We start from the raw sequence: 288,358 nt of genomic DNA on the forward strand, positions 1-288,358 counted from the left end.
CAGCACAGAAGACGATTATCATCAGCCGAGACGTGCAGCATACAACAAGACTCTACTGCAGACAGTAGCGCACAGCTTAGTTCAGCACTAGCTTGACTCTGCCACTGCTCCGCTTATCTCTGGAAGGCCAGTTCTTCACCGTCGGTTCTGACTACTCTTCGACTCCACCGGTCCACAACTCTCTTCTCTGTCGCTTCCGACTACGACTCCTTGCACTCCACTGGTTCACGACTCGACACACCGTCTACTCCCCGGCAGCTGCAGCTCCTTTTATAGGTCTTAGGAGGCGGGGCTAGAAGCCTCACAAACAATCAGGAACGTTCGAGGCGTATCTCCATTCCTACTGGACGGATCGGGAAAATTCTCGATGTTTTGGGTATAATCTATTTTGGCGCCATAGTCGCCAAATTCGTCGCCAAGTCGCCAAATGGTCACTAAGCTCTGGGACCTCCCATGGAACCAACTATACTGGAAAGCCGCAGATTCGTAACAATATATAAAAAATGTTCCTTTCTTCAGCATGAAAATACGCCATCAGGAAATTTCTTCCAAGAGCCTTTTAAAAAAGATGCAAATATAAACATATCATTTACATTCTTAAAATTATTACTATTTTTTTTCATTTGTGAAAATTATGTTTTTTTTTCTCTTTCTATAATCTCTATTACGTTCATATATAAATCGACAAAGCAATTTTAGAACAGCATTTTAACTCCGAAAAAACCGGTACTTAGAAACATATATAAAAAAAAGTTCCTCTCTTCAGCATGAAAGCTCACCACTAGGAAATTTCTTATGAGCGCCTTTTAAAAATGATGCAAATATAAACATGAAAAAGCAGGTTTTCATCGTTCCTCTTCACAATAAACGGCATGCAAAAACCTTTAATAAAACAAGCACAAGATACGAGAATCAAATATTTCACATTTTATCTTTCACTCTTCATTTTAGCATCTAGCTGTTGCTTCTCTGATATAAAATTTTATATTCCTCTCTTATTTGCTTCTATGCAAATTGGAAATGCAACAACGTTATTTTTATTACATTTATAAAAACTTGCAAGGAAAACTAGAATAAAAAAAAGAACAACAGCAAAGGAATAAACAGAAATTGTTTGAAAGCAACCATATGTTCCAAAAGGTATGAAGATTCTTGTGTGGAAACAAATTTTGTTTGCTTCTGGAATTCTATTTCGTTTGAAGTTTCTGCTTGTATTGTTGGATATAAAACTGGATAAAAAGGTGACAAGAAATATATAATTCCCAAAAGATGAAAATATTCAAGGTAAGTAATACATAAAAACTAACTAATGTTCTTGGAAGACTGGAATTTTATTTCACTTTTATGTATTTTAAAAAGTAATTTCAATGTTAGATATATTATAAATATAAACATTTTTGTTAGCTAAATTTAAATTCAAATATATACAATATAGGTAATATTACAATGTATTGTATATATAACGACATTTTCCTAAATTGGTAATTTGATGCTTTACATTATTTATCCTACAATATTGTTCGAAATTATATAATATTGTTACGAATCTCTAATGCGGCTTCCCAGCATAGTTGGTTCCATAGGAGGTTCCAGAGCTTGGCGACGAATTTGGCGACTTTGGCGCCAAAATAGATTATACCCGAAACATCGAGAATTTTCCCGAACCGTCCAGTAGGAACGGAGATACGCTTCAAACGTTCCTGATTGGTTGAGAGGCTTCTAGCCCCGCCTCCTGAGACCTATAAAAGGAAGCACCCGCAGCTGCCGGGAGTGGTGAGTCGAGTGGTGAACCAGTGGTGAATTCAGAAGTCGGAAGCGACAGAGAAGAGTAGTCGTGGACCAGTGGAGTCGTCGTAGTAGTGAACCGGTGGTAAATTGAGTCGTGGACCAGTGGAGTCAAAGGGTAGTCGGAAGCGACGGTAAAGAACTCGTCTTCCAGGGACTAGCGGAGCAGCGACGGAGTAGAGCTGCTGTGTATACTGTTGTATGCTGCTGTGTATGCTGCACGTCTCGGCTGAAGATAGTCGTCTTCTGTGCTGTATATAGTTGTCGTCTTTGTGTTGTCCTGTGTGTCTTCGTGTAAATAAACGTCGTTGTTTTATTTTCTACTGCCGTCTGCTGATTGAGTGTTCTTCACACCATACAACCCCCACTATCCAAACGAACCCCGGAAATTCCGTAACAATATTATATGGTATTGTACATTGATATACAGGATAATGCAAATACTATTCAATTTCATTTAATAATGTACAATACATGTGTGCCACTGGGAAATGCCATTACAATTTTTATGCTATTATTTATTTTTAAATAATTAGACACACTTTTAAATTTACAGGGTTTTTTTTAAATCCGAACACTAACTTTAAGAGCAATCGTACCAAAGTTTTCCGTGTTATATAATATGGTGTTGAACAATATTGTACAATTGTGCGGCAATTTTTCAATACCTTGCAATATTTGTACACTACTAGGGAAGGTCACAGGACTTTTTTAGTAAACAATTTGTACAAAGTATTATGCGATATCAACACTGCATTGTACAATTTTATGAAGTATTTAAAATATTTCTCGGACCAAATATGCAGATTTGTGTCAAATTTGGAATTAAATTCATTCATAGAAAATATGTCTGATTGTTCAAATGAAAGTGAACCCGACAACCACAAAAAGGATAGAGATACGTAAATATAATTTGGTACACAGATTTAGCATGTAAAACATGGACATTTATCAAATGTTGAACAAACTTCGTTAAATGTTGACTACCTATCAGTCTGAAATTTTGCATACATGTATATGCAGTAGCTCCTAATCACAATGATGCAAATCAATAAAATTCGATGCGTTATCTTGTGAGAGCAGTTGGAGTTTTGTGTCAAATTTCTGTATTAATTGGCTGGTAAAAAGGCTTCTAAAATACATATTTATAAGATAAATTATGTAAAAATTCAAGATTTCTCATCAAAGATTCATATGTCGCAATTATTGTTTACTAATGACATTCAAGTAATTATCAAACTAATCCAGGGTTCCCAATTTGATGCAGTGGCAATAAAAGCAAAAAGGCAATAAAAAATGTATAAAGGCAAAAAGAGCTTTATTGGAGAGTACACGAAAAAGTTTTAGGTAAACCATTCCAACTGATTTGTTAAGTGATCATGTTTATAGAAAATGCCCAGTGTCCATACCTTAATTACGCATTTAAATTTATTCCCTGGAAGAAATTTATTTCCTAAGAATTATTACTCTACTTGTTTTCAATCGACATAAAAAAGTATGCTTTAATCGGCTCACTATATATGTCAAATACCATATACTTTCAGACATACAAGATCTGTATATGCTTTCAAACATACAGCATCTGTATATGCTTTCAAACATACAACATCTTTCTACTGTGCTATCATATAATTCCAAGCATTACAGCATTTTTCTACAATGCTATCATATGCTTTCAAACATACAACATCTTTCTACTGTGCTATCATATAATTCCAAGCATTACAGCATTTTTCTACAATGCTATCATATGCTTTCAAACATACAACTTCTTTCTACAATGTTATCATATGCTTTCAAACATACAACTTTATATGTTTTCAAACATACATATCTTTCTACTGTGTTATCATATGCTTCCAAGCATTACAACATCTTTCTACAATACTATCATATGCTTTCAAACATACATCTTTCCACAATGCTTTCGTATGTTTTTAAACATACATCTTTATATTCTTTCACACATATAACATTTTCTACAGTGCTATCGTATGTTTCCAAGTATACAACATCCTTATGCTTTCAAACATAACTCTTTCTACAGTGCTATCGTATGTTTCCAAGTAAACAACATCCTTATATGCTTTCAAACATAACTCTTTCTACAGTGCTATCGTATGTTTCCAAGTATACAACATCCTTATGTGCTTTCAAACATAAGTCTTTCTACAGTGCTATCGTTTGCTTTCAAGCGCACAATATCTTCTTATGCTTTCAAATATACAATATCTTTCTACAGTGCTATCATATGCTTTCAAACATACATTTTTCAACAGCATTTTAAATTAAGAAAGAGATGAAATGTAGTTGTAATTAAAAATGAATATTATCCTTTTGAATTTGAGAAACACGAAAACACAAGGAAAAAATAAAATAATTTCAAAACTTCTGCATATATTAGATCAAATTAAATTTTATGTAAAAGCAGACTGTGGTTTAACAAATGCAGAACACAAGCATAAAATATTTCACGCTTTATCTTTCCCACTTCCTATTTACACTTGCTGTTATTACTTGAGTACAAAATTTCATATCATGTCTCGTATTCACTTCTGTAATACTTAGAAATATAATGGTTTAGTTTTATAAAATTTATAAAAATTTATAAGAAAACAAAAAAAGAAACAACACATAAAAAAATACAGAAAATTCTGTTTCAAATCCGTCGTATATCTCAAAAATATAATAACTCTTGTTTTGAAATATGTTTTCGATAGTCACTAGAATTCTATTTGCTCTCAAGATAGTGCTCATAACACAATATATAAAACCCGATGAAAATGCAGCAAGAAACGTACAATTCCCTTGGGATAACACTTTAAAACAAAAAAAAAAAGCAAAGCGAGTATATGGAAAGCAATGATTTTAGTTTTGCTTTAGATATTTGTTTTATGCGAACACTTCAAAAGCGAAGTTCAAAATTATATGACGAATATCAAATTTTCATATATTCCAGAGAAATAAAGTAAGTTTAAACTTAACACGAGAAACACTATTAAAATATGGTTGTCTCTTTTTTTAGTTCCGCATAATACACGTAACTTAACGTATACGTGGTATAGATACATTATAATAATCGTCAAAAAATTCGAACACGAGATTAAGACGAATCTCTATGCTTTAAACCTTTTTGAGTTACAAAAACACATTTTTTTTAAATGTCCCGAGTTATCTTATCTGTTTGATTAAGATAACTCAAAATCTATTTGACCTAAAAGCTTGAAATTCGGTATTTTGTGTTTATACCAAATGTGCAGATTTCTATCGAATTTTGAGTAAAATTTGTTCAGAGGAAGTCCGTCTGTTCAAATATAAGTTAAAACGATAATAACAAAACGAAGAGAGGTAGATAAAATTTGGTGCACATATTTAACCTCCATAGTATAGACACTTGCTAAATTTTGAGTTAATCAAACTGCGGGTTGTCTATCTGTAACAAGTTCTTGTGACGGACCGACTTCTTCAGAAATAAATAAGTTCCGACTTAACTTGTTTCAGAAATTAGTAATCACGTTAATTCAAAAACGTAAAGACTTAAGTACATCAAATTTGGTATGGGATGTTGTGACTACAAGTGCAGTTTTGTGTGAAATTTTTGTTTCTATCGGTTGGGAAAAACGCATCTGAAACAAAAATTAGATTTTTCGTATACTAATAACCGCAGGCCAGGGATTAATCTCCAAATAACTCACCAAGGTTGACACGATAGATTTAGTAAAAATGTTAAAAATGACACTAGAAGTTAATTTTTCTCGCAAGACGTAATGTTGAAAAATATTGTAGAATAGTGTGAAATATTCTATTACTATATTGTACAATATTCAACAATATTATCCAATATTGAAAAGATTTTTAAGATCGTATAGTCATGCATTTTTTAATACTGAACGGTATATGTTTGTAAATAGAGAAATTCGGTTAATCAAGGCTAGTATAATCAAAATCATACTATGTCAGACATTTTAAAACGCATTTACCAATGAATTCGAAAATCGATACCATATCATGTATTGCACGATATTATATTACTATATTATACAGTATTCAATAATATTATAGAAAGCTGATAATTTTTTTAATATCGTAGAGTTATACATTGTTTAATATTGAAAAAAAAAGATGTTAACAATTTTACAATACATTAACAATGAAATCGAAAATCGACAACACATTATGTATTGTGAGATATTACATTATTATACAATACAATATTCAACAATATTATACAATATTGAGACAATTTTTATTATTTTACAGTTATGCTTAGTTTGATATTAGACAATGCATATTTGTTAACAGAGATGCAGTTAATCGTGGATAAGATAATCGAGATTATTTAATTCCAAAAATTTTCAAATACATCTAACAATTAAATCGAAATTCAACACCATATCATGTATTATGCGATATTATATTACTATTTTATACAATAATGAGTTTTTTACAATAGTGCAGAGTTATACATTGTTTAATATTGAAAAATATGTGTCTGCTAATAGGTATTCAGTTATTCGAGGATAAGATCATCCAGATTATATTATGTCCAAAATTTTAAAGTAATTTAGTAATGAAATTGGAAATTGAAACCATATCATGTATTGTGCGATATTATATTCATATATTATACAATATTCAACAATATTATACAATATTTGGAACTTTTTTTAATATTGTAGAGTTATTTATTGTTTAATATTAAACAATATATGTTTGATAATAGAAATTTAGTTAATTTAGGATAGAATAATATATCTTATTCTATATTAAACTTTTAGCGTACGTACTGCAATGAAGTTGGAGAACGACAGCAAATCATGTATTGTGAGATATTATATTACAATATTATACAACATTCACCAATATTATACAATATGATGGAATAATTTTAATATCTTACAGTTATGCTTTATTTAACATTGAACAATATGTGTTTGATAATAGAGATTCAGTTAATCGAGAATAAGATAATCGAGACTGTACAATGCAACAAATTTTAAAATACGTCTACTAACGAATTCGGAAACTGACACTTCTCACAATTTAGCCAAAAAAGAAATCAAATACCTAATGCCATCCATATTTGTACATTTTAAAACCGAAAGCGTTCGGCAATCGAAACATGCGTTCGATTCAGATCACTTTTTCTCAGAACCTAGATTTTTTTCACAATTGAAACTAATATGTGAGATGAAAAAAGTCAGTAAAAAAAAGTAAAAGAAACGCCTCGGAGAGGTAAGAGCAATTCGGTATCGGGGGGCGACCACCTACCAGCTGGTGGCGGCTTTTGACTGAGAACAAAGCGCCTTATCAGTCAGTTCGAGCCAACCCCAAGAAAACCACTTCAATGTTCCATCTTTTTCCACTTGAAGGAGGAAATGTGGACAGATAATATAAAAGGATAGACAAAAGAAGAAGAGGAAAGAAAGAAAAAGTGAAAAAGAGAAGAGAGTAGGATAAAAAAAATAATAAAAGAAAAATGGAAGAAAGTACGAAAATGAAGGAAGAGGAGAAGAACTTTTCAATTCTTCTGGCAGAGATACATTATGGGAATCTTATGGGGGTGGTTGAAGATCGGACGAATTTTGTGGAAGATGAATGCCAGCGTCGTTTTATGCCATCTACTACCACGTAGATGTAGGGGCGGGAAGTGTTTTGAAGAGTGTTCTGGAGTAGTTTCTTGGGGATGGGAAAGGGTGGCAGGATTGCGGCAAGTAAATCGTTTGGTAAGCAGTCGAAAGTGAGCTGCGGATGGGTGGCTATTGAAATGATGAATTCGGTTGACCGGTGCCAAACCGAGTGATTAAATATGAGGAGCTGCTTTGTGATGAACACTATTTCTACTGTGAAGTAAAAATCTGGTGTTTTATGAGAAAATAAATGTTTCAGAAAAATTGTAAGCTGTTTAAATGGAGATACTTTCATCCATTTTTAAGAAAAAGTAAAAGTATCAAAACATTTTGGTTTTGCCACTGTTGGCTGTTAATACATAATGGAACAATAGATTTTTATAAATATATTTAAAATATATTTATTTTTAATTGATAATTAAATGACTAAATCATTGTTTAATAATATTTTTTTTAATAAAAGAAAGCAAAAAATTTATGTAATCCGGATTTCTGGAAGAAAAATTTAGAATTTTACGATTGAGATTAGAATTTCTTCTAAAATATTTTTTATAGAATATTAATATTAGTGATAAAAATATATTTCAATTTTTCAAATGCATTTTGGTATTGGAGTAAGAATTTGGCCTTCTTAGCATCAGTGAAATGATTCAGAAAAATTTAAGCTTTTTTATTTATGATCAAATAATTTTAATGGAGCTATTTTAAAGAGTACAGTAAAAGTAGCAAGAGAGAGTTCAGAGTAAGTAGCTATTTAATTAGAATAAAAAAAATTGATTTTTTATAATTGTTTTAAAAAAATAATTGTTTTTAAACTAATAATATAGTTTTTAAATAAATGAACGTAACGTTTTTATGCAATCCGAGTTTCCGAATATAACTTTTAAGACCACCAAGGTTAGAAGTTCCTTCTAAACTATTTTTATAAAATATTAATATTAACGAACAAAAATTATATTTCATTTTTTGAACCCTATTTCTATTGTGATGCAAAAATCTGGTATTTTCTGCAAACTATAAATTTTTCAGAAAAATAATAAGCTGTGTAATTTATCAGCATAAGATTTTAAATGAACTATTTTAAAGAAAACGACAAAAGTAGTAAAATATTTTAGCACAGAGTAAATAACCGTTTAGGCAGAAAAAAAGGATATATTTTTATAAATATTTCGAAAAATAATTCTTTTTTAAACGGAAGATTAAATTACTTAATCATTGTTTAACAATGTGTTTTTTTAATAAATAAAAGATATATTTTTATGTAATCTGAATTTCTGAAAGAATAAATTATTCTTTAATTAATTCAAATCCTAAAATCTGAAATTTTTTAAGACCAATTCTTAAATTTTTTCTTATTTCTGGTTATTAAATTGATTTTGAATACTCGAATACCCATTCGAATCCTAAATTCTTAAATTAAAGATTAGAAGTTATTTCTAAACTATTTTTATAGAAAATTAATATTTATGACAATAGAATGAGTTTCATTTCATTTTTTAAACAATATTTCTACAGTAAAGTAAAAATTTGCTGTTTTTAGCAAAATAAAAATATTTCAAAAAATCATGAGCTGCTCTATTTATCATTGGAGAAATTTTAGCTGGAATCATTTTAAGCAAAGTAGTAAATGTGGCAAGAGAGGTTTGCTCAAAACAACTTGCGATTTAAGTAAAACGCAGCATCAAATTTTTTTTTAATATTTGAAGATATATCAATTGTTTGTTAAACTGGCTATTAAATAACTTACTAAACGTTTAATAATATTTTTAAATAAATGAACGCAGCATTTCTATGTAATCCTAAATTCTAAAAGAATAATTTAGGATTTTTCTTTTCTATACGTTCATAGCATATAGTTCATGATATGTTATTCATTTGATAATTATTTGCTGTTGTTTAAATTTAAAAAGTTTAAAATAATTCTGTTTACATTCAAATTCAGTTTCTTCCCAAATTATTTAAATCATTAAATCCTAGATTATATCTTAGTAAAATATATTTAATTATCAATTCTTCATTATAGTATAAAAAGAATTTCATTAAAATAGCTGAAGATAAAATAAAGCTTACATTTCCAGTTTAAATAAAAAAAAATCTTTCATTAAAAACTTATTTATTGATTCTGGGAATGAAAAACGTTGATTTTACTGAGAAGCAACAAATTTCCTTCAAATATTAAAATTTGTTATTTATGTCTTTGTTTAAAAAGATATTACTAAATAATATTAATCGCATTTTATATACAAATCGTACAAAATATTAATTAAAAAACTTTTATCCTAAATATTGAAGAAAAAATTGTGTAACTTTTTGCGTAAAAAATTGTACGGATAAAATTTTTAAAACATTAAAATTTAGAAATTATTTTATTTTCTGTTTTTTTTCATTGACATTATAATTATTTATTGTAAGATAACAAATAAATATTTGAAAAAAAAAAACCCTTGATATTTATTTTAAATTGACTGAAGTACACATGTGATTCAAATTCAAATTTTATTGAAACATTTTTATTAAAATTTACTTTCAAATGTTTTTTTTCAGTAATTCTGGAAATGGACAGTAAATATTATTCAGAGCTGTTAATTTTCTTTTAAATAATTTTACAAATTCTTTTTTGGAAGTAATTTTTAAAGTGGTTTTAAAAGAACATTAACAATAGCTACAAAAGAATATGTTTTTATTTTATTTTCTACTAGCCGCCTTTGGCGACCAGCTGGTTCGCCAATCTTAATGTTCGTTTAAATTTTAATAATTAAATAGGTTGAACCGGAGTTTAACCCCCTTCTTCGCCAAGTTGCGATAACGTGCTAAAGCTGGCAATCTTTATTATGCACTATAATTGAACATCTGCTCCTTTGCTTTTGAACATTTCGCAAGGCCGTTGTTTGGCGATTTTTAAAAATTTTACCAAGTAGGGGGTTAGACTCCGGTCGTACCATTAAATATTTTACGCAATTCCAACTTTAATAGATTCTTCAGCAAAATATTTTAAAACTTCAAATTTTGATAGTCATATAATTCACTCATAATATTATAAAGGCCTTCAGTCATAGCGTGATATGTATCTCTCTAATTTTCTGTTACCCCTCGTAGAAATTATGCTTTAAATTAAAGTGCAAATGATTAATCTGCAATTAATATAATAACATTTTTTTACTGAAACAAAGCATTTTTTTTTAATAATATGATTATTGATAATAGAGTCACTGAGCGTTTAAACTTTATGGGCACTAAAGAATATCTTTCTTAATTTATGCAATATCTCAAGAATTTGTCCACAAAAATTTCTCAGATTCATCATGAACAGATCGATTCATTAACAATGTTTCATTTTAAATGCATCAAACACTAAGAAAATAAAATGAATCGTTTAAAATAATCGGTCGAAAACAGGTTTGAAAAAACTATTTAAAAAACGATGTACTTAAAACTATAAGCATATACAAAAAATATATATAATTAACATAAATACAATTTAATTACAAAAGCATGCAATTAGCCTAAAAATAATTTAAATCATTGAAAACAGGGTAAAAAGAACTACTTAAAAAACGATGTATTTAAAACTATAAGCATATACAAAAAATATATAACTAACATAAAAACAATTTACTTACAAGGGCATGCAATAACCTAAAAATAATTTAAATCGTCCGTTGGTTGTCATGCCAACAATCAGAACACAGTGCGCATGCGTGAATTTTCTTCGCCAGTTACGTTAACGCAAATGCGTGAATTTTTCTACTTCAGTTGGGGTAACGCTATGCAAATTATACATTTTTAATTTGCTTTATTCTGTGTTATTTTAATTCAAAAGTACTTCAGAATGAATTTGAAACATGGATTAATTAACAATGTTTAATTTTAAATGCATCAAACATTAAGAAAATAAACAGAATCGTTTGAAATAATCCGCCGAAAAATGTTAACCCTAGCCTTATTACTGTTGGGAGAAAAAAACAACTAAAGCCTTACTCATTTGGCGGTGGGGAAAATTTAAGATATTTTTGGCGGAAAAGTTGGCGGTGGGGAAAATGGAAGATTTTTTTGGCGAGAAAGTTAGTTTTTAATTAATACTTAAAATTCTAATTAAAATTTCAAAAAAAGGGACCCCAGGTGCACATTCCCGACCTCTAAGGTATACATGTACCAAATGTGATAGCTGTATGTCAAATGACCTGGCCTGTAGAGCGCCAACACACACACACACACATTGAGCTTTATTATAAGTATAGATTAACAAATTAAGTCCATTTTTTATAATCAAGAATTCATCTAAAAAAACGTGGAAATATCGTCTGAAGCATTTTAATTGCATCTCAGTTTTATTCAATCCACATGTTTTTATTTCCTTATGTGAACTTTTTTATAAGAATGATTTTTCGCAACAGTTCTGATTTTTTATAACTAAATCTTTATTTCTTCCATTTAACGAATATAAAGTATAAATAAAATCGTTAAGAATATATATTTTTCAAATGTTTCTTTTATACATGTTTATTGCATTGATTAATTCATATTTATTCTTAATGCAATTTAAAGTAAATTATTAGTACGCTTTAAAAAGATCGTGTTAATTTCAATTAATATTTTTTTATGAAATTGTTAAGTGAAAATAAAAATACTGAAGAAAAGTATTGGAGTGAATAAATTTTTTCAACGAGTTTAAACTCAAAAAAAAATTATGAATAATTTATCTTTTACTATTTTTTATTATATTTTAATATAATCATTTTTAATTTAATTTTATTCACATTCATAGATTTACATTTTCATTTTAAAAGAAAGATATTTTTAGCAATAAATTATCCAACAAAAAATAATAAAAACACACAACCTGTTGTAATCTGATCACTTTTTATATCATATTCAAGATATTCATTTTATTTCATATTTTTTATGAAATTCAGTTTGGTTTTCTAACCGATAAAATTAGAAATATAGTAAAACTCCAGCATCTATTCATTCTTTGAAATTTATTCAGTTTGAATTGAATAATATCGTTTGGAATTTGTGAAAATATATTAAATTCTTTAAAATTTCCTGTTAAAAGCAAATTGAACAAATTATTTTTTATATATTTAATCAAATTAAAATATATGTGATATTATTTATAATTAATTATATATTATTAATACATACATCTTCAATAAGCGCATTAAATTGGGAAGCATAAAATATATATTAATTGAATGTTTTTCAGGTTACTTTTTTGTTTTTTTCAGTAAAGGAAACCAGTGGGCGTAATCTCCTCCAAACTTTCTTGTATGGTCTCTAATAAAATTGTCATGCCAGGAAGCAGCTTACATACAATATATTTGCTAAATACTAATTACGAATTTAACATTTAAGTCTCATACATTTTTTTTTTTTTAGTTTATCCTCGTTATCTATGATGATTAACCAGCAATAACAAAAGTTTATAACATAACAAAACATATAATATAATAAAAACTTAAAAGTAATAATAAATTATGCATAACTTAAATACCTTCACGCACCTCTTTATACAGAAAATATATTTGTTAAATACCAGTTAAGAATTAAGCATTTAAGCCTCATACAGATTTCTAGTTTATCTTCGTTATCTATGATGGATTAACCAGCATCATAATTAGTTAGGTAAAGTTCTCGGCTTATAGTCTTATTCTAATGATGTTAATATAATAACTAACTAATTCCAGTGCAATGTTGAAATTAACGAATAAATTTGTAAAGCAGTGAAGCTGCAATGTTTTATGAAATTTGCAATAATGCATATTTTTTTTTCAGATATTTTTGCCCATTTTAAGCTTTTTCTGCTTAGTTTTCGATATCCAATAAAATATTCATTTATTTATGTATATAAAATGGAGTATAAATTTCAAAAATAAAATTATTTTTACAAATGGTAAATAACTTTTTTTCATTAAGATTAGTTAGAAAGTAAGTTTATATATTTTCGGATTTCGGATTCCGTAAACTCATTCCAATGATTTTCATAAAAGAGATTTGAACCAGTAGAAGTGGTCTCCCAAAAACTTTCTCGCACTCTCTCTAATAAGCTTGTAGTGTCATGTCGCCTTGCATGACTTTAGTGTATAATAGTTAGGAAATATTAACCTTTGGCACGAATTTAGCTCTTTTATTGAATCTATTTTGTCACCCTTGGCGAGTCACTTGGCGATTAATTTCTGGCATGCGTTAATAATATCCAAAAATCGAATTTGTGTTAAATATCTTCCACTTGAAGGAAAGTTTTAAATTCATGTGATAGCAAGCTAAGTGTATGCGCAGTATTTATTTTAACTAAAAACTGTTCGGACTAATCACATGACATTTTTCATTTCTTACTGCGTGGAATGGTATAATTCGGTATCTGGAAAACAATTAAAAACTTTATTTAATTGACTATGTTGTAAATTAAAGATTAATTGTAACTCAATTTCGTAAGTTATTTCACAGAATAAACTAATAGTGTTCATTGGTAATCAAAATGGAAATACAAACTTCTACATGCCATAAATTCGAGGGAAACTATCGCAAATCCCACCTTTATTGTAAAATTTTAATAAACCAATGAGATTGCAGGGAGGATTTTCTTAGTTTTTGTAGCATTCTAGATAAGTTGTTTCGCTTTTCAAATGATTCTATTACTCCAGGTATTTTAATTAAATGCAAATTTCCTTAAAAGGCACACAGTACTCTAATATTTAACTCCTATAGAAGTAAAACTACATATTAACAAACTACATTACTACAGTTAAAGCTACATTATTAGCAGGTCCATTAATTAAATGTACAATTCATTAAAGAGTACGCAGCACCCGAATATTTAACTCCTGTAGAAGTAAAGCCACATAATAACAAACTATATTACTATAATTGAAGCTACCTTATTAGCAGGTCCATTAATTAAATGTACATTTCATTAAAGAGTACGCAGCACCCGAATATTTAACTCCTGTAGAAGTAAAGCTACATAATAACCAACTATATTACTATAATTGAAGCTACCTTATTAGCAGGTCCATTAATTAAATATACAATTCATTAAAGAGTACGCAGCACCCGAATATTTAACTCCTGTAGAAGTAAAGCTACATAATAACAAACTATATTACTATAATTGAAGCTACCTTATTAGCAGGTCCATTAATTAAATATACAATTCATTAAAGAGTACGCAGCACCCGAATATTTAACTCCTGTAGAAGTAAAGCTACATAATAACAAACTATATTACTATAATTGAAGCTACCTTATTAGCAGGTCCATTAATTAAATATACAATTCATTAAAGAGTACGCAGCACCCGAATATTTAACTCCTGTAGAAGTAAAGCTACATATTAACAAACTATATTACTATAATTGAAGCTACCTTATTAGCAGGTCCATTAATTAAATATACAATTCATTAAAGAGTACGCAGCACCCGAATATTTAACTCCTGTAGAAGTAAAGCTACATAATAACAAACTATATTACTATAATTGAAGCTACCTTATTAGCAGGTCCATTAATTAAATATACAATTCATTAAAGAGTACGCAGCACCCGAATATTTAACTCCTGTAGAAGTAAAGCTACATATTAACAAACTATATTACTATAATTGAAGCTACCTTATTAGCAGGTCCATTAATTAAATATACAATTCATTAAAGAGTACGCAGCACCCGAATATTTAACTCCTGTAGAAGTAAAGCTACATAATAACAAACTATATTACTATAATTGAAGCTACCTTATTAGCAGGTCCATTAATTAAATATACAATTCATTAAAGAGTACGCAGCACCCGAATATTTAATTCCTGTAGAAGTAAAGCTACATATTAACAAACTATATTATTATAATTGAAGCTACCTTATTAGCAGGTCCATTAATAAAATGTACAATTCATTAAAGAGTACACAGTACTCGAATATTTAACTCCTGCGGAAGTAAAGTTACATATTAGCAGACTACATTACTACAAGTAAAGCTACATATTAGCAGACTAAATTACTACAAGTAAAGCTACATATTAGCAGACTACATTACTACAAGTAAATCTATATTACTAGCAGATTCATTAATTAAATGTACGATTCATGAATCAGTACACAGAACTCTGATATTTAACTCCTATAGAAATAACGCTACATATATATATATATATATAAGTTATTACTGTAAATTAAAATATTTTAATATTGAACAGCTTAAGATTCTTCATTCTTTAGAACACTGTTTGTAATCAGCAAAGCTATTGGTATTTTATCAAATTAAATGCCTTTTAGCAAGATTTTAGCTTGAAATTTTATTCACATGTTCCCCGCGACTTAAAAACTTTGAATAGAAGATAGCTGCACATTAAAAAGCAATCTGCGGTGTAAACAGGTATCCAAAGACTGGAATTATAGCCTTCGTTGCTTATAAAAACACAATAAACAGCCCTTAGTAAAAAAAAAAAAAAAAAAAAAAATCGAAGTGGTAGCAGTCAGGTTTTATCTAGTAAACGGACAACTTTGAGCTAAAGATACTAAAGCATTTTTTTTTCCCTCTTACGAAAACAAAATTGCTGTTTTTCGCAAAACCTCCAAAGTAAAAAAAAAATAATAATTTTTTTTAAAGATATTTACTATAGAATTTTTGTTAGCTTGCTAGAGCTGAAAAAACATTAGAGGCTGTTGCGCCATATAAAACAAGGTTCATTATCTTTAAAAATTAAAATTAACCGACGTATTAATATTAACCTTTCGGGCAGAAAAAATGTAAGTGTCCATAAAAAAAGCACTTACTGGATTATTAAGCAGTATTAATAACACTTAATCAGATTAGAAGTTTAAAATTTTACTTTGGTCCCCCCCCTTTATGCGTGAAGATATTTTAATCACTGTAAAATCAGCTAAAAATGTCGTTTTTATGATCACTTTAATGAAATATTTAAAAACTGTTATTTTTTCATGTAAAACAAAAAATGTTTTTTTAAGCCAAGTTTTAAGTTGAAATTTTTTGAGCATGTTTTTTTAGGGACTTCTTTAATGGCTATCGATAAAAAAAAATTGACTTAATCATCTTATAAAGTATCATAAGCATAACACCACTGAATATTTTAATAAAACGAAAAGTTGTTTTCAGATGAAAATATTGATGAGTTTTTATAGCTCACAGTCTCTTCTAATAATAAAAGAGCATGTGTGTGTGTGTGTGTGTGTGTGTGTGTGTGTGTATTGGCGTCATACATTACAGAATGTTTAACTTAGAAGAATGTTCTTTTCTTTTAATTTATTAATTGCTATAAGACCCTCTCCTCTGTTACAGCGTTTTCTACTTTCAAACAAAAGTTTTTTTTTTGTTCTTTTTTTTACTGACGATTTTTTAGGATATTTTTAAAAATAAAAATGGAAGAGAAATCATTTTATGTATATCTCAAGCGCATAAAATGTAAATTATTTTTTTAAGAATTCAAAATATATAAAGCTATTATTAATCATAAAAGCGATATAATGTATGTTATATTTAGAAAAATATTGTAAAAACTCTAGGGACATGCAGTTTATAAAAATTTAAATAGTAGTTTTTCTGTTAATTTTATCCTTATTTTTATAAACTAATTTAGTTTTAAAAATAATTTTTCTAAATTCACATATCCTTATTTTGTCTTATATTCGTATTTAAATGCTCATGGCCAGAAGAAAAAGACATTTTTAATTTTGATTTACTTCCAAATTTAACAGAAATTTTATGTAACGGTTACATATCTTCATATATGTACCTAGTTGGCTGACTGGGTTATCGTTTTAAAATATAGATAAATAGTCAGATAAATTTATTTAAATGTATTTTTCAGATACAAACACGAATGAAATTCAAAGATTCATCAAAAATCTCGAAGATGAATTTTTAATTGTTATAATATATTTTCTTTTCACACTTCATATATAAGACTTGATCTTCGATCCTGAAACTATACATCTATATCAAACTATCAAATAAATTCAGGAAATAGAAGAATTCTAATACTTAATCGAATTCATTTTCCATGTGGAAAAATCTAAAGGAAAAAAATGATAAAATATACAATTATATGAAAAGTGCATTAATTATTACAATGCTAATATCGGTCTTCATAATTTTCTTGGGGGTCGCGGTGATCTGGTGTTAAGTTTCCGGCTTCAGAAGCGGAGGTTTCCAAGCTCGAAACCTGATTCCATCGAAGAATGACTGTGTAAGCTGATTTAGTGCACGTTGAATCCGTCGATATGCCCGAATGTTTTCTCGCTGGTATGATACGGAAAATTGGAGAGGGAATTACCAGATCTATTGACCTCCTCGTTATATGAACACGGCTTAAAATTACACGGTCCGTCTCATAAGGGCTCTAACATGTTGCTTTAAAATGTTTTTAAGCGTTTAATGTTGCTTTAAAATGTAAATAAACTAAGTCAATCAAGAAAGTTGTTTACTAAACTATTCTTCTAAGTGATGTCTGATTCAATATGATAATAAATTTCGTCATTTTTCTTTCAGAAAAAATTGAAACAGTGATAGCAGTGGAAGGTGGCAAAGTGGACCTCCAGTGTGATATCACACCCCCATCCCGAGACGATGACGTAGCCCTGGTGTTGTGGTACAAAGATGAGAGCACGACCCCCCTCTACAGCCTCGATTCTCGGAGGCGGGGACTCTATCAAGCAAAGCACGCCCCAGGACAAGAAATAATGGGGAGAGCGTTTCTGGATATGTCCACTCATCCGACTGTTCTGAAGCTCGAGAAGCTGAAAGCAGAGGACGAGGGCGAATATAGGTGTAGGGTGGACTTCAAAATAGCAAGGTCCAGGAACTCCCTTGTGATACTGGAGATTATTAGTAAGTAGCCATTATTATTGTGCAGTAGATGAATTTGAATTTCTATAAAGACATTGGTTTTCTGTACAAAGGGGACCCATTGCAAAAGAATAATTAACCCAATGAGCTGTTTATCTTCTTTTAATATAAATGGATAATTATGATTGGATCTGAATGGCTAGAATCGGAACAACATCAGCAGGGGCTAGGATTAAATTTTAAGAGCCATCACAGGCCTCGGTGTAACCCTTCTAGTTGGAAGCACGCTCCGTCATCCATAATAGGGAGTCATTTCCACACCTATTCTGTGCTTAAAAGGGAGGTGAGAACCAAGCACCAAACCGGAAGCTTCTCATCCCATTTTTATGTGCCATAATTTTATCGTTTATTTAGTGTGTAACCCTATATCAAATCTAATCGCTAGAAACTGAAAGAAAGAAATAATGATCTATTATTAAGAAAAAAAAATCCAATGCCAAATACAAAAATTAATAAAATGCCGGAAGGAAGTATTCACGATAACTTCAAATAGCCCATGAGGAAGAATACATTGAATCAGCATAAATATAAAATGTTAAAAATAGCAGACTTCAGAACTTTATTGCGATCTAGCATAAAATAATGCAAATAAAACTTGAAGTTTAGAACCCCATAACTAATTTATATCCATGCTTAGTTTTATTCACATTTCAATAAATTCTCTACATTAAACTTAAAACAGAGATGGGAGATGAGCATTCGATAATGAAGCAATAAAAATGAGTTGGTATATTTTTAAACTCTTCCCAGTGTTACAGTTGTGCTAGATGATTTTATTATAAATTTTTATTTATAATGCCGGGCTTACACTCGAGCCAGTTATAAGACGACCTGTAAGCAGTGCATGGTTACAAAGGGACTGATTTATATTTACCACAATCTCATAAGATATATTGAGGCATTCCATGCTTGGCTATAAATTGCCGTCCTCGTTTTTAGCCTCCCTGAACTTTTCTTTTTCATTATTTCATTATTCATTTCGTATTAAAATAATGAATATTTACACAAAGAAACATGAAAAAAAAAAAAAAGCCTAACATACCTCAATTTGAAAAACTATAAAAAAGACAATTAAAGTGAAATAAAAAAAGATTCACATTAGAAAGAACAAAGAATAAAAAATGTCTTAATTAATCTATGATAAGTGATAAATTTTTTTCACGCCAAAAAAAAAAAAAAAAAAAACGCCAAATTCTACCAATACATGAGCAGTAAGAAAAAAAAGGCAGTACAGTGGCATGTTGTGCCGTCGGGACAAGTACATGCCAGGAACTCAACAGCATTTTTCAGCCTTTCTACGCATGCGCTGCCTACTGGCCGTCTTATAATTGCCCGGGTGTAAACCCAGATAACTGTATGTCTTATGAAAATTGTCAAAAAATTAAATAACCTACAATTGTGTGCGATAAAAATGTATAAAATGTTCATTTTTTTTTTTAGTTCCTCCAAAAAAACCAGTGATAAAAGACATTAACGGAGAAATCCTGCAAAGGGTCTCCGGAGCTCATAATCTTGGATCCAGACTTGTGCTCATATGCGAAGTGGAAGGAGGTAATACAACTTTATTTTTAATTAATATACATTTATTGTATTTTATTTATTTTAGTATTATAGTTTGTATTTTCAAAGGCAAAGGAAAGATTCGAGGATAAGGAACTAATGAAGTTTCTGTTTCTACAACTAATCGCTATGTACCGAAGACCACAGTTCGGATTTCTGAAAAGATTAATTTATCTTTCATAAAATTGTTTTAATTGTATATTTAAAATTAAATACTCTTTGTAATTTAATTTTGTTAAAACTGTTTTACTTTTGTTGGGATCTAATTACGACCCTTTTTGTTTCTGAAATGTGCTCTACTGATTTAGTTAAGCACCAGTAGAATACTTGAAGCGATTGCTGTTTAAAAACAAAAGTTGAATTACATATAAAGTTCTTGTAACGACGTAATTTCAGTTTTGAGAAAGGTATATTCAATGCCTATATGACGCTCAGATACAAAGGTTAAGAGGTTATTACATGATGTATTTGCTACAAGGACAGAATTCCCATACATAATTGTAAATGATTTCCCAAAAAAGACGTGACTCAATCAGGATTTTTTCCCTTCTTCTAGAATTAAAGCGACTTCAATTTACTATAATGACCGAATTCCCATACATAATGGTAAATGATTTTCCAAACAAGATGTGACTCATTCTCGATTTTTTTTTCTGCTTCTAGAATTAATGTGACATCTATTTACTATAATGACAGGATCCTCATGATTTTCTTTAAAAAAATTTATTAAATCTAGAATTTTTCTTCCTCTTCTAGAATGAACACAACATTTATTTACTATAATGACACAATTTTCATTCAGAATTGCAAAAGATAAAAAAAAAAAAAAACAGATTTGAGCCATTTTAGATTTTTTTTCTTCTTCTATAATTAATACAAGTTCTATTTACTAGAAGGACAGAATTTCCATTCAAAACTGCAAATGATTTGCCAAACAAGAAGTGACTTATTCTAGAATTTTTCTTCTTTTATTAGAATTAATTCAAGATCTTCATATTATAATGAGATAATTTCCATTGAGAATTGCAAATTGTTTTCTAAAATAGAAATGAGTAATTCTAGAATAAATACAAGATCTTCTTATTATAATGGTAGAATTATCACACAGAATTTTAAGCGATTTTTTAAACAAGAAGTGACACATTCCAGAATTTTTGTTGTTCTGGAATTAATACAAGATTTATTTATTACAATATCAGAATTTTCATTCAGATTTATAAATAACTTTCTAAAATGGAAGTGACTCATTCTAGAGTTGTTTTTCCTTCTAGAATAGAATAAACACAAAATATATTTATTACTATGACAGAATTTCCATTCACAATTGTAAAAGATTTTCCAATGAAGAAGAGGCTCATTCTCGAATTTTTTCTTCTTCTAGAATAAATACTAAATCTATTAATTATAATGGCAGAATTTCTATTCGGAATGACAAATGATTTTCTAAAATGGAAAGTACATATTCTAGAAATGTTTTCCATGATTTTTTAATTGTTTCTGATAATTATAATCAAGTCATAGAAATGATTAGCAAGGTATTTATTTGTGCTTTTGCGAAGTTATAGTAATAAAACAATAAATAGAAGGCTAAATATATTAAAGATATTTACTTGCAACATGCTGAAATGATGACCCTGAAAACTTTTCGTATAATCTCTAATAAGTGTACACAATTAATAATACGAGAGCATTATTAATTGCATGGAGCTAAAGAAGAATAGTAATGAAATTATCTTTTAGTGTGCGATCATTGGCATTTTTTGGCGATTAATCATCCGAATACAGTTGATACACAAATACTAGAACTTCGAATGTGTATTTTGTAGGCTCTTTTTCCGGCCTATTGAAACCAAAATTTGACATAGAACCATAATTGTAGCCACAAAGTCAAATACTTTATTTCATATATCATTATCATTGCATTTCCGTTTTATCCAGTTTATACTTGGGAATGTGCAGGTGTACAGTAGATCAATTCCTTGACGGATCTAATCTGTAAAAGTTAAATCTGTTACGAAATTTTATTCTTAGCTTCCATTGTTTTGTTTTCATCATGTAACTTAGATTCGGACAGAAAGATTAATAGATTTTTACTGCGCATATTTCTTTCAATATTTGACAAAACACCAAGCATTTAGTGTAAAAATAATACAACAAAATTTTTCTATCTAGCCCATATTGTTTCTGAATTGTCGAATTCACAAACAAAGGGAAATAATTCTTAAAATGTGTTTTCCGGGCTCAGAGGGGCTCCTGAATATGGTAGAATCTCTCTTTTTTTTCTTTTTTTTTACTATTAGAATACATTTCCTTTGTATATTTCGTTTTGAGAAGGTAAAAATTAAAGATCAAGATATTATAGACAATAAAAGACATATGGCCAGAGAGATTGCCGTGTCTAAAATGAGACACATTATAGATACACTTTATTTGCAAAGTTTTTAAATGATGTTCTTACAAATCATGAAATCAGTTCAATATTAATTCCAGAAGGAAATTACTTTCTTGAGTTCACAAAATTTGACTCTACCTTTATTCAATTATTAGCAAATTTTTTTAAAAAAATTGCATTTCATAACATATATGAATAATATTTTTAAAAATATTAAGGTGATTTGTAAACTGCTTGAGAATAAAAATTCAACTCGTATTTTAAAAATGTTCTAGAATTTAACTAATGGTATAATTACATTTCTAATAATGTTGTTGTTGTTGCTAATCTCCACGGTCTGATTTAGTCAGACCAAATCCAAAAATCCGTTGACAAGAAGAAAGTCAAAAACGAGAAAGGGAGAAGAATAAATTTCTCCCCAATGAAATCCTAAACAGTCCAGAATATGTTCAGCAGAGGCCTGATGCTGGCAGCATTTCGGGCAAAGAGGGTAAAATTTTTCACACTGAGAAAAGAAAAGACATTTAAAGTGGCCACTGGCAAGGAGCGACAGGCAAGTGTTGGTGTTTCTATCACAAGGAAGATTTAAGGACTGCCCCGGCTTATTGGCTCTATACCATTCATGAGTAGAAGGAACCATCCAATTCTTCTTATTTAAGAATTTCGCCTGAGAGAACAGTTCTAAGTATGTGAGCTCAGCAGAACATGATGTCACTAGGCTGCTTCCTTTCTTTGCAAGCCTGTCTTCTATTTCGTTACCAATTAAATCCACATGAGATGGGATCCACTGGAAATGAATATCATGTTGAAGTGAAATCAGCTTCAACTTCTGAAGAATAGCTAAACTTGCTTTATCTCCAACATAGGTTCAATTGTTAAGGTGTTCCATTGAGCTGCGGCTATCAGTAAGAATCCAAAGGTTCTTATAATTATTGCTAGAAGTTCGCTTCTAAAAACGTAACAGAAGTCTGGATTTCGTTGGCCTAGAGCAAAACCAGACTGAGGAGTTACAATATAGATGCCACTACCTGCAGAATTGTCAATTTTGCTGCCATCAGTATACAATTTAATGTCAAATTTAGGGATTTTATTAATGACTTCCAAGGCCAATTGTCTAAGGTATTCTGACGCATTTTCCTTTTTATTTCTAATAATTTATACATTTATTACTAATTTAATGAAGTTTCGTTATCTTATAGTTACATTTCTTCGTAATGTATACACTAACTATTACTTTAATGGAGTTTAAAAATCTTATAGTTACATTTCTTCATAATTTAGGCATTTATTATTAATTTAAAGGAGTTTCATATCCCTTAATTAATTTTAGAATACATTGCAATTTAGTTAATAATCGAGAAAATTATACAGAAAAACTATTAAAAATAATCAGGGTATGATATGGGAAAGCGAATTAACTATGCCAATTTTCATTTAATCCATTAACTAATTCATTCATTTTGAATCTTTATGTTTACTTAAATAAAGCATGATTAAGATTCCATCAATTTCCAAATAATTATCCAAAATTTATCTTCAAAACTCGCATAACAAGACGTCAGCTGAAAAATGCGCAATTACACTTTTGGAGATTGGGTACTTTTGTAAAATAACCTCATTACAGCATATCAAATTTGTCAGAAAAAGATTTTTCCACCGAAATGACCACAAAAAGAAATAGAACGGAAAAAAAAAGAGGGAAAACTGCTGTTTAATTAAATTTATTTAAAGTAAGACGCAGTTCTTCTCCGTTCTTTGTTAATTAGCATCGAATATCTCTGGCGTTTGTTTAATTTATTTGTCTGGCTCGAAAAAAAAAAGATTTTTCACAGGAACTGCTGCAAAATTAATGAACTTTTATACTTCTTACGTATGCTCAAATAATTATTACTCAAGATAAAGGCTTTCTCGGGAAACTATCTCAAGACAAAGAACGGGAAAAAAAAGATGACATTTGGGAAATTTTTACTAGAAAAAGATCAAAATTAGCAAAAACAATCATAAATATTGTCCGTGTGAAAAAATTATACTTATTCTACTTTAATTAGATTTTTGTGTAAAAAAAATTATAATGAGACCCACATGTTTTTGAATGACGTTGACCAAAGTTTTTGAGCTATGTTATTTAAACTGAAAATGGAGTATATAAGATAAAGTTTCGCGTGATACAGTGAAATATATTTGACTTCTTTCATTTTATTTTGTGCAAATTATATAGAATATAGGTAATCATCAGGCAATTCTACCATTTGTTTACTGAAGTGCAAGAGCTCTTACAAGGGCTAAAACAGCAGAATCATTAATAACGGCTGCTTTTGAAAAAGTGCGTGTATTTGAAATTCTCGGATAGTTATTGAAACAAGTGGAAGGAGTGTCCTGAAACTTTCTCGCCTGTTCTCTATTAAACTTGTTGTGCCAGACAAAACCCTTGAATGGCATTGGCGTACAATAGTTACGGATCATTATCTTTTGGCGTTAATTTAATATTTTCACTGAATCCATAATGCCGTTACTTGGGGAGATATTTGGCGATTGGCCCTGGCATGCAATTATTATACGCAAATTGAAACAGTATTTTAGACTAGTTTTTCTCAACCGATTGATACAAAACTTTGACACAAAACTGAACTTGTAGTCACAAAATCGCATACCAAATTTGGTATATTTAAGCCACTGTGATTTTGAATTATCGTTTATTTGTTTCTAAATGTACAGACGTACCGATGGCCAACACGTAATTGGATTTCGATCAAATCTAACCACGGACACACAGATATTATATACACAGTCGTACTATCGATACACAGATTTAACATCCATAGTGAATAATGACAAAGGATTTTCTAAAATAGAAAGAACATATTCTAGAAATGTTTTCTGTGTACCCGAATCTGTTTACCCACTTTTATATATCTAGCTCTCTTCGTTTTGTAATTATCTTGTTAGCTTGTATTTGAACAGCCGGATAGACGGACTTCACCCGAACAGAATTTACTCAAAATTTGATAGAAATCAGCAAATTTGATGTGAAGATGGTTTACTAAATTTTAACCGTCTAGCTTAAAATGCTTTTGCGTTATCTTTGGCACAGACAGACAAAATGACAGGCATTTCCCAAAAATGTTTTTTTTTTTTCGAACTCATAAAGGTCTAATACGTGGAGGTTCGTCGGAATTTCAATTTCGAATTTTTTGACGATTACTATACTTCCTCTTATACTATGTGTGCGAGAAAGTAGAAACATAAGCTTGTAGTCAATAACTGAAAGTTTAGAAAGAATTATGAAGCTATTGCTACAAACTTGTAATGTCCATTCCTTTTCAAGCTATTCTCATTGCTGTGAAAAATATTTCTGAGGAGTCTTAATGGATGCCAGATCAATGACCCTTGGCCTTGGTGCAGAATTTTCGGCCATGTGTCCACAGATGTATTGCCTTTGCCGATGAAACTGAAAGTCTTGAATCACCCGAATTATGGTCGTATTTCTTTAAGAAACCGCGAGCTGAAAAATCTTCTAGAAAGTCCCATGTGACATCATGTACTATCGGCAGAGCTGTGTCATCAAAAGAAGATGTCGTGTTTTCAAATTTCTCTCTTTGAAATTATCGGTTGCTGAGCAATCTCTCTAATTGTTTATGTCTGTGTTGTTATTTATGGCACTTGCAAAGATAAGGCCGTTGACAAAGTCAGCGATTTAAGCCGTGTTTGTGAAGTAGCTTCTGAGGGTAAAGACCTCTGAACACCCGAGGGCAGAAGTTTGATTTCTAGTTCATATGAAGATGACACTCACACACTCGCTTGCACAAGCCCTTTTTGCAGGGGGGCTATTTCACACACCTCACAGATAGAGCACAACGTACAGAACAACCATACCCGAACCAGGACTCGAACCCGAGATGCCCACGGGGAAAATGCGCTGCTCCTAGGATAAGACGCCGGCCTAATTGTTTAAGTTGAATATCTTGAATACTATTACTGTTTTCCGTTTCAAGATTTTTTTGTCTGCTTGTGTTGTGAGAGTCTAAAACTACTGTTCTTCGTGCATATTTTGGCTGTGTGTTTGTTATTTTGTTCCCTGTTTTCTGGAATTTTAGTAATATAAGTTTTCCAGTGTGTTGCTTTTGTTTTACCATACCACAACGAACGATTTCTGTAACGATATAACGAATTGTACACATTGTTTGCATTCCTATTTACATTATATTAAAAGATAGGCGAGTTTAAATGTAAAAAATTTACTCTTTTTACATGAATTGGCATTTCTGGTACTAACTGATAAGAAAAATTAATTAAAGTAAGATGCGTTATTCGGCACCGTTGTAAATGAATTTCATCATTAAAATTTCCAACTGCATATTGTTAGGAAAGATCTAAAATCTGTCCGGTGGGTTAAATGGTGAAAAGACCAAAATCCTCAGCTGCAAATTAGGGCCCATTATTTCACACGAATACACAGTAGCAAAATACAGTCAGAGTGTGCACACGAATTGCAACGCACTAAGCAATTTCAGCAACACAAAACACTCAGAGATAATTCTCTTAACTACTCACTTCATCTCAACTCTTATTGACTATTCATTTACGGACTGACTCACGTCTGAACACCTTTTATTTTTACAGGTTTCAAGCATGGACATCAAATGTTCTAGAAAAATCATTGTAACTCGAGTCATAATACATTTCACCAAGATTCTAAAATATTCTGGATTCTTCTTTTTATTTTTTATTTTTGGACAAATTTGTGGTTAAGTCTCAAAAGTATTACACTCGCCGGTTTCATTGACTTGGCATCTTCTCAATACTTCTTATTACTAGTTTCTTGAAATTATCACTCCTGACATTGATACTTATGTCGAAAGGAAGCAATATTACAAAGTCATAATAATATGGAAATGCGAAATAGCTGAAACTGCACATATACCACTTCAAAAATCTTCACCTTCATTGTTTCTGCTCGCGAAGTGCCAGATGGTTCTGAAACATTTTTTTAATCCATGCCCCGGCACTGTGAAGCATTTGTAAACGTGAAACTTTATGCAATGGTTGTCATAATGAGTGTATGTATTTTCTATCCAAGAGCAGTTTATCGCCAAACAAAGAATTTCCATTCATTATGTAATAGCATCTTGTACAAGTCAGCTCATTAGAGAGATATTTTTAGCCCTTCATTCTCCTGCGTTCTACATTATATTTGTGTGTTCTATTTCTGTTAGCAGTTTGTAATTCTGAATTTTGTACTATCTTGTTATAATTTAAAATGTTTCAAAATAAAGTTAGGCTCAGTGAATTAGACAAATGTTTAAATATCACAAACTGTCAAATGAACTTTGAAATTATGCCTTTCCATTGTTTGCAGTCAAAATTTGAGTCCTCCAACTGAACTGAGAATTTGATAAACTCGGAAGATTATACAGGGTGTTTATAAAGTCCCGGACCCATTTTGATGGTCAATAACTCATAAAATAATGAAGATATAAACAAGCTTATGGCATTTATTGATGGAATAACTCATATATTTTCCTTTTCAGGTTTGAATATTTTTACTTTTGTAAGTATCGTCTGCGCGTGTGGCTACTTTCAGATAATTTCATTTTCCAATCTAAATACCTGTACTTTTCTAAATATCGTCTGCTTATTAATTGCATTTTTTTCTCTTTTGTTTTTGGCAACTATTGCAATGTTATGTTTACTTTTGATGTGTTTGTTCTATGTAGTACCTTTGTATGTGATGTTTTATTCGAGCGGATATTAAGGAGAATGCATACACCACAAGAGAAAGCACAGATTTTATGGTGGTTCATAGAAACGAAATCGATAGTGCAAGCACAGAGAAATTTCAGAATTTACCAAAAAGATCCTCCAACGTTTTCAGGAGGAGATTGTCGAAAATTGATGACCTAAAAGCCAGAATTACAATAGGCTCTGTGGATGCCGACATGCTTACCGCTACCTGGCGTGAAATTGACAATCGACTTGATATTCTCCGTGCGACGAAGGGGGCACACGTGGAAGTTCATTGACAAGGGTCATGAAACTTTTTGAGTCTATTTAACCATTTATGTTATTAATTTTAATCTATCTTTATTATTTTATGAGTAATTAAACATCAAAATGGGTCCAGGACTAAATAAACACCCTGTATTTCGAAATCCGGAAATTCACTATAGAAGGTTGATATACCTTGTCTTTTGAGAAGAGAAAAAATACATTGTATTTATAAAAATAGAATACTGATATTGATGTTTTTAATAAAAATAATGGATTTTTAATTACAAGAATTTCCAATTTCTTCTTCCTTTATGAGTTTATATATAAATTAAAAATACTTAACTTACTATGAATTTTTTTTTTAATTCTATTAGCACCAATCATACTTCTTAAATCTTGAATTGCATTTCCAAGTGGTATTGACTGAAATAATTTTTTTGAGGTTTTGTTCCAATTGAAATATATTTACCCTTTAAAAGACCTTCTTTTTTTTGTCTATATTAAAATACCTTTAGGTTTGAGATGGGCTTAAGAAGAGTGATTCATTTAGCTTATTTGATAAATTTAATTTGATTAATTAATTAATTTGGTTGATGGAAAATTAAGTAAGAAATAAAATTAGGTAACCATTTTGTGTGAGATAAGAAACTAAAGTTTCATCTATTCATTAGAATATCAAAGTTTCTAAGTATGAAAAAACTGAATATCTATCTATGCTTCTAAGAATCATCTAAGTTTCTATCTTTTTGAAAAAAAAATAAAAAATTAGAACTTATGCCAGCCTACATAACTTCATAAAACGATTGAGAATTTTAGTGAGAAACTTACTTCCCATTCCCTAGAAAGCATTAATATTTAAGGCAAAAAGTTTTTAAATTAAAAATATGAATACTTTTACCAAATTATCGAATTTTAAATTTTTTTTCCAAAATTTTGCCTATTTTCTTTTGTTATGTTCTGAATTACATTATAACTGTGTGTATTTATTAGCTTTTCTATTATTATATGCGATTACGCCATGACCTTATTATATTACCAAAAATAAAAAGCATTTTTATTTAAACGAAATCTTTACTCTCAATAGAGGAAGGCACAACAAAGACTTTTGATCTGCATGCATGCATCATCGTTTGTACTGATATTTTGTCTTTATCCCCTCTTTTCCAGGAAAACCACCTCCATCAGTCACGTGGTGGAAAGACTCAGTTCTGCTGGACGACACATTCCAAGTCCACTCCCACGTGGTGCGCAACGAGCTCGTAGTGGACTCGCTGGACAGAAGTGACCTGCACACGAGCTACGCTTGCCATGCCTCGAATAACAATATATCTCTACCCGCTGTTACATCTGTCATGGTGGACATGAACCGTAAGTCTTCCTAGATCTCCCGGACACTATTTTTTATTTGGCCGGATCATCCGGGGATTTCTTTTCAGGGTGCATTATCCGGCATCAATCTAGGTTTAGGAGGGTATTAACTGGCGGCACGATGGTACAAGAAGCGGATATGGGATATCTCACTCTTTTTTTTCTCTTCTTTTTTTCCCCTCTGTTTTGGCTCTGTTGGGATTTTATATAAAAAGAGCTTTCATGCATCTAGTGATTCTGTATCTTTGATGGTAGAGAAATCGCATTTGTTGAATACTTTTAAAATCAACATTCATCGACATTTTCAAAATTGTTGACTATAAATGATGTTCACTTTCATGAAAATATTTCGTTTAGAATTTAATACTCTTTGATTGACTATTTTTTGTGGGTATATTTTTTTCTTTATCGAATTTATAGAAGATTGATTGAATTATCAATTATTGCTGATTTATAGACTGAATTTTAAATTTTGGAAGACAGTATTGATACCATGATTGCATTTTACGTTACATCTGTGAAAAAATACATTATTTTAAAAGAATAAAATTTAAAAAAAATACATTGATTTCTTACCTCTTCATAGAAGTTTTTAGTTTTAATTACAAAGCTATATTTATATTCTAATAATATTTAGAAAAATATAGGCATAATTCACTTTTTTTTTTTTGCTTATATGTTCTAAAATGCTAATAGAATTTTTTTAATCTATTGAATTTCTATAAAATAATTTTATTTATGAAGAACAAATTTAGCAAATTTCACAAAATGAATCCAATTGATGTCACAAATTATTTTAAAAGAATAAGTATTAATAAAAATCTATTAATTTCTCTGTTCTTCGCAGGAAAATTCGCAGAAATTAAAAACAAACTAAAAATCCTCACACCTGTTTATAATGTATGTAATGTCGTATAGGATCCTTTTTTTTAATTTCACTTCTATAATTTACATTACAAAAAGTCTTTATTATTTTGCGAAGGAAATTTCTAACATAAAATTCCTTATAATTAATTTATTACGTCAACCTCATTATTGTCATTAAAACAAATTTTTCCCAATTAGTCTATATCCAAATGCAAAATTAATTCACGAGAAAATAATTAAAAACACAAAATGCCAAAGAAATAAAAATTCTCATAATAGTGAATAAAGTCGTATAGAATCCTTTGTTTTGAGTTCACTTATATAATCCATATTACAAAAAGTTTTTATCGTTATATGATGGAAATTACTTACATAAATTTCTTATAATCAATTTATTACATCAACTTTATTACTTCCATCCATCAGCGTCATCTGTTCTTCGCCATCATCCAAGACTGGAAAACTTAACCAATTAATGAGCAACAAGTTTTCTATTCCATAATGCTTGTGGGTGAATACTTGCATTAATTAATCATTACTCTCCTATTGACCCTTCTTTATTAACAGCCTCATCATTAATTTTTGCATTAATAGTTGAGTACCTCTTATCTTCTCCTTCAAGTAGTTACTAGAAATAAAAGTAAGCCACTCTTCATTTTCCAGACTGGGGTAAAGGATAATATATTTATGCAGCGTATATATAAACCTCCCAAACTTCCCATTCTCATCCTCTTTCTTCCCTTTCTAGAAGACTTATGTGGGTAAACAACATTTTTCAAACTCAGTTGAAGCCTTTGTAACATTATGCTAAGATACCATGAGAGAAACGTCAAGGGAAAAAAAATTGAGTTCAACTGACTTGAAATTTATGGCCTAATACAGTAATTTTGTAAACTATACTGAAATTGTTTCATGGTTTTCTTATTGCCAGGCACTTTGTTTTAGAGGGATTTTTTTTCCTACGTTTTATTCGTGGGAAGTTTTCTGGACGAATTTGTCATCTGTTAAAAACATTGAACTTTAAACCCATGTAACAGTATAAAACGATTTTATCTAAATTATTTTCGGTTTTTTTTTAACTATATATATTCAAGCTATTGCGTGACTTCAAGATTTTAAGTTTGTTAATTTTAAGTGTTTTAAAGTGTGAAATAAATGGTTAAAAAGTTATATGATATATATCATCAATTACTAAAACTTTCCGGTTTTTCATGTTTTGTCCTTAAAATAAAGTTTAAATATATAATGTTATCAAGTACACGCAATTATAAAGTAAGTTATGGTTAATTTATAAATTATAGTAAGACGAGTCTGAAAATATTAGGAGAATATATCAGTCGAAAAATTACTGAGTTATTGATTTTTAATTTATTTGATTATTTCGCTGTATTTACTTTTTTTACTTTTTGTCTTCAATTCTAAAGTTGTACTTTAACTATGTTATTTCTCTGCATTAGATTCTTACCACAGTCTTTTTTAATACTGATTTTTCTGTTTTAGAGAGGGCACCCAATTTTTTATCTTGTGAGAACGTGATGTTGTTTTAATATGGAGATTTTGAAGCTCGAAATCGTGTGGGCAATGAATATTGAAGCTCGAAATCGCGTAGGCAATGAATAAAGAATATCACATATATTTTTTACCTGCTTTTAATCACATATATTTTGTACCTGCTTTTACCAGTATTGCATTATTATTTTGTATGCTTCTTTGAAAGAAGGCGCGTTTTTAAAAGGTTGACCTGCTTTTACCAGTATTGTTTTATTATTATCACGTATGCTTCTTTGACAGCAGATGCGTTTATAAAAGGTTGGCGTAGAACTATGACATCATAGCTGTTATTTTCTTGGAATGTAATTTTTTATATTTGTTTATCATTGTGAATAAGATAAAAAATACACAAAATTAACATTGACCTACTTAGTCTTTTTTTTATATATGTAATATATAAGATATAGTGCTAAATTTTCTCATTTGTTTCATTATACATGATAGTTAGGATGTTACATTAATTTTAATATTAGATAAATTAAGTAAAGATTGCATTAATTTTAATATTAGATAAATTAAGTAAAGATTGCATTAATATTAGATAAATTAAGTAAAGATTGCATTAATATTAGATAAATTAAGTAAAGATTGCATTAATTTTAATATTAGATAAATTAAGTAAAGATTGCATTAATTTTAATATTAGATAAATTAAGTAAAGATTGCATTAATTTTAATATTAGATAAATTAAGTAAAGATTGCATTAATTTTAATATTAGATAAATTAAGTAAAGATTGCATTAATTTTAATATTAGATAAATTAAGTAAAGATTGCATTAATTTATATACAAGAACATCTTTACGTAATAAAGATTAGCGAATCTGAAAATATAATTTGAAGTAAAAATATTTATATTTGAAAAAGTGACAAAGAATTTAATAAAAGGGAATACTTAAAGAAAATTAAACTAAACAAACATATTAAAATTTTTACTTTCTTTTCTATGAGATTTTAATTGAATGATAAGTTGCAATTCTATCAAAATATTATCAATAATAATTGGAAAAAAAAGCAGGGGTGGTCTCTACAAAACTTTCTCACGTACTTTCTAATAAATTTTTCATGCAGAGAATTGGTTATATGGCTCTGGCGTATAATAGTTACGAAATATTAACTTTTGGCGCAAATTTAGCATTTTTATTCTTTGGCGAGATATTTTGCGATTAATCCTTGGCATGTGATTAAGAGTATTCGAAAATCAAATTTATGTTTTACACGCGTTTTTTTCAAGCGGTTGAAACAAAAATTTGATACATAGCAGCATATGTAGTCACAAAATTCCACCCAATATGATTTATTTAAGGAACTACGTTTTTGAATTATCGCGTTTATATGTATCTGAAATTACTTACTGACAGACAGTCAACCCGCAGTTGGATTTGGCTCAGAATTTGACGAGCACCTACACTATAAATGTTAGATCTATATACCAAATTATATCTATCTAGCCGTCTTTGTTTTGTAATTATCGTGTTAACTTATATTCGAACAGCCGGACAGACAAACGTCCTATTTGGTGTTAAGACGGTGTACCAAATTTCAGCAGTCTATTCCAAAGCGTTTTCGAGTTATATTTGCCAAAACCAAACATATGGAACATTTTCCAAAAATGTTCCATACTGTATGCCGAATGGAGGTGTAAGTATATCGAACTCAAGGATATCTAAAAGGTGAAGGATTTTCAAAATATCGAGTTCTGAGTTTTTGACGTTTGCTATACTTTCTCTATACTGCGTAAAGGAAAAAGTAAAAAGGAGTGAAGATAAAATTCTGAAACATGGATTATAGGAAAATTCCTTCAAATTAGTATAATTTAAAAGTTTATTGAACACCAAAACCATACATACTTTGTACAATTAGCTGTTGTGTCTTGATCTAGACTGATCAAATAACGAAGCAGAGTTTCCAGACAATTCTTTATTTTACAGCCCTATATATACAAAAGAACAATTTGTTCTAATTTTGGTAAAATAAACAGTTATTTACACTTGTAGTAGGAGACACAACAGTCAAAGTCGTAGGCTTTCTTGAAACTCAGTTGGTTCTCGGACTCCGTACTCGTGGGAGTAGTCCAACAGTCCGCCTGCAATTCGTTTCTTCTCTCTACCTAAAAAGAAATATCTGCACTTTATTTCGGTGACAATCTCCGCCTCTGAATTTACATTGGTCATTTTAGCTCTCTTTCGACCAATCGCGGTTCAGCAATATGCTCTCTCAGCGGCGCCAGTGTGTCGTGGAAAGGTCCTTTCACAAAGAGAAACATCTAGCATCCAGATGTTTGGACACCCCTTTCTCTTTAAAGGTACTATCAATACCTCTTGGACGAGGAATTCCACATGTGGTATTTCACTGTAGGCGCTAATGAACAGATGCGAGACCACCCAGGTGAAAATATCCACCATCTGGCTATCTCGAGGAGTTTAGTAAGTAACAGCGACGATACAGCTGGCTGTAAATGTCTTATCAGTACTGGGAAACGGGGAATGTTACACTATTAAATATTCTCCTTCAAAATTACTAATTAATATTTTGGTAAAAAGATTCTTCTCAAATGACTTGTAGTAAATATATTAATGATTTCAGTAATGAATAAATTTATATTTATTTATTTATTTATTTTGCATTTTGATATAATTTATTGAGTAACTGAACAGAGTACTATAATTCCTTCCAATGTAGAGTATTGAAAAAGTTTCATTTGGATCGCGTTTGGATCGAGTTTTTGATCCAGTTTCATTTTTGCCATTCAACAATTATCAAAAACAACGACAATCTCTGCAATACCATTACGTCTATCGCATAACTTGAGAACAACACTTAAATCTAACTTTCAATGCTCTGACTATCCAAATATATTTCAGAATTATATATAAAACTAGAAAAATCAAAATGTAAATCAAATAAGATATCAAAAACACATGTAGATTATTCAAAAACGGTTCTGAATCAAGTTTTATTTTTGCCATCCTACAATATTCCAATACGACGATAACCTCTGCAATGTTAGTGTGTTTACGTATAACTGCAATACAACACTTGAACTAAAATTCAAATTCTTTAACTACTCAACTATATTATAGAATTATACTTATAACTCAAGAAAATCAAAGTACTAATCAATTAAAATATCAAAAACAAATATAGAGTATTCAAAAAGGATTATGTATCAAGTTTCACTTTTGCCATCCTACAATATTCTAATACGATGATAACTTCTGCAGAGTCATTGCATTTACTGTATAACGGTAGTATACTTGAATCTAAATTCCCATTATTTAACTGTTCAGCTATATTATAGAATTATGCTTATAACTCAAGATAATTAAAATGTAAATCAAGTAAAATATCAAAAACACATGAACAGTATTGAAAAAAGATTCTGGATATATCTGGATCAAGTTTGATTTTTGCCATCCTACAATATTCCAATACGACGATAACCTCTGCAATGTTATTGCGTTTACTGTATAACTGCTTGAACTAAAATTCAGATTCTTTAACTACTCAACTATATTATAGAATTATACTTAAAACTCAAGAAATTTACTTATCAAGTAAAATATCAAAAACAAATATAGAGTATTCAAAAAGGATTCCGTATCAAGTTTCACTTTTGCCATCCTACAATATGTATAACTGCATAAGTGCATGTAAATACATGTATAACTGCAGAAAAATTAACCTAAATTTCAATTATTTAACTACTTATCTACAATATGAATTATACTTAAAACTCAAGAAAATCAAAATACTTATCAAATAAAATATAAAAAAAATACATGAAGAGATTGGTCCAAATTTCAATTTTGTCATCCAATAATTATCGAAAGAATATTCAATACCATTGCGTCTATTGTATAACTTGAGTATAATGCTTAAACCTAAATTTCAATTTTCTATCTATTCAACTATATTACAAAATTATACTTAAAACTCGAAAAAAATCAAAATATAAATCAAGTAAAAGGTCACAAACATATGTAGGGTATTAAAAAAGGATTCTGAATCAAGTTTCATTTATGCCATCCAACAATTATCCAATATGACGATAACCTTCGAAATGCCATTGCGTCTATTGTATAATCTCAATACAAAACTTAAACCTAACTTTCAATGCTTTAACTACTCAACGATATTGTAGAATTATACTTAAAACTAAAGAAAATAAAAATTCAAATTAAATAAAATATGAAAACTCACTTTGAATTATATCATTCCTGCGTAATGGATGAGAGTTTCATTTATGCCATCCAACAATTATCCAATATGACGATAACCTTTGAAATGCCATTGCAAAGTTCAATAAATAAAAAAGAAATAGTAGAGAATATTTCAAGTTTCAATCCTTAATAACTGCAATACAGGAAACAAGCAATAAAAATACATGTTCAAAAGTCCCTTTAAGCGAATCATCAGTAGTAAAAGCAAAGGACAAATATTTTCTTCCCCCCCCCCAAAAAAAAATCATCCGTCAGACGATAGAAAGTTGTCAATCCCACTATTATTTCCCCTTTTTGAGATCTACGAAGGCAAGAGTATTTACTTTTATTGACTTACTTCGCCCACACAATGCAATTTTCCCTGAAAATACCCAACTTCTTTATCTGCTTGGTCTGCTGACATCTTTGCGGGCTGACTAGCTCTCCCGGTCTTGATCCATTCCGGGATTTTGACACTGATGGAAAAATATTCTGATAATGTCCAATAGCATCTCCGGTACATTCTTATAGTGGGAGTTTTTTTTTTTTTTTTTTTGGTATTGATTCGTAGCTTTCGTTGATTCATTGCGTTTGATATTTTTCTTGCTACGGTTTGGGAGGAGTGTACTGTCTCTCATAGTCTCCGAAAAAAATATTTTTTTTCCTGGCATTCCTGTTTCTGGGAGACGGTTCTGTCGATTTTTGGATCTCGGATATGACTTTTTCCAAATCTGATTATGTCATAACTCGGTCCAGGTTGTTAACGAATGGGAAATAGCCAAGGAAAGATTCGTTTCTTAGTGCACTCTATTTTATTATTTATTTATTATTATTTTTTGCGACATCATCCTATTTGTGTGACTGCTTAGAGATCTGAAAACCCCATGATCAGATTTTCAGATTTTCCAATAGAAAAATGTTTAAAAATACTATTGATTCAAAATTCACTCTGAATTCAAGATCTATTTATTGTATATGTCGCTATGCTTATGAGTGGGAATACATTTTCTAGAACTTCCTGAATTTTAGTTTAAATTTTAGTTATTTTAATTATTTATTTAAAAGTAAATATGCTGATTATTTAATTGTTTTTTTATATTGTTCCTTTATTTTGTTTTTACCCAGATTTCTATTTGATTTCGCTGAAGATGAATTATTCTGCTCTGTTACTTTGTTATTGTTATCCCCGCATATGTTTTATAATCTTCCCCTCTAACTCAAATTTCTTCCCTAATAGATTTAGCTTCATGTCAAGCATTCTGATGTGACGTCTTGTCGTTATTAATATTTCCAGAAGTATTTCTTATAATTTCTTTCCCCTGATTTAAATCCCACTTTTAATATGTATGATTTGATTTATAGGATTCACAAAGCATTTATTTTTTTCTTGATTCAATTTTTTTCGATTAGTTGATTTGGTTTGATGTCCTGCATCCTGCTGTGATTGACTGTTCATTATTAATATTTTCAGAGATGTTCTTATAATTTCTTTGTTCTGATTCCAAAACTTCATTTAAGATCTATGATTTGATTTACAGTATTAACAGCGCAAAAGTGTCAAAACTAACAAGTGGATAGAGTTGAATTGGGTTAAGGCCCATATTGGGATATATGGTAATGAAATGGCGGATCAATATGCAAAGTTGGCGGCACAGAATGAGAGTGTTGATATGGTTGTCCCCAAATCAAATGGTGTCTTAAAATGGGAACTAAGTGAAGAAATAAAGCTGCAATGGTTTGACAGATGGTATATGTCCAAAAACGGAAGAGTAACTTTCGATTTTATTCCTAATCCAGAAATAAAAATAAGAAGATGCCATCCACTGATAATTCAAATTATATCAGGACATGGGAGATTTCCTGCATATTTCCAAAGATTTGGAAGAATGCAGGACAATAAATGCATTTGTGGAGGAATCGGTACTGTTTACCACTATTTAAAGGAATGTATTGAAATCTCGGAGTTAAGAAAAAATTTGAAAATTATAAATAATGACTTAAGTACAGTACTGATGGTACCAGGTAATTTTAAAACTCTGAAGGACATGATGTCTAAAATTGTCGGTTTTTTACCAACTATTTGAGAGTTTGTAGATAAAAGAGAAGGACAGTAATTGACCACTTTGTGGCCAATTACCTCGAGGAGAATCTCAGTTTGACAAATCGGTCAATGCAAGGGTGGACAATGCTCAAGATAGCAGTCGGCCACAACAAATCTTGTCGATACTGCTAAGTTCAGTGGTGGCGGGGTGGTCGGCTGTACGCAAGAATATAAGTATTAACAGCGCATTTATTTTACAAATTTTTACTTCTGGTTAAATTTCTTATTTCCTACTGTGATGCCCTGTCAATATTAGCATTTCCAGAGATCCTTTTCTTTCATTTTCTTCAGATATCAATCCTTCCTTTGATATGTATGATCCGATTTAAAGGATTAATGCTTCGTTTTAATCCTCTTAATCTATGTTTTGCCATGTTACACACGTACGCACGCACGCACGCACGCAGAGACACACACACACGTACGCACGCACGCACGCACGCACACACACACACACACACATATTATTTAATACATTTTTTTAGTTTCAATTTTTCTATCAACCAAAAATATTTCAAACTCGAACAATTATGTGATGGGGGGGGGACCATTATTTTTCGAAAATTTAAAGATTGTGCAATGTAGTGGGCATGTGTTCATTCCAAACCAGGTTAAACCTGACTTTCGACAAAAAATATATTCTGTCCTCGAGATAAAATTTTGGAGCTGGAACGATTTTGAAATGGAAAAAAAAAATTCTAGCCACGAGAAAATAAAAAAAATGGAATTCGATTGAATTTGAGATGGTCAAAAACCATCGTCTTTTTAAATGTTGATGATTGCGAAATTTGAGTCATGTGAGCACGTGCTGTTTCTCTTTCGGATTGATACCACGTGACTTAAAAAAATAATATTCTCTCACGATGACTTGAAATTTGCGATAGCAGATTTCAATTTTGTTTTACTCTTATTGTTTTCTCCAGGTGCTATTTTTTCTCCTCATAATAATTATATTATGTATCTAATGAAAACATTTTGTAGCCTCAAGTATAACCAGGGAGGGGTATTGTTTTCCTCGAAACTCTCCCACATGCTCTCCAAAACATGACTTATTCCACTTCCTCTGTACAAAATTGCCAACCTTGTGTAAGGCCATATATAAATTGAATGGCAATGGTGAACAATAATAATCGAATTTAAATCATTGCAAATAATCTAGCATATTTACAGAATCTAATGTGATGATATGTAGTTTCAACGCATGTCTACAGGTCAATTAAATCCAAAAAAATATAAATCGAAAAAATTGGATACGAAACTACAAGTGTAGCCATGCGTCGCGGTGGCCTGGTGGTAAGGTCTCGGCTCTTGAATCGTAGGGTTTCAGGTTCGAGACCCGATTCCACCGAAGAACCGTCGTGTAAGGGGGTCTATTGCAGGTTAAATCTGTCAGGGTTAAACATCTTCCCACTGGTGAGGTGTGGAGAGGGAGGTGCCAGCTCAGATGTCGTCCTCGTTATCTGACCGTGGTTCAAAATTACGATATCCGTCCCAAAATAGCTCTAGTGTTGCTTTACAACAGGACATTAATATAACTAAACTAAACAGTTGTAATCATAAAATAACATATCGATTTTCTTTAATTCCACTTATTGTGTTTACCACTTATAATGTTTGCATACAAGCGGAAGTACAGATGGACAGATAATCGACCGTTCAATGGATTTGGTTCAAAAGTTGATAAGTATGCATATTTTAGATGTTGAACCTGTGCACCAGATTTTATCTACTAGTATTTTTGTGTTTTGTAATTATCGATTTCATTTCTACTCGAGAAAATCGAACAGATATATTCAGATTGGAATTCGTTCAAAATTTGATAGACATCTTCAGTTAAAATCGTAATGTACCAAACTTCAGTTGACGAGCTCAAAGAAGTTTAGAATTATCATATTCACGAAAGAGATAGATATAACCCCAGAAATGATTTTTTCTTTTGAAACTAAGAAACTTCCTGAAAAATAAATATTAAAGTATTTTTATAGAAGCTGAATATACATCGGTGAATCAAGAAAAAGAGATAACATAGTTAATGAAGCATATCTGATAGAATTTTCTGAAATAAGTTAATTTCATGATAGTAGAGATGAAATTGGAAAAATTAAGTCAATAAGACTTATACTAAAGATTATAAAGTCTTAGACATAGACTAAGAAATGAAATTAACTCCTTATACGAAGACCTATCCACATTAATAAACACTTAGGTTTAACTTCCTTAAAGGGCACAAGCTATTTATATTTCTCTATAAAAACAATTTTAATGAGTATATCTGGAAAACCAAGTTTCCCTCGGCCAATTTTTTGTAAAATCGTTTGGTTTTATTTTACAAATGCGATAATCAATACGATTTTACAAAAAAAAAAAAAAAAAAAAAAAAAATCGTGCAAATCGCATACTGATTACATATGAATATTTTTCAATCTTACCTCATTTCATGTCCATCAGCGCCATCACACGAAATTTTGAGGTACCAGTAGGTTATAATTCTATAAAACCGATGTAAGTATCAAAAAATTTACGAAATGGCTCCATATGACATTTTCAGCATGAGAGCAGATAGAAAAAGGCTCTAATAGTTAGTTATAAAAAAACGGTTTGTGTCTAAAATCGCGTTTTTTTTCTTTTCTTTTTCAGGAAAGACACTTATACAGATAAACTTAAAAAGCAAGACCTTATATCTAAATATAAAATTTGATCCGTTAGATTTGAATCGTTAGAGCCGTTTCCGAGTTGCAAGAAATATATTAAAGAATACAGGAATATATACAATAATTGCTCATTTAAAATAAGAAGTAACTAAAATCTATCTGAATTGCAAGCGCGGGATCGCTGGGATTGTCTGTTAGTCCGAAGCCCTAACCACTTTTTTCATCTCTGATAAGATCATGTAGTTATGTACAGCCCCATGTCAATATATAGTTCTAAAAAAAAATTTTGCAAAATCGCGTTTTCTCAGGAATAATATAGTATACAGATATAGGATATAGGATATAGGATACAGATAAGAAAGGGAAATAATCTATATACATATACAAGAATTGTTCGCATAAAGTTATAAATTAAATCCATAAGAACAAGTACAGAATTTGTGCCGCCATCTGTTTTCTTTGTCAAATACTAAAATATCTTTTTTTTGTGTGTGTGTGAAATTATCAAAATACGACTACCAATATGAAATAACTCTTAGAAAAGAGCTATTTCACAAAAAATTAAAGCTTATTCATTATGATATAAAGGAAAACTTTATTTGTAAAAATCGAAATTAGATATAGAATTGAAGTCAAAATTTTATCAAGACCTGAAAAGGAATACAATTTGCTAAAAAGAAAATATTATTAATAGAAAAATAGAAAAAAAAAATCCATTTACTTTAATATTATTATACACTCTGCAAAGGTTACAAAAAATTCTTAAATGGTTCCAAATATTAAAATACTAATTAGAATTTAAACAAATAGGATTTGTTACAAAGCAAACGAATTTTAAAGACATCCATTATATTGAATTTTCTTATGACATCGATAAATATTCTTCCTTTTATTAAGATAATCTATAAAATACTTATGCAGAAGTTAAAATAAAATTTGATTAAAATTAGAAAATGCATATAATTAAAAAATATAATTATTGCAGAATATTAAAAATAAAAAAAATCATTTGCATTAATAAAATTAAACATTCTGCAAATGTTACGCGTAATTTTTAAATGACTCCAAATAATAAAAAAATGACTAAAACGTAAGCAAATAGAATTTTCCATAAAGTAAACGATTTTAAGACACCTAATAAATGGAATTTTCTGACGAAATCGATAGATATGTTTCATTTTTTTACTCTGATTGATAGAGAAGTTAAGGTAAAATTCGATTAAGATCGGAAAATGAATACAGTTTGCTAAAAAAATATAATTAACATAAAAAAACCGAAAATAAAAAAAAGCATTTACTTTATTATTATTATAGATTCTGCAAATGATATATAGAAATTTTAAATGACTCCAAATAATAAAATATTAATTAAAATTTAAACAAATATAGTTTTCCATAAAGCAAACGATTTTGAAAGATATTCATAAAATGGAATTTTCTTCTGAAATCAATCATTGTATTTCGTTAAACGATTAAATACTAATTTAAAGTAAAATTTGATCAAGATCAAAAAATGAATACTATTTGGTAAAAATAAAATATAAATAATATAAAAGAAGAAAATCAAAAGGATCATTTACTTTGCTATTTTTGTACACTCTGAAAATGTTATATAGAGTTTTTAAATGGTTCAAAATATCAAAATATTAATTAGAATTTAAACAAATAGAATTTCCCAGAAAGCAAACGACTTTTAAAGACATAGATTAAATGGAATTTTTTTTATGAAATAAATAGATATTCTGCAATTTTTGTGCTAATCGATAAAATACTTATACTGAAGTTAAGGTAAAATTTGTTCAAGATTTGAAAATGCTTTTGCTAAAAATTTGCTAAAAAGAAAACATAATTAATGTAAAACACTGAAAGTAAAGAAAAATCATTTGCATTAATATTATTAAACACTCTGCAAATGTTACATAGAAGTTTTAAATGAATACTATTGAAAAATGAACAAATAATAAAATATTAATCAAAACTGAAGCAAATAGAGTTTTCCACTAAGCAAACGGTTTTAAGGCCTCCGTTATATGGAATTTTTTAATAAAATTGATAGATATTCCTCAGGGTTTTTATGCACTAATCTTTTAAGTATTTATATAGAAGTTTAAGTAAAATTTGATCAAAATCGGAAAAGGAATGCAATTTGGTGAAAATAAAATTAAAGTAATATAAATAAGAAAATAAAAAAAGCATTTACTTTAATATTATTATACACTCTGCAAATGCTACATAGAATTTTTAAATGGCACCAAAAATAAAATATTAATTAAGACGTAAACAAATAAAGTTTTTCATAAAGGAAAATACTTTAAATGGAATGTACTTATAAAAATCGATAGATATTCTTCATTTTATTACGCTAATCGATTAAATTCTATCCTTTTAGCAAACAATGCCTTTCAAAATGGCTTCATTTTTGAACTTTAAAGCAATCTTATCATATCTTTCAAATAACCAAACAACTGTTGACAGAAATTCCTTTGAACTAAACTAGAAAAGCAAACAAACTAGGCGACTTAATTATTGCTAAGCCTTACATAATTTACAAGAATATTCCAATGATCGTTACGAAAGATGATTTCGATTGTGGTGAAATACAACTACAGTTTTAGGCAGTATAATGCATAAATGAATAAGATTTATTCCAAATTCGTGGATTTAATTTAGAGTTCTAGGACGAATAATCAATTATTTTCGCCCTAGGATCCATTAATTATAAAGATTATAAGTCAGCAAGACTTGAAATTAGTCCAATTCAAAGAGACAGAAATTGTACTAATCTTCATTTAACTATTGTTGAATTTTGTGGAAATCAAAGCTTGTCTTGAGATTTAATAACGTTTGATGAAACATTCCTTGTAATTAATATGAAACCAAAGTTTTCAGAAAGTGAGGGAGCGCATTAATTATTCTATTATCTTTTCGGATTCTTTGTATAAAATGGAGCTTTGTCAAGTTTCATCTTTCAGATTGCATTTCTGGTAGGTATTAGTCAAATTACCTAAGTTAACAAACAGTCACTAACAAGTTTTCATGGAGTTCTTGATTAGTAACTGATCATTTTAAAGCGAATTAAAACAGTGATTGGTAGGTGATTTATAACTGTGATTAAACAGTGATTTATAACTGTGATTTATTGGTGATATTTATAATATCAACTATATCAGAGTTCATCTTTTAGCTTGTTATTTAGTGGGTAATAAATAAACAATAATTTATCATTTTTTGGAAAATTTTGATTTGCAACTGATTATTTTAAAATTAAAAACCATGATCGAAAAGAGTGATTGATAACAGTAATTTATTCCAGTTATTCACAATATCGGCTTCTACTAAGATTTGAAGTGAATAACCTGTAATTTTCTATTTGTTAAGCTTGATTCTAAATATCATAAATCAAGGTTGGAATAATTTAAATTGTATTCAATGAAATAATATTGATAACCGATCACTTGGCTATAGTTAACAACAATGATTTATTGTGATTGAATTTTAATAGAGATTAGTAGCCTTAGACGACCATCTATTTCACAATATTGGTTATATTTCATTTCATTAAAATCATTTCAACATAATTTAATGTCCATCATTCTATCAGATATTCAAGCATTAAAATATTTCTATTTTAATAGTCCTACATATATTCTGTTCATTTTGTTTATGAACTTACCAAATGGAGACCAATCCCATGACATCACAGTTTTATTGAAAATGTAAATGTCCCATTCAGCTCTTATCTGAATTCCCATTCAGCCCATTCAGCTCTTATCCAAATATTTAATATTATCTACACTTTAAAATTTTGCCATCTGTCTTATAATTATAAGCATTTATCGTAAAAACCGTAAATAAGAACACTCGGAATTATTTAATTTTAAAAAAATTGAATTAAAATAATCTCCATTATATGTGTTTGAAATTATATAAGGCTAAATCCGATATGTGACTTTAAAAATTTTATCGAAAACTTAATATAAACCCAATGGGGAAGGCTATAAGATAGTTAATTGAATTTAAAAAGGCAATAATTCAAAACTGTCGTACAAAAGTGAAAAGAAGATAAATCTGATATGTAACTTTAAATACTTTTGCTTAAAACTTAATATTAAACCAATGAGAAAGGCTACATGTTATTTATTTCAAAAGCAATTGTATAAAACTGAGGCGAAATACTGTCTGTAACTTTATATATCTTGCTTAAAACTGAACATTAAACCAATGGAAAAGACTATATAATAATTAATTGACTTTAAAAAATAGTCACACAAAAGTGTGAATCTAAATCCTACCTGTAACTTTAAATATTTTGCTTAAAACTTAATGTAAAACCGATGAGAAAGGCTATATGATAATTAACTGACCTTAAAAAATAGTCGTACAAAAGTTTAAAGATAAATACTATCTGTAACTTAATATTGAAGCTAATTGACCTTCAAAAGCAGACTTAATATTGAACTAACAGAAAAGACTATATGATAATTAACTGATCTTAAAAGGTAGTCGCAAAAAGCGTGAAGCTAAATACGGCATGTAACTTTAAATATTTTGCTTAAAACTTACTATAAACCCAAAGGGAAAGGCTATATGATAGTTAGTTGACCTTCACATGTTGACTTAATATTGAACAAATGGAAAAGACTATATGATAATTAATTAACCTTAGAAAGTAGTCGTACAAAAGTGTAAAGCTAAATACGGTCTGTAACTTTAAATATTTGGCTTAAAACTTAATATAAAAGTGATAGGAAATGATATATGATAGTTAATTGACCTTCAAAAGTAGTCGCACAAAACAGTTGAGTCGATACTTCTCTTTTAGTTTGATATTTGTATGGTATTAGTAAGCAGTCAAGCAATCCGCTTTCAGGAAATGCCTGATTGACATCTGATAAGAAGAGGAATTAATGGGATAAAGTGAGAAAAAAGTGTTGTTATGTTTTCTTACTGATGGTGTAATCCTTTTGTTTTTCTGTGTCAAACTTCGTCAATGCACTAACGACATTTTTTTTTCCTTCGTTACCATGGAGTTTTATTTGTAGTTAATCTACTCTCTATCTCCATAACATTCTGACTATTCTGAAGAATTACGAAAGAAGAAATTAAGAAAGAAAGAATTAAGAAAATTATCTCGATTTATTGTAGATTTTGATATCAATAGTTTACTTCTTTTTTAATTTCACAACGATGTATTGAAAGAAAAAATGATATTGTTAAAATGTTTACTCTTTATCTACAAATCATGAAAACAATTCTTCTCATGTGTATAATTAGGAAATACAATTTCCAAACATTAGACTCCTGGAATGTTTTCAGATCACTCTGTTATAATAGTTAAGTATTATTTCTTAAAAACATTGGAACAAGTTCTTGAAGTAAATTGACTAATACTGTCACTATCTTGAAATTACTAAATTACTATCTTGAGAAAACCTTAATTGGGGAGTATGCAAGAAAGTTTTATAAAGATCTCTTCCGATGGTTTTCATCGGAATCAAAAGATTTTAGTACAAAATGCTCTGAGAAATTATGTACAATATTATGATAATACGCTAGAACTAGTAATATAATAGAATGGTCATAGATACATTTAGTATAGAGCAGATTTATTTCTTCAACGAAATCAAATCGATTATAAACACAAAAATCCGACGAATAGTTTCAAATCTTAAAGTATGCAATGTACAATCACTCGTGAAGTTGTACAGTGGTCTTAAATGAATTTAATGATAGTTACTTTTTTCAGAGGAGTCAGTTATATAAAGCAATTACTGCGTTGAATACTAATATCCTGCATGATACCTGACATCATATTATCAATATATTACAAGTAATTTAGTTAAATGCTCTTTAAGAAATATTTATCTTACACTGTTTTTTTAAAAAAAATCATGATATTCACAGGAAAAATAACCTTTATGAAGCTTGTTATTCAACTGAAAGTACCGTATTCAGTTTCCAAGGAGTGCATGATCCTCATAGAAAAAATATCCTTTATGGCATTTGTTATTCAACTGAAAGTAGCGTTATCAGTTTCTAAAGAATGCATGATACTCATAGAAAAATATCCTGTATGACACTTGTTATTCAACTGACAGTAGTGTTTTCAGTTTCCAAAGAATGCATGATCCTCATAGAAAAAATATCCTTTATGTCACTTGTTATTGTACTGAAAATAGCCTAGTAATGTTTTATGAATATATAGCATCATATTTTTAACTTTGTGGTATATGTTGTATAAAGGAAATACAATAATCAAAAAATTCGTACTCGAAATTTTGATAATTCTCCACGTTTTAGCTCGAAAAACAGATTTTTAGAAAATGCCCGGCTGTTTGTTTGTAATAAAGATAACTCAAAAACTCTTTGAGATACACGGTTGAAACTTGGTAAAGGCCATTACACTAATATGCAAATTTCCATAAAATTTTGAATAAAAATCTATTCAGAGGAAGTCCGTTCATCCAGATGTTCGAATATAAGTTTAGAACATAACTACAAAACGAAGAAAGCAAGATAGGTAAAATTTGGTACACAGATTTAACATTTGTAATGCAGACACCTATCTAATGTTGAGACAAAACGCACAAAGAGTGACTTTTTGTTGGTCTTTACTTTCGAAAACATGTTAAAGCGATAATTTATAAACATAATGACGTAAATATATCAAAATAGATATGTGATTTTGTGATTGCAACTGAAGTTTTGTATAACATTTTTATTTCAATCGATTGAGAAAGAAGTGTCTAAATCCCAAATTTGATTTTTAAATACTATTAAACTCATGCCAAGGATTAATTACTCGCCAAATTACTCGCCAAACATAACAGTAAAAATTCAAAATTCACGTTAAAAGCTCATATTTCGTAACTATAGTAAGCTAGTTTCATGCAGAATTATTTTCTTAATTTGTTGAGTGGTACTTTTCCAACACTGCACAAAGAAATGTTTATTTTACTGCAAAATAGTTAGAACTTTCTTTCAAACTTTAAATACAAATAAGTATTTAAAACTAAGAAAGAAACTATATAATATTAGTCAAAATTTTAGAGACAAAAGTATTAAAATATGCCAGCATGGTACATAAATCGAATAATAATATGGAATGCTCATATCAACTAATTATTTCACAAATTAAACTAAAAGTTAAATGCATGTCTAAAATTAATTATGTACTTATTTTTGTTCATATATGTTTCACTGATGGATCATTATATTGAATATTCTATTTTGAACTCGAAATGTTAAAGGTAGCTAATAATCTTATTGCTTTTAATATAATCATCAGCTGGCCTTATAATATCCATTTAAATTGTTAATCCATTTAATTGCTATCCATCTAATATCCATTTATAATTGCTTGTTAATTCATTAACACATATTATCCAACTTCTGTATAAATAATAAATTGGATCATGTATTTAATAATACATAAAGAAAGCTATCCATTTCGTCTTTTTCATTACCTCCCACTCCAATTAGATAACGACGACATTTTTTATCACACTCCCCTAATATCTCTTTCCTAATTCAACATCTGCCAGGAAATCACGTGATTATATGTATCGCCAACTTAATCAGTGGTTTGTAAAAACCACACGTTGTCCATTCCACCTTGGTGTTATCAGTGGCGTCGAGACCAGTGCACACCTAACCCCTAACGAAAGCACAGAAGCGTTAAGCAAAGTTCACTCATTAATATTAAACATCGTTCATGCATAGCAATGAAAAGAGGACGATATTAATTAAGTTCTTTGCTGGCGGCTGTACTGGCCAGATATCACGTTGGCGAGCTTGGAAGACATAAAAAAATAGCCTCGACAGAGGAGGATTTTGTGACGGAATAATTCATTTTGCGTCTGTGCTGTGTCCAGTCGCTTGGAATATTTGCTGACGGCTGAAACTTAGTTTGTCATTATTGTGCGATGTGTGGACCTTATTTTTTTGGTGACAGTTCAGAGTGACTTATTAAACGAGTAGAAAGCAAATGATTGGAAAGAAATGAATCATATATTCTGAGGTAATCAGTTTCTCAAACATATAAAAAAGGAACTTATCTCCTAGAGTGATCACTGGAAAGATACTGAATTCGTTACTTTGAGATGCAAATATGATTATAAATCTGCGTATTAATACAGTTATAAAAACATCCTGTTCCTTTTGAGCTTCATTATAAATGTTTTCTTATATTTGGAAGTAAAGAAAGCAAGGAATTATAAAAAATACAATTTAGTTTGAGTTTCAAAATTTAAAAAAAAATCTAATTCATTTGTGAAGCATAAAATTTTGGTTTTCTTTCGTAGATCTGGTCATATTTTCGGAGGTAATCAATTTGTGAAATGTATAAAAAAGAACTTTTCTCCTAGAGCGATCATTGGAAAGATACTGAATGCGTTACTTTGAGATGCAAAAATGCTTATGTATCTTTGTTAATATAGTTATAAAAATGCATTGCTACGTTCTAATTACATTATAAATATTTTTTTTATATTTAAGATATAGAAAGCAAGGAATTATAAATATCAACACTTTAGATTGAGGTTCAAATTTTTTTGAAAAATTATTTAATTTGCGAATCATAAAATCTTTTTTTTTAATTGATCTGCTCTTATTTTCCGAGGTAATAAGTTTGCCAAACATGTAAAAAGGATCTTATCTCCTAGAATGATCATTGCAAAGATACTGTTCCAGTTGCTTTGTGATGCAAAAATGCTTATGTATCTTTGTTAATATAGTTATAAAAATGCATTGCTACGTTCTAACTTTTTTAAAAAATATTTTTTTTTATTTAAGATATAGAAAGCAAGGAATTATAAATATGAACATTTAGAATGAGGTTCAAATTTTTTTGAAAAATTATTTAATTTTCGAATCATAAAATCTTTTTTTTTAATTGATCTGCTCTTATTTTCCGAGGTAATAAGTTTGCCAAACATGTAAAAAGGATCTTATCTCCTAGAATGATCACTGCAAAGATACTGTTCTAGTTGCTTTGAGATGCAAAAATGCTTATGTATCTTTGTTAATATAGTTATAAAAATGCATTGCTACGTTCTTACTTTTTTTTAAAAATATTTTTTTTTTATATTTAAGATATAGAAAGCAAGGAATTATAAATATGAACACTTTAGAATGAGGTTCAAAGTTTTTTGAAAAATTGTTTAATTTGTGAGACAAAAAATCTGTATATTTTTCATTGATGTGCTCTTATTTTCCGAGGTAATCAGTTTGCCAAACAAAAAAAACCATAAAAAGGATCTTATCTCCTAGAATGATCACTGCAAAGATACTGTTCTAGTTGCTTTGAGATGCAAAAATGCTTATGTATCTTTGTTAATATAGTTATAAAAATGCATTGCTATGTTCTAACTTTTTTTAAAAAATATTTTTTTTTTATATTTAAGATATAGAAAGCAAGGAATTATAAATATGAACACTTTAGAATGAGGTTCAAAGTTTTTTGAAAAATTGTTTAATTTGTGAGACAAAAAATCTGTATATTTTTCATTGATGTGCTCTTATTTTCCGAGGTAATCAGTTTGCCAAACAAAAAAAACCATAAAAAGGATCTTATCTCCTAGAATGATCACTGCAAAGATACTGTTCTAGTTGCTTTGAGATGCAAAAATGCTTATGTATCTTTGTTAATATAGTTATAAAAATGCATTGCTACGTTCTAACTTTTTTAAAAAAATATTTTTTTTTATATTTAAGATATAGAAAGCAAGGAATTATAAATATGAACACTTTAGAATGAGGTTCAAAGTTTTTTGAAAAATTGTTTAATTTGTGAGACAAAAAATCTGTATATTTTTCATTCATGTGCTCTTATTTTCCGAGGTAATCAGTTTGCCAAACAAAAAAAACCATAAAAAGGATCTTATCTCCTAGAATGATCACTGCAAAGATACTGTTCTAGTTGCTTTGAGATGCAAAAATGATTATGTATCTTTGTTAATATAGTTATAAAAATGCCATATGCCACATTTAAGATATTTAAGCCATCGCATTTTTCAATGTTCGTATATACATGTTTCTGAAAGTACAGACCAAAAGACGGTCAACCCCTTGTTGGATCTGCCTCAAAATAAGAAAGGTGCCTACACTATGCATGTTAAATGCACCGAGGTTTATCGATGCAGCAATCTACATTTTGTAGTTTTAGTGTCAATGTTCATTCTGACAGCCGGATAGACTGACTTATTTCCTCTGAACGAATTTGATAAAAATCTACACATTTTGTGAAAAGACTGTGTACTAAATTTCATCTATTTAGCTCAAAATAGTTTTGAGCTATAGACAGATTGACACTTTCCAAAGATGTGTTTTTCGAACTCAGTGAGTTCTAAAACGTAAAGATTCATCAATTTTTTTTATTTATTTATTTATTTATTTATTTATTTTTTTTGACGATTGCAATACTTTTTTTGTATTTTATACACGAGAAAATAGAAAATTTTCATTTTCAGATTTACTTGAACAATATTACAAATGACTTAATATTAAAAACTAATTAATTTTCAATCCAAACTGTCCTTCCCAAGAACAATCAGCGTCAATTAAAGACTGAACCCTCCCCAATTGGTATTCTTTTCCCAGCTAAACCTGTCCACCAGACTTAAGCCCCTTCCTATTCTCGATTCATCCCCGTAATCAGGGGTTCTGTGTCTGAAGTCTGTTTACCAAGGTCAGCGTTGCTTCATCCACCACCCCGGAGCTCAATCTCATCAGCAATTCCGAAGAACAGGACTAGATTAACCTTAATCCAGCTTAGATTGAGCTTCCCATTCGAGTCACGTGCGATGGCGGAAAACCGAATTGTTCACGAGATAGTCGTTAAGTGTCTCTGGATACCATTCGGGAATGGCAGTGAGGGCCCATTCATTGCTGGAAGGGAGGGTGCGAGGGATGGTGGAATATTATTGGATTGAAATTTCTAGGTGTTCAGAGGATGTTGTTCTATCAAAATTAGGATTCACGCGCATGAGATAAAAGAAGGTGTCAACATATTTTTTTAAAAGACCGCCATCAATGATTAAGCAGCTCGTCCATCAGATCAATACCAATAAATTAATTATATCAATTGAATTTGAAATTCACAATTTATTTCTTTTCCGGTGTAGGAAATTTATTTATTACAATAAAATATTAAGAAAAGAATATATAATACCAAAAAGAACCGAACAAGAAAAAGGTTTTTCCCAAAAAACTTTATGAAAATATCTGAAAACTGAACATTAAAGTTAAATTAAGACCACCATGAACGACTAATTTGTTCGTTCCATGAGATCAATACCATTTAATTAATAATATCAATTGAATGTCAAATTTAATTGATTTTATTCACAATTTATTTCTTTTCTGGTGTATGAAATTTATTTATTGCAATAAAATATTAAGAAAAGAATATACAATACAAAAAAGAACTGAACAAGAAAAAGGTTTTTCCAAAAAAACTTTATGAAAATATCTGAAAACTGAACATTAAAGTTAAATTAAGACCACCATCAATGGCTAACTTGTTCTTTCCCTGAGATCAATACCATTAAATGAATATTGTCAATTAAATTTGAAATTCACAATTTATTTCTTTTCTGGTGTGTGGAATTTATTTATTGGAATCAAGTATTAAATATAGAATATATAATAATAAAAAGATTGAACCAGGAAAAGGTATTTTTTTAACAAAAACTTCATGAAAATATCTGAAAATTGAACAGTATAATTAAGATTCAAATATGATTGCAATCAAGTGGAATTGCTTGAAAATATATTATAAAATGGTTATATCTGAATTTTTTGAGATGAAAAATACGGTTATAGAATTAAAATATATCAATAAATATCAAAAGTGGATTGAAAATTAAGAAAATGTGGTCTGGTTTTAAGTTAAAAACTTATAAAAGAGATTTAAAAAAGTGATATAGTGAAAAGTGATATAAAAGAGATTTCTAGTTTATTATATTATCAAATAATTTGCTTTTACCTTCGCTGATTATGTTATAAAAAGCTTATATTTTTTTTTACGGAAAATGTATTGAAATATTATGAATACATTTATACGGTACTATACCGTACATTTCTGTAATAAGTAAATAATTCTTAACATTCAGGTTTATAAGGTTAATAAGTTAACTGTGTTCGGTGTCTTCAGAAAATGCGTGTCTAAATTGTCATAAACATACATATATTACATAAATATAATAGATAATTAATTATAAATATAATTATTGTTTTTTAATAAACTCATCATAACACAAATTGTACTTTTTCCAAGTCGAGTATACTCATCAAAAACATTAACTGGTTAAATCAATAACAACAAGATTTTAATTAAATAAAGATTAGTTATCGGATAATTGTGATCCATTAAGATAAAGTTCTCTGTCAAAAAAAAAAAAACATCACTGGTCTGTCTAACTTCTGAATCTGAGAAACTAAATTAATCATTTTCATTGTCACCTAGAATCGGTTTTTCTAAACCAATAAAAATGATGATAAAAATGGAAAAATAATATCAAAATCTTTGAATGCTACAAATTTATTTATTTCTTACTATCCACAATATGAGGTGCATCTATAAAATTTTAATCCTTCAAAAATTGATACTCTATTGACTTTCTAATCATAATTCCAATGATATTATTTCATTGAATTTAAAAAAAGTAATTCAACCATTTGCATTGTTACATTTTTATTGTTCTAAATATTTTACATCGAAACATAATATGATTAGCATAAGGCATAAATTCGGAAATACTGCAACATCTCACTTCCCCAGAGCTGGAAATGAAATATATCTCAATTTATGGGAAACACCAAACTAGTAAAATGTGATACATATTCCAACATATTTCACAATTTTCAAAACCCGAGTACTTTTTCCGGCACAATATCTCACCCGCACATAAATGCAGCCACCATTTCAAAGATCTATTCTCTGTTACAAAACACTCAATAAATCAATTCCACTTCGATTGAATTTGAAGTAGCAGAACTATTTCGTTGATGAGACTCTCTCGCCATAGAATGACACTCCAGCAAATTTTCCTGGCGTCGATGCTGATTCATCTAGGGAGAGAGTGAACAAAATTTTCTCTATCTCATTTGACTCTAAATTCGAGAATCGTGTCTTGATTTTTGAGCAGTAAATTCCAAATAGAAGATACTGCGTATTGAATATTTTTCACCATTGCAACTTCCACCGTAGATATGATGGGACTCATATCTCGTAGAAAACGTGACATGGCGAGAAAGGGCGAGAATTTCTGGAAAACTGGAAGTCAGCTGGAACCATTAACCTTACGCGTGTTCTTTGATGCACGCTGTTGGCCTAATGCGTTTCTATTTCAAACCGGAAATTTAAGATTGATAAAATCTTGGTTCGAAAAGGGATTCTGATGTTCGTTCATTTTGTTCGATTGCTCAAATGATAGTATTTAGCATAAATTACTACATTGGTGTAATTCATTGATGCGTTATTCTGAAATATATTTTACAAATGAGCCAATTTAAGATTAATAAAATCTTGCTCTGAAAAGGGGATTTTCGATGTTCGTTCGTTCGTTCGTTCGATTGCTCAAATGATAGTATTTAACATAAATTATTATATCGCTATAATTAATTCATTGATCCGTTATTCTAAAATATATTTTACAAATGAGCCAATTTGAGATTAATAAAATCTTGCTATGAAAAGGGATTTTGATGTTCGTTCGTTTGATTACTCAAGTAATAGATTTTGAATACATTACTACATTGGTATAATTCATAGATGGGTTATTCTGAAATATGTTTTACACATGAGACAACTAATTGAGATTGTAGTAACAACAACAAATGATAATTAATATTGGGCAATGATTAATACACCATAAATATAAATATGTGGGACACATTTTACGAAATATATAATCATAAAATTGATATTTTTGTAAAGTAAAAAAGTAAAAACTATGCTTGATTCTTTAAATTCTCGTTCGTTAGATTGCGTGCAAATGGTGGTATTTAACATAAATTGCTATATTGGTATAATTAATTGATGCTTTATTCTGAAATACGTTTTACAAATGAGACAACAAATTGAAATTGTCATGCGCAATTACCATGTGATTGCTAATGTTGAGAAATAATTAAAATAAATATTGTTACGGAATTTCCGGGGTTCGATTGGATAGTGGATGTTATATGGTGTGAAGAACGCTCAATCACCAGGTGGCAGTAGAAAATAAAACAACGACGTTTATTGACACGAAGACACACAGGACAGCACAAAGACGACAACTATATACAGCACAGAAGACGATTATCTTCAACCGAGACGTGCAGCAACAACAGCATACACAGCAGCATATAACAAGACAGACAGACAGTAGCGCACAGCTTAGTTCAGCACTAGCTTCACTCCGTCGTTGCTCCGTTTATCTTTGGAAGGCCAGCTCTTTACTGTCGATTCCGACTACTCTGCCCTAGCAGCTGCGGCCGCTTCCTTTTATAGGTCTCAGGAGGCGGGGCTAGACGCCTCTCAACCAATCAGGAACGTTCGAGGCGTATCTCCGTTCCTACTGGACGGGTCGGGAAAATTCTCGATGTTTCGGGTATAATCTATTTTGGCGCCAAAGTCGCCAGATTCGTCGCCAAATGGTCGCCAAGCTCCGGGACCCTCCATAAAATGATTTTTTTTGTAAAGTAAAATAAAAATAGTGTTAATTATGCATGATTCCTAAAATTTAGCGGTGAAATCATATCACTAAAAAGTTAAATTAAAAAGTAGAAAAGATTTGAGTCCCCTCTTTTCTCAAATCCCATTAAGTTATTCAAAAATGAATCAGATTTCTCTGAAGCGAAAATCTTGTATCTCTTAGTAAAAAAAAAACTTCCAATCAAATAGTAATCTATCTTTCTTTCTCTCTCTTTTTGATGATTGCAAAATTTTCTGTCTACATACTACTTCGTATTGGTTCTGTGCCAGTAAATCTATCAAATGAAATTTGACAAATCAATCAATGTGACATGTAGCATCAAAATTCAAAATGCTTGTCAGCTGCAACCAAAGGTCACTCCTTTATCAATATAGACCTACAAAGTTATTTAAAAACGAAAGTGTCCAGTTAATCTTATCTTCCTTAGTGTCTATATTTCTAGGCAAATAATAATTTTTTTGATGATTACAAATATTTTCTCTTCACATACTTGGTATATGAGATGATACATATTATTATTGAGCCAATAATGGTCATTAAATTAAATCTGAAAAATCAGTCAATGTGCATTCTAGCGTAGAAATCCGAAATGATAGAATTCACTCTTCTATCAAATCCCATTAAGTTTTTCAAAAACTAATGTGATTTCTCTGAAGCGAGCCTTGTACCTCTTAGTAAAAAGACTTCCAAGCAAATACTATTAACTCTTTCTCTCGTTTTGATGATTGCAAAATTTTTGATTTACATACTACGCCAATAAATCTATCAAATCAAATCTAACAAATCAATCAATGTGACATGTAGCATCAAAATCCAAAATGCTAAAGGGCTGCAACCAAAGGTCACTCCTTTATCAACAGAGACCTACTAAGTTATTTAAAAACGAATGTGTCCAGTTAATCTTATCTCCCTTAATGCCCATATTTCCAGGCAAATACAATTTTTTTGAGGATTACAATTGTTTTCTCTTTACATACTTCGTATATGAAATAGTAGAGATTATTATTGGGTAGTAATATCCATCAAATCAAATCTGACAAATCAATCAATGTGCATTCCAGCGTAGAAATCCGAAATGCTAGTGGGTTCTAACCAAAATTCTCTCTTCCATCAAATCCCATTAAGTTATTCAAAAACTAATGATATTTCTTTGAAGTGAACCTTGTATATCTTAGTAAAAAGACTTTCAAGCAAATACTGATCTCTCTTTCTCTCTCTGTCTCTTTTTGATGATAGCAAAATTTTTGATTTACATACTGCGCCAATAAATCTATCAAATCAAATCTAACAAATCAATCAATGTGACTTGTAGCATCAAAATCCAAAATGCTAAAGGGCTGCAACCAAAGGTCACTGCTTTATCAACAGAGCCTCACTAAGTTATTCAAAAACGAATGATATCTCTTTCATGCGAGCCTTATCTCTTCTAATACCCACATTTCCAAGCAAATGCTAGGCTAGGGAATCGCAATCGTTAACAAAATATGCAATTAGTTTCACTAACGCTTCGGTCGGTCCGGTGTCCCCTGGGGTTGTTATTAACGGACGCATTTATTAATCTGAAACGCCTCGGATATAAAGTTTCAGAATTTTGGGGAAAAGCCAATAGATGCTATCAATGCGATGTTGAGGGGTTATAGCGTCAATAATACGTCATTATGCGTCCAGAGGAGGGAAGGACATTATTTATAGAGAGGCTAAAGTTAATCTTCATTTAGCAGTCGGTTTTGACTCGCGGAGGTCGTTTGTTCGTGGGTTAATGTCAGTCTCCAACGATGATTGGGCAGTTCTGGAACATTTCAGAATAGCCTGTAGAACAGGGGTATGAATGAATTAAATGATGGTATAAGTTGTTTTGGGGGGATTTAATAATTGAATGGATTATGTTATATTAATAATTTGTTCTTGAAGGAAGCGATGCGTGTAATTCTGATTTTATCAGTCGGGGAATAAGGGAATTATTCAGAATAATATTTTTCTCATATATTAATTATACAGAGATGGCGTACTATGTTTGTCACGATATTTGATATTACATTTTTTATGTTACACATATTGATACACAAATATTTATATTACAAATTTGATTCTTAGCATTTATTTACTCCAAAAATAATCTGTAGAAACGGTCTCCCTGAAACCTTCTCGCATACGGTCCAATAAATATATTTGTCTTATTTATCCCATGCCTTTGGTGAAAGATAGTGTCGAAAGATCCTATTAATGATTGGAATGGAATTATAACACAATTGAATATGTACTTGGAATAAATATATATTACAATACCAATTTACAAAGAAATTTTTAGAATTAAAAGGGGATAGTTAGGATCAGAAAACAATATAATAAATACATTCTTTAACCCTTTAAAGGGTTATTTTTTTCTAGTCATATTATGTTAAAATATTTTTAGGCTTGAAATTAGAATAAGAAAAGGGATTCATTTATCTTATTAGATAAATTTAATTTCATTAATTAATTAATTTGGTTAATTAATAATTAAGTAACGAATCAAGACACATCATTTTGTGTAAAATAAAGAACTGAAGCATCTAAATTTCTGACTTACTAAAAAAATTTGTCAGAACTGATGCCAACCTACATAATTTCATACAAATATTGATCAATTTGGTGGGAAGCATACTTCCCATTGCCCTAGAAAGGGTTAAATAACTCACAATTATTAAGAGCAGTTGCACAAATCCTTTTTTGCACTTTCTACACGATAATAAATTTTCACTTGTCTATCGCTAAATAACTTTGCCAATTATCTGGTTCACTAGTAACAATGTTTGAGTGTGGCTTTAATTACATCTATTAATGAACAACATTAATGTCACGTTATGCATGACATATATTAATACATGTCTATATTCGTATAACTTAATATCCGTGGTCACCTCAAAAAGGTATTTTCAAACATCAAATTGTGATAGACATAAAATCCGTGTTACTTTATCCTTTTTAACCCTGTTATGCTTATTGTGATCCTGAAACTTTTTAATATATCGAGGTCTCATTAACTCTTTCATTACTGTTCCAGCCCAACCGTCTGTGCATATTTTATCCTGGAAAGCCAGTTTCTGTCCAAACCAAAGGTACAGAATGTTAAGAACATCCTTAGTGATAATTTATTTTACATCCTGCACGCCTCGTTTGAAACAGAAACAAGCCTACCAGGATAAAATTTGTACGGCCGATTGGGCCGGAACAGTAGTGAAAGGGTTGAATCATAATGGTATTAAGAACTTCTTTTTATTCATTAAATCAAGGGGACATTAAAAACTATATTTAAAATTATATATGCCTACAGCATGTATCCTTATTATTTTATAATCAATCATAAAATTTTCATGTCAATTTACGTTTGTCACGTGATTGTAATATCCCAAAATCTGTCTTTTTTTATATCTGTCTTTTAAAAAAAAACAGAAAAAAGGATGTCGAAGAATAAATGACTCACCTAAATGCTTCAAATTTAAAAGAATTTAAATCTGGAACCATTTTATGTATAAGGTGACTTATAAGAATTTCAGATTTTAATTACTTATGAATGAAGATTGATTTGAATTCGTAAAAGTTGAATTCCCACTTTAAATATGTGCAAAAAATAAAATAAAAAATAATTAATAAAATATATTATAAAAAGAAACTTTAAAATAATCTTTTCATAGTTTAAATATACGCGTGCAAAAAATTTATACTATTCAAAACCAAACCACAAAGGTATTAATTAGAGAGCTGAATGAAAAAACTAGTAACTATCATAACTTATTTTTCAGAGCTTTGTTGTAATTTTTCAAAGAAAGGAAAAAATCTTCAAAAAAAAAAATTCGCAGAATAATTTGAAGAGAAAAACCACGGGAAATATTTTCAGTTCATTTTTTTTCAATAAATTAAATAAGAAATATTAAAGTAAGCAGAAAAATTCCAGTACTAAATATGAAAAAATAATGTATTTCTACTTTTTAAATTAAAAATAACAAAAAAGAAGAAAATATGGAATTATTTACTTTGAAAAAAAATGAAATCGAAGTGTGCTATTTAATAGAAATAATTTGCAATAAAAAATATTTTAAATAATTATGTTAGGGATGAATTTTTAGAGGTTTAAATCATTACTTATATCTATAAAAAAGATGTTATTTTTAAAAAATCGAATTTAAATTTATAGTTATCAGCTTTAGGATTAAAATATTGAAATAATCTAATATGAATGTTCACAGAAAGTTCTAAATAAGACAAAGTGGTTTTGGAAGGCTCTATCTATAAGCCACTTGTCATGCCAGAGAACGCTTTAAATAGCATTGGCGTACAATAGTTACGAAATATTAACATTTGGCGAGAATATAGCATTTTTACTGAATCTTTTGAGTCCTCCTTGGAAGGTTATTTGGCTATTATTCCCTCACACATGGTTAATAGTCCGAAAATCAAATTTGTGTTTTAGCCAATTGGAATAAAAATTTGACATGAAACTACAATTGTAGTCTCAAAATCTCATGCCAAATTTGCTATATTTAAATCATTGCGACTTTTCAAGATTACATGTCTATCAAGATTTGAAAGTACAGACTGATAAATGCTAAATCTCTTGTTGGATTTGGCTAAAAATTTGAAAGGTGTCTAAAGTATAGATGTTAATTCTATGTACTGAATCTTATCTATGGATGCAAGAAAATCCATCTTAAGAAGATGGATTGTCTTGTACAGTGCTAACACTAAAGGGACAGTCGAACAGATACTGATTAAATCATCAGATTTCTACCTCAAGATTTCTACCTATCAGATTCTATTCTATTCGATGAGATTTCTACCCATCAGATTCTATTCTATTCTATTCTATCAGATTCTATTCTATTCTATTCTATCAGATTTCTACCTATCAGATTCTATTCTATCAGATTTCTACCTATCAGATTCTATTCTATTCTATTCTATCAGATTTCTACCTATCAGATTCTATTCTATTCTATTCTATCAGATTTCTACCTATCAGATTCTATTCTATTCTATTCTATCAGATTTCTACCTATCAGATTCTATTCTATTCTATTCTATCGGATTTCTACCTATCAGATTCTATTCTATTCTATTCTATCAGATTTCTACCTATCAGATTCTATTCTATTCTATTCTATCAGATTTCTACCTATCAGATTCTATTCTATTCTATTCTATCAGATTTCTACCTATCAGATTTTTACCTCAGATTTCTACCTAGGTCGCCCAATATTGCTTAGACCGAAAGAAAAATTTACTTTTCAATCACCGATACAAAGATTTGGACCTTGGATAGACCAAGGAGAGATAGAAATATCACCATACCATAATTTATAAATGAAAACTAATAGAATCAATGCCATGTTCCTAAAATATAAAACATATCACATTTGCTAGTAGATCGTGGTTTTCAATTATACTAAGATTGTGGGCAATATTAATATAATTTTCTTAGCTCTCAAGATTCATTTAATAACATGAATTGTCTTGGAGAATGCTTACATTAAAGCGGCAGTCGAATAGAGACTGACTGAATGATCAGATTTCTATATGCTACCTACGTAAGCTCCGACCAAAAAGAAGAATCTACTTTTATTAAATTTTAATCATTGATGCATAGATTTGACTACAATAAGGATAAATCGAAACATAACCATTTAATAATTTTTAATTGAAAAGGGATTGAATGAATGTCCTGTTTCTAAAATATGTAGCATATAAAATTTGTGATAGGACTGTGATTTTCCACTAAACTAAAGTGGGCAATATTAATATATTTTCCTTGAGCTCTCAAGACACGTTTAATAAGATGGGTTTACTTGAAGTGGGCCAACCCTAAAGCGAGAGTCGAATAGAGACATACTAAATGATCAGTTTTCTATTTCAGGTGATACCTAGATGGCCCATTACTACTTCAGCCAAAATAAGAATCTACTTTTGAATCATTGATGCATAGATTTGGCCAGACCAAGGGGAAATAAAAACATAATCATACCATAATTTATAGATGAAAACTAATAGAACCAATACCGTGTCTCTAAATTATGAAATATATCACATTTGCTGTAAGATTATGATTTTCCCATACTAAGAATGTTGGCAATGTAATATAGTTATCTTTAATCCTCAAGAGTCATTTAATAAGAAGGATTATCTTGGATAGTACTAACACTAAAGCCACAGTCGAATAGAGACTAAGTAGTCGCCACACCACCACAGTCGAATAGAGATCGGATTTCTACTTCAGGTGCTCTCTGGGTCAGCCTAAATGCTTCGACAAAAAGAAGGATTTTTTTTTTCTTATTCGACCTTTATCACTATTGAATATATTTGGCTAGATCAAGTAGACATAGAAAAATTATCATATCATAATTTATAATTCAAAACTGCTAGAATAAAAGTCAGGTTTTCAAAATACATCATATGCATTAGGAGATTGTGATTTCTAACTAAACCGAGAAAATTTGCAATACAGCTTTCCTTATTTTACAAAGCTGTCTCAAGATCAAAATACAGCATCTTAATTTAATAAAACTTTCTTTAAAAGGCCTTCCTACACATCCGTGCATTCCACCTAAGCTTTTAAACCTCCACTCCCTTAAATGACGATCGTCTGAAAGTAATAAATTTATTATCACGCGCCACTTTCTTCTTTATTTCTTCCGGAAAATTTACTCTTAAATTTGAGATCAGGATGACCTTCTTTGACCTTCAATTTCCAGAAGCTGAAGAAGAAGAGGTCTTCTCAACCTTATTCCATTAAGAATTTGAGAGAGAAAGAGAGAGAGAGAGTCGAAGATTGTTTTCGGTTCAGTGAAAATAGAATTTGCATAAATCGCGAACAGAACACTCGTCATCCAAAGGTCCCTTGCTTGTTTTACGAAGCACTTCGCTTTCGAATAATTAAAAGTTCCACCAAGTTCTTTCTTTGAAGCAGCCTTTTACACGAAGTTTTGCTTGGAAAGCGAAGTTTTGATAGCGGAAATTGGGGGTAAAATTTTGTTCGTCAGCGTGCATTGGAGGTTCTAGCGTGACATCAAAGCTTCCGTGATATGCATTTAGATAGCTTTAATAAATATTTTTTATTTATTTCAGAATGAAATTTTTAGTAAGTGTTTAGGTTCTAATAGTTTACGATGGAGATTTTTATTTAAACTATTAACTGGAGCCCTTAATTGATGTGCTCGAATGCAGGTTGCCAAGATTTATTTGTCTTATTGCAAACTAATGTAAACTAATAATTAAGAATAATAGCATTTCTCAAATGCTGCATATAACTAATATGCCTCATAAAGCTTTATTTCGCAAAATTTCTATTTCTCAGAATCCGACAGATGGCGCTATGTGTGGATTGATGTCGATTTAATGAGAAAATTTCTTCTAATAGTCAATTCCTATTATTTTAGAAATTAAGTTCCTTAGAATTTTTTCACGAAGTGTTATTCGAAGATTGCATCTATCAAATATATTGCAGTAATTTTTCAGGATTTAAAGCAGACTATGAAAATTGATGCACAAGTCATAACTCCTGAAGTGCTTTCATGGTGTGCAAATAAATAACGCTTGAACAAATTATGCACATTCAAAGAATCTCGCAATTGCAAACTATGACAATTGACTATGGTTATTCAAGGGAGCTCCTAAAGTTGATAAATTTTGAGGTTTACTAACTTTAAAAGTTCTAGTGTAAGAAATTAAAGAAATTTTATTTATATGATAATAATTTTTTGTTTCAGAAAATAATTTTTCAATTAGTCCAATATTTCTCGGATAACTTGTATTACCATGTCTCATATTTTTATTGTAAGACCAACATTTATGCAATATTTAAAAATATATAAAATTTTTGTATTCTAAAACGATTTTTTTAATTGAAATGATAATGGCATCAAAGTTTTTGTCCTATGCATTTAGATAGCTTTAATAAATAATTTTCATTTATGCAGAATGAAATTTTTACATAGTGTTTAGATTCTAATAGTTTACGATGACGATCTATTTTCAAAACTTAATTGATATGCTAGAATGATTGATATAATTGTTTTCCAGAATTAAACGCAGAACTAAATGCATCAAAGTTTTTGTTCTATGCATTTAGATAGCTTTAATAAATAATTTTCATTTATGCAGAATGAAATTTTTACATAGTGTTTAGATTCTAATAGTTTACGATGACGATCTATTTTCAAAACTTAATTGATATGCTAGAATGATTGATATAATTGTTTTCCAGAATTAAACGCAGAACTAAATGCATCAAAGTTTTTGTTCTATGCATTTAGATAGCTTTAATAAAAAATTTTCATTTATGCAGAATGAAATTTTTACATAGTGTTTAGATTCTAATAGTTTACGATGACGATCTATTTTCAAAACTTAATTGATATGCTAGAATGATTGATATAATTGTTTTCCAGAATTAAACGTAGGGTATCAAGAATTATTTGCCTTATTACAAATACATGTAAACTAATAATAAGAAATAATAGCATTTCTTCGATGCCACATATTTCTAACATTGCTCATAAAGTTTTATTTCGCAAAATTATTATTTTTCGGAATCCAATAGACGGCGCTATATGTTGCTTAGTGATGATTTAATGAGAAAATTTTTCTTAATAGTGAAATCATATGATTTTTAAAAATAAAGTTTTTTAAAATTTTTTTCATGAAACGTTATTCAAAGATTGAGTTTATCAAATGCTTTGTAGTAGTTTTGCAGAATTTAAAGCAGACTTTTGGAACTGATATTCAATCTCTAACTCCTTAAGCAATTCCAAATGCATGAATAACGATTTGAAAAACTGTACACATTCAAAGGATTTCACAATTCAAACTATGATAAACTATAGATCCCAAAAGAGTTGCTAAAGTTAATAAATTTGAAAATTTATTATCTTTAAGAATTCTAGAGTGAGAAATTAAAGATATTCTATTTATAATTTTTGTTTTAGGAAATAATTTTTCAATTTCTTTAACATTTCCTGGATAACTTGTATTTTCATGACTGATATTTTTATTGTCAGATCAACTTTTATATAATATTTAAGAATATATAAAATTGTTTCATGTCCTGAAACGATTTTTAATTGAAATGATAATATTTCAGTTGAACCAGACAATTTTTAAATCATCTGCATTGATTAAATAAACTTTAGAATTTTTTTTAAACCAATAAAAAATCTTTGTTAAATAAATCTTAAAAAATAAAACTGAAATATCAAAAAATAAAGATGTAGATGTTGAATGTCTCATCGTCGACCAGCAACAAATATCTATAAATCTCCTTATTTCAAAATTGTCTGCAACATTAAAATATTTTTTTTTTGGAAAACTAATAAATATTTAAGGTAGAAAACTAAATAGAAATAAAATGCATATTACTGAAAATGTAAAAGTTTGAATTTATCATTAAATGTTTGAATTTATCATTACTTCATTAGTAATTAATTGAATATTTAATTAACTTTTGACTTTGAAGAATAGTCATTATTTATCTCTTCTTTATTAATAAATGTGTGAAGTTTTATTGAATTCTGCTCAGCTGTTAAAACCGAGATGTGGATGCATGTATGGAACTTGCATATAGTAACGATAATTCTTAATTTCGTTTAAATCTTAAATATTGCAATAATTTTTATTTTAAATTGCCCAATATTGCTTTGTTCTTGTATTTTCTCTGTTTTTGTGAAAAATATCCCACATTTTATTCATTTACTTCTAACACTCGCTCTAAATATTGGTGCGTTTGGAACTAATGACGCTCCGGCCGAACGAATAAAAATCCCTAGTGCCTAAGTATTCTTTTGAAAGATACCTAAGATTCCCTTTCCTAAGTCTACACATATCAAAGAAATTTCTATAAGAATCTATCAGTAAAATCACTAAACGGAAAAAATCTCTTCAACGTCGCTCTTAAATCCCACCTTTCAAACAGATATATACAAACAGACGTGTTCTTCTTTTATCCCCGTGTAGAAATTTTTGCCCTCCCATGGAAAAATAAAATTGAAGTTTGTTAAAAAAATTTTCTTCCTTTTGGTCATGTATTTGCAAAATTTATGCTACACACACACGAACGAACGCACGCACACACACAAACGCGTGCGCGAGCACACATCCAAGCATATATCTAGGTCTAATGACTTTATTTTATCAAAATAGGGTTTCAAAAATTCTGAATACAAATGCTTATCTTATGTAAAGATAAAATTGCAAATACGCAAACTTTAACAAAGTGTGGACTTTTTCCGAAGAATATAGTTTCGGAAAATTTTCGGTGGCTGTATGGGGAGATGTTCAAAATGTCAGTAATGGATAAAGGCATTTTATTCTACGCGGAAACGCGAAATACAAGTAACAAAATACAAAAGAGGTAACACGAAAAAGCATTACTAGAAATCAACAACACACAAGCAGAAAATAGTCATTAAATAATTACAACGGTAAAAATTGCACCAAAGGTTCATCAACACTTTACTGAAAGAATTCTTTCTACTACTCATTTCTCCCGAATTGATTAACCTCTCTTGTCTGTGCGTATCTGCTTTTATAGCTCCCACGATGAGGCATAGAATGTTCTAAAACAAACATAAGAGCATGATTTCTAATGGAAATATAGCTAAGAATCGCAAATATTAGAGAATAACCATCTTTGACTTCCATCGCTTTTTTTTCGCTAAGCCCGAGGATCCCAGATTCCACTCAGGATTTGTTGGAGCTATATGTAACTAATAACTGCACGGTGAAACAATGTTACAAATTCGTACCATTATTTACATTTTCCAGTTTCGTTCTTTCATAGTAGTATACATTCTTCTTATTATTATTCAGCATTAAAACTTGAATTGATTTATTTTGTTCAATTAAAAGTGACATAACTTTAGCAGAAGGTATTTGTCCATATTAAATTGCTTGTATCGAATGGAATGTTCAGTAACTCAATAAATATTGCAATGCTAATACAGTATTTTGTAAATTACCTAATCTATCTTTCCATATTGCCTTAAAGATGTTGATTATATTACGAATTCCCCGAATTAACACAGAATAGAATCAATTTACCGTCAGTATCCAATTGAGAGTGTATTCTAATTTGGATTTTAGCATAAAAGGAGAAAAATGATACTGCTTCTAATTAAGCATATCTTAGTTTATTAAATAAGAATTGCATTTGTATATAAATCTAATTCAAAAGTAACCATCGTTAGAATGTTTCTAATTACGTCAGCTTTGATATTTTCCGTAAGAGTAAATAAAATAATATTTCTGATTCTAATCATCTAGTTTATTTTACACTTCCAAAAATAGTTCAAAGAATTACGTTTCTAATAGGTATTTATTTATAATGAAACTCCCTTGATAGGAATATTTATTATATTTCAGATATTTCCAAAATTACTTACAGTGCCAGCATTGTTGTAATTCTTTACAAAATTCCGGATCCTTAAAGCATTTTTTACGTTTACGTTTGTTTTCGTTCGTTATTCGTTGCGTTTCTTTTCATTTAAAGCTAAAATAAATTTATTCCATGATTTTAATCTTTTACTATGCGCAATATATAAAGTTATTATATTTTAATCGTCGAAAAATATGACCTATAGATTTGATGAATTTCCATGTGAGCATTAAAGGAAAAACAAATATATATTTCATTACATTTGTCTGTTCGTACGCATGGGAATACGATACTAAAAAATGCAGCAAAGTAGTTGAATAAAGACTGATATGTTGTTTTTAAGGAAATTTGATGAATAAAGACTGATATGTTTTTAAAGGAATTGGATGAATAAAGATTGATATGTGGTTTTTAATGAAATTTGAACAATAAAGACAGATATGTTTTTAATGAAATTTGATGAATAAAGACAGATGTGTTGCTTCTAATGAAATCTGGTGAATAAAGACTGATATGCTTTTTTTAATGAAATTTGATGAATAAAGACTGATACATTGTTTTTAATGAAATTTGATGAATAAAGACTGATACATTGTTTTTAATAAATTTGATAAATACAGACTGATATGTTATTTTTAATAAAATTTGATAAATAAAGACTGATATGCTTTTTTCAATGAAATTTGATGAATAACAACTAATATATTATTTTTAATCACATTTTATTTAAAACAGTTTGATTAAATCTAAAAAACAGTTTGATCAAATCTATCAAAAATTTGATTTAAATACATGAAGGAGTATCCTACCATTCGTTCATCTATACTTTTATTTGTATTAATAAAAATTGAAATTCCTATCGTAATAGATGAACAATGTTATTGTATTTGAATTCTACATAAAACTTTTAAATATTATTAAGCTTTGAACTAAACTAATAATGTCGTATTTCAAAATGTGTTCTTCGGTACGTATATATGTAGACACGAATCTGATAGCAAATAAAGCAGCAAAATTGAATGAAGACTGATAATATTCTTTTTAATTAAATCTGATCAGCATCAAAAATTTAATCAAATACATCAAATAATATATTTTCCAAGCAGATTCCCTATCTCTATATATGTAAGCAATAGTTAATGACTAAAATAAGATAGAAAAATTAGGTTTTTGAAAGTGGTATTTATATCAAAATTGCAAATACATATTAAATTTTGGATTAAATTATGTGTAAATGGCATTATTCCAAAAAAAATATATTCATCCATTTTTATTATGTGGCGAACTTAAACACAAAGCACCTTATAATATAGAAATCTACAGTAAAATTTAGGGGGAAAACTACTGACTTCTTACTTTCTCGTAAATGAAGTATACAATAAGAAAATATTGTGATTGCCAAAAAGTTCGACTTTGAGATTTTGATAAATCTTCTCGGTTCAGATGACTCTGAATCTGAATATGACCTTTTGGAATGATGCCTACCTGTCTATCTGCGAATTCAATAATTAAAAAAAAAGATTTACGAATAGACACATGAAATGTGGTAAGAGTTATTTACAGTAAATTCGTAAATTTCTCTCAAATTTTGAATGAAATACATTCAGAAAAAGTCGGTGTGTCTGGCAATGAAAATACAAATGATAACTACAAAACATAGAGTTGGATAGATAAAAATTGGGGCATAGATTTCATACCTAAAATATAGATTTGGAACCAAAATCATCAAATCGAACGTCTATCAACCTGCAGTTTCGTATGCATATAAGCGCGAAAATTTAAAAAAAGAAATATCTTAGATAAATAAAATTTGTAACATTATACTGTTACTAAATTTGTAGTTTTGAGTCAAATTTTAGTTTCAAACAGTTTGAAAAGAGGGTGTTAAAATGCACATCCTATTTTCTTTACTATACCATGAAGTACATAATTCCCATGTGCGAGACACCTAAGCTAAAGATTTGAGCATTTTTATGGATCTACCTAATGTTGTTTACAATGCGTATAGAAGGAGATGGTCAACTCATATATTAGAGAATATTCGAGAAAGATTCTGGGGGATTGATTTACCACTGATTTACATTATTATATACTTTTCTTTAGAGATTCCATTTCGTTAGTGTCACCTATAATTTATATATATGCATTATATTTCATTATACTATAAAGACAAAACCAAAAATATAATGTTTCATATATAACAATTCTATTCCGTTAAAATCGCAGACGAATTTCAAATTTCTTTTCAGAATACATGCTTTTCACTACACACAATATATGTGTGTGTGTGTGTGTGTGTCTCTCTCTCTCTCTCTCTCTCTCTCTCTCTCTCTGTGTGTGTGTGCGTGTAACATTATTTTGGTTGAAGCAGAATGCAGGTTCGAAGACGTTGAAGAGACGTGCTATATTTTTAAAGTAATTTTAATATCCGTTTCGTGAAAGCAAAATTATTTACAAGCAGAGACGCGGACAAGGCACGTTCGCCACAGTGCGACACAAAAGCAGAAGTAAGAAAAAGCGTGAAACAAATGATCACTTAGGATTTCCGGCCACGTGCCGATGGAATACATGTGTTGACCTTTGACAAGGGCAACGGAAGTATCACTTTCATTTGATACGTAGTATTGATGCCGCATTATTTTTACAAAAGAATTAATTTAGCCGAAAGTGGAATTAGATCAGGAAATAAGAGAATATTTTAATATTTACTATGGCCTAAATTAAGATAAAGTTTTGGAAATTAATTTGGATTAAATTAAGTGTTTAAAATATCATTACAAATATATATATATATATATATATATATATATATATATATATATATATATATATATATATATATATATATATATATATATATTTATACATAGAGAGAGAAAGAGAGAGAGAGAATGAAACTAAACAGGTGCACAAAATATATTTTTGGCAGCTAGTGGTGCACGTAAAATTCCAAAATCCCCAACTGGGGATGGGTTTAATTAAACTTAATATAAATGTTAACAATTAAAAAAACTACAGACGAATTTGAAATTTGTTTGCTTGTTGTGAAAAAAATGAAGCACAGAATACTTACTTTCTATAAAATATTTCTATTAAAATATAGATTGAAACTAAACAGACGGGCGTATGAAATATATTTTTGGCGCCGAGTGATGTACTTAAAATTTCAAAATCCCCACATGGGGATCGTGGCAGCTAATGGGTTAGTTAATCTTATAATATAAATTTTACAATCAAACGATTTGCAGATGATTTTCAAATTTCTTTGCTTTTGGTAAAAAAACAAAACCCATAACACTTCTACTACTCAGAAATATTGTCTAATATATGTAGAACGAAACTAAACAGTCAGCCACACGAAATGTATCTTTGGCGCCCAGTGGTGTACGTAAAATTCCAAAATCCTCAAATAGGGATCATGGCAGCTAATGGGTTAATTAAACTTGTGATATAAATGTCAGCAATTCAAGAAACTACATCTTTTTCCATTTGGCATCTAAAATCCTTTTTTATCGTTGTGAAACTTTAAAGATCGCTGAAGTATCCTTAAACGTATTGAATTTCTAACAACAGTCGTCTACAGCCCTCGAACATCTCATAACAGAATGCCCGTCTCTCTAATTATCCATATACTAAGCCAGAATCCTCTCCTTGGAACAACAATTCACAGAATGGCAAAGCCAGGAAATTAGCTGGATATCGCCATTATTACACTCTCGCCAACTCAGTTCGCCTTAATCACTCTCGGATATTGTGTACTCTTTGATCCTAATGAATCACTGCTCCGCATTAAAGCCGTTTCATTACCCCTCTAAGAGAGAAATTCAAGAAGCATTCTACCTTCGCTACTTGGGGAAATCAAATCCGTGACAACATCCATGACAGTCCGGATTGCATTATATTCAATATTGCGCTGAGTCAATGGTCGTTGGACGAGATGATGTTTGATGTTCTGGCAGATTAATTAAAAGATACCTTTCAAAGGTCACTTTCTCAATGTAAGGTCTTCAGTTGACGTAATAGAGATGAAGTAATGATGTCCATTGTCCGTGTACACTGAATTGCTCATATTATGTAAGCCGATGTGGTAACTAGATTTCTTTGTAAAGATTGATTTCGTAAATTACATGGTTTATATTATTGGTGGCGGATTTTATATAATTATTCGTTAAAGGATGGTCGTTATTTTCCTTACAAATACAAAACACATCAAAATAATATTTTTTCGATTTTATATATTTTTCAGGTTTATTTTTAAAATTACATTATTTATAGCAGATTTTATGCAATTACTCATTGAAGGGTGATCGTTATTTTTCATTCAAATATAAAACGCAACAAAATACGATTATTGTTTCTATATTTTCCAGATTTGTTTCGTAAATTACAAGATTTAAATTATTAGTGGCAGATTTGATATAAATATCCATTAAAGGATGATCGTTCGATTATTATTTCTATATTTTCCAGATTTGTTTCGTAAATTACAAGATTTAAATTATTGGTGGCAGATTTGATATAAATATCCATTAAAGCATGATCGTTCGATTATTATTTCTATATTTTCCAGATTTGTTTCGTAAATTACAAGATTTAAGTTATTGTTGGCAGATTTCATATAAATACGCATTAAAGGATGATCATTATTTTCTGTCCAAATACAAAACACATCAAAATAAGGTTATGTTTCTATATTTTTCTGATTTATTTCGTAAGTTACATTATCTATGTTATTTGTAGCAGATTTTATATAATTACTTACCGAAGTGTGATCGTTATTTTGTTTAACATTAATTCAATAAATTTGAAATTCAGTTACACTGAAATATATTTAATACAATGGCTCAATTTTTATTTTTTCGGACCCATTTAATCATGAAAATAACATTTTTTTTATTATTATTTTTCCTATCCTTTTTTTTTCAGAAAAAGAAGAAATAAAGAAATATATAAATTCAATTTTTTTTTCTCAAAATGCGCAAAAATATTTTTAAAAAACTGCAATTCTTGTTCACATGTATCACGTTTTGCTTTATTTACGCAGCTTGTAAAAAACAAAAAAGAGGAAGAAGACGGAGAAAAAAATTGTGCCAAACGATTTTTAATAATAAATGGCATAAATGCAAAATAGACGGTAAATAAGAAATGAGGCAATCAAAATTTGGAGAAATGTAAATAATTTAGGAAACATTAAAAGCAATTTTACTTTTCCAAGTCAGAATCTTTATTTAAGAATGATATTTAATACTTCATATAACCTGTAATCCAAGAGGCCTTATAGAAAAATATTTTAATTTTTAATTTCCACATCTAAATGACATTTGAAATCTTTATAATTGTTTGATGTTTATTGTTATTTCTGCGAGTTCGCAAATTGTACAGACTAAGTCTATGGCAAAGGATACCGACGTGCTCTGATTGGTTTAAGCCTTGGCATCTTTTTGGCACTGTTTTGCACTCATAATAGTGTAGTTTTCGCTTATTTGGCTCAAACATTGTACCTTTAATTAGTTTTATGGAAGATACGAGTGAATATCAACACGATCTAATTTTTATTAATATAATTGTTTTCTCTAAATATTACTAGTAATACTACTAATACTAATTAATAATCATAATAATAAATATTACTAATAATACTAGTAATACAGGTAATTAATGTTGTTTATGCTCAGAAGTATAAAAACTAGATGAAAGTAATTACTAAACATATGATGCAGCAATTAGATAATTCTTTTTTTTCTATGATTTTCGTGCCTTTATTAGATAATTTATGCAGTCATTGAAACTTGTTGCTGAACGTTTGTTACTTTCCCATCAACTGCATATGGGGAGATGATCACTTAATGCCCAAAACGTATAAATATGTAAGCTTTAACGGAATATGTGATTTCGTAGCTAATTTTTTTAGTTATATCAAAATAATATTAAGAAGAAACACACATAAAAATAGTTTTAATAAATTGTAATTTTTATATTTCCTGAATTTAGGTTTCAGGATTTAATCTTTTCTGCTGTATATGTGTTCCAGATTAATATTACATGTGAACCGTAAGAAATAGGGGCGGGGGATAAATTCACATATTTTATTTATTTTTATATAAAAAAAAATTTTCGGTATGGCATCTTTTTGGCGAAACATTGCCAAAAAGATGCCAAGGCTTAAACCAATCAGAGCACGTCGGTATCCTTTGCCATAGACTTAGTCTGTACAATTTGCGAACTCGCGTTATTTCTTACAAGAGAAAATAATTCATATTTATCACACGTGTGCTTAATAAACTCTTAATCACTCTTAATAAAAATATATTTTTCAAATTAAAATTTCTTCTAATTTTTTCAATTATAATAATCAATTGTCAGTCTTTGACAAAAACACGTTTATCATAAAATTGTGAATTAGGAAATTATTGGTTATTTTTAGAGTATTTCAACTGGTGGGCGTTTTCTCCGATATATATTCACAGCTTGAATTATATTACAGTAGCTCAGCCTATTGTATTCGGTTATTGTGTAGGTTTTATTAATAAAATTGTGACATTTTCTAGGACTTCATGAAAGCAATTCTATTTTCCTATTTTCTAGGAATATATTTTAAGATTAGTTTTGCTTTTTTTAAAACATTTTTTTTTTAATTTCCCAATTACTAAACTTCTTTACTTGTCTTTTCTTCAATAAAAGAATCCATACACAAAGATTTTATATTAAATCTCGATTGACATTATACTAGAATTTATACTAAATCATATATGTGTTGTTGATTTAATTATATTTGTTTAGAATATTAATTTTTATGCATAATGCTTTATGTATGGGCTATGTAATATTTGTGTCATAGTATGAATTGTTTTTTCTTTTATTTTCCCATGAAAGATTTATACAAAAAGAATGGAATATAATAGTTAAAAAAAAACAAAAAAAACGTAATTTTTATGAATTTCCATATAGAGCATTCACAAACATCTTCGGAATTATATATATACTAGCCGGCTTTGGCGACCAGCCGGTTCACCAATCTTAATGCTCGTTAAAATTTTAATTATTAAATATTTTATATAACTCCTATTTTAATAGCTTCTTCATCAAAATATTTTAAAGCTACAAATTTTGATAGTCATATAATTCATTCATAATATTATAAAGGCCTTCAACCATAACGTAATATGTATCTCTCTAATTTTCTTTTAACTCCCGTTGAATTTATGCTTTAAATTAAAGTGGAAATGATTAAATTGCAATTAATATAAGGAAATTTTTTACTGAAACGAAGCATTTTTTTTAAATACGAGTACTGAAAACAGAGTCACTGAGTATTTAAACTAAACCTTATGGGCACTAAAGAATATCTTTCTTAATTTATGTAATATCTCAAGAAGTTTTCTACAAAATTTTCTCAGATTCATCATGAACAGATCATTTAATTAACAATGTTTAGTTTTAAATGCCTGAAACTCTAAGAAAATAAACAGAATCGTTTAAAATAATCGGTTGAAAACAGGTTAAGCCTCCAAAACGTCCGCATCCGTTGTCAACAATCAGAACACAATGCGCATGCATGAATTTTCAATGCTAGTTATGGTAACGCAAATGCGTGAATTTTTCTACATCAGTTGGGGTAACGCTATACAGATTAGAAATTTTTTTTTATTTCCTTTATTCTGTTTTATTTTAATTCAAAAGTACTTCAGAATGAATCTGAAAAATCGATTAATTAACAATTTTTAATTTTAAATGCATCAAATATTAAGAAAATAAACAGAATCGTTTGAAATAATCGGCTGAAAACTGTTAAGCGTAGACTCATTACTGTTGGAAAAAAAAACTGAAGCCTTACTCATTTGGCGGTGGGGAAAATGAAAAGATTTTTTATCTGGAAAGTTAGATTTTAATTAATAGTTAAAATTCTAATTAAAAATTCAAAAAAATTAACCCCAGGTGCACATTTCCGACCTCCATGGATATACATGTACCAAATTTGGTAACTGTAGATCAAACCGTCTGGCCTGTAGAGCGCCAACACACACACACACACACACACACACACACACACACACACACACATTGAGCTTTATATTAGTATAGATATATCCGTCTATCAGTCTATGATCACGATAAATTAAAAATACTTTGAGTTTAGCGGAAAAATTTTGAAATATGTTCTTTGCACCAAATTTGTAGATTTCTAATGAATTTTATACGACATTCGTTCATTCATAAGGCTATTTGAATATATTCTAAGGCTTGATGTTCGAATAATTTAATTAAAAATAAAACTACAAGGAGAGTAAATACGAAAAAAAAAATTGCACATATGTGTACCATCTCTAACGCTGATCTATGTCACATTTTAAACTAAATCAATCTAGGGGTTGATCATCTGTATCTCTACAAGCATATGAATGTAATAATTAAGATATGCAATGACTTAAATACGTGAAATTTGATTTATGATATTTTGACTTTATTTATAGTTTTGTATCAAATTTTATTTTCAACCGGACGAGAAAAGTCGTCAAAATAGACATTCGATGTTCTGATGCTCGTGATTAATCGCTATAAAAATCGCCAAAGATAGCACGTTAATCAGCACTTTAGCAACAATTAGTTAACAATATAATTCCTTACTAGAAAGTATAAAATAAAATTTCGAAAGACCACTCCCTCTGAATTTTGTTTATATATATATATATATATATATATATATATATATATATATATATATATATATATATATATATATATATATATATATATTGTTACGAATCCTTGATGCGGCTTCCCAGCATAGTGGGTTCCATAGGAGATCCCAGAGCTTGGCGACAAAATAGATTATACCCGAAACATCGAGAATTTTCCCGATCCGTCCAGTAGGAACGAAGTTACACCTCGAACGTTCCTGATTGATTGAGAGGCGTCTAGAGACGTATAAAAGGAAGCACCCGCAGCTGCCGGGCAGTGGTGAACCGGTGGTGAATTGAGTCGTGGACCAGTGGAGTTGAAGAGTAGTCGGAAGCGACAGTGAAGAACTCGTCTTCCAGGGACTAGCGGAGCAGCTACGGAGTAGAGCTGCTGTGTATACTGTTGTATGCTGCACGTATCGGCTGAAGATAATCGTCTTCTGTGCTGTATATAGTTGTCGTCTTTGTGCTGTCCTGTGTGTCTTCGTGTCAATAAACGTCGTTGTTTTTATTACTCCACACCATATAACCCCCACTATCCAAACGAACCCCAAGAAATTTCGGAACTATATATATATATATATATATATATATATATATATATATATATATATATATATATATATATATATATATATATATATATATATATATATATATATATATATATATATATATATATATATAATTATATAATCTAAACAAATAAAATCCAGAGGGAGTGGTCTTTCGAAATTTTATTTTATACTTTCTAGTAAGAATTATATATGTATATATTTTTCGTACAAACTTTATCTTTCCAAAGAAATATTTATATTATTTTTAAAGCAAAGTTTCCTATATTGACTATTCTTATCTAATTACGTGTGTTATTATCCATAAAGCAATGAACCATTGAAACCAATAAAATGTCTTGTAATAAAAAACAACAGGAAAATATAATAATCAACTACAATACTAATTTAAAAATAAAAACCAATTGAATTAGATATAATTATTAGGATAATTTTAAGGTTATCTTTCAACTAAGTAAAAAGAATTTCCTTCTAAAAATATTTTTCAACTGAAAATAAATTTCCAATTAATTTTGCCTAATAATATCGAAAAATGCTAATTCCAAGTTGTGAGTACTTTTGGGACTGTGTAACTATAATTAGAATCACTTACGTGTAGAATTAGTACTCTCTAGTTATAAATAAATCAATTATTTGAAGCAATATGGGAACAATATTGGGGTAGATATATCTTCTTTCTGACCCACGATCAAGCAAAAATTACTTAATAAATAACTCCTTTTCCAAGTTTCTACACCACATCATTGGGAAGACATTTAACCAATAGAGGAATCAGCTTATGCCGTTATTGTGTATATAGCAAATATTGTTAAAATTAGGACCAGAATCCTTTATTTTTTCGAATTTCTGTTAGAGTAACTATGCTAATGTCACAAAGTTTTTAATAAAAAAAACTACAAATAAAGTGATATCCAACATTTCAATCATTCGACATGTTAAAGCGAAACAACACATATTTAAAATGTAAAATGCCATTACATTACCTATGGGTCTGTGAATTTATTTAACCTCTTATAAGGATGTTAAATTCTTTTTTAAGTAAATTTTAGGAATTCCCTGTTGATATAAGGACATAAAAGACTCTTGAAAAACTGAAACATCTCCAAGCTGTTTATGTTTTTAGAAGTAATTATTCCTTGGACTGAACGTTGATTTACTTTTCAAAAATTCTATAATTGAATACATGTGTTCAGACACGTGAACGCTTATGAAGAAATTTATACAGAATGTATCAAAACAGTGTAATATATCGAACAACTAGTTAAGACTTATTAATTTATTATTTTGTAAACAGAAACTCCCAACTCTACTTTGTTTATGAAATATCAACTATGTTGAAAAGCAAATGGAAAAAATAATGCGGTAATGCAGCTGAAATAACAGCTTTTCCCAACGGCCAGTCGAAAATAAAGTTGTTTCTGTCTTTAGAATTAATTATTCCTTGGACTGAACGTTGATTTACATTTCAAAAATTCTATAATTGAATACATGTGTTCAGACACGTCAACGCTTATGAAGAAATTTATACAGAATGTATCAAAACAGTGTAATATATCGAACAACTAGTTAAGACTGATTAATTTATTATTTTGTAAACAGAAACTCCCAACTCTGCTTTGTTTGTGAAATATCAACTATGTTGAAAAGCAAATGGAAAAAATAATGCAGTAATGCAGCTGAAATAACAGCTTTTCCCAACGGCCAATCGAAAATAAAGTTCTTTCTGTCTTTAGAATTAATTATTCCTTGGACTGAACGTTGATTTACATTTCAAAAATTCTATAATTGAATACATGTGTTCAGACACGTCAACGCTTATGAAGAAATTTATACAGAATGTATCAAAACAGTGTAATATATCGAACAACTAGTTAAGACTGATTAATTTATTATTTTGTAAACAGAAACTCCCAACTCTGCTTTGTTTGTGAAATATCAACTATGTTGAAAAGCAAATGGAAAAAATAATGCAGTAATGCAGCTGAAATAACAGCTTTTCCCAACGGCCAATCGAAAATAAAGTTCTTTCTGTCTTTAGAATTAATTATTCCTTGGACTGAACGTTGATTTACATTTCAAAAATTCTATAATTGAATCCATGTGTTCAGACACGTCAACGCTTATGAAGAAATTTATACAGAATGTATCAAAACAGTGTAATATATCGAACAACTAGTTAAGACTTATTAATTTATTATTTTGTAAACAGAAACTCCCAATTCTATTTTGTTTATGAAATATCAACTATGTTGAAAAGCAAATGGAAAAAATAATGCAGTAATGCAGCTGAAATAACAGCTTTTCCCAACGGCCAGTCGAAAATAAAGTTGTTTCTGTCTGTAGAATTAATTATTCCTTCAACTGAATGTTGTTTTAAATTTAAAAAAAAAATTGTATAATTTAATACAGTATCAGACACATAAACGATTATTGAAAAATTAATATAGAACATATCAAAAGAATGTAATATACCGAATAAAAAGCTACGACTTAATAATTCATTCTCCTCTGCTTCTATGTAAACATGCTCATATGTAATTCCTATAAACACAAGCTGCCAATTCTACTTTGTTTACGCAGTGTCAACTCTGATGAAAAGCAGATGGAAAAAGTAATGCAGTAATGCAGCTGAAATAACAGCTATTCTCAACGACCGACAGAAATAAAGTCTAACGCTTTAACACAAACAAGGTAGGAGGCTTTTAAAGCAGCTGAAAATCAAAAAGCACTGGATGTACGGTTGGGAAGAAAGCATGCTTCGGATTGCGAGAACTTTTCTTCTAAAAAAAAAATAATCGATTTCTAGTGGGAATGCACAGGTGAAAGTGGTCGAGAGTAGGGATTGGGGGGGGGGGTAGAAATTTTTGAAAAGAAGTAAGAACTCTTTAGAAAATGACCTTTACTGAGGAATGGTGGGAGGAGAGGGGAAATGCCAGGATTGCCTCGGCTGCTATTAAAAGGTTTGCGTCATTAAAGTCGTAGAAGTTACGCTTTTCTGGCGTTTAACATGAGCGGTGTGGTAATTGGGCAGCTGAGGGTAATATTCATGGCAGAAGTGCTTTTGTTTGGTTTTGTTTTTGGGAAAGTGGAAATGAAATGATTGGAGTTGAAACTGTGCGTATGAGATTTGATTTTTTTCCCTTCTTCTTTAAGTTGTTTTTGGGAAAAGTTATCATTATTTGGGAAAAATTGGATTTTACGAAAAGAAGTTATAATACCAGAAGCTAATATTGTAGTCATAATTTATTTTACTATCACTGACCAAAAATGCTGAAACTATTAGAAAAGTATGTCAGAAATTTACTTGTAAATAAAAGGGTTTTTATTTATATCTTTTTATTTTTCATTTTTTCATTTTTATTTTTTTAATTATTTTAATTATATGTTTATTTATTTATTGCTTTTATACATACAAAATACAGAAAAAAATATATTGAGTAACCGTCTAAAAATTTGAATTCGGGATTTTGAAGACACCTCCGTTTCAGACCTCCTTAAATAAAAGAAAATCACAGTTTACATTTATCTGTCTGGTTTTGTACCCGATAACGCAGAAATATTTTGAACTAGGTGGATGAAATTTACTATGCAGTCTTAATACCAAATTTAGAGATTTCTGTCAAATTTTGAATGAAATTCATTCATGCAAAGTCTTGTCATTTGTTTGCCCGAGTGAAAGTGAATACTGCCGTTACAAAAATTAAAGCTGGATAAATAAGTTTTGATACAACACGGTTTAAGCATTTAAATTACAGTTGTGTAACAAATTTTATGCCAGATCCATCAAGAGGTTGCCCATCTGTCGGTTACTACACACACGTGTAAATGTAATAACTCTCAGAGATTTAGATCAATGAAATTTGGCTTGAAGTATATTACTAAAATTCTAATTTTGTTTCATATTTTGGTTTCTATCGATCAAAAAGAGATGCCGAAAATTCACAAATTCTTTACTATGTGACTAGAACATAATGCTCATGTTCAAGCTCCAATATATATTTCAAACTTTCATGGTCACTCAGTTTTTATGGGGAAAGACGGAATTTTCGAAAAAGACCACTCCTATTGGTTAAACAAATACATATTTTATACGATACAAAACTGAGTATACGTAGAATACGTAGAGTATACGTAGAATTAAATATAGAATATAACATCCCATTGCAAACAATTATTAGAATTTCACCTTGCACTATATTAACTTTTATTCATTATGCTACGTTTACCTTTGAAAATATTATATTTTAATACCATTTATCTCTATTTTTATAGTTCCACCTGTTGAGGTCCAAATAGAAGACAAGAGGAGAGCGCTATCAGCACAAAAACCAGTGGAGTTGGTGTGCCGAGCAGGAGGCTCACGACCTCCAGCTAACATTACGTGGTTCATTGGCAACCAACCCCTCAAGGGCACCAAGGAGAAAATATCCTCAGAAGGCAACATCACAACAGGGAGACTCATCTTCATCCCAACCATAGAGGACAGGGGAAAGAACATATCCTGTAGGGCAGAAAATATGTTGATTCCGGGGAGCGCCATAAAGGATGAGTGGAAAGTGGATGTCCATTGTAAGTTTATACAATTTATTGTCCTCGTTTCCAATTTCTTGTGATTATTCGTAATTGCAACATCTGTTATGTTGGATTATAACGATAGAAATGTCTTTATCCTCGCAAGCTAATGGATAGAAATGTTGTCTTTATCCTCACAAAATGGATGGAAATATTGTCTTTATCCTCACAAAATGGATGGAAATATTGTCTTTATCCTCACAAGTTAATGGATGGAAATGCTGTCCTTATCTTCAATGGATATGTTGTATTTATCGTCGACAGAAATGTTGTCTTTATCCTCACAAAATGGATGGAAATATTGTCTTTATCCTCACAAGTTAATGGATGGAAATGCTGTCCTTATCTTCAATGGATATGTTGTATTTATCGTCGACGGAAATGTTGTCTTTATCCTCACAAAATGGATGGAAATATTGTCTTTATCCTCACAAGTTAATGGATGGAAATACTGTCCTTGTCCTCGATGGAAATGTTGTTTTTATCGTCGATGGAAATGTTGTCTTTATCCTCCATGGAAATATTTTCCCTATCCTCACAAGTTAACGGATGGAAATGTTGTCTTTATCCTCGCAAGTTTACGGATGGAAATGAGTCTTTGTCTTCTATGGAAATGTAATCTTTATTCTCACAAGTTAATGGATGGAAATGTTGTCTTTATCCTCGACCGAAATGTTTTCATCCTGTTTAGGTTTTTTATCTCATCTTCACAAATAGGGATGAATTAAGACTAAATTGCAAATGCAGAATTTAAAATCATAAGTTTTTTAATCACTTCATCTTTCAATATAGATATTCTGTATCATATACCATAAATGGGACGTTTAACCACTTCGCAAACGGAAGAGAAAATATTAAATTGGCGATCATAACCACTTAACAGAATTAAGTTCTGAAAATAGTTTTCATGAAATCTATAGACAAAAAGTGTCCAAATAACCAATATAAGTGTTCTATAATCACTAGTTAATATATAAAATGTCAGCTCTAGTTATGCGCCGATTGTTCATTTCTAAACCACTTAAGATAAGGAAATAGTTCAATTGACACATTTTTAATTTTTTGATCAATAATGTTACAGAAAAATTAAGAAATCTAAATCTTTATAAACAGTCCCCCGAAATCTACATTTTTATATACAATACCCCGATCATATTAAGTAAAATATTCCTGACTTCATAGCAACTGAAACAAAAAAAGTACTATTTTTTTTAAATCCAAATAAATTGGGTTATGAAGTTTTGAATATCATTATTTAAGATTAATCAACAGCCTATGGGAAATGATGTCCTGGATTGTCTTTCTCGAAGTTGCTCGTTGAAATAATTAAAAATAGTGACATTCAAAAGTCTACAACTATTGGCCGTAGAAAAATTGAAGTTTTGTTCACGGTGTTAATGCGACAAAAATATTTAACTGCATGCAATTCAAATAACTAGCTAAATTCATCGAAGCACTCGTTAAAATGATTTTAAATAATGACATTCGAAGCTGGAGCCTTATGAGTCGAAAAAGAGTGGATTTTTTTTTTTTTTTTTTTTTTTTTTTTTTTCAAAATGCTAGTGCATCGAAAATATTTTGCTAAATATGATCTAAAAAAACTGATTGAGAAAAATTTTGATTTAAAAAAGACTTTTTCGGCTATATATTTGCTAATTAAAATAAAATTTAATTTAATTTCTTGCATCATTTGAAACATTTAATTGAAAAACATTTTTTTTTGTTATAGTGGTTGAGAAATTAATTGCAGCGTCACGATTGGGATGAGTGCGCCCTGTAGATATAAAATTAAATTGAATGTAGTGTTGCTATTTCAATACGGTTCAGAACTTTGTTTTCGCATTTTGAGCTTTGGGATACCATTAGATTCAATTTAAGAGATTCCACAATCTCAGGATGAACGTAACTAAGGTGACGTCACATCCTTTTTTCCTCCAGCTAGATGCCCAATGAATTTCAAAATTAAATTTTAGAAGCGCCCCTAATCCTTTTTACTTCAGCAAGTTTTTTTTTTTTTTCAAGGTTTTGAAAATGCATGGCGAAATATATCGTCGTAAAATATTAGGCGAAACAAGTGCTCCATCTGCACACGATATTGTAGAATGTTTCCACGATTTTGTTCGATATTGCAGGACAAAAGAGTAAAACTGTCGCTGTTGCCAGTGTAACTCGAAATTGCTATTGGTCATTTTTGTATCTTTTGCTACTAATAAGGTGAAACTTAAACCACAGGATGAAAAATTCACTGTAATCCTTTCGCTGACCAGCTGGCATGCTAACTTCTCTAATAAAGTGTTAAAGTTAGCAAAGTTTAATAACACTATGAAATATATTTATTAAAACATTAATCTTCTAATTTCAAAGAAAATATTGCTTTCAAATTTATTAATATGCAAATATTATTCTTTAACAAATATTCATTTATAAGTAATATTTAATGAAACTTTAATCATATCTGTAAAATTAAGGAATCCACAGTTCATGTATTTTTAATTTTAATAACTGGAAAAGTAGAAAGATGGATAAAGTTTGAATTATACAATATCACAGAGGACGTATGATTAAAACTCAGATTTTAAAAATAATTTAATATTCAGTTACATTATATATCTCAATGCAGCAAAAAAAATATATAAACATTGAATTGATGTAAAAATCATATGTAAAATTGTATGTGAATTTGAAATAAATTAAAAAAATATCGCTCTTGAGATCAAAGTAACGGAGATACGCAACTGTAAAAATATATTCCATTAGAAGAGTATTTAAGAATCTTTAATGATTAAAATGAAAGAATAAATTACGAAAATCTTCAAGCCCTTATATAATTAATACCATTTCTAATCATATAATTTTATCAAGTATCTAGAAAAAATCTGCCAAACTTAAGTAACATTCATTATTTATTTGTTACTGAATACTGCTTGAAAAACGCTAATTGCGCTTTAATGGATATCAAATGCCACATTGAATACAAAACGAGTTTTAAAAATCTCCACTAAAATAAAAGGGCATTTTCAGGGGGATAATTAATTGGATTTTTCAAATAATCAAAAGAGAGATGCTCAAACCTAATCAATCTCCCATTACTTTAAAGAAATTAACCATTAAATGCGGATGGCTTGTAAAATCATCATAAAAATTCCATTTATTTTAAGTCTAATTAACCAATTACGATATTTATTGCAAATAATTTTTATTTCGTTAAAAATTTGCTAAAGAATTCCTCATTAAATCTTATTTAAATGTATTTGGTCTGTAATAATTAATTACAGCGAATCTTTTATAAACTTAACTAAGACTGTCATTGTTTTTATGCTAAAGGTGCATCGAATTTCGTATTTATTTTTAAATCCAATTCCAATTATTACATTCTATAGGAGCTATATTCTTAGATTTTCTTCTAGAATCAAATTCTTTTATCATAAAATATTCAAATTCAATATTTTCCTCATATTCAATATTATTTGAATAAATTATAACGATCTATAAGTATTTGCATATACTTTAAAAATATAATTTTTAATCGATTATTTTAAAACTTCAGGTGATTTCAAGATGGTACAGTATGAATGCAATGAAAATTTGATGACATTAATCGATTTGCTGGTTGTTAAGTTCTTGATATATTACATCAGCAGATTATCATTAAATATTCAGTATTATTTAAATAAATTATAATGATCTATAATTTGTCTGCATTTTAAAAATCTAATTTTTAATCAAATAAAAATAAATTTTTAAACTCAAAATTTATTTTAAGATGGTACTAATGATACTTGATGGTGCAAGATGGTACCTTCTGAAAGGAATGAAAATTAAATTATATCAATCGATTTACTGGCTACTAAGTTCCAAATTTTCATCAGTACATTCTCATTAAAAGGGCACAAACATAATTTCAAAATCCTGTTCAACCATTAACGACAGAATATTTATTAGATCCTTCCGCTCTTGCAAACACGAAACACGAAACAAACCACAAATAAAAATGAAAGTGTTCGAACATTTTAAATTCTATATCGAATTTTACCCTATTTAAAATGAGAAATCCAATTATAATAATCTATAAGTATTTGGGTTTTAAAAATCTAATTTTTAATCAAATAGAAACATATATATTTTTTACTCAAATTTATTTCAAGATGTTACTAATGATACATGATGGTACAAGACGTTACCTTCTGAAAAGAATAAGAACTAGATTATATTAATCAATTAAGTGGTTATTATGTTTCAAATATATTACATCAGTGCAATATCATTAAAAGGACACAAAGATAATTTTCACAATCCTAGTTGACTAGAAAAGAGGATTAATTAGAACAGTTTGTACTTCAAACATGGAACAAACCAATAAAAATGGAAGTTAGTCGAAAATTTTAAAATCCATTCCGAATTTTACCTTATTTAAACCGAGAAAAAAATCAGAATATTATTTCTAATCGTCTTGGACAAGAGCGTAATTATACGATAAGATCAACAAACCTGAGTATTTTTTTAGCGATACGCCACAAAATGTGGTAACCCATTTAAAAATATCAGGACGATATTTGGTGGTTGTTAAATGCTTCGAGAGATAGAGGAAAATAATTTGAACACAATTTGGTTTTAACAGCAATCAAAAAGCGCCAAGAAAAAATTTCGCCACATTATAGAAATATACTCAAGAGATTGTTTGTTACGAAAAATTTTAAACTTGCGAATCACGTGCTAATATATATAGTTTGACGATAGAAATCGCCAAATTGGCGACATTTTTTCTTGTAGTTTTTTGGTCGCTGTTAAAACCAACTTTTCATGAAAATTTAACTTTTTTCTCGAACAACTTATAATTTCGCCGTTGATTTTTTTTTTTCAGTTGTTCCACAATTGACACTAAAACTTGGCAGCAAACTTCGACATTCGCATATACAAGAAGGAAAGGACGTGTATCTAGAGTGCGCCATCATCGCCAACCCTTCCGTCTCCGAGATTGGATGGAAGTTTGAAGACAAGGAATTGCACACCAATAAGTCGGCTGGAATCATTGTCAGCAATCAATCATTGGTCCTACAAAGTGTGAGGCGGAGCAACAGGGGAAGATACACATGCACTGCCGACAATTCAGAAGGCAAAGGCGAAAGCGCACCCCTTTACCTGAAAGTTCAATGTAAGTAATTTTGTTTCATTCTTTTCAAATGGAAAAATAAAATCAAGGCCAGATGGCCAAATTCTAACGATAGCATCGTAGCATCTAATTTAACAGGACGTAGTGTTTCACACTGAATTGTTTTCTCTACATTTGATCATATGGTGAATTTTTATTACATTTGAACGTTACCTTCCGATGTGCGCATATATATATATATATATATATATATATATATATATATATATATATATATATATATGCGTTCATCACAAGATAGTGTTATCTTGGGAACAATATTACCAGAGTAATTTTGCACGTATTTTAACGTAAGTTCATAAATGACCCATACGGCTCAAAGGGGGGGAGGGAATGGAGGGTGGTAAAATTTTCATTTCGTTATAACTTTCTTAATATTGAAAGAAAAATAATTCTAATTAGTCTAATTAGCCCTTCGTTAAGACAATAACTTTTGAACTTAAAGTTTTTCGATAATTACAATATTTTAGAAGTTAAAGTCTGAAAAGTGATTTCCTTGCCTTAATATTGACTGCTTCTAACATCGACAATTTTTTATTGCAAGATAGTATTTTAGATGTAGACTGTTTGTTTGTTTGTTTCTTATGGCACTTGCCACTGACAAGCCCGCTGTTACAAAGACAGAGATTTAAGCCTGAGGGGGAACGTCTCTTATTTTTTATAGCAGCGCCAACTAGGGCCAAGAGTATGACTTTGCCACTCACGCATCACTCATTCGCTTGCACAACCCCTTTTTACAGGTGGGCACATTCACAAATCTCACAGATAGAACATCAGAAGAACAACCATGCCCGAACCGGGACTCGAACCCGGGACGCCCAGATCACGGGGAAGACGCGCTACCCCTATGCCAGGACGCCGGCAGATGTAGACTAATATACCTTAGCCTTCCCGCTTGACGGGATGTTTTTTTTATAGTGTTTCAAGGATATTAAAATTCTAAAGCTGGCATGGTGTCTATAAAATAAGACTAGATATGTTTTGACTTCAAATTGGGTATATTACTTTACAGAACAAACCATTTCGCACCAAGGCTAAAAGATTTAATGAGTCTTTGCTTCTTGGAGAGATAACTCATTTAGAGAGGGAATTTATTTTTCACAAAATAAGTTTATTGTTGTAAATCTATTCATTGTTAAAGAAAACGCTTCTGAAACTGTAATTTATGCAAATATTTGTTTAAAAATATGTAGAGAGAAATATATATGGTAAGCAGAAATATCCTGGTTTCAATCTTGGAAATTCGATGTTGACAAAACATTAAAGCCTTTATTTATATGTTTGTGGCGGAGTGACGATGAGCGAACCTGGGACCTTGTGGTTCACAGATGAGTAACATGACCACAATACAAAAGCAATTGCTTGCGTAGCGTAATTTGTAACTGGTTTATAAGCTTTCACTACAGTTTGAAGTGAAATACAAGAAAGAGGCACACAAATTAAATCTTGCTACTTAAAATCCTTATTTTAGCCATATTACTGAAATAAAATCGAATTTTCATCGAATTACTGTAAAGACACAATGAAATGAAATTTATGTCAATAAGTTTTATTATTTTATTTTTCGAAATTTAAATATCAGTTTTCACGATTCTGTTTATTGTTTTCTTTCCTATTGGATTTTTTTTACTCTGTTATTCTTTTTTCAGTATAAAAACATAAAAAAAAAAATCTCGAGGGTTTTTTTTTTCCCCATGGGCTTTAGTGCAAATTTTGAAATTCACAAGGTTTTAGAATCCTTTTTTTCCAGTGCAATCATTGCCATCAACACATCAGATGAGGATTTGTTTTTCAATCTGTACTACCTAGACATCATATTAAACAAATCTATATCTATTTGTTTTATCTAGATCGATACATCTTATCCATAGCTGTATTTACCTATCCTTCCCAGCAGTGATATTTTCATATAACTTAATCCCTTAGTTTTCATAATGGTTACAGATACGAGGGTATGAAACGATATTCTATCTATCATGAAAGATGTAAAAAATACTTCTAGCCTTAGAAACATTCTAAGTATCTAATATTAACTTTGTTTTATATTTATTTATTTGCAAATATTTACTTAATTTTATATATATTGTATTCGATATTCCATATTTTTGTCTTGGTGTGCAAATCTGGCCAGAAGTTATTGTTACTGAACAGAAGTTACTCAATATTTTACAGATGCTCCGGTGTGCAAGTCTGACCAGAAGCTACTGTATGGCGTTGCAAGACACGAACCGGTTAAAGTCACCTGCGAAGTGGAAGCCGATCCTTCCAGAGCGAATTTCACATGGAAATTCAATAACTCGGTCGAAAGCATGGACATTCTTTCTTTTGCAAGCGAAGAAAGCATCAGCATAGCCACTTACATACCACGGACCGAGTACGACTATGGGACGTTATTATGTTGGGGGAAAAACTCTGTTGGCACGCAGAAGGAACCTTGTGTATTTACAGTCATACCAGCAGGTAAGATTATTTGTCTATTACTTCTGTTCAGTCATTTTGTTAGATTCAGGATTTATCAACGAAATATGATTCCAACCTTAACTATCTTTAATCTTTGACCCAAAATTTATAAATTTCTTAATACTAAGGAATCAGGAGGCGGTGTTAAGAACCAAGGATTACCGCCTCTCTCATTGTGAGATATCAATATGACATCACTACTTATTCAACAAACCTGAGTTGATTGTTCGTACATTAAAACGGTGTTTTAAAGTTTATACTGTTATTTTCTCTCAAACGAATTATCCAAATAGAATTGTCAAAAGATCTGAGATCTAGATTTTAAACAATCTTACTGTTTCAAATCTGACTGAGTCTGAAAAATTCACTTGTAGTATTTATTACGTTTGTACATCTGTCTTTCCGTGAGCAGATGATTAAAAATGATTTGATCAAGTTGAATGGAAGTCTGTGTAAGGTGTCTACATGTAAACATCATATACCAAATTTCAAATTTTAAACGAAATCCGTTTTGAAACATTTCGTCTGTCTGTCAGTTCGAATGTAAATGAATGCGATAACTATAAAACCCAAAGAGTTAGATAGATATAATTTGGCACACAATTTTAGCTGCTAAAATGAAGATCTATGACAAATTTTGCGCCAAATCCGCCAACCCGTTGGCTACTTGGCAGTCTGTACATTCGCACATGTAAACCGGTTACTCAAAAACGGAATAAGTTAGATAGTATATTAATTTTGATATGTAATATTGTAGCACGTTTTATGCCAAATTTTGGTTCCAATCGAGCAAAAGGAAAGGTTTATAATCAAAATATTTATTCCTTACTTTTCACTATAATATGAAGAAAATAACTGTCAGGTATAAAATTCTGAAAATAGTTTTTTTAAAACAATGAGTACTGGTGGTATTCAGAGCCTTTTCCAGTTTGCCTAATTTTTATACCAGGATAAAATAGGCTAACACCCTTATTATTGAGTAAACGAAATAATTTCGAACGGACCATACTCGCTTGTTCGTAGAAATCATCTGCTCGTTCTTGAGAAAAATCTATATCTCCTGGTTTGAAAAAGTCTTGACGGTTCCAATCAATTTATCATTCGCATCAAAGCATTCGAAAGTGCAATTTATCTTGTACCTTTTCCTTCCCTTTAGATCACTTTTAAGAAGTATTCTTTTAGTCTGGACTATATATTTTTGAAATTAATTTTGCGATATCACTCGCTTCATACATTAATTTATTAGGATTAACTGGTGTCCTGTCATCAGGAGCCTTCCAGCCTTCCTTTTCTTCTAACCAGTTGTATCGTATTTGAATATATATAACATTTTGATGAATATTTAGATACTTTCTTTATTTTATTACATTTGTTTTTGCTTAATTAACTCAACATATTGTTTATAGTGTCCGACAAATTTAAGATATTGCTTTGATTTCAATTCTTTGTTTAAAAAGTACGTTTCGACTTCTCAATACTCCAATATAAGTGATTTTTAAAAATTAAATCAATTATATTCTTCATTACAATCACTATCAAATAAGGCTTTCTTTTTGGAATCGGGACGAATTAAAATTGTTATTACCTAATACTGGAGATCTTGAAATATTAATATGTTGTCTTGCTTTCAATAACACACAACTGCAATGACTCTCATAATATGAGTATGTCAAGATACGAGAGAAAAGCCAACTTCAAAATTTCATCTCTAACATAAAAGATGAATTTTTTAAAAAAACTGAAAATGTAATGTGAGAAATAAAAATAATATCCCTATAAAATCTTTATACTGCTATAACATTACCAATCTTACCTTCATAAGTTAAGATAGTACTTTTTTCAATATTGTGCCAAAAGTTCATGTATTTAAATATATAAGTTGAGAGTGATTAAACAATTACGAGTTTATACTACAAGGGTTGTTCGTATTAAAAGGTACGAAACGATAGTGTGGATATAAATGAAGACTTTATTCAAAGTATACGCCATGGGCATGAGCACAACTTTCCCAATTATTAACGAGCCGAAGGATTTCTTGATTTCAGAATTCCTGTGGCTGTGACGAGACCCAGTCCTGCACAGCATCTTTGAATTCGTCATCCGAGTGGAAACGCTTTACTTTCAGATGTTTTTTCAGGGGACAAAACACATGAAAATCGCAGGGTGACATGTCCCAGCTGTAGGGTGGATGGTCGAGCTGTTTTAACTTAAACTTGGCCAGTTCTACGTGTGTGATCCTGGAGACGTGTGGACGCGCGTTATCATGGAGCAGATCCACACCCTCCGTGAGTAGCCCTGGTCTTTGGTTCTTGATGGCCCTGCGTAGACTTCGGTGTGTCTCGCAGTACACATCAGAGTTAATAATTCTTCTGTCTCATGGAATTCAATAAGTAGCGGACTTTGGACGTCGAAAAAGACGGTGAGCAACACTTTGCCTGCTGACGACATGACTTTGAACTTTTTAGGGGGAGGTGAAGATGTATGCTTGCACTGCATGCTGTCCCGCTTTGCCTCTGACTCGTAGTGAGGGCACCAGCTCCCATCATCTGTGACGATTCGCTCCAGAAAAGCGGGGTCTTCATGATACCGAAACAGATGTTGAAGTGCTAGCCCCATATGCAGTTCCTTGTGCTGGTCGGTCAGCTGCTTCGGAACCCATACGCGCACACCTTCCGATAAATCAACCTATCGTGAACAGTTGTCCATATGGTTCCAACCCTGCCATCCACCTTCACCGCCAACTTCTGAATGTAGCACTGCGATCACTTCTCACTAGGACGTTTACCTTGTCGAGGAAATCGGCCGTGATGACTGTGTTTGCCTGACCTGGTTTAGGATCATCGAACAAAATCTCACGGCCTGCACAAAAACAGGTACTTTATTTTCTCTCTGACTTGTCGCACACACAGTTTTCCCCGTATGCGATGAAAATCCGGCGATGAAAAGAGTCCGGTGTAACGCATGCACTGCCGCGTCAATTGGAAGGCGCTCTTTATAAAAGTCTCAGCTGTCTCTGCACATGCGGGTGGCCGCGCATGCTCCGATCTACGCCGGAGACTCCAATCGCATTTCTTGATGCCTCGCTACGTTCTCCCATAGCGGCATAAGCAAATATGCTAATGGATACGTTGTTACGACGTTTTGTAACTTTTCATCTGAACACCCCTTGTATTACAAAAGAGGGTATTTTATCATTTTACAGTTTTAGACGATAACATATTTTAGCAAAAAAATATTAGGCATTTGCTTCCAATATAGTACATCTTTCAAATTTATTTTATATAAAACTAGAAATAATTTTCGTAAATCCAATCACATAAGATATCTCGTGCTATTTCCATGTGTATTTTTTTCCAAATTAGTATCCTTTCCATTAGTTAATGGATGGCGCCAAAAAACGAATAAGCTCAAGACTCGCCTCAATGCTAAACGCATTCTTACGCATTAAAGATAAAAATATTTTTATTATTTGTGTATTTTTATTTCCCATTTATATTTTACATTCATTTGTTTACTTATTTTATAGATTGTATCTTACAATTAGTCGGTCAGCATTATATTAAAGCAATTGTATTATTCTAAATATTGAATTTGTGTAATATACCAAATGGACCTGCAACAGTTCTTGTGTAATTCTTTTATCAGTTTCATCGTTGAACAATTTATGATCAACTTTTAATCAATTTTCCTACCAAACTTATATTTTTACAGAAAAGATTAGATATTCTAATATGAAAAAGAAATCTAAAATTTTATTTTACAAGAATTTAAATGCAGTATTTTATTTTTAAATCCGTTTTGATGCATTCTACTTTTGTGTTAAAATTAATTTTTCTATTCCTTTTTTTTTTCTTCTTTTCCTTTTTTTTACGAATTTGGGCCCACCTACAGAGACTAAGTTTGAGAAATGCTGACAAATTAATAAAGAATAGAAATTTTTTGAAAATGCGAACAACCTTTAACAAATACAAACCTAGTTTTAATTTAAGCCGAAGAAAAAAATTAAATATTAGATGTCATATTACTAAGATAAGTCTCAAAGTTCAATTTTTCTTATTATTTAAACAAATATTTCGAAAAAAAATTATGTTTTATTTTTATTAGCTTTTGTTTTCAAAATACCAATAAAACTTTACATTATTCTTTTATAAAAAACGTAAAATAAAAATCTTTTTATTTTCAGCAAGGCTATGAATAATAAAATTTTCTATTTTTAAACTAACTTTACTTTTGATTTGAAAAAAAAAATGTGGAAAAATATTTTTCCAGATTCCTAAAGGAAGAAATATTGGGAAAAAGAAAACTTACAGAAAACATCCAACTCAAACCTGCTAAATAAAAAATTAATAGTTGTAAACGGTCTTTCACTTTTTGAAATGAGAATAATACGGAACAGAAGCTAAAAATAATTCTTTTTTACGTTGAAAAAATATGAAAGGAAAAAAAAAAAATAACTGAAACCTTGTGTTCGAGGTGTTCCTTTGACGAATAGCCAAACGATTTTTTTTTCTTTCTGTTGCCAAATACGGCACATTTTCAAAAATATTTGAAAAGCGGATAGATCATTGAACGGAATACGAAATATATAAAAAAGAGTTTTTTTTCAAGGTAAAACAAACTAATGTGCTTTCGTTCTTTCGTTCAATACGTTTTTATAAAAATAAATTTATTTGTTTTAGAAAGAGAAAAAAAAAGCGAGATTTAGTGGGAGGTTTTTTCAGTTTTATAAAATATTATAACAAAAACTAAATGAGTTTTGTTTCACTTCTAGATTTAAACTTTGTACTGGAGTTTTATTATTCTTCTGATAATATAAAGGCTTATGTTTCTGTAAAAATTGTTTTTCTCGCATCAAAAAATTTTCTTTTCTTTCCACTTTAACTGCAATTTTTATTTTATATTATTAAAATTAACGTTCATTACACCAATAAAAATATTTTTGTAACATGTTTAAACTTTTTTTTATAAAAAATTATAGTAATTTTATTCCTTCTTAAACATTTCAATTTTTAAAAAATATTTTTTATTTCTATATTTTAAACTTAAAATAGTATTTTTTTGCAAATTTTTAATACGTTAAAATAAAGTATATTAACAAACCATTATCGAATTTATATTACTTAATTTTTATAAGTAAGTTTGTGCATTGTCGCTGGAATTATTGATCAATTATATCAGCTACATTTATTAATGTGTTTATTTGCTTAACAAAACAGTTATGTGCGACATGATAAAATACTTTTAGCGTCATATAGCAATAAACTCTGAGGTTATAATTCGAATCTCGGGAACAATAAGCAATGCGACCAAATCTTTAATACAAAAAAGTAGATTATGAACGATTTAATAAAAAGAAACTACAATATATATAATACGATAAAACTATCTTTTGCAGAATCCGTATTTTTTTAGGAATAAAATATAGACATTATTTTTATCTCTAAAATTCAAATTTCTTCAAAAATGAAACAATTAAAATATCGTTTGCAGATTCCAATTTTTTTTTAATGAAAGATGGACAGTTTTTTTTTATCCTCTAAAACTCATATTTATCCAAAACTGAAACTATAATATTTTGAAATGAATCTAGTACATTTTTTTTTTCATATCAGAAATTATAATATACAAATATAACGTGATTATTTTATCTGTTACAAGTAAATAATTAAGTCACTTTTATCTGCGAATTCGAGCCTCTATGATTTTAATATAAATGGTCGTTTGCAATTATTTATTTTGCTTAAATTGCAACTAAGGGAAACTTTTCCTAAGCATTGATAATTATTATTTCTTCCATAATATTTAAACTTCAATAGAATAAGTTAAAACAATTAAATTTCAAGATAATTCTTAAAAGTGTCCTATTTTCTCATATTACAGTTTTTATTATTTTCACTATCTTAAACTTGTCTTTTTCACAAAAAAAATTATGCTATAATAAATTGTTTAAGTATTCAAGTATTTTAAGGTTTAAGCATCTTAAGGAAACATAAATATCTTCATCTTAGGTTTTTACTTGAAGAAAACCACCTGTATATTCTCTCAAATAAGAGCCTAAACAATATCAGACTTTTCCGTATTCAGCAAAAATATTCAGTTTTTTTGAAAATATTAAAAGCTTTTAAGCAAAGGAGTGTTTTCCTCTAAGGAATATGAGGCTTTTAAACGAAATGAAAATATATAGCCTATCTTATTTCTAACTTTCTTTTGCACTCACAGTTATCCAAAATCGATGAAAGATTTCTGCAATAGCTTGTATCAATTTTTCCTAGCGTTACTTCTAAATAATATATGCAATTTATCATTCAAGCAACTTGGAAGTATCTAGAAAAATTTTAACTTCCAGATACTTGCGGTATTCAATCATAATGAAAGTTAATATGGGATAAAACTGCTACAAAGCATTTCACCTCAACACTTCATATTTATTTTTCACTAATAACAATACGTATAATATCACTGCCTTCACAAGGTCAGAATTATCAATGCTCAAAAACTCAACAGAATAATTAATCATAATAATCAAAATTTTCAAGAAAATAATGCATTATTACTCCCAAAACCTTTGGTCACGAAAGTTCAACTATAGTATTTTTTAATGATAATACATAGTACTTTCACTATCTGAATTTCATCTAAATTGTAAATATTCAAGTATCAATTAATTAATCCTTATTTGTAGGAATCAAAAACAAATCCCTGAAATATATCTATTATTCCATCAAGTCTATTAATTGAAATAACTATGTATTATTCTTTAATGCTAATATAAAGTCATGACACTTTTCAGGACATCTCAAATGTCGTTGTTTAAAGATCAATCAATTAATCATTTAAACTCACTGAAACCTGTTGGAATTAAAAGTAAATCGCTCGAAGATATTCATTATTACCCTCAAGTCTCTTGATTAAACTAGTTAATTTAATGATAATGCATTGTAATGACACTTTTCAGGACATCTCAAATGTCGTTGTTTAAAGATCAATCAATTAATCATTTAAACTCACTGAAACCTGTTGGAATTAAAAGTAAATCGCTCGAAGATATTCATTATTACCCTCAAGTCTCTTGATTAAACTAGTTAATTTAATGATAATGCATTGTAATGACACTTTTCAGGACATCTCAAATGTCGTTGTTTAAAGATCAATCAATTAATCATTTAAACTCACTGAAACCTGTTGGAATTAAAAGTAAATCGCTCGAAGATATTCATTATTATCCTCAAGTCTCTTGATTAAACTAGTTAATTTAATGATAATGCATTGTAATGACACTTTTCAGGACATCTGAAATGTCGTAGTTTAAAGATCAATCAATTAATCATTTAAACTCACTGAAACCTGTTGGAATTAAAAGTAAATCGCTCGAAGATATTCATTATTAACCTCAAGTCTCTTGATTAAACTAGTTAATTTAATGATAATGCATTGTAATGACACTTTTCAGGACATCTCAAATGTCGCTGTTTAAAGATCAATCAATTAATCATTTAAACTCACCGAAACCTTTTGGAATTAAAAGTAAATCGCTCGAAGATATTCATTATTACCCTCAAGTATCTTGATTAAACTAGTTAATTTAATGATATTGTATAGTAATGATACTTTTCAGGGCATCTCAAGTGTCGTTGTTTAAAGATCAATCAATTAATCATTTAAACTCACCGAAACCTGTTGGAATTAAAAGTAAATCGCTCGAAGATATTCATTATTACCCTCAAATCTCTTGATTAAACTAGTTAATTTAATGATATTGTATAGTAATGATACTTTTCAGGGCATCTCAAGTGTCGTTGTTTAAAGATCAATCAATTAATCAATTAAACTCACCGAAACCTGTTGGAATTAAAAGTAAATCGCTCGAAGATATTCATTATTACACTCAAGTCTATTGATTAAACTAGTTAATTTAATGATATTGTATAGTAATGATACTTTTCAGGGCATCTCAAGTGTCGTTGTTTAAGGATCAATCAATTAATCATTTAAACTCACCGAAACCTGTTGGAATTAAAAGTAAATTGCTCGAAGATATTCATTATTACCCTCAAGTCTCTTGATTAAACTAGTTAATTTAATGATATTGTATAGTAATGATACTTTTCAGGGCATCTCAAGTGTCGTTGTTTAAAGATCAATCAATTAACCATTTAAACTCATCGAAACCTTCTGGAATTAAAAGTAAATCGCTCGAAGATATTCATTATTACCCTCAAGTCTCTTGATTGAACTAGTTATTTTAATGATAATGCATAGTAATGACACTTTTCAGGACATCTCAAATGTCGTTGTTTAAAGATCAATCAATTAATCAATTAAACTCACCGAAACCTGTTGGAATTAAAAGTAAATCCCTCGAAGATATTCATTATTACCCTCAAGTCTCTTGATTGAGCTAGTTATTTTAATGATAATGCATAGTAATGACACTTTTCAGGACATCTCAAATGTCGTTGTTAAAAGATCAATCAATTAATCATTTAAACTCACCTAAACCTTTTGGAATTAAAAGTAAATCGCTCGAAGATATTCATTATTACCCTCAAGTCTCTTGATTGAACTAGTTATTTTAATGATAATGCATAGTAATGACACTTTTCTAGGACATCTCAAACGTCGTTGTTTAAAGATCAATCAATTAATCATTTAAACTCACCGAAACCTGTTGGAATTAAAAGTAAATCGCTCGAATACATTCATTATTACCCTCAAGTCTCTTGATTGAACTAGTTATTTTAATGATAATGCATAGTAATGACACTTTTCAGGACGTCTCAAATGTCGTTGTTTAAATATCAATCAATTAATCATTTAAACTCACTGAAACCTGTTGGAATGAAAAGTAAATCGCTCGAAGATATTCATTATTACCCTCAAGTCTCTTGATTGAACTAGTTATTTTAATGATAATGCATAGTAATGACACTTTTCAGGACATCTCAAATGTCGTTGTTTAAAGATCAATCAATTAATCATTTAAACTCACCGAAACCTGTTGGAATTAAAAGTAAATCGCTCGAAGATATTCATTATTACCCTCAAGTCTCTTGATTGAACTAGTTATTTTAATGATAATGCATAGTAATGACACTTTTCAGGACATCTCAAATGTCGTTGTTTAAAGATAAATCAATTAATCATTTAAACTCACTGAAACCTGTTGGAATGAAAAGTAAATCGCTCGAAGATATTCATTATTACCCTCAAGTCTCTTGATTGAACTAGTTATTTTAATGATAATGCATAGTAATGACACTTTTCAGGACATCTCAAATGTCGTTGTTTAAAGATCAATCAATTAATCATTTAAACTTACCGAAACCTGTTGGAATTAAAAGTAAATCGCTCGAATACATTCATTATTACCCTCAAGTCTCTTGATTGAACTAGTTATTTTAATAATAATGCATAGTAATGACACTTTTCAGGACATTTCAAATGTCGTTGTTTAAAGATCAATCAATTAATCATTTAAACTCACCGAAACCTGTTGGAATTAAAAGTAAATCGCTCGAATACATTCATTATTACCCTCACGTCTCTTGATTAAACTAGTTAATTTAATGATAATGCATAGTAATGACACTTTTCTGGACATCTCAAATGTCGTTGTTTAAAGATCAATCAATTAATCATTTAAACTCATCGAAACCTGTTGGAATGAAAAGTAAATCGCTCGAAGATATTCATTATTACCCTCAAGTCTCTTGATTAAACTAGTTAATTTAATGATATTGTATAGTAATGATACTTTTCAGGGCATCTCAAGTGTCGTTGTTTAAAGATCAATCAATTAATCATTTAAACTCACCGAAACCTGTTGGAATGAAAAGTAAATCCCTCGAAGATATTCATTATTACCCTCAAGTCTCTTGATTAAACTAGTTAATTTAATGATATTGTATAGTAATGATACTTTTCAGGGCATCTCAAGTGTCGTTGTTTAAGGATTAATCAATTCATTATTTAAACTCAACAAAGCTAATTGGAATAAATAGCGAATCCATCGAAGACAATCCTTATTCAAGTCTATTGATTGAAATAACTATATTATTCTTCAATGAAAATGCGTTGTAGTGACATTCCATAGTGCCTATCAAGTGCCGATGTTCGAGAATTTAGGGATTAGTCATTTTAATTCATCAAAGCTTGTTGGAATTAAAATACAAATCCTTCGAATAATTTCATTATTATCATCTCGTATGATTCTTTAATGATAATGCAAGATCCATCAAGTCTATTGATTAAAACATTACCTGGATTATTCTTTAATAATAATACATAATTGTATCAATCTACAGGCATCTCAAGTGTCTTTGTTTGAGGTTTCGTCAATTAAACATTTAAACTAATCAAAGTTTACAGGAATTAAACCAAGTCTTTCGAAGACATTCATTATTAATGCCCAGTCTATTAAATGAACTAGTTACTTTAACGATAATGCATAGTAATATGCATAGTCTTTGTTCAAGGATTAATCAATTAACCATCTAAACTCAACGACGCTTATTGGAATAAAAAGCAAATCACTCGAAGATATTTCTTATAGAAATCTATTCATTAAAATAATTATATTATTATTCAATGATAATGCTTAGCAGTGACACTCTGTAAGGCCTCTCAAGTGTCGATATTCGAGTATTAAGGAATTAGTCATTTTAACTCATCAAAGCTCGTTGGAATTAAAAGACAAAACATTTGAAGACTTTCATTATTACCATCTTGTATGATTCTTTAATGATAATGCAAGATCCATCAAGTCCATTGATTAAAACATTATCTTGTAATATTATTTAAGGATAATGCACAATTGTATCACACTGCAGGGCATCTAAAGTGCCTTTGTTTGAGGATTAATCAATTAATCATTTAAACTAATCAAAGTTTATAGGAATTAAAACCAACTCTTTAGAAAACATTCATTATTACCCACAATTTTATTGATAGAAATAATTATTTTCATTATTCTTTAATGATAATGCATATTAGTGATACTCTGTATGGCATCTGAAGTTTCGGTGCGCAAGGATTAATCAATTAATAGTTTTAATTCATCAAACTAGTTGGAATTAAAAGCAAACCCCACAAAGACATTAATTCTTAGCAGCAAATCAATTGGCCAAAAAAGCTCTCTTGTAGAATTTTTTGATGATAATGCGTAGTTATATCATTTTTTGCGTCGCCTCAAAACTGCCTTTGCTCAAGGATTAAGCAGTTAATCATTTAAACTAAAGAAAGCTTGTTGGAATAAAAATAAAATCGTGAAGGCATTTATTATTGCCATCAAATATATTGACTCAAAAAGTAACGTATACTTTTCTTTAATGATAATGCATTGCACTATCACTTATCGAACCTTATCTAACCTGTCGATGCTGAAATACAATCGATTAATCATTTAAATTAAGAATTAAGAGAATTTATGGGTTAAAAGAAAATCTACAAAATTCATTATTACCCACAAATCTAAGATTTTATCTGTATAATTTTTTTTTAAATTTATCGTATTATTTATTTATTTTTATTTTATTAATATTATTCTTGGTACTGTATCCAAGCCTCAAGAATTAATAAATTAATTATTTAAATGTATCACTGTTTGCTGGGGACAAAACTGAAGCTCTAAAAATATTCATTATCCTCCATAAGCAATTGACTTAAAATGTTCGATTGTATTATTCTTTAGTAACAATACGTAATAGTATCACTATATGCACATCATTTCCACATCAGCCCTCAAGGAAGTCAGCGATTTTAAGTCAAGGGAGAGTCTCTTGGTAACTAGCCAACTAGGTATCAAGAGTACGTCTTAGCTCCTCACGCATCACATTCGCTTGCACAACCCCTTTTACAGAGGGGCACATTCACACATCTCACAGATAGAACAGATAAAGAACAACCATGCCCGAACAGGGACTCGAATCCAGGACCCCCCCTATGCCAGGACGCTGGCATTAGAGTAATTAATTGAAAGAATTAAAGATGTTCGAAATTTTCATAAAAAAGACTCTGCATGAATTCCAGAAAACAGACTAAAGAAGCTACTTAAAATTACAGGAATTAAATTTTTAAAAAAATCGAATGCACATGATTACAGAGAATCCGCTAACTGATAATTGCATCAAATAATTTTCATAAAGTCATTCTTTAAGCATTCTTTTTTTATAAATTAGCATTAAAATATGAAAGAAACCATTAAATAAATCAAACTAATTTAAATTTCGAGACCAAAATCTCAACATTAAATATGAAAGAAACCATTAAATAAATCAAACTAATTTAAATTTCGAGACCAAAATCTCAACGTTAAATATGAAAGAAACCATAAAATAAATCAAACTATTTTAAATTTCGAGACTAAAATCTCAACATTAAATATGAAAGAAACCATTAAATAAATAAAACTAATTTAAATTTCGAGACCAAAATCTCAACGTTAAATATGAAAGAAACCATTAAATAAATCAAACTAATTTAAATTTCGAGACCAAAATCTCAACGTTAAATATGAAAGAAACCATAAAAGAAATCAAACTAATTTAAATTTCGAGACCAAAATCTCAACATTAAATATGAAAGAAACCATTAAATAAATCAAACTAATTTAAATTTCCAGACTAAAATCTCAACGTTAAATATGAAAGAAACCATAAAATAAATCAAACTAATTTAAATTTCGAGACCAAAATCTCAACGTTAAATATGAAAGAAACCATAAAATAAATCAAACTAATTTAAATTTCGAGACCAAAATCTCAACTTTAAATATGAAAGAAACCATTAAATAAATCAAACTAATTTAAATTTCGAGACCAAAATCTCAACGTTAAATATGAAAGAAACCATTAAATAAATCAAACTAATTTAAATTTCGAGACCAAAATCTCAACAGTAAATATGAAAGAAACCATTAAATAAATCAAACTAATTTAAATTTCGAGACCAAAATCTCAACGTTAAATATGAAAGAAACCATTAAATAAATCAAACTAATTTAAATTTGAACTCCAAAATCTTGAAGATAATGATAATAAGCAACAAAAGAAGATCCATCATTAAAATTTTCGAATACCATTTCTATTCCTTTTTAATATTTGAAGTTTAAGATGAAACCAATAATCAATCAATCAATAAAACTAATCAAAATTTAGTTTAATTAGAAGTAAAATTCTGTGAGATATAATTAATTACCCGCAAATGCGGCATTATAACTTAAAATATATTGCACATAATTCATTCTAGGACCCAAATTACTTCCTAATTGATTAATTCTTGAAACTTCATCAGGAACAAAGACAAACCCACGCAGTCAGTATCTACGTATCAGATGACGGACAATAATTGTAGTGGCCGAACCCAATCAAGCCAGCCAAGACCAAAAGTAAACAGCAATATCAGCTGGACGTTTATAATGGTCATTAGCAGAGGGAACCTCACCAATTGTGATCGTGGCCAATCAATAAACTAATGAAATGCTTCAGTGCAACAGAATTTGGCAGTCAAATTATGAATCCAGTAAACTTCGACTGGTCTTTCATTAAGGCGAAACCCGCCTCGTGGGGTTGTTGGTCGGGATGTCAGGTCAGGCCAGGATGGGTTGGACAAATTGCAGTGTTGGCCAGAAGCAGGTAGGGGCAATAAGTGTGGGTTTGGAGGGTGTGATGGACAGTGGGGGTTGTTGTTTGCTGGGAAATAGGGCTGGACTGAATGAAGATGATTAATGTGAGAACAAGTGTTTCAGTTTGGATGTGAAGGAATTCAGAGGTATGCCCAGTGTGGAAGTGAAATTAAAATGAGGATTCATATTTTTGCATCAATTTCCGAGTCAGGTTTCTGCGGTGCATTTTCTTTCATCTTTGTTATTGTACTTCACAACTGTTCCAAAATTAATTAATCAGAAATAGTATTGAGATGTAGAAAATATTCGTCTAATTGTTTTTCATTTTATGAGTGGGGCAAATACTAGGACAAAAATTGACGATTGCATTTATCATTTAATTTATTTAAATAATTCTTAATGTCAGATTAGTAATTATATTTTGCTTCTAAGAGATATTAGGTGAAATTTGATTCATGAATGATATGAAAATATATTATGTATGCACCATACGTACTGCGATACAATAGACAGGAAATAAACATACCGTTCAATCAGAATCACAGAGCTCCTATAATCCAACTATTCAGAGAGTAATGTAATAGGCATAGGGAATAAAATTGTTTTCAAGGCAATTACAACCTTGCACAGATAAGCCCAATAAGGAATTATAATTTCATGCAAGGCAAGCAGTAATTCTGTAAAACTCTTGTCTAAAATTGTTATCTGCAATTTAATTGGCCATAATATAAAAATTAATTAATTTATTGTTAGGAATATTTTTAATAATCTCATTATAGATTTAATATTAAGACAAAACTAAAGTCGAAGAACGTAGCTTTATTGTAATCAGTTCACAAACATATCATAGATTTGTGCAGATAATTGAAGTCAGCTGTGATACAGATACTAGACCTACATTAATATCAAACCGCATAACATTTAGAGAAATTTCCACAGGTTTCGATGTCACATATTACACCAAACCATTTCACTGCCATGCTCTCTTTCCGGAAATGATAATCAGTCTACATTAATAACTAACTCATATAAAACTTTACATTTAATTAAACACAAAATCGATATAAATGAGTCAGTTCAATACTAAGCTGTTGCGCATTTACATAGCCCATCATTCGAAAGGAAACTGCTTCGTTTACTATCTAGGACAGTATTACAATCAATCACTAGTTGTTAGTTCAAATAGTTACAAACTTCATTTGATTTTATAGTTGAGGATATTTTATTACGGTTTCGTCTGTTTTGATATTCAATTGATATATTTCAGTTCCCATAGATTCATCACTTATCTTTGGGAATGGTAAAAAAAGATTTTTTTCTGTCATAAAGTTCATTTTGATTTTACAAAAATTAGATTGCTCTTTCTAGATGTTATATCATATTTATATATAACTTTGTATAAATATCTTCCTGTGTAATCTAAATTTCGTAAACAAAATGTCTAAATGTTTTAAATTTAACTACATGCATTAATATTATAAACTGTAATCTTGATAGTGAAGGGATATTGATAAGTAAACTAATGGAACAGTCATTATAAAACTTTATCGTATTTTCTCTAATAAAATTGCTATTCTACTAACCCACATTAGAATGAACTTTGGATCAGGACTTTAGCTAGCGATAATTATGAAATGTTGATATTTGGCGGGATTCTAGTTTCTTTTTGTTTTCTCGTATACGTAGTATAGATTAAGCGCTGAAATCGTCAAAAAATTAGAATTCGACGAATCTTCTTTTAGATCTCTCTGATTTTGAAAAACCGATTTTTCGAAAATGTCCGTCTATATGTCGCAGACAAAGACTATTCAAAAACGATTTGAGGTAGACAGATGAAATTCGGCATACCGTCTTTATACCAAATTTGCAGATTTTTCATCATATTTTAAGTAAAATCTGTCCAGAGGAAGTCCGTCTATCCGGCTGTTCGATTATAAGTTAACACGATAATTGTAAAATGAAGGGAGCTAGAAAGATAGAATTCACTACACAGATTTAACATCTATAGTCTAGACTCTTTTCAAATTTTGAGCCAAATCTAACAATGGGTTGACTGTCTATCCGTCTGTACTTTCAGAAATATATAAATGCGATAATTCAAAAATGCAATGACTTAAATATATCAAATTTGGTATGTAATTTGTAACTACATACAATAATTTTTGTGTCAGATTTTTGTTTCAGTCGATTAAAAAAAACGTATCTAAAACAAAATTCGGTTTTTGAATACTATTAACGCTTGCCAGGGATAAGGTTCAAAATAACTCCATGGAGGGCTCGTTAGATTCATAAAAAATATTAAATTCATGAGAGATTTTAATATTTCGTAGCTTTAGTACGCCAATTTCATGTAAGGCGTTCTCTGGCATGATTATTAAAGAGTATGTGAGAAAATTTGGTGAGATAACTCCCTACGTTTTTTTAGCTTTTTTGTTGAATTTAATGTGCTGTCTTTGACGATTAATTCCTGGTATACGGTTAATACACAAACACAAAAACACTGATGTATATTTTGACAGCTTTCTTCGGAGCGATAGAAACTGAAACTTGACACAGAAGCACAACTGTGGTCATAAAATCACATTCCAAATTCCATGTATGTAAGTAATTTCGTTTATGAGTTATCGAGTTTGCATGCTTGTGTAATTACAAATCGATAGATGGCCTTGATAGATTTGTTTGAAAACTCGATAAATATTATTAAAACGAGTTTATTTAATTTAATTAGTCTCATTATCTTTGTTTTGTAGATATTACGCTAATTTATATTCGGAGAATTGTACAAATAGAATTAATTCCTGTTAATGGGTTTTGTACAAAATTTCATAGAAATCTAAATTTTTGTAGATTAAGGACCTTTGGTCTAGCTCAAACAGGTTTTAAGGTATTGTAAAGTCTCGATCCAAAAACAGGTAGCGATATGATCAAATTTTTTTATTTACAGCTTTATTACATAAAAACAACTCTTTCTAATCTAGGTTAAATGAATGATGCTATTTACAACACGAAAATTACACAAGAATAGTTCCTCGAACCATTTCGAAGGAAACAACTTTACAAGAACAGCTAACAGGCTGTTGGCGTCTTAGGCTACTCCGGGGGTAGCTCTCGGAATCCACCGAATTTTCTTCGGGTGGAATTCTACGCAGAAGTCCGATTCACACGAAGCTTCTCCTCCTTGGTTCACACGAAGCTTCTCTCCTTGGTTCACACGAAGCTTCTCTCCGTCTTCTTCCGAAAAATCTCCCCTTTTATTTTCCTCTCAGACTCCCTGTTACCCAATCACCGTTCAGAACAACCTGAATCGTCTCTGGTCGCCCGTTTGAAATCATGGAATTCATGAATAACCTTAAGCCGAATAAATCGCCAGGATTGGATTTAATTACAAATCGCATGATTAAAAACCTCCCTTTTAGATTTATTTTATACTTAACTTTTTTAATAAATAAATTAATGGAATTGTGTTATTTTCCCGACTGCTGGAAAACAGCTGTGGTTGTCCCTATTCCAAAACCAAACTCTGATTTGACTTTACCTCAAAATTTCCGTCCCATCTCGCTACTTAGTAGCTTGAGCAAAGTGTACGAATCTGTGCTCCTCAAACGCCTGAATCAATTTCTCAGCGACAAAAATATTTTAATTTCCGAGCAATTCGGATTTCGTAAAAACCTGTCGACGAATCACCAGCTAATTCGTGTTACAGAATTGATTCACAGTGGCTTTGAGAAGTCCCAAACCACAGGTGCACTTTTTCTGGACGTAGCCAAAGCCTTTGACAAAATTTGGCACGAAGGGCTTTTATTCAAGTGCATGCGACTTGGATTTTCGGCGCAATTTGTCAAAATTTTACGCTCGTACCTACTTTCTCGTAATTTTCGGGTACGAGTTAACGATGTAATTTCTTCCCCCAGACCAATCCGAAGCGGTTGTGCGCAAGGAAGTTTACTCTCTCCAACTCTTTTTAACATTTATGTTAACGATCTACCTAGAGCTAGCAATTGTCACTTAGCAATTTTTGCAGACGATACCGCCATTCTTACACAGCATAGGGACCCAAACATAGTCATATCAAACATTCAACAGTACATGACCATTTTGCAGTGCTGGCTCATCGGCTGGAAAATAAAAGTCAACCCAAGTAAATGCGCGTGCCTCCTGTTTACTAAAAAAGTAAATATGCCTGACCTAGCCCCTATCCAAATTTTTGGCCAACCCGTCCCCTTTGTAAATGAATACAAATACTTAGGGTTAATTTTAGACGCAAAATTAAGCTTTAATAGTCATATTAAAGCAGCCCTCACCAAAGCTACTAGAACGAGTGTTAAACTCAACAGCTTAATTTCTCCTAGGAGTAAGCTATCGATTAGGCTCAAGCTTCTGCTCTACAAAGCTGTTTTAAGACCAATAATGATGTACGGCTCCCAAATATGGGGGGCGACATCAGCCACAAACATTAAGAGGTTGCAAGTTTTTCAAAATAGGCCTCTGATGAAGATTGTTGACGCCCCCTGGTATATCAGGAGAAAGATCTTACATGACGATCTCAAAATTGAACCTGTTTCGGAATTTATTAGAAGAACATCAATAAATTTCTTCGAAAAACTGCCCCAGATTCGCAACAAGTTACTTAATCTACCTGCTTATGATCCTGCAGTACCCAGCTCTAGGAAAAGACCTAGAGCTGCAATAGACAATGTCTATGTAAATTTCCCCTCAGTTAAAAAACTGAGAATTAATTAACTCTGTTACCAATCTGGTGGATTAAATTTTTCAAAATTATTTGTTTTGGCCTCAGATAGCTACGATGAGCTACACGCGTGAAATTCCTTGAAATTTTTCCTTCAGAAAGTTTAGTTCCAAAAAAGCCCCAATAGTTAAGGCACGTGCAACGTAATTCCACTAAAGTTCTATTTTACCCCATAAATAATTTAAATATTATTTTTAAATTAATTAATTGTATCAAAAATTATAATAATATGAATTAAATACCAAATTTCATGACGTTAGAGCTTTATTGCGCTCGTCCAAACTAGTTCAATTAAATTTAACTTTTCCCTAAACTAACAAATTAAAGTATCTATTCCAAATTATGATGTGGAGGTGCTCGTGACCACTTTGTCACATCGCGGAACTCCGAAACATCACGACGTTGCCGTTGCCGTTGCCCGTGGGAAAATGTCCATTGATGATTCACCCTCCACCATGGGAAAAATGCCGGACATCTGGAGTGTTTGACACTGTCGCCTTTCGAAGACACGATTTATTTCCCTGGGAAACGCACGTGTGGTTCCTTATCTGGATTAGCACTAAATGGCCAGATGACCGTACTTAAAAGGAGGGTCTTCCATTTGGCAATCTGGAGGCACTTAACACTGTGGGAGTTTCGTTGATGAAGAATGGCCCGGAATGTACATTGTCGAGTGTGGGAAAAAGGAATGTCACAGTGGTCACCCAGGAAGAAGCTGATTCATTACAGTATCGTGTTCTAAGGTATCGGTTGTAAGTTAAAAAAGTTGTTTTCCGAACTAAGAGAAATCTAAAATGTTCCGAATAGCACACAAATATTGTATAGTATTGTATGACATTGATCAATATTCGAAATATTGTAAAATATTGTGAAATATTGATTAATATCATATAATATCGCACAATATTGTATAATATTGTGAAATATTGATTAATATATAATATCGCACAATATTGTATAATATTGTGAAATATTGATTAATATCATATAATATCGCACAATATTGTACACTATTGTGAAATAGGCAGTGCTACAAATTTTGATTTCAAATTACTTGATGATTAGAATACTGTCTCTTCGTATACTTTCCAAGCGAGAAAATAAAAACTCATTTGTGATTGAGTATTTAAAACAAAGCCAAACACTACACATCATCCGTTCTAATATTAACTATCTCATCAGAAATCGTCTATTTGCAGATATTTAACTTTGACTTCTATGAACCACACACACTAATGCTTTGCAGTTCCAATTACTATTTCAAACTAGTGTCGATTTCCTAATGAATGAGTAAGCACGAAAAGTGTAAATTGCCAGGCATTTGTGGTTTCAAAGGGAACATTTTAGTAATCAAGTTGCAGTAGTATGTAAATAATCTATGAAGTAATTTTGAGTCAGTGGCTCATTAACTTTGTTTACTGTCATTAGCGGAGTTTGGGTATTATGGACAAGTTATTCGTAACCACGGAGCCTTGAAATATCAGATAATTGTTCAGTCGTTGCTTGTAGATTAACTGTGTGGGCATTGTTGTGTGAGTCATCCATTTCAGACGCTATTGTTTTAAATTATTTAATAATGCGATGCAATTTTCTTAATTTATTGTGACTATATTTCTTCTTAATCTATAAAATTAGTCAGTTTATTTTGAATGTATATTATTAACCAAGATATATATCTTATTATTGCAGTATAGTTGACAATTTGGTTGGTTTAAGCTGGAAATTATTTTCTGTGATTATTCTTTCAGCAACTTTTGCATAAATGTTAAAATATCGTCTGCAATTCGAACTTAATTTTGGTTAGTTCTAAAACAAAACTGAATGTTTTATCTATTTAGTTGATGCGTGCGTATTTTTTGTCCATTGTGGCAATATATTTAACCAGAATAGAAACCAAAAAAAAATCATTCCTTTTTTTAAAAGCTTTGAAAAAGATTAATTCATTTTGAAACGTTATTTGACACAATTGTTGTGTTTATAAGGTTATATATTACTTATTTACAAACAAAACATATTAATACAATTATTATTATTATTATTGATAATTTGCATATAATTTTATTTTTTATTACTATCGCATAATTTATTAAAATTCCCTACATTTTATATATTTATCATATTTTGCTATAAAATTTTTCGAAATTAATTAGTTTAAAAAACAGGTTTTAAAATCCTTTTATTAATTAGTTTACAAGAATAGATTCTTTTAAAAAAATATTTTTAGCCTTTTTTTTTCCACTTTTTGCTTATTATTAAAAATATTATAAAACTTTAATATTATTTTTTCCTCAAATTCTATCTTAATCGGATCTAAGATTTAAAGAATGAAATCTGGAACTGAATTAATTCATTAACCAGTAAATTATGAACTTATCGAAATAATGCAGAGTCTTCGATATAAAACACACAGCTATAAAAAAATAAATTAGAAATTATGTATGTTCAGGAAGTGAGTAAACAATAGTTTGCAATTTTAATCTTAATGAATATAAAATATGTAAACTTAAATAAAAACGTTTGAAAAAAATAATTTACTGCAATATGCATCTTAAAATTTGATGTTTATTTTTGTATTTGGGTTTTGGCAACAGCTTTAATTCTAAATGAATTTTTATTATTGTCAATCACTTCAGAATTAGCTAAGTTTCATTCTATTTGCAATAGACAAAAACAGTAAGGTGTAGTTTATTTCTGTAGGATAAATGTAAACGGAATAAATATTGCTAATTGAAACAACGAGTGCTGTCTAAATACTAAAGGAATTTTTTTCACCTAAAACCTACAATTTTTGGATTTATGTAAATACCATTCATCTGGCACATTACAGCAGCATTTAGAAACCGCGTAGACATTTACAAAAATAATATTTAAACATTTTAAATTTGTTATCAAATAATTAATGAAAGTAAAAATTGGTATTTCATCTGCCTTCTTTCTCTGCATTTATGAAAATATCGTATATCTGGCATATTATAGAAAGGTTCAGATGTCACCAAGACATGCTGCACAGGCATCATATTTAGACTTTTGAATCTATTGTCAAACAACGGCTTGCTAACAGTAAAATTTGTAATTTTACTTGGAGATCCTATCTCAATTAATGATAGCATTCCATATTTGGCAAATTATAGAAGGGTTCAGATGTCACCTAGGCATGCCGCACATAAATAGCATTTAGACTTTTCAATCTATTTCGAACAACGACTTGCTCTCAGTAAAATTTGTAATTTTACTTGGAGCTCCTTTCTGAATTAATGGAAGTATTTCATATCTGGCATATTGTAGAGGGTTTAGATGTCACCTAGGCATGCCACACATAAATAGCATTTAGACTTTTGAATCTATTTCAAACAACGACTTGCTCTCAGTAAAATTTGTAATTTTACTTGGAGATCCTATCTGAATTAATGATAGTATTCCATATTTGTAATTATAGAAGGGTTCAGATGTCACCTAGGCATGCCACACATAAATAGCATTTAGACTTTTGAATCTATTTCAAACAACGACTTGCTCTCAGTAAAGTTTGTAATTTTACTTGGAGATCCTATCTGAATTAATGATAGTATTCCATATTTGTAATTATAGAAGGGTTCAGATGTCACCTAGGCATGCCACACATAAATAGCATTTAGACTTTTGAATCTATTTCAAACAACGACTTGCTGCTCTCAGTAAAGTTTGTAATTTTACTTGGAGATCCTATCTGAATTAATGATAGTATTCCATATTTGTAATTATAGAAGGGTTCAGATGTCACCTAGGCATGCCACACATAAATAGCATTTAGACTTTTGAATCTATTTCAAACAACGACTTGCTCTCAGTAAAGTTTGTAATTTTACTTGGAGATCCTATCTGAATTAATGATAGTATTCCATATTTGTAATTATAGAAGGGTTCAGATGTCACCTAGGCATGCCACACATAAATAGCATTTAGACTTTTGAATCTATTTCAAACAACGACTTGCTCTCAGTAAAGTTTGTAATTTTACTTGGAGATCCTATCTGAATTAATGATAGTATTCCATATTTGTAATTATAGAAGGGTTCAGATGTCACCTAGGCATGCCACACATAAATAGCATTTAGACTTTTGAATCTATTTCAAACAACGACTTGCTGCTCTCAGTAAAGTTTGTAATTTTACTTGGAGATCCTATCTGAATTAATGATAGTATTCCATATTTGTAATTATAGAAGGGTTCAGATGTCACCTAGGCATGCCACACATAAATAGCATTTAGACTTTTGAATCTATTTCAAACAACGACTTGCTCTCAGTAAAATTTATAATTTTACTTGGAGCTCATTTCTGCATTAATGGAAGTATTTCATATCTGGCATATTGTAGAAGGGTTTAGATGTCACCTATGCATGCCACACATAAATAGCATTTAGACTTTTGAATCTATTTCAAACAACGACTTGCTCTCAGTAAATTTTGTAATTTTACTTGGAGATCCTATCTGAATTAATGATAGTATTCCATATTTGCAATTATAGAAGGGTTCAGATATCACCATATAAATAGCATTTAGACTTTTGAATCTATTTCAAACAACGACTTGCTCTCAGTAAATTTTGTAATTTTACTTGGAGATCCTATCTGAATTAATGATAGTATTGCATATTTGCAATTATAGAAGGGTTCAGATATCACCTAGGTATGCTGCATATAAATAGCATTTAGACTTTTGAATGTATTTCAAACAACGACTTGCTAACAGTAAAATTTATAATTTTACTTCGATGTCCTTTCTGAATTAATGCAAATGTTCCATATCTGGTACTTTATATCAGGATGCAGACACCATATAGACATACCATAGATAAGTAGTGTTTAGAACTTTGAATCTATTTTCAAAGAATTGGTCACTAATGATAAAAAGTGAAACTTGATTTACCATCCATTTCAAGACAATGAAATATTAGTGTGCGATTCGACAACGTCAATCAATAACTCTGTAATGTTTAAATTTCATTAAATTCTATTGATTGTTCAATGCTGTTTTTTCCAACAATCCAACAATTTTATTTGTATTTCACGTTTTAAACAATAAAGTGAGAGTTTGCATCTTTGAACTCGAAAGTGTCAATTTTTTTTTATGTTAATTGCATAGTTATGTTCTTCTATAATACAAATTTTTGTCAAATTTTTATTATAGTTTTGATTAAATGTTTAAATATTTTGGCATTTTAATGCAACTTGTATTTAACTTGTATATAGACGACATAACATGTTAAATCTACCATACTGAAAGAGGAATTAAAAATGTTAAAATTATTTAATTATAACTCCAACATGCGTGAAACTAGAAGGATAAAATGTGGCACACGTGTTTAGTATCTAAAATGTTCACTCTTATAAAATTTTGAATCAAATCCTTGGAAGATTTGCTAGTCTATCGATCTGTAATTTCTCATACATGTAAACGGAATAATTTAAATGAATGAAATTCGGTATGTTACTTTGGTTATGAATTTAATGAGCTTTAGTTCCGTGTAAAATTTTTATTACATTTGATAGACAATTTGATTTTCAAGATACGTATTCACTCGTTAAATTCCTCAAAAATGTTGAATTCATCTGAAAGGTCTATATTTCTTAATTCTTGTTTGCTGATACCATGCAAGAGTTTTGTAGTATTATTTCCCAAGATCCACAATTTCATAGCGTATATTCAATAGCGTATCCACAATTCAATAGCGTATTGTGTGTGTGGAATAAGAATATGAGAGAATGTCACAAGGAGACTCTTTTAATAGAGCTATGATGTTATGGGACTAGTTTCCATTAGGAAGGTTCAAGAACACAATGAAAATATTTAAGACAATTAAAATTACTCGACTTTACTGTCTGACAATTTGATGGAATCTTGAGTATGAATTTATAACCAGCATTCCTGGCCAACCATCTGGTCGCCAATGGCGACTAGGTATAAATAATTAATATAACTTATTCATCACCAAACATTCACAAAATATCATCACCAAAAGTTAAGAATCATTGATCATACCACCCCCGCAGTCACACAAATTCAGTTTTAATTTATCCCATCCCTATCGCAATCAAATGCATCTTAATCAATATAGTATCGAATAATCACTTCTTGGCGCAATATTAATGCCCCAGTAGGTCCGTACGCAAGCTCCTGTTACTAAACGCGCGCAAATAGCGCCCCATCCCGTGCAAGCGTAACAATCCCGTACAGTTTTAATCAGAATCGTAGCTTGATTTATGACATTTCCGCTATGTATCTATTCATTTAGCGTATTGATTTACTGCAGCTAGATGCTGACGCGCATTCAATTTCTGGAGAGGTTACCGGTTTGTAATTGAATGTGCGTGAAATTCGAGCTACCAGGTTAAATGAACTGGCTGGCAGTGCACACACTCCTACCACTGGAAAAGCGGAGGCGCTCAGTATGGGCGATAGTGGCATGGTGTAATAGTGATTGGATTAGGTTATTACAGTGTTCTTAGAGTTATAGATGTATAAATAGATATACCAGGAGTGAGAAGAAAGCGCAAAGTGATACCAGGAGTGAGTGAAAGCGCAAAAGATTGAAAAAATGAATATACAGGATGTCCAATCTTACTGTAGTCCAATAGCTATTTCTATATTGCTAAATATTGACATATATTTCTAATGGAAAAATTCTTTGAATGATGATATTACCATGTAGGAAAATGACGGTTTTGTTTATTTGGGGGGGGGGTGAAGCCTCGAAATACGCTGGCATAAAATAAAGGGCAGGGAGTCGTGGGAAGTTATACCCGAAGAAGCACAAAGAAGAAAGCGGGAATCAAAGCGAAAGAGAAAGGGGAGGTATCGAAAAGTTATCATTATAAATTGTGTGTGCGTGTGTGCGTGCGTGTGTGCGTGTGTGTGTGTGTGTGTGTGTGTGTGTGTGTGTGTGTGTGTGTGTGTGTGTGTGTGTGTGTGTGTGTGTGTGTGTGTGTGTGTGTGTGTGTGTGTGTGTGTGTGTGTGTTGGTCAGGTCCTATCTATGTTTAATTACGTTCATTACAATTCAGTTAAAAATTGTAAAATTTATAAGCCCTAAATCCATATACAGGTGATTCAAAAATCCTTTAACATTTTGAAAATTCATTAATTTACCGAATAATGTAGGCAGAGAGGTAAAAATTGAAACACATACTTGAAATGACATAAAGATTTATTGAAACAAAAAAAGTGCAAAAAACGGCCAACAGATGGCTCTTCATATGATAACAGAAGCAATAACCAGCATAACAATAGGCTTTTAGCAAAGGCTATGTTCTTTATAGAAAATACTCAACATGTCGACCGTCATTCGTGTACAATATCTGTAGTCGAAGAACCATGTTGTGAACAACACTATACAGCATATCTGTAGTTATGGCTAGAAATTGTCACCGGATGTTATCTTTTAGTATCCCTAACGAGGTTGGATGATCGCGGCAGCATGAAACTTCAGATAACTTCATAACTAAAGTCATGTAATAGGATTACCACGACAGTTTTAGGAGTATTTTGGTGGCCCAAATTCTATAGTTTAGGGCGTTGACAGAACCTTGGAGTGTGAAATGGACTTCGTCGTTCCGCAACACTTTAGAAAAACAATCGTCATCTTACCCTGTTTCTTGCACACTCTTTATATATATATAATTATATACAGGGTGTCTTAAAATCCTTGACAGCGGCTTTTATTCCTTAAATATTGATCGTAGATATATACTGTAAATTACAAAATTGCGTAAAAAAAGATGCAAAATGTTATGAAATCGATTAAAACTTTCAAGGGATTAAACTTTAAAGCAATACAAAATTTAAATTTTTATACGGACCCCGTAAAAATTTCCAAATGAGCAAAATGTGCCCCATCCTCTAGTAAGTTCCTGTACAAAATTTCAGAATTTTATCATGAAAATTCTCAAAGATATGTTAAAATAAATTTTGAAAAGGATCCATAGCAAATTAAAATACGAATGTTTACAGCTTCAGTGCAAATGACGCGACGCAGGAATGCATCATAAGAAAATTAAATATGCTTCATATCTTTAGTTTTAAATAAAAATGTTAACAACCATGCTTCCTGAAAAATACTTTAAGATTTTATATCCTGAATTACATCATATAACTTAAAAATAGCACAGTTCGTGAACTTGTAAAAAATCTTATGTAATCTTTCATTAAAAGTAATCGTTTCTTGTGTAATCTTTCATTAAAGTAATCTTTCCTTGTGTAATCTTTCATTAAAGTAATTTTTCCTTTAAGTCATTATTTATTCCCATTTTTAATACTTTTGAACCAATAAAGAGTAAAATTATTATTTATTTATTCAATCATTGCTTTCTTTGTTAATATGTGTACGACCCATAAAGCACGAATATCCGACATGGATTTTTCTCCTTGGGAACTCATAACTCTAGACATCGAAAAGTGGTTTAAGTCAACATTTTTGTAGTTTCATATCTTTGAGAACTTTTTGTAATAAAGTGCTGAAATTTCGTACATGATCTTATTAGAGCATACGGCACATTTTACTCAATGAGAATTTTTTGTACTGGGCCCGTATAAAAAATGAAATTTTGTATTTTTTAAAGTTTAATCCACTGAAAACTTTAATTGATTTCACAGCAATTTGCACCTTTTTTTAGGCAACTTTGTAATTTACAGTAAATGTCTACGATCAATATTTCAGTATTAAAAGCCGCGGTCAATGTTTTTGAGACACCCTGTATATATAATGGTTTCAAAAAACTCCTTGTCATTTCAAGCATGTGTGCAGATTTTTACCTATCTGCCTACATTACTTCGTGAATTATTGAATTTTTAAATGTTAACGGACTTTTGAATCACCCTGTATTATATAGAAATATAGATGGTTTATGGGGATATTCTTAAGCTGCGTTTTTAAGACTCAAGAACACGTAAAGCGTGAAACTTCTTTGAATTCTCGCATTCGAATTTTTCTCGATTAACAATATATTTTCTTTGTATACTTCATATATGAGAAAATAATAAGTAAAACCTTTTATTCAAAATGTTTCTTGCTAACACAACAACTAGTACGATACGTTAACCTTTATAAAATCTAGCTTTTGAATATATAACATATAACAACATATTTATAAAAAAAATCACTCCATATTAAACCCAAATACTTTTTTTTTTGCATCTTCTGAAATAAGAACTGAAAATCATTCAAATAGAAATATTCAACCAAAAATAGATATTTTGACGTTTTGAAATGGATGGAGAAAAGGTCAAAGAGTTTTTCGAACGCAATGTCTTTCTGGAGCTGATAGGGAAGCTATTAATATGCAGCATAACTAGATACTTCTCGGGTAGTTTGATGGCATGTGTCGCATTTATATGTAAATTTAATCATAGAAGTAAAAATTGTAATCGGCAGAAGTATTAAATTAAGATACTCTCCCCTGATTCATGGAAATTCAGATGATTCTTTTATTTTTAGCCGACGAAATTCATATAAAAATATAATTTATTACTCCTTGTATGGTTCTTTGAAGAAAAATGTACGTATATCCAGCATGATATAAATTTATCACTTATATCCAGCATGATATAAATTTATCACTTATATCCAGCATGTATAAATTTATCACGTATACCCAGCATGACGTAAATTTATCACGTATATCCAACATGATATATATTTATCACGTATATCCAACATGATATAAATTTATCAAGTATATTCAGCATGATATAAATTTTTCACTTACATCCAGAATGATATAAATTTATCACGTATATCCAGCATAATATAAATTTATCACTTATATCCAGCATGATATAAATTTATCACGTATATCCAGAACGACACAACTTTATCACTTATATCCAGAATGATATAAATTTATCAAGTTTATCCAGCATGATATAAATTTATAACGTTTATCCAGCAAGATATAAATTTATCAAGTTTATCCAGCATGATATAAATTTATAACGTTTATCCAGCATGATATAAATTTATCACGTATATCCAGAACGACACAACTTTATCACTTATATCCAGAATGATATAAATTTATCACGTATACCCAGCATGATGTAAATTTATCACGTATATCCAACATGATATATATTTATCACGTATATCCAACATGATATAAATTTATCCAGTATATCCAGCATGATATAAATGTATCACGTGTATCCAGCATGATACAAATTTATCACGTATATCCAGTAGGATATAAATTTATCACATATATCCAGCATGATATAAATTTATCACTTATATCTAGTTTGATATAAATTTATCACGTATATCCAACATGATATAAATTTTTCACTTATATTCAGCACATGTGTGCTTATTCGGAAATAATATTTGTTTTTAATCTTTGTCATCATGTCATGTGGTCTTCCCCTAACTTCCTGGCATACTCATTTATAAAAGTGTTATTCTCACTTCACTCCGTTGAATAACATTTGGAACCTCAAGAAAGCAAGGAAAACTCATTTTTTTTTATATTCAGACTATACACATGGGCATTTCGTCCCTATTAGTATTAAGTACTAGTCGCTTTGACAACCAGCAGGTTTGCTGGGATTTAAGGTCGCTAAAATTTTAAAATTATTTATTTTATGTGACTTTCTATTTATGCCTTCTTCGGCTAAACATTTGTGAGCTTCAAACTTTGAGATTCATGTCAATCCTACTGTTTTAGAAGCTTTACACCGTCCTATTCAGTGTGTATTAATTTCCTTACTTTTTCATACTAGCATAAAATGTTTTTTTTCTCTCTAATTTTATAATATTGAGTGAAATATATTGTTAGAAGATATTTTAATAATATTCTTTAAAAAAATTAATTTAAAATTTAAAAATAAATTCTAGCACAAAAAAAAAAAAAAAATAGATTTCAGTGAAGAAATAATATTTTGAATTTTAAGATGAAGTCCACGTCATTTTCGTACTGTAATAATATTTGACAGTTATCGAGGAAAAGTACCGAAACTTTTGTTTCATTTTTAATTAAAACTCTAATCGATATTTTAAAAAATGACACTTTGGTGCGGATTCCCAACTTCTAAAGTATGTATGTACCAAGTTTAATTGCTATAGGTCAAAAAGTCTAATTCCAATCTAATCGATTGCTTGGAGACATGTTGGCCATCTCTTTCTCCTGATCTATCCCCATTGGATTTATTTTGGGGATTAATGAGGCAACTGATATACGAATTATTTAATGACACATACAGAAATCACGTTTAACAAAACTGTGTTATTTCTTGCAAAATTGACACTATACAAGGTTCTTCGAAAGCGTTGCCAATGAAACGTTTCTTTCTTGCGATTCTATTTTAGTACGGAATATTTTAAATTACTCCAGAATGTGAAAATAAATAAGAAACTGAAATTTTATCAATGATGAATCGATTGTTGTCAAATAATTGTTCAAATTTATCTTTAATTACTTGTTCATCAAATAGTATTTTGTAGATCAAAATGATTTTTTATTAAATTCTGCTCATAAATAAAAAAAAATATAAAAAATATAAAAAAGAAGAAGAAGAAGCGGAACTATTAATATTAAATTAATCTCTTGTTTTTTCTATAAATTTCTCATCATAGCAAATAGTTATTATCTTTTTTTTTTACTTTTCTTTTCACTTTTTTTAGCGAAAGGATCCATCGGAAAGTATGAAAAGCTTTACGAAAATTAAAATTTAATTCTTTATATAATGATCTAATTGTAGCTTTTCTTACTTGCTTTGGTTATCACTTTTTTATCTGCCGCTGTTTACCACTCTTTAGAAAGCCATAAAGTCTATGAAAATAAAATGTGAAATTACACTTCATTCTGAAATGTGCTTTAAAACAGCATTCTTTGCATGTAGAAAATGTGCCATAAAACTATTTCATTGATCAATTCCTTCTTCATTTTTCAGGACCTCCTGATCCTGTCCAGAACTGTAGCGTCAGCAACCACACGGAAGAATCACTGATGATCAAATGCCAAGAAGCTTACGACGGCGGCCTACAACAGAGTTTCATTCTGGAGACTTACGACGCTGACCATGTCGTCATGCTGAACAATATGACCAATCCAACGCCAGTTTTCACAGTATATGATCTGACACCAGGAACCAGTTTCGTGATAATAGTGTATGCCTATAACTCCAAGGGTAGAAGTGAACCTAAAATTATAAGAACGAGTACGTTGGCAACGCCCGAAAGCCTTACACAAAGAGGTAAGAGTTGTGATCAGTAAATAGCTTATTAATTTGATTTTGTACAATCATATCCTTGTACTGGAACTCAAAAAGATGAAAGTTATGCATCAGGAGATCGCCATAATTCATAAATACTTGTTAGTAACATTGAGGGCGTCCCGGGTTCGAGTTCCATTTTGGGCATGGCTGTTCTTCTATCTGTGAGGTGTGTGAATGTGCCCCCCCCTGTAAAATGGCGTTATGCAGGCGAATGTAACGCATGAAGTAGCTAAGTCGTTCTCTTGGTCCTAGTTGGCGCTACTGAAGAACCAAGGGACGCTCACTTTGCTTAAATCGCTGACAGCTAACTATCAGTTGACTTGTAAAGTGTCATAAATCACAGCACATTAACACTGAAGTTCAAATTTTGTAATTCATAATTATAAATTAGATCTTGAATTTGCAAGTTTATAAGAAAGAAATGTAATTTTTTTTCCATTGACAGTTGGATATTTTTTTTTATGTCATTACATGTTTCAAGTAAAGAGATTTGGTTATAAAATTATGGTGATTATTCCTACAAATCTTAGCATAGTATTCAAGTTCATGAAGACTCGCGAAAGAGGGGATATGTTCCTTCTTCTGCTATTTACAGGAAACTTGAAGCACTTTAGTAGCCTTTGAGAAAAAAAAAAATTTGACTTAGCACCTTTTCATGGGTTTGAGATCTGATTTCACTTCTTATCTTCTTGTTTTCATGAGATGAGATCATATCAGTTATTGATTTTCATGAGATGAAATCATCAATTATTGATTTGATTTGATATGTGATCATCAATCTGATTAAACTCATATTTAAAACGTATATCAAATTTTATCTCATTAGCTTCTTTTATTATTGAGTTTTTATATTCACATACACATGAATGAATGGACAATGGACAGAGAGAAAGATTTCTTTTATTTGGAAAGAAATATATATATATATATATATATATATATATATATATATATATATATATATATATTGTTACAAAAATTTCCGGGGGTTCGTTTGGATAGTGGGAGTTATATGGTGTGGAGAACACTCAATCACCAGGCGGCAGTAGAAAATAAAACAACGATGTTTATTTACACTAAGACACACAGGACAGCTCAAAGACGACAACTATATACAGCACAGAAGACGATTATCTTCAGCCGAGACGTGCAGCATACAACAGTATACACAGCAGCTCTACTCCATTGCTGCTCCGCTAGTCCCTGGAAGACGAGTTCTTCGCCGTCGCTTCCGACTACTCTTCGACTCCACTGGTCCACAACTCCAATTCACGACTGGTTCACCACTACTCTGCTCTGTCGCTTCCGACTTCTCCTCAATTCGCCGCTGCTCTGCAGCTGCGGTGCTTCCTTTTATAGGTCTCAGGAGGCGGGGCTCCTCTCAACCAATCAGGAACGTTCAAGGCGTATCTCCGTTCCTACTGGACGGACCGGGAAAATTCTCGAAGTTTCGGGAAAAATCTATTTTGGCGCCAAAGTCGCCAAATTCGTCGCCAAATGGTCACCAAGTTTGTCGCCAAGCTCTGGGATCTCCTATGGAACCCACTATGCTGGGAAGCCGCCTCACACATTCGTAACATTATATATATATATATATATATATATATATATATATATATATATATATATATATATATATATATATATATATATATATATATAATCGTCTAACTCCGTCTGTAAGGCTGGGCGTACTTTCGTAGTTTAAAATATAACCCCGGTTCGTTTAATTGCGTCATTACGGGATTTGCAGGTCTTAACTTTTGTTTTGGCATCAGTCAAATCTGCGAGGACGTTTTCCTATGCATAAGGTGACGGAAATTTTGTTGGGTGAGTTTACTTAGACATGAATAAATAAAATGTATGTCGATTCATTCTATTTTCTCTTCACTGTCAGCATTGAAGGTTATGCCCAATATATTCTTTCAGCCTTTTTTTTATTTTGTTTCCAATATTACATTATTTTTCTGTTAGGGCATCATCATTTGCTTCAATCCTATTTTGATGTCAGTGACAGTAAACCTTACAGGTAGAAAAAATCCTATTACAAAATTTTAAATTTTAATATATATTCACACCTAAAGTGTATTGCAGATATATATAAATATAATATGCCGTTACGCATGAATTTTTCTGGAACAACTTTCTTTAGTTAAGCTATGACGATTAAAGCCGGGCAGATATTCTAATTTTGCAAGGGATGGACAATATTTATTCAAAGATATTATTATATTAACTTTTATATAATTACTTTTTAAGCTTTTAAAGAAATCTCGTTTGCCGAAACATCAACACATATAATTCCAAGCATGGGTTTTTTTTTCCCGTTAGAGGAAATTTTTACTCAGATTTATCAACACTTTGCGATGAATTTTTTATTGATGTAAAGGTTTCTTTTTTACTTCCTCCTAAATAAACTATATAAAAATAAAATATAACAATCGGCGAAAAATTCGAAATCGCAATTTTAATGTATCTCCAGGTTTCTGAACACCTTGACACTGAAAAAGCTCATTTTTGTCATTCGATCTCCCTGTCTGGTTTTTTGTCTGTCTTTTAGTAAATCAAAAATGTATTGAGCTAGCTGAATGAAACTTGGTATTTAGTCTTTACTTATTTGATTTCCAAATTTATCGATTTCTAGCAAATCATAGATGAATCCATTCAGAAGTGTATTTCTCCAATTGTTTTAATATAAGTTAACACACCAACAGCAGCTAAACGCAGAAAGCTATAGGGCTAAATTTGGTACACGGATTCACAACCTAAAATGGTGGTGAATTGGCACCAAATGATTTGATCTATCAATCTGCAAATTCACAAACATGCATACACGATAACTCATAAACGTAATAATTTTAATATATGAAACTTAGTATGTGTTTGTGTTTTTGAGCTACAGTTGTAGTTAATTTGATTTTAATCGATCACAATTTGGATTCGTTATATTAACGCTCCTTTTTAGAGCAATCCTAGAGCTGTTTTGAAAAAGATCTCATAGTTTTGACCCATGGTCAGATAAAGAGGATGTCACCTGAAATGTCATCCACTTTTCCAAGCTTCCACACCATACCAGCGGAAAGACATTGAGACGTGATGGATTTAACGTACACCAGATCGGTTTGCACAACGATTCTTCGGTAGAATCGGGTCTCGAATTTGGACCCTTCCGGCTCGGAGGCTGAGAGATTACCTCGAAGCCACCGCAGGCCGTAATAAAAGCAGTTTCCAAAATACACGTTCGATTTTCTGATATTTCTGTATTAATAGCATCTCAGTGATTCGACACCAAAGTCATAAGCATTTCAAAGAACACTTTAGCATAATTCATACAGAGCAATTGTGCGAGAAAGTTTTGGGACGACCACTCCTGCTGGTTATATATTGCGTATGATAGTAAATAATATAAACGCAAACTTTCATTCAAGAAGCAAAAGAGTTTCAATTATTTATATTTATTTTCTATCTTTTCATTCTAAGTCCCGATTTTGTTGTAATCTTTAATTCCACAAGTGTGCTTTCAAATAACCTTTAAATAGTAATCCTAGTAATTGATTAAAAAGAAAACTTATAAGAAATTATTTTCCACTAATTGGTTCTTAACTAAATTGTTGCCATTTAATTCAAATTCCTTTTTCTGGTTATTGTTAGTTAACTATCTAATTATTCTTACTTTTTTCGGCAGAAACAAAACATTTGGTGTCTGGTTTCGGTCAGATTAGATTCGTTTTGAGAAAACAGTAACTTTTTACCCATTAAGCTTTTGTAGTTTTGTTATAGAGAAAATACAATTTAAGTGTCGTAATTTTTCTGTTTAAATGGATTACTTTCAATTATTATTGCAGTTCATAGAAACGGATTTTCTGATTCTAATTACTGATTATTTTCTAATCTCTCGAATAAATTAAAATGAATTTTAACTTTACTATACTCAGTTAGTGTTGGATTTTAATTTACCCATTGCAGTGGAGAATCAATTCTCTTATTCCTTAGAAATGTAATTAATTATCCAAAAGATTCATGCACACCCACACGTGTCATAGAAATTCTAAATCAACACGTGTCATAGAAATTCCTATCAAAATCTTACAATAAAATCCCTGAAGGAAAAAATTTTGATCTCTTCCGCGCTTGTGTCGCGATGTAGACTGACATATATGTTACCCTTATTCTCTGTACGCAAATTATGCTTCCCGTGGTAAAATAAATGGTTTTAAATGTTTCTTCTATCGGCCACGTAAGTTGTGTGTGTGTGTGTGTGTGTGTGTGTGTGTGTGTGTGTGTGTGTGTGTGTGTGTGTGTGTGTGTGTGTGTGTGTGTGTGTGTGTGTGTGTGTGTGTGTGTGTGTGAGTGTGCGTGTGGGTGTAATTTTCCGAAATTTTGGTTTGGACCAAAAATGCAAGAGTCAGTTAATTAAGTCAATGCTTTATTATGAATTTAACTTCTATTTGGCAATGCATTTCAATTTCTTGTAAATGAAGTATACAAAAAAATAAGTAAATTCTTACATACTATTAAAAAAAATTAAAAACTTCAGCAATGAAAATGTGAGTAATCTTCTTGTTTTAAATTTTTCTATGTTTCAAAATGTTTTTCTTTAAGTAACATTTCTTTGCTAGTGAACCCGAAAATTTTGGAACCAGCCAAATCAGAAACTGATAGAAGATGGGAAAATAATATGACTCTTAAAAACTTGAATGTTCCCGACATATTTCAAACTTTGAAAGAAAGGCTTGTTAATCCGACCGTCTTTCCATATGAAAACTGAAAGGCAATTCTAGCGATATAAATGAAATTGGGAATATGGTTTTGATGCAATAATCAATATTTGAATACAACTGTAAATCTACATCAATTCCTGAAGCAGTTTATGACAGCAAAATAGCCTTTGCGTTCCTTTGAAAAAAAGGCTGGCATTGGTATATTGTACAATATTGTGCGATATAACATTATTTAACAATAACAATATTCAACAACATTATATAATAATATTCAACAACATTATATAACAATATTCAACAACATTATATAACAATATTCAACAACATTATATAACAATATTCAACAACATTATTCTACACTGTGAATATTATTTAATAACATACATTTTTGTATAAATATTGTACTTCTAGACAGTTAATACAACAAAACAAAGCGAAATCAAATCATGAATATTGATTTTTTTTGTCGATATTTTTTTCGTCTACATATGAGCATGATAAATCCACAGAAGATTCCAAAAGCTTAAAGGATGAATTTTAAGGCACGATTCCATCATAAATTCGTAGATCTGTGTTTAATATTGGACTTAATCGGTTAATAACGTTGCAATTACAGTAGACTCCCGATTATCCGCGGGCGGGTTATTCGCGCCTCCCGCACTAAGTGTTTTTTTTCCAAGCAAAGAGAAAATGCTTCCAAAGCAAGAAGCCAACACAAATGACTGATTTCTTCAAAAAGCTGTAGTTTTACAGTTATGCTTTTGTAATTACATAATATATGACAGTATTAAAACAGTACATATGTATTCATTTTTCTGTGCATCCTTGAAGCCTCTCGTAAGTACAAAACACTTTTCTGCTTTCATTAATAAAATGAATTTTAAGTTAGTTTTGAATGATATACTAAAATAGTAAGCGTTAGTTAAACATTTCCTGCTGTTTATTTTACGTTTTATTGTACATAAAACGATTTTTCAAAGTCGGAATGACTGTTTTCTCTTTAGCTCTTTTCGGATTATCCGCGGCGGCCACGCCACCCAATTCCGCGGATAATCGGGAGTGTACTGTATTACCACTAACTACTATAACATCTTAATGTTATCTCTGTTGGTAAAAGCAAAAGTGTTTCATGGTGAAAACTTTGGTTTTCCTTGAGACGTTGGCATTTTTCTTGCAACATCTGCTTAACATATGTATGCTATCTATTTTTTATCTATCTGAATCTTCTAATAACTATCCTTTGTTACAAAACGATTTTGTGTTTGGTGTTGGTTATAATTTTAACAATGTTCTGCTCTTAATCTTCAACCAGAGTATAGCATTAATCGCAATTAACTGATTATTTACTATTGCATGTCCTTTTAATTTGGAATATCATTCATCAATATTTATAATGGTAACACCTTTTTTTGTTTAATCTTAAAAATATAACTGCCTAAAGCAAAGTAACCAATCTAACATTTCATCTTTATTCCAAACTGAACTATATACTTCGAATTTTGTGCCAATGAGGAACAAGATCTTGATAATTTCAATTGCCCAATCACTCTTCGAATAAGTACAATGAGAAATATGTGGAATTTTCATCTAATCTTGAAAACATAATTGATTAAAACCATAGAAACCAAAATTAAATTTCGATTTCATTCTAAAATTAGTTATCTACGTCAAATTCTGTACCTGAAAGATCAAACGTTGGAGAAAGTGAATTAAATTGAATCAGAGGCAAAGTTATACATCAGAAAGCTAAATTAGGAAATATTTGTTCTGCCTAACCCAGAATCAATAGCTCAAAAACAACCCAATAAAGATAAATAAAATTTGGATACCAAAGTTTGATAATTGCATCGAATTTCAACCCAGAAGGTCAAAGAAACAAATCCAGAAATTTTCGCCGTGACTTTCAAAAGTGTATGAATCTAAGCTCAAAACTTAATGTGTAAATATAATAGAAAATCTAAGGCAAAGAATTTTCTTCATAGTTATATAAATTTTAGCACCATTCGATGATGAAACAATATTTTAATTTTAAAAAAATGTAAAGTAAATCTTTTTTTATCTGTTACTTTATATATATATATATATATATATATATATATATATATATATATATATATATATATATATATATATATATATATATATATATATCTTGTGTTTGAAATACTCAGCATTTAAACTCCATTTTTTGCATTTTTTTAAGTAGAAAAAAAATTTGAAATCAATTTTTAACATCTGCAAAACATTATATATCAGTTTAACTGAAACCAACTATATAAACTAACATTTCATAAAAAATTGCTAATACTGACAAAATATGTTATTAAAAATTCTAAATGAAGTCACTCTTCAAAAAATGTAAACATAAAATACTAAAGTAAAATCCCTTTTTTTTTCATAAAGTTTCAATACCGAAACTAAATATTTCAGCTAACACGAATTCCCCAAGATAACACAACCACTCAAGTACCTACAGGCACTGACAACACTTTCTTCAAAGAAATACCAATTCGATCCCCTCTTCAGCAGTGAAAATATTAAAATACCAAACCGAAATCCATTTTTTTCAATAAGAAAGCAAAGCACTAACACCAGAACCTTTCCAGAAATTTCATAAGAACCTCATCCTATTCCCAGTGGCCCTTTTCTGGCATTCATTAAATGCAGTAAACCTTTAATGCTGTCACATTATCAGTAATGGTGGTCTAGCATTGCTATTAGCCACTCTTATAATGCCGCCTATAATTCAGAGATACTTTGACATCAATGATCTCCGGTTCCTACCACTAGGGGGCGCTACTGCGGTACTCGTAGGCGAGTCGCCGACAAGGCTTCATGTGCGGAAGCATTAAGGCTCCTCAATAAAAACATATTCACTCTCTTTAACTATGTGCCGTTATTGCAATGATTTATTGGACTGAAATGGGGTTGGCGCGGGGCTCGAAGCATCGTCTGGAGGCTCCTACTGAATAAAAAAATTGTGCAAGGAGGATAACGGCCGTCATTGAATATATTTTTTGGAAACGTTTCCTTTTATGAAGTTATATTTTTCTTAAGTGCGGATGGTTATAGTTTTTGGTCGATGATAAGTTTTTGGATGGATTTCAATGCATATGTGCTTTCTTGTAAATGAGATTAGAAGCATATAGTTTATTTTTGACATTAAACTACTTGTATAGGCCTAAAGTGAAAAGTATTTCTTCTGAAGAGTATGTGGTGTTGAAAATCGCTTTTTTCTACAAAGTAGGACGAAATAAACATAAAATTTATTTTGCTCTTATTTATTTATTTGAAGCAGAACTTATACATTTTTCTTATTTATTTTTTAACAGACCCTCTAAATTATGATTATTTCTTATTTCGCTTAAAGTTAACTTCTATTATTTCACTCTCCTGATGTATTTTAAAAGGAGAGGTGTTACATTAAAAAGAAGGGAATTTTGTAAAAGGTCTTCCAAATCGGTTTTTCAGCCATTCAACGAAAAACCCGACCATATTTTCATTTATTCACTTCTTATATTTTGCACAAGGATTAGACATAATGAAAGTTTTTGATTTGTTTAAATTGCTTTGAATGAAAAAAAAAAACTTTAAAGAATATCAATTTTTATTAATCTGATTTCTGGTAACTTCATTTTTATTCTTGAGACTCTTGAAATTCGGTATTTCTTGATTGGAATTTATGTTTCATAATCGTTTTACTAGCAGCCTTTGGTAACTAACTTGTCAGCCGAGAATCTTTGCAGTGATTATTTTAGTTAAATCTTTTCAGAATAATTTGTTTATGATCCCATCAATAAAATATTCTTAATCATTAAGTGTTATAGATAAAAAATATTTTAATTTTAATAATTTTTCATCGGTTTCGTTTTTTGTATGCATGTATCCTCTTAATGGTGTCAAGTCTCATGATATCAAAGTGACATTAAAATTATACCTCTGCGATTTATTCAGTTACGCATTGTCTTCAGCGCTTTCTAACTTCATATTTTTATTCTTCCAGCAAACTGGACAAAAAAATGAACAGAATCTTTGTTTCTTAACTTTCAGCAATGGAAGAAAACCAGATTTATTAAATATTAGATGAAACAATGAAAATCATTTGAACTTCATTACAACAATGAACTTATTTACTGACAATTATGCAAAAGAAGAATCCTTAAATTCTCAAAATTCGGAAAAGTGCACGGTGATTCAATAATTATCAATAAAAAAACTAGTGTTTTGCATGTTAAAATTATATAAAAATATTTTTGTGTGTTTGTGTAATTATATTCTTTGAATTATCGGGGAAAAAACAAAAAATCTCTCTAAATCTTTAGTTAATTAATATTTCAAATTGCATCGAGTTGGACATTCCTATTTTCTAAAGCGTATATAAACTGCATTTATAGCTGTAGGCTGAATGTTCCGTCATGTTGATCACCGGGGCACCTTTGCAATTCGCACTTTAACATACACATATTTTTTCATAAGAATGCATTTATAACAATTTGTCTGATGTAGTCTTTAAAATTAGAAGTTTGAAAAAAATATAAAATAGCTCATAGTTATAAGCAAATCATTTTGGGCTATTGTTTAAAATTAAAAAAAAAATACAATTTTATATTGTGCATGCCGACAGGGGTATATGTTGAAAATTCATTAGTCGGTTTTTGTTCTGAAAGATAATTAACAGAAAAAATATCTCATGTCAAAATAATTAATATGGTGACTAGCAAAGTCCCAAATATATATTTTAAAGATATATCTATATTTTATACTTTGCCAATAATATTTGACCTTAAATTTTCTGACCTGAATTTGGCCAAAAATGCGAATTCTGACCTTAGCCGTATATTGATATATCGAAGCTTTGTATAATCAGATATCTTTTTTTTAATGAATTAGGTTTTACTTATTAGTCTTTAAAAATATTTTTTCATGTTTTTAAGTCATATTTTCAATTATTTTCTTTCTGTATATCTTTTTGAATGATATGTAAATTAAAGCTTGATTCGAAAGGTATTCCTTAAAAAATAATATTTCTATATTTGCCATATAAGTCCACAAGCATCAAAATCGTATCTAATAATACATCTAAAAATGATTTCGTTCAAAAGTAAATTGAGAAAATAATATTTTTTTTTCTTTTACTTAAACCTTTAGATTAGAGAAAAGTGAAGAATTAGGAGAACTATTGGGATTAATTTGGGAAAATCATAATCTTCTCTCTTTCTTAAAGCATTAAATTAAGAAGATGGAAAAACTAAAGAATAATACGCTATCTCAGCTGTTAATCTCATCATCATTCCGGTTGAAAATATTGCAATTCATTCTAAAAAAAAAAATGGCAATCTGAAATAAAAATAAGGGATACCTCCCCTAAATCAAAAGCAAAATTTTAAAATCTTATTAGAGAAAAAAGTAAATATATCCCTGCATTTCAATATTTATTGTAAAGTTGATTTATATAAAATTGAATTGCTTAATATTATATATCACCTAGGTTAATCTGACTTGTGACAATAAATTATTAGTAATAGCTATCTAAATAATAAATGGATAAGTTATCGTATCAAAAAAAAATAAGTTACTATTTAGCAATCTCTTAATCATCTGCGCTCGAATGGCTACTATCAGACACTATTATGCATCATTTTGACATTTTTTTTTTAAATGTTGATCTTTAAATATACTTACAGAGTGATAAAAGGATGTGAATTGAATTTTCGGTGAAATTTAACTTAAAAAAATGATATACATTTATTTCTTTGGAGTAATAAATAAGTCCCTGTATTTGGTGAATAAATATGCATCGAATTCATATTTCGGTTGCAAAGGGTTAATACAGGTAAATTGGAAATATTATGATTTAAATGATATGAACCACCATCGCTTTTTTCTCAACTTATAAAAATAAAAATAACTGGACCTAGCAACTAATTCTTAGTTAAAATATTACTTTGGTAATAATTAATATTTTGTTGCGAATCACATAATGGTTCCATATGAACAAATTTTCCAATCTTACCTATTTATAAGCTGGTCATTTAAATAAAAATAATTCATGAATGCTTTTAGTTTAACATGTTAGTTGAAACAATCTGCTGTATTACAGTATTCATTTTGCAATTTATCTATCATTATTTATATTTTTCAACTTACACTCAGATTTACCAAGGCAAATTCGAGTCCGAGATGGCGGTATATGATATTTTAAGCATGAGAAAAGATTGAAAAAGGCTCTAATAGTTATAAAAAAATGTGTTTATGTAAATTCGCTTTTTTTTCAGGGAAGATAGCTATATAGATAAACTTAAAAAGCAAAATATTAAATATAAATAAAGTAAAAAAAAAAATAAAGCAGAAAGTGCGGCTCGAACCGAGAACACATAACACATGCGGCATTTATATTGTTACGAATCTGTGATGCGGCTTTCCAGCATAGTTGGTTCCATAGGAGGTCCCAGAGCTTGGCGACCACTTGGCGACGAATTTGGCGACTTTGGCGCTAAATTAGATTATACCCGAAACATCGAGAATTTTCCCGATCCGTCCAGTAGGAACGGAGATACGCCTCGAACGTTCCTGATTGGTTGAGAGGCTTCTAGCCCCGCCTCCTGAGACCTATAAAAGGAAGCACCCGCAGCTGCCGGGCAGTGGTGAATTGAGTCGTGGACCAGTGGAGTCGAAGAGTAGTCGGAAGCGCTGGTGAAGAACTCGTCTTCCAGGGACAAGCGGAGCAGCGACGGAGTAGAGCTGCTGTGTATACTGTTGAATGCTGTTGTGTATACTGCTGTATGCTGCTGTGTATATTGTTGTATGCTGCACGTCTCGGCTGAAGATAATCGTCTTCTGTGCTGCATATAGTTGTCGTCTTTGTGCTGCCCTGTGTATCTTCGTGTAAATAAACGTCGTTGTTTTATTTTCTACTGCCGCCTGGTGATTGAGCGTTCTCCACACCATATAACCCCCACTATCCAAACGAACTCCCCGGGAAATTTCGTAACAATATCATTCTGTCTACTATACTGTACCTCCCGTGCTTCTAAGCGGAACCTGGATATACTTATTCTAATAGTTAGTAATAAAAAAATGTATGTTTATGCGCGAAAAATCGTTTTTTTTTAAAGGAAAGATACCTATATATAGATAAATTTAGAAAGCAAAACTTTATGTAAATATAAAATTTGATCCAAATCGTTCGAGCCGTTTCCGAGATACACAAAATAAATTTATATATGTACACAAAATTGCAATTATACGATATTTCCTTTGTTTGATAGTTGAAATATGTGAACCAATTTCATGTGCTAAAATCGTTTCAAAAGCCAATTTCGGTAATTACAAAATTGAAACTAGATGCAACCAAATGCCGCGTTCGTTTTTAACATCTTTAGCTGAAAATGACGATACTGAGTTCTTTCAATGTAAGAAAAAAATGTCAAAAATGAATATGTTCAATTAAAAAAAGTTTTTCGAATTTAATAACAAAGCATAATTATTATCTCGAAGAATATTTTCCATTAGGTCTTAAAAATTGACGAAACCGATTAATTTTGACTCTCAATTAATTTTGTTTCTATTTCTAAACTTTTACATCAAGTCAAAATCAATAGTTAAGTCATTTTTATCACAACACTGAAGTTATTTCTTCACAAAAAAATTAATTACCGGATGTTTGAATAAAATTATGTCCTCATCCTAGGAAATAATTTCGCCAAGAAAAAAAATATTAAGAATTTTAATAAAGAAACATGTGTACTCATTTTATCAGCATAATAAGCTCAGTTTATGAATGGAGAATTTTTAGCGTTGCAATTAAATACAACTCAAAGGCCAAAGCTGTTAAGTAATCGTTTTTAATTACAAAAAAATCTTTGGAAAAATAAAGTTATTAAGCAATACAAACAGTTTTCGCGCGAAATAATATTTAACTATAGCATTTTATGTTTACTTAAAAATTAATAACGACGCATGTCTTATATCGGTTTCTTCTGTATCGATATGGATATGTTTCATCGATTGTAAAACACACTATGGACTTAATTTTCCAGTAACTAAGTAATTAATGCTTAGGGATTTCAAATTAATGGTTGTTACACATTTTTATGGAAAATATGTGTGTTTGTTTCGTCCATTTGAAAGTCGTTTGGCTGCTGAAAGTAAATATTTGTGGAAAGCAGACGATAAAAAATATGAAAAAAATGGCTTTAATTGCATTGTTTATTTATTTTTTACCCACAACTTGGCAACGTAAGTTAATGATTTTTTTTCTTCTTTTTATTTCGTTTTCTGCCGGTTTTTTCAACGGTAAAAATCAATTTGGAAGCTATTGAAAGACTTGAACTGGAAACCCTGTAACTTATTTATGGAGCTGGTGGAAAAAAAATTCCCAAAGGAGAGGTTTATCTTGAAAGACTTCAGAAAGAAGGAGTAATAAATGAACTGTAATTTGCATAGTAGAGTTCATTTTTTTTTCTTCTGAGTTTATTTGTTCTTTTATAAACCTTGTTGACAGATAATTTATTTTGAAGGCTAGTCAATAGTCGAATAAATTTATACAGCAGTTTGGCTTAAATACCATAGAATGGCTTAGATGAGTGCCAAAAAATTTACATGATGGGGAATATTCAAAATGAATTTGATCCTTAGTAGATGCAAATTATATCTTCACATCATTTAAAATACACGAACTCATTGAGTTTATCATAAGTAATTTAACTGATATAGAATTTTGGACAGTATTTGTATTTTAACCTCATGCCATTGGATAATTTTGTCTTGCGAATTTCAGCTAACAGCTTGCCATTGGTGAACTTTGTCAGCATATCATTGGCGAACATATTCAATAAACAAACATGATAAATTTGGTGAATTCTTTTGAAGACTAATCCCTTATTACATTAAATACCAAATTTTTCGCGATTACTGGTTTCATGTTAACACGTACGTGTCATATTAGTCCTATTGAGTCTAATGCACCTGTACCCATTTGAGTAGCGCCAAGCGTTATTGCGAACGTGTGTGGTTGCTGATGCCGTTGCTGCATCAAGTGAGTCTGACGACTTTGGGTTGCTGCGGCCTTTTTATGTTGCTGCTTCAAGTGAATCTGACGACTTTGGTTGTGGGTAGATGGCGCCACAACAGCTGTACGAAGGTTGAAGCTTCATCGTCCGAGGTCAGCAATGTGGCCGATTGTGATGCGCGAGAATAGAACCTGGGACCTTGTGGCTCGCAGTCCAGTAACATAACCATTATGCAAAAGCAATTGCCCGTGCAGCGTCGTTGTTAACTGGATTATATGCTATTCACCACATAGGTATAAATAATAAGAATGTATAGGGTGTTAAATGCCATACGACTTTTAAATACGATGTATTCAAAAATTAACTCAATAATTTGAATTAGATTTAGCTTTAAATGTTAAAAATTTTTATACATATAAACCGACTTAAGATTAATGTCCCTCCGCCAAAGTTGAATTTTTTGTTGCGGGTTTTTTTTTCATTTTATTTATTTGTTTATCAAATATTTCATGACATTTTTTAGTGTTACTCTTAAAGCCATTTGTTACCAGATCTTGAAGCCATCCAAGATGTTGAATGTTTTTAGTTTTAAGCGTTTCTACGTTTTCCTCGCTCTTAAAGAAATAACCAAGCTTAAAGGTGGATTTCCACCCAGTCAGTTATAAAATTCCAATAGCAAGTCCTTGTCTCGACAAGTACAGAAATGTTATGATAAGTCTTAAGTAGGGTTTACATTCAGCCAGCTATAATCTATCCAAAAAGACAGTTGGAAGTACTTGTCTCGACAAGTACTTCCAACTGTACGGTTTTTGGGCATGCTTGGTCTTTTTGGATAGATTATAGATGGCTGAATGTAAACCCTTCTTAAGACATCATAACATTTTTAACCCTCGTATTTGTAGCCTGTAACCTAGATATTTATCAAATTAAATTTCCAACCTTTGTTGTGGATTGCTTCATTTAAAAAGAATGCAGGAGTTTTAATTTCATGTGTTGCTGAGTCAAGATTTGTGGCTTACGTATTTTAGAACTGTTTCGAATATTTTGCTTGTTGTGTATAAAGCAAGGATGATTTTAAAATTCTCTCGTATTGTAAAATATCTCATGAACAACTGGCTTTCAGAGCTAACTTATTAACTAATTGTCTGACGAAGTTAGACAATGTCCATTATACCGTTGACCCCGAGAAAGTCGAGGACCAGAAAGGGGGGTGGAGTATATGTCCTCCCTGAAAAGACCCAAACAGTCCAGGGTGTGATCGGCAGAAACTTGCTGAGCTTGTCATTTAGAGCAGACCGCAAAGATCTTTCTGCTCTCTAGAAATGAGAGACTTTTAGTGTGACTCCTCGCCAATCTGGAATTGTCGTTCGAGAGGCTCTGTCACAATTGAGAGCAAAGGAAGAGCTCGGCTCTTTGCCCGCATATCATTTAATATTTTTTTTCCTATGAAATTATTATTAATAAAGAGATGCAATTATCATAAAACTTCCTTTGTCATCATAAGCGGAGGAAATATATTCTTACGAATATTTATTATTGCTTACTGACGTCATTTAATCTTATACAGTTAGTTAGTTCTACAGATATTTCAATTGTTGCTGAATGAATACCTAGTTAGTAGTCTTCGGCCTTAGTTACAAATTTGGCGACAAGAATGAAAATTCTCGATTATACAAAAACTTATCCGATAAGTTTAATAGGAGCCAAGATCTGAGATCTAAAGAGTCCAATGCATGGTTTCAGAGATAATAAAAGCGCACAAGAGAGGTAATATCAGTTGAGCGAGTTCTCTCTTTCGAGTTTTGCTCGCGAAATCATTCATCCAATTGCTTTACACTGACCGCTTAGGTATCGTGCAGCTATTTAATCAGCGATACACTGTCTATTAGAGTATTACTGATTTCTACAGATATTGACTCTTGTGAACTCTACCGCGTTTTACTAGCGTGTTATTTTACTTGGGGAATAAAACATCATTATATATAATCGAGTTTGTGGGAGTTCGTTGTGCAATAATCGGACATATTTTCTTAAAAACGTAAAAAAAAGTAGAAAAGTTAGCTGCCGATTGCAATAATCTTTACGATATTATTTAAATGAAGACTTGCGTTGTGTTAAAGTGAGAAAAAAATCAAAGGGGGTATAGTCCCTCCAATGCTTTCCCGCATATAATCATACAAAATTTTTATCTCAGAGAACGCCTTGCATGCTATTGGCGTATAATAGTTAACAAATATTTACCTTTGGCTTGAATTTAGAATTTTTACTGAATCCATCCCCGATTTGCGGTTTATAGTGTCTAAAAATCGAACTTGTGCTTTCTATTCGATTCTTCCAACAGATTGAAACACAAATTTGACACAGAATTACACTTGTAATATCGAAATCACGTACCAAATTTGATATATTTAATTCATTGAGTTTTTCAGCTATCGAGTTTACAGGTTTCTGAAAGTACAGATGATAGACGGTCACCCTCTTATTGGATTTGGTACAAAATTTGATAGAAATCGACACTATGGAAGTTAAATACAGTAGAATCCCGACTATCCGCGCCTGCCACACAGTTTTTTTTTTTTTTTTTGACTGATTTCTTCAAAAAGGTGAAGTTTTACAGTTATGCTTTTGTAATTACATAATACATTACAGTATTAAAACAGTACATATGTATTAATTTTTCTGTGTATCCTTGACGCCTCTCGTAAGTACAAAGCACTTTTCTGTTTTCATTAACAAAATGCATTTTAGGTTAGTTTTGAGTGATATACTAAAATATTTAGCGTTAGTTAAACATTTTCTGCTGTTTATTTTACGTTTTATTGTACATAAAACGATTTTTCTAAGTTGGAATGACTGTTTTCTCTTTTTCTATACCCGTTTTTAACTTTTTTTGGATTATCCGCAGCGGCCAAGCCACCCAATTCCGCGGATAATCGGGAGTGTACTGTATATCAAATTTAACTTCCATAGTGTCGATTATTCGACACTATGGAAGTTATAATATTGTATGAATATTCGACAGACAATCGACTCCGTATTTTATGCCGACGGATTTTAAAATCCTCCGGGCTTTAACGCATGCGTTAGGATGTGTTTAATTCGACAAAATAGGGGTGAGAGGAAAGGAGGAGATGTTTACATTTAGCGATAAAGTAAATTCCTCAAATGATGCAAATCCTTCCCCGTGTACCCCTTAGTTAGATAGAACTGTCGAAAAGTAGTCGTCACAGAATACTGAAACGAACAATTCCGAATTTCATCTATCAAGCTGTTTTCGTTTTGTAGTTATCGTGTTAACTTATATTCAAGTAGCTGGAAACAGAATTCCTCTGAACGGTTTAGTTTAGTTTAGTTATAATAACGTCCCGTTGTAAAGCAACACTATGGCTATTTTGGGATGGACCTCGTAATGTTGAACCACGGTCAGATGACGAGGACAACACCTGAGCTGGCACCCCCCTCTCCACACCACACCGCACCAGGGGGAAGTCATTTGGCATGACGGATTTAAACGTATAACAGAACCCCTTACACGACGGTTCTTCGATGGAATGGGGTCACGAACCTGAAAACCTATGGCTCACACGCCGAGACCTGACCACCAGGCCAGCGCGGCCTCCTTTGAACGGATTTTGTTCAAAATGTGATATAAATCTGAAATTTTGGTGTAAAGAATGTATATAAAATTCCAACAGTGTAACTCAAAGCGTTTTTTATTTGTTTTTGTCACAGACAGAAAGACAGACAGACAGACGGATCTGTTCCAAAAAATTTCTTTTTGAGTATAGGGAGGTCTAAAACGTTGAAATTCGTCAAAATCTCGGTTCCGAAATTTTTAAAGATTACTATACTTACCTTTAACTACGTATACGAGAAAATTATAAATATTTTAAAATAATGTTAATAAAAGAAGATTTAAATTTTAAAAATTATCATCGCTATTTTAATAAATAGCACCAGTATTTTCATTTCACTTTACGCAATATTATTTCCCCACTTTCTAAAATATTCTATGTTTAATATGCATCTAAAAGCACAGATTTCATTTATCTGTTTTATCGAAAATAATCTTCAAAATTATTACGAATTTTGCGGTGAATCTTGAGAATCGTGTTCGATTATTCCGCAAATAAGCCACAAAGGAAACAAATTCAAACTCATATCATGTGATGAACGAGTGAAACAAGTTTCTGTCACGTAGTTGCGGTGATTTCTACAGAATCCACAAGTATTCTGGAGAGCTAACAAGCATTGTAATTCCCAGTACTTCTACATTATTATATTTGCAAAACTTACGAATCTTTTCTCTTTGCATTTTCTAGAATCAACGTAAAAGGGAATTAGAATAGCAAAATTAAAATCAAAAATATTCTTCCTACAACGACGCACATATTAAAACTTTCCCCTCCCCTAGAGATATAAACATCGCGCGCAACCCACGCACAACTCTTCGCGTGGTTTCACTTACCCGAAAACCAACTCGAAAACACAACACAGATGAAGCAGCAGCAGCTGCATGCAGAAACCAGAAAATCGAAATGAAATATTCAAACATCTGCAGCAGAGGCTGAAAATTATAATCTTTTGTAAGGACCCCTTTCTCCAAATCAAGACATTCGATTATTTATTCAACTAAAATTGGGGAGAGAAGAGGGATAAGAACTCTTGAAAGCTAATTCTCATTCATTTGACGTTCCTCTCTCATTCGCTTCCTTTCACTTCAAATCTACTTAAGAAGACTCAGCGTTTCAAAATTTTAATCTGCTTGCATCCGTTACCTAACACAGTTTTCACCGTCTTTCGAGTTCTTGACATTTTCACTGCAACTTTGACGGTCTAAATACGCAGAAATGAACCAGCACTTCTCACTGAATATGCAGGAAAGGAACATGACAGCGTCTTGATATCTTGCGCATCTCTATCAGTTATTCGAATTTTCAATCGCGAAGGCAGAAGATAATTTATATCAATTAGGGATTGCGACTTTGTGTGATGGGAGTGGCATTTGCATAAATCGTTTGAGGGTATAATGTATAGTAATGTGGATTGAATGTATTAGTTTCCTGTAAGATGTTTCGTTTGAAGAGCGTTACAGTGACATTGTGGATTTGATACTAAGTCAGAGCACTCTGGAATTCAATTAATAATATATATATTACTAATTAGTTACATATGTATACATATATTATTCCTAAATAATATATAAAGATACATGGGAGGAAAGAAAAAACTTTTTTTAAGTACAATATATTACGGTAAGTGCACAAATACCAACAGCCAACATCGATAGATTGATAGTATCTAGCAAGATATTGACGTACTCTTACGAAGATGTCTGGTGCTTCGTGAACAATTGCATCAACAACTAAAAGTTTTGCAAAAAGGCTTTATAAAAAACGTATCACTCTTTCTCATATGTTAAGATTCTTTACCCTCTCAGATCAAATACTCTTTTTCTCAAAATGTATGGAATGTAGGGCCGTAAATGAATTGTATGGGACTGGAGAAAAATAGCTCCTGAACTGTAGAACTTTAACATGAATCTGGAATGTTTATTGAATCTATCGTGTGAATATGTATTTTGGATGCCTTTTTTTCGACCGATTAGAAACAAAATTTCACTTAGAACTACAATCGTAGTCTCAAAATCACTTTTTAACTTTGATATATTTGTCATTGCGTTTCAAAGGCATCACATTCACATGCGTGCAAAAATATAGACTTCAGAAGATGAAGTGTTTAGCGAATTTCGTTCGAAATTTGGTACGAAATATGTTTAGATGTTAAACCTATCTAGCTCAATATGTTTTCAAATTATCTAAATTATTTTTAATCGGACAATCAAATGCACAGACTTCCAAGAAATGGAGGATTGCCATGGCCTGGTGGTAAGGTGTCGGGTTTGGAAACTGGTGGGTTTCAGGCTCGAAACTCGCTTCACCCGAAGAACCCTCATGTAAGCGTGTCTAGTGCGTTATAAGTCCGTCCGGGCGAAACGTCCTTTTGCTGATGCGGTGTGGAAGTTTGAAGAAGGTGTTGCAAGCTCAGGTGTCTTCCTCGTCATCCGATCATGGTTCAAAATTACGAGGTCTGTTCCAAAGTAATCTGGCATTGTTTTAAAACGTAATGTAATTGGACTGAAGTGAACAAAGAATTGGATTTCACTGAAAATTTGTAGAAAGATAATCCAAGTGCCAAATTTAATCCTACTCACTCAAACAGGTTTTGAACTATCGCGGTCACAGTCAAGCAGAAATGTGTTTCTTAAAATCAGACAGGTTGAAACATTGAAATTCACCAAAATCTCAAATTCGAATTTTTTCCCTTTGTTTTTGTATACAAAAAAGTTTTTAAAAAATCCCTCAACTTTTTTTTAGTAATTGAAAACATTTCATAAATGCTTTTAAATTTACTTATATTATTTCTAAGAGTTTCATTTCTATAATGCAATCTTGTTTTGACATCCAATTATCTGATAAACAAAAATGCTTTTTATCATTTAATAATCTAAGAAATACGACTTTTCAAAGCCATCTTGATTTACATCATTTTTTTTTTAAACTATGGGTTTCATTTCAAGTTCAAAAACAACATGTTTTTCTTAAAATATTCATTAAATCCCATCGGAATCTAAATCTTACAATAACAAATCCAACCTGTTATCGCCAATCCAACCAATCAAAACAGACAAACTTCTTAGGAATTTCCTAGACAATAAGTATTTCAACAAATGTCGAAAACAATTCCAATTCAGCAGAACAGAACGCTTCACTGCTACAGCGCTATCGGCCTTCTACTGCACAAAACAGATAAGACCACGTGATTTGTTCCCTATCTAATCATGGCAAAGCATTCCTAGCCAATAAGGATTCAGCTATGAGAAGGCAAATATTCGTTGCAGAAAAGGAATACATTCTAGCCCCATCCTTTGTTTCTCACAAACAGAAATGACATATTCTCGAATTTACTGTGTAGCACCCACCATCTGTGTAACGTATTGTGTACATAATGTTTGCCTCTGATGTATTCTGATTCGTGGCAACTGGAAATCGTCCGTCGAGAGGAAAAATGGTGTAAGGTTAGAAATTGGTTTTTGATAGTGGTATTAAAGTTACAAGAAAGTGATTCGTTCTCTTTTTTTAAAAGCGAATTTTTGGTAAGGCAAATGTTTCTTATCTGTTGAAGTAGTGAATGATTAACTTTAAGGAAAAGGGCAACAGTAAGGAATTTTGTCTTAAAGAAAAAATCTTTTCAGATGCAAATTTAGTATTTATTCCAACGTAATAGAATTTGCTTAACAAAGTCCGATGTATCCGAATAGGTTTTAAAGATGCTTTTTCCAGAAAAATATGAATTTTTTTAACTATTTTTTATGCTCTGAAAATAAAGTTTAAACTTCGTAGATTCTAAATCAGACTTTGCTTTTGATAAGGTATTGGAATTATAGATACAGTAGTTTCAATAATACATAATAAATAAAAAATGAAATCGGAAACAGTGGAATTTTTAATCGAAAATGGGTGATTTATTTTATTTCTATCGTAAAATTCTTTAAAATAATACTTGATATGTTTATATTCACTCTATACCTACTCAGCAGTAGTTTGCTATTTCTTGGTATTTCTGTTAACAAAAACGTGAAAACAAAGTCCAAAGTATCCGAATAGGTTGTAAAGATGCTTTTTCAAGATTTTTTTTTTATATGATCTGAAAATAAAGTCTAAAACAGACTTTCTTTTGATGGTACGATAGAACTATAGATACAGTAGCTTCAATGATACACAACAAAAGAAAATGAAATCTGAAACAGTGGCATTTTTAATCGAAAATGATTCATTTATTTTATTTTTACCGTAAAATTCTCTAAAATAATATTTTATATGCTCATATTAACTCCCTACCTATTCAGCCGTAGTTTGCTACTTTTTAGTATTTCTGTTAAAATCACGCGAAAACAAAGTCCAGCGTATCCGAATAGGTTATAAAGATGCTTTACCCAGAAAATTTTGATTTTTTATGATCTAAAAATAAAGCCCAAAGTTCGTAGATTTTATCTATGTAATATAGAAACTATAGATACTGTAGTTTCAATAATACACAACAAATAAAAATTAAATCGGAAATACTGGAATTTTTAATCGAAAATGAATGATTTGTTTTATTTTTAACGTAAAATTCTCTAAAATAATATTTTATATGTTCATATTAACTCCCTACCTATTCAGCCGTAGTTTGCTACTTTTTATTATTTCTGTTAAAAACAAGCGAAAAAAAAGTCCAGCGTATCCGAATAGGTTATAAAGATGCTTTACCCAGAAAATTTTGATTTTTTATGATCTAAAAATAAAGCCCAAAGTTCGTAGATTTTATCTATGTAATATAGAACTATAGATACTGTAGTTTCAATAATACACAACAAATAAAAATTAAATCGGAAATACTGGAATTTTTAATCGAAAATGAATGATTTGTTTTATTTTTAACGTAAAATTCTCTAAAATAATATTTTATATGTTCATATTAACTCCCTACCTATTCAGCCGTAGTTTGCTACTTTTTAGTATTTCTGTTAAAAACAAGCGAAAAAAACGTCCAGCGTATCCGAATAGGTTATAAAGATGCTTTACCCAGAAAATTTTTATTTTATATGATCTAAAAATAAAGCCCAAAGTTCGTAGATTTTATCTATGTATTTTTATATATGTAGTATAGAACTATAGATACTGTAGTTTCAATAATACACAACAAATGAAAATGAAATCTGAAACAGTGGCATTTTTAATCGAAAATGATTGATTTATTTTATTTTTACCGTAAAATTCTCTAAAATAATATTTTATATGTTCATATTAACTCTCTACCTATTCAGCCGTAGTTTGCTACTTTTTAGTATTTCTGTTAAAATCACGCGAAAACAAAGTCCAGCGTATCCGAATAGGTTATAAAGATGCTTTACCCAGAAAATTTTGATTTTTTATGATCTAAAAATAAAGCCCAAAGTTCGTAGATTTTATCTATGTAATATAGAACTATAGATACTGTAGTTTCAATAATACACAACAAATAAAAATTAAATCGGAAATACTGGAATTTTTAATCGAAAATGAATGATTTGTTTTATTTTTAACGTAAAATTCTCTAAAATAATATTTTATATGTTCATATTAACTCCCTACCTATTCAGCCGTAGTTTGCTACTTTTTATTATTTCTGTTAAAAACAAGCGAAAAAAAAGTCCAGCGTATCCGAATAGGTTATAAAGATGCTTTACCCAGAAAATTTTGATTTTTTATGATCTAAAAATAAAGCCCAAAGTTCGTAGATTTTATCTATGTAATATAGAACTATAGATACTGTAGTTTCAATAATACACAACAAATAAAAATTAAATCGGAAATACTGGAATTTTTAATCGAAAATGAATGATTTGTTTTATTTTTAACGTAAAATTCTCTAAAATAATATTTTATATGTTCATATTAACTCCCTACCTATTCAGCCGTAGTTTGCTACTTTTTAGTATTTCTGTTAAAAACAAGCGAAAAAAACGTCCAGCGTATCCGAATAGGTTATAAAGATGCTTTACCCAGAAAATTTTGATTTTTTATGATCTAAAAATAAAGCCCAAAGTTCGTAGATTTTATCTATGTAATATAGAACTATAGATACTGTAGTTTCAATAATACACAACAAATAAAAATTAAATCGGAAATACTGGAATTTTTAATCGAAAATGAATGATTTGTTTTATTTTTAACGTAAAATTCTCTAAAATAATATTTTATATGTTCATATTAACTCCCTACCTATTCAGCCGTAGTTTGCTACTTTTTATTATTTCTGTTAAAAACAAGCGAAAAAAAAGTCCAGCGTATCCGAATAGGTTATAAAGATGCTTTACCCAGAAAATTTTGATTTTTTATGATCTAAAAATAAAGCCCAAAGTTCGTAGATTTTATCTATGTAATATAGAACTATAGATACTGTAGTTTCAATAATACACAACAAATAAAAATTAAATCGGAAATACTGGAATTTTTAATCGAAAATGAATGATTTGTTTTATTTTTAACGTAAAATTCTCTAAAATAATATTTGATATGTTCACTTTCTGCCTATTCACATGTTATTTGCTAATTTTTGGTATTTCTATTAAAAAAAGCGACAAACAAATTTGTTTCCAGCGCATTTAGATGAACGATTTTACAAGTAGAATATCTAAATGCATTTTCTAAAGAATAGATATTTCGCAGTGATTGATTCAAGAAAAACATGATATCTCAAAATAAATTCAATAAAGTTGTATGAAATTTTGTAAGCATGCATCCTTTTTGAGTGTGATAGACCACGAATTTTAAGATAGCTTCGTTTACACTTGTTTTACAGACGCTTTAAGATCAAAACATAGACAAATTTGGGCAAAAAGTTATTGACAGTAACTTCAAATGCTCATAATTTTTATTTTTTGGTCTGTTTCATTTCATGGTGTTTGAGCTATTATTGGTGAAATAAATATTAAATAGTTATATTATTTTTTTAATTTATTCTGTTTTTCCTAACATTGAAAATTTTGCTAAATTTTCATTAAATAATCAGTTTTTTTTTTCAAAAAATTAAGGCAGGGAGTGTATTTTTTCTTCAAATAGTGACCTTTCATGCCTTTTTTAGCTATGTAGTACAAAAAAAGCTTTCTGTATCATTTTTTAAAAATTCGTCACCGAACCTAGTCGTATACCTTAAACATAAAACCATTCTATTATATTTGTAGAAGTGAATTATTGAAATTTTTACTTGTGTTTCATGAATTTACTTATCCGATAATACTAGCGGAAAAAAATAATTAAGAATAAGTATTATCAAATGATGCAGGAACCGCGGAAGCCAGGTGTTAAGACTTCAGCTTTATGGCTGAAAGGGGCCCAAATTCGAGATACGTTTTCGCCAAAGATCCGCCTTGTAAGCGAGTCCATGCAAGTTAAGCTCGTCGAAGCTCTCCTGCTATGTATTTGGCGAAAAGATATAAGATAGGTAATTGTACTCATCATTTGACTGCAGATTCAAAATTATGAGGTTATTCTTTTTAACCATTTCATTTCTATTCCTACCAAATACTGCCGTGAGAATTCTATACTAATGCGCTATGTTTTGCCTTATTATTTTTTTTTATCCAACGAAGAATGCTTGCATCTTGTATCTTTGCTTTGAAACAGAAACCAGCCAAATAATGGCTGATTAGCAAAAAACTTCAACGGTCAGATCTTTTCCGGTTAGTAGTAAAAGAGTTAAATTACCCTAATGATGCTTCTAAACGGGACGTTAATTTGATTAAACTTAATTAAACAAAAATGAATTCTTGAATAAGGGAAAATTTGTTGCATTCAAATAACACAGGTTATAAGCATTAAACAGCTGCTGAAGTTAAGTGGTCATAGTTTTGTCCAGCAGCTGGAGGGTACTATGTTAAAGTCTTGATTCCATGGAAAATACACCTTGCTTATAGATAACTGCTTCTTATAAGCTAATGATTAGTATGGAGTTGAGGTGACCGATGAGTATAGAGCATATAAATATGATTCGCACTATTGAAAGAGTGTTTGTTCAAGAACTCTTTTAGGCCATTATTTCGCGGTTATTTCATGTCGCTGGAAAGAAGTTTACAGAATGCTGATGATTACATGAACATGTGGTCCCCTCGAAACTTTCTCGCTTTCTCTCAAATAAAGGAGCTATCCAAAAAACGTCTTGAATGACATTGGCGTACAACCGTTACGAAATATCAACCTCTGGCGCGAATTTAGCATTTTTACTGAGTCTGTCTTCTCATCCTTGGCGAGTTGTTTCGCGATTCATTCCTAGCCTACGGTTAATAAGCATCCAAAAATCGAATTTGTATTTTCGGCACATTTTTCTCAACCAATTGAAATGAGGCCGCGGTTGCCTGCTGGTAAGGTCTCGGCATGTGAGCCATAGGGTTTCAGGTTCGAGACCCGATTCCACCGAAGAACCGTCGTGTAAGGGGGTCTGTTGCACGTTAAATCCGTCATGTCAAACGTCCTCCCGCTGGTGTGGTGCGTCGTGGAGAGGGGGGTGGCAGCTCAGGTGTTGTCCTCGTCATCTGACTGCGGTTCAAAATTACGAGGTCCGTCCCAAAATAGCCCTAGTGTTGCTTTACAACGGGACGTTGATATAACTGAACTAAACAACCAATTGAAACAAAAATTTTATACAAAATTGCGCTTGTAGTCACAAATTCTCATACCAAATTTGATATATATTTAAATCATCACGTCTTCGAGATATCATATTTATATGTTTTTGAAAATACAGATCAACAGGCGGTCAATTCCTTGATTGATTCGGCTCAAAATTTGAAAGTATCTTGACTATAGATATTAATTCTGAGTGTCAAATTTTATCCATCTACTTCTTTTCGTTTTGTAGTCATCCTGGTAGATTATATTCGAACAGCTGGACAGACAGTCTTTCTCTGAGCGGAATTTGCTCAAAATTGGATAGGGTATAAATTTGGTATAAAGACCGTATACCAAATTTCTAACTCAAAGCGGTTTTGAGTCATCTTTATCATAGAGATACGGGCATTTTTCAAAAATGTGTTTTTCGAACTCACGCAGGTCTAAAATGGTAAGATTCCTCACAATCTTGAGTTCGGAGTTTTTGACGATTACTATTGTTAAGAATCTGTAATGCTACTTCCCAGCATAGTTGGTCCCACCATCGGAAAGAATGTTTTACAGTCATCGGTATTGGGCGGAATCCGGTGTCGCGTCGGAGCGTCCCGGACCTTGGCGACAAACTTGGCGACTTTGGCGACAAAATAGATTATACCCGAAACATCGAGAATTTTCCCGATCCGTCCAGTAGGAACGGAGATACGCCTCGAACGTTCCTGATGGGTTGAGAGGCTTCTAGTCCCGCCTCCTGAGACCTATAAAAGGAAGCGGCCGCAGCTGCTAGGGCAGAGTAGTCGGAATAGACAGTAAAAAAACTGGCCTTCCAGAGATAAGCAGAGCAGCAACGGAGTGAAGCTAGTATTGAACCAAGCTGTGTGCTACTGTCTGTCTGTCTTGTTATATGCTGCTGTGTATGCTGTTATTGCTGCACGTCTCGGCTGAAGATAATCTTCTTTTGTGCTGTATATAGTTGTCGTCTTTGTGCTGTCCTGTGTGTCTTCGTGTCAATAAACGTCGATGTTTTATTTTCTACTGCTGCCTGGTGATTGAGCGTTCTTCACACCATATAACATCCACTATCCAAATGAACCCCGGAAATTTCGTAACACTACACTTTCTCTATACTACGTACACAATAAAGTGATAAGGATTACAAGTTCATACCTGCGTTTCATCGGCTGTATTGCACTGTTGCCATTAATAAAAGTCCAATTTCTGTAGAATACCTGTTATTTAACATCATTCAAGGAAACGCCGCTTATCTTTCACTGTACAATTTACTACAGTTGTCAGCACTATCAGAGGTTTCTGTAAATTTTTAAAGTTTTCGGTTAAACTTTTTTTCCATTTTCTCATAATGTGATCTTCAATTATTTTACTTTTAGAACGAAACTATCGGGAGAGTTCTCCCGAAACTTTTTCGCATTCTACATGTTAAAGATATTGACTCTAGTCATTCACAGAAAAACTGTAAATCTTAAGTAATGCCACAGCGGACATACAAATTCATAGACATTTAACTGTTTTAAAGATTTCTTTCGAGGTTTGATAAAAATATACTTTTCAAATATTATAACTGTTACCAAATTTCATTTGTTTAAGTCTTTGCATATTTGAATATCATATTTATATGCACTGAAACGTACGACCAACAGACAATCAAGCTCTTGTCGGATTTTGCTTAAAATTTGATATAGATTTACACTTCGGATTTTAAATATGCGTTAATGTTAAATGTTATGTGTTAATAAATGTTAAATGTTAATACATGTTAAATGTTATGCGTTAATAAATGTTAAATGTTAACACATGTTAAATGTTATGTGTTAATAAATGTTAAATGTTAATACATGTTAAATGTTGTGTGTTAATAAATGTTAAATATTATGTTAAAAGGTTAAATGCTAAATTTAAATGTTATCCGTCTAGCGTTATACCTTTTATGGATATCTTGCTCATCTGTACTCAGATAGACAACCAGATAAAATGTGTTTTATGATCACATGAAGATTTGATTCTTGGTAATTCATCAAATTTTCGAATTCTTATTATTTGACGATTGCGATATTTTCTATTTATATTTTTATATATTCGAGAAGTTATATATTTATATATTCGAGAAATTCATAAAAAATATTTGAATAAGATATTAAAAATTGTTATTGTTGCTGTTTTTTACTGAAAAGTTTATTTTTCCCTTTCGAGAAAAGGAACTTACTTATTATTAGAGGCTTCACTATCAGCCCTTTAGCTCTGCACTAACTCTATTTTATAAAATGTAATATATTAAAACGAAAAGAGTTTTAAATATTTTAAGACAACTGTATTTTTTCGTTTCGATTTTCCTGCCATTTCAAAAACAACTTGCGTGACTTGAGTGAATTTACGTGGGCTTTTAAAATATAGTTCAAAATTAAATTACAAACTCGTTCTGAATTTTAATTTCCCGTAAAGTTGAGTTATTTCCGAAATAAAAGGGATTTTTCCATATTCAAAATGTCAGTAAATACTCCTACGCGATAAGAGAACTATGTATTCTCGTGCTATTTTCGCAAAACAAAAATCTATCAAGGAAATTTTAATGTGTTTAAGTGCATAAAGCTATAAAAATTTACTTAGCTCCTAAATTAGAAGTTTAATGTGACTTTACTTAAAATAGTACAATAAATGGACTAAAGAATTTTGAAATGCAATATTATTTATTAGTGGAACAAAATTATTCTATTTAATCCCTAATAGATTTGCTACAGTATTGCAAAATGTAATCTCTTTTTTGTTACCCAGAAAGAGTTGGCGAAATTAGGATTCTTTAATTCATATATGTCTGTAAGAATTAAATTTCCGGCGTTCTAGCCGAAGGGTAGCGCGTCTTCCTCTTGATCTGGGCGTCGCGGGCTCGAGTCCTAGTTCGCACACGGTCGTTCTTTTCCCTGTGTTCTATCTGTGAGGCGTGTTAAAGTAAAGGAGTTGTGCAAGTGAGTGTTGTCTTCATATGAGCTAAAGTCAGACTTCTGCCCTTTGGCTTCTCATGGGTCTTCACGCTCAGAAGCTACTGCACCCCTCGTTCTCCGATCTCTTGGGCTTGGTTTGAATTGGCGTTTAATCCAAGGGGGAGAAGCAACAACAAAAGAATTAAAAGAAGACAAGAGGATTTGAAATTAAGGCAGTAGAGAGTTTCACCCTAAAAACTTCTCAAAACAATTCTGTACTAGATATTTTTCGATATTAGTACAGATTTGTTCGATTGACGCTGTAATACTAGCTAAATTTAAAACAGCTTGTGGAAACTTCTGAAAAGAAAGAGCTCTGAAAAACAAAGTGAATCGTCCGTAGATATTAATTACAAAAACCCATCGACAGCTACTTGGCATCAAAAATTCCAGTTAGAAAGATTTGCTGTAAATATTTTGTTCGGAATTTTGAACAGCTCACTTTTGCCCGTTTTGCCGAACGGAATTGCCAGATTTTTGCAAAGAAAATTTTGCCAAAATCAATGAAAGTAGCTTTTGTCTTATATTAAAATATGGTTTCAGCAGGGTTCATTCAATCTCTTATATACATTTTGTGAACACTGAAATGCAACATTTAATCAATACTAAATATTATATAGCTTTTCCCTACATTCCCGGAATTTGCGTTTCATCTAATCAGCCTTTGAAGCCTTTCTATATTCACCTGAAACTCGTGGTATTTGGCATCCTAATAAACGTTGTTTTATATCTTTTGAGTTAGTCTTTGTGTATCAAAAGGATTCTGGTTACAATGCCACGCATGTATTACATCTGGTAGGGGCTAATATTCTTTTTATATCCACAAGCTGATTATGCCGTGTCCTGGAAGTTCCTGGTTGAATCACCTATTATGTCAGGAATATGTTATCTCCAATAGCTAATTGTTTCTTCTATATCCATATGTTGAAAAATTCTTCCAAGAAGCATCCTGAATATTTTTTATTGCAATCGGGCTTGTGTTACTTTCGGCCATGCTAATTTTTTCTTCTATATCCAAAATCAAAATTCTTGTTTAATCATTATTATTAATAAAAGGCAATTCATTCAATTAGGCGCTTTTTCTTGAATAAGGCATCCCCATTTCCAGGTTCAACTTACTAAATAATCTCAATGTCATGCTATTGCTCTAGTTAATGTTCTATCTGGAGGTTAAGAACCTTGAGTTCAAGAACTCCGTGACACACCCACAAATTGACAAATCAACACAATTCCTCGTGTCATCCTTAGTTTTATTCTTCATTTATCCTATTTTTACTTGTTAATATATGGTGAGGATATTTAAACGTCTTTTAATATCTTTAATTAAAAACTTTAATAAGTGTTTAATTAAAGTAATTTGTTTAAGTACTGTTTAATTTCCAGTAAAGTGTTTAATATATTTAATTAAACACTTTACTGGAAGTAATTCTACGTCTTTTTAGCAGTCTATCTAATTACTGGTGTCTTTAAAAAACCTGTTAGTCGATTTTCCATTGATTATACGACATAAAACCTGTAGAGAGATTATCAACAGGAACGGGAACCTTGATATGCGGAAATAATTTAAGAATACGAAGTTCATTTAAGAAATATCCCACCGCGTAACTGCGAAATGGAAAACAACTAACTCAAACTTTTCTTTTATTTCCAAATATATCTTGACATAGTTAAAATTTTTTGTGGCTCGTAATTTAAAAAATTACTATGTGTATATTTTTATAAGAATACATTTTTATATGAATTTGCTCTTGGTGGAATTACACATTCATTATTTAAGATAGGGAATAAAATACTATCAATTTTCAAAGCACGATAGTTAATTAAATCGTCAATTATATATAAGTTAATTCAAATTATGCAGTTTTTCCACAGTAATTTCGGAACTATTTATGTCCCAAGAAATATTTTTATACCATCTTAAAATTCATTATTTTAACTTTTCAATGATTTTTTTTGCATCTTTTCTTATCATTAATTAAGTTTAAAATTTTCAAAATTTAATAAAATGTTTCATACAATAGATAATTTTAAAATAAGGAAATTTACAGATATTCCGTCGTTGAACGTTATTTTCTCTAAGAAGTTTAACTACTCTGCCTTAAAAATTTGATCATTTTCTTTTATTTCTCAAATATATATTTAAAAATTTTTTTTATATTGGTTTGAAAAAAAATATTTCTTTACAATATCAGCAGCATTTTTCTTTATTGTTGTTTGTTGTTGTTGAAGAACGAAAATATAATCAAAGAACTCTTGCCAGATAACTTGAACATATTTCTTGAAAAACACTGAAATAAAAAAGTAAAAGCAAACGATTAACAATTTAAATCAGAAATAACTATCGATTTGATTTATCGATATAAAAAAGATCAAATGTTAGCAGTTTTTAAATAATCGTCTGCTTTTATTGACATTTTCATTACATTTGAATATGCTTCAAAACATGAAACAATTTTCTGTTTTATACAATAATAATTTTTATGTTAAAAATATTGGATATGAGAAAATTTAAATCAAGCAACGCTCCTATTTCGGTGTTTTGTAATTGTTTTTTTTTTTCTGTATATTAAGTACGAAAAGTAAGTTAAGTATCAATCTCTATAAAAATTGCTTGAAAATACTTAAAATTCTCAATTTCAAAACACAAAATTAAATAAACTTTTACATCATTTTAAGGTTTTTAACTCACTGAAGATAAGAAAAATTTATAAAATTATGTTTGAAAATGCATGGATTAAAGTATTAGCATTTGCATAGAAATATAATATATCATGTGGGCCGCAATTTTGAAAGTTGGGCTTAAAAATATTTGTTTAAGATAATTCAAAAATATCTACTTGTAAATATTTACATTCTTGCTGTAGAATAAATGATATGCCTAGGTACGTTTTGAGAAACTCAAAAACAAGTTTTAATTTATTTTTATTGTTGTTTACTTAAAAGTCAATCAAAAGGTTTTTATAAAAATAATATTTGCTAACTTAAAAAGAAAAAAAATAACATAAAACTATTTTTCGATTTATTTTAAGAGCTTCCAATTTGGTATAGTCTCAAATTGTTTGTTTGCATTGAAAAGGCTTATCAGAAATTGCTAACATTGTGAACTAAGTGTTAGTTATTAGAAAGTTTCAGACAGAGAAAATAAGATAAATCATATTAAGGGATTTAGTTGATGAAAAACATTTTATTGGAAGAGGTGTTTCATTAACTAAAGTATATCATTGCGCAACATTTTATATTTATCATTTTTTATGATAAAATATTGCGATTGTTGTATAATATTGTAAAATATATATTTGTGTTGCTGGTGAAATAGGAGTTTTATAACGTCCATTTAACAAGAAAACCAAAATGAATTGTTTCCCCAAAATTTTCTAAAATATTCTCTGACGCACAATAATTAAGAAATATTAACTTTTGGTGTGAATTTAGCATTTAAACTGAATCTATAGTGTCATTCTTGGCGAGTTATTTGGCGATTTTTCCCTGGAATACGGGTAATAGTAACGGAAAATCAAATGTCTGTTTTATACACGTTTTTCCTCGTCGATTGACACAAAAATTTGTTAAAAAGCTACACTTGTAGACAAAAAATCCCACACCAAATTTGATGTATTTAACTCATTGCGTTTTTGAGTTACCAAGTTTACATGTTTCTGAAAGTACAGACCGATAGACCGTCAACCCCTCATTCGATGTGGCTCAAAATTTAACAGGTGTCTGCAATAGAAAAATTAAATGTGTGCACTATATTTCGTTCTCCTAGCCAGATTCATTTTGTAATTATCGTGTTAATTTATATTCGAAGAGCCGGATAAACAAACTTCTGAGCGGATGATGCTCAAAATATGATAGAATATACAAATTTGTTGTAAGAGCCGGATAGACAAACATCTGAGCGGATTTTGTTCAAAACTTGATAGAATATACAAATTTGTTGTAAGGGTCAGATAGACAAACTTCTAAAGGTTATTTTGCTCAAAATTTGATAGAATATACAAATTCGTTGTAAGAACCGAATAGACAAACTTCTGAGCGGAGTTTGCTCAAAATTTGATAGAATATACAAATTTGTTGTAAAAGACAGAATACCAAATTTCATTCGTCTAGATAAAAGGGTTCTAGAGTTATCTTTGTCATAGGGAGGCAAGCGGATATTTTCGAAAAATGTATTTTTCGAATTCAAGGAGGTTGAAAACTTGGAATTCGTCGAAATCTCGATTTCGAATTGTTTAATGTTTATTATATTTTGTCTATATTACATATACGAGAAAGTAAATATCCAACACTTTTAATAGAAAACCATTTAAAAATTAATTTTAATAAGTATATCAATATAAACCAATGCAAGCATAATTTTTCAGAGGTGAAAATCACAAAGAAAATATAGCATCGATTACAGCAATTAAAAAAAAACAGTGTTTGTATACATATATATATATAATTTTCTTCCGTTTCTGTTAACCATACGTAGCTTGGAGCATTTAAAAAGAACTCGAAGGATAAAATATTTAAAATATATTCAGTTCCTAATTTGCTGCAAAACGTTTTATTTCTTTCACTCAACTAGTCAAAAGAAATTATATTTGCATCTAGAAAATTATTAATTAACAAAAAACAATCTACAATGATAGGTATTTTGATAGTTATTTTTCTTTTTTAAAATTAAAGAAAAATGTTTGAATAAATTACCTCAAAATAATTGAAAAATTATAAATAAATTAGAATATCGAATACAGGAATTGCGTACCAATTTTTAAAAAATTTCAAGAAGTGAATAACATTTAAATATTTCTCGAATTTCAAGAAACTGTGTAAGAAGTCGAAAAATGTTTTTTTTTTTTTTTTGAAATGCAATTGATTACTCTTTTAAAAGGTGAAAAGATGTTTTCCTACAATCACATGCAACCCTAATACCCCAGATAGCACAGCCCCTTACACAATATTACACATGTACAATGTACAAAAATTGTACATCAATATTCAATAATATTATGCTGCGCATATTGTTTAATAAAATTGAATGTTGTGCAATATGTGTGTGGTATTGGGAAAGTCATTCCCAAGTCATTCAAATAATATAAATTTTAAAAGTAATTCAATTCACATAAATTCTAAATGTCATTCAAATAACATAAATTCTAAAGGTCATTCAATTAATATAAATTCAAAAAGTCATTCAAATAACATAAATTCCAAAAGTCATTCAATTAATATAAATTCTAAAAGTCATTCAAATAACATAAATTCTAAAAGTCATTCAATTAATATAAATTCTAAAAGTCATTCAAATAACATAAATTCTAAAAGTCATTCAATTAATATAAATTCTAAAAGTCATTCAAATAACATGAATTCTAAAAGTCATTCAATTAATATAAATTCTAAAAATCATTCAATTAATATAAATTCTAAAAGTCATTCAAATAACATAAATTCTAAAAGTCATTCAATTAATATAAATTCTAAAAATCATTCAATTAATATAAATTCTAAAAGTCATTCAAATAACATAAATTCTAAAAGTCATTCAATTAATATAAATTCTAAAAGTCATTCAAATAACATGAATTCTAAAAGTCATTCAATTAATATAAATTCTAAAAATCATTCAATTAATATAAATTCTAAAAGTCATTCAAATAACATAAATTCTAAAAGTCATTCAATTAATATAAATTCTAAAAGTCATTCAAATAACATAAATTCTAAAAGTCATTCAATTAATATAAATTCTAAAAATCATTCAATTAATATAAATTCTAAAAGTCATTCAAATAACATAAATTCTAAAAGTCATTCAATTAATATAAATTCTAAAAGTCATTCAAATAACATGAATTCTAAAAGTCATTCAATTAATATAAATTCTAAAAGTCATTCAATTAATATAAATTCTAAAAGTCATTCAACTAACATAAATTCTAAAAGTCATTCAAAAGTCATACCTAATTTCATTCAAAGTCATAAAACATTAAATAAGAAATATTTAAAATTAAATTTTGAAATTCGATAGGCGTTTTGAATCAATATTATGATTATTTATGTGTCAATACTCATGGCTGTATCTAAAATTGATAATTAGAAACATCAAAATCAAATAACTACAAATTAGGAGCTATACTATGAGAAAATAAGTGCAAAAATCATTCAAAACAACATAGAATATGGGATAAGAATATTTTATATTAAATTTTAAAATTCGGGCCTCCAGGCACTTTGAGTCATAGATAATATTCGGTAGATAAAGTCCATATTTAGATACCTATCAATTTTTGAGCCAAATCAAATGAGGAGTTGACTGTCAATATACACTCCGTATGTCCGAAAACTGTCTGTCAGTCAGTCTGTCAGGTAACTGAAAAACACTTTGAGTTACATGGAGGAAATTTGATAAACGGTTTTTAAAACAATTTTGGTGGTTTCTGTGAAGTTTTAAGCAAACTCCTTTCAAAGGAAGACAATTTGTCTCGTTGTTTGAATGTAAGTTAACATGACTACAAAACTAAAAGAGCTAGATGGATAAAATTCGGCACATATATTTAATATATATGGTGTAGACACCTATGAAATTTTGAGCCAAATCCAATGAGGGGTTGACTATCTGTTGGTCTGTACTTTCAGAAACATGTAAATGCGATAATTCTAAAACACAGTCATTTCAGTATATCTAATTTTATATGGGATTTTGTGGGTAAAAATGCAGTTTTGTGTCAAATTTTTGTTCCAGTCGGTTGGGAAGAGGCATCAGAAAGAAATTTTAATTTTGAATATCATTAACCACATACCACTGTTCAATCACTAAAAACTCGTCAAGAATCACATGATAGATTCAGTAAAAATGCTAAATTCACGCAAATTTTATTTAAATTCACGCAATTGATATTTCCTAATTACTCTATGCCACTGCCCTGCAAAATATTCTATGGAATAACATCTTTATTAGAGAGTGTAAAAGAAAGTTTGGAGGATACCCCTCCCGTTAGTTTCTTTTAAAATTGCGTATTTAACTAGGATGTGCTTTTTAAAAATCCTTCAGATCAAGTCCTCAGTACGCAAATCGGACCATATTATCCTCATGGTATTCATGATCTTAAAGGACCTCGAATATTAAAATATTCAAATCAGAAGGGCTTCATAAATCGCCGAAAATTTAAAATCATACGCTCACCAATCCAATGATAAAGGAAGGTCACGTGATCTTTAAAGGATAACTCCTTATCCTTCTTTCCCTCTAAAATCAGAAAGCAACCTCATCCTCGGAAACGCCGCTTTAACTTTTACCCATCGGTGCCTTATGTCACTAAAAATTTATGCGCATTTTGTTTCCGCGGAGAAGGGTAGGGGGGGTCACAAAGAGGGTGCTCCAAAAGATATTTTATTCCGTCCATAACTTTGCAATGTAACTCTTCTAATCGCCTGGTCGAAGAATAATTTACCATAATCCTTTGTTTATGAAGGTACAGAGGAGATGCCAGTAAAAAAAAAAAAAAGAATTTAGTTTTTTGGGAGCCAAAAAGAAGAAAAAAAAATGGGAAAATGTTTTAAGTTTCTTTGGAAAAGAGGGATTTTGTAAAGAACGTGTGTCTTTAGGGAGCTATACGTTTTCGGTAAAAGGGAATTTTTGCTATATTTACGGAGTTTTGGGTTATTCACTCGAATATTGGTCGTTAGTTTTATGCAAAATTTAGAGCCCAGGGTAGTTTGAAGGGAGCGACGAAAAAATCTTTAAAAAAATAATAATTTTCTCCTCAGATCATTATTAAGTTTCGGAAATATTGTACATCCAATTTATTTGCAATAAATCATTATCTAAATTTGATTTTATAAAAGTTATATGGCATTTGTTAAGAAACGCTAATGCGGAAATACCGATAGCATCCAAACAACGTTTAATTTCATATTTCCTATCATTACAAAGGAAATGTATACTAATTTTTTAAAAGAAAATAAGAGTTCTGATTAAAACTAAATGGGTCTAAATAAATATTTTCCTTTTTATTTTGCTTGTCAGTAAAAGACACAGCTTAAAAATATGAAGAGTTTGATTGATGGAACTTGATTGACTGACTTCAAAATTATACTGTAGATATACAGACAAAAATTGTAAATTCCAGTGAAATTTATTCTATTAAACTGGAAATCAGAACGTTTCTCCATTCGTGTGCATGTAAGTATGATAATTCAAAATTGCATTCCGTTACATGAATAAATTATGATAAACTATATACCTTTGGCTACCAGATGGCTCACAAGGAGCAGTACATCTTCCATAAAAACCAATATAAAATTCTTCAGAGCAGCCAGGCCGTTTAAGAGGTTAAATTTTGTTTGTTTCCCTTACCATACAATTAAGCTTTCTCATAATCTATGTTTTCAGTTTTGTTGTAGCTAGAGTTCTGTAGTTCTATACTCGAAATATATGTTCTATACTCGAAATATATGTTCTATACTCGAAATATATGTTCTATAACAGGATTTATAGGTTCTATAGTAACTTGACTGTTGTATCTGCTGTGAAGAATATAGAAAATAAATGCCTGTTCTTTCTTCTTATATTATTGGATGATATTATTGATTACAATCTCCTACAATTATCTGATCAATTATTCTTATATTTGTCTTTATTAGCAAGTATAGATTATCAAACGAGGCAAAGATCTAAAACTATCAGGTAGATGATTAGATTAAAAGCTAATTATTTCAGTAGGGGTTGATGAGATACTAATTATAAGTTTCTACCAGACAACTGTAATGAGCAAATGAAACATATAATAACTGTAATTTAAAATAAAATATGATTTGAATATATATATTTGTAAAAAATGTATAAATAAATATTATTTATAAATAATATTAAAATATGTAATTAACTTATATATGTAAATAAAAATTTGTAATATAAATATTTGTAATTAACTTAAACGTATTTATAAAATGCCAAGTCAGATAGCATTTGACTGGGGGAAAAATCGATATATGAAAATACGTAAATATCTCAAAAACAATAATTTGGTCAAATTGGAAAATATCTTATAAATTTGAAAAATTATAAGAAAATTACCAGATTTCCTTTTTTAAAAAAAGACCATAATAATATCATAAAAAAATTAAAGAGATTAAAACAGATAGATAAACAAAAAAAAATCTCAAAGAAATAAAACAATATTTAAAAAATCATATTTTAGCATTTCAAGAACATCAAAGACTTTAAATTCTAAGAAAAATTTATAAAAATAATGCAAACATATTTCATCTTTATTTTTTTTTTTGAGAATAAAAGTTTAGAATTGCGGAAATTTAATGTTCTCGCTTTTTTTTTCTAGCACATTCATTTTTCGTTTGGCGTACTTATTTTAATTGTAAATCAAATTAATATGTTTATATTATTATTCATTTCAGCAGACAGTTTCAGATATTAATTAGAGAGACAGTAAAGGTGTTGAAAAATTTTTAATTGATGGCATTTCTTACAAATTAGGAAATATTTTTTTTCAAACATTTATTCGTAAAGGGAAATGCTTTAATTATTTTGAATAGTTTTTTTCCCTTTTCTTAGTATAAATCTTATTATTTTTTTTTTAAATTTGAAACTTCTTTTTTTATATATTTCTTATTTTACTATTATTTTTATGCAAATATGTTTAAAAAGATGATGTTTTGGTTATGTGAATTCAAAAGTAGTCAGAAACTTCTTCTAATTAGTTATAATTTTTTCCATTTTTCTCCTTTAAAATTAAAAATGCGTTTCCTTTTCGGAATTTGAAAAAGATCAAAAAGTAATGAAAAAAACTGCAATAATAAAAATTAATACATTTCAATAAAATTTATTTTAACTATAATTTTTTTACTGATATGTTCCAATGAAAATAAACAAGATTTTCAATTTATCAGTCCGTTTTAAAATTAATATTTATAGAATTCTTGAATAATTTAAGAAATCCTTCCAATTAATATTTATGTAAATAAGTTGTTTGGAATTGAAATGGAAATTTTTTAAAGAGAACTAATTCCGAAAATGGAGATAGTTTTTTTCTCAAATCCTCTTCTGGATTATTACGAAATGCAAATGAAATAAATACAATAAATTAAAACAGTTTTAAAAGCAAGCTTTTATTAATATATGAAAAGTATATTTATATTATAAAAAAAATTTTATTCCTACTTAATATTTAATTTAAAATTCTTTATTTTAAATATTGAGGAAAAATCAAATTTTTTTTCTAAAATTGAATAACCAGATAGCGCCATAGGTGTGTTATTGGGTGTTATTAGAATTAATTTATTAACAGATAATCTGTTTCTGAAAATCTTTAAACAATATATTATTTTCAATAATACACAAGTGTAAAAAATTTCAAAATTGTTGGAACTTTTATATTTAATTCAAAATTTTTATATTTTATACATTAACCATTCTTCATCGTTTTTAACTGCTTTTTTTTCTGAATTTTCTAATAGTAAAAGAGTGTAGTATGTACTGGCACTCTACAGACCAGACTCTTTGAATTAGAGATTAAAAATTTTTCACATATGTACTTTGGGTTGGCTGGAAAATGGACACCTAGGATCAATTTTTAATAATTTTAATTAAATGAAAATTGTTGCGAATGACTTCCAGAAACATTATTGATGATTTGTTTTAATAATTTAATAAAATTTATTATTTTAATAATAATCTGATTGCTGTTCAACTTTTATTCTGAATTTTCATTATTTTTCATGTATATATATATATATTATTTTACATGATTTTCAATATTAGTCTTCATTATTGAAATCAAATTCAAATCTATTAATTATATAATCAATAATTTTAAAAATGGATTTTATTCTATTGTTGAAAATTGGGAATGTTAACTTATATTTATTATTTGTATAGCTTACATACTTAAACAGAAAGTGTAGAAATGAAAGTCAAAGCGAAATTAGAATACGGATTGCATAGATAGATTCATTTTGATGGTTGTTATGATGTCATGGGACTCAATTCCATTAGGAATGATGCTTATTTACATAAACTTCAAAACATGTGCAAGGTGTTAAACTAATATAATGTTATTGCATATCACAAATTATGCTTATACTTTTTGAGCTAATCGTGGATAAAGTATATAACATAAATAAAATTATTTAGCTAATATCTCTGTAAACTAGCTAGCCCCCAAAAGTTGGCTGAAGATAAGCTCACTAGTCGCCAATTAGATAAGTTTCCGTTTAGCTGAATTGTGTAATGAAGAAAATTGACCAAGCGCACTTTAAAACAATACTTTTTTCCCTTTCACCGATGTGATCCTAATATTGATAATCATTCCGAATTTTTGTATAAATAAAACTTACTAAAATCCATAGCTCAATATTGTTACGAATCTGTGAGGCGGCTTCCCAGCTTAGTCAGTTCCATAGGAGGTCCCAGAGCTTGGCGACAAACTTGGCGACCATTTGGTGACTTTGGCGCCAAAATAGATTATACCCGAAACATGGAGAATTTTCCCGACCGTCCAGTAGGAACGGAAATACGCCTCGAACGTTCCTGATTGGTTGAGAGGCGTCTAGCCCCGTCTCCTGAGACCTATAAAAGGAAGCGGCCGCAGCTGCTAGGGCAGAGTAGTCGGAATAGACAGTAAAAAAAACTGGCCTTCCAGAGATAAGCGGAGCAGCGACGGAGTGAAGCTAGTGTTGAACCAAGCTGTGCGCTACTGTCTGTCTATCTTGTTATATGCTGCTGTGTATGCTGTTATTACTGCACGTCTCGGCTGAAGATAATCTTCTTTTGTGCTGTATATAGTTGTCGTCTTTGTGCTGTCCTGTGTGTCTTCGTGTCAATAAACGTCGATGTTTTATTTTCTACTGCCGCCTTGTGATTGAGCGTTCTTCACACCATATAACATCCACTATCCAAACGAACCCCGGAAATTTCGTAACACTACACTTTCTCTATACTACGTACACAATAAAGTGATAAGGATTACAAGTTCATACCTGCGTTTCATCGGCTGTATTGCACTGTTGCCATTAATAAAAGTCCAATTTCTGTAGAATACCTGTTATTTAACATCATTCAAGGAAACGCCGCTTATCTTTCACTGTACAATTTACTACAGTTGTCAGCACTATCAGAGGTTTCTGTAAATTGGGCAGAGTAGTCGGAATCGACAAAAAGAACTGGCCTTCCAGAAATTAGCGGAGCAGCGGCGGAGTCAAGTGAGTGCTGAATTAAGTTGTGCGCTACCGTCTGCATTAGAGTCTGTTGTGTGCTGTTGTCTGCACGTCTCGGCTGAAGATAATCGTCTTCTATGCGGTATATAGTTGCCGTCTTTGTGTTGTCCTGTGTGTCTTCGTGTCAATAAACGCCGTTGTTTCATTTTCTACTTCCGCCTGCTGATGGAGGGTTCTCCACACCATATAACCCCCACTATCCAAACGAACCCCGGAAATTTCGTAACAATATGAACTTACTAACAAACAGACGCGTCATGGTAGAGTGGAGCTTTGATAATATCTATCTAAAATTCCTGTGGTAACATACTTCTATCCTGTTTCTTTTTGAGTTACCGTGGTAAAAAACACACGAGCGAATATACTTTCATTTTAATTAATTAACATTCAACATTTAATGGAAGTTTGACACTCTTCAACACTTTCATTACGCAAACTACATATTAAAATTTTTTTCAGAAAAATTTTAATTATTGTGTTTATACAAAGTACACCGTCTCCAAAAATGGATTTTTCGAATGCATGGAGTTTTGATAATCACATATTCATTAAACCGTCATGAACCAATTATAATAGTTCGGTTACAAAAGTGCAATACCTCGAATAATTAAAAGTAAAGTAGAATCTTCCTTTATTGTGATTTTGACAGAAGTGTATATCTGATTTTAATCGCATTAATTATATATTTACATAATTAATGAGCTTGAACGCTCCAAATAAATTGAAGATGATTAAATATTCATTTCAATAAATTCAAGAATATTAAATACTCTATTATTCAATAAATTCTAAATTCATATCTGCCATCTGCAAGCAATTTTCTTTAAATCCAACGAATTTTATATAGAAAATTGTGCAAATAATATTATATGTGTCATAAAATAAAAAATCTAATGAATCATGCAATATTGAAAATATCCAAATAGTACGGAAAGCATTAGTTACTATATGCACAATTTTCCTTAATATCTTATAAAACTATTACCAGTATTTCTTCTTTCATTCTGCTAATTCATTTGACACATAAAATATAAAAACTTTCGAAAGCTTTTCGTTACAAATTCATGCATTGAGTATTGCCCATGAAACTGCACAGAATTCAGCAACTTCAATAATAATGCTCGAGGCAATATTGTTTACTATTTTAACTCTTTTATAATTTTTCTTACAAATCCTTTTCTACTTTATTTAAATTACTGATCCAATTAACCTGACGAAAATGTTACCAATAAATGATTTTTCATTCTGATGATTTATTCGATAGATTAAAATAACAGATTTCGTAAACTTTTCGTCACAATTCCATGCTGACTGACCCACTTAATCTTATGAAAATATTACCAATAAATGTTTTCCATTCTGATGATTCATTGGACAGATGAAAAAAACAGTTTTCGTAAACTTTTCGTTACAATTCTATATATTGAATTTCGCCAATGAAATTCACTAAACGCCAAATAAAATGCTGTTTACTCTCTATTCTTTTTTTTTTTTTCTAATTTATTATAAAACACAACACTAACAAAATATGTTTTTCGTAAATATTGATTCTATAGATAAAATGCAACAGATTTCCAGTGCTTTTCGTTACAATGTCATACATCGAATTTCGCCAATAAAATAACGCAGAATACATCACCTGCCCTAGCAGCGCTCGAAGCAAAATTGTTTATAATTTCAACTCTTTCTTGTCTCTGTTTATAAATCGCTTTCCGCTTTTATTAAATTACTGTTTCCTAGGTTTCTGGAAGTGTTTCTCTTCAAATAGAGGCATTAGAGCGAGAAATAAAAGCAATAAATTTCTCCACTGGAGTTGAAGAATTTCTTTTTGTCGAATGGCAACTTTCAGAATCCCATTTCTATTCAATCAGGAAAATGCTCAAAGTGAAAAGCTTCCAAACGAGGGGCACCCCTCCCCCTTTCTATCTCCGTAATAATGGATGTTTAAAACTCATGAGTTAATAAATTGAGTTAGTTCTCGTTCTTCCCGCTGTCTTCTTTTCTTTGAAGGACAGAAAAGAAAGACTAATTCGGAAATTCTTGATTGCATTTTTGTTTTTTGGTAAATGTGAGAAATTCTTTTTAAAGGTAATACAGTTAAGACAAAAATTTTAGAAATAACTTATTTATGAAATTGTATTTAATAGACCACTCAAAATGTAATTTCAATGATATTTTTAACTATTTGCCTTAATTGTAAACAACATTTACAAACAAATTTAGATTTTGAGAATAATTTTTAACTTTCGATTCATTAAGATGAAAGTTTTGAATGTTTTATAAAAAATAGGTTTGTTAAGTTGAGACTTGAGAAAATTTGAAAATTATTATGTTCCGATAAATAATGAACTTTATATCCTTTCTTTACTCAAATATGAGGCATTTTGAAGAGTTAGAAACATGACATATAGCTAAAGTTCTTAAAATTTTCTTTTACATTTTAAAAATCCGAAACGTACCATATGGAACGCAAGCAAATAAATTCCGCGGCATTATATTTGAAAAATTTTAGCAGAAAAAATACCCGATACTATTTATTCGAAAGTCAAAGAAATTTCTTATCTTTATTTTAAATTATTTTTCTTCCAATCGTATGTTGGATCTCTCTCTCTCTCTCTCTCTCTTTTGTAAATTTCATAATGAGAACACAAACAAAAACAAGAATAGCTTTTATTTCTTAACATCTTTACTTACAATAATTTTAATTCAAAAAACTCAAATATAGTAATAAATAGATTAGTACACCTAAGATACAAAAAAACACTTACGAGCCATTTTTGTCAAACGACATATCATTCGCTAACTTTTTACCGTTTACTAAACATGAATAATTTTCATTTATTAACAGTTACAGCGTTTAGAACTTAATTTTCTTACAAGTTGGAATTTAAAAAAAATATGCATAAATGATGCATTATTTGCATGATATGAAAAGAGTTAACCTTTGTTTAGTATTTAGTTAAAATAGAAAGGAAAAATTAGTAGAAAATAATTGAAATTAACTTTTTATTAACCAAAGATTACTTAATAGTTCTGATTAAGTCAGATGTTATCTATATAATATGATTTTTTTTTTCTGAAGGCATTAAAAAAAATCTAGATAAACTTATCTCTCAGCTCAAACAGTAGATATCAGCTAAAAGGAGAAACAAAGAAACTTTGATTGTTAAATAACTTTATTAAGATATTCTAATTAATTGTAAAAGTTTTTCCCCTGTGATTATTCTGTTCGAAAACTTAACAAAAGGTAAAATTGTCAAATTGAGGATAGAATAATTCAGTAAACGTAGGATTTACTAAATAGAACCTTGTTTAACATTTATTTGAAGCACCATTGGTCAAATTCCTTCTACTGGTTTAATGTGAAAATTCCGAGGGACCGTTGTACAAGACTATCGTTTTTCAGAAACGATTCGAAATTACTAGATTTGTTTCAAAATAGCCTTAGTAAAGACTCAAATGAAGTTAGTCTTTATAAACTAGATTCATTTTCTCTGATTATTTTATATCTATCGTTTTTAATTATTTCTTAACCATTAAAAAATTCCCCATGTGTTCTTCATCGGCATTCAGGAATTACCAGAATTCATAATGAAATGCCTTGCTCTAACCGCTTTCGATAAGGAAATGATTAATTATTTACCATAAAATCATTTGTAAACAGAAATCAATTAAAAACAGAGTATACCCTTTTTATCAATATAGCTTACAACCATAATTAATTTAACATAATAAAAATATTGTAAGTTATTTAGTCAATAGCTTTATCGGACATCATTCCTTTTAATTAAAAAAAATCATTACAAAAAAAACTTGTAGTACAGATAATCTAATGTAATTCAACATATTAAATGAAAATATATTTAAAATACTAATCTTAATGTTCATTTTCTGCTTTTGGAATTTTACTCTCGTATTTGAATTATTTTTGTTGGAAAGGAATTTTAATCATTGTTGCCATCTCTTGCAAATTAAAAACATACTAAGCAATTAAGTTTTGTATATTTTTTTTTCTCTTCAAAATACGTCAGAGAGCGGAGCTTAAAATGATGGATTGTGCTTGAAATAACTTCCATTTTTGTAGTTTTAAGATTCATCCACTGTAGTTTGTTTAAAGCGTGAGTGTTTTTTGAGATGATTAAATAGTAATTATGATGTAAAAATGATGAAAAATATGAGTGGGATTTGATTTTGGACGTGCATTTATATTTTTGGATGATTAATGATATGGAGTTTCAAAATGAAATATCATCTACAGATGTGTTTTGGAGAATCTCCGTATTCAATTAGATACAATTTTCCCTTCACTTTCTATGCAGCTATTGTAGGAAAAAAATTATGTTTTATATATGCGGTTATTTTAAAGCAGGTCTGAAGTTTTGAAGGTCATTTGTAAGTAATGAATATATTTACAATGGTGTGAATTCCAATGTAAGGTTGTCTTTTACATTGTTTGGCTATTATATTTAGATTATAAAAAAATTCGAAATTTCCAAGAAAAATTACTTTACAATCTATTAGGATGTCTTAAGGAATTCGGATCCAAAAGATTGACTCAAATCTTTTATTTATTTCAGATGATCCTTGGCAGGCTACATTCAGTCCTGTGCTCATAGTTCTCATATGCGTTGTCATTGTTCTTATCCTTATTGTGGTTGTTATCATCATAATAGTCAAAGTAAGAAGTAGACCAGACAGTGAAAAAGGTATGAGTTAATACTTTTCTTAATCTTTTTATAATAGTTTTAGAAAAAGAGATAACACACTTCATCCATCAAAAATGATATGGTTTTACGATTTTACAATACGGATTTTATTATCTTTATAGTCAATAAAGTATGAGTTAATTTTTTCTATCCTTTTATCATAGTTTTAGGGAAAGAGAGTTAAGATATCTGATCACACAAAAATGATATAGTTTTATAAATTTATAATATGGATTTCCTTTATAATCAATAAAATTACTAACCAGGTAATAGTTACTGATTAGCTAGAAAAATAGAAACTGTAAATGCTTTAAAACTAACATTTGATAAAATTCTAGAACAAAGAAGTAATTTTATGATAAACAAAAATATCTTTGTGGTATATCAAATAATTTAAAACACTGATGCGTTATCAATTTATGATAATACTTACCCAATATTAGAATTTATATTCAGGAGATAAGACTGAAAATAACCAAAACATTTGAATTTATATTCAGAAGATCAGACTGAAAATAAACAAAACATTAGAATTTGTATTCAGAAGATCAGACTGAAAATAACCAAAAGAAAAATAAATTATTGATAAAAATATGATTACAAGATAAAGAGTGGTTTTTAGTTCGGAAGCGTATTGTAAAAAGGGTTTAAATCTGCATTTGAAAAACCAGGTCATTTTGAAAAGTATTCATGTTAGAGGAGTAATGCATTACTTTTGCACATTTTCCTTTTTAAAAAGTTTGTTTTTTTATACAAAATTTATTTTAAATATATATTCACTAAAAGGCAGATTCTTGTAAAATTAACATGTCTCTCATAAACTTTTAATTGAATGAGTCATTTTACCTATGAATATAAACACCACAAGCAATGACTATAACTAGTTATATAAATTTCAACAGTTTTTCTAATTTACAATGTGTATAATAATTACAGAAAATAAAACTTATTATCGATAAAAGGATGTAACATTTTTACTAATTTATTTTTTAAAATATTTTTAAAGTTTTTACTACCAAAGCTGAAAACATTTTCGATGACCCCAGTTTTCAGAATGCCAATTTTAAATAAATAGTAAATTGCTTGATAATACTAATATTATTCACTTAAAATTGCAAGATTTATTCGTGAAAGCGCAAAACACGAAATTCAAATAAAACTCGTATGGAAAATTATATCGGAGGGATTAAGATATCGATTATCGTTGATTCTGGAATGTGATAATTGGGATTTCCATGCATTTCTATCTTTCGATTTAAATCGATTTATTTGAAAATAATTCAGGAAACTATATGAAAGAATCTCAAATTGCTGCATTTTACCAAATAATTATATATCAATCTGGCGATGTTTGTAAAATCAGGATACAGAACAAAACCTGGGAAATAAGGTTATCGCTGTCAATATTTAATATTTGCATATTTTACTTCTACGTCGATAACCAATCCAAATTGATCTCCTTTTAATTCCACGAGAAAATTTTCCGATTCTCAAATCATGAAAAGATATACCTTTCAATAATTACACGCCAAGCTGAATACACAATTTCAAAAGGTGGAAAGTGAATTAGTCATTTCTCATAATGTTCTCTGCGCAAATTGAACTTGTTGCCAAAACCAAAATGCTTAAAATCGGAACGAACGAAAAGGAGGACTTCCGAATGTAGCTGCAGGGAAAGCCACGAAAGTTGAGTACCACTTAACATTTTCGATTCCGACCGATAAACTAATCATCAGTGACTTTCCCCCCTGCAACGACTTATAAATTTATACATATATATATAAACAGAAATGTGCAGATGTTTCCCGGGAAGTTAGGAGTTAATTGCTGTAGTTAATAAAACATCCTGCTGCTGCTACTGCTTTTCCCGCCATTTTTATCATTGCCATTCGCCGGCGAATAAATTAACCTGCATTTTGTGAATGTTCACCTGGAAAGCGAAGAGAACGATTGGTTAGTTAACTGATAAAAATCAATTGTCGGCTGCTGCGTCGGTTTTGGCTTTTAGTTGCCGGTGCAGTTACAGTTGCTAATGTAGTTTCGATTTGCTACCGCAGATGTTTGCAATCGGAAGTAGCAGATGAAAGTCTTCAGATGTGATAATAAATTGTGTTACGTAGAAAAGTTTGGGAGTGAGTTAATATTGCATTCCATTAACATAAAAGATCGTCTGTTTTGCCATTTGCATCTAAAAGTAGATGCGTTTCGCGTTGTAAAATACCATTTACTTTGCTCGTGGAAAATAAATGATGCGATAAGATCAAAGAAAATCCATAAGGAATATTAAGAAAAGCGAAAAATGTTCTTTGGAAAATATTAAGTAGGATATGTTCCTGGTTTCATTTCCTTTATTTGCAATTATATGCGGGTCTGAAATCTTGATTTGCCATTTCAGATTGTCTATCTATGGAATGTCACGGACTAAACAACTGTCAATGCTCTTCATGAAGCATAAACATAATGGCTGCATTTCTTCTGATGTGAAAATATGATTAATGACATGGGCATTATCGTTATATATGAGGATTTCAATTGAAAGTAACTTTATTCACAGTGTTGATGAGAAACAATCGATTGTTATAAAAATCCAAACTCTTAATGGAATGCAACTCATAGAATGGCAAAATTAATGACGCAAATTACTAGAAAAAAGAAAAGCATCTTCTGAAAATCCCCATTTTTTTTCGTTTAGAGTTTAGTAACTTACTTTGATGTTACTAATGATATTGAATTATATCATTAGTTATATTGGTATAACTAATGATATAATTCAAGATTGAATCTCTCATTTTAATATATCTACACCTGTTTGGAAGTTCATAAAAAGTATATATTTCCAGCATAATTAAATATCTCGATATTTAGATGAAATAAAATTTCTATTTTAGGGATAATTTTCCTATATTTATTTGCAATTGGTATTTCAAATAATTTCAGAGGTTTTTTTTTTTTCCAATTTTTTTGTTGCATAATTTTCTATTAATAAAAATATTAGTATAATCAAGGGGGCAAATAATTTTTTTTATAAGTTTACAAATAAAAATGCTTTAATTCTATGTTATATAAGTGCTAAATTTAAAAACCATTGTTGATAGAAGTTGCAAATTAAATTTTTTAAAAATACGAATTATTAGTTCGAGTTAGAGAATATCGAGAATTTGAATAATAATCGAAATCGAATTCATCCAAATGGAATAATTTTTAAAGAATATTCGAGCGAAAGTGAAAAGTCTTTGAATCATTATATCGGTTGATGCATCAATTTTTTTCAAGTAATCAATGTAGAAATTACTCCAATATTGTGTTTTTTTTTTATTTTAATACGCATACTTTTGCATCGATATGTATATGGCAACTACATTCTTTATTACTTTTTTCTTCTTTTAGATTTTATTTATAATACTCTGACTTTAAATAAAATTTTCATTTGCACTCAAATAATAAAACGGAAAATTAGACTTATTTGGTTTTCCTTAACGATTCCAGCTATGTCATAAATTTGAAGTATTACTGTATAAGGAATCCGAAAACCCAACCACACGTAAGCGGTTGCAGTTAAGCCAAATTTTCAGCGAATATTTATCACCAAGGAAACATTCTCAAATGGGACACTCCTGTGTGAGAGCGTCTGATATGTTCAAATCTATTTCATCTTATAAGGCTGCGTTTATGAAATAGAATGTGACAAAATGGCAACATTTTGAGCAGTTAAAAAGATATTCCTCTAAATTTTCAATACTCGTCGATAATTTTAAACATTATTTGTCTAAAATCTTTCATTTTAATGGCATGTTTCAACATTTTAAATAAAGATTCTACATATTTAATAATGTTTCTACATTTTAAATAACCAGTCTCTACCCGTTGAATTATAAAGGAGGACGCATGTATGTGTAACTTTATATATGCGACTTCCTTTATAATGTATTATGTCATCTGCCTACGTAACAGACCGTTAACCTCTAAATTTGTCATAGATTTATTTTAAAGGATGTAAATAGGAGTTGGAGACTTAATTAAAATTTTAAATAGATTTTCATTAATTAAAATTTAAGCAAAATTTTAAAGTTTTTTTTCCATCAAATTCCAAAAAAGAAATTGAGGGAAAATAATTTTGGTAGTATTTTAAAGTATTAAATTTTTAATCATTCCAATCTAGTTGCCGTAAAATATTTTTATTTAATTTTAATTAAATGACTTAATATATTCTTAACAAATGAATTTTAACAGGTTTTCCATATTGATTCAGTTTCTGTATAAAGTATACTTTCAATAAAACTTTTAAGATTTTCTGTTGTTTACAATCAAAGTTTAGCTTTAAAAGTTAGAAACGATGATTTTTTCTGAAGTTCATTCTTGTTTTTTTAAACTGCTTATCTTTATTGAAATATAATTTGATGCCTAAAAAAATATACTATCATTTATTTTGAAAATTGCTTCTTTATTGTAAAATTCTGGATTTTTGTTGTTGTTGTTAAATTAGAAATTTTTTGTATAAATTCAAAAGCAATGCTAGCTTGTGTAACCAGATCTTCTATTTCATAAGAAAAAAAAAAAACATTTTTCATCCTTTCAAGTCCGCAACATGCATATTTAGTAGTTAACGAAATTAATATATTATTAATGAAAACTATTAACATAATGAACTATTTTAACATTATGCTAGTTTACAGGATTTAATTGTCTTTTGCTATCAAATCTGACCGATTTATTAAGTTTTGAATATTACAACATTAGAAAAGTCAACATTTTCATAATCAAGGCCAATCAGTCTTGGGAACTCTGTTAGATGATTTTTTTTTTGAGACGATAGATGAACTGATCTAAAATCACCTTTTTTTAAAGAATAGTGATATTGAAATTTTCATAAATCGGTCAGTTTTAGAGACTGATTTTGTCAATTGGAGAGCAACTCTTTTCATTTAAAATATTAGCGTCTTAAAAATATTTTGTTAATATGATTCACAGGGTTAAGGATATATATAAAAATTTAAAATTCGTAATTCATCAGTATTTATTGACTCATTTTACATAAAATATAATTATTTATTACATTTAGAGCATTTAATAACCGATGTATGACTATTACTAAAGATTTACAAATTAAATGTTGGTGTCCGATTAGAGTAGATACCTTGTACGTATTAAACCATATTTGCCTTAAATAAAACTGTTATTTAACTGTTAACTTTTCAAGAAATATCTTTTTTCATATTTATTTCATTTCATACAAACACGTGCTGAAAATTATATTTTTATATATTTAATTTGGAATGATAGTTAACTTTCCTTTTAATTTCAGGTTTTGTCAATATGATGGCAACGCGTTGATAAAAGTTAATTGCTTTCTCATTAACGTTCAAGGAGCTCGAGCAGCTTACATTTTATTTTTTATTTTCTACGAAATAAATTGTTGAAAAATGTAATTAAATTATTTTTTTTTTAAAAAAATTCATTAAAAATAGTAATTTAATTTGTTCTTCAAAACATTAGTATCAGAAAAAATATTAATTTTGAACTTCAGTATGATGTAAAAATCAATTTTGCGCTGTTATATTTCTCGAAGTTAAAGCGGAAAAACTCCAAAATTTTGGATAATTTTTAATGAATTAAAAATTAAAAAAAGATCACTCCAAGGTATTCTCTGCCTCCAAGGTATACATGTGCCAAATTTGGTAGCTGTATGTGAACGGTCTGGTCTGTGGATCGCAAACACACACACACACACACACACACACACACATACACACACACACACACACACACACACACGCACACACACATTTAGTTTTATTATAAATATAGATATAGATAAATTCTGACTTCAAGGAAAAAAAGTTTTTTAATTTCTTTTACTATACTATATATATATATTTGAAAAACGTTCGTCTTATTTTATTTAAGCTCCTTATATCAATATAAGTTTATTTTACTTTAGTTTCAAAAATAATATACAGTTAATTATTGCTGTAAACACTGTCATTTATACGCCAAAATTTGATTTTCTTTCACGCTGCTTAGAAAACCAGAAACATGGAAATGACAAGTAAGTATCTCACATTAATGTCAGTTGCTCACATTTGTGATTAATTTTTTTTCTTTATAATATTGATCATTTTTATACAGAAGTTATTTTATGTTGGTCACACATTTTGAGACCATGCGACAAAATATTGGATCGTGAAATCTTCGAAATTAATCCGTCTTGTCTTTTTCTTCAAGACTAAAATGTAAAAATAATTTAAAATGCTGGCTCTGTTTGAAAAAGAAAATAAATTTGTCAAATTAAATATAATGAATGAAAATTTTTTAAATACGAAATATACAAAGTGATACAAATATACAAAGTGAAAAAAAATGTAATTGTAAAAACTTTTTAGCTCATGATTTTAATAAAATCTTTATGTTACAGAACTATTTGAGTCTGAAAAGCATCGTTTTGTTATTTTATCTGCCGGTAAACAAATAACTTAAAAGCGCTTTGAAAAAAAGTTGGTACGTGGTTTACGCGCGAAATTTTCAGATTTTTATCAAATTTTAAACAAAACTCATTCTAAGGAATTTTGTTTTTTTGTCTGTGCGATTGCAAGTGAACACGATAATTAAAAAAACGTACAAAGCTATATAAATAAACTTCCTAAATTACTGTACAGCTTCCTAGGTAGCACTACTTATTACACAATGTCGTTTGATATTATATTATTCAAAATTTAACATTATTGTGTAATATCGTTTGGTATTATATTATTCAAAATTTAACATTATTGTGTAATATCGTTTGGTATTATATTATTTAAAATTTAACAATATTATAGAATATTGTGCGACATTATATTTTTCGATATTTAATAATTTTATATTATTTAATATTTCACAATATTGTAAGTATTGTTTAATATTGTTGAATATTGTACAATATAGTGTGCTACTAGGGCTTAGAAGCTTAAACATATATCCATATGAAGTTTTAAGCCAAATAATTCAACAGATTGGCTGTATTTTCGCATGCATAAAGCCATATTTCAGCTTTTTTTATCTGATTATTAATTACTGAACTTTGATATATAAAAAGTGGCATATCATCTTGTTACAAAAATTGTACTTTTACATCAAAATTTGGTTTCACTGAGATTGCAAAAGGGTATTCAAAAGACATTTTTATGTTTTCATAATATATAAAGGAGAAGAATACTCATGTGCAGTACTCTAAAAATAAAAATCTGAGCACGAATAATAGGGAATATGCAAGAGAGGTTTAGGAAGCCTCCCCCCCCCACTCTCCACTGAATTTTCTTGTTTAAATATTTTTTTCTTTTAAGGCCATTTTAGGAGAGGCTTTAAATAATATTTAGTCGTAAACCTTTTAGGTGGAGAATTAATCCAAACTACTATACACGACGAAGCTGTCAAACTCAGTTAGTCAAATAACAAGATTTAAGTTTACATGGGTTGAAAAACACATTAAAAAAACTATTCAGTACCTGTTGAAACAAAGATTTCGAAAACACAAAATGAAAAAAAAAAAAAAAAGGTTGTGGGAAAATTCTGTCTTTTTCTACAAGCCATAATTTCTGTGTACCCATCATACCCTATTGTAAATAACAATAGAAATAAAAAATAATAATTTGTAAAATAATTAATACATTCCAAATTTAATACCTATACGTTTTAATTCTTCAAAAGATAATGATTTATATCTATATTTTGCTAATAAAATTTTTAAAAAAACTACGCTTCCATTTGTCATTTTTTTTTCATTTTTATGATTTTCTTCATATTTTATATTTGTTCAGGCGCAAAAGAGCAAAAGAAAAGTGCTTTAAAATATTGAAGCACTTTTCTTTTTTCCAAGCATTCCTAAAAATATTCTTCAGATTTTAATTTCAAAAAAGTAATCATGGCATTTTTAAATGATTCTTATACGTAAAATATGTTTAAGTCATAGTTATAAAAATTGTACTTCCTGCATTTCCTCATAAAAAAATATTAAACTATTTGCATAGAAATAAAAAAATGCATATGAATTTCACTTCATAATCAAAATAAAAATTATCCTTACATTTCATTCAAAAAACATACATTTTCGTATTCTATAAAAAAGTTTTAATCACTGGAAACTACAGACCAAAATTCTATAACCGGAAGTTTGCTTTTTTAAATCCATTAATCATTTTCTGACGCAAGTCATATCTGCAAATACAACTTTGGAAGAAGAGGAGAAAGGTGAAAAAAAGAGACAGATCCTTGCTTAAAAATGATGGGAAGACCAAAATAAAAAAAAGGCCAAAAAATTATCCCGGGTTTTAACATTTTTCGTCGTTTGTCAGCATTAAGTCACGCATGCCTAATCCTAGTAATTTAAAGTCTTGTATATCCCGAAAGTTTCCGTCCAAAAAAGTTCCATTTTTTAGGGTAAACATTTTTCTAAAACCAGGCAGTTTGTCGCCAAGAAAAATTACGTGCTTAGAAATTTCACGTCATTCTTATAAGCGTAGTTTATGCCTGACGTGCCAGCTTTTGACGTTAAACGACTCTTAAAAATGCTGCATTTCTGGTGTATAATTTCGTGAAACGGTGAAAATGACGAAAATTTTATAGTCTCGTTACTATAATGGTCATTAAAATGAAGAAGTCACCTCAGTTCTACATCTGGAAGTTTCTTTTTTTAATGGCAGAATTAAGATAAATGTTCGAGTGATTTTTTTCTGCTTTAAATTCGTTGGGGAAAAAGGATTCCTTTTCGGCTTCAAACTTAATGAATGCGGATATCTTCTTAAAAAAATATATTCTAAGTTAACTTTTTAGATATAAGATTAAATGTCCGAAATCGTCTTGAATAGTTTAGAAAAGTTTATAATTTCGATGCGTAGGATCTTTATCGGTTGTTTTAACCTGTTAGCACGCAAAACTTTCAAATAAAAGATTTTAAAGAATTTTTTAATTAAGTTAAAATGTCAAGAAAAGAATAAAAAGTTTTAAAAATGCATAAAACATATAAAAGATAAAAAAAAAAAAATATGTATTTTTTAAAAACTTTATGAAACCAGTGAAAGTGGTCTCTCAAACCTTTAACCTGTAGTGGTAATATTATAAGCCAGATAACAACTTCCGGAGAAGAGAGTACTCTTTTGTCTAGTGGTTATGTTACTCGGCTATGACTCCTAACGTTGCGAGTTCGAACCTCAACCCGCACAAACCGTTTGCACACGGAAAAGTAGTTCGATGTATATTTCTTCACTTAAGACAATTACTTGCTCTTTACAATATAAATTTAAAATAAACATATACATAATTGTTTTAATTTATATTTTCACCACTTATTTTCCACATCTTCTTAACATTTTGTAAGTATTTTTAACAATTAAAATTTAAAAATAAACAAATAAAACGTCAAAATGATGCACAGTTCTGAATGATGAGTGAGAGGCACCAACCCGAGTGCAAAGGGTTATTAATTCTTATTCTAGAGAACGCCTTGCATGGCATTGGGGAGCAATAGTTACGAAATATTAACCTTTGGCGCGAATTTAACATTTTTACTGAATCTATTCTGTGACCCTTGGCGAGTTTTTTTGGCGATTTATCCTTGGTATGCAATTAATAGTATCAGAAAATTGAATTTGTGCTTTAGAACATTTTTCTTAAACGGTTAAAACAAAAATTTGATACAAAACTGCACGTGTAGCAATAAAATCTCATACATAAATTGGTATATTTAAGTTACTGCGTTTTCGAATTATTGGCTTAATATGTTTCTCAGAGTACAGACCGACAGTCAGTCTACAATGTAGACTCTACATGTAGGTGGATTTGGCTCAAAATTTGATAGGTGTTCTACAATATAGATGTTAAATCTGTGTACCGAATATTATTTATCTAGCTTTTTTCTTTTGTATCAATAATTTTACATTATATTCAAATAACTGGACAGACAGACTTCTCCTGAATTACTGTACTTTCTCTCTATTACGTATGCAAAAAAGCAAAAATGATAAAAAAAAAATCCTTTAAAAATTGTATCGTCGCTTATTACAAAATTTTTAATATACAGTAAAAAATAAAAAATAATGAAAAAATGTCTTTTCAAAATCTTTTCATCACTTTAAAATATAGATATGAAAACCCTTCATATCAAAATATTATCATTTAGTTATTAAACACTTATTAAAGAATTGTTAAAGAATTTAGAAATGTGCATTGATCTGTAACTAAAAGCAAAAAGGAAACAATACGTTCTGCCTGTTTAAAGAGGAATCTAACTGTCCTTTAAATATGCTACCAAGACAATACCAAATAGATTTAGATATATAATTTAGTCAATGAGGGAACGACATTTTATAGAATAAGAATCGAGCAATTTCTTCTTTTCAAAGTGATTATGAGATATTTTAGTTGCATTTGAGGTGGATGGCAGTGTCAGTACAGGCTTAAATCTACCATGCTCAAGAACTTTTAACGTACTTTGAAATCAAAATCTGATAATTGGTAGATATATGACTGTTGGGAGTTGTTTAAATGTTTTAAAATACATACTTAATCCTTGAAAATATAGCTCAGTTTGGAAAAATCAATTTTGAAATTATCTCTCTTACTTTGTGTTAATATGTAATCTTAGGAATAGATTAAATGTGATCAATAGATTTTTAATACCATCTTATCACAATTTTTTATATTTTTCTACCACATTTTTAAGTAAATTCATTCAAGGCAAGTCAGCCTCTTTGCCAGTTTGCTATCCATGTGGAATAATAAATCAATCCCAGAAAAATATGACGTATTAAATTTAGCATATGGTCTTATTATAAAATATATAGATTTATGTCACATTTTGAGTCAAATTTATTCATTGGAACTCGGTATATCTATTTCAGTCCGATAACGCAAAATATTGTAGAAACAATATTGTAAAATATCATACGAACAATATATCAATCCCAGAAAAATATGACGTATTAAATTTAGCACATGGTCTTATTATAAAATATATAGATTTCTGTCACATTTTGAGTCAAATTTATTCATTGGAACTCGGTATATCTATTTCAGTTCGATAACGCAAAATATTGTAGAAACAATATTGTAAAATATCATATGAACAATATTGTAAAATATCATATGAACAATATTGTAAAATATCATATGAACAATATTGTAAAATATCATATAAACAATATTGTATATACAATATTGTAAAACATCATATGAACAATATTGTATATACAATATTGTAAAACATCATATGAACAATATTGTATATACAATATTGTAAAATATTATACACGCAATATTGTAAAATAGTTGTAAATTTGCATAAAAATTTGATTGAAAACCCATCAATAAACTAATAATTCAGAGCAAATATGGAACTAAATCATTGTCTTTGAATTATAAATTGTTTCAGCAAAATATTCTAATAGTATAAGATTTCACTCAAAACCTTAACATTCCAAATTCCCAAAAGAGTCACTATTACTTCCTGCGTATCTTTAATTAATTCTCAGTACTCTTATCTTAATTCATTCTTGCATTTCTATATTTCAGAAAATTCATTAGATTGCTTACTACATCATTATTATCTATCTCATCATTATCATTGCTAATGGTCATTTCCGAAACAGCTAATGGTTTTGAGCAAGAAAAAACCCTTGTTATTAATCAACATTAATTAAAAATCCGATTGAATATAATGATGGTTATTTGAATAAAATGGATTCATTTATCTTTTGTAATGCATTTTATTATTTTGTAATTAGTGATATTTGTATCAGTAAATTATAAATGATGATTAATTTGAAAAGAAATGTTTTGATGAAATTCTAAATAAAAGAAGTGAATATTATAAAATAAATTATATTGTCGTGGTTACATAACTCTACTACCTTCTCTTTTGATATGGCTTCACCTTATTAACAACAAAGTATATATTCCTATGATACTTCTTCAAGGGGGGGGGGCGTTAAATTATATTCTAAAGACTTGTCATGCGTTTTCGTGTTTTTATTTGTTTTGTCTTGTGAAATATGGGACATAGAAAATAATTAAATAACTGTTCCTAAAATCCGTCTACTATTTTCATCTACCTCATAATGAAGTTATAAAGTGTCTGGTCCCTCTACAATATAAATTTTCAAAGTTATTGCTGAAATCCATATTGTTTACAAGAAAGCTGCTGCTATTTGTAATCAGAGTAGATAATACTGCTATATATTCTGAATCTCAGAAACTGAGCACATTCTTTTACAATAAAAAGACGTTTTGTAGAAACACTCTGGATCAATTTTTTAATTGTAGTTAACTACAATTGTGTTTTTAGAGTTGCGATATTTTTAATGATACAGTAAACTTGCAATTCAATAAAAATAAGTATGAATCCATTGGTGCGATATTTTCAATGCCAGCAAGTTTAAAAGCTGACATTTAAGAAATCCAACTATATTTAATTGAGTGAACACTGGCCACTTAGACAGCATTCATTTGAAATACTTGGCAAATTCAAGTTTCCATTGTTACTGCTTTTACAACAATTAGAACAATATCATTTGCCTATACACATTCCTATACTTTTCATTATTACTTGTTTTACCAATTTTACAAGAAGTAAGTTTAATTAAAATCACAATAATGCACGATTGAAGAAAGCTAAGACATCTCTTCAGTAAGACAGCTTGACAACATACAACATACACCTAACATTTTTACGTTATAGACATTTCCATTTAAATTGCTAAGTCTGACGCGTAGACTTGAACTTCTGGCATGGAAATCAGAAGCCAGATAAAAAAAAAAAGAAACAGAGTGCGCTAAAACGCATTCTCTACTTTAATTAAAGTAATCAAGCACTTCATGTTTACTTCGAAAACTTTCCCTCGTTTCGATTAGTTTTGTCAGGGAGGTTAGGTGCCTTAGATTAGTTTCGTCACGATAGCTGGGCTGGATACGTTTCGTTTTAAAACTCAGCTCTGAAACTCATTAAGCTACTAAAGAAGGATCCAATTTACGTCATTCTTGTTGTTTTTGGTACGTGGATTCATTCAAATCTCAAATTATGTCTCGCAATATAGCGTTGGATGGAAACAAAAAGATGCTGGCGTAATTTTATAGAACCTAAGCACGAAGGACATCATTTTTTCCTTGGGAAATTACTGAATCGGAATCTGTTGGTCATTATTTTGCTGTTCAAATTGTAGTGTTTTTTCTAAGATTTGTTGCTTAAATTTGGAAATATTTAGTGTATAAATAAACTTCAAATGGCAGAATAATAGACTTTGTTCTTAAACAAAAGAGATTTATAATCATAATCAGAAGCAAAGAGAATTCTCGAATGTTTTAGAACATGAAAAAGAAATGGGATTTTTTTTCCTTATAAGTATAGTTCTTATGGTCTGAAGCAGGAAATTTCACCAATTATTAAAATAAAACCAGCTGGTGTGGGGTCATAAGGATAATCTGATATAATTCTATATAAAGATGTTATTAGCATTGTAGATAGCCTTTGGTAGCATTTTGCCTCATGGAAAAAAAATTTTGAATAATAACAAGATGAGGAAACGCCGCAGTGTAGTGATGCTAAGCCCGTGAGTTATTATCTCACATTTTTTTTCTTCGGGTGTTGATTTTTCTATAAAGAAACCTGTTCAATAATACTGCTAATAGTTGAACAGTGATCACTAAACACTAATTCTCTTATTTCATCTACATGTTGTTGATGTCACGAAGTGGACGCTCTTCTAGAACGTGATTCATCTGTGACAGATTCTCTAACTTGGTGTTTAGCATCAAGCATGCAACAAAATCTGGATATTGACGATGCGGCGAAATGGGTGGTCCTCCAGAAAGTGATTCATCTATGACCGATTCTCTAACTTCTTTACATATTTTGTTTCACTCTTGTTTTTGATAAGCCGTTGTGTTCAAAACAATTTTCGAAAAATTTCAGATATTTTTTCCGAATAACTGCAAGTTAATTTATATTTATATCCTTTAGTAAATTCTATGAGCCATTTTGGAGAATCGACAAAATTCATATCTCATTAGATAACAAATTTATCATCAGACAATAAAATGAAAAATAATTTCTGACTGATGCCAGATGCTTTGAATTGTCGTAAAAATTACTTTTTCGACTCTTATGAAGACCACGTCGATATGCATGTATTTTTAATGAAATATTCCTGATTTTTTTTTTTTTTTAATGACGGTCGTGTTTTGGAGAGTGGAAATGTGCACTTTGGATAGATTTTGTCTGAATCTCCGTTTAAAATATTAATTAGATAAAAAATAAGTTATTTTTAAGATGTATCTAATTTGATAACTTCCAAAAATATGATTGTATAAAGTCTATTTCTATATCATTTTTGAATTTAAAAAATATCTCTTCAAGGATATACGTTTAAATCCCAGTAAAATATTTTCCTATAGTTCGGCAATTTAAAAAGTATTTTTGCATAATCTTTATCATTTTTCATTTTTGCAATGGAATTTAATCCAATTTCATGGTTTCATCAAATATTTAATTGCGAGGTTAATAATTATTGAAAGTTAACGATTAATTTTATTAACATGCAGTTTTCAAAAGGAATTGGAAATTGAAATAAATCAGGAATGGTAGGATAACATAAAGTGATGATTATCCAGGCAGCTAACCTTTTAATAGCCCTTTTAGGCGATGGGGTTTTAATCTGTTAAGGAGGTTCATTTATTACAATAAATAGAATATTTGTAAGGCTATTAAAAACATCTCTTAATATGTCTATCATAATCTGAAACATGAAACTGTTTCATTAATTGAATTAGGAAAATCGAAATATATATAAGATATTTAACTGGAAAAATATATATATCCAAAATTCTCAGTAAATCAACTGGTCCTCGATGTCGGTTAGAAAGATAGTCCGTGGTTATTGCTTTATTGATTATATATCTTCTTTTATTGTTTTACAATACCATATATTATAGAAAATATTTTTTCATAAATACTGTTTGGCAGAAATATTTTCTCTGATTCTTTCCGTCGCAAACAAAAATTAGTATTTTCAATTTATATGAGATTACCAAGACAATAATATGTTTACATATATCCTCCTATTGTTAGTTTGTGTGACAAAATGCTTCGCAGAATTTCTCGATTCAAAGAATTTCAGCATGGTCTCATTCTTAATGTGCTATGACCCAGAAAATGAAATCCATTGTTTAAGATTCACTACTTAATGTATCAATATTTCAAAGGACCACCAGTAAAAACTATATTTCATTTCACTTCATCTTCAACCTCTTTTTTTTTATAATTTGTAGATCGACAACCCCTCTTCGGCAAGACACAGACGACAGACGAGAAATTATGACAACAGCTTTGGAGACAGAAGATAAATGCCCGGATGTCATACCAGGTAAGTGGAAATGAAAAAATAAGGACAATTTTATGTCCCTTCATTTTTTTCTTCACCTCATAAAGCATCCCTTAACATCTAACCTGGGACGCTACGCCTGTTTCAAACCATTAACCTCTGGGACGCATTTAGGAAGGAAATGTAAAATATGAGATATTCTCCCTGGTACTTGAAAAGGCGACGCCCTGCTGCCTTCGGAGACGGTTGCAGTGATCTCAAAAGCTTCGAAAACATTTTCTGGAGATTTCGGCTCCAGTTCGATATGGTTTAAGGACTTAATGACAAAGAAGTGTAAATGTAAAGATACATTTTTTTTTCACTTGTTCGTATTTCGAAGTAATCCATGCAAAATTTAAAATTGAGTCAAAAAGCTGAATATGCAAATTTTAATGATACATTAAATTTTTTTTATCTATTTTCTGCTATTTGTAATATTTATTTTTTAATTTGTGCTATAGTTGAGTTTCCTATAGTTGCATGCCATAGGAAAAGTTCATTTTGAAGGTTTATTATAGAGCTATTAACAACACTTTGGAACTTTGAAGAATTTTTATCCACTTTCTTTTTCATTCTCTCCTTTTTTTGGAAAAAATGTTATCCTTAAAAGAAATTATTCCTGTTTATTCTGCGTACATTCCATACGTTTCTAATATTTTAAATGAAAAGTTTCTTGAAGAAGGTGAAATATTAAATAGACAGATTAGATTATTTAGTGTGTGTGTTAGAGACCCTGACAAAAATTTCAGACACGGATTTTTTTTAAATATCTCAAAATGACAAAAATTGATATTTTAAAACATAACATCATTGTAATTTCTTAAAATATAATACAACGTTAGCAGATATCAACTTACAAACATTTAAAATAGTAATTTTTTAAGGAAAACATAGTTATAGAAATCGTAAATACAATTTTAATATCTAAATTTTGTCTAACATTTAAGAGGTTGATATTTTTAAAGTACTTTAAAAAGTCGATTTTTTTTTTTGCTAAGTTGTGAATTTTTTTAAATTTATTTTTCTTCATGTTTGAACAATTTTTTCTGTAAAACAGTAGAATTTTGTTTCTCTTTTTGGGGAAATTATAGGGATTTTTATATTTATATTTATATACATTTTAATACTATTTTACGTGTTTAGATGCTGTTTTCTCAAATATAGAATATAATAGAATTTTCTTATAAAAAAACCCTTATGTTTTTTGTCCAAATTTAATATAATAATTTCTCAATATGTTCTGCAGTTTCTCGACTAGAGAACAAATAATCTATTTATTTAGAAACTTTTTATAGTTGTTTTAATGCTTCATTATGTGGGAAGAATTGAAAATGTAATATTATTTATTAACAGAACCCCAAAATTTAAAGAATGGATAGAAATATCGCTTAATTTTTGATTCAGTAATTAGAAAATGCATTTCCTAAGCTATCTGCAAAATTAAAAAAAAATAATTTACATCATTTATAAAGTAACTTCTTATGTAAAACTTGAAATACTATAATGGAAATATTCCCGATATTTTTAATATTCGAAATAGTTTTTAAATAAAATAAAGATAAATCCTTGAGATGATTATATTTTATAATAAATTGAATGGTTTTCTTTCAATGTTTCCCTTTTTGAAACAAACAGAAGGTAAACATCATATTTAACAACAACAAAAAAAAAAAAAATGGTAATCAAACATTGCATTGTTATGCATATTGATAACATCGAACTCATCATAATATCAATAGTTTTCAATGCTTTGGCATGAATTTTTATTAGAATTAGAATTTATTTGTATTCTTGATTGCTAAATGTCTTTTAGCTATAGCATTTATTTGAAGTAAATGTTTTATTAAAAATGAAAACAATAAAAGAAAGAGAAAATGCTCCATCATCATGATTACGGTAAGAAAACAAAAATTCAATCACATATTTCAATATTCATCTTTTGTTATTTTATTATTACACTAAAATGCTTACACATACATTTTAACTACTCTCAAACTCATATTTATCGTTTGCAGATTTAACATAATCAAACAGACAAGTTTAAATCTTTCGTGTTCTCATTTAAAATTCATTATAATAAATAATCTTGGCCTTTGCCTTTGCCTTTCTTTCACAAAGTAACTTAGTTTCGAGAAGCACAGCCTTTTAACATGGGTCGGTACATCTCATTAAATATGTTATTAAAAATGGAACTTACAATTTATCCTTAGTTAAGTATTTCTAACGTTAGTTTGTTATTCTTGACAGAGTTTACTTTTTAATGATGTTCTTTTGTAGAATCTTTAGGAACAAATTCGATTACTTTTTTTTTCTTCTTCTTCTGATATTTAGAATTTAATCATTATAATCTCATGTACTATTTCTTATAAATAATAGCCGCATATGCCATGGGATGATTATTTTATTTTCAGAATTACTTTTGTTCTTTTATAATTAATTTCTTCGCCGAAATTGTTAGTAAAAGTAAAGAAGTAACATTCGAATTTTTCGCCGAGATTTCTCTTCTTAATTTTTGATTTCAAGGCTCGTTAAATGAGCAGAAAATTTAATTATTGTTGCTCTAAGTTGAAGTTCTTTGTAATTAATTGCATTTTTGCAGGAAATGGCTTAATCCCACGCTTTTGTCTAAAACTAAATTTTAAATGTAATTAAATTCATTGGAAGCTTGTGTTGTTGCAATTTTAAATTTTTATGCATTTTAGTCTCTTAAAAATTTTATATGTTTTATTCGCAGTCTCTTTAAAATTGGAAATTTCAAGGAATATTATCAAGATATTTTTTGAATAATTATTATACATTTACTATAATAATATGAATAATTATTATATATCTAGTATTGATATTTTATATACATTTTCTCGTATTCAAGGAGAAAATATGGTAATCGTTAAATAATTTGATAGCGAGATCTTCATATTTCAGACATCTCTGAGTTTGGAAAATGTCCGTCTGTCTGTGATAAACATAACTAAAAACCTTGTTGAGCTAGGCGGCTGAAATTTGGTATATGATCTGTACACCACATTTGCAGATTCATTTCAAATTATGAGCAAAATCTATTCAGAAGACCGTCTGTCTGTTTGTTTGATTATATGTTTACTTGATAGCTACAAAACACACATAGGTCGATAGATACAGTTCGGGACACAGATTCAACATCTATAGTATAGACACCTGTCAAAGTTTGAGCCAAAACGAACCGTGACTGTCTGTCTGTCTGTGCTTTCAGAAACATGTAAACGCAGTAATTCAAAAATTCAATGACTTAAATATATCAAATTATGTATGAGATTTTATTAATAGAAGTTTAGTTCTGTGTCACATTTTTGTTTCGATCGATTGGGATTCAGAGAAAATGCTAAATTCATACCAAATGTTAATATTTCGTAACTATTGTAGGCCTATGTCATGCAATGCGTTCTTTTGCATGGCAAGTTTATTGAAGAGTATGCGAGAAAATTTTATGGCGACCACTTCGTTTAGTTAAAATTATGTTTTGTCTGTGAACACTATAATTCAATAATGTTTTAAAATAGAAGAATGGAATTTTGTTTTTGGACTTGATATGAAATTTGCATAATTTTGTTTGCAAAACGAAATATATGAACAAAAAGAAACTTGTCTGTCTGTCCCAGTGCAAGTGAATACAATGGCTACAGTGAGCACATACTAGATGGATAAAATCTGATGCACAATTCTATCATACTAAGTACAAATTTGTTTCAAATTTTCAATCTATTCCATTAAAAGGTTAACAGTCTATCTGTCAATATATTTAAATTTCCAGCAAACGGAATCTTTTAAAAATTCAAGAATTTAAATAAAGGAAATATGGAATGTAATTTTATATTTAAATTTGCAATTCTTGTGAAACTTTGGTTTCAATTATTCGAGGAAAAGTTATCCAAAATGGAAATTTGATTTTTTTTTTCACTATATAGCGAAGCACAAAACGTGCATGGGATTTTGAAACTAAAAGTAGGAGTACTTGTATCGTTCACGGACTTGCTCAAGGTTCCCAAATTTATGCAACAAAAAAAAAAGAGACATAAGGTCTTTATTTAGTAGTATACGATCAAGATTCGAGGAGGGCGCTTTTGTTTTTCATGTTAAAGGACAGTATCATTTCCTTCTTACACTCTAGAGACCAAATCTTAGAAATATGCTTGGGATTTTAATTTTTATATCCATACATGTTCTTGATGACATTACAACATTTTTATATCTCCAGGGTCTTATTATTTATTTAATTTAGAAAACCGCTTTTCAGTTTGAACATTCTGCGATACTTATAATAAGGAATTATGAAAAGTTCAAAAATACACCTTATAAAAAGTCAAAAAAGATAAAAAATTGAAGAAAAAATAAAAATACTTTATTTTTAAAAAATTTTAAATTACTAAAATTAAAAAATAATTTTGCGCTAGAAATATGGTGATGCAAGTAAAATAATAAAAGCGTGTGGCATAGAAGAATTTCCATAACCAGATCGAATACCAAATAACATCAAATGACTGAAAAATGTTAATTTCGGAAAATTAGATATTTACTATTAATGTGATTTAAATTCAGATTTAATATATCGGTTGTATAAATATGGTTCAACCCAACTTTAACCGATGATATTAGTGTTACTACTTGCCTGAAAGTAAACTGAAGAATTTCCATTTCAAAAATTTGCCGATAACTTTTAAAAATTAGTGAATATAATCATCTTAGTACAGTGTAAGCACAATTACAAAAAAAGCCCCAAAACTATCAATAATACAATATAATTCAACTACATTATTTATATATTTTATATAATTTTTGTTTGAAAATTTTATCTAATTTTCTGAAACCAAATCTATTTCAATCTAACCAACTGAAATCTAGAGAAATCTTTAATCTCGAATGCTTCATAAACAATTCAAACGTAAATTTCCAAATCTTCCAACAAGAAACTACGCAATTTTTAAATTTCATTTCTAAGAATTTGGATTTTTATCAATCGCAATTCATTTCGCATACATCACTGGACTCCTAAATGAAAGACATTCTACTATTGGTGGATATTTATTCAGCGTCCTCGAATAAGATTGATTGACTGAAATCTTGAATTTCCGAACGGATATGAAATGCGAGTGACTTCATCTGTGCGTAATATTTCAAATTTGCTGCTACAGTCTTTTCAATTGGAACTTTTCGCAACTTTGTAACTTAATGGAATAACCTATTCTGTATAAAATGCATAGATGTGCTAACAGATATGTGAATTAGTATCTGGCAACTGTCTGGAAATCATTTGGAGTAGAAAACTAATTTGAATCAATTGCTTTTAAAACGCAGTTATGCATATAAATATTCCAATTTCGGTTGAAATAGAATTATATCAGATATCGTTTGGTATTTAGAAGTCGCAGGAACGTTAAATAAATAAAGGAAATATGAAAAGTCTTTAATAAGCTGTATTTATAACGTTGCTTTTAACGAATCTAAATATTTTAAATCGGATTTCGTTTCGATAATTGTTGATGTATTCAAATTTATTCAATACTGTAGCATTTTATTTCTGATCATAGAAGATTTAAAATATCTTATATAAAATAATTTTATTAGACATCCAAGTTGAAATATTTTCTTTCTCTAAATGTAATAACAATGTTTGAAATTTCAATTATATTTTGCTTTATTGTTAGAAATGGGAAATTGTAGTTAGAGATATTCTGTTTGGTCATTTTATTAAAATAATACACGATTATATAAAATTGTCCCTACCTCTAAGTTTTGATAAGTAAATTTTGCTAAATAAACTAAAATCTATATCAAATATCAGGGAAGAGGTCTTTTTAATACGGTTAAAATTCACATGGTGGAAAAGGAAAGGTCTTAAAGTTTCTTGATTTAAAGCTCTTTCTTAGATAAAAAAGCTAAATAGGTTATCTTTTCCTCTAAATTTGCACTAATGCTGAAGTGACTATTAGCTATTAGAGCCAGCGACGATGACTGACGATCCTCCATGTAAGAGTTTTATACATGGAGTACCCATACGTAAGTCTGTATTCATACAATTCTTAAATCATTTCATTTTATCCCGTTATTGTCAGCAAATAGGAGCAAATCATAGGAGTCTCTACATAGGTTTTTTAGGTTACTGACCCTGTTGGTGGATAACCTCGTTAAAAGATTTTTATGTCTATAGATGTATTGCGATAGAACGGTTTTTTTACGGCTCATAGTATATTTGCTATTACTAGTGATGGTCCATACATTACTCTGCAGATATAGCTTGAAAGGTGGTTGCTTTGTTTTTCAAATCATCGATCTCGTTACTGATGATGAACATGTTTTTATGTCTAATGATGTACTGAGATAGGAAAGTCTTGTATGGATCATTGTATATTTGCTATTATTCATAATAGTCCTATACAATTACTCTGCAGATGTAGCCTGAAAGGTAGTTGCTTTGTTTTTCAAATCATCGATCTCGTTACTGATGATGCACATGTTTTTATGTCTAATGATGTACTGAGATAGGAAAGTCTTGTATGGATCATTGTATATTTGCTATTATTCATAATAGTCCTATACAATTACTCTGCAGATGTAGCCTGACAGATAGTTGCTTTGTTTTTCAAATCATCGATCTCGTTACTGATGATGCACATGTTTTTATGTCTAATGATGTACTGAGATAGGAAAGTCTTGTATGGATCATTGTATATTTGCTATTATTCATAATAGTCCTATACAATTACTCTGCAGATGTAGCCTGAAAGGTAGTTGCTTTGTTTTTCAAATCATCGATCTCGTTACTGATGATGCACATGTTTTTATGTCTAATGCTGTACTGAGATAGGAAAGTCTTGTATGGATCATTATATATTTGCTATTATTCATAATAGTCCTATACAATTACTCTGCAGATGTAGCCTGACAGATAGTTGCTTTGTTTTTCAAATCATCGATCTCGTTACTGATGATGCACATGTTTTTATGTCTAATGATGTACTGAGATAGGAAAGTCTTGTATGGATCATTGTATATTTGCTATTATTCATAATAGTCCTATACAATTACTCTGCAGATGTAGCCTGACAGATAGTTGCTTTTTTTTTCAAATCATCGATCTCGTTACTGATGATGCACATGTTTTTATGTCTAATGATGTACTGAGATAGGAAAGTCTTGTATGGATCATTGTATATTTGCTATTATTCATAATAGTCCTATACAATTACTCTGCAGATGTAGCCTGACAGATAGTTGCTTTGTTTTTCAAATCATCGATCTCGTTACTGATGATGCACATGTTTTTATGTCTAATGATGTACTGAGATAGGAAAGTCTTGTATGGATCATTATATATTTGCTATTATTCATAATAGTCCTATACAATTACTCTGCAGATGTAGCCTGACAGATAGTTGCTTTGTTTTTCAAATCATCGATCTCGTTACTGATGATGCACATGTTTTTATGTCTAATGATGTACTGAGATAGGAAAGTCTTGTATGGATCATTGTATATTTGCTATTATTCATAATAGTCCTATACAATTACTCTGCAGATGTAGCCTGAGAGATAGTTGCTTTGTTTTTCAAATCATCGATCTCGTTACTGATGATGCACATGTTTTTATGTCTAATGATGTACTGAGATAGGAAAGTCTTGTATGGATCATTGTATATTTGCTATTATTCATAATAGTCCTATACAATTACTCTGCAGATGTAGCCTGAGAGATAGTTGCTTTGTTTTTCAAATCATCGATCTCGTTACTGATGATGCACATGTTTTTATGTCTAATGCTGTACTGAGATAGGAAAGTCTTGTATGGATCATTGTATATTTGCTATTATTCATAATAGTCCTATACAATTACTCTGCAGATGTAGCCTGAGAGATAGTTGCTTTGTTTTTCAAATCATCGATCTCGTTACTGATGATGCACATGTTTTTATGTCTAATGCTGTACTGAGATAGGAAAGTCTTGTATGGATCATTGTATATTTGTTATTATTCATAGTAGTCCTATACAATTACTTTGCAGATGTAGCCTGAGAGGTAGTTGCTTTGTTTTTCAAATCATCGATCTCGTTACTGATGATGCACATGTTTTTATGTCTAATAGATGCATTGCGATAGGACGGTCTTTTTACGGCTCATAGTATATTTGCTATTATTCGTGATGGTTCATACATTACTCTGCAGATATAGCTTGAAAGGTTGTTGCTTTGTTTTTCTAATTATCGATCTCGTTACTGATGATGCACATGTTTTTATGTCTAATGATGTACTGAGATAGGAAAGTCTTGTATGGATCATTGTATATTTGATATTATTCATAATAGTCCGATACAATTACTCTGCAGATGTAGCCTGAGAGGTATTGCTTTGTTTTTCAAATCATCGATCTCGTTACTGATGATGCACATGTTTTTATGTCTAATAGATGCATTGCGATAGGACGGTCTTTTTACGGCTCATAGTATATTTGCTATTATTCGTGATGGTTCATACATTACTCTGCAGATATAGCTTGAAAGGTTGTTGCTTTGTTTTTCTAATTATCGATCTCGTTACTGATGATGCACATGTTTTTATGTCTAATGATGTACTGAGATAGGAAAGTCTTGTATGGATCATTGTATATTTGATATTATTCATAATAGTCCTATACAATTACTCTGCAGATGTAGCTTGAGAGGTAGTTGCTTTGTTGTTCAATTCCTACTATTAGTTCACACTCTCCCTATATATGTAATATATATATGTTGTTCAAATTTTCAATCGTAAATAAAACAGTTTTTATTCATCCACTCAAGTTCAAATACATATTTTGAAACTTTTAGTGGATGGCACTTGATGTTAATACATTTTTTTCAAATATTAATTAATTAATTAAATTTATCCGGTAATTTTTATTTGGTCGCCAAAGTAACCAAATCCATCACCGAATGGTCGCCAAGTTTGTCGCTAATCTCTGAGATTACAAATAAATTCGCTTTCTATTTTGCCACTTAATATTGTAATTCTGTCATATGAATATACATGTTTATATTAATTGTAATTATTTAATAAAAAAGTAACTAAAATAAAAAAAAAATTGTTGACCTAAGTAGGAATTGACTTAATTATTTTTTTATATATTACTTGTTTTTTATTATTGATCTCATTACCGATGATGCACACATTTTTATGTCTAAAGCGGTTTGTCTCGATACTACACAACACAGTTCATGACTTACCTCCTTAATTATTGAACATCTGAACAACCCCCCCCCCTGCAAAAAAGAGCATTCTGATTTACCAATATTTGTAATTAGGTCAACGACATCAAAATTGTTTAGAGATATATTCTTTTTAAATGCGCATGATTAGCATCAAAAATAGTTTTCTTTTCAATCTATACGTGAAAATAAAGTAAATGCAAATTAAATTAAATAATAAATGCAAACTAACAACATAACGTCACCCATACCGCAGAAACTATATGTTGATAAGAGAGCATTTAAAAAAGGTGTATTGCTCCCCGGCTCTCAGGAAATGGCAACTGAGAATCACATATCATATGATATCAGATGAATCTATTTTGATAAGCAAGGAACCTAATTGACTATCTAAAGTCGTTATTTTGTGGTAATTTGCTCCCCTTTTCGTACTTTTTCCTTCTGTTACAGAATGCACTCGTCTGTTGGAAGTTTAAATCAAAGATCTTTTCCTCAAAGCATCAAGTAAGGTTTACATTCAGTCAGTAATAATGAATCAAGGTCACGCATGCGCAGAAACTATGTTGCAGCAAGTATTGTAAAGCAAGCACTCGTCGAGACAAAAATTTGTTGTCTGTTCTTTCAACGTGTCTCTATCATCTTTCTGCGCAATCTTCTTACAGGTATCAAACTGGCTGAATATAAACAGATCATCAGAATCTTACGAGTTCAGAAATATTTTGCAAAAAAAAAAAAAAAAACTTGAAGAAAAGAGCAGCTGAGATTAATGATCATCAAGAAATTCGAACTCGAGATCTTGATAAAATCTCCAACATCAAATCAATTGAATGCTAAAATAAATCAGGCTTTTTTTAGTGGAATTTCGAACGAATGCGAAATGAATAAATAAATAAGGCTTTATGTATTGGAATTTCGGACATTTCAGATGTAAAAAAAAGATTATGAACTAATGGGCTAATGACATGCTGAAAAAACAGAGAGAAAATCATTTTTACAATGCTTCAGAATGTTTTTTTTTTCTTGCGAATTTTTTCATTTGCATAGATAAAAACAAAAGAAAAAAATACTTTCATAGCAGGTGAAAAAAACGGGAGAAAAAAAAAACATTTTTTTTAACACTTGAGCAAAATGTTCCGCATTGCTCATAAATTGTAAAATGAAAATCTGCTCTAATCTTCTAATTAATTAAAAGTTTTATCTGTCTTTGAATGTGCTTTATCCAAGGACAGCCAAAAACTTTAAGATAATTTTTTTATTAAAACGATAATTTTAATGTATTGAATTTATAAAAGTTTTTTTGTGATTAAAAATATTTGAAAGATTTATTTATTGTACAACCGAAAGTTGCAAATCTCAGTTTTTGGAATTATCATTGGAATGTTATTCACTGATGAACTGTGTAATTACATGCTGAAACAATGACCAGGTTACATGCCTTTTAAATGAAATTACTAATTTGGACGTCATTAAAGGATATAATTAACTTGATAAATCAGAAAGAAAAACGTTTAAGTGCATTGAATAAATTAATTTCTTATTATTTTAAGTGCTTCCTTTTTTGCTCAGCTATCAATCAACCGTTTATTAACGTACGCATCTCTACTAATAATAAAGAATAAGGAGAGTCTATGCAGATCGTTTAACCTAAAGTTATCAAATTTAATATGAATATATTTTGGAAAGAGAAAATCTGTAACTACAAACGGTTTTGTAATATTTCAAATTAGCTTTTTAGTCAATAAAAAATGAAGTCAGATATCAGCATTTGTTCGTAATTTCATCTTAGAAAATTATGTATCATGTACCATTTTACATCATTTTAAAATTTAAAAAAATCTTTTTAATTATTCCAATTTTTATCTTGAGAAATTTTTTGTCTTAAATGTTCAGATTTTCAGAAATGGTTTTCACTGTAAAACTTTTAATAACAGATTTCATTGCTGTTATAAAATTCAAACTGTTTGTATTTTTTTTATCAAATCATTAATTGTCTAATCCCTCAATGAAAGCATATTTATAAAAAACCATTTTAAGATATTTTTCCCGATATGTTTCGCTATAAAAATTCTGCTTTTAACTCTAACTTTATTTATATCATAAGAAATCATGGCACCAACATATTTTGATTTTTAAAAGCATGTTAGAATTTTTTTTAAATTTATATAAAGAAATTTCAATATTTATTCTTTTTTATGTGGGAGATTTTGTTGAATGTGTTCTTCTATTCTAAAGCAATATTTCTTATCTCACATTTTCAGACAAATAAAAATAAATTAGCTTCCTGCTTAGAAAAAGATATTTTTCTCAGTTAGATGAGAAAATTTATCTTCTTTCTAAGCTTTTCTGTAAATAGATTTTATAAGTGCTTTTCTTTGGTTGTATTGTAAACGAAAACTTCCCGGTGGAACTTTTTTAAGATTTTGCATGAATTTAACCAGATTTTTCTGAACCAATCCTCCAACAAAGCATGTTTAGAACACATTTTTTTTCTCGAAAAAACATCCCATTTTGCATAACTTTTTCTCCTTTCTCATAAAATACACCTTCCCATTCACGGTTACAGTCGCGGGCCATTTAAAGCAGACGATAATTCTACGGCCAGAAAGAATATATCGCAGAAATTTCGAATCATTCTCGCGCGCTGGAATACCTCATGGAATAAAATAAAAAAAATCATTCTATGTACTTTTCTCTTCTGAAAACTCTGGATGTTTTAAACATGAATTTATTTTTTTATTTCATTTTTTTATTTCACTCTCAAAGTGTGGCATTGCTTTTGAATTTCGTTATCTGGCAACGTGTCCCACGCTGCCTCCATACCTTTAAATGGGTTTTCTGACTGCAATAAAAAAAGGTAAAAACGAATAAAAATGTGTAAATGCATCTTTCAATAGGATACATATTTTATTCTCTGCGTTTCATGGCAAAAATTTATGCCCCTTGGTGGAACTTTTTGGAAAGAATAACCGTAGTACTTTTCTATAAGGAAAAGATCAAATAGAACCAGTTTCAAACCTACTTGAAATGCTTCATACAGTTGGCGTTATATTTCCTAGTTAAGTTTTCAAGTTAAAGGCGCCTGTAAAGATATCTTTTCAATGTCAGTAACGTAGAAGTGTCAATGAATTTCTATTCTTGAGGAAAATCAGACATTATTCCATTATAACTTTCCGAAAAATGCGCCATATCTAGGAATTCTGAATTTCAGGATGTTCAAAACTGGATAGTTTGAAGTAGTAAAAAATAAAATATTTATGTATATTAAATACTGAGCAAAAATATAAAATGGAGCGCCGTATGAGATTCTTTATTTCCTGCTTTCAAAAATATTTTTTTTATTTATTACAGAAAAAATTTATTTTGCAGCTAAATTTTTTTAAAAAAATATTGCACATTTTTTTTTAAATTTAAATACGAGATTATATATATATATATATATATATATATATATATATATATATATATATATATATATATATATATATATATATATATATATATATATATATATATATATATATATATATATATAAATACTTATAATAAAGCTCAATGTGTGTGTGTGTGTGTGTTGGCGCTCTACAGGCCAGGTCATTTGACATATAGCTATCAAATTTGGTACATATATACCTTAGAGGTCGGGAATGTGCACCTGGGGTCCCTTTTTTAAAAATTTTAATTATAATTTTAACTATTAGTTAAAAACTAACTTTCCCGCCAAAAAAATCTTCCATTTTCCCCTCCGCCAACTTTTCTGCCAAAAAAGTCTTCCATTTTCAAAACCGCCAAATCAGTAACGCTTCAGTTATTTTTTTCTCCCAACAGAATTGAGGTTAGGGTTAACATTTTTCGGCGGATTATTTCAAACGATTCTGTTTATTTTCTTAATGTTTTATGCATTTAATATCAAACATTGTTCATTAATCCATGTTTCAGATTTATTCTGAAGTACTTTTGAATTAAAATAACACAGAATAAAGGAAATTTAAAATGTATAATCTGCATAGCGTTGCCCCAACTGGCGTAGAAAAATTCACGCATTTGCGTTAACGTAACGGGCGAAGAAAATTCACGCATGCGCATTGTTTTCTGACTGTTGGCATGACAACCAACGGATGATTTAAATTATTTTTAGGTTAGTGCTTTTTTAAGTAAATTGTATTTATGTTAGTTATATATTTTTTGTATATGCTTATAGTTTTAAGTACATCGTTTTTTAAGTAGTTTTTTTTAACCTGTTTTCAATGATTTAAATTATTTTTAGGTTAATTGCATGATTTTGTAAATAAATTGTATTTATGTTAGTTATATACTTTTTTGTATATGCTTATAGTTTTAAGTACATCGTTTTTTAAGTAGTTGTTTTAAACCTGTTTTCGACCGATTATTTTAAACGATTCACTTTATTTTCTTAGTGTTTGATGCATTTAAAATTAAACATTGTTAATGAATCGATCTGTTCATGATGAATCTGAGAAATTTTTGTTGACAAATTCTTGAGATATTACATAAATTAAGAAAGATATTCTTTAGTGCCCATAAAGTTTAAACGCTCAGTGACTCTATTATCAGTAATCATAGTATTAAAAAAATGCTTTGTTTCAGTAAAAAAATGTTATTATATTAATTGCAGATTAATCATTTACACTTTAATTTAAAGCATAATTTCTACGAGGGGTAACAGAAAATTAGAGAGATACATATCACGCTATGACTGAAGGCCTTTATAATATTATGAGTGAATTATATGACTATCAAAATTTGAAGTTTTAAAATATTTTGCTGAAGAATCTATTAAAGTTGGAATTGCGTAAAATATTTAATGGTACGACCGGAGTTTAAGCTCCTGCTTGGAGCAATTTTTAAAAATCGCCAACAACGACCTTGCGAAATGTTCAAAAGCAAAGGAGCAGATGTTCAATTATAGTACATAATAAAGATTGCCATCTTTGGCGCGTTATCGCAACTTGGCGAAGAAGGGGGTTAAACTCCGGTTCAACCTATTTAATTATTAAAATTTAAACGAACATTACGATTGGCGAACCGGCTGGTCGCCAAAGGCGGCTAGTATATATATATATTTATATTTGAGCTAAGAAAGACTTTTTTTTTCAAAACCGAAATTTCAAATCAAAAAATCGTCTGCAACTAAAATAATTATTTAGATAAGTATTAAAATATGCTTAATCACAATAAATTGAAACGAATTCTTTGAAAATCTGACATTCCGAAATTTCTTTTTTTCTGAAAAATATTAACAGTACTTGGGAAATGCCGAAGATGTTCATTTAAATATGAGAAATCTAAAATTATGTCAATGTAAATTTATTTCAAGATGTTTCATTCGCAGGAGCATTGAGTTTTTAAAAAAATATATATGTTTTGCATTTAAAATTTAATAAAAAATCTTTAATACTAAAGGCAATTCAAATTCTGTTTAATGTTTCATATATTGAATTGAATATTTGTATTTATTACAGGAGAAAACTTTAAAAAGATTATTTATCATTAAGATTCTCCTTTGAAAAGTAATAAAAATATAGTTGTTTACGAAGTATAGTTAGCTTAAAACCGCATTTCTTAAGATGAAGTGTTGAAAATTTATATCTTTTGCAAATAAAATTATCAAATAACTTAAAAATTAAAATACGTTTTTTTTTATGATAAAAAGAAATTGCCTTTTTATTAATCTCATACCACAAACAAATTTTAATATATACGATGAAACTATAAAAATTTATATATACATTAGGAAATCCCATGACTAAATTAAAAAGGCGTTTTTTTTATATTTCAAAGTCATAACCTAGTAATTTCATTTGCAGATGTCATAGAATATAGTTAATTTGCATCGTTATAAGATTTCATTATGTTTTAGTGAATGAAAAAATAAGTAGTTCTTTATATAAAATTTTCGTGAAGAATAAAAATATAATAAGGGTTATAAATTCAATCATAATAAGGGAGGGAAAATAATTGCATATATGGATGAAATGAAGTTAAAAAAGATAAAATTGATTTTTAAAAAAACTCATTGTATCAGTGAACAGGATTTATTACTAAATATGTGTAAGAAGAAATGAATATATTCATTACCTGCAATTGCTAATGTATATCCATGTCTAGACCATAATCTTTCAAAGCTATCAATATAATTTCATTTTTCGATTTTTACTGATCCATTTATATTACAAGCGAACGATATAACATACCGTGGTAAAATTATGAATGAGAATTAAATCAAGTAAGAGAAGATTATAGTAGATTCTTAATAGAAACTGCAATATAATTTGATCCTTTTCTTTGAGTAGTTTGTTGTATAAATTTCAATCCAAAGAATATCTTGTAAAATTTTTTAATTTTGAATGTGAAATAATTATTGAAGTAAAATATTTTTTTAAAAATAAACTTCCATTTGTGTACGAAATAACTAGATTGTTTTATAATTTATCTATTTTTACCTATTTAATGTTGAGATTGGATTTTTTTTAAAGTCCCTACTAGATGGCGCCATTCGTACTGAATCAAAATTTATTTTAATTAATGGAAAACTGATAATTAAGTTCTGCAAACAATAAAATCGAATGATGTATTCGAGAACAAATACGTGTACATACATTAAAAACACAAACCCTTAGTAAGTGACTGAATAATGAATTTAAAAATTCTATCTTTACACATGTATAACAAAGTCAAGCTGACTAAAGATTTTTAATGATACCCTTTAAAATGGCAGGAAATAAATAATTGAACAAAGAAAGTTATGATTGTAAAAGCATCTTTATAAAATTATGAAAATTTTTCTCATAGGATGATTCTAATTAAATCATTTAATATACTTGTTATAGAAAAGAGTATTGTAAATGCCATTTCAGAAAATATTCTTCATAATTTTGAAGAGTTACATCTACAATTTGGAAAAGAATACGGAAATCACTGCAAATAAATGACCAAAAAAACTATATTTAAAGATTTAACAGGTATGGTTTTATCCATCTATACTTATAATAAAGCTCAATGTGTGTGTGTGTGTGTGTTGGCACTCTACAGGCCAGGTCATTTGACATACAGCTATCAAATTTGGTACATGTATACCTTAGTGGTCGGGAATGTGCACCTGGGGTCCCTTTTTTTTGAAATTTTAATTATTAATTAAAAACTAACTTTCCCGCCAAAAATATCTTCCATTTTCCCCACCGCCAAATGAGTAAGGCTTCAATTTTTTTTCTCCCAACAGTAATGAGGCTAGGGTTAACATTTTTCGGCGGATTATTTCAAACGATTCTGTTTATTTTCTTAATGCTTGATGCATTTAAAATTAAACATTGTTAATTAATCCATGCTTCAGATTCATTCTGAAGTACTTTTGAATTAAAATAACACAGAATAAAGGAAATTAAAAATGTCTAATCTGCATAGCGTTACCCCAACTGGCGTAGAAAAATTCACGCATTTGCGTTACCGGAGCTGGCGAAGAAAATTCACGCATGCGCATTCTGATTGTTGCCATGACAACCGTTATCAACTGATGATTTCAATTATTTTTAGGTTAGTTGCATGCTTTTGTAAGTAAATTGTATTTATGTTAGTTATATATTTTTTGTATAAGCTTATAGTTTTAAGTGCATCGTTTTTTAAGTAGTTTTTTAAACCTGTTTTCGACTGATTATTTTAAACGATTCATGTTATTTTCTTAAAGTTTAATGCATTTAAAATTAAACATTGTTAATGAATTGATCTGCTCATGATGAATCTGAGAAAATTTTGCTGACGAATTCTTGAGATATTACATAAATTAAGATATATATTCTTTAGTGCCCATAAAGTTTAAACGCTCAGTGACTCTATTATCAGTAATCATATTATTAAAAAAATGCTTTGTTTCAGTAAAAAATATGATTATATTAATTGCAGTTTAGTCATTTCCATTTTAATTTTAAGCATAAATTCTACCGGAACTAACAGAAAATTAGAGAGATACATATTATGTTATGGCTGAAGGACTTTATATTATTATGAGTGAATTACATGATTATCAAAATTTGAAGCTTTAAAATATTTGATGAAGAAGCTATTAAAGTAGGAATTACATAAAATATTTAATTATTAAAATTTTAACGAGAATTAAGATTGGGGAACCGGCTGGTCGCCAAAGGTGGCTAGTAATAAATAAATCAAAAAATAAAAAAAAAACTTCTATACTTGTATTTGCATTGAAAACTCAAAGCATATGATAAGGGCCTCCTGTTCTTCTAAACACTTCTCTATTTTTTATAAGACACTTCATTCCCTCGTGTAATATAATAGCCTCTATTAATTTGGTGATTTTATTACATGATAACTGCGCACGTTTTCTGACATCCAAGTGAACTTTGCTTTTAAGATCTGCTGGAATTTCGAACATTTTATCTTTCGATAAATTTAGCAATGGATTTCAAAATTGGTGCTGCGAGCAAAATACAATTCAACTCTTTAAATCCCAGTGATCTTATCCATAAATGAAATTTTTTTTAAAGTTCGCAATTCGTTTTACGAATGGTTGGAAAATACACAAGATTTGAACTTTCTTATTTTGAAAAGAATTACTTTTTAATACCAAATAAAAACACGTATATTCACATTTATGCCTAGAAAATATTATTTAGCTTTTATTTAATCAAGATATAACTTACCAAATAGAAACAATTCGTCTTGTGCTTTGGTTTTGGTTTAAAACGCAAAAAATTATCGGAAAGAAAGAAAAATCTGCTTTTCTTTTATAATCTCTGCTTTATTAATAGTTAAACACATGTAAAAATATATGATTAACAGGGGAAAAAAAACACGCTTCTAAAAATAATCAGCTATAACACATTTCTTCAAGCAAAAATAAGTCCCGGGATGCTTAACTTTCTTTCCAAGTCTGAAAATAACCAAGGGAAAAAAAAAAAAGAAACATTTCGGAAATATTCCCTTGAAACGAGAACTTTCGCTTGCAGATATAGTTACAAACTTTCCAAAACTAGTCATAAAGTATAAATAAAAAATTCTTATTTTTATCAACTTCTTTAAACCCACAAAATATCTAATGAATAAATAAAAATATATATACAAATACTTGTAAATATATTGATGCTATTTAAAAAAATATATATAGTAAAAAATTTAAAATATGTGATAAAAGTTGCTTTTTTAAATAATTGAATTATGATACACAGTTCATCAAATAGCAGAAAAAAAATCGCCTATTTTTATTTTTTCTACTTTTAAATGCACTAAACTGCTAAAGGTATATATTAATACAATATATTTTATAAAAGTTTGAATTTTTATTTACTTTCTTTTAATCTTAGAAAAATTCCTTGTATAAAATGTAGATTAAGATCCAAAAAATAATTACGCAAGTTTTTAACAAATAGAGACACAGAGAGAATTATTATTTAATCTACCAAAAAAATTGTTTGCTATTATGATTGGCTTCGACGACATGTTTTCAAAATTGCAGGAAAAAATAATTCTTTCTAAAGCTTTGCTTAAAATAAAAGATGGCATTTCTCTTATAAGCACAATTATAATTTCAAAAATCTGCGTATGTCATCTAATGCAACAGAGAACTCTAGCTAATATCAGCTTATTACTTTTTTATGAAATATGTTAATATATCATACAAAGTATAATAACTCTTAAATATGTTAATAAAATAGAGTATTCTTTGCATTTTTTAGTAGTGAAACATATGTTGCTGAATCAAACTGTTTGGAGAAGAAACTATTTAATTATTTAATTAATAGAATTATAAAATGGTTTGTAGAACAAAAAAAAGACACCTGTCATTGTTTATTCTTTCACATCTATTTTAATTTTTTTTTGTTTCTTTTTATTCCGAAAAAGCTATTTTGAATTAAATACATATGAGAAAAATACAACCTTTTTTTATACGGTCGCTCCTTTTTTGATATAAAGAAACCAAGCATAAAATTTCAATTATTATTTAGAAAAAAAGTATGCAATTCTTTAACTAATAGAATTATGACACGTTTTCTACATCCAAAAAAATTTTTCATTTTGTGATATGTTTTCCTTCAAAATCTAAAAAATAGGCAGAAAAAAATTATTCTTGATGGCGTATGAATACCAAAAGACGGTTTTTCCCCCTATAAGCACGGCTAGATCTTCTTCAAATATCTGAGCTTCGCATAAAACGTAATTGAGAAACTCCCAGCTTTATCTCAAAATGGCTGACCATTTCGTTACAGTTGCAGTTACGCGCCATTTAAATCGCGGTGATAAAATGGAGATGCTTTTGAGAAAGAACTTTCTCAGAAATCGCAGCTTCTCCATCGAAAAATCAAATTTGAATTTTTATAGGCTTTGATTTTCTTCCCTTTTAGTCAAAAAGGCTTTTTTTATCATTTTGAAATTTTAGTTCTTTTTATTCTTACTTTTTTGTAGAATTTAATGTCAAACTTGATGCAATTTCCTATTCAGTGAATCGTTAAATACCTCTGGAATACTTTTATGGTTTCTGAGATTTCTGGGATTTTGGCATAGATCTTCGCATACGCCTGGCTCTACTGTTCGGAATTTTTTTAAAAAAAATTTAGAAGTCTATATCTGCATAAAATCCCGGTTATGGTATTCATATTTATATGGGAAGGATAAAAAGTAAAAGATTTAGAATACGAATATTTAACAGATAAAAGAGCAAATATGATATAACTGAAAGGTTTTCTGTGAAATACTTTGATAAAATGAGTAATTGAATTAAATTTCTAAATTTTTGCTTGATTCTCAAATGAATGTATTACTTGCCATTTAATATGTAAAATAAGCGGTAATTTTTAATAGCATTTATAAAAACTCCATGCATTGTATTAAAAATAATTCGAATTTTAAATAGAAAAATTAGATTTTAAAACTTAAGATACATGACTACATTAAAGAAAGATTTTAGGCAAACATATCAAGTTTTTCCAATATTTTTAATTATAACAACTTGTTAATAAAATTGTTTAATTTTGGTTCTGTAGCTATTCTTTGCGAAATTACAACGAATTTTATGTTTGCATTATATTATTTTATTTAAATCGTTTATTTAATCTCCTATTTCCTAAAATTCTAAATTTTTGTGCAATATTCTTATAAAAAATCTTAAATGAAAATGCAATTATTATTTTCCTTCAAATATGGTGTAATAGTTTCTAAATATATTCTTTAGTTTCTGAATAAAAAAAAAATATCTAAAATGATTTCTGCAATTGCTTTAACACTTCATAATGAAAAAATAATTAAAAATTTTATGTTATATATCTATAGAAACCATATATTTAATGACTGAATAAAAATACGGTTTATTCTTTAGTTTAGGAATAAGGAAACGCAAACATTTGATAAATTTCAATTCAACTCTATTCAAATGAATTGTTTTGTCTGGTTTTATCTGTTGTCTGTACTGTTTATAAAATCAAGTGACAAATTTCATTTAGTTAAGTCATTGCTTTTTTTGAATTATCACTTGACATGAGTGTGAAATTATATACCGGCAGGCATTCAACACTCAGTTGGGTTTTGTTCAAAATTTCGTAAATGTTTGAGTTATAGATGTTAAATCTATGCATCGAATTTTGTCTGTATAGTTATCTTTGTGCTGTCGTTATCGTACTTATATACCAACAGTCTTATAGAATAAACCTTAGTAAAAAAAAATATTAAAACAGATATAAAAAACACTTATTTTGTTCGAGGAAATATAAATTTTCAATCACAAGTAATGACTTCAAAAAAGAATCCAAAAAGCATGAGATACTGAATTAACATTATACATAATTTAAAATATTATGGGCATGACATGAGAAAATCTTACAATTAATTTAAAATTAATCTGCATTAAAATGTAATAAAATTCCAATATGCATGATTTCTATCATGTATCGTACAATTTTATGCTTAGCTTATACATTACTTAACTTATATATTATATATTATTAGCTTATATATTATATATTATTAGCTTATATATTATATATTACTAGCTTATATATTATATATTATTAGCTTATATATTATATATTACTAGCTTATATATTATATATTATTAGCTTATATATTATATATTATTAGCTTATATATTATATATTACTAGCTTATATATTATATATTATTAGCTTATATATTATATATTATTAGCTTATATATTATATATTACTAGCTTATATATTATATATTATTAGCTTATATATTATATATTACTAGCTTATATATTATATATTATTAGCTTATATATTATATATTACTAGCTTATATATTATATATTATTAGCTTATATATTATACTCTCTACTTTTGGTAATATTCAATTTCACTTTTTTTAGTTCAATAATAAAAGAATGATCCATTTTTATTTATAAAGTGTGTCCCAAAATTAATGCAAGATTGGAATGTGTCACCATTCATGCAGTAAAATGTCATCAACCCTATTATCAACCATTTGACAGCTGATAGTTTAGGTTTGGTAAAAATGGATCGTTACATGATACAGCACCGTTTTGAATTAAGTAAAAAACACGTTTTTTTTCTCTTTAAATTGTTATATTTTTATTAAATTGTAAAGTACATAGGATAGGGTTATGAATGGAATAACACATAGAGCAAATGGTCTCCACGGCTTTACTGGTACATGCACATTCGTGTCGAAATTTTCTCTGGCCATTTTACATAAATGAGGCTGAATTTCGTTGGTGTAGCTTTGGATTTCATTATTCAATGCCCGCGTCCGTGTGGGCTTATTATCAAAGATATTTGACTTTTAAATAACCTCATAAAAAGAAATACAGTAGTGTTAAATAGCACGATCTAGGAGGCCAATTCTCAAATTTTCGAACTGTTTGATTCCAGAGTTTCATTATTTTTGAAATATTGTTCAGCAATGAATAATTAGTTGTTCTGTTGTGTAACGATCTATTTCTACCAACCTAAACAATCAACTGACAAATGTTTTTTAATGGGGTTGCCAACACTTTACTGCACGAATGAGGTCAAATTCGAATCTTGCGTTAATTTTGGGACACCCTTCATTTATAGTAATTATGAAACTCATAACAATGCTGAAATTAAAACCCTTTCAATCATATCCTTCATATACATTTAAAAAAGTTTCCAAAAAATATTAAAATACAATAATAAACTCTTTATAAATTCATAATATGAAGATCATAGCATCAGAATACTAAAGATTATCCGCTGTCTGAAAAGTTCAGTTTTAATAAAAAAAAAAAAACATCTCTCGGATATTTTCCTATTTTAGCAAAAATCGATTTCGATATCTTTCTGCTTTGCCTTCGAAAATCCAAGAATCCTCATTTAATTTGAAACGATTCTGTGATGCCACTAGAGTCCAATTAGAAAATAAAAAAAAAAAAAAAAAAAAAAAAAAAAAAAAAAAAAACGAATTCCAACGATCGTAGTAAACTGTACATCCATTTGAATTTAACGAGCTTTAAATTGAAAGATTCACCTCAAAATCTTCGGTAAACTCAGACATTCACTAATTAGATGTTAGTTTAAAATAATGTCTGCTACTACTCGGTAATTGAGTTAGTTACAAGTAAATTGCTCTTGTAGCGAGTTTTAACTGAGGTTGATTGACCGCTACAGCGAATAAGCACACTTGATATTCAAACATTTGATTGGTCGCTTGATTTTGCAACAAGATTGTACTTGATGTTTATTGGTTGCTGTTGTGAAGAGTCTTGAGTTGTGTTAGTACTTGACTTTAGTTCGGTGGTTTGGAAATAAAAAGATAAATATGCGAGAAATGAAACAAAAGGCATGTTTAGACACGATTTAGGAAAATAAAGAGATGCGTGGGTTTTGGATTTTTTTACCAAAGATGGCCTTGTAAAGAAATCAGTTGAAGCTGAAAAGGTTTCTTTTTTTGCGGAATTTCTCGTTTTTATTTTTTTCAGGCTGTTAATTATATTGTTATAGAATACAAATAAAACTTCACAACAATGATTTTATAACAAAGTTTGATCTATCGCATTCAAATGTATCTTTATGAATAAAAGATACCCATTTCTACATAAATTAAATTGCTAGTCCAAACCATTTTAGATAAAGATGAAAAAAATGACACATCGATATAGGATGCAAACAAATATGGTTACTGACTTTTTTCCGTAGCTTAAACTCGTGAAGAGTAAATATTGACGCTTATCGTGGAGCTTTTAAATCTTCCAAAAGAGTTCAGCAGCTGCTCTTCTTAAAACAGCTGCAGTTTAAGTCTAATCATATGATATTCTCTTAGCATTAGTTATTAATGATGTATCCGTTTAAAAGCCTGTTTGTGCAGTGTTTTGATTTTTAAAATGCACTTGAATATTTATATTTCCTTATTAACTCGTTTGTGTGTTCACGAGTGCTCAATTTATTTCAACTGGAAATTTCTCGTTTAATAATTTTTCAAAAATTCTCAAGAAATTACTTATTTATAGTAATTTGTATTTTATAACTTAGTTAACAAAATATTAATTAATCGACTCTAAATTTGTGTTTCTAATAAATGACACAATCATATATTATTTTTAATAAATAATGTGAAACGCTGCAAATTCAAAATTTTTAATTAAATGATTTTATTTTTTTCTCTGGTTTTTCCATATCCATGCTTAATATTAGGATTTCCTCTATAATCTGAATTTATTTTAAGAAATTCGAAATCTGTTGCAAAGATAGTAATTTTTTAATATAAATTATTTGAATTTATTTGCATTACCTGTCCTTAACTTGTGCCAGAAATAACTGTTTTATTTTATTCGACTTGCAAATCACCCTAAAGGGGGGGGGGGCACCTCGAAATGAGGATGACAGACTTTCGGCATGGTGGTTGGATCTCGTAACCCTGGAGAGTACACAAGAAGGTGAGGGTCTAGCTGCTCCCATCGATAACGGCACGTACTTCCTTAGGGAAGGGTTGTATCGTGGGCGGTGATGGCCCTTAGGACTCAAACACAGTTCCCGTCAGTGTTGCTGTTGCGGCGATCCAGTCATTCAGTATTATTTACCTGTGTGCCTTCGGGCGGATCGGAGAGTCAGTGATATGACTTATTCGACTTGCAACTTTTAAAAGAAGAAGTTTGACTCTGAGATGTTTGAATAAAAAGTACTGGATAGTACCCATACACGAGCATAATTTGTTAAAAGTGTAATTAAGTTTCTTAAAACACGCCTATAGCAATTATTTTTTTATTTGAATTTGTAGTTTTTAAATTATTACAAAATAATAAAATTCCACGTACAATAATACTATTCTATAAAATAATATTACTTTATATATTAAAACATATTATTGTTTACTATGTGCAATTTCTTAAAATAGGTAATTTTTAAAAAATAACCTTTTTATGTCATTTTTAATATAACAATAGTTGCTTTACTTTATTGTACTCATTTTTGAATCCAGTTTGTTTTAAATCTAATTAATAGCTATGTTAAAATATGCTTCATTCTCAAATTATGTAATATTTAATCTACTTATACTTTTTCATTATTAAAAAAAAGTTATATCTTCTAATCAAATAGAAAAAAATATCAAATAATTTGAACAGAAAATTAAAAGTAAACCTTTGCTGTATTAAATACGTTTCACACTTCTAAAAAATAGCTCCAAGTTTAAATCATATTCTTTAAGATTGAAAAACTTGGAATCTGAAAATGGCATTCATAAACAATTCCAAAGTTTTAAAAGGCAAAATTGCAACAAACCTCTTTAAGTTATTATAAAACAAAATTTATTATATTACAATAATGCTTTCACATGAAAGAATATCATTTTATGTATTAAAATCTATTATTGTCTACTATGTGTGATTTCTTAAAATGGGTAATTTTTAAAAATAAAGTTTTTATATCATTTTTAATATAACAATTGTGCTTAGCTTTATTCTACATTTTTAGACCTAGTTTGTTTTAATTCTAATTTTTGTGTATAGTGAAATACACTTCGGTTTCGAATTATACATATTTCAATTTGATTATACTTTTGCATTATTAAAAGAAAATTATACTTACCAATAAAACAAAAGAAAAAAAACATATCAATTAATTTGAAAAGAAAACTGAAAGTGAACCTTGCCGTATTAAAAATGTTTCCAACTTCTAAAGATAGGTCCCATTTAACTTTGAATTTAAACCAATATACTTTAAGACTGAGAAACTTGGAATCAAAAAATAGCATTCATAAACAATTCTAAAGTCTTAAAACTCAAAAGTGCAACAAATCTTCGAAATGATCTTAACGAAATTATTCATTGTCTTTGTGATTATTCATGAAAAGATTAAAAAAAAAAAGTGTGTAATGGAAATTTGAACTTTTTTACTTTACTTATTGCATGCGGCAATTACCGCCAACGCCTTCCCTTGAAAACGTAGATAATGGAGTCCTACCTATAAAATTCCTTCTTGATTCTTAGCCAATGCTCATTTACATATTCTAAGAAACGAAGAGATCGTTCCATCGACCCTATCCCCCTCCCTCCAGCGCCTCTTCCTTTCAACTTCGCATCCGAAATTCAATTTGCTTTCTCCTAGGTAGAACGAAAGAAAAGAAGATGAAAAAGATAGTCAAAAAAAAATCCAGAATGTCAAAAAATATAAAGAAGAGCGCAAAAAAAAAAATCAATAACTATTATAATGTGCGCAAAGAGCTTTCATGGTTTGAATCTTAAAACAAAAGCGAGTCCGAAAATTCAACCCTGGAGATAGATTAATGATTTCTATTTGAAGACGACAATTTTAGCAAATAAAATAAAGGCAGACGATTTTATAAAATACTATCAGCTAAGTCCCCTTTTTCGTTCGTTCATGTAAATGAGCTATCCTGCGCTCGAAACCCAACTTTTCTAAGCAGACGATAAATTAGATTCGAACAATAGAAGAAAAACAAATCGGGCAATGCGTTAAATCATAGCAGCGTATTAAAAGATATTTTTTACGTCATTAGTTCCAAGAAAATATGATTTCCATGACTTTTATTCTTTGTGTTTTGATGACCGCCATTTGTTGTGAAGATATAATGAGAAGTTAATGATTTGTGGTAAGAAATTATATTCCGAACCCTATTGTTTCATTATTTATTAGAAGAATTAATTTTGAATTGTATTCTTCTGGAATATATTATAAACAACAAAATCAATCACCGAAATGAAAAAAAAAGTTGTGATAAATGAAGCATATCCAAATAAATATATTTTGATCATAAATAAATCAAAGCATTTAAAATAATTATAATGATAATTCAATTCTTTTTATTATAAATTCATAACATAAAAAAACTTATGGTTAGACGATAAGCATTTATTTTATTACATTAGTCACGAGTTGCGTGTTTTTGTTTTATAAGTTAAATATAGAAAATTACATTATTCAGACTAAAAGAAATGTTATTTTAAGAATATTAAATAATAAATTGCATAACGGCTTAATTTTTATTCACTGAATTTTTATAATAATTATTGTTGCAGATGTTGATTTGAAATGCGCTGTAATGCTGTACAGGCCAAAGTATTCTTAAAATAAAATACTAATGATTATTTAAACAGATATTCTAAAAACGTTTTTTTTTTCCTTCGTTCGATCGAATAGCTTATTTTGAAATCATCGAATACATTGAATTTATTATGAAATATTTTGTAGTTTCTGTTAACATTAAACACCAAAATGAAAATAAAATAAGCATTTGTTTTTGTTGAGAAATTCAATGAAAAAAGGAACTAAATATGTATTAAAAAAACAATGACCCAAATGCTAAGCCTTTTTCTTACTCCTGTCTGCGATATGGCTTTATGTAAATTGATTCTAGATTTATTTCCTTATTTTTCATACAATTGTTTAATAAAGAATAATTCAGAATATCTATTGTTCAAATTTTTTAACTTATTGAAATGTTAACATGCATAAAATTATTTATAGATGTGCTACAAAATTAATAAAGAAACGGAAAAGCAAACAATGGTTCAAGTTTTCGCTAAGCTGATTTGAACTTAATTAAATCATAGCTTAATTTTCTGCATCAAATTTTGTAATATATTTATTATTATAATTCAAATTTGAACAAAAATGGAAGTAGTATGACAATTTTTAATGATATCAATCGACAATGTTGGTTTCGCCGGATTTCAGCATCTCGCTAACTTGGAGACGTTTGATTCTCGAAATCATGTTTAATATTCTGAATCCATATACATGGTGGACATTTAGCAAAATTGGAATTTTTGGCTTTCGAAGTTTTAACCTTGTCACTAATCCATCGTGGCTTAAGGTTCAATGGAATACAAATTTATAATGGAACAACACAATGCATAAATAAAAATATTCCAAATGGCTTTCAGAACGTCAGATATAATGTTAAATAGCAAGCACTATAAATAACATACTTTTGGAATGGTTTAATTAGTTAAATTGTTTAGAATATTTAAATTTGGAGGACTTGGCATCCAAAGTTATACAAGTTTCTTATCTTGTCATTTATTCGATTGCTATATATATTGCTATATATATATGTGTGTGTGTGTGTGTGTGTGTGTGTGTGTGTGTGTGTGTGTGTGTGTGTGTGTGTGTGTGTGTGTGTGTGTGTGTGTGTGTGTGTGTGTGTGTTGATTAACGCATTGGTCGAGACTCCATCTAGGAGTAATCTAGGAGTAATTTTACCTGTTTTTGCTTGTTTCTTATGTCTCACTGGCTCTAAAAAACGTATGATCAGACTTTTAAGACGCCTTGTATATTATTATTTCTGATGATATATGGTATGTAAAATATTCTGTTTAAAAACCTTTGAAATTATATGAAAAAAACTAATTTAAATTATATGAATGATTGATAAAGTATAATATCTGTTCTTCTTATTTCTAAGTCTTATCCTCTTATGTTCGTGCATCTACTATTTGCTACCCTCTAGCAATATTTTTACCGCTTCCTGCTTGTGTCTTATGCCTCACTGGCCCTAAAAACTTAAGATCAGATTTTTAAGACATCCTGTATATTATTGCGTGTGATGACACATAGTATACAAAATATTTTGTTTGATAGCCATTGAAATTATATGAAAAATTAATTGAAATTGAATATATATTTTTTCCTATCTCTATGTCTAATCATCTTATGCTCATGCAAGTACTATTTGTTGAAACTGTAATCGAAATTATTATTTCCATACAGTATATTTATTTAAGTTTTCACTTATTTGAAAATTATCAAATATCCTTTTTGATATACCACTAAAAACTATGTAATTTAAAATTATTTTGTTTTGTATTAAAATTGAAGATGAAATATGCTGTTTTATTCTTAAGAGTAATTAGTTAAAATATACAAATTCCGTTTCAGTATTATAAATTATGGTACAGAAGTTATGATATATAATTTAAATAAGAAACATCAATCCTCTAGTGAAAATTATTGCATACAAACAAATCAATTTTAATAGAAATATGTGGTAGAAATGTGGTATAGAAATGGAGAAATTCACTATTTAGTCTGATAATAAGACTATGCATTTTAAGAATTCGTTTATGGAAATTATTCCACAGACTATTTAATTTTAAATTTTAATAAAAGTCAGATATAAATTTTTCATGGAACTTTTATTTCTACCGTGCATTTTCCCTTTAAATTTAGTTTATGCTTTGGGAAAAGAGAGAGAAAAAAAATATGCATAAATGCATTTATTATAGAATAATATTAATTCTGAGTACTATTTTTGATAAAATATTTTCCTATAGAGAGTAGTTATAATTAAAGTTCCACTTTCAAATGGTCATAAAAGGAAAACTGGACCAATTGCTTCAAACTTGGTAAATAGTTTAAAGGAGGTCGTAGGAATTTCTTTTTTGCCAAAATGAAGTTCACCATCAGGGGAGAAATGGGACGTGAAGATATCGGTTTAAAATGTGTTTAATCGTTTCTGAAATGTGTTACAAAGCACGTTCAATACAGCTGCCACCATTCTCTGAAAACAAATTAAATCGCATTACAGCATTCTCAAGAGTAGCTCTTAGCATATCAGAAGGAATGTTACGCACATGTCGGTCTATCGCATCTGTCAATTACGCCAAATTGTTTAGATTATCACCATGAACAATGTTTTTGAAATAACACACATTGGGCATGCTTTATAACACGTTTCCGAAACGATGAAACACATTTTTAAACCGACGTCTTCATGTCCTATTTTGCTTAACAATAGAACATACAGCTCCATTTTCCCCCCTGGTGATGATTTTTTTTTTGGCAGCAAATAAATTTCTATGGCTCCCTTTAAACTATTACGAAGTTTGATAATATTTGGTCCAGTAGTTTTTCTTTTATGATCATTTGAAAGTTGAACTTTAATTATAACCACCCTGTATATTAAAACAAGGAGATATTTTGAATCCAAGAAAACGAAATTGAAACATCAGAGTAACAAGCAATGACGAAAAAAACTTTATTATTAAACATTTAATTTTATGCTTTGATAATTAAAGAATAGAAATGATTTATTATTTTCCCATATAGGAAACATAGAGAAAATATTGTAATCGTCAAAATAATCGAACACGATACGAATGAATTTTGACGAATCTTCCTGTTTCAGATCTCCCCAGAGTTCCAAAAATAATTTTTTGGAATTATGTCATCCTGCAAAAAAAAAAAAAAAAAAAAAAAAATAATAATAATAACTGAAAAAGTCATTGGGCTAGTGAGAGGAAATTTAGTATATGAATATTAGAAATTATAAAATATCAGGAAATTTGCCATCTTCGTAAATTTCTATAAAATTCTAAGCAAAATCTATTCAGTAGAATCCGGCTGTCAAAATATAAATTTGCCATCTTCGTAGATTTCTATCAAATTCTAAGCAAAATCTATTCAGTAGAATACGACTGTCAAAATATAAATTTGCCATCTTCGTAGATTTCTATCAAATTCTAAGCAAAATCTATTCAGTAGAATCCTGCTGACAATATATAAATTAACACGATAACTACAAATTGGGAAGAGATAAACTTTGCATGCATCTGAAAAGTAGATTCCTGTTAAACTCGTATCAAATCCATCAAAGGGTTGTTTGTATGTTATTCTGCACTTTTGTAAGCATGTATACACAAAAATTCAAAAGCATAATTGTATATGAAATTTGTACATGCACACACAATACATACACACAAGTATATGAAATTTGTACATGCACACACAAGTATATGAAATTTGTACATGTACACACAAGTATATGAAATCTGTACATGTGCACACAATATGTACACAGAAGTATATAAAATTTGTACATGTAAACACAAGTATATGAAATTTGTACATGTACACTCAATATGTACACACAAGTATATGAAATTTGTACATGTACACTCAATATGTACACACAAGTATATGAAATTTGTACAGGTACACACAATATGTGCACACAAGTATATGAAATTTGTACATGTACACTCAATATGTACGCACAAGTATATGAAATTTGTACATGTACACTCAATATGTACACACAAGTATATGAAATTTGTACATGTACACACAATATGTGCACACAAGTATATGAAATTTGTACATGTACACTCAATATGTACGCACAAGTATATGAAATTTGTACATGTATACTCAATATGTACACACAAGTATATGAAATTTGTACATGTATACACAATATGTGCACACAAGTATATGAAATTTGTACATGTACAATCAATATGTACGCACAAGTATATGAAAGTATATTGATTTTTAAACTACAATTGTGATTTTATATTAAATTTTGGTTTCAATTCGTTGGTAAAAGCCCGTCCAAACCATACAATTAATTTTCGAGTACTATTAATCGCATGTCAGAGATTAATTGCCAAGGAACCACCATAAGTTCAGAAAAACAAATGTTAGATTCAATCAAAAGATCAATATTTCGTCACTACTGTTCGAAAATACCATACAAGACATTCGCAGTTTTACCCAAGGCCTATAGATTTATCTTGGGAAGGGAAAAACACATATACTGGAGAATATGCGAGAAATTTTTCGAAAGATCACTCCCAGTAGCTTATGCAAGCATTATGTTAATTTATTTTCTTAATTTTTTTTTAAAAAAACAATATTTTAAAAATTAGGAATAAAATTATAAAATGCATCTACTATTCGAGTGAAATAAGTTTCTTATAAATTGGTCATAAATGATATATTATTTTATTTGTAAATATAGGAAAAATTATTTGCTGAATCTTTGGGTTTTAATTCGCTGTACTTTTAATTTGAATATCATTTAACTATAAAATCATTTTAATAATATACATATGTGGAGATTTACCAAAACTATCAGTTGCTTTTTTTTTCCTATTTTAGTTTCTTGATTGGTTTCTATCTCAATCCTTTGTGCCCAATAGTTTTATAATAATTAGTTTAACATTAAAAAAAATTATTACTATAAAATTAAAAATATATAATACCAACGTATGTCACCTACGAACGAATGATAAATTGTATTTGTTTTATTCAGGCAAAAAATTAAAGGTTTATCTATAGAGCAGTTATTTTGTATTCAACCATGTTTACAAATTTAGTTTACTAAATTTCCTTTAGTTAATTTCATTCCACTTTCTAGATTTCATTTACATTCAAAAATATACACCAGAAAATTTTACAAAAATTATCTGTTTCCTTCATATAATTTCTTTTCCTATTCTTGTTACACAGTTTAGATTTCCCTCGCTTGTAGAAACCAATAGTTTTAATTTCATAAAAAAATTATTAAACTATTCCGTATTTCTTTTCGCATGACTTGTTCTTTCTCGAACAAAATTTCACCAGCAAAAATCCAAATTCAAAAAAAGTATCGAACTATAAACCAAACCACATCTCCTATTTTCATAGGTTTTTCTTTCTCCAAGGCTGCAGGCAAACCGCATTTGAATGAATTCACGAATACTTCTAAAAGCTGAGAATCCTCCGAAACAAAACAACTACTGAAAAAAAAAAGAAAAAAAAATCCATCTGTATTGCCATCTGCTCTTACGCGGCGTAGCAAACTAACGCTTTCCGATATCATATTCAAAAGGCATTGTTAAATCTTTTACGGTGGCAACAGTGTGTTTATTTTACATGGTGGAGAAGTTGCAGTAGAATATAACAAAAGATCTTTTGCACGTCTTTCCAATAATTATATATTTTCTAGGGTGCAAAGGAGGGGTGGGGGAAAGAAATTTAAGGGGGAGGGTAGATACAAAGCTTTTCCCTAATAAGAAAGTTAGGGAAGAGAATATTCCGCCACTCTTTCTTGTCATCGATTTTCGATTACGATATATTTTAAAATTCTTCGGAATCGTCGGCTTTTCTCATGGGGAAAATGAGTTCACGGTATTCGAATTGCGGATTAAATGACTTTGAAATCGTTTGGCGGTACGGGGAAGAAAAGAATTTTGGAATGCGATTTGAATGACTACTCAGCATAGAATTTGAGTCCCTCTTCCGTCTGCTCGTGTTCGAACAAAAGTTCGATGAAAATCATTTCGGGAAAATTCCATTCTTTGGGAGAATCATGCTTGGTTAAATTTTCGAATTCCGAAAAAGTGATTAGGGCATTGTGCCCTTCAGTCTTGCTTCAAGGGTATATTTATACGGAAGGAACTTTGGAACAAAACCTATTTAGTCAATATGCATATTGAGAGGTTTTAGAACTTGATGAGGCTTTAAATGATATATTAACAAAAGTTCAAAATATATATGTTTTAAATATTTTGAAATGATATTGAAATGCGTAAATTATAATTAACTAGCCGCCTTTGCCGACCAGCTTGCTCGCTAAGATTGTTGATTATATCTTAGATTCTTAACACGTTGGTGGACAATACAACTTTGGTGACAGTGCTTGCTGAAACACTACTAAATTTCAGACATTGTCTATAGGCCTAGCGTCATAGCGAACAGTTATAAAATTATGTGATATGACAGAACGGATTAAGTCGTTTACATCGTAAGACGTTCTGTCGTATCATTTTCATGAGCTTGACGCCTGAGGGCGTACTATCCATCAACGTGTTAAACTTAGTATGGAATGCATTTTTTTTTTTTTTAATTTCAATTTCTTTGACACTATACAAAAATAGGACTTGAAAGGAATCATTCTGCCACAAATTAATGTGGGCACAAATTAAAAGTGTACATATTATGAAATATAAGGGCAAGTGAAAATGCTATTTCGGAATTAGTGATAAAAAAGTCATTTTGTTATCTTACTTTTAACATTTGCGAAAGCATGCTATGGAATGTTTTAAGAGATGAGTTTGATTTTCATAATATTAAAAAAACAGTAGAAGTGACCATTACTCTTAGAAAGCTTTTATCAAACCAAGTCAAACCTAATATTAAAGGCATCGTAGCATTGTAAATTAAATTTGAAGAATTTATTTATCAACGAAATTAAAATTGAAAAGCGCGAAATTCAATCCCTCTATAAAAGATCTCTGGAATGAAATTCTTACAATTATACAGGGTGTCCCAAAATTCATAAACCAAACTTTAAGGATGAATAAAATACATATAAAGAAGCATTTTCCCCCTATAAAGCAATATAGAGTCAAGATAAAATCTGTAGGCGAAAAAGCAAAAAAAAAAAAAAAAAAAAAAAAAATGCTGAGGACCGAATGACCCAGATTTCTTCGCATAAAATGAACAGCTCTCGCAAAGCTGACGGTGTAGATGCAGAAAAATTCTGTGATCTGGGTTGTCCTAATAGGGAAGCGTTCATGGTAAAACCTTAACACTTATCTTCCGTAATAATTCGCATCCCCGTATATGAGATGCGTATCTGCTTTCTCAAAGAGCATAATCGCTCTATCTGTTAAAAATATCTTCTGACGCCAAAAAATTATTTGAAGCTTGCGTAATGCCCTTTAAACTGAATAAATTGTTTTGCAGACGATTTGATAACGGAAGTTAAACAAACCTCCATAACTAATGAACATTTTTCTTCTCGAAAATTATTCTTTATGTCACTAAACTTGCATATCGTCTGCTCTGAAAATATTAAATAAATAGGTTTTTTTTCCCCTTCGTTTCCTCAGCATCTCTTGGTGTTTTTTTCCGTACATTTTTCATCTCCGATTCTACATTACTATGCAAAAAAAATGCTTCTTTATTATCATGTGAGATCATGATGTTGTTTTGGTTAGGAGGTTTTGAAGCTCGAGATCGCGTAGGCAATGAATAAAGCATAAATAGCAATTTTCATCATCATCTTTTAATCGCAAATATTTTTTTACCTGCTTTTACCAGTATTGTATTATTATTATGTATGCTTCTTTGAAAGCAGATGCGGTTTTAAAAGGTTGACGTAGAACTATGACATCATAGCTGTTATTTTCATGGAATGTATTTTTTATCGGAAGAAATTAAATAATTTAATTTTTAAAATACTTTCAAAAAACTTCACTCGCGTTTAATAATAGTTTTGATAAAAGTATTTTCTTTTTCCCCCAATGGGGAAATATCACTTCATTCATTCTTAAGTGGGAAACATTAAAGGATTTGACTCCTGTTCTAAGATTTATCCATTATGAAACTGTTTTATGATCTCAGAAATTAGAAAATAGCAGATTGTGTTTACAAAAATATTGTTTTCCTAAAAATTCTATATAAATTAATATAATTAAAAATTTATTGGTAAATAGTTTATCATTTAGAAATCGCATTGTGACGGAAACGTTCGTTATTCATTTTTCAAATGTAGCATTCCTTTTTGTGACAACATGATGTTATTTTGGTTTGGGGCTTTTGAAGTTTGAAATCGCGCAGGCAATAAATAAAACATAAATGGCAATTTTCATTTTCAATTATCTCTTGGCTGGCAAAAAAGTTTTGAAGCTCTCTAAACCGGTTTAAACTGGTTAATGACTTAAATTAATTTAGGCAAATAATGGCTTAAAAATTTATAATGTCCTCACATGATAACTTGAAATGTACTATTGTGGATTTCATTTTAATTTTCTTTTTATTGTTATATATATATATTTTTTTATAATTTTTCACCCTTAAGGCTTGGCACATGAACTCAGGAACACCCTAAATATTTTTTTATATATATATATCAACAAATTAATTTCTATTCTCTGAATTTTTTATTTAATTTTGAGAATTTTTTTGCTAAAAAAGGGAAGGAAGTTAGTAATATTTATTGCTAAACTAAAGTGAATTAACGAAAAATATCCTCACTATAGTTAATAGGATGGGTATACATCGCATTATCTATGCATGTGCATATAGCTTTATGAATTTGATATTATTAAATATTCTAAAAAGAATTTAATGTGGGTTTTTTTCAAACAATAAGCTAATATATCGTCTGAGAAATAAACATCTTTTTGAACGAATTATTTCTGACAATCGTTTATAAATTTTTGGATAGTCTAACCCGAGAAAATCGGAAAATTACCAAAAATCTCATATCTAAAAAATGATTTTTTTTTCCTTTAAAGAAAGAGAAAAAATATAGGGTGTTCATTAATTATTGTCGGGGTTTCCGTACCTCATAACTTTCGAATAAAAAATATTACGCAAAAACCGATACGTATTCGTAAATTACAACTCAAAGAATTTTATTAATGATATTAAAGTGTAAAGCTTGCACTTTGTAGGCATTCAGCTGAAGGCGATTATGTATTCGTAAATTCGCTGAACAAATTTTGACTCGAATTGAGGATGATGAAAATTACCTTCGGAAATGGTTCTTCAGTGACGAATCCACTTTTCATGTGTCAGAAAAAGTGATAAACATAACTGTAGAATATGGGGCTCGGAGAACCACGACCTCCGTAATACAAGGCCTCACAACTAGTTTGTGACGTCACACGATTAGGATGATTGCCTGCCGTGAGCAGAATCCTGCTTTCTTCCTTGATGTTTAGGCATATTTTAAATTCACTTAAAAATAACTTACTATTCCAAATATTAAGACATTAATCTTGCATAAAATTCAAGATTTATTTTTTCCCGTGTGAATAAAAGAAACGACATGATAGAAAATCTTGAAAGTCCTCTATAGCGTATTGACCATTTAATAACATTCAAACTTTCGAAGATGTAAATTTATTAGATATATACATTGAGGTATTGTTAGTTTTCTTGTTTTAATAGAGTTTTTTTTTTTATTAAAAACTGTTAAAAATCGTTTTATTTTTTCCTTGAAAATATATTTTAAAGCTTGAAATTAAATTAATCATTAAGACTTTTTAAAGTTTTTGATGATTTTTTTTATTGTAGTGACAGGTAATACATGTATTTTATAAATTAACATATAATTGTTTACTTCTCAAATTACTTATGAACTTTCAAATAAAATATTAATGTATTTCACATTAAGAATTGTTTTCATTTAATATATTAGTAATTCATACAATTTAATAAACTAGCTTTTATTATATCTGATTTCACATTTCAATGCATTTATACTTAATCTGAAATAACAATAAAGGATAACACAAATCAAAAAAAATCACACACTATTTGAATCATAACATTTTATTTTCAGAGAGACAATAACGAAATACATTTTGTTTCCCAACTTTATTATAAATTTCACACAGACAAATGAAAATAATTATAATATTAAATAAAGTTAAAATACAAATTTATAAATAAAAGTTAATAACAATATTAAAAGAAACAATTGTGATAAAAGTCAATTAGCAATTTAAACTGATATTACTTGTTATGCTTGAAAGTTTAATATTAAATATTTTTATCATCCCTCCTCTTTTTCAAGTTAGTAATTTTTAATTTTTTTTCCTTTCTTTTTTCTGCTTTCTTTACAGCTAGGTTTTTTTTTCTGAACTAAAGCTTTTGACCATAAAAACTTGGGCACTAGAAGCAGAAGCTTCAGAATCACACGACATGCCCATTACACAACCACCTTTATACTCAAAATATTCTTTTATGTGAACTTCATCTAGCAATAAAGTCACAATTTTATCTTTCTCCTGCAAATATTTAAATTTCTGTTTTATGTACAACAAAAAATATGAATCTAGCTGTTCTAATTGTGGGCTTACACTATACTTTGAACACAGATGATTTATAGTATTTGGATGAGGCAGAACCAAATATCCACTTTCTCTTAGGAATTTATATGCAGATGGTGCTATAGTATACAGTAAAGATGAAAATATCATTATATCAGATGAATATCTGCGTGCATATTTATTATTTCCAAGAAAAGAAACTTGCTCCATCAAAAAATTAATTGCTTGCGAGCTAACTTCAGAATTTTCTGAAAGGGCCTTTAATAAGTTGCCTATTAACTGGACTGTATCTTTTACTTCAATTTTCCCTTTTAACTCATACATAAAATTTTCTAAATGATCTAGTATTTCTATAATTGTACTTGATTTACTTATGACTAATGGAAAAGAAAAATTGCCTAAACTTCTAACCTCATGATCTGCAACATATGCATGGGCTTCAAATTTGGAAGAAATTAATAAAGAATGACTTACCTTGGGAGCTTGAGAAGTGTCTAGACAAATAAAAATTATTTCATTTGCTTTTTGAATTACACTCCATATATTTGATTCAAAGTTTTTAATTTTTAAATTAAATCAGAAAAAGTGTCGATTTTTTTCTAACTCCTCTTTTTTTGCTATGTCCTGGAGACTGCTATTTAAAGCTGCTTTTAAGTTTTCCATATCCTTACGTGTTGCCCTATCCATTGGAGTTTCTCTTCTTGCTTTTGATTCCGAGGAAAAATATGAGGGTAAATTAGGGAAAATTGAAAGTACAGCACCAGGTACAAGCCTAGAAAAAAAAAGTGGAATTCATTAGATAAAAAAAATTAGTAATTTTATAATGCATAAACTGAAAGCTAACGTATGCTGGACAGTATTAAATAAAATCATACTACTAAATAATAAAATTTAAAATCAACAGAAACATTCATTCATCCAAAATAAATAGTTCAATGTTGTGTTGGAATATCTAAAATAATTATTTATACTACCATTCAAGTAATACAATATTCTACATGAATTAATCAATTGATTTTACAAGGTATGAAAAATTCATTTTAAAACAGTTAACTTTTCATTACTTTTTTAAAAAAGTTTAAGATATTTTGTAAAAGTTGCATTCATTTATAATTAAAGATTGTGTATAACTAGTGATATTTAAAAATAATAAATATTAATTGTTTTATATATAATCTGATGATTTATAGATAAACAAATAACTACATTTTCTAAACCTATATGAGCATGCAATTCATATTGTTTTACAACTATATCTAACTTTTTTACATAATATTTTAGAACAAAATATAAATTTAATTTGCTACAATCTATAGTCATGATATATATAATTAAAAATTAAGTTTCATTATTCATTAGATTATTTTAAACTTTTTTTTATAAGAGTATAATAACAGTAAATCACTTAAGTACTTTGTAAGATTTTGGTGATAATTATTACATATTTCTAAAAAAAAACTTACCTTTTATACTCTATTGGTATTTGAATAAATTCTCCTGTACTGGTATTAAACGCTTCTCTAACAGTTAAAAACTGATTTTCTGGAAAATGTTTAGCACAGACCTACATAATATATGAAACAAATATTAGGCCTAAGTCAAATTTTGAAAAATATATATGAAGTATAATTAAAAAGATACAGAAACAAAACATTTTAAATATTTAGAACAAATAAAAAGACTATGAGAAATAACAATAAAACAAAGAAATTTTTTATTTAGCTCAAGCAAACAATAACAAAGTAATTGGAAGCATAAGCAACTAAATGTAGAGAAAACAAAATGACAGAAGATAAATGGAAGTTATACATAATTTTAAATGTTTCACAGTTCAAGAGAATTAATTAACTAAAAACTGTACAAACAAGAATCAAACTTACCTTACTATATTTAGTTGGCACGAAATTGTCCCGCTTTATTGCAGAGATCCATGCTGTTCTAGTGTTTTCATCTCTTGGAAACGAAAATACTGAAATATTGGGGCTATTTTTCGTGTAATTTTACAATTAGGAACACAGCACGCACTAGGCATCTTTATTACAATAAATTAAAATTAATATGAAAAAAAAAGATCAGAAAACTTTTAAATAAAACCAGTAACACCTTACCCGCACTTCGCTACGCCAACATCTACCGTGACTAACCGCACTCTTTTACACCAGCTGCCTTTAGAGTTTTCTAGAAAATTCATCCAAACTCGTGACGTCACGGGCTGAACGCGTTGGGAGTTGTGAGGCCTTGTATTACGAAGGTCGTGGGAGAACCCGCACGATTATCAAAAGTCAAAATTTGTTCAGCGAATTTACGAATACATAATCGCCTTCAGCTGAATGCCTGCAAAGTGCAAATTGTGCAAGCTTTACACTTTAATATCATTAATAAAATTCTTTGAGTTGTAATTTACGAATACGTAATTGGTTTTTGCGTAATATTTTTTATTCGAAAGTTATGAGGTACGGAAACCCCGACAATAATTAATGAACACCCTATATTATTTTAATGGAAACATTTTTTTAATTATAGAAACTAAACAAAAATAAAAAGCACTTCGTAAAATTAAAACATAATATTCTCATAGAGGTCGCAAACAAAGGATTACAGATGAAATAATAAAATAACGTTAAAATATAAAGATGATAAAATTTAATTTTTATGAACTATAATTGAATAAATAATGAAGAAAATCCTTACAATACATTAAAATTATGCGTGTTGTTTTGCATACCTGATACAATGATAGCGTATTTTCTGTATACGCTATCATTGCATTTGTAGAATAATTGGTTATTTTCTAGATTATTTCAGCTAATTATTAATTATTCTTTTTTTCAGTTAAATCGTTTGGACATAAATTCATGTGAATATATACCATAACTGTCAGAAATTAAAGCTGTATTATTTTATTTACCCTATTTACGCTCATAATATGAACCTTTCAAATGGAGATAAATCCTATGACATGATGATAATATGATTGACATGATGCATTTTTAATGCTGTTTTACATTTATAAATGCTGTTAATTTAAATGTTAATAAAATAATCTTTTGGTAAGCCTCATAAATTAAAATCTAATGCTTAGTTTTTGAATTTGAATTTGAAATTGGGTATTTTTTAATATGCTTTAACATTTCTGAAATATAGAATGAATAACTTGCGATTTTACAATTTTTTCAATATTTCATTTCATAACAAAGAGATTGGAAACATCATTTTATTTATCAAATCCTAATATTAGAAGATTGGAAAAACATAGTTTATTTCACAGTTGATAATATATTTCTTATGTCATCTGAAATATTTTGAACAAATTATTTGATAAATTTTTAAGCATGAAGTTGTTTGCTTTATACCACTTTTTCTAAATTTATTCCAATTTTCTAACGCTCACAATATGAACTATTTACGCTCACATGACGATAATATGATTGACATGATGCATTTTTAATGCTGTTTTACATTTATAAATGCTGTTAATTTAAATGTTAATAAAATAATCTTTTGGTAAGCCTCATAAATTAAAATCTAATGCTTAGTTTTTGAATTTGAATTTGAAATTGGGTATTTTTTAATATGCTTTAACATTTCTGAAATATAGAATGAATAACTTGCGATTTTACAATTTTTTCAATATTTCATTTCATAACAAAGAGATTGGAAACATCATATTATTTATCAAATCCTAATATTAGAAGATTGGAAAAACATAGTTTATTTCACAGTTGATAATATATTTCTTATGTCATCTGAAATATTTTGAACAAATTATTTGATAAATTTTTAAGCATGAAGTTGTTTGCTTTATACCACTTTTTTCTAAATTTATTCCAATTTTCTAAACAAATGTGTCATTTAACTAAATATATTTTTATTCCAAAGATACTTTATAAATGTATTCCAGGTAATAATTCAAAGATATATTTTATAAAAATTTTCATAACATTTCTACTAGATGTAATGACATACATTACTGCATATTGCATGTTATAATTTGCAAATAGCATTAAACCTAGAAACATTATCATGTTAAAACAATAGAACTAATAATAACAAAAGGAATTTAAAAACACATAGCAAAATGATTCAAAAATTAACAAGCACATTTTCTTCAAGTACCAAATTAACTTTATAACAACGGCACATTTATTTTCGAAGTTCACACTCCTACTCATCCACCACTAAGCCTATCTCGCATAAAGCATCGATCCTAAGAGAAAGTGCTTCGAAATTCATAATGACCAAGTGCAATCTCACAGTCCGAAAAGCAGGGCGACGCCCTTACTTGAGAGCTTTTAGTTATAATTTCGGATAGGAATGATACGTGTGTGATAAATGTGGGAAAAGCTGTGAGTAGAAGATATGCCCGTTTCGTTTCCTTCTCAAAATGATAAAAGATGCACTGCATCAGTTCAAGACGCCATCTTGGAATTAGGCTTAGCATGAAACCGAAAGTTAATGTCTGTGTACGAAAATATGGAAGCTCGCTTTATAACAACTTTATAAAATATAACATGCTTTATATTTTATTTTAAAAAAATTATGGAGTAGGAAATTTAAAGGAGTTATGGAGTTCATCATAGAATAATTAAAATTATGATGTTAGCGTCTTGTTAAAAATGAAAATTACAATAAAAAATTCAATTATTTTTCAAACATATAATCGATTTTAACGAAGAGATGTTCGTTAAAATTCATCTGCTTCTTCAAAAAAATCATCATAAAAACATGTATAAAAAATTGTTTAGAAATGAACAGATTTTTCTATGATAATGATATTATTCCAAACGATTTTTTGGTTTCAATTGCTTTACAAATTTCATACATTGTTGCTTAACATTTTACCTCTATTAATGTACTTAAAATTATATCAAGATCTTTGTTTAAATTTATATTAGCTTTTATTAAAATATTATTTTAATCTACTAAAAATATTTTATTTTCAATTTCAATTTAATCCATATATTGCTTGTATGATATCTCTTTTTAAATCTGCCATTAAAAAACTTTAATACAAACAATATCATATCAAAGCATAACAACTTAGCAGAATTCTTTCCCGAAATTACTTTAATGACTTCTCAAAGATTTGAATGAAAAATCAACATTTTTGACACTTTACGATTGGCGAAACAATTACAAAAAGGGAAATTTTAATAAGCATTTTAGTAAATATTGGAGTTTCTTAAGTTGTTATCGATGTGAAAATACAAATGCACAGAATAATTAAAATTATAAGATAGTGTTTTATTCACAATGAAAAGTTCAATAAAAAATTCAAATATTCAAACATATATTTCGTTTTTATGAGCGTTTGTTTAATCGAATTTACTCACTCGTATGAAAAAATTGTTTTGAAATCAACAGTTTATTATATGATAATCTTATAAACTTCTTATTATAAACAATGTTTTTGTTTAAATGATCTTACAAATTTACATATATTGCTGCTGAAACTTTTACCTCTATTTATTTACTTAAAATCATCTAAAGATTTTTTCTATTTTTATTAGCTTTTATTGAAATATTTTCAATGAACTAAAAATATTTTATTTTCAGTCTAATCAGTCTAATACTTTATTGCCAATCTGATATTTTATCTCAATTTGCCATGAAGAAATTTTAATGGAAAAAAACCTTTTTTGATACTTCTTTAACGACTTCTCAATAATTTTCATGAAAAAAAAACAATTTTGATGCTTTATAAATTAATTATGCTGAATCAATTGTAAAAAGGGGAATTTCAAGATACACTTTAGTAAATATTAGTTATATACGTTGGTATCGATGTGAAAATGCAAAGAAAATATATTTTATTGGCCATCTTGTATATAGACAAGACATTTATTATGATAAAAGTCATTAAAATACCCATTAAAACATTTTCAGTAGAAACCCACTTTTCATGAAATAATATTTGGTATCCATTTTTCTTTATCAACTGTATTTATTTTTCAGGAGTGGAAATGTCTTCGGATCCTATGAAGGTTGGGGACATCCACAAACCGGACATCCACGGTGACAACCTGCCGTGGGAGACAAGGCTGGTCAACGAAACGAACACCGCCTTCAGCAGCATGGACTACGGACCCAACAACTGGGTGAGGACTGAAAATGAATTTCTAACGACAAGAATATGACTGCATTGTAATTATATCTCTGTCTGCTTTATATGCTGTCAGAAGGCAATACAATGCCACAATTAAAATAAACTTTAAAGTATTTACACATACTAATGCCAATAATTATATTTTAAGATATATCCATGGCAATTCTTATCTTATAACTTTAAACGGGCATTTCTTTTATATATATATATCTACATATATATATGTAAACTTATTTTGATTGAAGCAGAATGAGGTTCGAAGACACTGCAGAGACAATTTACATTTTTAAATTAATTTTAATATCTATTCGGGGAAAGCAATTTATTTACAAGTAGGCGCGAACAAGACAAGTCCACAACAGCTCGAAACCAAAACAGAAGTAAGAAAGGGAGGGCTGAAGCTAAGGTGACCATTCGTACTGATTTTACCAGTACAGTACTGATTTTCAGGGCATAAGTCCTGGTTAATCATTAAACAAAACCAGTACTCGAAAAGTACTGGTTTCAGATTAGAAAACATTAAAACAAAGAAAGTAATAAAATAAAAATAATAAAATTAGAACTGGCAACCCGGATAATTCCATGTGATATCGTCAAGTGTCGCATGAGCAGGACCGCCACGAGATAGGTGGATTGAAATTTTTAAAGCCTTTAAAGAAAATGATGTGTCCAATAATATTGGCAAATTGGTAGAGTATTGCCTCTGTATGCCAGGAACTACTGCACCGACCGAACGGGATTTTTCTTTATTAAACAACATCTGGACTAGCGGGAAAACCCAATTGAAAGTGGAAACTTTGAAATCCTTGTTGATTGTCAAAAATAATTTAAATGCAACCTGTATGGAATTCTATGAAAATATACAGGAAATTCAAAAATTTGTTAAAAGCAATTCGTTCCTCAGAAAAATATATATATATAAAAAAAAACTAAATTAAATAACTCCTTATGTTTTATTATGTTATTATATTAGGTATGGCTTATCATGTTATGTTATGTTTATTATGTTTTATTTTTATATTGTAAAATCATATTTTAGTTTTCACATTTCTTGTGTTTAAATAAACGCAACATTTTTTGATATCTAAAAGTTTTTTATTTACTTAGGTATACAGGTTGGCCGTTGGGTGAATTTTTGATAAAAATTTATAAAATTTAGGCGTGGCTGGTCAAAATTCATGTTGTCCTGGTTTCAGGTTAAAAAAAAAAATGGTCACCTTAGCTGAAGCAAATGATCACTGGCCTTATATAACATGGGATTTCCGGCCACATGTCGATTGAATACTCGTGTTGACCTTGGACAAGGGCACAGAAAGAATCATTTTCACTTGATACGTAGAATTGATTGCACAGTAATTTTTACACAGCTTCATACATGGAATGGTATCAGGAAACAAGAGAACACTTTAGAATGGCCCCGACTTGGGCCGAATTAGGCAAAAAAATGAGGAAATTAATTTAGATTAAATTAGATATTAAAATATCATTACATATATAAGATTTCGGTAAAATTTTATATTTAGATAAGGTTCACTTTTTAAGTGTATAAATATAGGTGTCTTTCCTGAAATAAAGCAATTTTACAGACAAAAAAAGAACTATAAATAATTATTAGAATAAGTATATTCAACTTCCGTTTTGAAGTGTGATCAGTGCCGTATAGCAGTCAGAAAAGCATGAATAGAGCGTGTGTTGCCGGTCTTCGGATCAGTCGCGTCTTTTGCATTATTTTTTACTTATGTATTTATATTCAATATTTTTGCTTTTAAAGTTCATCTGCATAGATATCTTTCCTGAAAGAACACGCATTAGAACTTTCAGGGATTGCAAACCGGACCAAAATTTCAATACCGGTATTCGGTATTTTTTAAATCTTAATACCGGTATTAGAAATTTTGGAAAAAGAATGAAAACACAGGCGTTTCTTTGTTTTATTTGCCAGTTTTATTAGAAAATGTAATTTCACAAAAAATAATTTGTAACTTATAAATTATAACAGTATACAATCACAAAAAAGTAAAGAAAAATCTTATTTAAATCACAAAAAAAGTGTAAATATCACTATTCAGTCTGTGATACTATTACAAATTTTTGAAATGTGATCTTAAAAAACATAATCATCAATTGTACTGTCATTAAGCCTGAAAAGCAATTTTGTGTAAAAATTACCAGCTGTCGAAAACGCTCTTTCGGCATCTACGCTAATTGGTGGTACTGTTAGCAATGCGCGGTATACTTTTTCCAAGTAGTTACCTCTAAATCCCTCATCTTCAAACAAATCGATTTCTCGTCGGAGGGTTTTGGATATAGCTGATTTCTGTAATGTATTTTGGTTCGTTGAAATTTTTTTATTTAAGTCGATTATTGCTTTTTGTATTGGATTTCTCAGTTTCAAAAATCGTTCCATCATTAAGAGTAAACTGTTCCCAACGTGTTTTAGAATCTAATATTAACATATATTCTGTTTTATTTTCAGTTAATATATATTTTAGTAATATATCCTTTTTATAGGGTCTCTTCAAAGTTGGAATCCAAAATTTCTATATCCACAGTATTTGGTTTCTTAGGTTCTTTATTTTTTTGGTATAATACATCTATTACTCCTAATTGAATTCCATGTGCATAGCACAACTTTCCAACTTTTTTCATAATTGTTGCCCCATCAGTCGTTATGGTTGCAATATTTTCTTTCAGAGATAATCCATGTTTCGCTAATTTAGATTTAAGCCATTAATTGACTAATTAATTTCGCCCGTTATGGAGACATATAAACGAAAACGTATACTATTTTGCTATGTTCTCGATACCTGAATATATAGTGGAGGCCATTTTAAACATTTCTAGTAAATACCGAAAAACTGGTATTTAAACTTGTGAATACCGGTATTACGAAATTGTACAAATGGCTCAAAATACCGGTATTCGGTATCCGGGTATACCGGTATTGCAATCCCTAAGAACTTTTTTCTACTTGCTCAAAGAGCGATTTTATTATATAAAAAACTGCTCAGCGAAGCTCGGTTTTCCAGATATTTTAATTTTAAAGGAAATAATATGTTTCATGTTCAAAAATACTGGTCACATCACAGTTCTGTTAGGTTGATATTCTATTTAGGTTTGTGCATATATTTGGCGGCAATTACCAAAAGGAAACATGTCGTATTGCAAAGATGTCGCTTTGCATTTAGAGTGATTTATAACAGAGTGTGCAGTCGTCAAGGATCTGAATGATGAAAAGCCATCTTAATCTTATAGAAACGCGGAACCTCAGCTTCATTGAGCAATGAATACGACAAAAGAGCAAACGTAAATAAATAATATGAATTTTATGAGTAATAATAATACATGTAGTCACATTGCAGTTGGATTTGTCTCAACATTTGATAAGTTTCTACTCTACAGATATTAAATGTGTGTACCACATTTTAACCATCTACCTTTCTTCATTTTATAGTTATCACGTTAATTTATAATCAAACAGCCGGGCAGACGGACTACCTCTGAGTAGATGTTACTCAAAATTTGATAGAAAGTAGCCCATTTAGTGTAACGACCGTGCATCAGATTTCATCTGTCTGGATCAAAAAGGTTTCGAGTTGATGCTGACATTTTATAAAAATTGGTTTTTCGAACTCATGATGGTTTAACACGTGAGCATTCGTCAAAATCTCGAGATTGAATTTTTTTGACGGTTACAATACTTTCTCCATACTACTTAGGTGAGAAAACAAAAATATCAATACTATACTTACTACCATTATGAACAACACACAAAAGATATACCATTAAATATAAACTTCAGGAGCTTTTTACCTCAGTCACGTGATCTTGAATTGATTCGATTACGATGAAAAAGATTCACAAGGTGAAAAAACTATCCTTATACCATTAAATACCATTAAAGATGCATTTTAGGCAAATGCGTTGCCAAAAAAGATATATTGTAGAGAAAAACAAATACCCTGTATCGAATACAACTTAAAGAGAAAAACCAACATCTCAAGGCGTCGAGACTTCCCATTTACAAGACAAATGTAAGGGGTAGATTCGAATGTTGGAAAGATAATCCCTTGGAAAAAATCCCTAAGGGATACTTCGAAGAAATCCCGGCCCAGAAAGAACAATGCTCCCGATTTTACGTTAAATCCCCCCAGAATTACTCCAAGATGTTGATTTAGAATCTCAAATCTTACAAAGGACAATTCATGGCCTACATAATTCACTGAAATGGTCGTTCCACATGTCTTTTGCAGCGAGGAACGGAGTACAAGAGGAATACCCAATGGCCAAAATAAATAAATAAGTACGAAAATAAATATCCGAAATAAAAATATCCGTAAAAACAAACAGACGTTAGAGCGGAATTTATGATAGAACCGCGTTGGTTATCACAAACAGACTTAAAAGTTAGATTTTAGAATGTTTTATTTTGGAATTTCTTTCTTTCTTTTTTTTTATGAATATCGTTTGGCGTTTTTTTTACGCTTCGCACAAGCGTGGCTTTTGATAATGTTTATAGCCATAAAAATAAAGCAAAAGTTTTTAAATGAAATAAAGCAAGAATTAGAAAAGTGAAACGAAAATATTTATTTGCTTCATCCGGTACAAATGTCGGAACCGTTTCTATGTATTTTATCTTGCCATGAATTACTTTTACTTATTTATGATTTTTTTTTTGAAAAGTTGTTTTTTTATTCCTTTTTTTGGGAGTGCGTTGTTCATTATAATGCAATATGTTTTCAATTTTCTTCTAGATCGTAAAACTTTTAAAAGGTAAGCTAGTACTGAAATATGAGCAAGAAATCATTTAGAAGTATTTATTTGCACTTTCTGTTTTGACTTTTGTTGAGGTTTTATTTATTTTTTTACTGCTGCATTTCCTTCATAATTTTTTTTTATTCAGCCTTTTTATTTTTTATTTTGGGAAGCAGTTTTCATAAATATATATTTTTCTTTCCTGTCTTTTTGCATAATTTAATGGAAAGCTAGAAGCAAGAATGTATATATATGCCATTAGTCAAAAGATAAATAACAGATTTTAAAGGAGGATATATGTTGGTTTTAGTCGTTTCCGTGCCCATAAAAGTCTGTTACGGGAGGTCCTCATACATTATTTGTTATCGTGGAATTTAAGAGAGTGCAGGACATCATCCATCATATCTGTAAATGCTCCTGAAAAAGGCTGATATTATTGCTGTTAAAATTTGTCGGTGGTATAATATTTATGATAAATAATCAGTAAACAATTCAGGAATATTTAAAGTTTCATATATGGAGCTATTTTTCTGTTAATATTTTCTCTAGCGTATATATTGTTTCACTATGTCGTTATTTTTTCTCTTCATTTAAGATCTTGATACAAATGCGATTTCGTTAAAGTGGTTTCATGGATTACCGTTACATAATAACTATATAGAAAATGAAATAAATATAAACAAAATTATCATCCCTTTTTATATGCAAATGAATCCAAATAAATATTTTTTTTATGGAAATATTAATGCTAAAATGCATTTGTTTCTTATATATATCTCTCCCTGTTTATGTATAGCTGTACTATATGTGTAGCTTCAAAAGGGAATTTAACAAAGACTTTATTTTCGTTCCGGAGCTTGTAGATTCTGAGAGTAAGCAAACGAAAATCAAAGCAACTCAGAACTTAAAGTTAGTTCAAAATTTAAATTTAAGCGAGTTAAAAAATATTTTCAGAAAGCGGATAAACTGAAATCATTGCACATATGTAATTTTTTGACCTACGTTAAAGAGGAAGATGAGCATATTTATAAAAGTAATTATTGTTTGAAATTGAAGGCATATTGTTTGAAAGCTGCAAAGACATTTATTATAAGATATGACAAAACACAGATACATACAGGGTCGGCAAAAAGTCCGTAAAAATTTCATAAAACCCGGAAAAATAACCGAAATTAAAAGCGGTTTGCATGTTTAGCATTGATAGGTGACGGGATTTTTTTTAAGATAAGATTTTTTTTAAAGAAAACAAAGCAGACAAATGGAACTGGTACGGACGACTTAGTTGAGAATATGCAAATGAGACACTCAGTTATAAATACTTACGCTCTTGATCCAGAATTACAGTCTTGCCATGAACGTTTACCGTCGGATACCGTAGAGAGAGATGCCTTTGCGAGGTGGGCTCTCTTCAAAATTGGGCATAAATCGCTCCTGGGTCTTTAACATCATGTGGACAGATGAAGCTCCTTTTTTGCTCCTTGGGGACGTTAGCACACTTTCGCTTTTGGGCGACACGTCAAATCCGCGAGTGTATAGTGAGAAACCACTGCATTTCCCCCAAGTCACACTGAGTTGGGGCTCCACGGGTTTCCTTCATCATAAGACCCCTCTTCTTTGAAACCAATGTCCAGTAAATGGAGTGGAAAACGGTGACATTAAATAAATAATCAGCGTTGTATAACGCTTCTGCTCGAAAATGTTGTTCCGTGTTTGCATAGAAAAAGAGATGCGCTTTCTACTGTTACGTTTATGCAAGATGGAGCAACAAGTCACACTGCTATTCCAGTCCAGAAATTCCTGATACAGACGATGAGGGACGAGAGAATCATTAGCAGATGTTGCAAGTTTCCATGGTCTCCTCTGTCTCCAGATCTGACATCAGCAGACTTTTGTTATAGAGAACTTGTATTGATTATCGGTTGTATCGATTCCGTCCATCCAATCTGCAGGAATTGAAAGTTGCAATCCGCCGAGAGTTGTCATGTGTACATGCTGCACTCTGCCGTTACAGGATTTGTGACACGCCTGCAATGCGTTATTACCAGTGGTGGCGTACATTTACGACGCATATTGTTATAGTAATGATTTGGTAACATTATTTTTGTTATTTTCGTGTGTTTTTTTTATCTTATGTATGGAACGCCACCTATCGGATATTTTTTGAATTATTATCATTTATTTTTTTCTTATCTTAATAAAAATTTCCTCGACTTATCGATGTTAACTGCAACCGTTGCTTAATTTTTTTATAAATTTTCTGTTTTATAAATTTTTAAACTTTTTACGGACTTTTTGCCCACCCTGTACTTTGAACGAATATATTATGTATAAGAATATTTTAATAGGACGCATTTTCGCTTTCCTTTCTATAAAAAAATTAACAGAAATTCACAGGAGAACAAATAATGGACAGACATCACGTAACAATAATGACATCATGTGACTTTATTCCATTGGGCTTCAAAAATTAAAGTAAATCTATAAAATTTTAAAGAGTGGAATTTTACTTCAGATTAATCAGATATTAAAATTATCCTATAAAATGAATTCTTTTGAATTGCTGTGATATTTGAAATGTTAAGTTCCAACGAAATTCAGATTTTATATCCAACACCATAAAAGTGTTTAACACCGTAGTCGCAATGAAATTTCAAAATCTATTCCATTCAATTCGATTAAAATATCGAATGGATACTTGAATGTTACTTTCATAAATAATAAGTATACAGAGACTGGTTCATATTGTTAAAAAACAAATTAATTCGATTTAAATATCATTAATTTGTAAACAAATATTGATAATATAGCATAATCTCAAAAAATTTCTAAAAGTTTTTATGGAATAAAAATTGTATTTCCAGAAAAAAAAACTTCAGTTTAAAAAAATAATCGGCATATTTTTCCATACAAGAACCCCTCACAATGTAAAAAAAATAAATAATTTATGCAAAAAATATAAATTTTTAAATTATTATAACTATTACGTGTATCTTGCAAAATTCCCCCACAATAATTGAAACTGGTAGTAAAGACCAACTACTAAAGAAATTTACAAGGAAACAGAATTATTTTTTCCTCTCAAGTTAAGCGAAGTGTAGTGATTTAAATCTTTCCTTCTTTCTTTAAGTAATTTATAGTTGACTCTCTAATAGTTAAGCTCCCAGAAAGTAATGTGTTTTAGCACTTCCAAACCCGGAAAGAATAAAATTTTTGCTCCTACCTCTGCAAACTGATTTAGTGTTGCCAGTTTCTACGCATTAAATGTATTAACTATTTCTTGTTTAAGATTTTAGCCTAGAAATCTTAAATTCAATTTCCACCGTTTTTAGGTGCTGTTCCATTAGCATTTTTTTTTACCTTAGCTTTTTTATTTAAATTAGTTTTTTCAAAAGTACATCTCAGCTATTTCTCACTTCATGTAAGCGTAATTTCCTTTGTTTAATAATCTTTGTTTGCTGATTTATTTTATAAAAGTTCTACTCTTGTTTAAATAATAGTTGTTTGCTATAAGCCCTGTTAGCTGAAGATATTGTATATTGTACGATATCTCTAATACGTATCCCTTTATTATCATGTGCGAACATGATGTTGTTTGGGTTTGAGGTTTTTAAAGCCACAAAATACACGGGCTGAAAATTGGCGATTTATCGCTTTTGAGGCATCAATTTTTCTATTTTAGTGTTATTGGAAAAAGATAAAGAAGGTTGTTACATTTGGCGACTTATTGCCAGGAAAAAGTTACAAATTTGCCAAGTACCTGTTCGAACGATAAACGGTAAGGTGGTAAGAAGGTATCGTCCATAAAAGCACATATATATAATTTTTAAAAATATTTCCCAGCTGCTAAAAAATATTTTGGAGCTAGAACTATTTTGAAATGAAAAAAACACCGTTTTTCTAAAAGTTTAAGATTGCAAAATACAAGAGTCACGTGATTATTCCAAACTAGTTTAAACCGGATTTTTTAAAAAAAAAAAAAAAAAATTGAGTAAAGATTTGGAGTTTGGAGGATTTTCAGACGAAATAAACTCATCGATTTTTAAATATCGACTCCTGCATAATCTGATAATCACGTGATTGTTTCAAACAGGTATTAACTGGTTAATGACTTTAATGAATTAAGCACCATCAATGATTTATAAAATAATAATGTTCTCACATAATAACATGAAATTGTTTGACTTTTTTTTTCTTATTTATTTCGATTCATACAAACACAGCTGAAAAATTACACTTTTATATATTAAATTTGCAATGATAGTTCTTTTATAATTTGAACTTTTGTCAATGTGATTGCAACGCGTTTATTAAAAGTTAATTTTCCGCATTGAGATGTGACGTGCTCCTGCAGCTTAAATTTTATTATATTTTGAATATGTATGTAACGATATCTTCTTCTCTTGCAATATTATAAAGATATCGTTACAACATTGCAAGGTATTTGTACTAATCTGGGAAAGTGATCATTGAATCAGTTTTGTTATTAGAAGCTTATAAAATTACTTAAAAAGCAGTAGAACATGCAACTATATAGAGCAATTAGCAAATCTTTGGTAAAAGTCGAGAAGTGTAGCGATTTGGTAATAGCAAGGATCGAACTCGCAACGTTTGGGTTCGTAGCTGAGTAACATGACCGCTAGACAAAAGTGACCACTCCTGTCTGCAGACTGTTTTCTGGATTATAAAGCTTCACCACAGGAGCAGGTACAAGACGTGATTACAAGAAAGCTTCTAAAATAATATTTTAGATGCCACGATAAAACTATTTAGTAGGGCTACGTATTTTACCTATTCGGCTGAATTGGCTAGACCTATTACATCATCATATAATCCCGTTTGTGCGGTACTTGTAACCCCACAAACGGCCAAATATAAGAAACGGCCGATTCAATAAGCAATCGTGCATGTAACGTCACGATAAGTTATAAACTTATTAAGATTTACCAGTAAGTCTTTAGGCGCCATAGTATTACTACTACTTAGTAGGACAGTAATTTTTGTTATTTTTAGTTGTTATTATATTGTTTGTATTTATTTCATTTTATTTCCTTAACTCCTCCAGTCCACTCTTTTAAATGAACGATAATTCACAAGGCAGGAGATTACAAGAAATTTTCTCCATTAATATTTTAGGCGAAATGATAAAATTATTTAGTAGGACTATGTTTTTTACCTATTCGGCTAAATTTTGTAGACTTATTGCATCATCATGTAATTCCGTTTGAGATGTTACTTGTAGCGCCCTCAAGCGGACACATGTAAGAAACAACCGATTTCAGTGAGAAGGCATATAAGAGGTTATAAACTTATCAACTAATATTATCAATGATGTTTTCGGCACCATAGTATTACTACTTAGTAAGATAGTATATTTACTTTATTGAACTGTATATTTACCTATTGAACAGTATATTTACATATTTAATAGATTGAACAGTATATTTACCTATTGAACAGATTGAACAGTATATATACCTATTTAGTTCAATCGAAAATGATACGATTTAGCTGATAAAACTTACTGGTAACTTGCCAAGTTTTTAATTCAAAAATGAATCTTACTTCAAACATATAGCACTTTGTGGTCTATTGCACGTATCTGACGATTAAGATACAGGATTAATGCATTAAGTGTAAATTGTTATAATCTAAACGATTAAGCAGGGACATTCCAAATGCAATTTACAAACATTGTTATTATAGGATGAAAAACAATATAAAAAATAAAGACAAAATCATCAATTATATAACCAAGAGGGCGTTTTCTTTATTTCTGTAACTGGATTACTATACTAAGCAATCGAAATTTCAATTGCATTCAGAGTATAATGATAAGAGCAATCTCCAAAATGAGCTTTCTAATCAAAACTGGATCTCCCGTTATCATAGTTTAGATGTTGCTCATTACTTCTCGCTGCATTCACGCTCAGAAATTATTATTATAACATCAATTATATAACCTAGAGGGCGTTCTCTTTATTTCTGTAGCTGGATTACTATAGTAACAATCGAAATTCCAATTGCATTCAGAGTATAAATGATAAGAACAATCGCCAAAATGAGCTTTCTAATCAAAATTAGACTTTCCATTATCATAGTTTAGATGTTGTTCATTACTTCTCGCTGCATTCACGCCCAGAAATTATTATTATAACATCAATTAAATAACCTAGAGGGCGTTTTCTTTATTTCTGTAGCTGGATTACTATAGTAACAATCGAAATTCCAATTGCATTCAGAGTATAAATGATAAGAACAATCGCCAAAATGAGCTTTCTAATCAAAATTAGACTTTCCATTATCATAGTTTAGATGTTGTTCATTACTTCTCTCTGCATTCACGCCCAGAAATTAATATTATAACATCAATTATATAACCTAGAGGGCGTTCTCTTTATTTCTGTAGCTGGATTACTATAGTAACAATCGAAATTCCAATTGCATTCAGAGTATAAATGATAAGAACAATCGCCAAAATGATCTTTCTAATCAAAATTAGACTTTCCGTTATCATAGTTTAGATGTTGTTCATTACTTCTATCTGCATTCACGCGCAGAAATTAATATTATAACATCAATTATATAACCTAGAGGGCGTTCTCTTTATTTCTGTAACTGGATTACAGCGCTAAGCAATCGAAATTCCAACTGCATTCAGAGTATAGGTGATAAGAATAATCAACAAAATGAACTTTCTAATTAAAAATGGATTTTCCATTATCATAGTTTAGATGTTGTTCATTACTTCTCTCTGCATTCATGCCCAGAAATTAATATTATAACATCAATTATATAACCTAGAGGGCGTTCTCTCTATTTTTGTAACTGGATTACAGCGCTAAGCAATCGAAATTCCAATTGCATTCAGGGCATAGGTGATAAGAATAATCAACAAAATGAACTTTCTAATCAAAAATGGATTTTCCATTATCATAGTTTAGAGGTTGTTAATTACTTCTCTCTGCATTCATGCCCAGAAATTAATATTATAACATCAATTATATAACCTAGAAGGCGTTCTCTCTATTTTTGTAACTGGATTACAGCGCTAAGCAATCGAAATTCCAATTGCATTCAGGGCATAGGTGATAAGAATAATCAACAAAATGAACTTTCTAATCAAAAATGGATTTTCCATTATCATAGTTTAGATGTTCCTCATTACATCTCACTGCATTCAAGCCAGGAAATTAATATTATAATGTTATTTAGGCAGGTTGATCAATAATAATAATGATTTGATACTCATACGGCATCACTGATTGCAATTCCTGATGTGTGTATTACAGGGTGTTCACCAGAGACCTCTCCTGAAGCAGGTGCCTTCACCCTCCGTTCCTCAGCTACCCCCTGGGCCCATCCAACCCCTGAGAGAGTATACCTCCCCCAACCAGCATCCCCCTGTGCCCCTGCACCACCCCGCCGCCCTGTCTCCGGTGGGCAGCCCCACGTCGACGACGACGCTCAGGGCGGAGTGGACCATCCCCAGGGCGGCCACCAACAAAGTGAAGAACAGACAGACAGACGTATGAGAATGACAGAAGCGCATTAGGTGCAAGGTAAGGCGATCTAATTGGCTTCGTTTCATTACCAACAATAACATAGTTAGGAAGTTTCCTCATCACCACAATAAAAGTGGCTGTCAAACTATTGTATATATTATATAAATTTAATATTAATAATGAATATACTAATAGTGAATATTAATATAAATTTAATATTCACTATAGACCATAGTGCATTTTCATCATATCATCTTTAATTAAAATGATATTTATATATTTTGAAAAAAGGATTTTTCATATGCATACTATCCGATTTATGACTTCAAAAATACGATGAAGACTTGTATTAATTCTGCCGCTTTAGAATAGATTCCAGTTATAGAAAAAAAATCCGATAAATCAATTTTATCATTGGTTTTAAAACCTCATTTTTACAAAATTGAGCTTTAAAACTGTATAAATCAACAATATTCATATGTAGGGCATTAAAAATATGCCGCAATCAGCCATTTTTTAAATAATTTTTCTATCTTTAACTCAAATTATTTGATTGGATAGCACGTAATATTCATCACTAGATTAAATAAAACATACAGCAAGAAACTGAGCAATGGGATTTTATAAATAAACACTATTTATTTGAAGGTTGTTACAAATATATACTGTCCAGTCTCTTGTTAAATAATCTTTTATCTTTGCTTGAATTTAACTTGAATAAACAGCTCATAAAATTCTTTTTATAATAAATAAAGCATACATTAAGAAATCATTTGTAACAGAAACGTTAGAATAAGTCACTCTTAGATTAGAACAAGTTACTCTTAGATTAGTACTGCTCAATACATTTTGTGTACGTTTAAAACACAAGTTCACCTTGCATTTATTACATCAGCTAGATAATGTATTCTCGGGAAGACTTGTTATATTTATGTTATATTTTTTTACCTTTTCCCACAACGCTTTTTCTAACTGTACTTAATTGAGCTATTTTGACTGGTTTTTGTTGTTATACTTCTCTTGTTTTGTCCCTAAAGATGGAATTCATTTCGTTTCTGACTTACTTTGGATATAATTAAATTATTAATCATATAATTAATTAAACCGCAACAAGTTGTAGTCTGATTGCTGATTTACCATAGACTTTTATGAAGTTTGATTTAATGGTCTAAATTATGGAAAATTACTATAATTATTTCTAGAACAATTTTTTTATGTAATCATTTCAATAATATATATTACTAATCTGATCGTTATTGGCCATACTATGTTTGAACAAATTGAAAAAAATCTTAAAATTTTCTCTAACCACCTTATCTTTGATTTTGTAAAATACATAATTCCTGACATACCATTTTTTATAATTAATTAAACCGCAACAAGTTGTAGTCTGATAGCTGATTTACCATAGACTTTTATGAAGTTTGATTTAATGGCCTAAATTATGAAAAATTACTATAATTATTTCTTGAACAATTTTTTATGTAATCATTTCAATAATTTATATTACTAATCTGATTGCTATTGGCCATACATGTTTGAACAAATTGAAAAAAAATCTTAAAAGTTTCTCTAACCACCTTATTTTTGATTTTGTAAAATACATAATTCTTGACATACTATTTTTTTAGACCCGTGATATTTTAATGATGAGTTCAAAAAATCTTAGGAAAATTTAGAATATAGGCAGCGTGCGTGTAATGCGTAAATAGATAATGCATGTAGTTTCATAAATAATGTTCCATGTATTCCATGGAATTTAAAAAGTGCTCATTCTTTTCATTTAAATTTCAAAATCTGCTCTGCTCTACTCTGCTCTGCTTTTATGATCTGACCAATGATTCCGATAAATGGGATTCTTTAGTATCTCACTTTCTTATGCCATCTGTGCTGTGATAGTATTAAGAATTAGTAATGATACTTGTTTATTTTTAAGACCTACAGGTATTTATCGCCGATTATCGTGCCGATTTTCAGATTACGCCAAGACCACCAAGCCCCATCATAATTAAGTTGCTAAGATTTCGTCCAGATGGTTGTACTCCTGAGTTTACGTGAAGAGTTTTAAATTACATCTAGATTGGTTAACTCCAGTATATCTGACATGCCAATATTTCATCACGATGTTTGCATTCTCAGAATTGCATGGCGATTTTCAGATTATGTCAAGATCGCCAAGATAATGGATTCACTTTGCAATATTCCGATAATGCCAACATCGCTACACCCCATTGTACATGAGATGCCAAGATAGTTGCATTTTTGAGTTTGTGTGGGGATTATCAGAATATATCCAGATAATTTAAAATAATGGGGCTATTTGGCGACTTTCAGATTTCTTCAGTGAATTCAGTTGGCGACGGTTTGCAGGTTTTGGCGTTTAATCGCGGAGGCATATAGATAAATAAGTACTTTTGTAATAAGATACAATTTTTTTATATATACAAAGTCTTTTATGATTGCTCTATTAATTGTTGACATTTCCATTGCTTGCGTATAAAAATGTTTCACGAAAGTGTTCATTGGTGTTTTATAGCAATTCCAAACTGTTTTTTGAGTGATTAGCTGTTCCATAATCCTGATGAGTTGAACATAATCTGTTGCATAAAGTATACAGTAATGTTATGTCCAGTCGGACAGTGAATTAATGTAAAAGTTTTTTATCAATATATTTTTTTGTTGCTTGAATTCTAATGAACTTCCTCAGACTAACATTGTAAAAATGATTCATAGATTTAAATATCGCTTTATTATTACCAATTTTGATGAAATATTTTATTAAAATACGAGCATTCTGCATTAATTAACTGAGAGAATAGATCTCATTTCTAAAGAGGATTAGTTGAAGGAATATGAAATAATTTGGATTTCTGAGGGTTCTGTAGGTTTATTCAATAAAATTCAAATTTTATCGCATTTAAAACTTGAAATCCAATATTTAAATTTTCTCATTTGTTTGAATTCGAATTTATAAGCCTTTTATTTTAGTTGCTACAAAATTACTCCAATAAAAGTAAAATATAAATGTTAGTTTAAAACTTTATTAATCAAATATATTGAAGTAATTAACAAAATTTTATTTAAGTAGCGATTAATTTCATGTCTAAAATGTATTATGAATGTAAATATCCAGTGTATTCTTCAAAATATAACTTGGGAAAAATTCTACAAATGCATTGTTTAATCATGCGGTGTATTACAAAGAGGCAAAATAAGTAAATGCAATGAAAATTTTCTTAAATCTGTAAAAGAATGGCCTTTGTCTTACAAATGGAAAGATAACGAAAACCTTCCAAGATAAATGCAAAAATCTTTAATTTTTTTCCCCCACTTTTCTAGAACCTGAAAACAGTCTTCTACCAGACTACCGGCAACGGAAAATTTAATTAAATGATTCATCCCATTCTTTAGAATCTTTGATCTTCTTAACCTCCCCCCCCTGTGCAATCTGACTTTTTTTCACCTGCCTCAATATGAAAATCTCGAAATAAATTAATATTGCCAACTTCCAGGTGGAAAATTGAGGATGTATGCTGCGAAGAGCTCTTTGTAAACGAAAGATTATAGTCTTTTTTAGATGATCTTTTAAGTAAAAGAGGCGCATTAATGCTGAACATATTTTGCATACAATGATGCTGAAAATGGAGTTTTATTAACTAGTAGACCGATTACAATATATTTCTTTTTAAAGATTGACGATAGTGCATTTAAGAGTATTTGTTTAATATCGAGCCAAAATTAAAATAAGATTATTTGAGGATGGTTTAGTTTGAATTAAATTTTTAATTAAATGTTTCAGAAATTGTGCCTTTTTAGGGAAGTATTTAAAATTAGAAGAATTTTTTTTTGTCGATAATTACATTTTAGTAATTTTTACAAAATTTTCAAGAGTTACGCATTTGTGAAAATTAATTTTCATGAAATACAATTGTGTGAACTCTATGCATTAAAATAGGTTTTAATATTTTTTTTCCTAAGAAAAATCCTTTTAGAATCCAAAAGTTTTATGTGTATAGATTTCGATTATATTGATATTTATTCAATATAATCGAACTAAATATTTAATTAAAAAATATAAATGAACTAAATATTTTTATATAAAGTACTGTTCTTTTAGTATCTTGAGATGACCACTATTTGACAATTCTATCTCACAGGGTGAGACAGGGAAGGTTGTGCACTTTTCCGGAATTGACTTTATTGCTAAATATAAAATCACCTCCTTTCATCTTTCCTCTCACCCCTATTTTGTGGAATTAAACCCGCCTCAACGCATGCGTAAAAACTCAGAGGGTTTTAGAATCCGCTTTGGCAAACAATACATCTTTGTAATTATTTATATATTTGCAGTTGCGTAAGATGGATGCGTAAACAAGCATAAAATTTTCGGAATAATAATTGTTTATTTGATACATGTGATATATTTTTTGTCTATCATTTTATTCATCATATGCATCTCTTTTTATATAAGCAGAATCTAATAAATACATTTGTTTTTCTAGGTATAGAATACACCAGGAGTTCTTCAAATTTCCCCGCCAACTCATGTTCTCTAAAAAGTTGAGAATCAACAGCGGCTGGGCAATCCCAAAATCTTATGATATGGGCCCGATAATTGAAAAAAAAGGGAAAATAAAAACTTGTGTGCTGAGGTGCTTTTTTACCAACCCCTCATTAAGTGTGACAAGTGCATTTTGTGTGTGGTGCTAATCCCGGTCGTCTCACACCTTTTCAAACTCGATCTTACGTTCTCTCATTCTTACAAGCCCCGCCCCTTCCTCTTGGAACCTTATCGCTGATATATCGTGACAGAAATGCACAAAAGACTACTTCGAACTCTCTGGTCAGTCATAACCCTAACTTTATGATTGGTTACTGCAGACTGACACGACTAATCGACTGTGGGTTCTGATGCACGGATTGGTGGATTTTGAATTGTGCAAGAATCAGATTGGTGGAAGCTGAAAACTCCATGTTGTTGATGGTATTACAATTGAAGTCACCTGCTGTCAGAATGTTGCTGTAATTACCATAAGGAGATAAAGCTACAACACTTTTAAGTTTGATAATGTATAAATTAAATCTGAATTTGCTTACATTTGAATGGAAATGTAAATATTCATGTTTGTGTGAATTCAAAAATTATAAAACCATATTGAGCTAACATATATAAACCATATTTATTACAATTGATACTATCCGCAGCATAAAGTTCAGCATTTAAGGCTAACTATTTTATAATCATGCTGAGGATTATGCTATATATTATTCTGTGTGTATTTCAAAAATACATTGACGCTATGTATTTCTTAATTGAGTGTCAATTTGGTTAAGATATGTATGATAAAGTTAGTAATATTTACTAAGAGTGTGCAACAGATCGACGTGAAATTAAATTTCTGATATAATCAGATTATGAACTAAAATTATAAGATGGAATAAAGAAAAACGGCGTTAAAAAATGTATGTAAAGATAGATAATTTAAAATATCATTCAAATAATTCGTTAAAGGCTGCTATTATATAAATAAGATAAAATGTTCAAAACACGGTAAATAAATAAATATGTTTTATTGAACATGTATTGATGTGTGAAGATTTTATTGTCAAGAATGTTTCATTAGTTTATTTTGTTTCATAAAGTCTGGATGTATGTCTCAGGTAGCACAATCTGTATTACAATATTGTACTATATTATATAATATTATTCAATATTATACGATATTGGGAATATTGTTTTATGTCATAAAATATTGTACTAAGGTACCATTGAATGCCATAACTGATTTAAAAATACACATTTATTAAAAAATGAAATTTGATAAAATTAAATACCTTTTCTAAATTGGAGAAAATCTCCTATCGAATAATACTTAAATGTTATAGTATTTAATAGAAATGGTATCTCAAAACGATTTCTATTATAATTTTTTAAAGTGATTGGGAAAGGATAACATTGCAGAATTTCAAAAGAAAAGAATTTTGGAAGGCATATCTTTCAGATAGATTTACGTTAGTTCAGCGCAAATCGGGTTTGTACTAGCTTTCCAACAAGAAAATTCTATGTTCTAATATGTTTCCTGAAATAAAAACCAGCATCTATTATACGTTAAATAATTTAAAAATTAAATCCAAATTTGACTTGATTTTCTATGTCAGATTGTCAAAATCGTATAAGGGGAAAATATTAACTTGTCTCTCATAACTATTTATTGACTGAATGTCAAAACTCAAACTATGCAGGGGTTTCAAAAGCCAAGACCTTGTGGGATTCATATATGTTTTAATTTAGTTAATGCCGAACTAATGATTTCAGACGAAAATGAATTTTGCCTAAATTTACAAACGCTTTCGCTAGTTATAATCTTGCTTGTCCCTTGGTTAAATTCAGATCACAGCTACTGTGAACGAACGCTCAAATAAAATTGTCACGGAAAAATACAATTTGAGATATCTTTGAACTTTGCATAAAGGGATGTAAAACTCTTTAAAGTGAGATGATGAAATTTTGTTAAAATTTGAGTTCATAGCTACATTTATTTTTTTTAACTGAACATTTTGATTCAAAATGCAATTATTCCAAAATGGCGTTAGTATAATGTTAATTTTGATTCATAATGTAATTGTTTCGAAATGGCGTTACAAATGCAGGGCCTGAAAACTATATAATATTTTTTTTTTAAATTTGACATTTTAAAATTTCTTTAGATCTTATGCAATTATTAAAAATGTCTAAAATTGGTGGATGGTATATTTGCTGCAAAACTTGTGATTTTTTGCAAAGTATTTAGTGTTGGATCAACTATTAAGTCTGCAGAGGAAAAGAAACACTTAAAATTATTTTTACTCACTTCAACTTTGGTAATTTCTTTTATGATATGAGCAATTAATGCAGGGAGGAATAATTTTAAGGAAAAAAAAAAGAAGAAAATAAAAGAAAGAGAAAAAAGATGAACCAAAGAGTAGAAAATACATAGAAACGAGCTGCGTTATGAATAATCAGAATTCGATTATTGTGCATCGCCAAGTGAAATAAAGAATGGAAAGCCATTTTTTTTTTACCGTGAGCAGTTAGCTCTAGTTTGACGGCTTGTCAACCGATAGTCTGATGGCAGAACTCATTCGTTATTCTTTTGATTTTTTTTTTTTTTGTTGTGTTTTATATTTTTCTCCCGTTTTCTGATTTTGTTTTCTTCATTTCATGTTTTTCTAACCTAATATATCTGATTTTATAGATATTCGTTTTCTTTTTTAAAAAAGTCATTTACTAGAGAAAATATGTAATTGCTAAACTGCAATTCAAATAAATATAATTAAAAATTTTCACATAAAAATGCATTTTTATTGTAAACATGCTCTTTTTCTAAAAAAATATCTGTTTACTTTAGAGAAATACTTATGGAACATTGCTGGTTTCTAAGATAATGATCCATCATTACTGGTAGGGTTACATGGCATCTATTTGGGATTGATAGGTGGCAGCGGAAATGTTATAAAAATACTCGATAAATGGATCAAAATTGCCACATTTTTTTATTATTCTCTTTAAATTTATAATTCGAATCTAAAATGAGCAGTTCAGTTGTAAAGTAACATGACAATCAGAAATCAAAACTAAGAATACTGGTATTTTACCAGACTAATCATAGATGTAGGTTAAATTGTATTATTGTCTAGAGAAACGTTGATGAGGTTGTATACCTGAAAAAATAAAATAAAAAACAACCCTTATTTAAATACAAATTTTGACTGAAACCTAAAATACTGTAAGGCAGCTTCACCAAGAAGCGCCAAGATGTTCCATCGCCATCGCTAACTTTCATGTTGTTCCCTGGTGTTATGTTGGAAATAAGACGATTTGGCGCCTCTCCTGGATTTTAGATTTCAACCAACAATTTATCTTCCTTACCAAGTTAAATATATTACTGTAAATTTCTTGTAAATGACATGTTTTGAATACTGTATGGGATTCTATCTTGACTAATGTATGGGATTCTGTCTTGAATAATGTATGGGATAAGTCTATTCTAATCTATCGATCTAAGTGTCTTTTCAGATCTAGAGTTAAGATTCGTTGTTTGTTCAGATAATATCTGAAATGTATATGCTTGTGTAAACAGTTTGGTAAGTAGGGAAGTGATGGATATGCCTTGTGTTTTCATGTTCAAAAATAAATTCTCACTGTCTATGAAGAATAAAAACCTTTCAAATATTATATAATATCACAAACAAAAACAATGGTAAAAGCTGTCGGCAGAAAGAATATAATTTAAGGTATTTCCATGTGTTTTTCTTCTATTTCTGAATTATGTTCACAATATTGCAATTTGGTAATGCATAAGTAGTCTTAATTATTTGATTTTTGCTTGCAACAGTCTGTAATCATAGTTTCTGTTGCACACAGAGTTTTGTAAACTTTATATAATCATGGTATCCCACTTCAATCCAACTGGTGGAAAAAAAAATAAAAAAAAGTTGGTAACTTTATGAAAAATTTGTCGAAAACAAATCTTTTAATGATTCATTTTCATTAAAATAAAGTTTGATTTATGTTTTTGCATGTGTCATGAAATATGAATATAAATATTTAATGTAAGTAAACACTCGTGTGAAACCTAGTTTGCATAACTATTTTAAAATTTGAAAAGAAGTATTAAATAATCTTATGAACATCTGTTTCATTTAAAAACCATTGCAGAAAAAATGCAACATGGGATTTTTTTTTTTTAAATATGTATAACTTGTCCTTTATTGGAATGATTTTTAAAAGTGAACTGTTCATATTCCATATTGGTCAAAATGATGGAAACAATAAAATGTAAAAAAGTACCCAATTGCAAAATTGGGAGTGAATGAATAATTTTTATCAATTTTCAGCTACTTGAATTTTTTTCAAATATGAGAACAATCGGTATATTAATAAATTCAGATATGAGAACAAGCGATAATCATTAGGCCAATATTTCATTTGTTTCACAATTGCAAAACATACTAAGAATACTGCAAGACAGTTAATATTTTTAATTTTGTTGGATGTGAACCATACCATCGAGCTAGCAAGGGATTATCTCATTATATGCACATCTTTTGCAATTTATTATGAAGTTTATACGGATGAGAAATGGTAAAAATCATTTTAAAGAGTTCAATCATCTTTCACTAAATGACTAGATGGCTATAAAACTAACTATTAATTCATTGCATAACCAAGAAAAAAAATTGCATGTTCAAAAATGAACTATTTTTTTCCTTCCTTAGTTATAAATTGTGAGATTAGAAGCATGTGGTTAGATTTGAAAATACGTTAATCAGCAAGTTCCAAATTCACCAGCTGTCAAAATGGCTGCCCTTTTGATAGTTGGCGAAGTTTGGCGAGTTATCGTTTAAAAAAAAAAAAACCCAATTTGTCACTATTACCGTATTCTCAACTCTAACCAAACGAATGGTGGAGTATAATGAACACATTCTTGCAAGTTGCACAGAAATTTCAAATACTGTACTTTACTGGCAATGTTTGGTTTGTAAGTGGCAAGCTTTGTAAGATAGAATGCTACTTTATAATTGTGATTGTGTAGGTGCTATAAAAGAGTTGTGATTATCGACATATGAACACAGAGAGATAATATAAAAGCTGAAAGAAAATCAGAGAGATAACTTCTGAGACTTTGTGAATAAGCAACATTTTTTTCTATTTTAAAACAAATCCTGCATATTATTACATACTTCTAGCTGCAGAGAATGATTGGAAAAAAATCATTTGGTGAGGCCTTTGATATTGAAAAAATCCCTATAAATGTACGAAACATTATATAACTGTAAATTACTACAAAGATATGTCAACAATGGAAACTGTACATATAAGAGGTTTTTAAAGGCGAGCGTTGCATAGCAACGCAAGTCAGAGTTCTTTTTACTAATACATTCAAAACCACGAACAGGTATCGATGAAGAAGTGTTTTTTAGGTCTCAAGTTGTGTTCAGCATTCACAATCCCTTTTTGTAAAAAAAATACAATGTTGAAAAAAAAATGTAAAAATGTGATGTGTGTGTTCTTGTAAAATAATCATTAAAGAATTTACTTTTCAATAAAACTATAACTCTGATTCGGTCTCTCTTTTCCTGGAGTAGAAATACGTGTCTTTACTGAACTGTTAGAATATATATGTTACCTGCAAAGTATAAAACGCCGGCATTCTATAGAATGCCTAGACATTGTACATGATGCGAGACATTTTTAGTTAAAGTATGAAATATGAGAATTATTAAATACTTTTACCTAGGCATTCTATATAATGCATTTTTTAGATTGTTAAACGCTATTTAGGTAAAGTATATAAAAAGTACTGATAAGGTTATTATATAAAAGACGTGCACTCGTCAAAAATACATATTGTAATGTCCTCATCTAGACTGATCAAATAACGAAGCAGAATTTCCAGACAATTCTTTATTTTACAGCCCTATATATACAAAGAACAACTTGTTCTAATCTTGGTTAAATAAATAGTTACTTGCACCTGTAGTAGGAGATACAACAGTCAAAATCGAAGGTTTTTCTTGAAACTCAGCTCTTCGTCTCGTCAACACGACCATTCTAGGGGTAGTTTTCTCAGACTCCCACCCCTGGGCGTAGTCCAACAGTTCCTGCAATTCGTTTCTACTCTCTCTTTAAAAAAATTTCCGCGCTTTATTTCGGCTACAATCTCCGCCTCTTAATTTACGTTGGTCATTTGAGCTCTCCTTCGGCCAATCGGGGTTCAGTCATATGCTCTCTCAGCGGTGCCAGTGGGGAGTGGGAAGGTCCTTTCACAAAAAGAAACATCTAGCATCCATATGTTTGGACACCCCTTTCTCTTTGAAGGTACTATCAATATCTCTGGGACGAAGAATTCTATAAGTGGTCCTGCTAAGGAACAGATGCGAGACCACCCATGTGAAAAGATCCACCATCTGGCTATCTCTTGGAGTTTAGTAAGTAACAGCGACGACACAATGAATCAGTACAACACAATGTCTTATCAGTACTGGGAAACGGGAATGTTACAATATATTATTCTGACAAAATAATAAGAGTTCCATTAAAAATTATTTAAAATACGTAAAGAAAATTGTACAAAACAAAATGTATGCCATTCTTATTACGGGGAACATAATTTTCATATAAAAATTTAAAATTAACCTGCTTGTAGCAACATAATAGACTTAAAGGATATTTTGAATTACATTTCATTACTTTTTTCCGCAACATTTATTATTTCATTACTTTTTTCATATTTCGGCACTTTGTTTTACACATACATTTGGCGAATTCTTGGCCGCTTGCACTGGATTGAGCAATTGCAAATGATCGGAGAGGAACTTCGTGGCCAGGATCTTCAATTGTAATCAAATTCTTTTGGCATAAACTGGGTTGTGATCTCACATATACTTGTTTTTAAATTCCATCAGATATCCCAAGTCGGTAGAAACAATCCTCCTCCACACCCATTTTAACTGCGAATATATTGAGCGACTCTTCACGGCCCATGCCAACATCAGGAATAGGGTCTTGTGTTGAACAAATTTATATAAAATTGGGAATTGTCTAGGAAATGTGCGAAATATAAATCTCATCATTCTTCGTGGCAAATTTTAAACATTAAATGCAGTGCGTAGACATTGTGCAGATAGCCAGATTTCATACTTTGCCGGTAAGATATTTACAATATATAAATTTTGTAACTATACTCAGAGAGATTAGTGAAGTCTTTTTTCCCTATAAAATCCTTTTAAATTCAAATCGACGTTTCATATATCCAGGGAAGTAACCTGCATGTATAGTAAAGGGAGTATGTGGAATTCATTGAGTCATATTGCAGCGCCTCTAGCGATGAAATGAGAAAGTTTCAAAAATAATTCAAAAATCAAGGAAATCTGCCAAAAAGTCCAATTAAAAAATGGGTGTTTAGCGATTAAAATCATAATTTTAATTGAAAATATATTCGTCATTTTTTTCGGATAATTCCATGAAACTTTTACATGTTCTTTATAATGGTATAGCGTACGGTTTTAAATTGGACTTTTTGTAATACATCACAATTAGCATAATCACTTTACTATTAGTAATGGGCATGTAACCCCTGTAAAAAGGGGTTGTGCAAGCGATTGTGTAAATGTCTCCTTCATATGAACTGGAAGTCAGACTTCTGCCCTCGGGTGCTCAAGGGCCTTTATCCTTAGAAGCTACTGCACGAACTCGGCTTAAATCGTTGGCTATGTCTGCGGGTATGTCTATGACAAGTACCTAAGTAACAACAACAACGTTATAAGGTAACAAAAAGAGTTTCAATTAAAACTCTCAATAACCAGAGATAGTTTAAAACAAGATATAATTGTTTTGAAAAAGAATAATTAAATAAGCAACCGTTCATGGCATTTTACTGATATGAAATGCTGCATTTTGGAGCATTGAATGTAGTTGCGCCATTTCTTTACATTCTCTGAACAGTGAGTCGATGGCATATTGAATGCCATGCCAGTTGTATATGAATAACCATAACATTTTCAAAACGGTAAATTGATATATTGAATGCAGTATTGGAAAAGAATCAAGTGGGGAAAACAAAATTTAATTATTTAAAAAAAGATATTGCCCATGAAATTAACATGTAAAAATAAAATTAAATATAATAATTATCAATTCTTAGAAAAAAAAAGTTAAATTATGCTCTTACTTATATTGAACAATTGCATAAAGAACAAACTTTTAAAATTCAGCTTAATTTTCAAAAAAAAAAAGTTTTCAGGTTTGCTCACATTTTAAATTTCATTAATATAGAATTATTTTAATCATTGTTTGAAATAAAAATAAAAACTAACATTTTTTATTTATCTCAGAGCTCGAATTCCTCGTGAAGATATAACATGAAAAAAAAAATTAAATGTAACAATGATTGATTCTTAGAAAAGAAGTATAATAATTGTTTGAAATAACAATATAACATAACATTTTTTATTTATCTCAGAATTCGCATTCCTCGCGCAGATACAACCTGAAAAAAATGAAATTAAATATCATAATGATTGATTCTTACAAAAGAAGTTTCATCATTGTTTGAAATAACAATAAAAACTGACATTTTTTATTTATCTCAGAATTCGCATTCCTCGCGCAGATACAACCTGAAAAAAATGAAATTAAATATCATAATGATTGATTCTTACAAAAGAAGTTTCATCATTGTTTGAAATAACAATAAAAACTGACATTTTTTATTTATCTCAGAATTCGCATTCCTCGCGCAGATACAACCTGAAAAAAAATGAAATTAAATATCATAATGATTGATTCTTACAAAAGAAGTTTCATCATTGTTTGAAATAACAATAAAAACTGACATTTTTTATTTATCTCAGAATTCGCATTCCTCGCGCAGATACAACCTGAAAAAAAATGAAATTAAATATCATAATGATTGATTCTTACAAAAGAAGTTTCATCATTGTTTGAAATAACAATAAAAACTGACATTTTTTATTTATCTCAGAATTCGCATTCCTCGCGCAGATACAACCTGAAAAAAATGAAATTAAATATCATAATGATTGATTCTTACAAAAGAAGTTTCATCATTGTTTGAAATAACAATAAAAACTGACATTTTTTATTTATCTCAGAATTCGCATTCCTCGCGCAGATACAACCTGAAAAAAATGAAATTAAATATCATAATGATTGATTCTTACAAAAGAAGTTTCATCATTGTTTGAAATAACAATAAAAACTGACATTTTTTATTTATCTCAGAATTCGCATTCCTCGCGCAGATACAACCTGAAAAAAATGAAATTAAATATCATAATGATTGATTCTTACAAAAGAAGTTTCATCATTGTTTGAAATAACAATAAAAACTGACATTTTTTATTTATCTCAGAATTCGCATTCCTCGCGCAGATACAACCTGAAAAAAAATGAAATTAAATATCATAATGATTGATTCTTACAAAAGAAGTTTCATCATTGTTTGAAATAACAATAAAAACTGACATTTTTTACTTATCTCAAAATTCGCATTCCTCGCGCAGATACAACCTGAAAAAAATGAAATTAAATATAATAATGATTGATTCTTACAAAAGAAGTTTCATCATTGTTTGAAATGACAATAAAAACTGAAATTTTTTATTTATTTCAGAATTCGCATTCCTCGCGCAGATACAACCTGAAAAAAATGAAATTAAATATAATAATGATTGATTCTTACAAAAGAAGTTTCATCATTGTTTGAAATAACAATAAAAACTGACATTTTTTATTTATCTCAGAATTCGCATTCCTCGCGCATATACAACCTGAAAAAAATGAAATTAAATATAATAATGATTGATTCTTACAAAAGAAGTTTCATCATTGTTTGAAATAACAATAAAAACTGACATTTTTTATTTATCTCAGAATTCGCATTCCTCGCGCAGATACAACCTGAAAAAAATGAAATTAAATATCATAATGATTGATTCTTACAAAAGAAGTTTCATCATTGTTTGAAATGACAATAAAAACTGAAATTTTTTATTTATTTCAGAATTCGCATTCCTCGCGCAGATACAACCTGAAAAAAATGAAATTAAATATAATAATGATTGATTCTTACAAAAGAAGTTTCATCATTGTTTGAAATGACAATAAAAACTGAAATTTTTTATTTATTTCAGAATTCGCATTCCTCGCGCAGATACAACCTGAAAAAAATGAAATTAAATATAATAATGATTGATTCTTACAAAAGAAGTTTCATCATTGTTTGAAATGACAATAAAAACTGAAATTTTTTATTTATTTCAGAATTCGCATTCCTCGTGCAAATATAACCTGAAAGTATATAAAATTAAATGTAACAATGATTGATTCTTCGAAAAGAAGTTTAAACATTGTTTGAAATAACAATGTAAACTAATATTTTCTATTTATCTCAGAATTCGCATTCTTCGTGCAAATATAACATGAAAAAATGAAATCCAATATAATAATGATTAATTCTTAGAAGAAAAAAAATTTAAATCAATGTTTGAAATATCAATAAAATCTAACATTTTATTTAATTATTATTCATCTCAGAAATCGCATTAATCGTGCAAATATAAAATGAAAAAAAAAAATAATAAAATTAAATATATTAATGATTAATTCTTAGAAAAAAATTTAAATATTGCTCATTCAACCATTATCTAATGAACAAACTTTTGAAATTAAAAATAATTAAAAAAATGTTTTAATCTAAATCTGTATAATTTATGTTTCTAGTTTGCTCATATTTTTAAACTTATTAATATAGAAATAGTTTAATCATTGTTTGAAATAACAATAAAAACTAACTTAACTAACTTTTTACTTAACTCTGAATACTCCTTATGGAGATATTACTCTACGTAGATATTGAAAAAAATATCCTCTAATCTCTCCCATTCTAAAATTTTTAAAGCTTCATAAATCTGGTTTAGTGAATACGGCAGTATTATCCTGCATTTTCCGGCCATACTGATTTGTGCAAGGATAAAGCATACAGAAACACTCAAAAAAGAACTTATTTTCTCGAACGTTTGAAAGTCGGACAAATTCAAGTTATGGCGTCATACTCCAACAAAGAAACCAAATGAATTCAATTCTATAGATGATTTCTGAATTTGAAAAGAAGCCAAATACTCAAAAAACAGAGCAAAAGAATAAAAAAGGAAAAGAAAACATCCACTGCTTGTTCTTTATAAGAGAATCTATCTTATCTTTGGTTGAATTTAAACACAAATTGATGAAAAATATAATATCTTCAGAATAAAACAAAACTTTTACAAGTTCGTTTCCAGTATGGCAACAGTGGTTTGAGAACGAATTTTCATAGTTACTACAAAATGTCTAATTAAAAATGATCGAAAAAATAGTCATTTTTCTTTATAGAATATGTTAGCTGTTGCATTATTATTTCTCTTTTGGATAATAGATAGTGATGCCTGATTAGGTACGCATCCCATAGTGCATTGCGACTGTAATTAGAAGGAGATGCGATACAATTCTGTTAAGGAGTGCGTGCGTTAATGTCTTGTCTTCATGTTTTGTGTTTGTTTTGTGTGAAATGTGATCATTAAAGAAACGTTCCCGAAAACATGGGCCCTCATGATTCCACTGGCTGCCCGTCTGTTTGTCTGTGACAAAGACAATTCAAAACCGATTACAGCTAGACGGATGTCATTCGGTGCATGATATTTGCACCAACTTTGCAGATTCCTTTCAAATTTTGAACAAATTCCATTCAGAGGAAGTCTGCCTGTCTGGCTGGTCGAATATAATTTAACTCATAACTGAAGAGAGCAAGATGGGTAAAATTCTGTACATATACTAATCTTTATAATGTAGACACATGAAATTTTGAGTCAAATCCAGCAAGCAGTTGACTGTCGATCGGTCTGTACTTTCAGAAAATATTAAAGCAATAACTCAAAAATGCAATGACTTAAATATATCAAATTTTGTATATGATTTTAGACTACAAGATTATTTCTGTACCAAACTTTTATTTTAGAAGTTCGGAAAAACACATCTGAAACACGATATTGGTTCTCGCATATTATTAACCGCATGCCATGGATAAATCGCCAAAAAATTCACTAAGAAAATCACTAGACAAAATCAGTAAAAATGCTAAATTAACATCGAAGGTTAATATTTCATAATTATTGTTAGCCAGTGTCATACAAGACGTTTTGTGGTATAAGATCTTTATTAAAGAATATACGAGAAAATTTTAGGGAGACCACTATGACTAGCTTAGTTGGTTTTCTTTACTAACTTAACCTTGGTTGATATGCATCTTAGTTTCAAAGATAAGTAAGCTAATAACAAATTTTTATTCCTTTTGAACTGGCAATATTATGATGTGCCAAGTGTTATGTAATATCAATATATTACAACATGAATATTGAAATGATCAATCAAAACAATTTGTAGTTACAGACCATTCAGAATAACACTTTTGTCTATAACTACCTACTTCTTTGACAATATATGCTTCATAAATATAGGATTTTTTAAAAAGAAAATTTAGATTTTTAATTAAAATAATAATTATTATTTTAACATTTTCTTTCTTCAATAATCAATAGCTTTGGAGCATTTTAAAAGCACAAAATTCATTTTTGCATCAATTAAAACTTTCAAAAAAAAATAGTTTTCCAACAATATCGTATTTATTTTATAAAAAATATTCTCATATTTAAAATAATTTTAAAGCATTTTTAAACATTTTGAAAGCGATACAATGTTTTATACACTGTATTTCTATTTTCTCTCTTTACGGCGCTATTAAATGCATTTTTTTTGTGTTCTTGTTATTACTGCTATGTAATTAAGCATACAATTAAAAATAAAAAATATAAACGAACTAAGCCTAAAAACAATATCACTCAACGATGTTTCGAACTAAAGTTTCGAATAAATTAATTTTTCTGAAACTAAATAGCTGAAAAAGTCTCAGCATTTATTACTGATTCAAAAAATTGCAATTTAATGCTATCTGCCTTTATCAATATTCATAAAAATAAAATTAAATGCCATCTGCTTTTATCGTATTCATAAAAATGCAGTGAAATATCGTCTGTTTTTATCTTTGTTCACGAAAATACAATTAAATGTCATCTGCGCCATCTATTGATGAAAAGGCAACACAAAGTTCAGATAAATAATTATTCCCATGCTTCTACAACAGAAAAAGGGAATAATAAATATATTTTTTTATGAAGTTAAAGGATTAATTTCATATATTTAGGGAAACATTTGATACTTACTGTAAAAATTAACACTATGAAGTTAGAAAATGACTTTCCTTTTTGAGAGTTAAAGGGAGGAAAAAAAACCATAGCGAAGTATTCGATTTACCGTTCTTTTGGGAATTTTCAAACTGGTTGAAAGAAAGATTTTAGAAATTCTGATATGATTTTCGAAACTAGATAGAAAAATATAACATATCCTAAGGGAGTAGGTTCTAGTTTTCACATCTTTTGGATGAATTTCTGTTCTAAATTTAATTTATTGTTCTGAAAAAAAAATTATTGACTTAAGAAATAAAAATCACACTTTTGCTCTGATAAACAAGAGAAAAATATTTACAACACCAAATAAAGTTTATTGAGTATTAAAGTCCATAAAAACTAAAAAGTCATTTGTGGATTCCAAGCTGAAAAACATCGAAACGGAAAACATAATGCTATCGTATATGTCGGTTTTTTATCCATTTCATACGGAATTAATTAAAAAGTTTCTATTATTGCTATTAAAAAATATTATAAAAATTTATCATAATTTTAAATCCTTCCCGTTTATATTTGCATACTTTAATCTATCTTGTTACATTTCAAGTTTGAATTCACTTCTTCATATGTTATTATTTTTAAATTTTGTACTTCTGTAATTTCAAGGAAAGTATTTTGTATAATCATCCACTGCCGTCTGTAATGCCGGTCAGAGTTTAAAATATTCCCTTAATTTTGGATATTATCGGCTGCAAAATTCCAACTTCTGTTTTATTGTCTAACAACTGAGACAGGTTATTTCTCATGTTTAAATTCACTGATTTATCGATATGCAAGTAAATAAGAATCGATATGCAAGTAAATAAGAATCGATAATTAGCAAAAGCTAAAGAGCTGAGATATATGATTTTTACTTTCTCGTATGCGTAGTATAGTGAAAGTATAGTAATCATCAAATTCGATCTCGAGATTTTGACGAATCTCCACGTTTTTGACCTATCTGAGTTCGAAGAACACATTTTTGGAAAATGCCCGTCCTTCCGTTCTCAAAAAGCTTTGAACTAGACGAATGAAATTTTGATATACGGTCTTTATACCAAATTTATACGTTTTTTGTCAAATTTTGGGAATTATCCGCTCGGAGAAAGTCTGTCTGTCTAGTTGTTCCAATATAATTTCTACAAAACGAAGAGATCTAGATAGATAAAATTCGGTATACTAGATATATATACTAGGTAGATAGAATTCGATATAGAATTGATATCTATAGTCTAAACATTTTCACATTATGAGCCAAATCCAAAAGGGTCTCGCGCTGTATGTACTTTCAGAAACATGTAAATGTGATATCTCAAATATGCAATGAATTAAGTGAATAAAATTTGGTATGGGAATTTGTGACCATAAATGCCGTTTCGTGTCAATTTCTGATAGGTAGGATTCTTCTGAATGGGTGTCTTCCAAAATGCGACAAAACTGTACAGAAAAATATAGTGTATAACATTAACATGTGACATTTTTCTATTAGTACAGCACCAATGCTAACACTTTCGTTAATACTTTTGGCTCCTAACAAAACTGTGTTTTAGCCAACAATGCAGCACCAGACAGCGCCAATTGGCATCAATATTTTTATTTAAATATTTTATTTATCTTTATCAATATTTTTTTGCACTTCACTGGAACCATAGTTTACGCACCAAGCTCCGACGTCAATATTTGACTCTAATTACATAAAAGTGATACACTATTTTAATTATTGATGTCACTGCGTAATGCACTCCTGACACTCTAATAGTACCGAGGAGTGACCAAAATACTTAATAATCTAAATCTAATTTATATAAGGATTTCTTTTTGTGGTGTTTGCTGCAGCATGTTAGAAATGGACTTCAATTTCCAAATATTCAGTTGCTATTCTTTCCTTCTTGAAAATTTAGAATTGACTTTCAGTATTCAAACATCCATCACAAACTTCACATTTTAGAATTCAAGAAATAGGGAATATAGAAATTTCTGGATACAAAGAAATATGGGTATACCAGTTCATTTCGAATAGCTTTCGACCCATTCTTAGAAATCTTATTTACTTTTCGCAGAAATATTTTCAATAAGATGAATATTTTTTTTCTTTGAATAATGTTTTATTTTGAAGGATAGTTCTCAAATCACATAGGCAAATAATAATGATTTCTTTAAAATTGACGAATTACATTTTAGTGCGCACGAGCCTAACATCGCATATAATGCAACTTCTACACTGAAATGAAGTAATCTGAAATTTACATGGATTTTACTATTCCTGCTACATTTTTTATAATTTTATCTTGAGATTATATGAAAATTTTAGAAATAAATGGCTTGTAAATGAAATTATTTTAACAAATATAAATTTAACCAAGGCAGTTTATAGGAACAGACATTTACTTTTGTTTAAAATACTAGAGTTTATTTTTAATTGTAATAATTTCTACTATTTGATACTTCATTTATAATGAGTTGTACTAATTACTATTTAACTTTAATTTAAATTCTTGCAAAAATTCAAGGGGCCACGGTGGCCTGGTGGTAAGGTCTCGGCTTAAGAGAAATAGGGTTTCAAGTTCGAGACCCGATTCCACCGAAGAACCGTCGTGTAAGGGGTCTGTTGCACGTTAAATCCGTCATGCCAAATATCCTTCCGCTGGTGTGCAGAGGAGGGTGCCAGCTCAGGTGTCGTCCTCCTCATCTGACCGTGGTTCAAATTACGAGATCCGTCCCAAAATAGCCCTAGTATTGCTTTACAATGGGACGTTAATATAACTAAACTAAACTTGCAAGAATTCACAACTAAATGCTTCAAAACATATGTAATCAAGATTTAATTAAATTAATTGATTTATATATAAAGAAATTTTGAAAATACAAACCTCTGAAGGACGCGTTCGGCTTTTCCTTATTCTCATGATAAGAATAAAATCAAATAATTTACATTTATCTGTTCATCAGTTCATATATTCGGTGTTCCCCGCAACTGAAATCATTTCATGTTAATATTCTTAACATATAGTTATTATAATATTTATAATAGAATATTGTATAAACATATTATTGAATAAAAAACAAAATTCCTTTATCGTCTAAACATTCTTAACCTACAATTTTAATTAAAATCAGAATATCAACAACATCAAACGATTTTTTAAAAATTCCATAGGTGACTAATTTCTTTTTAAGTTATTTATATATTTTATATATTAGAAAACAAAATTTATTTACAAATGTCGAAATATAATAAAGGCTATAATCCTTTACGTGATTGATATAAGCTTTATTTTAAGCAAAGCTAAATCACTACTTTTTAACAAAAAATATTAAAGATATGTTAAAATTAAAGAGGAATTTAAAAAGTTACTGGTAGAATAGTCAAATTTTAAGTAAAAAACAAAATTTCTGTTAATTCTTAGGTAATTGAATATTAATTAATTTTTATACTTTAAAAAGATAGCAGTATTTTTTTTCTCATGTTTTATATAATAAGCATTCAAAAAAATTTTTGGATTCAGCGCATATGTTTAGCAGGAAATGAGGAACACTCGCATATACACATATATATCCAGGATAATTTTGAATTTCTTTGGATTAATTTAACTATCTATTAAGATATCAGAAATATTATTTTATGCAGAATTCTATTTACTGCATTTCATTCCTACATTTATAATTCATTGTTATAAGAATAACTTAATTTTCATGTCAATTTTTTTTCCTGATATACACAACCAGATGGCGTCATGAGTATGAAATTCAAATTTAATTAAATTATTCAATTCATTAGAATAATGTTCTGAATCTTGTGAATTAAAGAATCGAGTTTCTCTACTTGATATATTTAAGATTAAAAATCAGTTATTTATTTTTATATGAGTATTTTTCAGGTATCTATAGTTAAAATTTTCTTAAGATTTCAGAAATACGATTAAATAAAAAAAAAACATTAAATAATTTATTTTAAAAGTTAAAAAGATTAAAATGATCCACTATTATGGAAAATATGTTAGTGCAGTGTTGAAAATATTAGCATATCTGGAAATGAGAGAACGTCCATTACAAAGTACTATTTTTACAAATAAAAAAAAATTGAATAAAACTGCAGGAAATTAATTATTCTAAAAGCAATAAAATAGAATATTGTCATCAAAAACATAGTGCATAAAATTTCAAAATATTCGAAAATCAATTTAAAAAATCCACATTTTAACTTGAAATAAACTAAATTAAGGAAAATATTTGAAAACGATATATTCCATTTTATTTTTCACAACTGCCTTTTGATATTATTTAATTTATGTTTAGTAATTGTTTATCTTCTTTAGTGAATTACTTATAGGCAGGGAAAATTAGTCTTATTTAATGTTAATAAAATCGTTTAGATATAACTTTTGACCATTTGATAATGATTCCATCAAATTGACGTTAAAGCCGTACTACTTCAATTATTTTAAATAAGTTTGTCCATTCGGTATATGAAATTTTCTAATGGAACATACGACCCATGGCATTATAGAGCTACTTAATAGGCCATATTCTAAATTTCGCAATATTGTGCTTCATTTTTTGTTTTGTTTTGGAAGCTACTTAGATATTTATAAGAAAAAGAATTTTTTTTATTAGCATTCATCAGTAGAAGGAAATTAGAGACCAAATATTTTCTGAAAAAGTGAAAATTGCTTGCATTTCAAGTAAATAGTGTAATCTACTTCTAGAAATTAGGTAAAAAGGTTTTTTTTTTTTTTTTTTGGTTTTTTTTTTTAACTTGACATTTAGGGGAAATTTGTATAATTATTAAATTGGTATTATTGAAAGGACCTTTTCAAGGACTTAAAATGGTGTAAAATTCATTTGTAATGTAATAGTATTTCCAGTATGTATGTCAATATTCAGCATATTTTATGTAATAATATTTTTAGAAAGACATCGAAATTCAGCTTAGATTTTAATTAATTCAAATTATGATTAAAATTTCAAAAAAAATCCCTTTAAAGTGCGCATTTTCTTACTTCAATGTATATATGTGCTGTAGGTCTAACAGTCTGATCAGTAGAATATCAAAACACTTTATATTTCTTATTAGATGAGATAATTGTTACATTATGTTTAAATTATGATATACAAGGAAATTCAAAATGAGCATTGCGATTACAAGCGGCTATAACTATTTAATGAAAAATAATTTATCTATAAGATTAACACATAATATAGACGGAACCTCAAAGCTATGTATACAAATATCATAGATGTTCTATGTGACTTCCCTTGGTCACTCGGACTAAATCTATTTGGTATTCCATTTCACACCATACATTCTGAAGCATATCTGCACTCACCGATGCAAGAGCATTACAGCATACTTTGAGTCCTTCAATTGATTTTATGCATGGGAAGCACATACACACTGTGTTTAACATAACCCCCATAGATAAAAATCGCAGGGTGTCAAGTCCGGACTCCAGATTCATTAATGAGACTCCCGCAATGAACAGGTTTATTGTTGCGAATTTCAACTCCAGCATGCGTAAGCTTCCGCTTCACTGGACCTGCGCCTTACGTAAAGAAATTTTGAAGTTTCGTCTACATTATGCGTTAATCTTATCGATAAATTATTCATTAAATAATTATAGCCGTTTGTTATCACTATATTCATTTTGAATTAACCTGTATATTTAATCATCTAGAAGTTTATATGATTTTTTTATTTAATTTCTTTTTAGATTATCAAAATATTATTATACTTTTTGTTATGTATTTTTACATTTAAATTACCTAAAATATTTTTTCATTTCTTCATTAAAATAACCCCATAAAGTTCTACCAATCTGTTAAACTTTACCCTCGTCTTCTTAAACTTATATCAAGTCCAACTATTTTTAATTTCTGAAGTAATTTATGAATCAAATACTAACACATTTTATTCCCTCGTTCATTTAATTTAACATTTTTCGAAAAATCTTTTCAAATCTTCATCAACAGTTTGTAAAAATTCCTTTCTAGACCCTTTGAAATCAAGTGAGCCGTGAAGATCAAACATCGTTAAGATATTTTTCGATCTGTCAGGATCAATTTAAATATTTGTTCAAGGTGCATAACATTATTATTAGCAATCTTTCAAAATTAGTATGTATCTTCCTGTGATACACGGTAACTTGTACCAAGTCTTAATTTTCTGAGAGGTTTGATTAATTGCAATGTATTTATTACAATTAACTCCTTGTTTTATCGAAAATATCCACGACGACGCTATATGGAGTCGTAATTTCTGAGATGTTAAATAGTTGACATGATGGGAGTTCTCTTTTTTCTCTCGAACATTCCAAGAATGTGTTAATTTGTTTTGTTTTTTTATTTCTCGCATACAAAGAGAATGCATTATAATTATCAAAAAAAAAAAAAAAATTGTTGTTCGAGAACTTGACTGATCTCCATATACAAAGTGGTATTTTCTTAGATGTTTGAATAATTGCAATGTATTCATTACAGAATTACACTCTGCGTCGAAAACATTCACCGTAGCAAGTAAGAAAGTCGTATTTTCTGAGATATCGTATTTTCGTATAGCATGCAAAGAGAATGTGATGTAATTGTCGTAAAATTCGAACTCGAAATGTTGACTGATTTCCATAAACAGTATCTTCTACAAAGTGATATATCCTTACATGTTTGAATAATTATAATGTGTTCATGACAGAATTTACCACTTTCGGCGGAAACATTCACCGTAGCAAGTAAGCAAGTCGTATTTTCTGAAATGTTTGATAGTTGACACAACATGAGTTCATTTTATTTTTATTTATTCATTGTTTGTCCACATCATTTTAAAGGTTTGTTATTTTTTTTTATGCTTTCTAGCATGTAAAAAGAATGTGATGTAATTGTCGTAAAATTCGAACTCGAAATGTTGACTGATTTCCATAAACAGTATCTTCTACAAAGTGATATATCCTTACATGTTTGAATAATTATAATGTGTTCATGACAGAATTTACCACTTTCGGCGGAAACATTCACCGTAGCAAGTAAGCAAGTCGTATTTTCTGACATGTTTGATAGTTGACACAACATGACTTCATTTTATTTTTATTTATTCATTGTTTGTCCACATCATTTTAAAGATTTGTTATTTTTTTATGCTTTCTAGCATGCAAAGAGAATGTGATGTAATTGTCGTAAAATTCGAACTCGAAATGTTGACTGATTTCCATAAACAGTATCTTCTACAAAGTGATATATCCTTACATGTTTGAATAATTATAATGTGTTCATGACAGAATTTACCACTTTCGGCGGAAACATTCACCGTAGCAAGTAACAAAGTCGTATTTTCTGAAATGTTTGATAGTTGACACAACATGAGTTCATTTTATTTTTATTTATTCATTGTTTGTCCACATCATTTTAAAGGTTTTTATTTTTTTTATGCTTTCTAGCATGTAAAAAGAATGTGATGTAATTGTCGTAAAATTCGAACTCGAAATGTTGACTGATTTCCATAAACAGTATCTTCTACAAAGTGATATATCCTTACATGTTTGAATAATTATAATGTGTTCATGACAGAATTTACCACTTTCGGCGGAAACATTCACCGTAGCAAGTAACAAAGTCGTATTTTCTGAAATGTTTGATAGTTGACACAACATGAGTTCATTTTATTTTTATTTATTTATTTTTTGTCCACATAATTTTAAAGATTTGTTATTTTTTTATGCTTTCTAGCATGCAAAGAGAATGTGATGTAATTGTCGTAAAATTCGAACTCGAAATGTTGACTGATTTCCATAAACAGTATCTTCTACAAAGTGATATATCCTTACATGTTTGAATAATTATAATGTGTTCATGACAGAATTTACCACTTTCGGCGGAAACATTCACCGTAGCAAGTAAGCAAGTCGTATTTTCTGAAATGTTTGATAGTTGACACAACATGAGTTCATTTTATTTTTATTTATTCATTGTTTGTCCACATCATTTTAAAGGTTTGTTATTTTTTTTTATGCTTTCTAGCATGTAAAAAGAATGTGATGTAATTGTCGTAAAATTCGAACTCGAAATGTTGACTGATTTCCATAAACAGTATCTTCTACAAAGTGATATATCCTTACATGTTTGAATAATTATAATGTGTTCATGACAGAATTTACCACTTTCGGCGGAAACATTCACCGTAGCAAGTAAGCAAGTCGTATTTTCTGACATGTTTGATAGTTGACACAACATGACTTCATTTTATTTTTATTTATTCATTGTTTGTCCACATCATTTTAAAGATTTGTTATTTTTTTATGCTTTCTAGCATGCAAAGAGAATGTGATGTAATTGTCGTAAAATTCGAACTCGAAATGTTGACTGATTTCCATAAACAGTATCTTCTACAAAGTGATATATCCTTACATGTTTGAATAATTATAATGTGTTCATGACAGAATTTACCACTTTCGGCGGAAACATTCACCGTAGCAAGTAACAAAGTCGTATTTTCTGAAATGTTTGATAGTTGACACAACATGAGTTCATTTTATTTTTATTTATTCATTGTTTGTCCACATCATTTTAAAGGTTTTTATTTTTTTTATGCTTTCTAGCATGTAAAAAGAATGTGATGTAATTGTCGTAAAATTCGAACTCGAAATGTTGACTGATTTCCATAAACAGTATCTTCTACAAAGTGATATATCCTTACATGTTTGAATAATTATAATGTGTTCATGACAGAATTTACCACTTTCGGCGGAAACATTCACCGTAGCAAGTAACAAAGTCGTATTTTCTGAAATGTTTGATAGTTGACACAACATGAGTTCATTTTATTTTTATTTATTTATTTTTTGTCCACATAATTTTAAAGATTTGTTATTTTTTTATGCTTTCTAGCATGCAAAGAGAATGTGATGTAATTGTCGTAAAATTCGAACTCGAAATGTTGACTGATTTCCATAAACAGTATCTTCTACAAAGTGATATATCCTTACATGTTTGAATAATTATAATGTGTTCATGACAGAATTTACCACTTTCGGCGGAAACATTAACCGTAGCAAGTAACAAAGTCGTATTTTCTGAAATGTTTGATAGTTGACACAACATGAGTTCATTTTATTTTTATTTATTCATTGTTTGTCCACATCATTTTAAAGGTTTGTTATTTTTTTTTATGCTTTCTAGCATGTAAAAAGAATGTGATGTAATTGTCGTAAAATTCGAACTCGAAATGTTGACTGATTTCCATAAACAGTATCTTCTACAAAGTGATATATCCTTACATGTTTGAATAATTATAATGTGTTCATGACAGAATTTACCACTTTCGGCGGAAACATTCACCGTAGCAAGTAACAAAGTCGTATTTTCTGAAATGTTTGATAGTTGACACAACATGAGTTCATTTTATTTTTATTTATTTATTTTTTGTCCACATAATTTTAAAGATTTGTTATTTTTTTATGCTTTCTAGCATGCAAAGAGAATGTGATGTATTTGTCGTAAAATTCGAACTCGAAATGTTGACTGATTTCCATAAACAGTATCTTCTACAAAGTGATATATCCTTACATGTTTGAATAATTATAATGTGTTCATGACAGAATTTACCACTTTCGGCGGAAACATTCACCGTAGCAAGTAACAAAGTCGTATTTTCTGAAATGTTTGATAGTTGACACAACATGAGTTCATTTTATTTTTATTTATTTATTTTTTGTCCACATAATTTTAAAGATTAGTTATTTTTTTATGCTTTCTAGCATGCAAAGAGAATGTGATGTAATTGTCGTAAAATTCGAACTCGAAATGTTGACTGATTTCCATAAACAGTATCTTCTACAAAGTGATATATCCTTACATGTTTGAATAATTATAATGTGTTCATGACAGAATTTACCACTTTCGGCGGAAACATTCACCGTAGCAAGTAAGCAAGTCGTATTTTCTGAAATGTTTGATAGTTGACACAACATGAGTTCATTTTATTTTTATTTATTCATTGTTTGTCCACATCATTTTAAAGGTTTGTTATTTTTTTATGCTTTCTAGCATGCAAAGAGAATGTGATGTAATTGTCGTAAAATTCGAACTCGAAATGTTGACTGATTTCCATAAACAGTATCTTCTACAAAGTTATATATCCTTACATGTTTGAATAATTATAATGTGTTCATGACAGAATTTACCACTTTCGGCGGAAACATTCACCGTAGCAAGTAACAAAGTCGTATTTTCTGAAATGTTTGATAGTTGACACAACATGAGTTCATTTTATTTTTATTTATTTATTTTTTGTCCACATAATTTTAAAGATTTGTTATTTTTTTATGCTTTCTAGCATGCAAAGAGAATGTGATGTAATTGTCGTAAAATTCGAACTCGAAATGTTGACTGATTTCCATAAACAGTATCTTCTACAAAGTGATATTTCCTTACATGTTTGAATAATTATAATGTGTTCATGACAGAATTTACCACTTTCGGCGGAAACATTCACCGTAGCAAGTAACAAAGTCGTATTTTCTGAAATGTTTGATAGTTGACACAACATGAGTTCATTTTATTTTTATTTATTCATTGTTTGTCCACATCATTTTAAAGGTTTGTTATTTTTTTTTATGCTTTCTAGCATGTAAAAAGAATGTGATGTAATTGTCGTAAAATTCGAACTCGAAATGTTGACTGATTTAAATAAACAGTATCTTCTACAAAGTGATATATCCTTACATGTTTGAATAATTATAATGTGTTCATGACAGAATTTACCACTTTCGGCGGAAACATTCACCGTAGCAAGTAACAAAGTCGTATTTTCTGAAATGTTTGATAGTTGACACAACATGAGTTCATTTTATTTTTATTTATTTATTTTTTGTCCACATAATTTTAAAGATTTGTTATTTTTTTATGCTTTCTAGCATGCAAAGAGAATGTGATGTAATTGTCGTAAAATTCGAACTAGAAATGTTGACTGATTTCCATAAACAGTATCTTCTACAAAGTGATATATCCTTACATGTTTGAATAATTATAATGTGTTCATGACAGAATTTACCACTTTCGGCGGAAACATTCACCGTAGCAAGTAACAAAGTCGTATTTTCTGAAATGTTTGATAGTTGACACAACATGAGTTCATTTTATTTTTATTTATTCATTGTTTGTCCACATCATTTTAAAGGTTTTTATTTTTTTTATGCTTTCTAGCATGTAAAAAGAATGTGATGTAATTGTCGTAAAATTCGAACTCGAAATGATGACTGATTTCCATAAACAGTATCTTCTACAAAGTGATATATCCTTACATGTTTGAATAATTATAATGTGTTCATGACAGAATTTACCACTTTCGGCGGAAACATTCACCGTAGCAAGTAACAAAGTCGTATTTTCTGAAATGTTTGATAGTTGACACAACATGAGTTCATTTTATTTTTATTTATTTATTTTTTGTCCACATAATTTTAAAGATTTGTTATTTTTTTATGCTTTCTAGCATGCAAAGAGAATGTGATGTAATTGTCGTAAAATTCGAACTCGAAATGTTGACTGATTTCCATAAACAGTATCTTCTACAAAGTGATATTTCCTTATATGTTTGAATAATTATAATGTGTTCATGACAGAATTTCCCACTTTCGGCGAAAACAATCACCGTAGCAAGTAACAAAGTCGTATTTTTTGAAATGTTTGATAGTTGACACAACATGAATTCATTTTATTATTATTTATTTATTTATTGTCCACATCATTTTAAAGGTTTTTATTTTTTTTATGCTTTCTAGTATGCAAAAAGAATGTGATGTAATTGTTGTAAAATTCGAAGTCGATATGTTGATTGATTTCCATACAGAGTGTCTTATATAAAGTGACATTTTCTTGGATGTTTGATTAATTATACTGCGTTCATGACAGAATTTCACTCTTTCGGCGAAAGTCTTCACCGTACCAAGTAACAAAGTCGAATTTTCTGAAATGTTTGATAGTTGACACAACATGGGTTCTTTTTCTTTTTATTTTTTTTTTCCATAATATTTTAAAGGTTTGTTATTATTTTTATTATTATTTGCTTTCTAGTATGCAAAAGTGAACGCGATGTAATTATCGTAAAATTTAAACTCGATATGTTGACGATTTCCATATACAATGTTTTCTACAAAGTGATATTTTCTTGGATACTTGATTAATTTTAATGTATTTATGACAGAATTTTATTATTTCGTCAAAAGCATTTGCAGTAACAAATACAAAATTACATTTTCTGAGATGCTTGAGGCCCGACATGGCAAGATTTCTCTTTTAGTGTCCAAAACATTTTAAAGGTTTGTTATTGTTATTTCACTTTTTAGTATGCGAAGAGAATGTAATGTAACTGTCAAAAAATTCTAACTCGAGATTTTGATGTCTCTCCACATATCAGATTTCCTGAACTTTGAAGACCCATGTGTATATAAATATGTACCCAATAATTGCAAAATTCTTTGAGCTAGGTTATTGAAATTTAATATATGGACTTTACATATGATTGGTTGAGTGAAATTTATTTTTGAATGAAATCAGCCTAAAGGAAGTCTGTTTGTCTACATCAGAATACAAATGGACGCAATAACTACAAAACATAAAGAACTAGTTAGGTAAAATTTAATTCATAATTTTAGAATCTTATGCGTACATTCTTTTCAAATTTTGAAAACCCATGCGTACCCAATAATTGAAAAATTCTTTGAGCTAGGTTATTGAAATTTAATATATGGACTTTACATATGATTGGTTGAGTGAAATTTATTTTTGAATGAAATCAGCCTAAAGGAAGTCTGTTTGTCTACATCAGAATACAAATGGACGCAATAACTACAAAACATAAAGAACTAGTTAGGTAAAATTTAATTCATAATTTTAGAATCTTATGCGTACATTCTTTTCAAATTTTGAAAACCCATGTGTACCCAATAATTGAAAAATTCTTTGAGCTAGGTTATTGAAATTTAATATATGGACTTTACATATGATTGGTTGAGTGAAATTTATTTTTGAATGAAATCAGCCTAAAGGAAGTCTGTTTGTCTACATCAGAATACAAATGGACGCAATAACTACAAAACATAAAGAACTAGTTAGGTAAAATTTAATTCATAATTTTAGAATCTTATGCGTACATTCTTTTCAAATTTTGAAAACCCATGCGTACCCAATAATTGAAAAATTCTTTGAGCTAGGTTATTGAAATTTATTATATGGACTTTACATATGATTGGTTGAGTGAAATTTATTTTTGAATGAAATCAGCCTAAAGGAAGTCTGTTTGTCTACATCAGAATACAAATGGACGCAATAACTACAAAACATAAAGAACTAGTTAGGTAAAATTTAATTCATAATTTTAGAATCTTATGCGTACATTCTTTTCAAATTTTGAAAACCCATGTGTACCCAATAATTGAAAAATTCTTTGAGCTAGGTTATTGAAATTTGATATATGGACTTTACATATGATTGGTTGAGTGAAATTTATTTTTGAATGAAATCAGCCTAAAGGAAGTCTGTTTGTCTACATCAGAATACAAATGGACGCAATAACTACAAAACATAAAGAACTAGTTAGGTAAAATTTAATTCATAATTTTAGAATCTTATGCGTACATTCTTTTCAAATTTTGAAAACCCATGTGTACCCAATAATTGAAAAATTCTTTGAGCTAGGTTATTGAAATTTAATATATGGACTTTACATATGATTGGTTGAGTGAAATTTATTTTTGAATGAAATCAGCCTAAAGGAAGTCTGTTTGTCTACATCAGAATACAAATGGACGCAATAACTACAAAACATAAAGAACTAGTTAGGTAAAATTTAATTCATAATTTTAGAATCTTATGCGTACATTCTTTTCAAATTTTGAAAACCCATGTGTACCCAATAATTGAAAAATTCTTTGAGCTAGGTTATTGAAATTTGATATATGGACTTTACATATGATTGGTTGAGTGAAATTTATTTTTGAATGAAATCAGCCTAAAGGAAGTCTGTTTGTCTACATATCAGAATACAAATGGACGCAATAACTACAAAACATAAAGAACTAGTTAGGTAAAATTTAATTCATAATTTTAGAATCTTATGCGTACATTCTTTTCAAATTTTGAAAACCCATGTGTACCCAATAATTGAAAAATTCTTTGAGCTAGGTTATTGAAATTTAATATATGGACTTTACATATGATTGGTTGAGTGAAATTTATTTTTGAATGAAATCAGCCTAAAGGAAGTCTGTTTGTCTACATCAGAATACAAATGGACGCAATAACTACAAAACATAAAGAACTAGTCAGGTAAAATTTAATTCATAATTTTAGAATCTTATGCGTACATTCTTTTCAAATTTTGAAAACCCATGTGTACCCAATAATTGAAAAATTCTTTGAGCTAGGTTATTGAAATTTAATATATGGACTTTACATATGATTGGTTGAGTGAAATTTATTTTTGAATGAAATCAGCCTAAAGGAAGTCTGTTTGTCTACATCAGAATACAAATGGACGCAATAACTACAAAACATAAAGAACTAGTCAGGTAAAATTTAATTCATAATTTTAGAATCTTATGCGTACATTCTTTTCAAATTTTGAAAACCCATGTGTACCCAATAATTGAAAAATTCTTTGAGCTAGGTTATTGAAATTTAATATATGGACTTTACATATGATTGGTTGAGTGAAATTTATTTTTGAATGAAATCAGCCTAAAGGAAGTCTGTTTGTCTACATCAGAATACAAATGGACGCAATAACTACAAAACATAAAGAACTAGTCAGGTAAAATTTAATTCATAATTTTAGAATCTTATGCGTACATTCTTTTCAAATTTTGAAAACCCATGTGTACCCAATAATTGAAAAATTCTTTGAGCTAGGTTATTGAAATTTAATATATGGACTTTACATATGATTGGTTGAGTGAAATTTATTTTTGAATGAAATCAGCCTAAAGGAAGTCTGTTTGTCTACATCAGAATACAAATGGACGCAATAACTACAAAACATAAAGAACTAGTCAGGTAAAATTTAATTCATAATTTTAGAATCTTATGCGTACATTCTTTTCAAATTTTGAAAACCCATGTGTACCCAATAATTGAAAAATTCTTTGAGCTAGGTTATTGAAATTTAATATATGGACTTTACATATGATTGGTTGAGTGAAATTTATTTTTGAATGAAATCAGCCTAAAGGAAGTCTGTTTGTCTACATCAGAATACAAATGGACGCAATAACTACAAAACATAAAGAACTAGTTAGGTAAAATTTAATTCATAATTTTAGAATCTTATGCGTACATTCTTTTCAAATTTTGAAAACTCATGCGTACCCAATAATTGAAAAATTCTTTGAGCTAGGTTATTGAAATTTAATATATGGACTTTACATATGATTGGTTGAGTGAAATTTATTTTTGAATGAAATCAGCCTAAAGGAAGTCTGTTTGTCTACATCAGAATACAAATGGACGCAATAACTACAAAACATAAAGAACTAGTTAGGTAAAATTTAATTCATAATTTTAGAATCTTATGCGTACATTCTTTTCAAATTTTGAGAGAAATCCGGCAAAGAGTTGACCACCTGTCATTTAGTACATTTGCTTGCAGCAAATGCGATGTACCAAAAACGAAATGATTTCATTAAATAATAAATCATTTTGCATACCCCAAAAATTTCAGCCTCCCGCTTATATTTCAAAAATAAATTAAATTCCAGTTTATCCTTATATTCATTACTTAAGTGTCACTGGTCGATACTATATAAACTATAATAGTTGCTTCTTTGTGCTAGGTTAAGCGCGCTTATAATCTCTGAAACAATGCGATCATGAGCGCCTAGAGCACACTCTTGCAGGAAATAGATTAACCATTAAACGTTGGGCCTCACTTTAGAATGGCTTTGTGAGCACAATTAATAATTCAACGGAACCGGCCAAACCAAACGCTGCAGTTGTAGAGGCAACAGCAGTCCACTGATAGCTCAGCCGAGTTGTTATAAACGATGTAAGTGCAGATTTGTGGATTGAATTACACGGAGTATGATTCTCCATCCTTTTGCGATTCAGAATCGTGGTGTTGATCTGATTTAGTTTGATAATGTAAGTCAGAAAGCGATCTGTAACTTAAATGAGTGTTTTAAAATTAGTTGAGCTTTATGTATAGAAGTTTTTGATCGAAATAAGAATCAAATTCCATGTAAAGATTATTTTTAATTTTTATAGAAGGAGTTGGTGTATACATCTATGATCTAGGAATTAAAGCATGGCATATGGGACAGTCTTTAATTGGAAAGGGACTGTCATATGTTCAAAGCAGTGGCTTTTCATTTAATTACTAAGATTTAAATTTTTGCAGTAATGCAGCGTTTCTTAACCTTTCAGTATTCGTGGCCCAGTTTTCAATCATAATTTTCATCGCGCACCCCTCTTACAACAAAATGTATACAACAATAATGTATATTGAATATTTTGGATTCTGTTTTTAAATTATTTTTAACTAACTGTCAAACGAAGAGTAAAAGCGCGCCAACGTTGACGAAAAGCCACATATGGCATTTTGTAAAGCGGGCGGTAAACAGATGAAGCGAATGAAAGGGGGAAAAATTTAAATATTATATTTGAAATCGAAGCCAAACACGGAGATAACGTTAAAAGAACATGAAAGTAGAAAAATTCGTTAATTAAAGTTAACCTAGATGAGATGAGCTAAATTTAGAAATTGGGAATACATTTTTTCGAATAATAAAATAAATAAAACAGAAACATGACTAAATAAAACAGAAAAAAATAAGTAATGTTTGTGGAATGGAATCCACACGATCGATGCTGTCTCCAGCAAATGTTTACTCATAGGAAGAATGAAAATGTTCGATAACGCAAGTTTCAATTCCAGCCAGTGTCATTCGAGTCGATCCTTCTATCACTATCGATTCTATCGTGAATGTGTATGTATTATATATGTTTTCTTGTTAATTGTAATTCACCATATTAAATATTCTCGGCTGCAGATTTATGCAGACTCATGGATAAATTTTTAAGCTAAATAAACGAGCTATAGACGATAGTCAAGCATCAACAAGTGCACAGACGAGCGTGGTTCCGAAAATAAAATCAAGAAAATATTCTCAAGAATACCTAAATTTTGGGTTTACCAGTACTGAAGTAAATAAAGAAGAATGGCCCCTGTGTATCATTTGCTCAAAAATGTTGGACGCAGACAGCATGAAACCTAATAAACTTAAACGACCTTTGGAAACGCTTCATAGTGAGTACGGCAACAAACCCAGAGAATTCTTCGAATTAAAATTAAAATCATATAAAAAGCAAAAATCATTTTTTAAAGAAACTTTGTCTGTGAATAAAAAAAGCTATAATTGTATCTTACAAAGTTTCATATAAAATAGCCAGGTGTAAAAAAAAACCTCACACCATTGGTGAAGAGCTTATTTTGCCATCAGCAATTGAGATTGTAGAAACTATATTTGGAGATAATTTTTCAAAACTATTGCAGTCCATACCTCTTTCAAATGATACTGTTGCTCATGAATTGGTGATACAGCTGAAGATGTACAGTGTCAGCTTTTCTCGAAGTTGCGTTGCAAATTGTTTTCAATACAGCTTGATGAAGCAACCGATTTAATAAAGATGCTCATTTAATTGCCTATGTTCGATTTTGTGATAATAGTCAGTAGTACAAGAATACTTTTCTGCAAGCCAATAGAACTTAAAACAACAGCGCTTAATTATTTGCTGTTTTAAATGATTTTATGAACGAGGCAAACATAGAATAAAAGAATTGCATCAGAATAGGCACCGATGGTGCTCGTCTGGAAGATTCTAAGGTATACAAGCATTTGTAAAAAAAAAACTCGCCCCAGTGCGTCTGGACACATTGCATGATCCACAGAGAAGCTTTGGCTTCGAAAGAAATGAGCCCTGGTCTGAATACTGTGTTAACCACGGGTGTAACCGTAGTAAATTATATATAAATGAGACCCCTGAAATCGTGATTCTTTTCCGCACTTTGTAAAGACATGGGTTCAGTACATTCAGCGTTACTATTTTATTGCGAGGCAAGATAGATATCACGTGCGATATTTTTGCAACTTGTTTATGAATTAAGAGAAGAAATCTTCATTTTCCTAGAAGAAGAAAACAGACCGGATGCCGAAAATTTTCGTGATGGTTTATTTGTGATGAAATTGAGCTACTTGGTCGACATATTCGAGAAATTAAATAACTTGAATCTTCAACTCCAAGGAGCAAATACACTTATGTTGGATACGAATGATAAATGTAATGCTTTTTGTAGAAAATAGGAATTGTAGAAATTGTGGAGCAGGAATTTAGAAATTTAAAGCAAAAAAACCTAACAATGTTTGCAAATGAGGATGATTGTATTAAAAATTTCAAGGCTGATGAAGAACATGTAAAAGTTGTTTTTGTAACCATTGAAAATCATTTAGCCATGCTGGCAAAGAATTTTAAAAAAGTATTTTCTTGCTGACGACAAACTGATAGCAAGTGGATTAGGGATCTATTTCATAAGACTCCCGAAGGACTCTCAATTGGTGAGGAAGAAAAATTCATAGACTTCACGACAAGTGGCGAAACTAAAAGACAATTTAGTAATAAATCCCTATTTGAATTTCGGGCAGGAGTAGAGGATTAATTTTCTGCACTAAAAACAAGTGCATTTCCCATTCTGTTACCATTTTCAACATCCTACATTTGTGAAACTGGATTTTCTGGTGTGGCTTCTTGGAAGACAAAATACAGATCTCGGCTAAATATAGAAAAAGAGCTGAGAGTGACTATTTCGAACATTAAGTCTTCTTTCGAAAAACTTTGCTCTGCAAGACAGGCCCAAGGAAGTTCACTAATAATTATTAAATTTGTTTTTAATTTAGTATATTTTGATTAAGTAAGTTTTGACTTATTAAATTGTTTTACTTTAATGAGTTATTAAATATGTCGAAATGTATTTTGTTTTTTATGCGTGTGTGTGCTTTCCTTTCAGTCAGTTAATCAATTTTTTTAAATAATATTTTTTGTTGGATATTCTCGCGCCCCACAGGTTGAAAATCGCTGCAGTGATGTGCTTACTTCTGAAGTTTCCTTAAATTTCCTCCGATCGAAACATAGATGCACACCATTTTCTAATAAAAGAAGTCCAAGGTGCCAAAATGTCTTGATATATTTGAGATGAATCATAATAATAATTACTACCTTAAATACTGATTAGTCGCTTTGACCAATAAAATATAGCAAGTTTTTCACTATTTCTGAATCCTTGATTGGATTAACAAACAAGAAGTGATTATAAATTTACCATGAGTTTGCGACTCATGGACTTGACTGGACATACTAATATGCAGAGAGTAATAAATTAAGTTGAAGGTTCATAAGTATAATTGGTTTGTAATCTTTATTTATCATGAATCAAGGATTCATGATAAGTAAAGAGTTATTATGAATCAAAAATAAATTCATTGATAAACAAACTGTGGTGGTAATATTATAAGCCAGATAACAACTTCCGGAGAGGAGAGTACTCTTTTGTCTAGTGGTTATGCTACTCGGCTATGAACCCTAACGTTGCAAGTTCGAACCTCAACCCGCACATTGGTGACCCTGGTTCTGAACAACCGCATCCTTCATTCTGCTGTCGTGGCTCCATCTACCGGCAGCAACCACTCACACACGCTCGCCGTCGCCCGCCATAACACTTGGCGCGATATCAACGTTCGTCGTTCGCCATAACGCCTGGCGCGATAATCACGCTCGTCGCTCGCCATAACTGGCGCGATAAACTCTACCGACTCGCTGGTGGGGGACTATTGTGGTGGTAATATTATAAGCCAGATAACAACTTCCGGAGAGGAGAGTACTCTTTTGTCTAGTGGTTATGTTACTCGGCTATGAACCCTAACGTTGCGAGTTCGAACCTCAACCCGCACAAAACATTGACTTCTCATTCATCTGCCACACTTAAGATGCAGAAACATCCAAAGTAGTCCGTTAAGTGATTAGTCGATAGACTACAGGGTCAGAGAGTCAAATTTTCTTTGATCTATTGTTATACATTATACAGAATGAGTTTTATTTTATCCGAAATCACTACTGAAATAATCTTTAAGTCTTTATAGGCAGCACCGCGAATATTTTTACTAAATAAAATGATGGAAAGGATCAGTCAGATTTCAAAATTGGTACCTAGTCAGAATTTTTTTTTCTTTGAACCGATCATTAATGTTTCAAAAAACCTTTAAATTATTTTGTACAGAAATTTAGTGTCAACCTCTGTTAAAGAAGACTTTGCGTTGATTTCATACAACGACATGATAAAAGAAGAGATAAATTAGTTCAGTGGCAGAGAGGGTTTCATTGACTGATGTCTCCATTAACTGCATTTTATGGGTGTCCATTGACTATTAGCGGAGTTAGAATTGCGACCACCTCCATTGGATCAGTGATTTTTGTAAGAGGAAGCAATAGCTGACAAATCTATTAGCGTATTATGAACACATAGAGTGTGTTATGGTATACTCTTTATTAATTCGATACAGCTAATAAAAAAAACTTTTAAAACGTTTTTTTTTTTAGTGTACTAAAAAAAGTTATTTTTATCAAAATTTGGAATGTCAGAAACAAAATTCTTAATAGCGTGACAGAAACATTTAAATAAATTTGCTCTGCAATATTTATAAAAAATTTTAAATTATATGTAATGACAATTTAGGATTTTTTTTAAGGATATTTATTGTGGTTTTATACCCTGTAATTATTTTCTAAATATCCGAACGAAACAAATATCATTTTGTTTCGTTCTTTAGAGTTTTTAAATAAAAAAAAAATAAGTTTTAAGAACATATTAAATTTCTTTTACTACACTAATAAAATCGCTATTTAAACCTCTCTTAGGCATTATTTTTAAAAGCAATCTTTACTTCTTTTATTCATTGTGAAACTAAAAAGACTGAAAAACTGGAAACTGAATTACTAATTGATGACTGAATATAGCCTCTGGAGCAAAAAATAAATATTTTGAAGGAAGTACAGATTGAAGCATAGCTATCTAACCTAAATGGCAGTACAGAATCAATATCTGCTTCTGAATCTTATAGTACCGATTTGAAACATCCATAAGAAAAAAAAAGTTTAAATAAAAAGAAAGCAATAATGAAAAGTTTTTCTTTGTAATACACTGTAGACTTTCATGCAATTCACCCAATTGATAAATCTCCTACTAAATAAAGTCAGGCGCTAATAAACGCCAAACCCTTTCAACACCAGAACCGTCCTTAAAAGAGCTTCTAGAATCTTTCGTGCCATCACGCGCTAGCCGATCTACTTCTGTGTTATAAATGCAAAGAATTTGATCACATAACAATGACTGTACAATCCATCACGCGCTCAAGTCTGCTCGCAAAACTTTTTGCTCTTGTGTTTGCCAAGTAAAAACTGCAGGAAGCCATGCATCAACCAAGGTTGCGTGTTCGTCATATGGTGGGTTTTGAAATTGTGATCTGTACGTGATGGTTTTTTAATGCTCTTTTGCGGGTGATTTTTTTTCTTCCTCCGTCAGTTTTGGCCTTTTACTTAAAGACTTCTCGGAAGCAATGGAGTGTGTGTTTTTTTTAAATATTTTTTTCGAGGCGAGTCATAAATGTATGCATAAGTTTCGTAGAAAAGTAATAGTTGTTGAATCCATACTGAGAATTTTTAGTCCTAGTTATATGAAGAAGTGAATTATGGATTACTTGTGGAAATATTAACTAAGAGCACTTTTTTTTCTACTATCTAATCAATGTTTCAGGACATTTATTTTGTTTTTTAGGAGGTTTAACTTTGTGAATTTATTAGGAATAGGCTAGAGAATAGCTTAGTAAAATATTACAAAAGTTTTTTTTTTTTATTTTTATTTTGGCGTAATGTTGTTTTGTTAGATTAACGTATGATATTCATAAAAATGATTTTTTTTTTATAGAAAAACAAGAGAGGTCTAATAATATTATTTTTTAAAAATTTTTTGACATTTTATGATAAAGACGGTTAAAGCATATTGTAGCTGCTTCCTTTTTTTTTTTTTTTTTGATACAACAGATGGTGTTACTTTATTAACATCAAAGTATATTGTAAATAATCCATCTTGGAGGTCATTATTAGATTGTATCCTGAGTGAGTGTCGTGTATTTTCGTGTTTCATGTTTGTTTTGTCTTGTGAAATGTGAAACTTAGTAAATAATTAATTAACTTTTCCAGAAACTCGTCTATTATTTTCTAAAGTTATAAAGAGCCTCGACCCTCTGCAATATTATTTTTCACTTCCAAAAAGCAAATATTTAAATATTTTCATTATCAACAAAAGATCGAAGAAGTAATTTTCCAAAGTATTCCAATCAATTTCCAATGAATCTATAACTTTATTAGAATTTGAAATTATAAATTTTTCATCTTGGTTTTCAAAACAAAAGCCATTTCTTTAAAAAAATATTTTAAAAATTATTTCAGCACTAAATCTGAAAAATCACAAAATCATACTGCATTGTTCTTGAATTGCTTATTTTTATAAATTAAAAAATATATTTTTTTATTTGTAAAAAGGATGTTTGTTGTTTCATAAGTTTGTATTGTACATCTCATTTTTTTTACATGTTTCAGATTTATTGCGCTTTATAAATGTTACTCGTTTTCTTTAAATTTTATTATTCTCTTGTGCATTGATTTTTCAAGGATTTTATGCTTTTCGAAAAAAAAATTTTTTCTTCTTGTACTATATTACTTATTTTTTTTTTTTTTTTTGTGTGTGTGTGTGTGTGTGTGTTTGTTTTTTATTTCTGGCTCATTTCATGTTAATTTCAATAATATTTTATAAAGTTTATGTTATATATTGTGTTATGCTTTAAACTATACATGTTTGCGTAGTGTATTAAATTAATAATACATACCTTTATTTCTTCACTATTTATCGATTACAAATATGAATTCATTAATTTCTGATGCATTGATCAGTTTCATCATTAAAATTATTATTTAAAGAGGATTTAAAGGTTTTTTTTTTTTTTTTTGTCTGACTGACATTTGATGCTGAAATATTTAAAAATGCTTATTCATTAGCAGTTATATGATAAAATCTGCAAAAAAATGAACATATTTTCAAAAATAACTACTGTAAAATTTTAAAAAGCAATCTTTCTCTTAGAAAACTATATTTTTTACTTATTTTTTTAGAGATAAATGTCTTGAAACTATTCTTCAAATAGCATCTCTCTCAGTAATTTAAGAGATAAAAAAATCCTATCAATATTTACTTTAATTTTTTAATCTTTCAAATTACCCACACAGCACAGCAGAAAAACAAAAAACAAACAAACTTAGTTTTGTGTTAAGCTCGCTTATTTTGCTTTAAACCAAGTAAAGCATTGGCAAAGGTCCAAAACCCGAACTTCCTTTACCAACAAACCCGAACGGGAGATATCAACCCAGCCAAACAGCACGGAAACATTACCATAACAGCGCCACGGTTGGAAGAAACCGGAACTTCTAATTGCCCTTTGCACGTCGCGCGGACATTAGTACTCTAGCGACCCTAGTGGAATCTCTCCAATTTGCCTTTTGCACTTAATTGCCCAGAAGATTAAGCCGATAGGAAGACTTCCACGGCATTTCACAGTTCATTACCGGCAATTGTGTACCGATTTTGGTAAAGGCACTTCCTCCTGTTCTTGGTGTTGTTTTCACTCTTAATGAAATTCGGTGGAAGATTTTCACGGAGAAGGTTTCCTAGGGGTCGCCCTGGGAGCGTTTCTCGTGATAAAGGTTGACGAACCGGAGGAGTGTCGTGATGACACTGGAGGGATATCTCGGATGATAATTACAGAGGGGTGTTGTAGACATCGTTGACATGGGAATGTCTCTAAGGGAATAGATGGGACATTAAACAGACTGGAAAGGAGTATGTTAAGAAAAATGCATTATATATAAATGGAGTCATACAGAATATGGTATAACTTGCGGCTGAAGTCCGTTATTGTATTTCTACTTAATGTGAGATGCTCTGGTGGCCACAGTACCGTTTATAAGTTCATCCACTAAGTTAGTTTTCATAAATGAATTATTGTATATAATAGCATATAATGAAATGATGTAATTTTTTAACTTCAAAGTCAACATATCCGAAACAGTCGAATAAGAACGAGTTTCTTGCTTATGGTTGCTGTAATTCAGAAAAAAAATCATGATATTTATGAATTTCCCATATCTGTTTCGCCATTCTGAGAAAATTTAATAAAATCATAGAATTTATCATATTTAAATCAGTCGCTCACCTTTTCGTTATGATTTAGATTATCATTCTAATTAAATACGAGTTTGAAGATAAGATTAATCTTAATTTCCCGAGCTCGTGATTACAACTAAAAATTACATACTATTGTATGTCCAAGGCGTTTAAACATCAGCTGGTAACGCCAGTACAGTATACGCAAAAGGAAAAAGTAAATTTTATACTGTTGCTATAATTTGCCCATTTGGAACCTTTTGGTAAATATTATGAAGAAAAAAAAATTAAATAAAAACAGTTTTTTTTTATTTGTTTTAAGTATTTTTATCACAAATTCAATTTTGTTGAAAAAATTGGTATTAAATGTTCTCTTATTCGAAAGCTTCTCTATTTGAAAAGAACTCTTCTGAAGGATTGCCAAAAATAGTTGTTCTTGTTTGATTTCTCCATAGTTTTTATTAATATTTAAAAAAATATATTGTTGAAGATCTTTGGTATGTTAAATGATTTCTACTGAATGGATTTGATTTTACTCAAAGTCAGGCTTAATGAGTATCTGTTAAAATGTGGATAATAGATACTACACAAGCAGCACGTTGTAGTTAATTAGTTCAGAGATAGCACAGCAAAGAGACACTATCCGTCTTCTTTCAGTAACAGAATCTCAGGGAGGTAAAGCCACTAAGAGGAGAAAATATATTCCATTAATAAGTTTTCATTAAACTTGGAGTGTGCTTTGAAGCATCAAAAGGGATATATTTAAGTGCATTTTACAAATCTGATGACTGCTGAGATAATAAGGTTGATGTTTGATCTACAAATTTCAAAATTTCTGTCTTCCATCAGCAAGAGGATATGCTACCTGGACGCATTTAATGTGGCATGTTTGCAAGGTGAATCTTTGGTTGAAGTGAGTTTCGAACTTGAAATAGCGTCCTCCTATGAGGAGGCCTTACTTCAAGACCATCATGATTCAAGCCTATTCCGAAATATCGTCATTGTAAAGCATCGTATACACATATTAAATTCACATACTAAAGAATAGAATACAGCTTATATTTAAGGAAGAAAGCTTCTTAATACTTCAAAACACATAAGAGTAAAATTATAAAATCTTCAGAATTTTTTTTCGATAACACCACTGACCTGAAAATATAATTATTAATCCTCACAATCGACCATAAATTTGTTGAGACGTTTTTCTAGCTATACTATAGGATACTTACTTTTTCACAACTACCCGGCCGAAGTGCAAATGCTTTACTGGCTGGCTGGTTTTTGTTTCAGACTAGTGGGTAAGCTATAAAACGAGTTATTATTAAGTATGTCTTTGCTTCACATCCTGTACCGCACGTTTGATATAGAAACGACCCATAAGTAAGGAATATGCACGGCCGGTTGGGCCGGGACAGTAATGAAAGTGTTAAGATCAATATCTACCATAGATGCACAGCTTACGGAGGCTTGGCGCGCTTTGGATATGCTGAAAACAATTATACTCCTGTTGGTACAAGTCCCGAAAAGAGACAAGGATTTAGATATAATCCTCATCCTAAGAATGAGGATTAAATTTAAGAGATCCGTTTCAAAATCATTAGTCCTAGTGTAACTTGTGCGTTAATCTAGCCAATCAATCCATCTAGAGGATTCATTTGGCTTTCTCCACTTCTGACTCTTGGAAATAAGAAAATCTTCTACTTAATAACCAATAGGTCTCAAGCTAGCAAATGAAGTTTCCACATTTTCTATTGTTGCCAGATTTTTTTGGATTTTTACAATACAAACTCAGTCATCCGGAGTTCTGTCAACCGATGTCTTTGTTAAATGACTCAATGCCAACAATTCGTACTGTGGGTTTTATTCTTCAATGCAGTCAATGAATTTTAAAACAGAAAATGGTGCCAATGTTACTGTTGGAGCAATTTTTCTGATATAAAATTCAGACATACAAAAGTAGCTTGAAGGACTATTTTTTAAAAATTACATTAACATCGGCCGTAGCCTACTCTCTAATAAAGTTATTATCCCCCCCCCATAAGAATTGTGAAATTTCGACAAGTCCGTGAGCGTTACGAGTGTTAAGATTTATTTTCAGAGCCCACAAATGAATGTTTAGTGCATTGTAGTACAGTAAGATAAAAACCAACTATGCATTTGAGATGTTTTTGTTAATGATTGGTATTAAAAGTAAATACATAAATGTGATTTTAGTCATTCATTTACATACTAAATTCCATTTAACTAAGGAGTAAGGTTTTTTGAGTTATCTATTTATAAGCATGCTAATGTAAAAACATTTGGTCCGTTTAAGGGATTTGGTTCAAAATTTTACGCGCATCTACACTTTATACGATGAAAATGTACACTAAACTCGGTTTGTCGAACCAAACTTTGTAGTTATCGTATTCATTTTCATTTTTAAAAAAATAGAGGAAACATTTCATAAAAATGGATTTCGTTCACAATTTGATGGCAAATTAGAAATGTGGCGTAGAGATCTTATGCTAAATGTCATTGGTCTATCTCAAATTGCTTTTGTATTAGCGGGCTGTGAGCTAAACTGATGAATATAATCCCCAAAATGTGCTTTACGGACTCAAAGAAAAGTAAATTAGAAATGCTTTGAGGAATCTGGAGGTAAAATACTTTGAATCAGGAGGTCAAATGCTTTGAATCAGGAAGTTAAATTGTTTGATCAGAAGGTCAAAACAGGAGGAATGCGTTGAATCAGGAAGCTAAATTGTTTGATCAGAAGGTCAAAACAGGAGGAATGCGCTGAATCAGGAAGTCAAATTGTTTTATCTGAAGGTCAAAACAGGAGGAATGCGTTGAATCAGGAAGTTAAATTGTTTGATCAAAAGGTCAAAACAGAAGGTTAAATGCATTGAATCAGGAGGTCAAACTGTTTGAAGACTGCAATATTTTCTTTTCGTATACTTTGTTTACGAAAAAGTAAAATTGAATCATGTAAACATGTAAATGGATGCCATTCGCTTATTCTAAACTTTTCTACTTCCGTTGTTCCAATGAATTCCAATAATATTTCATCACATATTTGCCACTTCTTAATGAAATAACCCTAGTGTTGCTTCAAACGGGACGTTAATATAACCAAACTAAACCAAACCAAAGCTACTTCTTAATGTGTAGGAATGATAAAGGGAATTCTTTTAAATCTTAAATGTATTTATTAAAAAATAATAAGTATTTATTACGAAACGGTAACTTTCATTGTAAAATGCTCTCTAATATAAATTTCCTGTAATAAATTAAGTAATCGCTGAATACAATCTTTGCTTTCTGCACGATAATTTTGCGTGTTAAATTCCTATTACAAGTGAGAATATTTAAAAAAATAGTTTTTCTATCATTTAATGTTGAAACACCAATTCAATATTAATATAAATATTTGCTCAGATATTAAATATTAAATTCATAAAATTCATTAAAATTTTATTCAATTGGCACTTGTTCAATCTACATAGCTGAGAACTATCATTTCAATATTAATGATGTTCTTTTCTGTAAAACACATTCTGAATGTACTACAACATCAAATCAGACATCTCTTTGAAATGAATATGGCAGTTTGAAGTTTAAAAACATATTATTATGTTATAAGCTGTTATAAGCTAGTATGAATTTACTATATTCAAATCTATTGTTATAATATTTTAAATCAGGAAGCATTTTCGTTTTGTTACTTTTTAAATATAAAATGTCTTCAAATATTTATTTCAATTGTATTGGTTAGTTTAGAAAATTTAATTATTTTTAGAATATTGCGATTTTATGTTTATTATTTTAGGTGAATGAAAATACTGCATTTTATTATAATCGTTAGAATAACACATTTTAATGTGCTTTTTTAATATTATATGATATTTTGAATATAATTTTCAAATATTTGAGACAATAATATTTATTCGTATCTTAAATTATTTTGAAAATTTAGTTACAGTTGCAATGATATGACTTTTATTTAATCAAAATAACAATAAGCTTCTCACTAATGCTTTTGTAGGCATTATTTTATATACAAGATATCTGAAAACTATAACTTTATATAATATATTTGGTTTGATATTTATTAAGATATACTTTCTAAAAATATTTTTTTAATGGAAAGTTAATTTGTATGTTTCTTTTTTACTCTGTTTGATTCCTTAATATCTTACAAATAATTCTTTCAAATGTATAATTAAATGATATTTAGACTTTTTTAATTAGTTCTGAAAAGAACATTATTCAAAGAAATATTATAATTAAAAGAATATGATTTGAATTTAATAAAAACAAAATTTTTTTCTGAAGATAGTACTTAAAAAATATTTATGATCGCTACTATTAATAAAAGTGAATGTATATGTAGGTGTGTTAGCACTTTAGCTACCAAATTTAGCCCATAGATATAGATATATGTATATGTATATATATATATATATATATGATCTAAATTTGGAATCGGTGGTAATTCCAGAGTGATCTTTTTTAAAGAAACATGCTAATTAAAATTGTATTTAATTAATTAATAAAATTAATTAATTTTCTTAATTATAAATCAGAAATTTGTCTTTTAAATATACTTTAAAATACAAAAAACTTAAACTCTGTTCTAATTCACATCCTCTAAACCTAAAGAAGTTGGCATTCGTTTCTTAACAAATTTCTTGTACGAAATGACGAAGTAAAATTTAAACCTGATATCTTCAGATAATGAAGGTAATGGAGTTGGGGATGTATCTACAGAATATCGTCACAACATCAGAATTATGTTTTTGTTGAGAGTATGTATAAATTTACTTACAGAATGATAAAATGTTGTTTGTTTGAACATTTAAACACATGGCTTGATTTTAAGTGAAAAACGAGGTCAATGATGGAATACTTCAACTTCAGAATGGTGTGAGAATCTTCATTAGATATGATGAGCTTAGAGACAATGAAGAAATTAACTGGATAATTTCATATTTTAAAGTTAAAATTATGTTTTACAAACATGGCTACATTCAAATCGCTGGATGTTTTTTTTTTTTTTTTTTTTTTTGATAATTTTGTGAAACCGTTGGTACATACCCAATTAGCACAGGATATTTTACAATTATTGATTGAAAAATCTGAATACCACAGCATATCGTGAAGATATTGTAAAAATATCGGAAAGCATCTTGTACTGTTCATTAAACAGTTTTTCAGAATTGAAATACATTAGCATAAGCAGAACAATCCGCTATAGTGTGTACAAACTTTTGCCAAGATATTGTGCTAAACAATGAATCAGGATGCCGTCGTAAATATTATTGTACACATGCTAAAAATCAGACAGGATGAGAAATGCATACTGATAAATGAATAACAAGTGTTTTTTTTTTATTTATATAAGATGGCAAAGGTATGTAAAACAGATGGGAGGGTATAAGAAAAATATTGAAAATTGTTGACTCAAGTTCCCGTTGTGATATGAATAAAATGGCGAATATTCTGGAAACTGTCCAATGTTTTATTAAATGCTTCTGAATATTAGGAAAAAGCTTGAAAAGTTATTCTCTGCATTGTCTATTGAATTGTTGGTTCTTAGGGCACTTGCTATAGACAAGCCCGCTGTTCGAAGACAGCCGATTTAAGCCTGAGAGGGAGCGTCTCTTGTTTTTATAGTAGAGTCAACTAGGGCCAAGGGTACGACTTAGTTACTCACGCATCACTCATTCGCTTGCACAACCCCTTTTTACAGGAGGGCACATTCATACATCTCAGAAATAGAACAACGGAAGAACAACCATGCCTAAACCGGGACTCGAACCCAGGACGCTCAAATCACAGGGAAGACGCACTGCCCCTATGACAGGACGTCGGCCTATTGAATTGTGACACATTTTGAGAAGAGTACGTGAAAAAAGCTTAATAAAAATTAATTAAACCTTAATTCTAAATCATACAAACATAATATTAAAAGAAGGAAACACAAAAAATGTTGAAAATTGTACATTTGAGCTGACATCATGAGTGAAATGGAATCGTGAATATTCTTGTGATCACCCATTCTTTGTACTTTCATATCAATTGAGGAGAATTTGTGTTTTTTGTATTTTTTGTGGTAGTCTATAGATGTTTGAAGCGATAGGGGCAGCATTGTTCACTGGAGTGTCATGAACCTTGAAAGGATGTAAAATCTGAAAAGAAAGCTTAAAATATATGAAAACGATTTAGAATAATATTTATTGGTAATGGAATTAAAAAAAAACAAGCCAGCAATTCACTAGAAGAAAGAAAACGTGAAATGCTGGGTCACGAGAAATATTGAAAGTTGGTCAGTTGAGCCGTCATTGTCAGATAATGGGTTTTTGGCGGATTGGTATGAGAGAGGATAGAACCTGGGACCATTTGGTCTGCTGTCCAGTAACATAACCAAGATACAAAAGCATCTTGTGGTTCGCAGTCCAGTAACATAACCAGGATACAAAAGCATATGCTCGTGTAGCGTAGCTGTTAACTGCCTTATATGCTATTTACCACAGGTTCATGAATATTTCTCAATTTGCTCAATTTTGTTTTCCATGCCTGTGGCAAATAGGGACTTGCTTGAGGTAATATTCTTTGCACTGTCACAGGAATGTCAAAGATATTTGGAATGATATAGAATCTGAAAAGAGAATAATTAGAGTACATGAAAACAATTTAAAAGAACATTTATTCACTATATAAGAAATCTTACAAATATATTATTATTATAAACACATCTTTAACTTTCTACAGCCGAAACAATTACTTTTTAAAATATAATTAAAAAGCCATTGTTAAAAATAATTAAATAAATTAATTAAATAATAATAAATAATTAAAGAAGGATAAGAAATGAAAATTATTAATATTAATTAATAATAATTAAAATAATATGCTCACATAATTATACATTATTCGTATTATTCATTTTTGTCCGGTACCTGTTTCCGTCTAGAAACATGTAACTATAATATGAATGAAATTGTTAATATCTTAGGTCCGGAAAGGGCTAAGAAATGGTGAGATTTATGAAAGTGATTTTGGATTTAAGAACAAAATTTATTTAAAATAAACTAAAATTGAAACCTCTCTGTAAATTAGAAGTCCCAAAATAGAAGATTAGGGACCGCTATTTTAAATCCGAAATGGCTTGCATATTTGCGAAAAGTAAATAGAATCGAAGAATTCAATGCCTCGTACTCAAAATAAATACCTACATTGGGAGCATATACCCAACACCAAAACCCAAATCCAACATCAATCAATCTTAGCGAAACAGTACATTTCACTTTCTACTCCAGCTGGGAGGATATCTATTCGTGCCAAGGGGTTATACAAAGTCAAAAACTTTTTCCTCTCGAATCTACACAAAAGAATTAGAATCACATTCCAATACGAGAAGAATCCACCCCATTTATCAACACCGTTATCCACTTGGGTCGAATAACGCGGGTCCATTTCGGGGCGAAACGCCTCCCAAATTATCTTTAAGTCCTCATGGACTTACTTGGAGGACCAGCAAGACATTCGCTACAGCAAAATCCTTTTAGAAGCGGGCTTCCACCAGTGCTTCCCAGTCAAAAGTCTGTAAAAATGCCTCCCATACCTCCATCGATTTTGCATGAAGGTATTTAAGTAGATTTACGGGGTGCTGTTAAAGCGCTTTAAGCGAGTTTGGTGGTAAAGCGTTTTGGAAGCGTCTTGGGTAACCGATTTTGGAAAACCATCTTTAAGAGTATGAATAACATCATTCGCTTTGCTTTCCTATACAGGGATAAGGGGAAGAGAGTGAGGTTTTTTCCACCCTCTTATCCCGTCATTTAAGTAACCTGTTTGATGTCGTTTGCGGCGCAGGGGTGGGAGAGGTGGAAATCACTTTATCACATTACCAGTTTACCAGTTGCTGCGGTAAAGAGGATGAAAAGGGTGCGAGGGTTGTCTGAAATCGCTTCAAAGTCGGGAAAGAGGTGTTATTAAATATGGAAATCGGAAGGGGTGGAATTTTTCTTTTTTCTAGAATTTTAATGGATTATGCAAAATTGCCGTTTACTTGTGAGATTCTGGTGTATGACTTGGCGAACAGTTCATGCAAGGTTTGGCATTTAATAATAGGAACTATTGATGTATGTGAAACCAAAAATAAATTCTCTAGATTTTTTTATTTTTTTATTTTAAGAAGGGAGAATTTATTTTGTTTATATTTATATAACTTTATTTCTGTAGTGTACCTTGTTTATAAAGATGGATAACAAGATTCGATTTAGCTCGACAAGGAGGGTGGTATATATTTTCTATTTTCTCTTCCATTATCGCATAAGAAACCTTTTTGGAGCCTTTTATATAGTCGGAGTTGAGCGAATTCGAGAAAGGCTTCATCGTCTTTTGAATTATGATTTGCTTTTGATAAAAAGATAAAACGAACAATACAATTGTTTTTGAAATCGCCTGAAATATGAAGGAAAAGAGGAATTAAATATTGAATTCAGAAGAAAAAGAACTGTTGCTTTAATTTTTATTAAAATGCTGCATATATTAAAAAATTCTTTTTCTTTTCTTCTTTTTTTTTATTCTTATAAGGTAGTGTGAGGATTGGCGAATATTCAAGTTATTTTAGTAATCGAAGTTGGAGCGAAAATGAGATAAAATATATGGTAAGGATTACCAGGATTTTGTAAACAAAATAATTCTTGCTGAAATTTAATACTTTAGAAAACGTTGAAAATTTGGAAACATTCCATTCCATATGAAATGCATTTAAAAAAATAAAATATCACTTCTTGCAAAATTTTTCGAAATGCACTCCTTTAAGAGTTTTTTAATACATCGAAAATATACAGAAAATAATTTAAATTAAAAAAAAGACAACATTTATGCAATGTAAGCTATAAAAGATATTGCAAGTTGTTATAAGAAGATTAAACTGCGCAGAAAAGTTTAAAGGATTATTTTAGTAATCGAAGTTGGAGCGAAAATGAGATAAAATATATGGTGAGGATTACCAGGATTTTGTAAACAAAATAATTCTTGCTGAAATTTAATACTTTAGAAAACGTTGATATCTATAAAACATCTGTGAATAAAATTTAGAAACATTCCATTCCATATGAAATGCATTTAAAAAAATAAAATATCACTTCTTCCAAAATTTTTCGGAATGCACTCCTTTAAGAGTTTTTTAATACATCGAAAATATACATTTTAAATTAAAAAAAAGACAACATTTATGCAATGTAAGCTATAAAAGATATTGCAAGTTGTTATAAGAAGATTAAACTGTGCAAAAAAGTTTAAAGGATATTAAAATTTACAAAATTTACAGGAGAGTTCCTATGCATAAGATATTTAGAATTTTTGCTTTGTAATTTAATAGTAATGTGATGTTTTAGAATAATATTTCAAATTTCAATGCACATTACTTCATGCATTATATTGCAAAATATTTGTGAAAGAAAATACTTTTCTGCTAGATATTCAGAACGGAAGTAAATATATTTTAATTCGAAATATCTCTAAAATAAATATGTTTTCGTAGATAAATTTAATTTGAAAAAAACAAATATTTACATTCGGTATGCAAAGTTGCATGCAAATATTTCTAAAATACAATGTTTATCTCTATGTCTGAACGAAGCTGTCTAACGTTTTGGAAAATTTATTTTATTGGAAACTGAACTTCTCAGACATCTAGATCTAGTCAAATAATGACATTTGTATTGAAAATAGAAAAAAATTTATATTTTGGAGATTTTTTGTTTGGAAAATGGTGGATGAAATTCGATCAAACTAACATCCAAATTTTTCTGCTATGCGTGGAATTATCTAAGTATTTGGATTTAGAGGGAAACGCTTTATATGTGTGTATGGAAATTTTTGCATTTTGTTTTTCCGTGCACATGGCCGATATCCATATTAGCACTTTGCAAGAATTTATAAAATTCAAAAGTAAGACATCTCTATAAATAAATGCATTAAATTCAATAAAGGAAGGAAATGAAGAGCCATAGGAGAACTGGAAACAAAGTAGTCTTTTGTGCACAAATAAAGCGTGAAGGACGACTGACTAATATGGATGATTATTAAGGCCTTATTTTTTTACATTCGTCAGAATGTAAAAGTAAGCGATTGAAATAAATAAAGGCTGTAAACTGAATACGAATACGTAAGGAATATAATAGATAAAACTCAGAAAACAGATTTAATATATACAGTGGCTCAAAAAATTGAGAGTACACCTTACTTTTACTTGATAAATCCGAATTTCAATATTAATAACACATTACCG

The 288,358-nt window shown here is 29.6% G+C and overlaps 1 protein-coding gene across 1 annotated transcript; it reads left to right on the plus strand.

Moving 5' to 3' along the window:
- Window positions 1–17,649: 17,649 nt before the first annotated feature.
- LOC129956719 (hemicentin-1-like) lies at window positions 17,650–241,724 on the plus strand. The gene is made up of 14 exons (XM_056068655.1): window positions 17,650–17,671; window positions 17,918–18,256; window positions 19,715–19,825; window positions 29,382–29,582; window positions 80,583–80,879; window positions 85,744–86,034; window positions 88,225–88,512; window positions 118,803–119,105; window positions 164,836–164,964; window positions 170,986–171,010; window positions 180,256–180,350; window positions 223,545–223,687; window positions 235,740–236,009; window positions 240,455–241,724. The coding sequence occupies exons 1-13, from the start codon at window positions 17,650–17,652 to the stop codon at window positions 235,980–235,982; spliced, it is 2,487 nt and encodes an 828-aa protein (XP_055924630.1). The 3' UTR covers window positions 235,983–236,009; window positions 240,455–241,724.
- Window positions 241,725–288,358: the final 46,634 nt, after the last annotated feature.

Source organism: Argiope bruennichi, chromosome 11, assembly GCF_947563725.1.
Source record: "Argiope bruennichi chromosome 11, qqArgBrue1.1, whole genome shotgun sequence".
Taxonomy (NCBI): Eukaryota; Metazoa; Arthropoda; class Arachnida; order Araneae; family Araneidae; genus Argiope; species Argiope bruennichi.

Coding starts and splice junctions, on each gene's coding strand:
- LOC129956719 (XM_056068655.1), top strand. CDS start 17,650: ATGCCCGAATGTTTTCTCGCTG. Junction 18,257..19,714: donor TGTGATACTGGAGATTATTA/GTAAGTAGCCAT, acceptor TTTTTTTTTTAG/TTCCTCCAAAAAAACCAGTG. Junction 88,513..118,802: donor ATTTACAGTCATACCAGCAG/GTAAGATTATTT, acceptor TTCATTTTTCAG/GACCTCCTGATCCTGTCCAG.